This window comes from Astatotilapia calliptera, chromosome 15 (assembly GCF_900246225.1).
Source record: "Astatotilapia calliptera chromosome 15, fAstCal1.2, whole genome shotgun sequence".
Taxonomy (NCBI): Eukaryota; Metazoa; Chordata; class Actinopteri; order Cichliformes; family Cichlidae; genus Astatotilapia; species Astatotilapia calliptera.
Genome location: NC_039316.1, coordinates 13,084,190 through 13,312,612, shown reverse-complemented (window position 1 = coordinate 13,312,612; position 228,423 = coordinate 13,084,190). Strand labels below are relative to the sequence as shown.

Sequence of the window (228,423 nt, the reverse complement as noted above, 5' to 3'; positions counted from 1 at the left end):
TTTGAGACAACACCTAAAGGGAGCAGCCAAAAGAAGGACATGATCCACTTTGCAGTGTGAAGCCCATCCCAGCTGTCATAGGGCAAGAGGCAGGGTACTCCCAGACAGGTCATCACAGGACAGTTCAGCAGTGTTAGAAAAAATGTAATGCTTTCGTTAATGTTTAGATTAAAAAAAAAAAACCCCAAAAAAAACTTAGGCCTACATAAAACCACAGAGAATGTGATACAAGAAAACACTATGATGAGAATTTTAATTGACCTGTTGCTTCGGAATCAAATTGTTTGCAGCAACTTAAATTAGTAGAACGTCTGTGCTGCACTTTTCCTCATTGCTCCCTGTTACACATCCAACAGCAACTTGTACATGTTTAATCACAGGGCCATCAAGGTAATCTAGCAGCACCACCTTTTTCATTTTTCATTAAAATGTTTGTTTGTTTGTTTGTTTGTTTTTTACTAACTAACAGATGTGGAATAGGAAAAACAAGGCTCTGCTTTAGGTTTTCTTTAATTTTTATTCCGATCTTTTGCTCTTCCTTTTCTCTCATTCTTTAGCATTTGAACTCCGTGTCAGCGCTTGCTTTCTTATCTGAGAGGAGGATAAATAGAGAGAGATCGGCCCTGAACTAAAACTTACTAAAGCGATGCATGTGAACACAAAAAACAGCCTAATGAAAGATCCTTTATCTTTCAGTAATAACACACTCTGTAATTAACTGCCATGGCCGCTGTGCCTGGATTAGACTGGTCAATCTCTTGGCTTGTTCACAGCTTGTAAGTTCAGCTTGAATTCTTGCCATTTTTGGACTTGAAGTATCGCTGACTACAGTGCAAGGGGCTACAGTGTTATCAAAACCAATCGAAGTGATGCTAAATCTGCACCGTATTCAATTTTAAAAAGTAATCTTTTATGCTATATTTCTTCTTGGATAGTGATGTTACATCTGACAGTAAACTAATGGGCAGTGTGTCAGTGGGACGTCTGCTGTACAGCAGAAAGAATAATGTTCCATAGGGGGATAAAAAAGAAAAAAAAAGCCACTATCACATTGTGTGTCCACATGAAGCATCCTGCAGCAGCAGTGGAGAGAAGAGCCCAAATCTCACGGTCCCCGCCCCGCCTCCCCCTGCTGCTGCCTGCGGGGTATAGCCTGCTGTGATGACCATTAGCGTCTGGCTGAGGCTGCAGGAGATAACAGGTGATTTAAGGCCCTGTATCCCAACACAGCCAGAGAGAAATGGCCAGTTGCTGCTTATCTCCCCCTCCGCCATACTCCACCCACTTTTACATTAGGCTCCCCTATTCAAAGCCATCTGTCTTCCCAGTCAGGGTTTGATAAAACCTCCTGCGTACTTCACGAAGGGGGAGGAGCAGGAGGCTGAGGAGACACACGCCGCCACTCCGCCACTCCGCCTGCATACTTATAAACACAGCAGTTCAGAGGAACACGGTCGAAGTCGACAACGCCACACTGGCTGAATACTTTATACAAGCTGACTTAGAGCCTGGGGCGACACAGTGGGACTCGACAACAATAGAGGTGCGCGGCACACAAAAGATACTGTACCTGGTTGTAAAAAGAGAGACCTGAGTGTGTAACATCACCCCTGGACTAATTGCAAATCAATGGCCTCGGTAAGATGAATGTGGTAGGGATAATAATTGCCTAGAGCTGCAGTACATCAACCATTCATGAACAGTGGCATACACCCATCACAGCACCGTCAACGAAAGCTGCAAAGATGTTATCATGCCTCAACAAGGAAAAAAAAGAAGCATATGAGCATATATCAGCGATGGCTCTCTATCTCTGAGTAGTGCAGTGACAATGACAGAAATGTCATTTCTTCTGATTGCTCGGAAAGCGCCGCCATGTCTGTGGACTCGTGGTTAAATCTTAATGCCATAACATATTGTTATGCCTCCAGCTGGAAAAGGGATTACTTCATCCCTTTTGGACGTGCATATATGAGTAAATATCCGCTGTCTTTAGGGCACAAAAGAAAAATGTCTGTTGTCTTAAGGAAAGCGCAGAGAAGATCCAGAGAAGATTGGACGTAAACACACAGACAGCTAAATTCAGATGTGAAGCAAGGGTTGTATAATTGCCTAGTGTTTGCTGATTTTCCCACACTGGCGGCTAAGTGGGCAGTGGCTTTCTTCCTCTGGTCTCCACTCTGTAATTATGGTGTCATTGTGTGACAGCAGAATAGCCTTGGCAGCAAGTAAAGGACAGAAAGTCCTCCTGTCGCTGGACAAACTAAGAGAGAGTGGATTTTTTTTTTTATCATTGTCCATCGACCTTTCTCATCAAGCCTCATTTTCCCTTTCCTGTCCGCTACCTCTGTCCTCCATCTCCCTTCACTTCATCAAAACCCGGTGAGAATTTCAACTTAATGCTTTTGCATGTGTTAAATATATAAGGTTGTCTTCCAGATTATGCCCGAGCCTAGAGTGGATGGCACCACTGGCAGAGGTGGAGTGAGGAAATATACTGTCATCTAGTACACGAGGAGTGAACGACTTCCTTTAAGTCTATTTGACCCCAGCCCTTAAGATGATCAGGCTGAGTAGATGTCAGGGTAGCTGCAGATTAAGAGTCTACAGCCAGTCTGTAATTACGCTGGGGGGGGGGGGGGGGGGATGACACGACACGGTTATTGTGTCAGATTATTGTGTCAGACAATTATGAAGTCATAAATTCTTGACATACCTTTGCCAAGACACATGATAGACTTGTTAGAACTACCCTGTCATTAACACCCTGCATTATGTCATTGGGAATAAGGTACTTGGAACTACTGCGTGCACAAAAAGAATAGTTTATTTTTTATTTTTTTAAATGGGATGAATCAAACTAATTGTCTTACCAGGGCACTGATGTCAAAGGATGCCTTGTGTGTAATTGGGAGAAGCAAGAGGCGTCTGACAAAACAGCATTATGTTACACCTCGGGATGAAAACACGTTAGTCATGTTGGTATCTTTGGCTTCGCTATGAGCTCTGGACTGCTATTAGCCAGTGTCACAGACGGGCTGTGGAAGTTGACACATGAAGGGGATAAAGGGGGGGGGAGGCAGATAGATTGCTGGGGTTTTTTTGTCCATGTGCTGCTTTGGGATAAAGCACTTGTCATGCCTAACACTCAACTGTCATGCCTGACCACTTGCATCGTTCAGAGCGGGGTTATTTTGGTGATTATGTCATGTATAGTGCTGTGCAAAAGTTTTGAACCACCTGTAATTTCTTTCTTCTTCTAGGAAAATGGGAAATAGCTGCAGCAGCTTATTGAAACATCCAAACAGTATACAAAAATGAGGTTTGTACAACTCCAACAAGCTTGAACGTCCATATTTGCTATGACCTCCCTTATTCTTCAACTCAGTCTGAACTCTCTTAGACAAGCTTTCTTGCCACATTTTAAGTAGTCTTCAGGAATAGTTTTCCAGGCTCTTTGAAGGACTTTTAAAGCTCTTCTTTGGGTGTTGGCTGCCTTTTCTTTGAATCTGTCAAAATGATCCCACACTGCTTCAGTAATGTTGAGGTCCAGGCTCTGGGGAGGACCTGTTGTACCTCTCCTGACCTCCTCTTTACATACTGACCATGATTTGAACCAAACAGTTCAAATTTGGAATCATCACTCATCATCATCAATCATTACACGTTTTCACTAAGTGATAAGTGGTGTTTTTCATAGGTTCAGCCTAAGAAATGGGAACAAATGATGTGTTTTTGTGACAGGCTGCTAGCAACAAAATCCCGAAAATCAGTTTTTTGCTAAGTTTTCTGTTGTTAATGTTACTTGGCTCAAAAAAACAAACAAATAAAAAGCATTTCCTTAAAAACGGTCAGGTACAAGGACTGAACTGAAAATGAGTGAAAAAGCATCCAGTATTTTAAAATATACATATTTAGATGGCAAGCTTTGTTAGGAGGATGCAGCCACAGACAGAATTGGCAACAAGCAACAAACAGGCACAGATACGGGCTAATCACTGCTAAGTAACTTACAAATAGAATATTCACTTGATTCACTTGAGGCCAGATTACTTGGATGACTGTTATTGTCATCAACTGCAAAGCAAGCCATGTTATTTGTCAGATAATGGCATTAAAATGCCCCTAAAGGCAGAAACACATTTGAGAGATTCAGTTCAGTAACTCAAATTAGCTGAGGTGAACCCTAGGAGACAACTAACAGCCTGTGTCACTACTCTCCTGTCACTCAGAACCACTAATGATGAATAATTTTAAAGATTAACAACATTTTTGCCCGCTAATGTAAAATTCCCACTATTTGTTTTTTAAGCAGGAAGGAAGGATGACTCTGGAATCATATCAGCAAACATGAAGGTGTGACGTGGATGTGGGCTAAACATTAAAACATTATAACAGGCAGACTGCTGCGACACGCTATATTTAACCATGCTCAGAATTTTAGTGTGCCAACATGCCAGCTTTTGCCAACACAGAGGAAACACCATTAGTGCGTTAAGTGCTGAATATATTAAAAATGTCTTGATTAGTTAGAAGTCGGAAAGCTAAAGTTAATACAGTTCATTTTGATGTCAGCATGAATATTTTTAAGGAGAAGTCACCGCAAGCCTCTGGTCGCTAAGATATTCCGGTGTGGACCAAAGTGGGCAATTGACCACCTGAGACTGCCTCGTCGAGTGTAACGCTACTAGCACATGAAATTTAAAAAGCTTCTGACACTGCAGCAGCCAGGCTACCTCATCCCTTGTACCTGCCTCTGCTTATTTTGGCTGCCTCTCTTCTTATTACTGTACATTTGTCTCTGTCTCAGACAAATAATGCCGAAAAGTAAAATTGCACTGCATGGTGTATGATAATTGAAGTGCACTGAAAAAAAAAACAGAAAGGAAAAAAATGTCCTCCACTGATGGACTACGCTTGTGGCATTTCAGTAGAAATGTAGAAGCATTTGCCAGTTGGCACCCTACCAAGAAAAGACTTCATTCATAAATTTTCACAGCTACAAATTCACTGCCAGGATTCTTTTTAATAGACCCCCCCCCCCCATCACCATCTCCACGCCCCCCGGAAATCTTTACTGGCCCCAGTTCCAGAAAAGGCTTTAATGTCACTTTATGCATATTTTAATCATGTGTTAATTCTGGCACGTGTATCCAACATCACCCCGCAATTATCCAGTTAATATTACAGGAAGCAGCAGTTAAAGGAGCTTTGGATGAAAGGTACTACCTGTAAGCCTTATTATGAATAAGCCCAAATCTTCCCATCCACATTAGTCATCGGAGTAATTCTGCAGATGATATTTTCTTCATTGCTTACTTTTGTTTCTCTCTTTAAAGGAGAGTGCTTTTAACTATTTACAGGATCTATAACTCTTTGATTCGGGCAGATAGCTAAAAACATCGTATTTGAACGTTTATTTTAAAGCGCAGCATTCTGTTTTGTCTCCACCCTCTCCGTGCCTGTAAAGTTGATTTGTGAGGGTAACACGGGCATGTGGTTCAGGCTTTTGAAGCCTGGCCCGGTGAAGTTTCTATAATTTCAAGCAGTTTATTTCCCCCTGTGCATATGGGTGAATTCATGGCGTTTGGAGGTTCGATTAGACATGCTGTTAGATTACTGCCTCAAGCCCCAGTCTCCCTGTGATGATGGCCTCGCCCTTGACCTGGTACTTTCCTGTGATCCTAGTCCCTGTCATCTTTGGGTACTGCAAGATGCTTCTGCTGTGTGTGTGTGTTATCACATTTGTAGATACGTGTGTGCGCAAGTCAGACATATTTCTGTCTTTCTTTTTCCAGTTTTGATGACCTGGAAAAAATGTCATACTGCCCCTTTTATTGCTGTCGTTTGTGTAACCCACCTGATCCTGCCGAATTGTCTATTGTTAGCCCTGCAGACCGAGCGCTCGGACATATTTCAGTGTGGCCTTGGTGATGCTGGTTCCAAGATCGATGGATGCCTTTTGCTCTCTTTGTAGACACTGTTGAAATTACATGGAGCTTATGACTTCTATTTTCATTCCAACTGTGATGCAAGCTGACTTTTGACCAGCATTACAGCCTGTGGTCAAATTGCATTTCAGAGAGATTGCCACCTCCCAAGCCAAAGCATTCATCAGAAATATTCTATTGATTAATCAAACCTTGAGTAATTTTCCTTGTTAGATTCCTGCAATTTCTTTCTAAAATAAGAAATCAGAAATCAAACTTTCTCGCACATGCTGTTCATGCTTTTTTGATTCTGACGGCCCCGTTCAAAGCTGTGAGACCTCGCCCGACGCCCTCTCACAGTGTGAGCGGGTCGAAATTACGAGCAAGTATATATTAGGATTCCTAAGCACGCTGTTCATCAGCTGCACAGTGGGGGTTATTTCATTCCCAAGTTTAGTGGAAAATTCAGGTTATTCATTTCCTCCCAGATGTTTGCCAATTTTCTTAACATCCATAAAATATACTCAGTACCTCGAAGCAAACAAGCCCCCTTGCTAATCATAGGTTACTCACTGAGAGGCTGATTTTAAAGCTGTCAGTTTCCATGCAAGATGACATAATTCTAATGTCACTCAGACAGAGCAGCACACAGCAGAGGTCTAATAGTGTAACAAACTCTATATAGAAAACAGTTACAGTTATAGGTTTGGCTTATTCTCCCTCTTACTTTTCCTCTTATGGGCTATTTACAGCAAAGTTTTCACTTTCAAACTGACTTTCTTTAAGTCTTGTACAATATCCACTTGATTCCTTTTTGCAGATTTCTTTAAATTACACACACACAAGTGATATGGGAGCTTGTAGCAATCAATAAGTGGTCAGACATGATAGTATTTAGAACTTCAAAAACATTTTAATGTTTAATATCGTGCTAAAAATTGGCTAAAATGAAAGAAGCAAAAGAAGCGAATTAGCAGGCATGAGTTTTTCACTCATTTATTACCAGTCGGTCCTCACATGGTCTCAAAGACACTTTGTCAGCACTGCTAGTGTCTCCCAGATATACACGAGGTGTCATTTGGTAAGTGCCATAAACCCAGGGTTATGGCAATAGTGTGGTGAGGTTGTCACTCCTAATTCATCACATATGGGTTGTAAAGGACCCCTTGACATTGCATTCATCACACCAGGTGAGCTTTACTTTTCTCAGAGTTGCACCTACCGACAAGAGTGCTTTCTTAACTCCGGCCCGTGGTCGGTGAAAACGAAAGGTAGAAGTGAGAAAAAGGGAATAATAAAAAAGTAACTAAATACCAAAAATCGTCAGGATCCAAGTCAGTTAAAAAAGCTAAAATGTTTATGGTTGAATATAAATATTTAATGTGAAGTTATGAGCTTGTCTAAAAAGTTTTGTGCCTTTGGCCTTGTACATTTCTACGTGCTGTGGTTGGTATATTTGTGACTACTTTTTAAAAAGCGAATATCTATACCTAGCATATCATAAAAACTCAAAGTTTCAAGGTATGCTAAAAATAGGCTGGTTATTCACTTCCAGTATTTTTTTTGCATGTATTATCTCGAAACCTTTCATGCCAGAACATAGTGTATAAATTTCAGCACTAAGGCTGTTACTACATATTGCACTCAAAAAATGTCTTCTTATGGTCAGTTTCCTCAAACCTTAAATGGAAATAAATGAAAATGAAATGATTTTGTGCGTATGACTTATTTACGATGGTTTAAGAGTGGGAGTTCTGCTAGCGAGGGATTCATCAAGCAGACATGAGTAATTCACGCATCTGTGCTGCTTTGCGCAGAGAGTTCTGTGAACACAGCTTGTGATAGGGAATAGCTCCTTGCATTAAACCTAATGTCCTTGTTATGATGAATAATCAGTATTTACGGGAGAGAGAAATGTTTTCATGGAAGCTACTTTCCCATGAAAGCTGTCCCCAAGAACGCAGAAGGGTCATGGTTGGTCCAACCCATCGTGGTTTTGACATAAATGTTTTTGTGTGTGTGCTTATACATTTTTTCTGCTTTCCTGCTTTATAAGATGGAAAAAAATATGACAGTCTATGACATTGCATGTGCATTGGCTTGTTAAATTGTTAAAGTTTCTGCATGAGACATTGTTTGATATTTAAACTTTGAAAATGTTTAAACTCTTATACATGATTTTATAAGAATTTCTCCAAACTTGACTTATTTAGTATATTTGAGCATTTTGTCACTGTTTCTGTGGGGTTATTAAATACTTGACATGGTGTTTAAGGGTTTAAAAATCACCGCATTTTTCAGCACATAGTTCTTTGGCTTCATTTTAACTATTGCACATCAACAAAAAAAAATACTGTGGAACAGATTGTGATGAGTACATACTGTATCTGACAGCCTGAATAATGAGATGCAAAGCAGGCCTGTGTCTTCAGATTGTCACAGGATTAACTTAGCTGAGTTTTTATTCATCCAGGGAATGGTTTTGCTGAGCAGGCGTGTTCCTTTGCATACTTGTTCTTTTTTAGCTCTGTTCTACTTCAGTATTACACAGTAGATTTCCACCAGGGGACTGCCCACTTCAACCACAGTAGTCCGCTGCTAGGTGCTGAGCTTCACTTGGTCAATTTTATGTCAGATTTGTTGCTCAAAAGCACTCGAGTAGCAGCGGGGTAAAGACTTTTGTTGTCTGACAGGTTTTGCCAGGATGTTCTGGGAGAACCAAAATGATTTGTCTAGCCTGTGGGGCAGGACGAGACAGAAAGTAAGCTCCAGCCTCCTTCTAGATTAATAATGCAGTGACACTATTCAGGGTCTCCATGACTAATCCAAAGCCCCTGAGTGCCTCACTGTGGGATGGTACCTTCAAGAAAAGGATTGTCCGCCATGTGGTCTGGGCAACACAAGCTGCTGAGAGTTCATAACGCAGAGCAAAAATCCCAGTTTATCCATCCCAAAAGAGTTTTTGCTCTGTCTGTTCTGTGCCACAGCTGCATAGAAGGGCCGCCACACAAGGGTGTCATGATCAATATTCCTGAGAGTGCCTGCCAAGGCTCCTCTGCGATGAGGTAAAGACAGATCTTATCTACCGTGTGTTTGTGTGTGTGTGTGTGTGTGTGTGTGTTTGAAAGAAGTGTGGATTGCGAGACACAGCGAGGGAGCAAGTGAAAGACAGATGGAGCAAGAGTTAGATGGAGAGAGTTCGACGCTGACTGAACAGCCAGGCTCCATCGGAGATAAATGTAGGGGGATGCACTCTGAATAATTTATACACGCCAAAAATAAAATCAAAAACCTTGTTCTTGCTCCTTACAGATAGATGAGTTGCCTGGGATCCCGGGAGACTTGCAGACAAAGTAGCGAGGGTGGGAAATTGTGCTGGGACACAGCAGCATGCAGGTCTTACCTTTTATCCAGCTGCCATTAGTGCTACATGATTCATAGCGGCTTAATGAGCATTCATATTTCAACGCAGAATGTATTTTTAATTTATTTGGACTAATTTGTATGGATAATAATGCAAAGACAAGGTTGCATAAGCTCAGTTTACTGTTTGTGCTCCAAAAGTCGAGTTACCTTTATTAGCAGAATATACAAAATTACACAAAAGTATGTTTCCAGTCTGTTAGCACTAAACTGAGGCGCAGGCAGTGTACAAAATTTAAATGTCAAAGGAGAACTTGCATTTAAAGTGTGTAATTACTAAGAATCTGTTACAACTATGGCAACGGTATTGTTTTTTGATATTCTTTATTTCATTGCATTAGGTGCAGAGAACAGAGAAAATGAAACAATCAAACTGCTACTCGCTGCAAACCTAAATGAAGAATATTAAATATTAAAAATGCATGTTGTGTATTTGTTTGCAGAGTACATGAATATATCCTTTTAAACTTCAAATGAATCTTGCAATAACTGGGGCTTATTTTTAAGATTTCCAGCCTTGAAAAAATATATATTATATACTATTTATTAATGTTTTTTACCAAATGCAATACAGAGATCAGGTGCACTCAAGGCACAAGGAGGCCCTTAGGCAACTGCAGGTCGCCCAGCACATTTGGACAAGGTGCAAATGGGATGTCTTGACCAACAGACAGCTTGATAGTCTCATGAATTTCTAACCACAGGGTCTGACCTTTTAGGCATGCCTATAGGAAATGGATCAGACTGCTATGATTGCACTCGCACATCCAGTAAGATATTAGTTTGACCTTGCAGAGACATTTGAAAAGTCCTGGAAGTTTCCTCTAGCGTCACAAAAGGGAAAATGTTCCTCTTTTAAACCCTTAAAACATTTCATATATCATTTCACTTTCAAATAAGTGCTGTTGAATCAGTTTCAAAGTAACAGCTATTAGCCACAACATTAAAAATGTCTGAGTAATACCATTTAGTCCCCCCTCCTCGTGCCCCAGAAACATTCCTGTTAAGTCTGAATAAGGACAAAAAGCCACTGAAGATCCATTGCAACAAGTGATGGTCCGTGGATCACGCTTGTTCCAGTACATTCAATTCAGTTTTATTTATATAGCACCAAATCACAACAACCTCTCAAGGAATTTTATCCAGTTGTTTTGATAGAAACCCAATGATCCTTATAAGTGAGCACTTGGCTCCACTGTAAAGAACTCAAGAGTCTCGTTCTCCAGCAGAACTCAGCAGACTTGATTGGGATCTGTGAAGTGCCTTTTATTATGCTCCTTGAACCAGTTTTTGCAGAGTGCATGGGCGCATTATTTTTTTAGCTGAGCCAGGACCGGGGGATTTTCAGAAAACCACTGCATCGTAAGTAGGTGAGCAGTGTGTTTCACGTCATCATTGGTTTTAATGTCATGGCTTGTTGGTGTATATGAGTAACAGACAATGTATAGTACAGACTGCCTGTGTAAGCCCCTTATTTTTCCCATATGGCTTGCTACACAAAATAGCATCATGTACATCATGTAGTTGGATTTTCATTTTTGTTTATGTTCAGATTAAACAGTGTTTGGATGCTTTTAAATTGCAGGCAACTGTGTTTTTCTCACCTTTCAGATGGTGTTATCTCATTTTCCCAGTTTTAATGACCCCTGACCTCAACTTATTATTAGGTAAACAAACCTGAAATGTCTTGATTTCTCAACTACTGAAAAAAAGCAAATAAGAATACATCCCCAAATGTCAAATTATTCCTTTAACAAAGACACTGGGGAACATTTGGGAACATAGGTCTTGTGGCTCTGAAAGGAAAGGTGAGATTGATGTAGATTTAGAACTCCATTTTTCTGGGGTTAAGTAGGCTAAGAGTAAGACCTAGTGAAAAAGAGATGAAAAAAGACAGAAGCCTAGTTCTTACCGCACGGGCGACAAATTCCAACCCCCCCTTTTCCTTTAAAAATGTACTACGGGCATCAGCTGGGGAAGCTCCAGATCCAGGGATTCACTCACTGACAACACAGAAGTCAGCATTTCTTATTGCGCCCTTTAGTCACTCTGTCCAAATTCTGCCAAAAGCCCAGCACAGATCAACCACTAAGTGCCAGTTTTTGTCGAACTGCTAAGGATATCTCTTGTTCCACCATTTCCGCACACAGTGGGCTTTTTTTCTCTAGCAATCTAATAAAACATCTATCAGTGCAAGTTTTACCTGCTGAGTTAGATTTCCAGCAGTACCCACTGTAATTTCTTACACATAATCTAAAGTGAATGAGCTTCCTCTTCCCAGAGCAAAACCATATTTCTACTAAGGTTTATGAGATTTATGTCGGAAATCGTATTTGTTCACATTTTATTTTATTTTCAATATTTCTCCTGCTTTCTACATCCCAATTGCAAAAACCTAGAATTCAACACATATATCAGACATGAATTTGAAGCACTGTAAACACAGCGGCGATGTGTAAAGAAGTGTTTTTCAGCCAATGCTCGGATCTTTAAAGTTTTACTTTAACTGATCACATTAAATTGTTTCCATATGGCAGCATCCCATTTGGTATAATTTCCCTTTTGAAATACACAGTTGGCGTCTTCCCTCACTGTCACGCTCTGTGATGGTCTATTTATAAACCTTTGGAGAAGTAAAAGTCATCCTGCCACTTGCAAATTAAATGTTTTGAATATGATTTAAGTCTATGTGGGGAATATTGATGGAGGCTTTCTTGTAAGGCAGCATATTTTAGAGAACTGCTCTTACAATAAATTATAAATTCTTGAACTCCAGCTCTACTTAGAAATCTATCAAGTGCAACATTTATGAGCAGAAATAATATTAGTGTGAAACAAATTTGCACGCATAGTCAATAATCATGCAACATTGCCATAAGGCAGTAGTTTAGTTCCAAGGAAAGTGCAACTTCTATTCCCCACATTTAAATGTTTTTCACTGAGTTTTTTTTCTCTCTCTTTTAAAAGCCCATATAGTCAAAAAGCAGGTGCATGTCACCCTTACCCACCACACAAGTTTCAACATACTGCACATATATTCAAGCCAACAAAGTCTACACCAGTTGAAATCCTACTTTCAGTAACACAGGTTACCTCCTTTGTGCACTAAGTACTATTATGAGCCAGTTAATAATTGCTCTGCTTGAATGTGGCTAACTTCGTGGGCAATTAATAAATTATCTTTATGGAACACAGTCAGTATCCATATCTTGGTTCTGCACATGCATTTCTGGTGCCTGAAGATTGGTTGCAATTTAGATGCATTTTGCTGCCTCAGACAGAAACACAATAAGTGACGAATGGATAAAAATGAAAAAATATATGTTAAAAAAAAAACTGTCCTTTCCATAATTCAGGCCACAGATCCATCCACTCCACCAAGTTGACTAATTGTAACATGGAAGAACAGTTACTTGACTGGAAAAGAAAAGGTCCAATGAGACACAGGACGACTAACAATTAACCAACCACTGTCATGGGTGGGATCAACGCTGTTGTCAAGCTGTGCTCCATGACAGGGACGCTTTAAAAAGCTGGTGCTTGCTGACTTTTAGCTCCCCTGAGGCACTGCTGCTGAACATCAAATAGAAGAACATGCTGGCTTTACTAAGGCTAAACCAGTAGCCGTCTGTGCATTACTGATGACTTTACGTATTCATGTGGATGTGGTTAGCAAGGGAAAATATGTCCATTCTCACATACTTGACTTATATATATATATATATACTATATATATATCTATATCTATATATATATATCTATATCTATATCTCTATATCTATATATCTATATATATATATATATATATATATATATATATATATTAGTATAACACTGAGTCTCTGGGTCAGATTCCACGCTGAATAAACTGGCCCACAGTTTTAAGTAGTGCTCTCTGATTGGTAAACTAATACAAAAATGCCCTGGCTGGCTTCTAGAAGGCAATACAGGGATTCACTTCATAATTCACTTCAATGAAATAGTATGAAAATGTTCTTATAATTTAATTTCATCTACACTGTAAACCCCTTGGAGTGCTGTTAAATGCACACTCTAACATACTGTGGAATGACATGGCAAACTCTCACCAGAGACTATATAATAATGATTAAAAATAAATAGTTTCCCTTTATACTAATAATTATATTTTTTCTTTACAGGATTCCTCATAATCCTCGAGAAAGTACTCTCCAATTTTGCTGATTCTTCTAGGAAACTGATGTGTATATAGGCCAGCTTTACTACACACTGCATTTTTGTGTATCAGGTTTTGCATTTCTAAGTTGCCACATGCTCCATGGAATAAAATCTACGCATGCTACCCACAAACCACATAAAGTGTCAGCCTGTCTATCACAACCTGGCAACCCTCAAGTCGATTGCAGGGGTGTGTGCGTGCAGACGCTCTCCGAATCAATTACCTCGCTAATTTAGCTGCTGTTGTTGCTCGCATCGCTTCAGCTTACTGGTCTGAGAAGTCACAGTTGAGTATGACACTTTAAAACGCACCAAACGGTAATGGCGTGCGTGCCTCTCATCAAACATGAGTGACAGGTATTTGCAGTCCATCTTTACAAACCTACATCTTTTCTCCATCTGTTCAAACGACCTCCAGCTCACCAAATAACTTATCAAAGAAAGGTGCGTTAAAAAGCTGAGAGCTGTGGAATTTATTTTTCCACAGCCAACACTGTCATGACTACAGCGCTGTACAACTGCTGCAAATATCTGTCTAAACACAACACAGCGCCAGCCACGAATAATGTACAGCTAAATGAATGTATCCTGGCAGCTCGAATAAATCCTACAGAATTAACAGCAGGTAGATTTTACCTGGGTAAATGGATTCCACCACCACCTAAAGCAACTATATTTTGCAACCTAAATGATGGCAGGTAAGCATCGCTCTGCTAGGGGAGGTAGAAAATGAAAATAAATACAGCAACATGACAACCAATAACAAGCAGTGAATACTTCTACTTTCCTTTCTGTGCTGAGTTGTGAAGATCTGCCCTGTAGGCAACCAGACAGACCTGATTATCAGATAAATCATGCAAACCTGAACTAACGTGAATATCAGATTACTGTAAGAAATATGCAACTGGTTTAATGGAGCTATTAAGTTAATTTATGCACAGTAATCAGACGCAGTTTCCCCCTCTTTTCACAGCATTTATGTCATTTGTCTTTAGCCTTAAAGGGTCACTGAGGCATTTATTTTTTTATTTTTTGTTAATTTATTTTTTGATATTGGATTTTAGTTTCTAGGGGACCATGAAAAATGAAGATTTATTGCAGGGTTTTAGCTGCTCCGTCTGCTGGCATCCGCTCAAATTAGACCAGTGTAATTACCTTTTACTTTAAAAATAAAACAATGAGATGTTTTCAGTTCTGTTTTTGAAAAGCTGCCTAAGAAAAATATCTTGTTGTTTAGCTGTCAGTGTTGCGTTACGCTGAACAAAAATCATTTGGTGGTAATATCTCTCTGTTTGGGAAATAGCACAAGCGCATGTCCAGGTCCTGTCTCACAAGTCCTGCCCTCTAACCCCGCCTCTTTTCTCCTGGCCACTGCTGAGTGTGGGCTGAACGTGTATTCTGCTGACAAATGGGAATCCAATTATTTGATCTGACACTAAAGTGCTGACTTCACAGAGCAGCTGGATCCCTTGGCCTCGGGAGTCCCAGGAGTCTGTCTGGTAGGGGTTTGGCCCCAGGGTGTGTGTGTGTGTGTGTGTGTGTGTGTGTGTGTGTGTGTGTGTGTGTGTGTGTGTAAGCATGTATTAATTATGTTGTAGTGACAAGAAAACACTCGTTCAAAGTAATGTTATCAGGGCTTTATATTCCCCAAACAGCTACAAGTTGACTAATATTATTAAGACTGTAAAGAAGCTATAATGCCATTTGCTTACCAAGCAATGTCTTATGGTTGTGTGGATGGTTATGAAAAGATGCAATTAGCATGTCTTTTGTTACAGTTGTACAAATCTTCTTGAACCACAGATCCTACAAGAAGTTAACCCGTTTGGTTTTCTTTCTTATCCTTTTTTCAGCCAGGAATGTCTGACTGACAATGACAAAAATTTTGTTTTCCACAAGGTCTTGTTGGCTTATTTATAATAATGAATTGAATTCTTAAATAATTCTTGACATCTGACTTATAAAAGATGCAAAGCATTTACAAAAAACTTGCTTAAAGAGTATGCTTTATGTTGACAACGTGATGGTCAAGGTGAGAGTGGTCCTCCAGGATACTGATGTAAGTCAATGCAATATTTTTGTAGATCTGCATGATCTCTACAAATCTTAAAATCCCAATCACATTAAAATGTGAAAGAATTTAAGACTTTAAGGATGTGTTTAATGATTTTAAGTCAAAATCTGTCTGACCATTCGTTAGCCAATGAGCGTATGATGCTGTACCACAGATAATGCGCCGATTTCAAAAATATGAACAAGATTTACCAAACAGACTCAATATTTTCCTCAATATGACCCAAGATGAGTAACTGAGCCTGTAAACTCACCAGTAAACTGTTTACAGAGATTAAAAAAGAAAGACATTTTTCTGAAACCGCGATGACTGCCACCTGGTGGCATTTTGATAGAATTGCAGTTTTAAGGCACTTCTGCATTCCAACAAGGAAGCTACGTCCAAGTCTGTGAGGGGGAAAAAACTCAGAGATAACTCATTATTTGGGTTTTATAGACTCATGGTGTACTGAAATCAACACTAAAGAGACACTAGATATAAATACTAATAGTACAGCACAATTACAGAACCAGGATTTGTAATAATACGCTGTAGTGATTTGTGAATCATAGATCATCTTGAGGTATACCATACAGCTTATGGTAATACCATAAGCTGCCTTACTGACTTCCCACACAAATAGTGGGGTATTACATTTAGGCTGAAGTAAAATGCTTGTGGATATGGAAGATTAACTAAAAAGTTATTTTGCAGAATACTAATCTGCAAAGGCTGATATTTAATGTATTATCTCCCCATTACTCGGACCGCTTTAATCTACCTTGTCTTTCCAGGTCTTGTATCTTAACTCAACTTAAATCTGCAGCACTTCCCTGTCCAACCTCTTCAATTTTGAGGGATTTTTCTTCGTTTCCTTTTTGTGTAGTGAAAGAATTTGACTTTGTCTGACCATATCTCATAGAGAGATAAGCCGAGTACAAGCCAGAGAGCAACCTTAAATCCAGACAGGACCTTCCTAGCAATTCTGGCGTCTATGAAAACTGAAGATGATTAAGTCTTTTTATTCAGTCTCTTTAAACTTCAAAACCACCTGAGAGAGAAAAAAATGGATTGGTGCCTGGAGGAAAAAGGTAAAAAGATGACAACAAAATTTGCTGGTGACAGAGCTGGTAGTCAATTGGTAATAGAAAAATCAATTTGAGCAGTGGGAGAAACACCATTAAAAGGGAGAAGAGACAGTATCAATGCTCTTCTCCCAAACTATGAGTGTGTCAACTGCTTGGACAGACTTTCCTAATAGACTTTTTTTTGTTGGAGTCCAGTGGAAAGGTGGAGTCATTATTTTATTTTTTTTAATACAGCTTTTTTCTGTATGTGTATTTCATTTCTATGCATTTCGATTCACACTTTCACTCCAACATCCTCAGACCCCTTTGTGGTTTCTCAGTGATGGTCTCATCTCATGGCCCTAGCAATTCTGACAAAATAAAAGAGGAGGTAAAGTGACGTATGTTCTGTGTTTAGGTCAATTCTACAACATCTGAAGATGATAGATAATCTTTTGGTCAGGTACTGCAAAGTGAGTAAAATTCAAATTTATAACAAAGTACAGCACAATAACAACTCTGGTCTGCACCATAAAAGCAATCCCCAAAATGTGCTACTTCATAAAGTTTTTACATCCATATTTTTATATTTAGGACATTTCGATTGCTTACACAGCACTTAACTTCTAAAAAACTTTGACAACAAAAGTGCTGACATATTTAGAAATGCACAAAAAACTGGAAATCTATACATACATAATGCATTGGAAAACATAACCTAATTTCCAGGCATTATATTAAGTGTGATACACCATATAAAACTGAAAGAAAAAGCTGATATGATTATCAGTCCTGACTGCAATTTGGCCTTAATATTTTAAGATCCACCAATTTCTCACAGTTGTTCTTTGCCGCAGTCAGAAGTGTGAAATTTGTTTTTCCGCATGAATATGAAAGCTGGAAAGTTGTCAAAGCTGATATGAAAAAAAAACTCCTTCCACAGCAGATCCCTGAGAAACGTTTGCTGTGTGTTCTGGCTCAACAAGATATTCAACCAGGAGCTCTGCGCTCAAAGCCATTATATCCTCCACAAAATCACACTGATCGCTGAACAGTGGGCTGGCTTGGGTACACTCTGAGCATAGAGCAGAATGAGATGCTACAAAACGGCCTTCAGACCCTATCACGTAGAATAAAATGAGGAAGACCTACGAATGAGATGAACCCAAACAGACAGGCACGGCCAATTGAATCTGACAAGAAAATTAAATTTGACAAGATGGAACCAATAGAAGCAGCTACAAATATTTACTAGGATACTCAGGTTAGGTTTTGAGGGACTATATTTAAAGTGACAGCAACAGTATCTCATTACTTTACAAATAATACACTATATCAGGACCTTATGAATTTGGATTTCGTTATAGATCAAACCCCTAAAAAATTACAGCAAGAAGTTAAAAGTGCCACCTTCAGTTTAAGGTCAACAAATTGACAGCTTACGGGGTTTTCAGCTGCATCTCACGGTCTTCCATCTGCTCTGAAAGTGCAGTGGGCTTTTATCACAAGCTCCAGGGAGGAAAGAAAGCAAGCGGATCACGACTTGGAGCTTGTTTGTTTTGCTCTTTGTTTTTTGGTTTTTTGCACTGATACACAACTTAAGTGACGTATACACAGCAGGAGGCTAACTGCGCACCGAATGAGTCAGACTAAATCAGAGGCTAACAACTGACTAACCAAATATAAATGACGAACTTGTTTTATATGCATAGGGGCTTAAAGTAAGTTCAAAGAAACAATCAGGAGGGCCCTGCAGCTCAGAGAATCTTGATTTAAAGTCTACTGAAGAATTAAAGAAGAGTGAAGATGGAGATTGGTTGGGAAAATGTGGCATCATCCTATGGACCAATCAAAAGGTACGAATCAGGACTCAATGTGCTTTTACGAGCAGAACAATGTCAATACACCCAGAAAAAAAATAATAAAGACATTTACCTTCATCTTTACTAAAAAAGTACTAAACATGTTGGAGGACCACGTATAAACATGATTTGCTCATATAATCACCAGATATTTCATTAGGTAATACTTTGGATTCACTTTTGCGTTCAAAGATGCATTAACTCTTTGTGGTATAGATTTAAGAAGATTCTGGAAACATTGTTCAGAGATTCTGGTCTGTCACACAGTTGCTGCTGATTTGCCGACTGCACATCCATGATGTGAATCTCCCCTTCCACCATATCTCAAAAGTGCTCCTTTGGATTGAGATCTGGTGACTGTGAAGGTCATTTCAGCACAGTGAACTCAGTGTCATGTTCAAGAAGCCGCCTTTGTGACACATGGGTACACATGCTCAGGAATGACACTCATGTGGGCTGTGGCATTTTTAATGATGATAATTTGGTACTAAAGGGCTCAACTATCCCCGCACACCACCACCAGCTGATCCATTGATACAAGGCAGGATGGATCCATGCTTTCATGTTCTGTATGCCAAACTCTGATCCTACCATCCAGCTGTCACGAGGCTCGTCATATGAGCTAACATTTTTTCCAATCTTCTGTTGACCAATTTTGGTGAGCTTGTGTTACTTGTAGCCTAGATTTCCTGTTCTTGGCTGACAGGAGTTGCAGCTGTTGTGGTCTTCTGCTGCTGTCGCCCATCAGCTTCACCGTTACGTTGTGTGTTGTGCATTCAGAGATGCATACCTTGATTGTAATGAGTGTTTAATTGAGTTACTGTTGCCTTTGTGTCAGTTCAAGTCATTTTCCGCTGACACCTGACATTAGCAAGGCACCTAGAGAAAAACTGCTCTCTGAATATTTTCTCTTTTTCTAACCATTCTCTGTAAAAAAATAAATAAATAAAAATTTAAAAAAAACTAGTTGATTGTGTAGAAAAAAAAATCTCTCCATTAATTATGGTCAAAGCTGGTTAAGAAAATAGTTTTTACTCCATTTAAGCTCAGTTCCACCTGGACCAGCTAAAAAATTAATCTATATTTCACACATTAGGAAATCAATTATTTAATACTCCAACAGCCATACTTCACCAGGACTCAGCTGAGTACACTACGTAAGCATGCCATTACGTAAGAAGAAAAATACGTAAGGCTTTTCCTTGCTAATGGGGTATTTCTACTTTAACCAATTAAGGATCTGAATATTATATAGTAATATTCTCAGTATACAAGTATAGCAATCTTCCTATGTGGAGGTTTCTGAGAAGGGAAGAGGCTCCAGCTGCAGCAGCCAAAGATGAGAGTGAGCTGTTAACTCCCACACTTATCAAGAGTTGAAAGGCTGCAATGTTCACTTCTCAGGTATACACACAGGTATTTCCACTCGGCTGGCTTCCATCTATCGTGTGTGACAGGTGCTCACGCGCTGGTTTATGATGACATTGTTATGGAGCCTGAGCAGGTGACGGTGCACGACGCCCAATCAGTTGCTCATCTGCACCTCTTGCATACACACCGACACATGCACACGCACGTCCTCTTCATTTTTTTTCATCACCCAATCATCTGAAGTACACCACACTCTCACATTTTCCCCCAAATGATGCCTTCCCTCCTCCTCCTCCTCCTCCTCCTCCTCATCTTTGTCTTTTCACATCTAACCAGACTCCCAGGTGGTTGCTGGATTAGGTTCATGATGCTGCGTTATGACACATAAATCAGGAAGAATATTAGAATGAAATCTGTAGGTCCTTCTAAGTAATTTCACATCAGAGTGATTTATAACAGAGCTGTGGATTGAGACAGATACCTGGAGGTTTGCAGAAGAGAGCGTCCTGTTGTGCTGTCGAAGTGGGAAAAGGCAATTATTTCTCCAAAGTAAACATGACTTTAATTGATATTTTAATAATAACCTCAGTATGCCTCAACATTGCAACTTTGTAACTTGAGAGACGATACATTTTATATTGTAAATGGCATGTAAATTAATATATTTATAATTGTATTACCCTTCATTCTTTCATTTATGCTGGCCAGCTTCTCATTAAGATGGGAATGGTTTGTTTTGCTTTACCCTATCCAATCTGCAGCAAATGGCACCCATCCTGCTTATATTATTTACAGAGTTTATTTATTCCTTTTAGATTCCTTCCCATTTAAATATTCTTTCCATCCATCCACCCAGCCGCGTGCAAAGCCTGCATCCTTTAAAATGGCGATCAAACCACAATTCAAGTGGTTCGGAGAAGATTGTGTAGCTCTTTATGAGAAAATGTCCCTCAGATATTACGAGCTCACTCACTATTTTGAAGTCATACTTACTGCAAAATTATGTTGATTTTGTAAATTATGGTCCCTACTAGTGTCCTTAGGGATGATAATGTAGGGAATGCTTTACTGTGTGTTTGACACGAGCACGCAGTATTTGTTTCTGAGTCAGTTCTCATCCTCGCTTGTGACTTCTGGTTTTAAAAGCCAAGTACGCAACAGGGAACCGCTTACCTTGAAGCTTCCCAACAGCAGCTACAGTGACTGTATCTATATTTTATATACAATAAATGTTCAGGAAAATAGCATAGCTAATAAATTAACAATGTTGGCAGTAGTGACATCAAACATTCTCCATGCTAGAAATATGCATCTTTTATTTCCGGAACCCCAATCAACTAAAATAATTCCTCCCACTCTTTATTTTTTGTTCAACCTTTTTTTGTTCCTCACATGTGGTATTTATGTGCATCCATACAAACTGATATCTGTGCTCATGTCAGTCAACAGAAACAGATCAAGACTTCAAAGGATCTCCCTTTTATGGTAATCTTTTATGGCCTGAGAACAAATCCAGGATGAAGCTGGCTCAACAAAACATACGGTGAAAAACAAACTGCTTGGACAGACTTTGATCCCCCCCCCCCATATGATGTGTTTTAAAGCTAACAGATAATGAACACAGAGGCTGCAGCCACAGATCACATTTCATATTTCAGACTCAGACATCCTGGATGTCGGTACGAATACCCTTGTTTGCTGTCAGATCTTCCTAAGTTACGACTAAGGGGGGGGGGGCATTAAAAACTATCATAAATTCCAAAATGAGCAGGTAGGGCTCCATCAGGGATGACCGATGCTTAGACAAATGGAGATTTCTGACGCTTTGCTGCGTTTCAGCCCAAGTAATGAAAATTAGGTCCCCGAACACAAAAATGACCCTAAAAGATGAGACAACCCTTTGTCTTCCCCCCCCCCTCCCGTTTCATCTGACAAGGATTATCGATTCATGAATGATCGTTCAGGGTTTGATGTGCCCTTGAAGATGCTCTCTCTCTCTCACACACTCCATTGAATCTTTTATCGGGTCCACGTTAGCTGCATCTGGCTAAAAGTATGCATGATGCCGGGGTTTTTGAGGGGAAGGGGGGTTGTAGTTTTTTATAACCTGCAATATTCATTCCCAGCTGTTTCATCTCCCCCCCCCCGACACCCAACCCACCTCAATAGGAATTCCACATTTGCTGTAAATGACACGGTGAGCTGGTGCCTCCAGTGCTGCTCTGCAGTGTTGATAGACATCAATGAATGGGATTTATTTTTGTGCAGCCTTGGACTAATCTCCTAATAATGAGGTCCATCTGCAGCAGTGACAATAAGTACAGCACCTTCAGTTTAATACTCAATCTTGCTTGACACAGACGGCATCATACTGCCAGACTAATCCACTGTCCGATGTCACGGCATCCTAAATCTAATTTACCATTCCATTTGGGGCTCAGATATTGCAGTTGCCTGTACACCTGTTGATTGCTAACACTGCTCTGCTCGCGCACCCGCTTGACGGTACACACACGCACACACACAAATGCGCACACCCCCCACCGCCCGTTCTCCCTAAAATGGTTTCTTCCACATAGTTTCCATAGCAACAGTCCAGTTTTAGTGTTCTGTTGTTTTTCCACAGACAGAGAATGGCTAATTTTTCAGAATGAGGGTCTTTGATGATAAAGAAAGCTAGGTTGCAAGATTTACATAATGAATGGCTGCCACGCTAGATCAGTCACCACCTAGCGCTGATGATTGCTTTTTGATGAATTTCTTTCCTGCATGTCCTCAGGAGCCTCTGCGGCAGAAGCCTATTGTGTCCAATAGCTTACATTCATCTATTTAGGTCAGTCTCCGTCTCTTTGTCCCAACGTAGCCTTAAAAATTGTAGTCTAAGCGCACATAGCCTAAGGACAAATGTCAGTGTGTCACTTGAAGAGAGCAGAGAGCAAAAGTTTCTGTTTTCAACGAGAAGTTGTGTTTTGTTTATTGTTCCTGGGTGTAAACTCAACACTTCGTGCTAACCTTTTCCCAGGCCTTGAAGGCCCTCTCACATTTCTTTTTTTCTTTTTTTTTTCTTCTCTGCCCCCTGCCAAGTACAAAGAGTATATCTGAGTGCATTTTTGTGTGCATTCATACATATTTGTGTGTGTGTGTGCTGGCTGGGTGATATCATGGGAATGGAAGAATTTAATCACCTCCCGACAGATGTGTGTGTGTGATATTGATTTGTGGCTGTTTGGTGAGCACTGCTCCAGGCCCTCTGGGAGGGACATAAACCCCCTCTATCAAAGCGACCTCCCCTTGAGGTTTTGCGCCACACTAACACAGTGCATCCCATTTTTCAGAGCATGTTTGTGGGTGTGCGTATGTGTGTGTAGAGTACAAAGGTTATCCCAACGTACTCGTTAAACCACTCCGGTGCTCCCAGGGAGGACGTATAGTTCTCTGCAGATGGAAATGGTTGATTCCTCCCCAGGACAAAGTAAACCTCATAAATAAACAAAATTGGGATGAAAGTATTGCACAGCTAGTTAGAGTGCATTGAAATAGGACCAAATAACTTGGGAGTAGGCAAGCATCCTGAGTATTTTGGCCAGGTGAGTGCTCGCTTTGATAAAAGGCTTTTCCTTTCTGCCAGTGAGATGGCTGAAATTGCATGACCTCTAACGTGAACTGATGAAAGTCCGACCCCTGATGCACTGTCTCTTCTGCCTTTGTCTTTGCCAGCTTGCAGCTCCTTCACACACACCCCAACACACACACACACATGCACCTACTCCTCTTTGTAACTCTGGTAGTGCTCGCCTGGGCAGCCAGAATGGCCAAATGGATTGGAGAAAGGCACTGTGTTTACTGCCATGGCTAATATCCTCGTTAGCACTAATCTGTCAGGAGTGTGAAAAACGGGGTGAAGCATGGAAGCTGTTCAAAAGAGAGAAAGAGAAGGGAGGTATGGTCAGAGCTTGAGAGGGAGTTTAGGAAAGGAGTAAAAAAGGAGAACCAGACATGCTGAATGACCAGTGGACTCCTCAGAGCACTTGATAGCTTCCCTGACGGAATGTGATTGGCTCATTAACCCTTCCTCCTCAAGCTGGCTACACTGCATGCTCCCCTGTAATGTATCCTCCACACACACACTCCCACATACATGCAAACAAATATGCATACTCATTAACAAGCCAGTGAAGTGGGCAACTATCCACATATAATCGTTTTTTTCATTAGATACACACAGACGATGGATCATTACACTAAGTATGTTCTCTGTCAGGCCTGAAACTTCAGAAAGAACCAGCCCTGACTGATGCTGTGTCATGCAAAGTTAAAATTTCGTACTGAGATTTTAGTATTTCTTCCATGCCTCAGTAAGACCTCTGGGTTTGGCTTAGCAATCAGAAGTAAAATATGACTTATTCTTACTGATCTTTACATGTAAAGATGCATCTTTTATGGGAAATCGTTCTGTATGATGTTTTTATTAATCTGATTATTTCCTTTGGAGCTGCTTTCAGCTGCTCCCTTATTCACAAGGGGTCACCACAGCAGGTGTCTCTACACGTTTGTTTCGAGAAATCGTTTTTTTAAAAAACAGATGCCCTTCCTGACACAACCCCAAGGCATTTCTGTCTCCTCCTGGGATTAAACTGGACTTTTGCTGGGCATATGTGTAAACTACTGCACTACTGAGCCGCGGTTAATTTTAAATTTATGTCCAGTTGTCCTAAAGTTGGGGATAACGCCTTCCTATCTGTCATTGCTCTGTGATTAACATCGTAAATAATCTTGATACAAAACTACTCCAAATACAGATCCGACTTCACAGGCTCAGTCTTGTGATTTTTATGATATGTACATGTGATGAAAGTCACACTGTGGCAAAATGCAGCAAGGATCAGCACCCATTGGCTGTCAACTTGACTAGCTCACTGTTGTAGCCCATTTCTCAAACACGACCAAACATTCTGTTTTTTGCTGTCTCTCCCTTTTTTTTTTTTTTTGATCACATCTTTCTTGTCAAAGCAGAAAGCTATTCTTCTTTCAGCTGTGAGTCATCTCTGCAGATCTGTGTCACAATTTCAAATAATAAATTGAAGTCTTGGACAAAAAAAATGTCCCCGTGCAGCTGTGAACAATCATAACGTCACTCATCTAGCGCGTTATCCTCTGTAAAATTCCCAAGCGGTGCCCGCACACTCCTGCAGCTCAAACTCAAACTGTGAGTGTATGTTCAAACTGCAAAACAATAATCACACATCACCAACTCAGCGTCCCCGTTTGATTTGTCATGTTTTTATTGTCATGTTGTCTTTGCTGTGATTTCTGAGCGGTACGGGAATAAATGACCGGGAGGTTATTAACACTGAACTCTGGTTGTGTTTTACAGTCACATTACTGTCAGATTTACATTATTGAGAACTTGAGGTTGCATGTGATAAATCCCAAGGACAAGGGTTGGAAATGTGACTGTCTGGTTGTAAAACACTCAGCAGTTTATTTATTTAAATTAATTTTTTACTGATTTTATTGCCAGGTTGTTGATGGCAGGTCAAGTAGAGGGCAAGAATCAAACAATCCAAATTGATAGGTTATTTAATACATTTATTTTTTCATGGAATATTATACCTACAGTTCATAAAACAAAGCAAGCCAATCCCAGACAACTCCTGAAAATCTAAGGCATAGTTGCAAATATACTAGCTTGATAACGGAAAGCTAGTATAATAGTACAATGCAGTTGCCTTGAAATGAAGGCAACTGGATTTATTTTTTTATTTTTTTATTTTTTGTATTCATGAAAACCTCTCATCCAGGGGGTCCTTCAGTTTGTATTACTGAAAGGTCTTTACCTTACATTATAAAGCACCTTGAGGCAACTGTTGTTGAGATCTAACACTATATGTAAAATAATAATTTAAATTTAAAAACTAAAGGAGAGTCCCAGCTATTTAATGCACTAATCATGGATTGCTTGTTTTACGGTGCTGTGTTTGTATACACAAATTCAACCAATGTTAAAGTGCTCCTGTGCAGTCTTCAAGGATCCAACAGCATGTAGTGCTACACATGACTACATGTGCAGATCGAACATTGACTGGTTGAAAAGTAGATCAGGAGAGAGGAGGGAGCAACAGTCAAGCTCATCGTTTTAAGCATCAATGTCAAAGATCAAAAAGCTACGTGACGCACAGATAACGTCTGCAGTGGACAGTTTTCATTTTTTTTTAAACATTCAGTTTCACTTCATCTCTTTTTATGTAAAAACGTCACTCTTCTCCATGGCTGATAGACCGTTTGCTTGTGACACTGCCCCCTAGTGATTTTGAAGAGCTAAAATGTGTAGAAAATGGTCTGAAAAGGTGTCCCTAGGATGACCAGTAGTTGTTAAGGGTCACATGATCCTAGGTTTGAACCAAGGAACGAATCATTACCAGCATAGGGGCCCAGGTCTCAATCCGTTGTGCCACGTTGCCCCACCCACTGTCATATGAGTTATTAAGGTCAGATGGATCAAGGTGTGAATGGGTGTTGAATCGCCTGAAAAGAGAGCTCAAGCCTATTTTACAGGTGGACTTAGGCCTTAAGAACACCACGACCTGGATGCATGAAACAAGATAGCACAGACAAGACAACATAAAGTGACTTTTAGGGTTAGTGTCCAGTGTGAGGTTTGGAGTCAGCATTTATGAGGTGTACGTTTCAGGTACAACAGTGCAAAACTTGACTAGTTTATCCCTTTTTAGTCACCTAACACTGCAAGTTTTTTTTAGACATTTGAGTGAACTTATGTTAAATATTATGTTAGTTCTAATTTTAAGTTTTACTAATTCTGAAGTGGTACTAACTCCTACTTTACTTTATAACCTTTGGCATCTTTAGCAATGACTTAACATTTTTTCAGTTACAGCATTGATGGCATACTAAAGCCAAGAAACAGCAAAACTTAAAACATTAAGCACTGTGTTAGCATTGCTTTCATTCACAGTTGATAGCACTCCGTTAGCTAGTAGCTTATTTTTAGGAAAGATTAGCCTACACTGGAAATTTGAGGACTTAAACACACTCCAACCATCCTTCATATATTTCAAACTCATTACAGATGCAGCAACTGTTACAACATGCATTCCAACCCTGTATCCTCCATGAACTACAATGGCTATAAAACACATAGTTAGAAGAAGGTTAACGAGCTTAGCAAAAGCAATAAAGCAGGATCAGACTGAGCAAATATTCTGAGGTATCCTACTGTGTTCCTGGTCGATTAGAAGGAGTAGGTCCATCCTGTGTCCTTGTGGGTTATGTTAGAAAATTAAAAGCCTCTGCTGTGAGCTTAACCTTTCAGAAACACCATTGTCTATTTTTCTTTTCCACATTTCTGCATTACCCAATCAATCTATGCCTATAGATTCAGATGTCACCATACCATGGACTGCATTTACTCTTCATTTATATTATATTCTCCTGTTGTTTTTATCTGGTGTTGTGGAGTGTTTGATTTCATGTCTCTGCCTGATTTCTATGTAATCAAATCATTGATTTGCCCTCATCAAATCTCCATTTATCACCATGAAACTGACTGTCTCAGTATGTGTTCATCAGAGTTACTCCACGGGAAAGCAGACACAGCCTGCTCAGATAAAATGTATTAAAAACCTTGCAGCATATCCTTTAGTAGCCATTCTAGGCATGTTTTTGGTATGGCCTCAGTAATATGTTTGACAGATTGCATATGCATGAACTCATACATGTAGGCCAGGGAGTAGGTCGTAATTTAAGCCTTGTGTGGCTGTATTCTTAACGTGTAGTTGTAAAGCTGGCAAACCACAATCACTTCTTCCCTGTCATGCAGCTCTTCTGGGGTGAGAGGCACCAGCTGAATGTATATTAAGCTCCATCTCTCATACTCTGCATGCTCCAACACCTGGAGGATGGGCCGAGCATCAGCGCCAGGGCTCTGAGTCAATATTAATCTGCCAATATGAAAGACTGGATTATCACTGAGGTCGATTGCCCAGGCCTCATGTAAGAGAAGCGTATAATGGAAGGGAGAGTTGGGAGGTGGGAGAGTGAAATGGATGGGGCTGCAGGTGGCAAGGAAGAGAGGTCGAAAACTTCCAGTGCTTCTTTTCATGTGTCTTGCAAGTGCAGCACCCCACCCCCCACCCCATCCTAAAAAAGTGGCTTTGAATTGAGAGGAAGGAGTTAGGGCAGAGGGCGGAATTAAAGGAAGGGGGGGGGGGGGGGGTAAATATGATGAGGGACCCAAGGACATCGAAAAGGTGGCTGTCACTGCACGAGCCCATCTGCTGAGTGTTTGTGTGTACACATCACACTAGTGCTGTATGCGTGTGCTGCGCAGAGAGAGGGTGCGTGGAGAAGGTTGAGAAGGACAACCTAACCTAACGTTAGCCTCCAGGCTTGACTAAGGCATGCAGTCATTTAGTTGCAATCTCCAAAGAAAAACCTGGAGGTTAAGGTAACTTTCAGTGTGATATTTAAAACAAATCTAATAAGGAAAACTTAAGAACAGTTCTGACGCTGTTCTTGAAACCATTTGTCCCTTTATAATTACAATGGAAGCTTTCCCAGACGAAAGTACTCTATTATTTAATTATCAGAGAGAAACCTGATATTTTAATCAGGAGATGGAGGAGAGCAAATTAGAACTAAAGGGAAAGTGGATGTGGGACTTTATCAGGTTGTCAGAGATATAACTGATGTGTGAATATTTAACTGCTAGCAAGTTTTGCCTGCTACTTAAAAATTTATAGTACGTCTACATTGTGTCTTCACCTTATTTTTGGTCTCATTAGGTGGTTAGAAAAGAGTTTTAGCACATTAAATTACCTTTCATGGTACAGACCCAACAGATTTATCACATCGCACAAGACTATTTTCTCATTTTTATTACATGCAGCATGTAACACAGTGTTTCAAACACATAGGAGTGTGTTTGTGTTTCTATATCTTGCTTTTAAAAAATATGTAGCGCTGACTACAGCAACATAGAGGTTTATAATTTCAGTTTACAAGGTCAAAATTTAACATTCATAATAATCTAGTGTTTCGTGCATACTCTCGACTTTAGAGAGTGGAAAGAAGTGAACAAAGTGAAAGATGAAAGAAAGAAAATATGATTCAGTATCATGATTTAGCATGATATAGTTTAAGAGGTGTCCCCTAACTATGCATGTGTGTGTGTTTGCGTGCACATCTGTTCATGTGTCATCCCAGTGTGCAGTGACGGCTCTGAAGAGCAGTAAAGCATTGAGCAGCACAGCCCAGGCTGCAGGCTTTCTTCCAGGCCTTTATGCCTTCTCATCTTCCTCCCCACTGAGCTTAGCTTTGTCTCTATGTCCTTCTTGACCCACTGTTGATCTGTTCCTCCATTATCCTTGTTCTACAGAACCCTCTCCTCATGGCACACACTCCACCCCACAGGCTGCTGTCCCTATGTCCCAAGCCCGCTCCTCCTTCCCTCTTCACACCTCTTCTGGGCCAGAGATCCAGCTCCACCTCCTTGATGGCCCTCTCTGCACTGCGACACTCCACGCAGTTCCCATCCTTTGCCTGCTGCCTGCCTGCTAATCGGGATTGGTGGGGAGGAACGAATCGCTGTGAGCCATGGCCTTCCTCTGGAGCCTACAGAACTGGGCCAAGGTCACTCACATCACTCTTACGCTACTGCTGCCCACAGCAAACTGGGAGAAAGGGAAAGTGAGGGATGCAGGAGGTAAAGGAAATAGAGATAGGGCTGCTGCTGAGCAGGGCTCCGCAGTCAAATGAGGTCTCATAAATTGAAAAGAACACAAGTCAATAGCAACGCTGGAGTTCATTTTATTTTCCAAATTAGCGATTAGAAGGAAAGCTTTGGAATATTATCATCATATGAAATGCCTATTTACCCCTTTTGATGAAATATTCACGCATGTCACTGTGTTTGAATGTCAGCTTATAGGTAACCTATTTTCTGCTTTCTCCTTGATCAACACTCATCAATAATTCACTCATGGCCCATTAGTTTTGTAAGAAATGCCAGAGAGCAACTTGTCAGGAATTAATTTCTTGTGTGTGCGTGCTGAAACATATGGCATAAGAGCAGCTCTCATTGAGAACATTAGAGGGGTTTCAGGGCTGAATAGTTGCACACTGCACAGTAAAGCAAACAGCTTGCAGTTAACCTTGAGATAATATTTACATCAATTCCAATTCACTGTCATATCAGACTGTCACGAGGGCTCCCTGCCCCCCACCCCCACCCCTCCCGCATATATTTCTTAGCAGATCTCCGTCAGGAACTGTTACGGTGTAGTACCATTCAGTGGTCCATTTCCCCTGAGAGCTGACAATGTGTTTTATGAAATAAGTTGAGAGATGGATACTAAAGTGAGGACCTCTGTCACAAAAGCACACAGTGTTGTCATCAACAAGGCTGTTCTTTTTCCAGCCCATTGCCTTAGCTGTAATTTGCACTCTCTAGCATTCTCCCCTCCTTCTGCCACCATTATTTCAGAGAATGTTTTAGAAATCACAGCCAGTTTCCCAGTCAGCGTTTACACATTTGTCATTGTGTGTCAGCAGGGCCTGGGGATTTTGCAGCATCAGTTGGCAAAAAGCAATTGTGAGCTTCAAGCTCTGGCGTAGAGGCTGACACACCTGGAATGAAAAGGCCTTGTGGGGAAAGGCGGTTCTGATGTTATTAGCCTGCGTCCTTCACTGTAGAGTCCAGTTATTTTACATGTTCCTCCTGTGAGCATGTCTCTTTTGGCTGCTTCTAGGCCATCTGAAGGCCAGAAACTCGCCTCTTTCTCCACGGTTCTCTGTCCTTTTATGTGTCTTACTGTATGTTATAACACACTTGTAACACGCCAGATTGCAGTAATTATTTCTGATTTGGCGGCTAAAACGAATGTATTTAGTGCACAGTTTTATATGATTATTAGTACCACTGGCCAAGGACCCAGTCAGGGAAAACCCAGCATCAGGTAATCAATATGTGATATTACACGAAGCCAAAAAGCTCAGGTTTCAGTCTGCTCTAAAACATAGACTGTATATAAAAGATAGACATGGTTGCATTGATGTTACTCATTTGTTAGTGAAGTCGGTTGGCAAACAAGGGTTTGACTTGATTGAGAAACTGAGGAACACTGCATTCTCTGTCAGTTATAAGATAGCATCTCAAAGTCTCTCCCTTTATTTTCCTTTTTGACTCTAATGGGTTTCATGCTTCACGAAACAATCGTGCTTCACTTAATAAAACTTAAAACTAGCAATAAACTTTATCTGGAAAATGTGGAGTTACAAACTGAGGTAAATGAGTAGCAGGGAAATATATAGAAGCAAGAGTATAGTATATAACAGAAATTGTGACAAATCAGCCTTTCTTTCTTTTTGGTCAAAGTTGTTGAGAAAGAGCCTTAACTGAGTAAAATGACCTTGTTGCATTTAACTGGCAGCTAGGATAAGAGCTGGAGGGAATGCAGGGTTAAAGAAATTCCACATTGGCTTTACTTTTCAGACCCCATCTAGGTTCAAAATCCATCATTTTAAACTGTTTTTCCTCCTGCTCTCTGGTCTGGTTGACGTCAGCGAGAGGGGATTTCCATTGTGCTTTTTCTAACTTGGAAAAACTTAGCAGTACGCCTCTGCAAGTGTTGGAAGTTGCTTTTTTGATTGTGAGGGAAAGTTCAATTTCTTTGGATGTCCAAAAGGAGAAAACAAGACAGCCGTGGATGCAGTTTATTTTTTCGTACCAGTAGCAGCCAAAGACCAACATGTTTGTTTGTTCACGCCACTTAACTTGAGCTCAGTATGAATTTGGAGTTTTGGCTAGAGGAGCTGTTCCATTTATAAAAGGCAGTATTACGTATCTAAGCCGCAAGCTGTAAGCAACATGTGGCTAAAATATTATGCTTCTATTGATATTCGAACCAAAGGCCATAATCACAGTGTTAAATATAGTTAAGCTGCTCTTTATAATTCCACTAGCTTTTGCAAGCTGTTGGTGTTATAAGCAATGGTGCAGGAAGATACAGTACAGTTAAACTCTAAAATCTATTAACATTTTATTCGACAGTCACTTTTATATTTCCTGGCAGATTCCCAGTCCAACTGGCATTTCAGCTCATTTTCCTCACATACACCTTTTAACGGGAATACGTTTAGACACTGTTTTAATAAAGTGACTTTGAAGACTAAAAGACTAAACACAGACAACCTGCTGTAATATTTGTTGCTTTCTTCATGTCTGTGATGTCTACTCTCATATTCTTGTTTGAATTAGGGCTTCACTGTACATCAGTTGATTTTCTTGCCATTTCCAATCAAGTATAAGAAATGGTTTTTGTTTCTTTGTTTTTATTTATTCGCAGGTTTGCAGTTTGTTTTTAGGTCTTTCAGATTGCAAGAGGAAAATGCTCAGTTATAGACTGTATATAAAAGGTGGAGGCAGATGGAGATTTCTGGACTCGTCACTTTGAAGCTTCAGCATGATCTTTTTGGCCCCATCACCATGTAGGCTTGAGTGTGCATTCTAGCCACTATCTGTGCTTTTCATATTATATTTTTTGTCCTTAATGTTTTGTTTTGGGGGGTTTTAACACTTTTCCCATTCCTAGTGAACTCCACTGTCACTTGCCTGCAATCGGACTGCCCAGGAGCATATTTGCATTGGTTAAAAACCCCTTTCTGTAGGCTGTTCATAGGAAAATAACTCCATAAACGGAGATGGACGCAGTCCTAAAAATTAAGCAATAGACTGCACTGGTACACAGATATCTGCGATTTAGTTCTAAGTAACGGACTAATAAATTACTAGAATATCATTCACTGGATAATCACACAGGACTATACTATTCATGAGATAATGCAATTAAAAGCGCTCCAAAAGGAAGCGAAGGGGGAAATGAGCTATAAAGGCTAAAACCAGTTTGGTACCAAGCTACCAAGGTTTCATGGCTGGTACTGTGCATTTTTACATGAAATTCAATGTGAATTTACTCGCTTTTTAAGCCAGCTTAAAGCGCCTATTAAAGGAACAGCAGTTTTAGACACTTATATGTTGGCTCCATTTTTCACCCTAGAAGTTCCTGAAAAAAGGGAATGAACAGCCAATCAAAAAAATGTAAGAATAATTTTGAACTGTGAATCATGCAAGAAACTCTAATAGAGCCCAGTAATAACGATGTGGAAAATACTCATTGTGATGCAAAATAATCACTTTTAGAGTGTACCTGAGTCTTGAAACATAGCATTTTGTGTGCAGAATTTATTCTTTTGTTGAAGATTAAGAATAATAGTGCAAGTCTTGCTTTTCAAATTTCTTCTCCAACTTAATCAGCTACATAGTGACCTCATGTAAACTACAGCAGAGCTTTATATCACCCGAAAAACACACGTGTGGGACTGCACAGCTTAAATTAATCAAAGTGTAAAGGCTAATTTAATAATACATTTATGTACAAATGATGAATAATGCAATCAAGTATGAAACAGTCCAGTGGAGCAGTGTAAAATCACACATAGTGAGGACTCAAACACAAAGTGCAAATTTACTTTCCACCACTCGTAATAGGTTGATGTGACATTAACCCTAACCACCAGTGTCTTACTTTAACTGACCTTAACCTCAGTCCACAGCTATTAGTAATCTGTTCTTTCAAATAGAAACTCAATGAGCTTACTCCAACAGTAATCTGCTCATTTCGAGATTTTCCATCTTCTGTCAGAAAGTCGTGTCAGCCTTCCTGCCGTCGTTCAATATTTCCATGTATTTTGGCGCATTTCAAGTAAAAACACGAGACATGATCAATTTTGTCAGAAAGGAAGAAAATGAATGAATCTTATCCACAGCTGCAGCTGAAGCCGAATATAAGGAGGAGGAAATCTGCTGCACCCTGGCAAGGCTGTACCAGTGTGAATACAGTATTTTTGAGAAAGCAATCAGAGCTGGGGTTTGGTTACATGAGTAGCATATACCTTGGAATAAGTTGAGGGATTTTTTTTTAAGTCTGTACGAACTTTAATTCATTAGTTAAGGAAGCATCTAAGAAGCACACTGTGAAGAAATGCAAATCACCAACTTGTGCATGCTTCTTCTTCTTCATGCAGCTTCTCGTCGGTGTTTGCCAGTAACTTCTGCCTTCCTCGAGTTGATCCTGGCCTTCCGGCTCTTTTCGCCATTCTCGTGTGACTTTCAAGAGATCATTCAGCTCAGCGTCTGAAAACGCTCAAGGAGAGCAATGGGACATAAGAGGGACACGAGAACATGCAGGGCTTCACAGAGAGCTGTTCAGATGGGTGAGTACAATTGTCATGAAACTCCTGTCCTTGACCTCATGAGGTTTTCCATCGAGGTCAAGGGATGTAAAAGTGAAGAAGCAGGAGGAAATATATATAGGAGCAGCAGTATGGGATGTAACAGAGATTGTGACCGAAGACTCTTTCTTTCCTTCAATTCACTCAGTTAAGGAAATGACTTCATCGCATTTTCCTGGCAGCTAGGATAAGAACTGGGTGAATTTTTAAAATCTTTTTAGAAAGATGCTTCAATAATTCACGTAAACTGAACCATACTCAAAATCAGAAATGATGCTAACAAGTTATTTAATTCAATCACACTAATGACTCACGCTGATAAATATGAGCGACCAGGTGCCCCAGCAATAATGTGATATTTTGTTTCAGCTTTTGTGTCTGATATCTTCCAACATCTATAATGAAGTAATATCTTCACTGGGCTATCCACAGTTTTATTGCCTGCATGACACAACATACGGTAGTAAGAAAGCATGGGCCCAAGTACAAAGATATGCTTTATGCTGTCCATCTTTGAAACACTGTAGTTTCACCCCAGCAAACCCAACATCTGTCACTGTGTGGTATAATTGCATTACCTTTACCCGTCCCATAGTCATCTCCACTGGTGTGTCACTGAAAGATTGCGCCCAGCTTCGTCCATGCCTCTCAGTCCTCAGATGCTCTCGGATGGTGTGAGGCCTGTCCACTCACTGATGTTGTCCTCTCCCCTCTCTTTTTCTATCTTTCCCTCTTTCTGCCTCCTTGCATTCTCCTTACTTATATACATGTATCTTTTTTTCCATGACTGCAGAAAAAAAGATCTTTGCATGGTCTGATCATTGTGTTTCTCTGACATGAACTTTGCATTAGTGATGTGGTCCTTGTAAAAAAAAATACAGAGGATGTGGTGGAAACGTTTCATCTCTAATGCCTTTAGCTTTTTCTCTTGAACAGATGTTTCCGTAGCTTAGAGGAAGTGCATTTGACTGAGCTGACTGTGATGCTCTTGTCATTGGAAATATGTTTCAGTTTTGAAAACACTGATGTTGTCTTACTGAAAACTTCTGGCCTTGATCCCTTGTCTGAGTCTGTATTTACTGGTTGCTCTCTTACTTGTGTGCTGCGTCTGGGGCAGCTTACTCCTGGCGGAGTCCATCCTTCTCCAGGCTTAACAGCTGGTATCCTCACCCTTGGAAATGAATACATAGTTGTTGAGGTGACCCGGCAGCCCTTTCAGCCTAGCCCTTGCCTTCGTTAGGAGTTTCTTCGCTCAGTGCTGCGGTGTTAACGGCACCTTATCATGTTTTTTCAGCCAACCAGCTGAAGAGGTATACCTGGGTGTCCCACTTGCAGCCAGTATATGACAGATTTAAGCAGATTTAAGCAAAGTGGGAAAGTGTAAAATAGGTGCAGCAAATCACTGACACATGCAAATATACAGAAAATACAGTATATAAGGAAAAAACAGAGTTTGTACAAGCTTAAAAATTAACAACTGATATGACCAACTTTATTCTTCAACACAGCCTGAACTCTCTTAGACAAGCTTTCTTGTAATTTCTTTCACTACTCTTCAGGAATAGCTACCCCGGCTTCTTGAAGGTCATTAAAAGCTCTTCTTTGGACGACGACTGGCTTTTGTTACATTCTTTGTCAAGATGACCCCACACTATGACCCCATAACGTTGAGGTCCGGGCTCTGGGGAGGCCAGTCCATGCCTGCTACTGTTCCGTTTGTGTGTTTATCTATCCAGTTATGCTTTAACTACACTGCCAATGTCTTTGTGATCACTGTCATGCTAAAAAATGAAGGTGGTGCCAGTTTTGTACCATTGTTGTACCGCTCAAAAAAAAATTAAATTATTTTATACCCCTAAAACTGTTATCATTTGGTATTTTTCACAGATTTCTTTTCTTTATTTTTTTAATGGGAACAAATGATGTGTTTGGGTGACAGACAGCTAGTAACAAGGCATCTAAAGGTACAATTTAAAACTGGTTCTTTGCTCATTTGTCTGCTATATGTAGACACAACACTGCTGTCCACTGCTTTAGGTGCCATTTTATCCTTGAATGATTTATAGGTCAGTGTTGATTGGCTTAATTAACAAAAAAGCATTCTTCTAAAAGTATTCAGGTACAAGAATTGGACTGAAAATGAGAGAAAAAGCTCTCAATGTCCAAAGAAAACCTGTAACAGCACAGACACCTATTGTTCCAGATCACTTGTAAAAAATCTGAAAGTCTCCTCCGAAGCAAAATATAATGAAATGGGCGGTGGTTCAAGACTTTTGCACAGCATCCTACATTGCCCAGTGTAAATTGAGACATACATGTACCCCAACAATTGTAACAATTTTAAGTATCACAATGACAACTTTTATCAAAATCACCTTAATAAAAAGAATATTTATTTCACCACTAATTGGCACGTCACATCTACTGTCACTCTATTAATAACATTTCAAATAATTTGTATTTTACACTTAGTGCGCTACAGCCCTTTATGTAGTTTGATATCTGACAGATGAAAGAGTGCTTACTGGAGGTGGAGGCTTGATAATGGGGTGCCAAAACAACAGCATGACCCCAATTGTCAGCAACAAGACAAAACAGCTCATTTTTGACATTCGGGAGAGAAGTGAGAGCCACACTCCCATCAGTGAGACTGGAGCAGCCATTAAGGCGGTGAACAGCTTATACAGCTCCTACAGGGTGGGATTTCACAGCAGCCTGCTGTCTTGCTATTTTTCAAACAATACAGCTGTCAAGCGGACTGGATGAAGACTCAGTAGATTACAGAGCAATCTGTTCCACCTTGCTATCGCATGCAGGTCTAATTCATTACTGCCACTGGTAAAAAAAAAAAAAAAAACTAAAAAAAAAACAGAGTAATCTGATCAAAAATAGAACTGATTATTTGTAGGATCAGTTGGAGCATGTTTAGTGGAGAAAATGGTATTTTGATTGTGCGCGTTGGGACGCGAACGTAATCGTAGGCATCTTGAGACAATAGTTCCCGATAACACTAATGAAGCTGCAGCTCGAAAACTAAAATAAATTGCCTTCTCCGCTCGTGTCTGAGGCTGGGAAACCCAAACATGAGAGAAAACAACCACATTTTATCAGCGAGTTTGTGCATGAGTGATTAGTTTTCCAACGGTAAGATTAGGCATGACTGTTGGTCTGTGATTCTTCCCATTTTGACATAAACTTTTCAAAGAGCAGAACACTGAGGCAGACCACAGACATGCCACAGCTTTAGAGTTAATTAGTGGCATGCATCTTACGTCCGTGGAGGACATTTACTCCGCCTACTTGTGGCTAAGGCGACACATTAATTGGGTCAATAAAAGACTTTGTGGTGGCAGGGTGCCACAACAAACACTTTCATGTCGATCAGTTGCCAAATAGTAGGGGGGGAAAGAGCCCATTTTCACAACTGGCACAGCACATGCACCTCTGCTGAACCCAGACTGAAACCGTTATCTCCCTCACTTTAGACTTTATCAGCAGTCACTGGCATAAGCTCCAAGTCCACTTTACAGACTGGTGGCAAGATAAATGACTATTTCGACTACAAAAAAAGGCTTGTTTAATTCAACACCAGAGAAATAAACATGAAACTGGAGCGGTTATTAGTCACTTCACACGCATCCATAGACATATAGACACGTGCCTGCTCAATACATATTAATGTGCTCCACCCTCGACACGATCAGCGGCCAGAGGCATTAATATTCCCTCAGATTTCCATGCACACAGGCATTAAAATACTGTCATTAACATCATTACCGCCATGGAAATATATCAACAAGTCATGTTGAGTTAGTGTTAATGTGCCCACTGACGGGGCACGTGCTCCCCTCCGCCCGGCTGAAATGCCAGCATGCTGTTTTCTGCTCAGTCTGGCAGGAGGCCTGATCTGGCTGCCCACTCATGACCCTCAAACACTTGCTGTTGTCGTGGAAATGGATCTGCTTTTCTGGTGCGCTAAGTTCTTCTTCTCTCTCTCTCTTTTCAAATTGGATTAATTGGAGTAATAGGAGGTTGTCTTACCCTTGCCGCCATGCTTTTTATCTCTCACTAATTGCTCTTTCCTTCACTGCCTCCTTCTGTCTCGCTACCTTCACATATTGTTTGTGTTTGGTGTGTCTTCCCTTTTCCTTTCTCACCACCGTCAACCTATTATACAAGCAACCGTCAAAGTCTTTGTTTATCCTCCCATGAATTTCTTTTATTCAAAAAAATTAATAAATTAATCAATAAAAACATCCGCCGAGCCATTGTTTAAATCTGAATGACTGCTCATTTTGTGGTTGAATCCACATTTTTACATGCTGCTGTTCAACCTTTCTTGTTTTCATTTACCGAGTGCTACTCTCGTTCCCACTTTGTGCACACTAAGCTTTCACAGTGATGCATGACATGGTTCGCAGTAACACACACAGAACTGACAGAGAGCGCCGATTTTATCTTCACATAATCGAGAGTGCACACAAACAACTCAGACTTGTGCATGAGTCAAAACAATGCACGCCCAATGCTGTACGTTGGTCCACAGGATGAGAAGAAACTTGTTGCCATGGTGAACGCATGGATGTGTGACTCAGTGTTTGACAGTGGCATTTTCCTTCCACTAGTTTGTATGCACAGAGAACCAGCTGCTGACCTTATTGTGGTTATTGTGTGATTATAAGCTATTTGCATGAGCATTTATCACCTGGTGTCAGGAGTTTCTACTAAAATGATAAACGCAGCTGCCTAAATATCGTTTACTTTACCCGCAGATGTTTTTGCAAACTATATGTAACATCTTTCATGACAACAGAAGGTGCGCTTTCCAGCAGGTGTATCAAACATAGGGCCTTCAGGCCAGCCCGCTAAAACGTTCAAATGGGCACACTGAATAGCTTTGCAAAGTGTGACAGTTGCACAGGAGGGCCTCGTTTCTTTTTACTTTTCACTGCATTTTGCATCAGAATGCTTTGTGGTGCAAGAGATGAAGAGCGGATCATGTCATGACTGTGGTTGTCCAAACTATTTGATCAGAGTCAGAGGTCTGAATCATCTCTAGTTGTACAGCAATCTTTCTTGGCTTTCCATTTCACTACAAAGAAAGGTTGTGAAGCCAAGGGGCTGACTCTTTGAATTATTAAAGCAGTGTTTCATTGTAATGAAAGTTGACTGAATATTGAAAAACTAATACTGAGGCATGCCTCTGTTATCTTCTTTTGCTTGAGACACCGCTTTGTAAATTCATGGTTCATTATTCAATTTAGTTTTAATTATATAGCACAACAGTAGTCGCCTCAAGAAGCTTTACATTGTGAGGTGAAGGTCCAACAATAATACAGAAAAACACCAACAATCAGACGGCCCTGGCAAACCTAGCAAGCACCTGGCAAAAGTGGGAAAGAAAAACTCCCTTTTAACAGGAAGAAACTTACAGCAGAACCAGGCCTAGGGAAGTGCAGCCATATACCGCGACCTGTTGGGGATTAGGGGAGGCAGATAACTAATGATTAAATTATTTGTACAGCTATATATTGATCTGAAAGTATCTATTTTGACTATATCTGCACTTCTTTGACATTTACATATAAATATTTATATATAGGTTCTTATGCAGTGTTTTTCGTTCCGGTCCAACCCAGTTGAGATCAAACAGCTTTACAGAATCGAGTCACAACCTAAATTTAATAGCTAGGAAAGCATTTGTACTGTAGCTGTGACTCTAACATGCAAACATCTAGTGTATTTATGTCCAAGGACTCATCTAACAAAAGTCAGCAACTGCCAGGGATACTGTAAAGGCCAATAACTACTTTGACACACCATGTAAGATTACAAAGGTTGTTTTTATGCTTTAGCCTTTTTGTGTGTGTTACATGTAATGACTTAATTGGAGAGGTTAGAGGAGCTGATGTGCAGATTTTGTCACCTTTTGTTACCTCTCTGTTTCACTCTTTATGCTAAACTAAATAATTGGTTTCTGGCAACAGCTTCATTTTAACTGTCAGATTTGGCAGAAGTATCAACTTTTTCTCTTTCAACTAAGGCTGTTTCCACAAAATGTCAAACTCTGGCTTTAAATGTGAAGATATTCTGCTTTTCTGTGCCTCGTATCTTGGTCAGTTAAATATTGTTGAGTTGTAAAATATCATGCTGGGTCCTTGAGCGAGGTATTCTTTACAATTTTGTGACATTTTTATAGACCAAATAGTTAAGCAGTTCATTAAGAACATGAACTGCACATTAACCAGCAGTGAATTTGTAATCATTTTCTGCCCAGCTCACTTTATTCCTGCATTTCAGTGCGTGCATTAAGAAAATAAGAAAAATAGTAATATAACATTAATAGGGGAGATGGCCAATCCTTTCGCGCTTTTCTTAGTTCTAGCACAAGCCGTATAACCTTGATGTGACTTTTATGAGCACGGGTTCTATCATTAACCACACTGCTGCCATAATCAGGTTAAGGAGGAACTTCACTCTGCGTGTAGCCACTGGCAACAGTGGACAAAGTCCACACAGGAAGAGTTAAATGTTTGCATGTGCAGTATAACCTGCTGAGAGAGACAGGAGCCTAATGATCTAAAACCCGAGAATGATAAAACTCAAATTAGGTGTCACCACCACTCTCCCATTACTGCTTGGCCCTGTGTGCACTCTGTCTCTGGTTTATGTGGCTTCTGATGGGAGGCGGAAGAGAGGGAGGGTTTATGGCTTTAAAGCCCAAATAGGGCACTCTTTGCTTCTTTAACTCACACACACACACACACACACACACGCTTTCATTCTCACTCATGCCACAGAGTGTGGAACAAATTTATGTCCTGAGTATCTGACACTTTCTGATGGTTAAAAATGAGTTATACTCAATGACTTATAAGATTCTTGCCAGTCGGAGGCTCCATAAATTCTGTACTAGGCCGTGTCATACTGGCCACCCGAGCTTGCTCTTGCTTATTAATAGCAATTTACCCACCTTGTGTTTGATGCACTGCGGCTCTGGCTGGCCAGTCCACTGCAGGCCGCTCCCCTCCGTACTCCAGTCAAGGTTTAATCTCCCCCCTCTCGGGCATCTGCGGGCAGGTTTGAGGGCTACGCTGACACCTGCTGGCCACATACGGTACTTCTACAGCGAGTCGCCCTCGATCCCCATTAACCCGTGCAATGATCCTCACACTGGAGTGATGATAAAAATGTAACACAGCTAAAGCCGCACACCATGGTGGCTGTATTCATATGGTGATTTGACCATTAGCCTATGACTTTGAACAAATGGCAGCCCATTATTAAGTTGTGATGGGGGATGGCTAAGCCTTTAAGAGTGGCTTAAAATCTCCCTTAAGACATTAAATCACGTCCTACTTTCTCGCATTTTTCGAAAGAAAAAAAAACACCGTTGCCTTTAATGAATTATGAGACTGAGGCAGTCCACTGAGTAGTGTCCTACTCTGGTTATAATATATCTTGCTCACTCTCTTTTCAGCGGGCTGGGCATTCACTCACTCTAAATATGGAAAGTTTTATCAGGACTGAGTTCTTCTCTCTGTTCATGAGCAGAATAACTTACCCTTCTCTCCTCCTCTAGAACCCCTCTTTACTCAGCGCCTGCGCCAGTAGGCATATTGAAATTGATAGTTGGGAAGCAGCAATATCCGTGTGTGTGTGTGTGTGTGTGTGTGTGTGTGTGTGTGTGTGTGTGTGTGTGTGTGTGTGTTATATCTATTTGATTCCCTAACAGGTAATGTAAGTACCCAGGTAGTTCAGAGCTATTTCCCCCCTGGGACCTCTTCATCACAAATGTCTTTTGCGCTACCTCATCATCTCCCCGAGCACTGATTTTCTGTCTCTCCCTCGCTCTCTCTATCAACACACACTCCCTCCCACCAGGTAAATTAAGATTATTGGTTCTGAGGCGAAATAGTAATGTCTGCGTGTCATCGCGGGTGTTTTTAATAATATCAGCAGGATTATATTGACAGAGAGGATTATATTATTTTACATGGAAGATTAGAAATCCTCAGAGGGGATGTGGTATTGTAAATTGCTATTAACACTTAACGCCATCCCATCTTCCATTTAATTCACGTCTTCTTCCCAGCGTGCATTAGCATACTGTAATGGCTGGTGGTTTGCAGAAAATCCACCATCATCACTTTTTCAGTGGATACCGCTTGATAAACACACCGTCGTGGTTTTGATAGGATCAGAATCCACATGTTGACAATCAGGTGTGAACATCTGGCTTCTGTCTGGGGACAACAACCTCATGACACTCTTTTTCTGCGGCATAACCATTTTAATAGTGATTCTCAAAAAGAGCAAAATCCGTCTCTGTGTTGGTAAGACTGCTCTGCTGAAGTGATATAAACCCACAGGCAGATTTGCTTTAAAGAATATTAAAAGAGGTTCAACGCCAGATTAAATGACTTTCCAAGAAAGACACTTTTTTATCGCCCAGAGAACCTTCGCTGCCTTTGTTCCGACTCAGCTTTTTAGGTTTATGGAGACATAACGAGGTTCTGACAGACAATTCAGCTCATGTAATTGTTACTGTAAGGAAGTTGTCTAGTCGCTTGTCCTCTGCCAACTAAAAGGGTAAGGCTACGTGTGATCAGAATGCAAGTCAAGGCCTAGGCTGGTGCTTTTTATGAAATATTAACACAAGGTGGTGCTCTTGTTCTCTGGAAAAGCCATTCCCAGCCCGATGCATGGCAAAAGGAGTCACTCCAGTTGAGGATTCAGCTATTTGACTAAGCACTTAGTAGCTAAATAAGAAATTAAGGTATATTTGTGGAAAATAAACATCACTTATTGGTCTAATTTCCATTCCTGCAACAATATTCTGCTTTTGCATATGCTGATCATGGTGTTCATGTCTAAGTTGTGATAAAATAGCTGATTTTATTTCAAATTTAAAGTTTCTATATCAATATTAGACGTTTTTTGTCATGTCCGCGAAGAAGCTGACCAAAAATTAAATGACTGCCACAAGCAAAAGGGGAATTACGGAATGCCGTGATTATGTTAGATAAACAATACAGTGCCAATAAAGCATGAGGTGAAATAAAGTGTTTGCTTTCTCTTCCATTAAGTGGGCAGGGCTCAGTTTTAGGACACAGTGCGCGATCTGTCTCAGCCGGCACAGCCCTCGTTAAATCGTTTAGAAAATTGAACAGGGCCGTTTTAATGTGATTAAGGCGCAAATTGAGCGCACTACCCACCTCCTCCTCATAGCTCCTCTGCCTCTGGACAATGCAAATGTCAGGCGTGTGTAGTAGGAGCACAGAAGGAGAGGAGATGTGGGTGGCGTGCAGAGCTGCCCCTGTGTCCTTAAAGACAAAGTAAAATTGAAATTTGCAGACGACAGGGCCGGGCATGTGTGGCTCAGCAAGGCTGTGCTGGCACACAGAGAACGTGAGGAATGGACATGTTGTTAAGTGCATGTGAGAGTTTGTTTGTTTGTTTGTTTGTTTGTTTGTTTGTTTGTTTGTTTGTTTGTTTGTTTGTTTGTTTGTTTGTTTGTTTGTTTTGTTGGGGGAGGGTGAAAAAACTAAAAGCGAAAGAATCTCATAGCCGTGACTAAAAAGACATCCCACCTCTCCCCTTGCTTCCCTCTTCCTTTTCTGTAGCACTCTGTGGTCTCCTGGCCGTTCCCAAGTCATTTCAATCTAAATGCAAATTTCATCAACCTCCCACTAAAAAGACTGATATTAGTATCAAAGCCAGTGCGTTATGCCTGTGTCGTGTGGACGTGTCACTCTCCATAGCATCTCCAGAGCGTAAACCTGACAATCTCCCTCTACTGCTGAGAGTGGATCTGTGCATTCTTTCTCTCTTTTCCTCACTGTTTATGCTCCCCTTCCCACTCAACAGCACACTCTCTGGCTATCATCTCGCCTTCCTGCCCAGTTTGATCACTCAGTTTTCCCTTAAATTCGTCCTCCCACATCCCCTTATGTTTGGCCTTGTCTAACCTTTCTTTGAGAAGCCCTTCAAATAGAACCTCATTAGTCTTCCATATGTTGTGTTTTGCCTCCCCGAGCCCTCTTGCCCCTACTCTGCACTAAGCAGCTCACTGGGACTCTGCACATGCTCTCAGCAGCTCTCTCCCCTCTCTCATTCTTTGAGAATATCCAGCCTCAGTTTTCTTCCTCTCTCTATTGTTTCTGTATTTGCAGTCAGGTGAGGCGAGGTGTGGCTGTAGGGATGGAGGGATGGATGAAGAGGTCTGTGGAGGGAGGGAGAGGATGGGTACACAGAGAGCAAGGGGTGTGGGGAGGCTGAGAGAGGAGGCAGAGCGCCCTGGGGAGGCTGCGCTCCAGGGATTGTTAACATGCAGGTTGCATATTTCTGAATTGCAGAGCAGCCTTATCTTGCCGAGCTGGGTCAGTGAAGCACTTCCCTCTCTCACTGAGTGCGCCGCATGCATATATGTGTGTGTGTGTGACTGTGTGTGCGCCCATGAATGCATGTCTGCATTTTGGAATGTGTGATTGCATGTGCACGTGCTTCGCTCATGTGCAAATGTGTATGCAGCTGTGCTGGAAACAGCAGCAAATGCGAAGCCCTGATGTGAAGGGATGCTCTGCTTCTCCCTCTCCCTCTCTCCCTTTCTCGCACTGCAGCAAGAAACACTCATCAAACTGCAACACGCATCTCACAGAAACCCTCAGATAAAGCAGTAGCAGCAGCAATATAGCCTGGGTTTCCTGTTAACACACAGACATGACACAGCGACAGCCAACAGCTTAACACTCTGCTCCCCAACTGGCTCTGCTCTCAGGTGGGCCACTGAGGTCTGCCAGATAAAAGCTTGCACTGCAGGGTATTAGGCGTTCTAGCCAGGGGGGTAGCTTTCTGTGTCGCTGCCGGCCCCCATTTAATACCTGTCTGACTGCCGGCCTGGTGTAAGTCAAGGATTTTGGCCTATGTGTCCTTGGGAGGTCAGGATCCGCTCAGGGCCATTTTGCATGCTGGGTCGACATCTTCAACATGTACGGGACTCCAAATGAGCCGTTCTGCTTAACATATTTGTCACGATCCCCTCCGTTTGTCACAGTGTAGCAGCAACTCTATTGTCACAGATATTGCTGTCGCCATTATCCAAGTAACACAGTGTCATTCAGAGGTCAGAGTTAACGCCGCAGGTTGTGTGTGAGAAGAGGATCATGTAACTGTAATGGTGGAGATGCCGTGACTACTACTGAATGTTCAATTAGTTCTGTCGCTCTTTTAAATGTGTTTTTAGTCCAAAATTGACAGACAGTGGGTAGCGAGAAGCCTGCACACAGTAAAGCCTTTTCAACCTTCAACACATCTATGCATTATAGACCAGTTTGTTTCCTAAAACCAGAGAGTCTTTATGAACCACCTCATATTATGCTCACCAGTGAACATGATGTGTTTACCCACTGAGGTCATGGTCCAATTAGAATTTATATCATTTTGTTTAATAAAAAAAAATATATCTAAAACTTCCACAGACTGGCTGTTGATTCATTCCTTTGACAGCATGAGGGCCAGCATGAGGGGCCCCTAAATGTCCATGTATATCCACGTAAATGCCTTCTATCCAGCTCTTCATCAGGTCTTCATCTCCTTATGCTTCCTCATCCTCTATGATCAAAGTGGAGTTCTAAAATGTATGTGTTTTTATTAGTATCTATAAAGATTTTTTTTTTATCTTTCTTTATTTTTCGAGAGAGTGAGAACTGTGATCAAAATAATCTCCACCATTAGGATCATCTCTGTTTCTCTTCTCTATCACTGCTAGATGCCAGTAGTGCGACTCATTTAAACTATCGTAGTTGGTTGTCTGTTTGGTCCCACGGTATTTGAAAAATTCATATCTGCATGACATTAAAACTACCCATTACTGTTAAATGCAAGTATGCTTAGAGTGTGCTGTAGAGTTTTTTATCGCATGGGAAGGCTAGACCAGATCAGCAGCAATGCCGCAACCCACCCCTGGGTCTCACACGGTGACTAAGTGGATGTGCATGTTATAGATTCAGGTTAAAATATGCTGCTTATAATAACCACACTTTGGATCTTAGCAACCAGCTTTGCTCTTGTTTTGGATGTGGCTCAAGGTTAAATAGAGCATGTACTTGTTGAGGATATACAGCATAGCATGTCTGTGCTAAAATACATGTGTGCCCTGGGTCCTTGAGAAGCACTCTACCAGAGGCAAAGCTCACTGGTTTTTCCTCAGCTGGCCTCATTGTTGATCTCTGGCCCCTGCAAACGCATTAAAGCAATATTTGCCACATCCAGGCCAGTGTATTTTCTGAGAGGAGTCCTTTTCAGCCGCTGATATGGCTTAGCTTAAATCCCCTGGCCTTGTGACGACACACCAACGCAAATGGGCCAGACAGAGGAGGGTTCAGGATTTAGAAAGCCAAAGATGAGGAGGCTTCTAATTATGCTTCCTCTTCCCTGTCTCCTCAAATCATAAACAGCTCAGTCGTTAAATCACAAGCTTGAAATGATTTGGACTTCAGAGAAAAAAAAATCACATACTCGTTCAAATTCTAGATTATATTTATGGTTTCGTGTTGTTTGCGAAAACGGACCTTTTTGGGATTAAATATTGAAAAAGGTAGCATTTCCTCAATGTTGTGTGAAATGTTTGATGCTCTGTATTTCACCATTATACCCAGATTTGTAAAGATTTTACTTGTGAGCTGACAAATGTGAGACGTGTTTTTAATTGCTGTGTCACAAACAAGTGGACTATAGGCACAATCTTCAAAATGTTAGTGTTTGTGACCACGCTTTTACTCCTAAACTGATTTCCAGGCCTCAGTCTGAGTTTTAACCCTAAATATAGGATCAATAATAATAATAATGATAATACTAAGTTATTTTCTGCCCATTCAAATATATTGCGCCTTATACTCCTGTCATTATTCTCATACCTACATCTATTTTACTAACACAAATTCTCCACCTTCCTCTCTTCATTGTTTCCTTTAAAAAAAATTTTTTTGCATGCCTTCCCTTTCTGCATCATCTTCTGCATGGCTGCCTCATTTTTTTGACTGGCTTGGATGTGAGTCAGGGTTCCTGCGGTGAAATGGGAGACCATGCAGAGGTCACCGTGGGTGAGCGCCAAGACTCTACATGCAAGCCAGACAGGACGAGAGAAGCTGTGTGAAGAGAGTGTGCTGAATCCATTTTGGTGGTCATCTTTGAGGAGGAGGATGAAAGGTGGGGAGGGGGTACCTGGACCAGTGAAAGGGCTAACTGCTATGTTGCTTTGGTACCTAACAGATTGGCTGCTTAGCTTGTTGATTGACAAGCTAGCTGGCAGAACAAGGAGAGTCTGGGCTCACAGCTTTGCAGTACTGCCAGCAGGCATGGATGAGGCTCTGAGGTCCACCAAAGGCCGAGATGAGTAATAAGTCATGTAACTCTGGCTGCCATGAATTCTTCCTTCCCTGAAGCATCTTGACTTGGAAAAGAGGGAGAGGGAGGGGGATGTTAGGAGGAAAGAGGCAAAAGATGATGAGAGGTGTGGGGAAAGAGGAAGATTAGGGAATATCTACATTATGGGGAAAGGTATTTACATCCGTTTGGGGTGACATACGCTTCCATCTTTGTCCCCCACATGTGCATAAATGTGGACACACGTACAGGAGTCTTTACATTCATGTGTGATGCTTGAGCTTGAGGAGAGAGCGCTGTGCAGGAAGTTGTCCAATCCGGTCCAGCTATGCCGCTGATCCCAGGCCGTTGACTCTGTTCCCAGGCCTTGTCAGGTCCAGCCTCTCTCCCTCTTTGGCCTCCTCTGAGTTTCTAAACCACCCCGAACCACAACACCCACGTTTAACTCTGTCACGGAGTTGACAACTTGGCCCCAACAGCTCGCTAACCACATTACCTGAACTCACCACAGTCATTATCCTGCACCGGGCCCACTGAAGCTTGAAAGTCATTCCAGGTTCTCTGCTAGCAGAGGTTAATAGGTGTGTATGGACGTGAGATTACATCCCAAAGGCTGCATGGCATCTGGCAAATCCCAGAAATCAATTCTTTCCAGGGAACAGCTTGGAAGAACGGTTACCAGAGGGTATTTTTTTCCTCTCTTTTCTTTATTATTCAGTTCACGTTTCCCAACTTGCACATCAGATTTAATGATAAAAGACACCCACAGGTGTCCAGAACATTGCTGTGCATCTCAAGACATAAAAGCATCAACAGCACACCTATGAACTTAACCCTAAATGCCCTTAAAATGGCTCTTAACTTTTTATTTCAGATTTGATTATGGGTTAATGTTTCTCAGGCTGACATTAAAATGGTGCTGGTGAAACGGTTCACTTTGAAACACCTATGAAGCAAGTCAAAGACAAAACTTCAACAGATAGGCATTTCTACTGAGTAGTCATGTCATGAATCTTTGCTAAGTAAAAAATATTATAATCACTAGAAGGCCATTGATTTGTCAGAGTGGACAAAAAACAGACATTTCTACATGTGCATATAAAAGAATCCCCCACTCACCCTGCAGGTGGTCTTTGTCCTTCAAGCTTGGGTTCTCTCCTGAAAGCCTGGGATCTTGAGAGTCCTGCACAGTATATCAGCTGTTCCTAGGACTGGAATCTTCTGGACAGAGATCTCAGACAGACCCATTCTCCCAATGTGGGAGTCTCCGCCCGAGCGTTTCATTTGTCCTTCATCCATCAGGGTCGCGGGAAGGCTTGAGCCTATCCCAGCTATCACAGGGTGAGAAGCGGGGTACACCCTGGACCACTTGCCCTCTGTCATGGGGCTACCACAGAGAAACAGACAACCATTCACTCTCACATTTTCAAAAGTCAACAACACTCTGCTGGCTTGATAATTGCAATTTCAAACCTCTTCTGGCATTAACATTAGAATAAAAATTGCGCGCTGGGAGTTTCATAGCATGGGTTTCCATGGCTGAGAACCTCCTCTAGGTGTAATGTGTAGGTGGCCGAATACTTTCATCCACATAGCTGGCATGGATCCAGCATTATTGAATTTTTTCCCCTGTCCCTTTCAAGGTTGTGTCCTTTTTAACACTAATTTTAGATACCCCACTGCAAGTCCTGTCCTGAACACCCTAATTTTGTATCTGCAATTTTATATGGACCTTAAATTTGCAAAGAGAGGAAACAGGAACCTCTCTGTCAAACTGACCTTACTGACATCACGATAATTGGAACTGGACCTTCTCTAGACCCAGAGACCAAAAAGACATTTTCAGTGGAGCGCCATTAGAATCATGCTCCTTGGGGTGATTTTGATACTCACAAGGGCATATACCATAAATTAGTCCCTGTCATGCACTGCCACCCAACTTACTAAATACACAGGCCATAACATTGTCTACATTTTGTGATTAGATGAGGACTTTTCAGAGCAAACTGAAAATACTACGCTGGCTGAAGGCCGTGTAATACTGCCCAAGGTGACCTATAAAGAGAGATCTGACAAATATAAATCAGGCGGTCAATGGTTTTAGTTATTGTGGTTAGAATCATGGAGGTTTCTGATCTACCACCTATAGGTGTGATTAACTGTCAGGGCAATGCATTAATTGAAATATACATGTGACAAATTAACATTAAACTTTAAATCAGACAGTTCTGCATGGTATATGATTCAGTGACTGTGGCATAAAATAAAATAATATCCATAAAGGCAAAATCTATTTGAACTTCCTTCTATTAGTCAATTAAACATAAAGAAAATGAAAATTGTTGCCCTAATGCACAACCCAAATGAAACTGAGTGGTTGTGTATCGTCTGAGGTTCTGCTTTACATAAAGTCCTATATACTCCCAATTTGCTTGAGACTGCTAGTAACTGTCAAACCAAATGTGTCCAGGATGTGATTTGGAAAGCCAGGTTTTTGGCCACAAAGAGTATGGTTGCTTACACAAACATTACATCACACTCCAAAAAATGAAATTGGGTGATTGTTACATGTACAAGATTCAAACTTGTAATTTGAACTAAATAATTTCATATTTCTATGGTGAACATAATTAAATCATGTAGCATCTGCATGAAATTCAGCAACTTCATTTGTTGTTGAGATGACATGATGCAATCTAGTAAGAGTGGTTAGTTGCCTGGACTCACGAACTTCACAAGATCACATTAGATGTCAAACTGCAGGAAAATCGCTGAAGTTTTAAGAGGCAAGCAGCTACACCCACACCACGTGTATGCTATTGCTATTTATTGTGGTTTAGCCCAGCGGTCCCAACTTCCTCGGACCGGTACCGGTCCGTGAGTCGTTTGGTACCGGGCCGCGAGAGTTGAGGCTCAGGTGTGAAATGTATGGTTTTCAGGGTTTTTATCGGTTTTCAGCGTTATTTTGTTATCGTTTTTGTCGTTAACTCGGTTTTCCTGGGTCTTTTCACGTGTGTTATGAATAAATCTTCTTTTTTTCGGTACCGGTACTAGTTTTATTTTGTTGTATTTATCCACGACACCTTAAAGGCCGGTCTGTGAAAATATTGTCGGGCATAAACCGGTCCGTGGCGCAAAAAAGGTTGGGGACCGCTGGTTTAGCCTGTCAAGGACAAAAACGTACAGAAAATTCTGGATCAAGCCTTGTAATCATAGCTTTCCTAGTTTTGTTAAGCCTGGATTGACAGCTTTGTGGTGTGATGGGTTGTGCTGTTGCCTCACAGCAAGAAGGGCCTGGGTTCAAATCCACAATCTGGTTGGTTTGCTGTGTGTAATTAGAGTTAGTTTAAATGATGATTCTAAATTATCCATGAATGTAAGTGCAAATGGTTGTTTGTCTCTATGAAATCATCAACCTGCATGGTCATTAAGCAAGACTAGCAGTAACTGCCTTGATTAACAAAGTAGTTGTTCAAACAATAAGATTTCATTGCTTTTTCCTGAAGTTTTTAACTTGTGTCGAATCAATTAAAAGAAATTTTACTCTGCATACTTAAATAAATCACTTCAAGGCAATGTAAGTATATTACGTTGATCCAACGTAATGTGATTACATCAAACCACCAAATGCCAAATGTGTTGGTTTGACATGGTCAAAAATGGGTTATTGTACTTGGTTAAATCACGTGGAAATAGGTGCCATGATTAACTTGTGTTTATCCAACAACTGATTTTGTTTGAGTGCAGGCGTGTCACTACGAATAGAGATGGATGGGTGTATTACCTTCCTTTCCACACGGTGTAGCTGAGACAAAATGAAGGCCGGGTTAGCCAGAGATACTTCACAGAATAACACATTTTATGGTTGTATTTAAGTGGCTTCAGTTAAATCTGAAAATGGATTCTGCATACAAAACGGGATTTCTAGATACATGGTATTTTATTTATTTATTAACTCCGTCATGTAGCAGAGGTCCTTCCTTAAACTTCCAAAAGTCCAAGCTGACTGATTATCACACGGTGAACCCATTAACAAGCGTTTTGGGTTTTGTTTGGGTTTTTTTTTTTATTAGTATTCTGCTTTAAGGGCAGAAAATCTCTACGCTTAACTCCTTTGCATTAGGAGCCAATTATACAGCTGAAAAAAAATGACCCAGGGTAGTTTGGTGTCCAAGGTTGTTTGTGCTGACATTCTGCTTTTCAAATGCCAGTCTGTTAATTATGCAAATGGACCACAGGGCCTCTGTTCAACATATACATAGGCCCCCTTCATGTGTTCACAGTACCATATATCGTGTGAGTTATTAGAGTCAGCCGTCTCTTTTCCTAGATACAATAAAAACTGAAATATGAACAAGGCTCCTTCGGCTGCAGCGAGCCTCCCTTTCCAGTGTCCCTCTCAGACTTTCAGGCCCTCACTCTCCTCCCCTGTCCTCTTTTTCCTTGTGGTGCAGTTCTTTGCACAGCGATGCTATGCGACACCGGCCAGCTTTAGAGGAGGCGAGTCCACATTGCATTAATTCTGTGCAGAGCGAAATCCAGTATCAGATGTAATGGGTTTGAATCCAAAGCCCTGGAGCAATGTTCTGTGCTGCTGTAATGGTGGTGGGAGTAGGCAGAGATCCTGCACTCATCAGAATGGTGCCTAACACACACACACACACACACACACAAACACACACTCACTCTCTCTTTCTCTCCCAATCTATCTCTCTCATTCTCGTGTTTTCTCTCTTGTTCTTCCCATTTTCCAATCCTCCCTTAATTTCTCTCCCTTCACTGGAGCAGACCAGAGGTGTACACCACCCTGCCTCTTACTCGTCCCAACCTCCTTGCCATGTTGTTGCCTAATTACTGTCTCTAAACAAGGGTTTTGTCCCCAGCAGTCCTCAATTAAATGTCTGCTGCTCATTCGCAGATGGATAATTGTTTTGGGGGGTTTTTTCCCTTCCTCGCTCTCTTCCCCTTTTTCAGCTCAGGCCACATTTAGTCAGGTATTCTGCAGAAGGCATCAGGGAATAATGCTAAAAAAGCCCGAAGGTAAGTTTCCCTTTTCTTGTTTACTTTTTTCCACCTCTTATTTTAATTAAGGAACAGCATCCCACCGTGAGCAGGGGAACATTTCCAAGACGACATATGATTGGTGCAGGGAGTTAGAGTCAAACTGCCTGCTCCAAAAAATGCAAGTGACATAAATCCATTAAGTCTTTCTTAAAAGAAAAAAAAAGAAGAAAGACTGAACTTTGACTAATCAAACACACATTTGGTTTTAAATGAAATATTTGACCTATATTAAATGATGAGGTACATCGCCATAAAGTGGTGTTTAACTTTGTGGAACCCTGTAAAACTTGCAGCTGCACGCTTTATCATGCATGTAACAACTTCAGCCTGCTGTTTTCTTTTTAGGAATGGGGGCAGGCTTGGGATCATTGGAGTGGAAGTAAAGCTTTACGGCTCTTTGGTGACAACATCCTGCATGTTTTATGGCATTGGAAGTATCTGTTACTTTTTCCAGCCATTTCACCAGTCCAGAGACTTTGGGGAAATTATGAAATCAAAATAACAAAGGGCATTTATGCAGAAATATGTCCTTGTTTGTCTCTGAGGTTGAGTAGGTTATCCTCTTTATGCTGTGTTTGCATTTACAACAGCTAAATTTGCTTTCCGTAGTTTTGTGGGAGATTCCCCTGCCAGAGTCCCCAGCAGCCTAAAGACAGAGTTTAAGTGCCTCTAATGCTGTAAAACACAAACACCCAGAACAGGCGGCTGTCCTCTGGCTGCACCCCTTTCTCTTCTTTCTATCTTGGGAAAACAAGGGGATTCCCTGCGCTCACCACAAAGATGAGGATGCATATGTTTACGGCTCTCTCTGTCTACCGAGGCTCCGCTTTTTATTGTGATGGATGGTGAGGCAAAAGGGGAGAGCGATGGCCCTTGCCTCCCCGTCACCTAGCCATGAACAGCGAGCAGCTCGACCGACAGTGAGGTAATTACACCATCATTATAACACGCACTTGTGCACAAGCATACTTATTTGCACACTACATAAACACAGTCCTCTACACACCAGATGGGGTCCCCAATGTCTTCAGCCTGATGACTCCCTCCCTCCCCTCCTCTGTACATCTCTCCTCTACTATCTTTTTTTCTCAGTTTCCCTCTCTATGCCAACTAGGGAATTCCAGCCTTCCAGGAAAGCTTGCCAGCTCTGGACCACAGAGTGTGTCTGCGAATATTTGTGTATGTGTGTGTGAGAGAGCAAGAGAAAGAGAGAGGCACCGTCTGTTTGCATTGTATGTGCACATATGCGCAGTTCATCTGGGCATGCTAATCCTCACTATTAACAATTGGTAAGTATTTAACACTGGTGTCTCATTGACAAGCTGACAGATGTGTAAGCTTTTGTGATGCTGTGCTGGAGGGAAGAATACCGGACATCTGTATTATCGCACTTTACCTCATAATATAAAGCACCTAGAGGCAACTACTGTTGTGATGTGGCGCTATATAAATAAAATTTCATTGAATTGAATCGAATTGAACATGTTTTTCAGCGTTTCTAAAAGAAAGTCAAAAAAAGCATTGACTCTTTCTTTTTTCCCCTCCCTTTTTTCTCTGTGTGTTGGTGTACTACGTTGTTTTGTCTGTGAATCTTGGGTGTGGCCTTCTCCAGACCCTCGCTTCATTCAGGTTCTCATCACCCTTCTGTAAATCGTACCACCTCTTTGATGTATTCATTTCAAAGAAGACTATTTCCAGTGCTTTGCATTTTGGGGTAAATAGTTTTGAATTTGTCTGTCAGTAATAATAAAATGATTGCACCCATTTTATTTGTATATTGTATATGTAAGGTTTTTGACTGTGTGCATTGTTTTTTTTTTTGTTTTTTTTTTGTTTTCTTGTTTTTTAAAGAAAAAGTACATGAAGATGTGTGGTATGTATTCCATGGCCTTAATAAATGTGAATTTAAAGAGAGAAAAAACAGGACCGGGAGCATTTAGCTCGGACAGGTTATGTAACTGGTATCCAACTGAGGTATGCAGTGCAAGGCAACAGTGCACAACAGGACATCAAACTTCCAGGGAAGATCAGGAAGGCGTTCAATAAGCCCTTGAATGTCTTTTTTCATGTCCTTGTCAGAGCACCCCTGATGCTTCGCTGTGTAACAGATGAGTAAGAAAAGAGTGGAAACTGTGCCATGCACTTGGTTGGGTCATTGGACAGGAATATGGCAACACTGATAAAAAACCTAGAGGAGCTGTCTCATTTCTTCCTCATATACCTGTGCTGATGAATTATGATAGATTCCCCCCCCCCCCCCCCCCCCCCCCCCATGAGAATAATACACCATGGAAGCATGAGGCCAGTCCATAAATAGCGGCGGTGCTTTTTTCCCCGGGGATGTAGTTGCATTTTTACAGGTCAGACTGTGATCTCCTCTTAAGCCTTTGCATTGAGACACAGCCGCAACATCTCTAGAGTGTTGACCTTGCTGTTTGAGGGCCCCCCTTTAATCTAATAAAGCAGGTGGCATCTTAAAAAGGAAGAGCTGGACGGAGGAAGGGGCTTAATTGGGTTTTCAGATCGTAGAAAGGATGCTGTTATTAATCACGTTTTAGGGTCCATGAAGCCTTCCTAGCTCCGAAGGATGCATGACATATAAACTGAGTGACGTCTGCAGACGTAACTACTGTTAATCAGTCTCCCTAAAAGCCTTCTCAGAAAATAATGGTCTCCATAAGAAATAATCTAGGATCCACACTACAACCGTGGCTGGCGGCCAGCAGAGTGATGTGTGCGGTTTAAACGGCCCCCGCATCCTGCCCGCTTATCTGTAGGTGTCCCGATGATCGCTCGGCGTTCTACTCCTCTCGTCTATTTATTTATTTATTTATTTATTTTTTGCTGTATCCCAGCCCTCCTCCAGAGCTTCCTCCTCCTCCTCTTCCTCCTCCTCCCCTCCCTCTCCCGACTAAGTTCGATGCGATCGGCTCTGGGCCCTGCCGTGAGTTCTCGGTGCGGGCGACAGCGCTGCTGAACATGGCGTCAGACGGGATGATTTTAACGAACCACGACCACCAAATCCGGGTCGGAGTCTTGACAGGTAAACGCAGAAATGTCCACCGCCCGTTTCATCTTTCGCTCATGTTTCTGTGAATTCATTTCCGCCGGCTGCCGGCCCGGTTCTTCATACGTGTCGGCTGGCTTTGCTTGGCGGCGGCGGCGGCTCTGAGTCTCTCGCTGATTTTTTTTTTTCAGCCTCTTGAAGGCGACGCTGATTTAAAGCCGGGTCTTGGGGTTTTTTCCCCCCTCTCTCCTCTCTTACCGGTATGCATGACAACCAGTGCTAATGTGGTAAATGTGGGCTCTGCATTGGCGTGTGTAGATTTCTTGTCGAGCCGTTTTCCCTGCTGCTGATGCTGAAGAAGAAGAAGCGCTCAGTTTGTGCATTGAATAATTCATGCCCCTATCTGCTTGTCAAAGCTGAGAATTACAGCTGACCGTGTGTTGTGTCGATACTGAAGATGCTCAGCCTCTATGTTGCATTACGGACACCCAACTGACCACAGCATTTTTTTAAGTGCTGCTCACGACAGTTGCTGAAGGTGGATGTGGTGGTGATGATGATGAGCGCATCTTTGGCCTATTTAGAGCAGTGGCTGATGTGAGAAATTCAGTGAAATGAGTGTTAGACGGCTCACTGGGGGTTATTTTGTGAATGACATTGCCGACCGAGAAGTTTGGGCTGTATGATAACAGCTCTGGCTCGGTTTGGTAGGGCTGAACACACCGGTGAATCCCGACATTCCTCTGAACGCAGAGCGATGACGGCGCGTCTCTCGCTTACCAACACTGGAAACGTTCTGCGTTTAGATGCGATGTGAGGCTATGAGACGGCGGATGGTGTTGGATCTGGTCGCCGCCGGCCTTCATTTTACCCATATCTGTCACGCGCGCGTGTGTGTGTGTTAGACTGCTGCTTTGTCATGTTTCAAATCGGTAAAGCATAAGGCGAGGCGAAAATCAGCAGTTGTGGTCATGATCGGAAAGTAAATGAAACAGATTTGCTTTTTTTAGTGATATGGAGCGAGGGAGGGAGGGATGGAGACGATATCGGTGCTGGTAGTGGGAGCATGATAAAGGCTGTGCAAAGGAATACCCCCCCCCCCCCCCCCCTCCAACCTTCCCCCCTCACCCCCTCCCTTTCCCTCTCTCTTCCTCTCCGTGTCCATGAGGCTGGATCGATCAATATTTCATGAAAAGCCGTGATCTCTCTCACACACATATGGTATTCCTCCGTATGGAAATCCAGTACGGAGGAGGTAGTAGGCGGTTTGCAGCGATGGAGGAATGACTGTGTAGACCCTCTGCTGAAATCTGCCAGGGAAACCCCCTCCATCACCAACAACAACACCACCACCACAACCACTCGTCTCCATCTCCATCCCTCCTCCTCCTCTCCCTCCTCTCCTAGCGCTGGAGGAAAGAGGCAACGCGCTGTCCGTGGTGCTGAAATCCAAGCGTCACTCACAAATCAGTGCGGTACTGACCCTACCACAGTAAATACTGCATGAGGTAGATACAGCCGGGAATGTAGCGGAGGATAAACGCATCCCAAGCCACTTTGATTTCTCTTCTTATCTACATCATCGTTTTTGGGCTGTATGATGGGGAGTTCCAAAGAGAAATAGTCATCGGCTGATGAGGATTTGGCATTAAAATTGGAAGTAAGCTTTTCTTGTGGATTCTGATTATGTTGGTGGCTGTTAGGTGGCTTATGTTCATCACCAACTGGAGGTCAAAGGATACTCATCCCTTTTTCATTTTTTTAAACTGACATTAAGGCCCACGCCACATTAGAGTCTGTTAATTTCTGTGTGTGTCATCAGTCACTTAAATCCCCAACTGTATCCCCAGCAAACTGACAGATTGCCAGTTTGATCTTGCTGTGCAGTGTTGACAATTCCCGCATACATATGCCGATGTTGAGACGCACAGAGACACAACCGACAGCTTATTTGTCTTTTTGATGTATTTGTGTGTGCATATGGAAAAGGAAGGCTCGCACTGTCAGGTGAAACAAAGCATCAAAGGCGTGAGGGGAAAATCCTGCAGGAAATGGTGCACAATGGCATTAAGTTCCCATGTTGTACCTGACCCCTGGTCTTTTAAGACTCTAATCATGCTAGGATTACTACAATAACCTCTGCGTGTTTTGTTTTGGGTGGGTTTTTTTTCTCCTTTTGGGGAATTTACTGAGAGATGATGTATTTTGACAGCAAAAAAAAAAAAACCTCCCCTGCTGTGATGCCAGAAAGAAGCAAAGCATTCAGGTTGACTGAATCTCTCTTACAACTCAGAACCTTGTTGCTAAGCCTCAGTCTTCTACATCGACAGTGTTCATTCCGAGTCTGCTATGGTATGGGCCGTGTGTGTGAGCAGAATGCTAATGGAGTCTGGAGCGTTGCTCAATCTCCTTTTCTGCCAGGGTCAAAGGTCACCCGTCCACTCCTGCATTCAGTCACCAGGGAGCAGATGAGACCTTGGCTCATCCTCCTCCATCACTTAGCCCCACATCTCTTTAGACAGGTGACAGAGCCCAGGGGACATCTCTGTTTAGACCCTGGACACAGTGCAGGAGAGGTGAGCTGGCATCTCCAAGTGTGTGTGTGTGTGTATTAGAGCGAAAGAGAGAGAGGGGGGGGAGGTAATGTATGTATTTTGTTGAACGTTTGAAGAAGAGGTGGGGTTTATTTGTGAGGAGAGGGAGGTAGAAAACTGGATAATTGGGGTGAACATGCTGTCACTTGTCAAAGATATCACATTGAAAATATGAGCTTTGTTAGGAGTGGATGAAAGCTTCTCACGCTGAGCTCAACCTTTGTGTGTGCTTGTATTATTTTTTTGCGTCTACCTGTATGTAAGTGCTTGTGTGGTTGTGTATTTTTATGCATGATTGCTCAGTGGCTACTTTCGAACTGTCTGTGTTTCTTCCACTTTACCGTGAATTTTAATTGTCCTATGCCTCCCACCCTGGGCCTGCCTCAGGGTCTGAGCACTCATCTACGCACTCACTTCCTGTGAGTGTGTTCTTGTTTGTTGCATATGCATTTGCGTGCTCCATTCAAACACTCACATGTCATATATTTCTTGCTAAATTAGTGGTCTGACTTGGCATGATGTATATTATGCATTTACAAAATGTACTTTGTATAAAAATATGGCAAAAATTTTGACTATTCTATGACATCTTGCCTTCTGAGGTCCAGGTTCGCTCCAGTTTTTGTCTGAATTGTGTGTGTATGTGTGTGTCCTTTGCATGCACAGTATGTGCATTTGCATGTGACTCCGCTTTGCTCTTCATCTTTGTGTAGTAATACCAAGCTCTGGCTGGGAAACACAGCTTCCAAATCCCCCCAGCCCCAAATATAGCCTCTGTATGCATACCTCCCATGATCACGCACACTGAGAGAGTGTGTAAGAGAGAGACTGAGTGAGAAAGAGAGAGAGAGAGCAGCAAAAGGCATTCAGTGGCTTTTAATCTGTGCAAAGCTGGCACGTATGTGTGGGACCATACAGTATTATTACACGGCAGCGCCCCGTGCAAACGCCACGGATGCTCTTGGATGTGTGGCTTGATTCGCAGCCCACTGAAAACTCCATTGATGGTGGATGTTGTGTGTGGGTTAACGCTAGCCTTTCCTCAAAGAGACTTGGACACAACCTAACCACCAAGCTTCCGACGAAGAGCCGAGGCAGGAAAGCTCCACTGTGCGACAGTCAGCACATGTTTTTCCCTCTCCGATCTCCTTGTACCCCTTTCTCGGTCTTGTCTCTACCTCCCCACCCCACACATATATTTTTTTCTCTTTTTCTATCTTCCTTGGTTTTAAGAACTCAGAGAGGCTCAGGGACATGTGGGCATCTCTCCAAACTTACATGTCTATCAGAAAGACATGAACTGACAGCAGGCAAGCTTCCCAAAACAACCACATTTAGATCACGCTCTCCATTCCTCTCTTAAGTAGAACTAATTCTGTGAATCTCATCAGAATGAATGAATGAAGCATTCATTTGGAAAGGATGGTGGTCTTTTTTTTTTTTAATCATATGAAGTCTGCATTTTATTGCTGAGTTAAAGATCCAACATGCTGTCCTAAAAATGAGACAGAACAACAGAAAAAAGAAGTAGGAGAGTAAAGTAATTATTTTTTGAACATATATGTATTTCCCCTGCTTATTGAACAGTGCCCCAAAAATTTCAACCACAAAAATTTTGCATTAGTTCCCTTCAGCCTTAATGTATTTTGCTCGTGTGCAAGTGTGCAGGCTCACGGGATTGCGGAGATGTAAGTGTACCTTCTTGTGTGTGTACTTGTCTGGCTGCAGATGGGATAATAACTATTTAATCAGCTTTTCCACGTAATTTAATCTCTGGAGTTTATCCCAAACTCACCTTAACAACTTAGGTGCTAAAGAGGCTCTCAAGAGTAACAGGAGTCAAGTCAGCAAGAGGTGGAGCAGCTTGCCAGCGTACCTTGACCAAAATGCTATCGGGTGTCACCAAACAACACGGGTGTGTGCCAAATAATGGAGCAATTTCCTCTTAGTGTCTATTTATGACTCAACAAAGCAAAGTGCAGTTTTTGGCATTGTGGCCATTCCCATCTTGGGCTTTTTTTTTAGAGCCAACAGTGACGGCATTTAGACAATATGGTCATTATTATTGCTGCATTAATTGGCAAGCTACAGGGAGGTTGGCAAACTGCATCCATAAATTGTAGGATTGAATCACACAGATACCTGATAATTAGTGTTAAATAACATATAAATAAAAATGTTGGCAAACCAAAACAAGGAACACATGTTCTGCATGGTCTGTTTTTACAATTAACTGCAAGCCCTGTAATTCATCTTTCATTAAGTGCAGCAGCAGCACTCCCAGTATGGCCTAGAGGTCCAGTTCCATGTCTGAATTAGGGGAGGTGAAGGGCAGCAATGCTAAGTTACTAATGAAATAGTAGAAATGAACTAAAGACAACAACACCGCAAACATGGTTGAGAGGTTCAGCTCAGTCATTCGGCAAACAGATATCGGCTACAGCTGCAATCAGAAGCTGTTTCTTATTTACGGCCTAATGAAATTAACATTAAATAAGGGAGAATTTATCAATAGATACCAAATCCATTTTTATACCAGGCTGTAAACTATTCATGTAGGCATATTTTATGCTCTAAAGCCATTTTAATATTGGAATCTATGGGGATTGACTTGGTTTTGGAGCCAAGTGGCGATTCCAGGAACTGCAATGTTTTTGGCACATACGTGTTGGTTTTATTTTTCATCCCCCAGGGGCTGTTGCTTTGTTGCAAACAAGCAAATGGACATTTTTTTTGCTGGTGGGAAGCCATTGTGGGATTACCTTATGGCTTCAAGCATTAAACAAACAAGAGCCAGGAGACTGATCAGTGTTGTCTGCAAATGTTAAATGAAATAGGATCTTAAAGAAAGGTTTTGGCTTCTTGCAGAGTGTGCATGTTCTCCTCTAGCCTGTGGATTTTCAGCAGGTGCTCAGGCTTCCTCCCACAGTCTGATGAGATGAAGGTTAGGTTAACCTAATCGGCCCGTAGGTGTAAAGGTGTGTGATCTGTGTTTGACTGGCAACCTATCCACAATGGACACCGATTGTCACTAAGGAAGGATGTAAAATGACAGTGCGTGGCGGTACTGGATGGATAAGTGATATGGGATATGTAGTTTAGCCTATTTTTATATGAAAAAAATGTGATATAAGACAGATTTAATTCGAAATTTGCATCCTTTTCAGTTAAACTCTTTGCTTTTTAATAACAGCACTATGTACTGAAAGAAGCAAATAACTGTTTACACACTTTTCTGGTTGTCTGTACAGTTAACAGCAGTACAATCTTTCAATCTGGAAGATGTTCTCAAACTCATTGTAGCTGTTGTAGTGTCGTGTTTTCTTCATTTGGCCAGTTATCCATAGGCAATGGCAAAAAATGCACAACTACACTACAAAGCAAGCTCAAAAAAGTCATTGCTAACTCCCTCGTGGCCACCAGCCTGTCATTGATCCCATTAGCATCACAAGATTATTATCATTCCTTCCCATTTTCCACTTCGCTGACGCTTAGACAGGCAAACGTAATATCCTGACAAAGCTGACATCATGACAGGATAACAAAAACACAAAATAAATGTTAACAGTCGGTTCTCTGGTGATATAAAGATACGTGGTTTGAATGGGAATCAGTGAGCCCCAGGCGTGTGTCTACCCACTAGCATGATTTTATTCCTCCTTTTTCCTGTTTTGACCCTACTCTTTGTGTCTGCGTACGGTTGAATCATCTCTGAGCTGTTACTGGAGTGATCCCTTGCAATGATATGTGGGCATCTGTTCAACAATATGCTAGTCTGAGAGGGATACACTTGGAACAGAAGCGCTAAATCGGGAGAAAAAAAAATGAGCATATATTTGTTCCTGCTGCTTATTTCTCATCTGATTCCAGTATTTTTAGATCATCTCTGAGCCAAATCTGAGGGATTTCTTTGTATTTATTTAGACTTTGGTGGTTGTTGCCTGCATCATCACTGATGCGTAGGCTTCCAGCAGGCTGTCAAACTGGAAATGTTCATCATGTTACAATCCCATAGGCATGGAAGGCAAAGTGGTGCCGTTGTTAAAACGCAGGCATGCACCTTAATGGTTCCTCTTTGGACTCTACATCTATCTGAGCCCTTTATTTGCATGTGGTCAGACAAGGATTTGTCTTTTGTATGGGTGCAGCTCATACTGTAGCAGTAGGTAATACACAGACTGACCCTTTTCTCACTCGTTCTCTCTCTCTCTCTCTCTCTCTCTCTCTCTCACTCGCTCGCTCTCTGCATCAAATACACATACACACACAGCTGTCACAGCGGACAGCAGTAAGGCAGGCAGACCACATGACCAGAATAGACAATACGGGATCAGGGACACGAACACAGAATGAGAATTAAGTCTTCACTGCAAAGGAATTATTTTCAGCATCTAGTAGTGGGGATTGCAGGGTGTGCTGGGCCGGGAGGGGGGTGACTCCCCTCTACTCTCCTGTCCTCTCCTCTCCATTGCACACACCCCTCACTCTCTCTGGCTTTCTCTCTTTCTCTGTCTCTGCTTTCATAGCCCATGGAAATGATTCTCCCTTACTCTAAATAGTCTTCAGTTGGAATTGCGAGTTAGAACAAGAGGCAGACTGTATTGGCGGGGTCTCCTCCGCTTATGTAGGCTCTTGTCAACTCTCCAGAGAAGAGCTCCGTCGGAGCTGCCTGGAAAGCCATTCCCAGACTAAACGCGTAGGTGTAGGAGAGTTGGTTGGTTCCCACTCCCTCTAGGCATAAAGCAGTGCTACAGTCTGTCATTCATTTGACGCGATAAGCAGTTTAGACAAGAAAAGGACATTTGTGCTTGGTATTTTTAGAATGAAGGATTTGGAATTGTTAGCTTTGTGATAGTCTGGCTACCTGTACATGGTGTACCTCTCCTCTTGCGCAGTGTGGGTTGGCATAGGTATTATCCCACCACCTGTGACCCTAGGCAGTTAAGAACATAGATGAATGGAGCTTTTTAGTCGAAGCACTTAACTTGAAATGATTGATGATAAACAGGAAAGACTATCCTGACTGACAGGATATCTCTATGGCATCTGTGTGATGTTTTCTTGCCAACACATGCATGTCACTCTCCTGTTCCACCACATCCCAAAGGTGCTCTGCCGACTGTGGGAGCCATTTGAGTGCATAGAACTCATAGAGATTTTTTGAGCTTTGTGACATGATGTATTATCCTGCTGGAAGGAGACATCACGAAGATGGTGATCACAGTGTTTGCATAAAGGGACGTGATCAGAAACAACAGCATTATGCCACCACCACCAGTTTGAATTGTTGTGACAAGGTTGAATGGCGCCATGCTTTCATGTTCTTTATACCAAATTCTGACTCTAACATCTGAATATGACTACAGAGATCGAGACAAGGCAACATTTCTCCAGTCTTCTGTTGTCCAGTTTTGTGAATCATAGCCTCATGATTTAGGTCCTTGTTCTTAGCTGACCAACCCAGTGTGGTCTGCTGCTGCTGTAGCCCATCTGCTTCAAAGTTCAGTGTGTTGCACATTCAGAAATACTCATCTTCATCTCTTGGTTCCAGCAAGTGTTTATTTGAGCTGCTTTGCCTTCCTACCAACTTGAAGCCATTCTCCTCTGACTCGACGATCAACCCTGAGAGCTGTCGCTCACTAGATATTTTCTCCTTTACAGAAGGTGTTTGGTAAACCTCGAAGAGTGTTGTGTGGGAAAATCCCAACAGATCAGCTATTTCTGATGATGCCACATTCAAAGTCACTTAAATCACCCTTCTACTCCGGTCTGATGTTCAGTTTGAACTTCAGCAGGTTGTCTTGACCATGTCTACATGCCTAAATCAATGAGCTGCTTCCACCTGATTGGCTGATTAGCTATTTCCATAAAAGAACAGGTGAACAGGTGTACCTGATAAAATTTATTACAATTAGTTCTTAGCTACAAATTTCTAAAAAGGCATCATAAGGTCATGAGCTATTACCAGCTCTCTTGACTGAAATTATTATGTTATTATTATCAATATGATAGACATTTGCATACAGTTGCTTTAGTAAGTATTCGCATTTCGTTTAAACCAATTAAAAACAATTCAAACTTTTTGCACCAGTGACAAAAAATAAACTGAAAACTCTGTTTTACAAAAGTATTCAGACTCATTGTGATGACACTTGAGAGTCAGGTGCATATTGCCTATGATTGCCCTTGAGATGACTCTAGACCTTGATTGGAGCTCAGCTGTGGCAAACGTAATTAATTAAATGTAATTTTTAAAGGCACGCCCCTTTCTATAAGGTGCCACAATTATACTGTACATCAGGACAAAAACAAGCCATGAAGTCAAAGGAACTCTCTGAGTGTCTATGAAATATGTAGCAGTGAGCAAAAGTCTAAAATCCACTTCGAAACGTCTGAGTGCTCACTCAGTGGCCTCAATAGGAAGAAGTTTGGGACCACTGGGACTGCAGCTGTCCAGCTAAACTGAGTAACTGAGCACAACCGAGACTGAACTCCTTTGCTCAGGCCGGTGTCTTTTCTCTGGGAGGTCACCACAAATCTCATGGCCACTGAGTTCCAGGATTGATGTCCTCTGCAGAGGTAAGAGAAGCACCTGGCCTAAAATCCAACCATCTCAGGAGCACTCCATCAATTTTATGAAGGAGTATTTAGAGGAAAGCCACTCTTGACAGGCATTCCTCATCTCCTGTTTAGTGCAGACTTTTCCAGAAAAATGTGGTGGCACCATCATGCTATGTTGTTGCTTCTCATGGTCAAAGGCAGGGAAATCATAAATGAGAATGGAGGAATCGAGCCCAGTGTTTTTGCTATTGAACTTTTGAAGAAGTTATTTACCATTTGTTTTACTTCAGTGCAGTGTAAGAGTCACTACTGCATTTATGTAATTTAAGATCTATTGGTTTTTGTTCTCAGTACAAAAATTTGTGTATATTTAAATATTTTTCACCTATTTCACCTGAAATGGCTTGGATCAAAGTACAGAGTAAGTACTGCAATTACTCTACTTTTTCTGTCTTCTTTTCCAAGAGAAGTTTTGCACTTTGACAACAATGTAATTTGACCTTTGGAGCAAGAGAACAAATAAGGTTAATTGTTGTAAAAAACAAAACAAAAAAAACAACAACAACAGTAAAATAAATAACCCATTTACCATCAGGAGATATATCCCATGCCCTTTAAAATGATCAGAAGCAAAGTTATTGTTAAATAATTGTTTATTATATGTATTATATGTTTATATGTTTCCAAGAACGCTAAACGTTTGAGATGAAGGACACTTCTGGGCTGTCTACAGACAGCAAGGGGTGCCCCCCTCCTTTGCTCAGGTCCGTCTTCTGCGATGACCTGTGCGAGGAGAGAAGCTGCTGAGTGATGGAGATAGAGATGGAGATAAAAGATAGAGTGGTGGTTTTAACTGATGAGTTACTCTTAATGCTGGATCCTCTGTCTTGGCTTGAGCTGTTAATTAGGGCTGGAGGAAGCAAAAGATAAACGATGATGGAAAAAGAACGAAGGGGAAAAGCATCAGTGGCCTCCATGTGCTGAGATGCCACCATGCGACTTTATCATTCCTGATCTAACAGGCGTCTGAAACATATGCTTCCACCATGTTTTACTCTGAGGACAAGGTCAGATCGCCTGTATCTAAGATTTGTTGCAGACTGACTGGGTGCTGATGAGACAGGGAGCTCCTTGTTGAGAGCAGGGGCTAGGGTAACAATGCTAATAGTCTATAGGTAGGGCCTCATTTTCTTGAAACAAATGCTTTGGTTTCTGGATTGTCTCACCTGGTGTCTGCTTCAATGCAATACAACATTTCAGTTGGCCCAAAAGATCCATAAATATTCTCCAAAAGTTGATTCTGTTCATCTGGACGTAAATATTCTGTTTCTTTAATTTAAATAGCAGCTCAACTCCTTTTCCTAATGCGATCTAGTAGTTCTTCAGCCAGAGAGCGTCCTCCCCCACTGACACTAAACATACTGTAGCTAGAACCTGGATATAATTTAGATGTGTTGTACAGATTTGAAATATGTCTGACATAATCATGATGAAATCAGATTTGTCCCTCAAAATGCCGGCTGCTGGACACATCAATTATGCTGAGATCCTCACAGTAAACACCTTGCTTATATTTGGTGTCTGTTACTGTCTGAGCTGCCCACTACCTGCTTGATATACACTGCTGGTGTTTTCTGGTTGGATGCACACACAAATCACTATGTCTGTTATAATACTTGAATCTATTGTTACCATATTGGTTTAATTTTCTGATTTTCTGGGGCTCAATGCATGTTAATTTTGGTGATAAGACCGGAGGATAATTTCCTGGATTTTTTTTATTGATCGTAGGTAACGTCAGCAGAAACTGTATTATTATCAGCCTTTTTTATGTCATGTCATGGCAGACAAATTCATTCAAAGGCACACTACAACCAAGATCAGAGACAATATATAAATGGCACCAATTAAATAGTGTTGATTTTGGCTTGGAGAGTGCAGATTTTTAGTGCAGAAGCAGTGTTAGAATTTGGGGCATGGAAAGGTATAAGTTAGGACTGCACAATTAATTGAATTTTAATCTTGATGAAAATTTTGGCTTTGCACAGATAAGTGAGTATGACTGACGTATACAGAAAATGCACGCGCCAACCGTAAAATGCCAAGCAAAAGTGTTCCCTAGTCTGGATGAGTAAGACTACATTAAGCGTAAGCTATACAACAGATAACAGACTGTGGAAACAAAAATTAAATGTCTAGCAAAGCAGAGTGCAAAGACTTGTCGCTAGAAGCTGATCATCATCCACTTTTTGGAAATACTTTTGATTTAAGACAATTGATGTTAACCAAGAGCAAATCATGGGCCGAGTGCTGTAGAGTTATGTGTACACTGCAACTCCTTGAACTCTAGTATAATGAATATATGAAGACCCAGGAAAGCATTTTGTCCAAGTCAGACATCCATGAAAGCGAGCCTGCACAGTATGTTTGCGTATCTGTCAATCTCATAAAGATGCACAGGAATTACTGAAATGTGATCACATTCCGTTTGGCCAAAGATATGTGTCTACTTAACACAGCAAGTAATGAAGGCTTCAGGAAAACGAAGACATGTTATCTCCTCTCGCAATTATTTTCCCAAATTGGCAATACCTGCAGTGTAAGCAAAACAGGGGAAGTGTAGACGAATCTCATAGCTGCTGCATAAGTTTTAGCCACTTCCGTTGTGCAGCAACAATATAAGGAGTGAAAGACTTCTAGGAGATACTCTTAGGTAGTTCCCCTTTTCATGCAAACATTTCATTTCTAAAATTTTCCAATATACTTATCAGCTAAATAACTTTAATGGCAAAATGCAAGACATGCTGCATGAGCCATGTAACAAAATGCCCCCACCCCCACCCCCGGACCACCATCAGTGACAGGAGTAATGCGCTGAGAGGGGGGCTTCTGAGATCTTCTATGTAGTGCAGCAGCTATTAAATTTGCTTCCCTGCAAGAAGAGACGGGGAACTTCATTTATGTCAACATCACTCAGGTTTCCAGTATTTCGACATTTTGTTATTGTTTGCCAAACAGAGCAGGAGAGTGGGGTGCAGTTTGAAGAGGGATGAGGAATGAAACACAGGAGGCAAAACAGAGTAAGTCAAAGCAAAGTTATGACAAGTGAAAAAATAATTTTTCAAAACGGTAATATTTTTCTCCCAAAAGGTGTGCACGATTGAAAACCACAAGCCCTTTAATGTTCATTCAGACATGCAAATAAAAGAGGTTAGAAAGCATCAGTCAGCAGCACACAACATCAGCCATTCATAAGAACAAAAACACGAGTCAAGAAGGAGGAAAAGGACCTCTGGGAAGTGCTGTGGTGCTGTGTGACTTCTGGCTGTCACCCTTGGCAATGGCCCTTCCACTGCTTCTTGACTTTCTGCCAGCTTATCCATTGGCTCGTCACTTCTTCAGACCTCTTCCCTCCCACCATTATCCGTCCTTCCCGAGGCCACAAGACCAGCCATGTCGAGGTGAGACGTGCTGATTGATGTGTGTGACACATGCTTCTGGGAACCTCCGTCATCTAAATTGCTTCTATTTTAGAAACAACAAATGCAAAGGTGCCACACTGGGGGGGTTGTTGTTATTGTTTTGTTTCTTTTTCTTCTTTTGAAAATGTATTCTCACTAACCATCATGTTTGGTGGTCCCCATTATGAAGGTTTTCCCCTGCAGTGTTTGGTGTCGCTATGGAGACAATGCTGCAATTGCATTCATAATTGACAGCGATAATTTAAGTCACTGTCTTGCTTGCACATGTATGTTTGCGTCAGTTTCACAAATCGATTCTGAATCAGTGATGACTGACATTGAGTTTGAAGAAAGTCTGAGGATTTCAGAGATAAATATAACACATTCACCCTACGTTTTCTACTCTTATAACACATTTTATCCCAGACCGTTCCCCCTTTTTCTCACCTACTATATTTGTCCCTGTCTCCTCACCTCTCTTTCTATGTCCACCTTTATCATTTTTTTCCCTTTGCTGTCTGTCTACATTCGGCTCACTCCATCTTCCCCGGCAAAGCAGTATGAGGGGAGCATGTGCCTGTGAATAATGGAGGAGGCCAGCTTCCCCTAACAAGGTGTGTTTGATGGCCGGCCTCGTCCCAGTGTGTGTGTGGTCAAGGTGTTCTCCTATTCTCCTCCTCCATTATTCAGTGTCATGCCTTTTCCGTTTCTACCACAAAATCCTTTCAGATCATGGCACCTAGGAATCAAATGTTAAGAGACACCCACGCGCCCGCATACTCACACACATCATAGCCATAAAATTTCAACACATGAACACAAAAGTCAATTTGATTGACAAGGCTTGACGGCTTTGTTGCCCTTTTGCATCATTTATGGTCTTGCAACAGGCATGACTGGTGATTTTTCAGTTTTGGCACGTGACACTGGACATTTAAAGATGTGAGTCAGGGAGTGTCTCACTCAGTTTCTTCAGTTTTGTTACATTAGCCCTCTTATTTTTACTTGTTTTGTCTTTTCTTACATTGGCAGCAGATTTCGAGAGATAAATAATTATCAATACTTGTGGCTTACCTTGAAATTCTGCCTAATGCAATAGAAAAACAGACATTCACTAATTCCAGTGTGGTGCTGCACTGTTGCTACTGAGATTTGCATAAGCACATCTACATGTTGTAGCAGTCTTCAGCCATTTGGGGACATTTAAAAAAAAACACAAGCTTCTTTTGTTTAAGTTTAATCTATATGTACTTTAGCTGCAGAGAGGATAAATGAAACCAAAACATAGGGGGTCAAAAACTGCAGCTTCTCTAGTGACCCTTTGGGTTCATGGAAATGTGTTTAATGTGCAAGGTAAATGAGACTGGAGGCCAGGAAATGCCTTCTAGAGTAACTATCTGGCAAGACAAACATGATTTTGAGAATTATATGTGCAAATGCAATAATTTTGTATGCATATCACAGTAGAGAATTACATGCCATCTAGCCCTTATAGTTCTTTAAGACATGGTGATAGTTTATTTAAAGGATTTGTGTAACCTTGTTTCACAGATAAATATAACTGAGTGGCATCTGCATTCAAATGGAAATGTATGCAGTGTTTTTAAATAATATGGCTCGAAACAACCATGTGTAATGTGTAGTATGGGACCTAGAACAGAGCCTTGGGGGACTCCATGACTAACCAGTCAGTCTAAAAGTCAAGCTAGTAAACTAGTAAGTCACTAGTGTAACTTAATTTCTGTGCTGTAAATCCTGGCTGGATTTCTTGTTATTATTAAACTATTCCTCTGCTAAGGATCACATATTTGATTTTCAACAATTTTTTTGAGAAGGTTGGAAATGGTTCTGTAATTGACTAAAACACCTGAATCAAGTATAGATTTTCTGAGACCCATGTCCACATATAATTTGCTAAACATGCAGTGGTGTAGTGGGTTGCCTGACAGCAAGAAGGTTCAAATCAACTCGCTGGATGGGGCCTTTCTGTTTGAAATTAATATGTTCTCCATGTGCCTGTGTAAGTTACCTTCAGGGACCTTGGCTTCCTCCCATGTAAAATGCATGCAAAGATGCATTTTGGGTTAACTGGTAATTCTAAGTCCTTAGAACTGAATCGTTGTGTATCTTGCTATCTAGCCTTGTATCAGAGTAGCAGCCTGTCCGGGCTGTACCCTGTCTCTTGCTCTGTGACAGCTGTGATTGGCTCGAGCCCCACCATAAACTGATCCATGAACTGGATAAGAGGAAGAAAATGGATGGATGATAGCATTTTCTGTCATAGCTGACAGCTATCCCAGCTAATTTCAATTCTTCTTAGCACAAATTAGCAGGCGTATGTGTCTGTGCAGTGCACCCATACGCTCATATTATACTATATAGCTGATAACTTGGCACTCCACCTTCTGGTATTGTCAATTGTCACCTGTGGCTTCAAAACAACAACATGGAGGTACCCCAAATGCACCATTCATAACAATTATACCACTAACAGCAAGTGAAGCAGCACTTATTGGATCCTGCTCCTCAAGTATGAAGATTTAATGCTGTTCTTTGTCATATATCAAAGTTAACTGAATATTTTTTTACAGTTAGTTGTGAAGAGATTACCTTAGTCTTTTTGTCAAAGTGGTGTACTTTATGATTATTTGCAAAATAGTAAATTTTTAAATTAATTATAACGTATGACCTTTACGAAGAGGTTTGTTAACAGCCTGGAAAAAAGGTCATCCTGTGGATATAAACTGAGGATATTGTTGTTTGTGGCCAGTGCCTGTGGGCAACCAAAGGCTCCAAAAGGACTAATAATACTAGGAATGTAATAAGGTAATTAAGGAGCATTGAAAAAAATCAGTAGCTGCAAATCCAGGGGGTAGAAAGATGAATGGGTGATTACCATCTACTGTCATTTATTTACATATCATCACATACATATGGATATCTTCATCAGCAATAGTGGGATTGATTGATTTGATAGGCTCCACCCCCCACACACAAAAAGCTGGATGGATGGATGAATGGATTTTATTTAAACACAGAATTATACACACAATCACACCAGTCCCAAAAACTCTCTGATCCTTAAGGATCTTCCCTCTTCAGTTGCCCCCACAGTGACATGTAGATGTATGTGTCTCAGTGGGATAAGTGATGAGATGTGTAAAATATGGCAAGTGGAGCACTCTATTAGGACGCTTCCCCCTTTGCCTCCAGGCTTCCCTTCTGCTCCACCATACAGAGAGGCTGGTAGAGTGAGTCGTCACAGGGGGTATGGTGATGTGGTGGTAGATCTAAGTTTGCATTGAGAGGTTTGGGTTTTAAAGAGCCAAGCCTGAGCCAAACACCCACTACTAAAGAAGAAGAGGAACAGGAACTCCTCCCTGCATCAACCTCAATTAGTCTGGAGAAGAAGTATCCAGCTGTAGTGTGTGTGTGTGTGTGTGTGTGTGTGTGTGTGTGTGTGTGTGTGTGTGTGTGTGTGTGTGTGTGTGTGTGTGTGTGTGTGTGTGTGTGTGTGTACATACACGTGTGAGCTCTGACAGTGGGAAGCTGCAATGTAATTGCTGACACTGTCCAGAGGATTGAATGTAATGAAGGTAGCTGCTTACAGGCTTCTTCATTAGTACAGCTGGGCCCGGGGCACTCCTCTTTCTGTGTGTGTGTGTGTGTGTGTGTGTGTGTGTGTGTGTGTGTGTGTGTGTGTGTGGGCATGTAAAACTCTGCATCCTGGGAAATAAGGGGAGTCAAATCATTTGCACACATTCATACTGATACACCCATGTATTACCACCCACTCACACATTAACAAACACATCAACAAGCACTGGCAACGTGTGGAATGTGTTCATCGTAACTTTCATCCACAGGACTTTATTTCCACTGTGAGTTTGCAACTTTAGGTACATTTTCTCAACAATGACGCCATTTCTGAATATATCACTTTTTGCATATCCTGTGAAAGATCTTTAATTCTTTGCAGCAATGCTGCACTGCATTTTTGAGCGCTTATACTGGATGTAGTCAGATTTAATGCACTGATAGATGTAGGCCTGCAACTAATGACCCTTATCCATACTCAGCTGATAATGTCTACATTTAATCAATGCACTGTTTGGTCTTTAAAAGATCACATAACAGCAAAAATCCCATAACAGTTTTCAGTTTGTTTTATTCAACCAACAGTCCATAGCCCAGAGATATTCATTTTTATGTAAATAAGTCACAGAATGAAAGCCACAATTTAGAATTGAGAAGCTAGAGCCAGCAAAAGCTTAGCAAATTTAGTTGCTGATTAATTTCCCTTCAATTGAATTGCTTATTCGACTAATCGTTTACGCACTTGAGGGATTTGCAAAACACTTTGCTTGTTCCTCTTCAGGCCTATGTGGATGTGGAAAGTGTAATTTGGGCTTGTTGAGGTGCTTCAAGTGTTTGGCATGTCCAACCACAAGGAGACTCTGGGAAACACTGGATGCCTTTGCTTACAGTACTACTCCACAACCCTGAACTGAATAATACTTAGAAGGTTGATGCATGGATCTGTCAGTGGATGGGTGCATTAGAACAGCATCAGTTTCTGATTCATGCTTCTTTTCACTTTCTTTCAACACCTACCAGCTAAATAATGCAGGTGTCATTGTTTACTTTTAGGAAGTAGTAGCCACAAGTTTCCACACCTAAGAAGCCCATATTGTTTAAAGCTGCAGAGTGCAGTGCTCAGTACTCTTGGTTGCTGCAGAGTTTTACTTTGCTCTGTTCCACCGATTTCACGATGATTGTTGGCACAATGTCCTAAAGCCGCAGCTGTGCTGATCAGGCTTTTGTTTTGCCTTTTTAGAAGCGAGGCTGGCATGAAATGGGATTTGTGGACAGAGAGCGGAGACTGGTCATGGGGAGGGCAGCTGGTAGACCAGGCGATGATGAAGCTGCCATCTTTGCCACATGGGGACCCTGTGGAGATGCAGTTTAGATTAACTTTCCACTTAGTGAACAATGTGTCACTTACAATATGGACGACTCTTTTGCCCCAGAAATCGTCTTGACAGCTGCACCTCTTGGGACTTGTTTGTCCCAATCAGGATTGGAGTTGTGGTTGTGCATTTGTCCTGCCCATCAAATGATTCCCCTCTCAGCATGAATGTGACCATTTGCTCTGATCAGAAATGAGACACTGATTCTCAGTGGCTTTCTGTCAGTATAACCTTGACCTGTAACCCTTATTGCAGTACCATAACCGTTGGTCTGTTCCTCCCTCTGCCTTTGAGCTTCTCTACCTTCCTTCATATGAGTGAGACATATCGCAGAGGAGCAGGGAGAGCATTAAGCTTCCTCCTCTATGAAGACCAATCGATACCTGATCTGATTAGGCCTCAGCACATATGTACCACTACAAACCCTGAACGCCAACAGATTAAGAGCCCCATTGCTTATCTTAGCCAATAGCTATACATTTCAGAGGCTAACCGCTCTCCACCCTTCGATCTTTACTCATTTTAATTGACGTTTAATAAGTGAGGTGAGTGGGGGGTTTTTTTTTCCATGTTGTTGTTCCATGTTCAAACTGGGATGCGTAAATCTGTGGTTGTACTGCTGCAGCCTCGCATGAGCATCTTGGAAGGATAAAGGAGGAGGTGGGGGTGGAAGAAAGTGGAGGAGAGAGAAAGAGAGAGAGAAGGGAATTGGAGGCAGAGGGGTGGGGTGGGGGGTGGGGGGCTTCTAAAGGAGATATCAAAAATGTACAGCTATACCGATGCCAGTGTAAGCACTTCTATTGAAATCAATAGAGCTGCTCTCAAACTCATTTTGGCTTCTAACAAGAGAATGGTACCTGGCCGATTAATGGAGCAGTCATAGATATAACACACACAGCTCGGTATTTGTTTGCATTTTGTAATCCTCAAAATGACAATATCCATTATCTTTTAAATATGTTGTTTTCTGAATTCCGTAAATCAGCCAGCGAGTTGGTTCACAGAAATTGCACACACACACACAACAGAAAAATACTTTTTGATCTAATTTTCCTATATTTAAAATTTTTTGGTAGCACACAAGGACTTTTGTGCTGATAGCCAGTTTAAATTTGAAATCGGCACATAATTTTGTTAATTCTGAGCAAAATCTGGATAATAAATGTTATTTTCACAATAGCCTCCCATCTGAGATGTGACTATTCCTTTAGATATGCTCCTGCACATCAAATGCAGGCGAAGTCTCTTAAATTAAACTGTTATGCATATCACATCAGTATTAATTTTGGGGTCTCCAGTACTTGGGCAAAGTAGGAACTGTCAAATAAATTTAGTCAACAGGTCATGCTGTTTATTGCTATCCCAAGTGGTAGCCACAAAGTGGTATTACGGATTATTAGGAAATAAAAAGGTAAGAGTTTTTCAGCACTGAGCTTATTTATAAATTAAGCTACATCTGTAAACTGTATATAAAAGATGAATATAACAACCGTAATAAAGCAATAGATCTTTCAGCCCAATTCTATTTTTTCTGCATAATCCATCATATAAAATTTAATCAAAAGAAAAAGCCTCTTTTTGAAACTAGTTTTATTAGTTTTAATCTTTTAACTTTACGCATGAAGCAAACATTAAATTATATGCAACATTCTCTGACTGGAAGAAATTTGTTTAACATTTAAACCTATTTTCTGCACATTCCAGCACATAAAATAAAATAGTTTTTTGTGTTTACACTCACTCTTTCAAATAAATGCACGTAAACCACAGCAGAAAATAAATAAAATCAAAGACTCAGCGGTCCTGTTGCTCTATTTTCACCTGTATAGCAGGAGTGGCATAGGCGGAGGTTTGCCCTGGTGCAGGTGTGTCGTAGTGGTCAGTGGAAGGATCTGGGAGTTTGACATTCCCGTGGCGGCGTACTGTCGGTGCTTGCTCTGCTCGGAAGTTTAGGGGTTTTTTCGCTGTAAAAAGAAGTTTTCTTCCCACGCAGTGAACAGCGGACGCTAATGTTTTTGTCACTTTTTACGGAAACAAACTCAAAGTAAGGTCAGTACTTCCACGCTTTAAACGCTGCACGGTCATACTCTCTGCCGCACTCGTTATATTATCCATTGTTGATCTGCACGCAGCTGTTGCAACGAACGTGGCACTCGCTTACGTCACTGTCATGAGTCACTCGCAAACAGTGTTGGGTAAGTTACTTTAAAATAGTAACTTAGTTACATTACTAGTTACTTCTCTCAAAAGTAACTCAGTTACTTCAAGTTACTCGTTACTTTCAAAGTAACTAGTTACTAGGGAAAGTAACTTTGGTTTTACTCAGAATTCTCTTGTTAATGTGTTTCTTCCATAACTTTGCCAGTCTTCTAGCTTGCTTACTTGCCACAGTGCACTGTGCCACCTACCAATAGAAAGGAAAAAATAATGTGCACATTTCCACGAGAGAAAGCCCACGCCTGATTCTATCCTAGCCATTCTATCCTCGCTTTTTACATCCAACACAAAAACTGCAGTCGTGGTGCTTTCGATTGTACTCAGAACTCGGAAATTCTGCCTTCTGAATAGGAAGATGTAGGCAACACCAGACTGCAGATGAGCTGCATACAGGGCTGGACTGGGACAGAAAATTGGCCCGGGCATTTTGACTAGAGACCGGCCCACCATTATAGGAAAAATCATAAAGCCTTTGAATGAAAATAAACACTGTTGTGACAGTGATGTACACTGTTCTGATGGTATATATGTATCAATCTATCAATCGTTTGTTGTAAGATTCAGATAATTATTTTTTAAAAGCTAGACATTTTAAATGAGAATAAGACAGAAAAGTATTTCTTTGTGCCCCCCTTTCCCTGTTAATGCCCTACCTGGCCCCCCTGGCAACACTTTGCTAGATCCGCCCCTGCACAGTTACCAGCTGTCAGCTACATAGAAAGGGATCCTGGTGTTATTTGTCGCTCAGAAACAGTTCATAACTTCCCTTCAACTCATTCATGTCACCTAAAAGGTAAACCTGTTTCTCCATCACAGCTCTTATGATTCAGTAAGGACATCTCCTGGTTTCATCTTCATGTTTCCCTCTCACCAGATAACCAAACCATATCATGACCAGCAGCTTTTTTGCAGCTGTGGCTCCAGCAAACATCAGCTGATACTAGAAATTAATATTAAATAAATTCTAACAACAGCTGATCAAGCTTAAACGTGCTGCTGTTGTTTAACGCGACCTCCGCTGGTTTCCTCTTTCTGGCGCAAAGTGAGCGATAAACAAACAAGAGAGAAAAGCCGATCAGCTGATCATTGATCAGTTTTCATGATTGAAGTAGAAACGGGAGAGGGAGGGGGGAGAATGAGAGAAGAAGAGGCAGCTGTGCAGCAAAGACACAGAATAACTCCAGCTTTGTGCCTTTTTCATTGTAGCTGAATTACGGCACAAACTGTTCCTTTTCACCTCAATAAGAAACGCGTAATATTTCCTCTGAATACCAGACGGGACGGTTGGCAACTCTAATAACTTATGAACAAAATAAAGTTCAACATCATTAACTTCATAGCACCCACCCAGCTGTATAGAAACTCCGTCATGCTAGCTAGCACGCAGTACAGAAAAAGTCAGAATAACAAAAATAAACTCCACCTAAACTTGGTTCATATCTGACCCAGAGAGACTGCAGGTCATAACTTCTTACCTGAAGTTCAGTTCACACTTGGACCGGCGGCCGCCTCGGGTCTCTTTTCCTTCTGCGTCCCTTTTCCTTCATCCACCTGCTGGCCTCCACCACTTGCTAATGTTACTGAATCTGTGGAAGCTCCGCGATAGCCACCACACGAAGTAACGAGTAACGACCCTATCTAAAATCCCAGTAACGAGTAACGCGTTCCTGATTTTGGCATAATAACTAGTTACCGTGCTCGTTACCACAATAATAACGTAGTTACTGTAACGCGTTACTTAATAACGCGTTAGTCCCAACACTGCTCGCAAAGAATCACGGTTTTAGTAACGCAGTAATGCAGCGTGCTTACGGGAAAGTAACAGTAATCTAATTACCTTTTTTGCAATAGTAATCCCTTTTTTCTCATTACTTGAAAAAGTAATCGGATTACAGTAACACGTTACTTGTAATGCGTTACTGTAATACTTGTAACGCATTGCTGCCCATCTCTGCAGAGGATGCAATGCTGCCTGGTTGTGTAAGTAAGCTTGGTTAGTAAACACCTTCCAGTGTATGAGTGATGCACACCAACACACACATCTGCCTGTTAGTGTAGTAACTAACAAACTAATAAAGAACTAATAGTGTCATTCACCAAGTCTGTAGCGCAGCCTTTTTTTCGACAGCCTGTATTGCACAGCAAGTCATATTATTTGTTCTGTTTGGCAGCTTTTGGAGCAATGGCGCAAGCTATGTCCGCTTTACAGTATCCAAATGGATGCGTTATGAAAAACAAAAAATCACCCACGGTGTAGATGACATGAAGGGAAAACTCATCCATAGAAAACAAAACCATGTGTGTACCAAGCTGTAAGCTTTTTAATGCTGTTAAGCTGGAAATTGTAAAAAAAATAAAATAAAAATTGGAGCCAGCCTTTCTTACTTGCGAACATTAAAAACTAAATCTAATCATTTTTCAGGAGGAAGTTAAAAAAATTTGGAATCAGAACCTCAAAAACATTCTTCTGCAGTGAGAGACTGAGAAAATTACATTTAGTGGATGTGGGCGTGTGTCATACTAGGTAGACAAAAACCCAAATTACCCACATTGTGAAATAGCGTTGGTGGCAAAATAGAATTCACTGTATACATACTTTATTTTTTAATTTCTTGTCAGCTACTATAGATAGTGTGTTTCCCTGCTTGAACCCCTGTGACTTGTGTACATCCAATGTGAAAATTACTGATTTCTTTTTTGCCCTCACCTATACTTCAAATGGCATATAGTAATAGTAATAGTAGTAATAGTAATAGGGCTATAGTAAAATAGGCCTATAGTAAAATGAATGTGTGAATGCTTGCTCTCGTGCATTCTACATACTAGCACTCGTGTTTATAAAATGCCCAGTGAACATTTAGCTTGTGTGTATGTGTGCATAAACAGCTGTTGGAAATGCCACAGAGAGCTGGCTTGCCGTGGGCCCTCTGCCATCGAAATGTCATGCTACATGGGGGAAAAGCTGTGATACCTCATCCCCCAACAGCCACACTCTCGCCCAACCTTCTTACTACATGCACACACGCGCACGCACTCCTGACTGGCTATATTGTAATGCAACGCCGAGCCACAGACACATTCATCACGCCTGTTGTCATTAGAAACAAGCCTCATTATACTCAGAGCCTGTGGTTTATGATTAATATTTGCAAGGGGTGTGGCAGATTGTCAAGCCCCTCCAATCCATTGATTTCATTGAACAAGAAAAACATAGATTGGGGAAGAAGATGGAGGCTGCTGAGGGGTAAGTGTGTGTGTGTGTGTGTGTGTGTGTGTGTGTGTGTGTGTGTGTGTGTGTGTGTGTGTGTGTGTGTGTGTGTGGGTGGAGGGTGAGCTGCAGGGGCATTCCAGCCATGGTGTGGGAAATAAGATGAAGGACAACAAAAGAGAAAGAAGGGTGACATAATCAAGGCCCCCGTACTCCTTGCTGCTGTAAATTGTCTCTGGAACTTTTCTACGCAGCTTCATTAGTAAGTGTCTTTTCAATATTTATGGCTATGTTAATAAAACATTAGTACCTGAGGCCTTTGTGGAGAGCTGCAGGTGGCTGCAGGTTTTTAGTAATATTTGGATCATAAAGAGAAGTTCAGGTAAGTGTGATGCAGAGTGACTGCAAGGAGCTCACCTGTGGTGGGACTAACATTTGGATGACTGTGGCAACTCTGATGGTGGGTAGTTTACAATTCACTGCCTCACACCACCTGCTTTGACTGCTGGTACTTTTGTCATTGGATATTGTTTGTAGGTAGTGTTGTAGAGTAACCATAAACTGCATTAACGTGGACGCTGTTTTGGACGGGTTTTGTATCAAGCATTGAAGTGTTGAGTTGGGCATTTGGAGATGAATGCACACAAGCAAAGTATGAATATGGATAAGAAGCAGGGAACATTGTAAATGACAATGTTGCCACACTCTAATGCATACTTTCCTTTTTAATCACCTGTTTTTCTCTAAATGGGACCAAAATGTGCATAATGAACATCACAATGCATTAAAGAAGACTTCAAGCTAGCAATTGACACCATAAACTCATTAAGATGTTTATTCTGGTATTAAATAAAGTGAGAAGCTCAGTCATTTTCACATAGGCTTCTTTAAAGAAACTGCTGGAAAGAATCTAGGTTTCCTTTTGCAGTGCACGCTCAAAGGTTTCACTGTAAAACTAGATGTGGAAAAAAATTATAGTTTACTAAAATACAAATGAAAACTTTTCACAAACAGTAAAAGTAACTGAAATGATTTTGTGAACTTTAAAAAAGTAACTAAAATCAAATCAAAAGGAGAGAGGAAATATCCTTAGTTTTAGTATTTATTAGTATGGTAACTTTTTATTAGAAAACTTGCCTGATGAGCCTTTGAAGGCGGTAATTTTTAAGACTGGATGAGAGTCGATTTTATTTCAACAAGTTCTGTGTTTTATTGTAATACCAGTGCTGATTTTCCTAAATCTTCCTAAATCTTGCCTCTGACATTTGCCCTCTAACACTGAAACTACTAAAAACGCATTGATAAAGGTAGGAGCCAGATTTACTAAGGTTTTTATGGCGTTAAACAAACTGCTGTCAGTATCTACAAAGACACTGAGAAGATTGTGTGTACGAAGCCGGGAGGTTGCGTTTTTGCAACTGAGCCTCTTGGATTAAAAAAAAAGGTATAGATTATATAGCCACCTAATTCAAAATTTGTTTAGTGAATTCAGAGGTGACCTCGAACCTTCACCCAAAGGGAGTCAGCTTACACCAGCAACAACAAAATTCTTCCAACTCTTTCATTTTTGGTGTTGGTCCTTTTCAGAATACTGTGGCTTCTGTAGCAGGAATTTCATGAGGTTCAAAGCTAAATGCCTGAAAAACAGAGAGACCAGAGCGAGGACGATGTTGTCTTTGGACCCTATCCTGAATATACTCAGGCCCCGGTTTGATATCAGGCACAGGAAATCTTAAAAAGCGGTCTATTTTTTCATTTTGATGTTTTAGATGGTTTGATAGTTTGAAGGTGCTTTTTGTTTTTGGTCCGTTTAATAAACTAAACACATTTTTCCCTTAATAAAGTTTTATTACACTTAAACAGTGAAATATTAATTCAACTTGTAAACTTAAACTGAACCACAGACAGTGCAAACAGTTTTCACTCTGATTTCGTAGCTATGATCGAATATGGCTGTTTTTAGTCGTAGATCTACACAAATTCAGCTGCATGCACTGACAGCACGTGAGGGATAGATCACAGATGGGCAAACATCTGTAATCTATGATTGTTTATCCTTTTAATTAACATTGATAGATAGCATAGATAAATTGTGCTGGTACTGTCCACCAGTTGCAAAGTATAGAAATAAACGTTTGTCAATCAAACATTTCTGGTTCATTTTATCCCTTCAAGTGTTGTAAGTTGTCTTAATACATGAATGCTGCATAACGCTGTGTCAAAATATTGTTGCAGTTTACAGTTCTACATTGGAACCTGTCAATTAATGAAGCTTGTTTCCATTATAATGACTCTGTCAGGCAGACTGCCACATAGGCCTACTTTTAACGTGTACGTGTGACCTATATTTAAATGCTTTTCTGATTACAGTGAACAAGTCTGTCCTGTTAGTAATTACCCACAGCTGGCAGATTGGGCATGACATATGCATAAAACAGCAAAACCTTTGTAGATCACCGCAAAACTAACCCATTTGGGGTTTGCCCTCACAAGCCTTGTTTTGCCCTGTTTAGTAAATCTGGCTTTAAAAGCAGAGCTTGGTCCATTTGAATATTTAATATCCTAACAAATCTCTGAAATCTCAGCTATATAAAGTATTTTTACAATGGCACCAGCCTCTAGAGGCAGAGGCTCAAGTAAACAGTTAAACGTGAAGTAAAGGAATGAAACAAAATCAACCTGGCAATGACACGGCAAGTGCTAACACACATACCGGTAATCAAGTATACTAAAACAATGCTAACACAACCTTGCAAAGCCAGAAGCATTTATGGCGAAACTAAAAGCTGAAATGTAAAAATAGAAAAAGAACTACAGAGGTGGAATATCATATGCCGCAGAAGAGAATGGGAAAAGAGAGAGCAATAAGATATCTGCTGCGCCTAGATATGAACCTAACAGCTAGATGTGAAGACCTGCAGAATAGACTGAGAGGCAATAATTTGAGAATATATTGTGTGCCTTAGGGGAGTGAGGAAAAAGATGTTAAGGAGTTTGCAAAGGAGCTGATACAATTCACAAATAGAGAGCTCACCGTTCACTAACAACCAAACTAAAAAACCCACCAGCAATCCTTAATTGTAATATGTGTGAACTACTTGGTCATACAAGCATGGACCTGAAAACTTGTCGAAGTAAATGTTCTTTGTAGACCATAACTACTCACTTTTTTAAAAAAGTCTCTGACCTTAAATGAGACGCCTGCGGTTCTTTAATATTGTTCTGGGTTCTTTTGTGACCTCCTGGATGAGTAGTCGTTGTCTTCTTCTTCGGGTAATTTTGGTCAGCCGTTCACTCCTGGGACGGTTCGCCACTGTTCCAAATTTTCTCCATTTGTGCATAATGGCTCTCACCGGGGCAGCACGGTGGTTAGCACTGTTGCCGCACAGGAAGAAGGTCCTGAGTTCAATTCCACCATCAGGCCGGGGTCTTTCTGTGTGGAGTTTGCATGTTCTCCCCGTGTTTGCGTGGGTTCCCTCCGGGTACTCCGGCTTCCTCCCACCATCCAAAGACATGCAGCTTGTGGGGATAGGTTAATTGGATAATCCAAATTGCCACTAGGTGTGAATGTGCGAGTGAATGTGAGTGCGAATGGTTGTCTGTCCCTGTGTGTTAGCCCTGCGACAGACTGGCGACCTGTCCAGGGTGTACCCCGCCTCTCGCCCTATGACAGCTGGGATAGGCTCCAGCGCCCCCCGCGACCCTGAAAAGGATAAGCGGAAGCGAATGGATGGATGGATGGATGGATGGATGGATGGCTCTCACCGTGGTTCATTTAAGTCCCAAAGCCTTAGAAATGTCTTTGTAACCCTTTCCAGACACTTGGAAATCAGGAAGGGGGAAAACAATTTTTCACACCACTGTACATGCTGTTCACACATATAACACTAAACAAAGAACCCACCCAACAGTTATTACCTCATACCCAAGCTATCAATAAACAATTCCTGAGCACAGGAAAAATGGAGCCAATGCAGTAGTTTTCTTTTCCTTGATCAGGCAGATGCCAGGGTTTTTTTAAGGACTCCTCCAAACCTTTTTGACAATTTGATAAGGAAAAATTTGAAAAAACATTTAACTGTTGATGTTGAGTCTCGTGATCAAATGTCATTCTGTCATGTTCAAAGAACAATTATATACTGACTCTGACTCTTGGCTTTCAAGTTACGAATATTCCCCACAGTCTTTGCCTATTTAGGCAGAAGAACGGAATAAATTGTGAGGCTAAAGAGAGACTGAAACTATAGATAGTCAGGCGTATCTGGGAGCACTCGGGGTTCTCTTCCCCCATTTTCCTTCTTCTTTTCTTGTACCTTTATATGTTCTATTCATCTCCATGTGTTTTATTTATTCCTCTGCATCTCTCTTCTCACACACTCCCATTACCAGTCTTTTCCCCGTCTTCCCATTTTACCGTACAACTCCCTTTCCTCTCCTTCTTCCTTTTTCTGTCCTCCCTCTTTGTTTTCAGAGTACTCCCACTGCTGCTCCCATCTGTCTTCTTTTCTGTGTTCACCTTCTTTTTTATCCAGTGTGAATTGCTCTGTTAATCCTCTCAGGGTTGGGCTCCAATTTACCCTCCCTCAACTCCACATGTCCATCCTACCACCTCTCCTCCTCCTTTTTTTTTTTTTTTTTACTCAGGCTGGGATGGAGCTGCCTCATCTCCAGGGAGGCAGGCAGGGGGAGAGTTGCATGAGCCGGGCTGGGAATGGTCCCTCCCTGCATGCCTGGGACACAGCTGTGAAGAACAGAACTGTCTTCCTCTCTCCGTCCTTCTTTCTCTGCACATCTGGTGCGTAGGGGGGACTGGGCCATGCTGTGCTGTGTTGTTTTGTCCTTGGCGCGACACGGCTGCCGGATTTTGGCCGGGCCACTTTGTAGTAGGTTTGGATTTGAGATGCAAATCGGCCCATTGCTATGCCCACACGGATGAGCCAGGCTCCTTTGGTTATAGTAAGCAGTGGTTATTAAGCCAATGGATTAATTATTAGCCACAGTGCTAGCGTGGGCCCAGTGCCTTTTTGAGTTGTTTCCCTCTGTAGTTTTCTTCAGCGGCTGGCTCAGTAGTAGCAGGTGGAGTGTCGCACTAGTTGCATTATGTAACTCCACCCCAATTTAGATCTGACTTCAAATAAATGAAAATCAAGCTGCTGGTTGGCTCCTTTCCCCATGGATATAAATAGCATTTTCAAATCTTATCTAGAAACAGTGTTGTAGAGGGGAGAGGCTTTGAAATGCAGCCCGACGATTAGGATCCCATTGTTCCGCTCCACACCCCCTCCATTCTCCTGACTGCTTACAGTAAGCCTGAGGTTCTGTGTGCATGTGACTATATGCGTACTCTTGCACATGTGTATGCCTTGATCTTTAGCACGTGTGATTGAGATAGCAGGTAATGGCAAGATAGCATGTGCATCTGCATGGTGTCGTGGATTTGGGAGTTTGAGTAATTGGTGTGTGTGCGTGTGTGTGTTGCTGCTGGGTGTGTCTTTGATGATGGATGCTGTGCTTCTGCTGCTTACCCCACTGCTCCTCACAGAATTAACAAGGTTGCTAAGATACAGTGGGCTTATATTAGATTAGGTTATCTGCCGTTATTGCTGTTACTATATTTTACCCAGCACCGTGAAGCTTTTATTAATTTGGAAATTTACCCTGCCATGGAATGAAGATGCTGGTATTTGTGCACCATTGCTCCTCTCCTCTCCTGGCTAAGAAAGGGGTTGTAGTACTGAAAGCCCCCTAGTCAGATGTCTACCCCACCCTGTTACAATCTGGAGGCGGATCCAAACCTCTATTCATCATTAAGCCCATTTAATCCAAGGCCTGGGGCCCAGTGTTTCCATTTGATGGAGAACAAGCCAGTAAAATAGATGACAAGAGGTAGTGATATCACTTTGGTAGAGGCTTATTGGTGTGCAGAGGTGTTGTCCCTCCCACCGGTAGATGTCAGCCCAATCCAGTGTTTGACCCCCCAGAGTAGCTTCTCCGGGGCTGGAGGGCCACTTGCACTGCTGTTAGCAGATAAAGAAGAAAAAACAATAGAGGTGCCAAGTGGGCTGCTGAGAAAATGAGACGATACCCTACTATCCCAGCGCTAGTGAAATTGCAGATTTTTTTCACATGTACAGATGTAATGAGCAACTTATAGCCAGCTGGATTTCTGTGTCCTTCTTTCAAAGCAGCAGGGTATATAGTCTTACTCATGGCGGAAGTGTCACAATGGGACTGGAAGCAAACTTTATCCATTCTGCTCTGCACTGATTTGTAATCTAGCTAAGCCCCGTTGCTGATCCATATAAGAGCCTCCAAGGTTGTGCGTGTCAGTGTATAGGTGTGTTCTTACACCTTGAAAGTAGAGTGCAACATTTAATAGGCATCTAAACACATCTATACACCGGCACACTGTGTGTGTAAGCTATGTGATGGGTGTGGAAGGACCTGTTATAAGAGAAAACCCCATTAGTGTGGAATCCCAGGGAGATGATGAGAGTTGACTGTTTTATGTCCTGGAAATGATTAAGTGGAACAGGCTAGCGGTTTATGAAGCAGCAGTCTCTGCTAGCGGCTAACAGACTGACAGCACACAGACAGCTAGCTAGTCAAGCAACTTACTCTTTTACAGACGCTTCCTGCCTAGTTGCATGCTAGCATTACCTATATCACAGAGACACCTAACCTGGTCTGTTTGCTGACTTCATTGTCCGTTTCACCATCACTAATAGCATAGTTTTATTTTTGAGGCTGCAGCTGAGTCCGAGTTATAAACCAAAATAAACTAATTCTAAGTCGGTTATGGACTGATACTTATATAGTGCTATTTAACACATAAAGCACTTTTTTACTACTCATTCCCCTTCTTAACTTTTATCTATGCTTTGTTAGTGCTTAGTAACATTCAGTCAGGGATCAGTCCATCGACCTTCTGATTGGAAGGTGATCCACTCGATCACCTGAGCTACAGCCTCTTATCACTTCAGGTTTATACTAATCAAAGAATAGACTATAACTAATTAATGCAGTGCAATATTTGGAGATCCTACTCACAACTTGAAAACAACAATTCAGATGTTTTGTCTGTTGTTTTGCATGTTTGCTTATGCATAAGTCTTTTGCATCATCTTGTGACATCATCAAGAATGGCAAATGGCGGGCAGGCGGAGTGGACACCTAATTTTATGAATGCGATAACTCGAGAAGGAGGCAGCGTAGGAGGTTCAAACTGATACCACATCTCTGACGAGTTCGAAACTCAGTGACCTCAAGGTCAGAGGTCAAGTTTTCTGAAAATCTCGTGAACGCAATAACTGGAGATAACTTAGATTGTCTGGAATAACTTCACTGATGTGACAAATCTAGTCATGTTTTGTTTTGTGTGTGTGTGGGACTTGCTCAAATGGAAGATCGGGATTTGCAGTTTTGATGTGATTTTATTTTCAGTTATATTAATGTGCGCACAGATGTTTACCATAATCATCACCACTACATACAGCAGATGGCAATGAAAAGACACCTTTTACTGAGGCATAACTTATTATTAACATAAACAAAAATGAGCATTTTTTTGTAAATGACATTGTTTTTGTCACTCCTTAACAAATAAGCCATGTGTATTATTTCGACCCCGCAGTCTTAGTCCAGCTGAAAGTTTCTAACCCTCTGAAATATAAGAACAAGAACAGTCAGCAAGGTTTCTTGCAGGATCCTTAACATAGTTCTGTCATGTAACCTCTAGAAGGGAAGCCTCTTGGAAATGAGATGTACTTTCTAAAAAACTAAAAAGTTTCCATTTGCTCTTGTAGTCCATGTTGTAGTCTTAGTACTAAAGACTGGTCACGGTAGGGAAGACATTAGTTGCAAGAAAGCAAACAGTCAATAGGAAGAGCAAAAGAAGAAAAAAGACTTGTGAATGACATCTCAAAACCACTAGCTATTATTTAATTCTTTAACTTTTTATTTGCTTTTTTTTTTTTTTAAATGGACTTTAAAGTATCAGCCCAGATGTTCGATGGCCAAACACACCTCAGTCAGCCAATGATTGCTTCTGGTTTTCTAGATTGATGTGTAGGCAAGATATCTATACTGTACCGGGCATTCTTCCACAGGTTTTATTGGCATTGTCTCCATTATTCCAAGGTCAAAGATACATAGCATCAAACTTTTGTCCTATGATGACATTTCTTTCCACTTCCTGATCAGTTCTCTTTTCTTTGTACTCTTGATGTGCTCTCCTGTGCTTTCCCGTGCACTAGCAGTTTACCCTTTAAGAATGTGCAGGAGCCCGTGTTTGCGTTAGGGTGTGATCTAGATCTCATGCGTGGTGCTGCCCTGCGTAATGCTTCTGAAGCACAGGCCTCCTGTTCCCCTCCCACTACTTTAGCCTGGGGACATCCGAGCTTGTGCACTCACACACATTCACAGGCAAATATAAGATGATAAGAGTCAATACCGACAGACACCCCAGAAAAAAAGAGATTAAATAGAAAATTGATCAGGATAACGGAGATACCTGTATGGATAAATGCAATACTTTTAGGGACGTTAAATCAGTACTCAAAATACTTGTTTTTCACTATTTATTTTTTAATCATTGAAACAATGCAATAGCAATGCACTATAACATTGGTTCAACTTTGTAAATAGTTACTTAGTGGTTCTCCTTTCTTAATATAATATGACTCAGACAAATAGACAGTGACATAAATGTAGAAAAACAATGTAAAAAACTGAACATTTATCCCTAGACTCAATATAAATAACATTGAAAAGAAGAGGACAGTTCAAGGGAAATGTTCGGTTGCACTTGTTATCATTGATGTCCAATATAAAAACTAAATGCATTTGCTCAGAACTGAAACTTTTCTCAAAAGATATGAGCCTGACCACAAAATAGCAGTCAAATAGAAGTCTGTCTGGGGTTTAGCCGTCTGTCTCCTGCTGGATGTCCAGTCACGTAGAAGCATTGACCTTTAGGTTGCAGTATGTACAGTATGCAGCATGGGGTATAGCACCCTCTGGGGTGGGACAGAGGTCACTGCATTGCGTCTTTACTGTCACCGGGAACAGAGTTGCACTTTCTCAGCTGCTCACTGATCAGGTATCATCGTCGTGCTTGTAGAGTTGGAAGTAAAACTCTGCATGTGCTTGCTCTGATGATTAAATCCCTGGTGGCTACTACACCGCATCAGGTGTGAGTAGAATGCAGGCGGGCAGTGAAGGCTTGAGCTGCAGATTCACCTGGAGAAAGGTGCATGGGTGGAGCTACACGGATGGGAGATAGCGATGTCATAAATTCTCACGCCCCTTTTCCCCCTTGCCTTCTCTCTCTCTCTTCCCCATCTACCCTCCCTCTTCCCCCTTCTCTTCCCCTGTCTTCAGCTCTTGCACAGGATCACATTAATATTCCTTTGAAGCCTGTTTCAACTGCAGCCAGATCTCCCTGTCCCTCTCTCACCCGCACTCCTTTCCCCTCCTCATTTTGTTCCCCTTTCTCTCCCTCCTGCTTTCTTTTTGTTTTCCGAGCTATTGTTTTCTAGGAGGGATCACTTTCCCACCATTTCTAACCGGTGCAGAAGGGAGGGGCAGTTTTATTACCCTCAGTCAGGAGTTCCCCTTGTTGCACAAATGCATGCACGCGCACATGGACGCACGCACATACACACTAAGGGGTGGTGGATGCCGATGCCTTTGACAGACCGTGTTGATTGGTTCAGAATGGTTGCTGCCTCTTGTAGGAGAGTGGAACGGCTATTTTTAGATCAAGGGGTAGCTGGGAGAGAAAGACTGAGGAGGGCTCTGTGTGTGTGCGTGTGCAAGAGTGTGTTTGTAAGGAATACTGCAGTCTTGAACGAAGTTTCGTCCTTATACACATACATACGCTCAACCTGATACACACATACACATCCTTGCACTTATGCAGCAGTCCCCCTGTAAAGCCAAGGTGGTGTGTATTCCATGTGCTATCATCCCCTTTTCTCTCCTCCCTCAGACTTTTTCTTTTGCTTCGCCACCACCCCTCTCCGACAATCTTTCTGTCTCTCTTGCTTCTGCCTTTCTTTCTCTCTTTCTGAGAAGGCTCAGTGTGCAAATGTCAGCACTTTCCTATTTATTTGCCAGAGCCTAGAGCAACGTCCTGCTCCCTCTGTTTACCTCCACAGCGCTGCCCCATCGGCACAGCTTTTTTCGCCATTGCCCTTCCCCCTCTTTCAATTTTTTTTTCATCTTCTACATCTTCCCATTTTCTCTTCCCCAACTCAATCTTTTATTGCCCGCACTCAGATCACGCCATACTTTCCCATCTTTTTTATACAGCTTTGTTGCGTTCTCTTCATTTGAATTCCTCCCCTTTGCCATCTCAATTCCATTTTTTGCACCATTCTTGCTTCACCCATGTCCTTACCCTATCCCTCCGCCCCCACCCCCCCACCCGCTCTTGTTCATGGATCATGGCACTTTCATTGGAGTAACATCATGACATTTCCAGTGTTGGCTACGACTAGTGCATCAAGTTTTTTGGCTTAAATCCACCGCCATCACCCCCTCCATTGACTCGTTTTGGATCTATTTTCAGATGCGAGTGCGTGTCTGCTCATGTTTGACCCATCGGATTACAAAACACCTTATCCCTCTCTCCATTATCTTGAAATGTCTCTTTCTGTCTCCTTTTGCTTTGTTACTCATTTTTCTTTCTCCACATATTCATCTTCCTCCCGTCGTACTCTATCCATCACTCTATCTGTCTATCATCACCGCGATGACTCATGTGGCTCACACCTGCTCTGCAGTCAAGGGGGGTTTGCGTGAAGGTGTGGCTTTCCATAGGCTCACCGATATCAAAAGCCTGCACAATGAAGGGTTTGGAAGGGTGTCACTATGTATTTTTCTCACACCCTGACCGTTTTTTTAATTTGCACTATGGTTTGGGTTGGAAGACAGGGTTCAGGCGACAATATAGCAGTTACACCAGACATGATTCTGATATACAGAAACACCTGCCTTATAATAGTCGCAGCTGACAAGTGTGGCTGCAACAAATATCAGCATCCTGTTGTCCCCGTTTTTGACAGGACGAAACCTGTGTGCTGGAGATTCTCTGTTTGCCAAGGCATAGGTGTGAAATGTAAGAATGAAAACAAAAACAGCAGAGATCCATTTAAAGGTGCGTGTGGAGGGATGTTTCCTGGATTTTCCTCCTCTGGTGTTTTTCATCTGTTCACAAGGAGAATCGTTTTGGTTTATTTCACTATTTTCCTTCATCTGGTAATCAGTTCAGTTTCCCACTGTGGATTCACAGGTAGGCACAGTTTGGAAAATTAGAGGAGTAAAAAATAGTAATTTTTCTTGCGTACTGCATTAGGAGGCAGACACAAGAATAAAAAGGTTTATGAACGTAAATTCTTGAGGTTTTCTTTTGCTTTTCCCTTGAAATTACTTGCATTTATGGCAAAGAAAAATCTTTTTCCTGGACTATGCATGTAATATAACATTAGAACTTGGAGCTAACCGCATTTTTTCTTCTTTCTATCGCTGCCTATCCAGTGAGTGACAGCTGTTTTCGAAACCTAGCAGAGGACCGCAGTGGGGTCAACCTCAAAGATCTCGTCCACGATCCCTCCCTGTGAGTACTGCCCTTTTCTAGACAAATGAACACACACACACACAAACACACAGATGAAAGTTGTTTTAAATCTACCACACACAAATGTGATGCACAGTCTCCTGCATGTGTGCGTCTTTGAGTGTAAGCCGCCTTCTTTTAGTGCAGGAGTGTAACTAAGAAGCTAAAAATATCTCTTCAGCTCAACATCAGTGTTGCCCCTCATGAAGAGAATTTCCCAGCATGCATGGCAACAACAAAAGCGCTTGCAGTTCTCTTATCTATAAGGATGAATTCTGGTAGCCGCAAGAAGTCATTATTTACTCAAAAGAAGTTGAAGGAGGGGAAATCAACAGTTGTTAAAAATGTCCCAGTACCACCGTGCTCATTTGGATCATTTATTTCTTAAATAAAGTCATTCATTCAGTCACAAGAGGATTAGTGAAGTCAGGCCGGGCTCACAGTTTAAGTTCATCCTAAAGGTGGGATTCAAAATGGTTGAGGTCAGAATTCTGCGTGAGCCAGTCAGGGAAAGCCGTAAAATTTCAAGCACACCATTGTCTTGTATTTCTTCCATTTAGTGATTTGAGAGTCTTTTTATACCCCTGCAAATATCACACATAGAAGTGCCATCTCATCCTGCGAATACAACACTAAAAAGTGTGACCCCCAACACCAGCCTCAGACACGCTTCTCTAGACATCCGAGCAATTTCTCATGTGACCGTAGACCTGCTGGAGCTACCCTGCTCCCTTGTCACTGTCTCACACTATTCAATATCACTGGAGTGTCACGAGGCCCCACCACCCCCCTGTTGTGGGACCCTGGACTGATCCATGCTTGTCATGTCCTTTACGGTATGTTTATTTTGAGCCTGATGTGTAATTCATGTGTCAACTCCGTGTGACACAAAGAGGGAGTGTGGGCAGCCCTATGCCATGTCATGTGCGTCACGCTCGACAGGGTGCCAGAAAGTGATTAGGGATTCATGACATGCTTGTTTGTACAGTGTTGTGCAGCAGGAGTAGAAATTTTAAGTTGCTTGTTTCATTTTGTTTGTGTATCTATCAGTGCATGCATGCTTTAAACCACGTGTGCGTGCATGTGCGTGTGTGTGGCTGCGTGCCTTACAATATACATATTTTCGAAAGATATTTTAGAGTTGACGGGTCAAGCAAAGCAACAACAGTGTTAAAAGATCCTTCAGTTTCCTTCTGGTATTGATGGAATTGCATTTATTTGCATTAACTCTTTAGCCCTTGGACGCCTACTAGGGGTAACCCTGTATCTCTTTTGTGACCTGAGCGGTTTTTATCATACTCCAGCCCTGCTTCCAGAACAAAATCACTCGATGTACATCAGAAGTTAATAAAGGCGATCTCTTCCTATACAGTTAACTGGGGGGAAAAAACATAATCTGTTTTAATGGTCATCAAACCACATCTTTATTGATGTATTTAGAGTCAAGACTTGTCGCTAAGGGTACTCGGCAGGTTGTCAGACGTCATCTTCATGAGGGTAAGAGTTAAAGACGGGCAACCCTGTTGATATTTGAATATAATAGGTGGATCTATTTTAATATGAGGGATGTAAAAGACTTACAGAGAACTCTTGGCTCGCTCGTTGTGAACTGGGATATGAGAAAATGCAATTGGCTGTTGACAGCTGATAAAAGGTTCTGTTGTGGCCAATAATTTTGTTATAGCCAGTTCATTGTGAGACTGTTGGCTACACGTATTTGATGTTTGTCTCCATGCTGGGCTCCCACTGACTTGAGGGACTCTCATGCTACTAAAGAGCACTTGAGACGAGTGTGTTTTATATCAGTTAACTGACAGAGATGACTAGTGGTAAACCAGCTGCTGTTAAGCATAAAACTGGAAATTGGAAGGCAATGTCAGCATTGGCATCTGTTCTCTCTGGTCTGTTGGGTCGTGGTGATGATTGACCTCCCCTGGCTTAAGAGTCTCCATGCCATGTTAATCCACACCGCACCACAAGTCAGCAGCTCCATCAGGTTGACCACCCAGAACGCCGTGCCCTCAATGTGCCACTGCTGCCATGACAAAGGCACATAGACAGAGATGAAAACAGAAAGAGTGGAGGGGAGCCAGCGAGGGAGAGAGTATTGCAGCACAGCAGGACACATAACATAAACTGTAATCACAGTGTCTTTCAGGCACGCAAATACACATTGGCACATGCAATCAATCAGTCTGCCCAGTTTGACATTCAGGGGTATCCAGAGGTGTGTGTCAGGGCGAGAGAAAAATGATGTGTGGCAAGTAACAGAAGGGGACAAATAAACGATACCTCGAGTCAGGGACACACAGATGAGGATGAGGTGGATGCGTGAACAAGCGGCTCTTTGTATGTGTCTTTTTGTACGCGTTCATACCAAAGTGTCAGCAAGTTTTCATTTGAGTAATTTAGCATAGCGTTAGTCGAGCCCAGCTGCAATCCCAGGCAATCAGCTGATCTCAGTGCAGTCTAATATCAGCTTAAGGTTCAGGTGATAGCTTTCTATTTTACTGGCACTTTTTTTTCCCTGAACACAGCTGCTGTGCATCTGCAGACTGCACTTCAACCTATCATGCTTTGTCTGACTTAAGGTTTAGGGGATGGTGTTGCTGCTTTCTGTATATATCCTTTCTGTAAGGACACTGAGATCCCTCTATCTAGCTGTCGATCTATATTGGTTTGTAATTTACGGAGGACAGATGTGGTCAGGACACTATAGCGGTCCTGACTGAAATATTTTTTTATCAATCCACTTTTTGTGAAAATCTCTGATGATACTATAATTCAAAATAACACTTTGATTGAAAGCCCATGCTGATGGGTGTTTTTCTTTGTTATTGTTTTGTTTATTTTTATTTTTTGTCATGCATTTTCCTCTTTTTTGCTTTTTGTTCTTTTTTGTAACTTACAAGTGTTAATGCTCTTTAGCTCTTCATCGCTCTACCTTTAATAAAGCTGCAGCATGCCAATTTATGAACATGAATCCCAGATATAATGATTGCAAAGCTATATAACCCAATAGATACATGGAAACTTAGGCTCCTTCTGGCTTATGTTAATTGGTTACTGCAGTTAACATTGCGTATTATCATCTGTTGCCAAGAAAATGTTACATCTATGACATTTGCTTCATGGGTCATTGTAGCTATTAGCATTTATGTTAAAGGTATGAAGGTATGTGTATGTGTCCCTCCCTTCATAACAGTTAATCTCGTGTCTTTCTGGTCTCTGCCTTCCAGTGACTCGTGTTGTAACGACCCTTTGTCAATTTTATAAATGATTATGGCTAAGAATAGCTAGAAGCCAATCAGATGCATGATAGTAGGCCTAATTTTATTGTCAGGAGATGGTCGTGGGACAAAGACGCAATTGTAAATCTGTGCTGCTAGAGATCCAGCACCAATAAACAGTCGAAGGCCAGACTTGTTGTTATTTCACATTAAAATGCTGACCATTTAAATGGAAGATTCCTGGTTTTTACCTGACTTGACACCTTTGTTAAATATCAACATGTTTACTTTACTTTTACCTATTTTTTTTTACTCATTCTACATTTTAATATATACTTTATGAATATATATTTATACAGCAGTCACATAATAGTGTAAACCTCTCCTTGCTACTACCTCAGTTAATATTGTCAGTACTGTTGTTAACACTACTCCTACAACCATGAGCGCTGCTACTTCTGCAAGCATTATTATTATGTAGCAGTTGGAATTTTGACACTGTTGTATCACAATATAAGCAAGAAGTGAATTTATATGTATCCATACATACTACCTGCAGTATGTAGTTCTCTGTGTAACTCTCAAATACATACGAAGTAATTGTGCACATCAGTAAGAATTTAAATATACCTGCACTGCATCCTGAATGTTTTTATGGATTTTATGGATTACCTGGATAAATCTGCACCCGTGCTAATGGTTACTGCCACCATAAACAGTGGTACTTTTTTTTTTTCAAAAATGGGTGGTGTTGACTTTGAACCGGTGGGTTGGCATGGGTGACTTTCAGGAAAGGAACCAGAGGTTACCACAGAAGTGTTTTGGTTGCTTCATCTGTTGAGCTCATCAGTGGTTCACGGAAAGTTAAATGCTATTACACAATCACAACATGGATTTTCTTCCTTTTTAATTTTTTTTAATAATTATTTTTAATTAATGCACATTTTGTTGTATTTGTGCTTACATTTAAATTGAATTACTTCTGTGCTTCCTGCGTAAATTTAGTAAATCTCTGCAGTACAACACTGCCTGCTGTTGTACGACATGTACTCGCAGCAGTATTTTGTTATACTTAATTTAATAAAATGGATTTGTTCTAGAAGTCTTATCATTTGTTCAGATGCAGTTGTGCACCCCTAACCAGTGCTGGGATGGGGGGTTTTTTTTCAAGAGAGTAAGACATAACTTTCTTATTTAAATGAGGCTTATAGGGTCTGTTGTGGCATTGTGTAAACGCATCTAAATGCTCCACACCAGCAAACTGCCAAAACGTCTGCTTTATAAAGATGTTCATTCTTTCTGATCATCAGTTAATTTAATTAACGTCACCTGGCTGCTTCTCACCCTCTAAATTCCTAGCTTAGTTTTCCACAGGATTGCATTAAGTTCTGTAAAATCATAAATCTGATAAAGAAGAATATGCATGTGGAGTGAATAATGTGTGGCTGTCTGTTCGTAACCATTATCAAATTAGCTGACAATAAAGCACTGTTGTACTTTAGAAGAAAAAAAAACAAGTGCAAAAAACAGCATTTACTTTCTTTATTGCTTTGCATACATTTTAACGGTCTGCTTTGCATATTTTGCCATCATATCGTGACCAGTTTTGACTGGAGGAAATAACATCAGTATTTCAACCATGTTTGCTATTGAAGTCAGACATTGAAGACCAACTTGAATACTTGAAATGAAAAAAAAAAGAAGCTGCACCTTTCTGAAGGTCTGGGCAGGTCAAAACAGACAACCTTATCACCACAGTGCCCTCAGCTGTGTGTCAATAAGGCTGCATTATTTTAATGATCTAAATCGTTATATACAGTCTCATTGTAGGGACTTGTCTGCCTTATGGGGGCAAAAAGCAACATCCTTGTTTAAATAGTTATATTTTAAGGAAAAGACATGTTTTAACATTAGGGTAAGGTTCAGTTAAGGCTCATGTAGTAGTAGCTACGGTTTAGGTTACAGTCAAGGTTGCAAACGTCTAACGTCATTGAAACTTGACTCGGTGTGCTGTTTCTGTGGCTCTTTGCATGTTGTTTATTGGCCATGAGTGGAGTCATGGGTGTGGAACTGGGCACTCAGAGCTCTCATCACAGTAGGACCTTGAAGAGGTTGGTTAGTCCACTCCTCCCCCTCCATCCCTTCATCGTTCCCTCTATCAGCGAACATGTTGAGCGGTGACCTCTTGAGAGCTTTCCTACATATGGATGAACCAACAACTTAGCTCTAATGGGCTCAGCTCCATGCTACTACCAGGAGTGTGGAGATGTCCAAGTCTCTCGTCTCCTCCCTGGGTGGAGTGTGAGTGTGTAAGAGAGCAAGAAAAGGAGTGAGTGAGATTGAGTGCCCTGTACAAAGAGCTTGTATTATTAATGAAATCACCCTGGCAGATGGGTCTCATCTTGGAAGTGTCCCACAACCACTGAGATTTGCAGCTGGCTCACATGCATACACACACATTTGCTTTTCCTCTCTCTTGTTAAGTGTGCCCCTGACGGTCTAGCCCTCTTCTTTCCTCTTTTTTTTCTTGCTCTTTTCACTCTGTGCCTCTCTTGCTTATTCTGTCTTCCTCTCTTTATCCTCTTCTCTGTGCTCGTCTTTTATTCATAGACAGATTTGGCCAATGCGTCCAGGCTTTCAGGCCAAAACTACTGCCATGCACACCCCCCGGTCTCTCTCTGCTTACCCCACTCTTCCCCCTGCTCCTTCCTCCACCCGCATCAGGATTTGTCCACACCTCAAACAAAAAGCTTTTTTTTTTCTTTTCTTTTTTTACCAGGCTGACTACCTCCATCCTGCAGTTTGAGGAAGAGCTTTATATGCCATAACCCCCTGCAGTAGAAAGAGACATAGATGGGTTTTGGAGATTAAAATGTTGCAAGCCCTTTCCCCTCTAATAGGCTTCTCTCAATTCAGAGCACACCCACCTAAAATACAGCCAAGCACTCTATCTGCAAAGAAGAAGCCAGTCATGCTGAAACTAACAATTTATTCATATACTCTCATATGTATAAATAACCATTTTACATCCTAGATGCATGATACTTCCATGTGCACAAATATGTATGTGTATTTTGCATGTTCACATACTGTAAGCAGCGTTATGTGAATGAACAAACCACTGTTTTGCATTTGTGGAAATAAGTGGGCAGTGGTAGGGTGATGATAGCAATCAAAGTAAATTCAACTACCTAGGTTCACACAGTGTTCATGTCATCGGATTTGCTGAGTTGCAGGGTTTCTTTGTTTTGTTTTGTACCAGCCATCAGTAAAAACTTGTGTACACTCCTGGTGTTTTCATTTTTATTAAAAAGAAAAAGAAGAAAAACATCAGTAGTCATCAGAGATAAGGAGCACCTCCTCAATTTCATCCTTTTGAAATATTTTTGTTAATTTAAACTTTGGTTGCCCCTAGGCATGTGTGCGGCCATATTTCTTACTTTTTTTCTCACAGGTAGGTGGTAGGTGGCTAACTAAGAAGATGATACCCCATTTTCTTAATCCCACCCACAAAGTATCATTCAAGTTAGTGGTGCACATCTGTGTTCTATGTCTATGTTTAAATAGTATACACATATTTGTGTGCAAAAATGCACAGAAATATACACAGGTAGGTCTGGAAATTTTGTCTCCATATGCCACTGCAATAGATTTGAAAACATGCACTTGCAGCTTCAACTCGGGCATCACGTAATGCTTTGCCAGGCCTTTACTGCAGATCTCTTTTTCATTTAAACATTTAGTTAGATCCATAAATATTTAGACAATTGCAGTTTTTTGTGATTTTGCTTCTGCGCACCACCACAGGAGATTTTAAATCAAACAGTCAAGATGTGATTGAAGTGGAGACTTTCAGCTTTAATTCAAGGCATTTAACTGAAGTCTTGCATTAACTGTTGTATAGTTACAGACATGTTTATACCTGGAACCACATTTTCTGTGGCTCAAATTGCATCGGAAAAACTAACATAATTTTAAATATAAAAATGTTTTTTAATACTTGGATGAAAATCCTTTCCAGTTTTTGACTGGATGAAGTATAGACCCCACAAACATCGCCAAATGCTGAGGTTCCTCCTATTAGATGCTCTGCTCGGCCTCTGCAGACACCTTCAGTTGTTTCTTATTTGTGGGCCCTTCTGCGTTCAGTTTTGTATTTAATAACCGAAAAGCTATTATTGGGTTGACATCAGATGACTGACTTGGACTCTGAAGAATATCCCCACTTAAAAACCCTTGGGTTGCAGTTTGTTTTGGGTCATTATCCATTTGCAGTGTAAAGCGCTTTTTGATAAGTGTTGCAGCATTAGGCTGAATCTGAGCAGAAGGTAAAGCTCTGTGCAAGAATTTGTCCTGCTGCTCCTATCAGCAGTCACATCATCAATAAAGACTAGTGGGCCGGGTCCACTGGCAGCTACACATACTCATTCTATAACATTGCTTCCACCTTGTATGACAGATAATGTGGTATGCTTCAGCTCATGAGCAGTTTCTCTTCTTCTCTGTAATTCTAAAGTTATAAGTTCATCTTGGTTTCTGGCAAAAGAAGGTTTTCCAGAACAGTGCGATTTCTTTTTGATGTTTCCCTGCAAAGTCTAATCTCGTTTTGTTAAGTGCAATCAGTGGTTTGCACATTGTTGTAAATGCTGTATTTCCATTAGCAAAGATTTTTGTGAACTTTTTGCTTTTTCTTATCACATTATGATACACCTTCCTCCTCAAGACAGTTATTAACTTGGTCTTGATCAAAGTCAGAGTTCATGTTTTTCTGAAAATCTTGTGAATACGATAACTCGAGGAGGAAGTCGCCTGGGATTGTGAAATTGATACCAATTGATACCACCGAAACTTTTTGCAGATGGTGCATCTGCAAAAAGTTTCGGACAAGTTGGAATTTCAGTGATATCGAGGTCAAGGTCAGATGTCAAGTGTTTTGGATAATTTTATGAATGCAATAACTCGAGAACAAGGCGACATAGGATTTTGAAATTGATACTCGTGAGTGTATCTAATAGGAGGCAGCTGCAGTATTTTTAAAGAACCAGGTTGTGGTTCATTTGGTCTCTCTTAAAGTTTTTGCTTTTTCTCTGATGGGTATACTATATACTGATAGCATACAGTTAGCACATATTATTATAATGTAAGCAATATCCAGCTATCCATTCTTCCTATTATAAATAAAAGGCATCTACACACATCCATGTTGATGAACAGTTTCAGCGCACACACTAGAGTGCATCTCTGCAATTCTAGTGGAGGCGTGAACACCATTTGTCCCTCATTTGGTGTTTTCAGTGGGGTTGAGATCTGGCCTTATAGCATGTGAGTCACATTATGGTCCCCCTCATTAAACCGTTCAGTGACACCTCTTGTTCTATTAATCAGGGGCATTAAAGAGACCTCACCCGTTATATGACTGCCTGCTGCCCCCTTGGCCGGGTCATTCTTGAAAAAGAAACATTTAACCTCAGTTAGACTTTTACCTGAATAAATAAAGGCTCTGATAATAAAATAAAGTAAAAGTTTTTACTCAGAAGAACAGATTTGCAGTGACCTTTCCTTTGAAGGGGGCAAGTCGTCACAAAAATCCCCCTCACAGCATAACAGAAGCACCGAATTGATAAAGTTGAGGTATTTCCTTTAATTTGTCTGTTTTTCATGAACATGTACCTACAGACAAATGCTCAAAAAAAACCATCTAGTCAACACAACATATTGTTGCTTTTGCAGACAACTGGTGTCCCCGATAGTTACCAAAAACAAAACACACACGCATGCATGCACCGGCACACACAAACTCTCACTCTCACGCACTCTCTCACATTGAACAACACAGCAACTGGAGGCTTCAGACAGGAGGGGTTGCCTAGGAAACGGTGGGAAGGAACCCTAGCTATTTGTGTTGAGCATATTTTCATTTGGGCTGAAACAGAGAGGCATAAAAACCCCAGGAGAGCGAGAGAGGTGATTTGTCCTGACAGCTCCTTTACTCTCCCGAGGTGTAACACAGACGCACGCACACGCACGCACAGACACATCAACAGGCGAGTGCGCGCGCATGAACACGTATACACACATGCGCGCTCACATGCACGCGCAGATACATACAGAGATGCCAAAACCCCCACCCCTTCCGAACACATCAAGAGAAGTAAATCAGTCGTGCCATCACAGGAATGTCAGCAGGGAAGTTGTGCGGTTGTGTGTCTGTGCATGAATGCACAAGTTAGTGGATGCTAAGTGGCCCTACATGTGCAGTGTTACATGCAAAAGTCATTCTTAAATGATTCTTCCCGACTTCTCTGCATCTTTTGTCAGAAGCAGCTTCCCTCTGAACCTCGTGCTTCATCTTCATGCATGCTTGCTGCAGTATTTCGGTGTTGTCTAGCGGTGGCTCGTCTCACTGCTGCTCCATCGCACAGCTTGAAAATGAAGCAGAGCCAATGGATTCAGCAAATTTGTAACTCCGTGTGTGAAGAGTTAGGGTTCCCATGTGGATAAAAGTATCTGAAAGGCAGAAAAAAGAGTTTTAATGTTCAGAGTTAATGGGTGTTTGTCTAAGGGAGGGTATCATAGCGTTTAAGTGTCTGATGCGGAGGGGAGACATCATGCAGAAGTCTCCCAAAATAGTGCTGGTTAGAGAAAAAAAGAAAAGGTATTACATAAGGGGGTGTCTGTGTAGAGCCTTCACCTTGAGCCTGGGGTTGTTTTTTTCTTGCCTTGTTTTGGGGGGGTTTTCTTAGTGCGGTACTGAAACTAACCACAGGAGGTCACTATGGCTCGCTCTTAAACTGAAGCACGGCCCTGTCCTTGACAGAGCTCCTTCCTCACTGGGCCATCCTGTGGAAAATCCTTTCAGGAAGGGATGTTCAAGGGCATTCTCTCTCTGGACATTTTTGCTGCTGTAAAGCTGTGTCTCTCGCTCCTTCCTGCCTCTGTTTTCAGTCTCGTAGACTGTTTTCATCCCCTTCATTTCGCCCACATTTAAAATACATCCTGAGAGTCTCTGTCTTCTCTTCTGTATTTTCTCCATCAGTGTGTCCACAGCTGTGTGTTTTCTTGAATGTGTAATAAAGGTGTAGGCCTTATTCTAAAGGCCAGTGGTAGCTGAAGGACAGAGGATGAACCTATCTAAAAATATGCCACATTCTCATTTCTGCTTTTTTCAAGCAATACTTTCTGCTTTGCTGCTTTGGGAAATATATAAGAGATTGTGTAATATTAGTGTAATATTGTATAATAGCTTTAGCCTGCTGTTTTGCAAAGGCTTTTCACTTGTGTATGTAAATGATGGACAACATCCGCTTGAGTTTGCAGATTTCCTTTGTGAAGTTTCTTGTTGATTATAAACCAGGCGTCACAAAGAATGCAGTGGATATGCTGCACACTTACTTTCTTCACTTTCTTCGATCGCAAGGTAGAAATTTTCTTCAGTATTTTAATCTAAATGGGACTGAAATTTACAAAGTGAACATCAGGAAGTATTAAAACAAAACTGAATTAGTGATTAAGACCAGAAACTCATTAGGAAAATGTTTTTCTGTGTCAATAAATCAAATGAGAAGTAGGGTGATTTCCACATGGACTCCTATACCACTGGACTTTTTTCAGTGAACAGAGAATTCGCCTCCTGCTGGCCAGGCAGTTTCTCAATGGCTTCCCTTTTTGGACCTTGAAGCCAAGAATATTGTAATACAGACTTATGGTATATACTGAGTGCAAAGAATTTTTTTTTACCTCACTCTGGTGAGAGGTGACCATGGATTACTGCTTTGTGATCAAATCATTTTTTCTACCTTTTACAGGTTGGGTGGTATGATCGCGGCCTACAAGATAGTACCTGATGAAATTGATGAAATTAAGGTAACTGCCATCTATTTAATGTATTCCTTTATTACAGGATATGTGTTTTTTGTTTGTTTGTTTGTTTTGCTTTGCTGTTTATCTGGATAGGTCGATCCCATGGTGAGCAGTAATTTGTACTCGCATGTGTGTTCTTTCTATCAGGAGACACTGGTGGACTGGTGCGACGAAAAGGAACTCAACCTCATTCTCACCACCGGAGGCACCGGCTTCGCCCCCAGAGACGTCACACCAGAGGTTAATTTACACATTTTTCATGAACACGTGTCATTCGAGTCATGCAATGGATTTACGCATAATACATAATGACGTACTGCACTATAGTATTCATGTGCTTTAAACTCTTAATGCTGACTTTGGAGTAGCGAGCATGGGTGTCATGGCACAAGATCGTGGCTAAGCACTTCACTATGCATGCATCTTACTGAAGCTGTTTCTCAGTGTTATTATTTACTGCGTTCACACGCTGAATGAATAAGAAGTTCTCCCCATGTTTATGTCGGTTCTCTCTGGGTACTGTGGCTTCTTCTTGTAGTCCAAACACGTGCATGAAGTTAGATTAACCTGTAATTCTAAATTGTGCTTACGGGTGAATGTGAGCACGAATGATTGTCTGTCTCTTTGTGTTAGTCCTGCAATAGATTGGCGACCTGTCCAGGGTGTACCCTGCCTTTCGCTTTATGGCAGGCAGCTGGGATAAGCTTTAGTCCCTCGGCAGCCCTGAATTGGATAGAAAGCGGAAGAAGATGAATGGTTATCCTCTTGATTTAATAATCCATGCTTGTCTATGTTTACATTCAGGAACTGAGTTGCTGCCCTTTGTTTTCGTATCACTTCTCTCAGTAATGCAATGAGGGGGTCAGTGGTGCAGGTGCAGAAGAGGGCAAAGGCACACCAGAATGTTTTTTGCATTGGGAATTTAGTCTTGGTTTTAGAGCAATGACACGTGTGCTAACTCATGAAAATGCTTCACAAATCACATTTTATTGCTTGCAGTATTTCATAACTGTAAAATTAGGTTTAGGGTTGAGCTGAAATGCAGCTAGAAACATGTTACATAAGAATGAGCGAGGACAGCTCGAGTTGAAATATGGGCACTGTTTTCTCTAAGAGGTCGTGTAAGGCAAATAAGGTCATACTACTAAAACACAAGAATGATTGCAGTATATTGACACGTAACGGAGCTTTAGAGGGTAGCGGATTTAAAAGGCAGGTGTTTCTTTTTGCTGCACGTGCTATATTCAGAGAACTGCAGCATTTTTATACAGATCACATACGCGTGTTGCAGCACTGATAAACACACAGTGTAATTAGCCCCACAGTCAAATGGGAAATAAGAGGTAAGATTCTTCTTGACTCCCTTTGAAAAAATAAATAAACAAATGTGCTGTGCTGTTGATAACTCAGAGATAATGGGTGGCATGTGGCATTATGGCTGCACGGGGAGGGTTTTTTTTCTGCTTACTTGACAACATGAGGCCATAGCAGTTCCCAAATGTAAACACAATTAAGATTTCATTTTTGTGTCCAGAATCAGTCTTTAGTTAATTTTTAGTTAATGCCTCCATCAAAATGCAAAATACACAGTTTTTGTTTACTTCTTTTAAATCCACAAAATCAGTAATGGGGGAAATTCTCTGGTTGAAATTAGCCTGAACAACTTTATTTAGCAGTTACAGAAGCAACTGCGCTCACTAGACACTTCATTAGATACAGGTTGCTTATAACTGGTTGGACCCCCGATTGTCTCCATAACTGCTTTTTCATTAGCTGGGCCCACATCCTCATTTTAGGTTTGACAGCGTTTTAGTGGTAAAGGTGAATGGCTTGGACATGACTTGAGCAGCAGTTTGGGGAAGGCCTCGAAGGGGACTGGCGGCGGCTCCCGGGCCTGGCAGATCCCCATGTACTAAATAGAAGTGAAGAAGTTAACGAATTGAAAAGGGGAGGGAAGGTGGGGCATATAAACGAGAGTGAACAGAACTGGGGGAACCGATATAGATGAGAACCAGAGGGAGCGTGTTTGGAGGCGTGGTCCCGCTCCTTAAATTTTGATACATAATCTCCAAAATTTTTCATGTCACAGATTCACCAAGTTGATGGAAACATTCCTCACAGGTTTTGGTCCCTGTTTACATGACGGCATCACACAGTTTCTGCACATTTGTTGGTTGCACATCCCGTTTCAATATAGGAGATGGGTACACTATGATTATAAAGGAAAGGACATGGTCAACAGTAATACTTGAGTATATTGTGATGGTTAAACCATGCTTAGTGGGTAGTAAGGATCCCAAAGTATGACAAAATAATGTCCCCTACGACTAACAGCGTGAACTGTTGATACAAGGCAGGATGGTGCCATGCTTTCATGTTGTTTACGTCAAGTTCTGAGCCTACCATTCAAACGTCACAGCAGATATTAAGACGCATCAGACCAGACAATGTTTTTACAGTCTTCTGTTGTCCAATTTTGGTGAGCTTGTGTTTCAATTGTAGCCTCAGTTTCCCTTTCTTGGCTGTGTGGTCTTCTGCAGCACATGTTGTGCTTTCACAGATGCTCTTCTTCATAACGAGTGTTTATTTGAGTTACTTTTGCCTTTCTTTGAACTTTAAAAAGTCAAGCCATTCTCTTTGTCTTTTTCTTGAGGTTTATTTTTGAATATTGTAGCCTAGACAGCGGAGCACACAGGAAAGAGAAAGAGCAGAGGGAACAGCAAACAGGAAATGACCCAGAGAATTGAACGCGGGCCTCTTGGGTGACCGTTCAGCTGCCACCTGAGTCTAGCTGTTGTCCTCTGACTTTTGCCATCAACAAGTGATTTTTCTCCTGGAGAACTGTTGCTCACTGGACATTTTCTCTTTTTCAGACGATTCTCTGTAACCCCTAGAAATGGTTGTGTGAGAAACTCCCAGTTAGATCAGCAGTTTTGTAAATACTTAGACCAGCCCATCTGGCACCAACAACCATGTGACAAGTCACTTAAATCACCCTTCTTCCCCATTCTCATGCTCAGTTTGACCATGTCTACATTCTCAAATGAGTTGCTGCCCTGTGATTGGCTGATTGCTCTAGTGTTAACAAGCTTGGGGAACAAGTGTACAAAGTTGTGGTTGAGTGTATGTTGTCAGTACACAGTCAGAAAAGTGTTTGTTGTAGTTTTTGCTACAGCTATATATATATTTTTTTTAATTATTCATGAGTAGTCGTCGGTACTGTATCAAAAACATCTAGCTTGATTTCAGCCAACATGAAGTACAACGTTTTTAGTGTTATATTTTATTTGAATCCATATTCATGCACGTGTAAATAGAGCCTAGTGTGAAGGCTGTGCACAAAGTCTTTTGTCTTTGCATGCAGTCAGCAAACCTCTCAGTATCACACTCACCAACACAAACGCAGACAAGCAATCTGTGGTTCTCAGCAGTATCATTGGTCCTCATCAATCACGGGAGACAGCAGCAACCTTCCTGGAAAAGGAAATACGCATACACGCTGTAGTCACTGATAATACTTGCTATCTGATTCAACCCTGCATGCTGGAAACAGTCATATCTTTCTGTCTGTCTCTATGTTTGAAGGCTGTACATGACACATGTAACTGCTCTGACTTGCTTTTAGTTATAACAGAAGTAACAGTGACACTTTATTAACAAATTACCAGTAATTTCATTACTCTGTACCTGCTTTCAAATGCTTAAAAAGATGTGTAAGTGTGAATCTCATCTTAGCTGTAAGTGTTAATTTATTCTTAAACACTACATGTTACTGAATTTTACATTGCATCCATTACTGACTATAATAATCCCTGTCTCAGCTCTCTGAATGTTAATAAATCCTCATCTGATCAGCTTGCTCTTCATCTACATTTATCAGCATTAGCCGCCAAATCACTAGAGTAATATATATAATATATTCTTGGTCAATTCATGCATCTATCCATCAAGACAGTTAATGCTGAATGACTGTAAAGTCAAACCTGAACTGACTGGGCATTAATTGTTTTATTCACAATGTTTGTTTGCATTATGGAGAAGATGGTGTGTGAGTCTTACTTACTTTTTAAGGACATGAACAGAAGAAGTTTAACTGAGTTACTGTATATTTCATTGCTAGTACTCTGTCTTGTAGATGTGCTGCTAGTACAAGTCCTTTTTCTTTATGAAAACCATACATTACCAAGCATCTGCTTTTCTCTGCGTCAGTCTGCTTTTTTCTACCTTTTATGTTGTTTTTATGTCTTTTTACTGGCTTTGTTACCTCTGCCAAGCAGGATATGTTTTTGGTAGTTTTCATGTGTCATTCTTTCTGAAAACGTGATAGCCCGAAAAGTTTAGAACAAATTCTAATAAAACCTTGTTGACATGACCCCACTTGACACAATCTATTAAAATTTGCCTAACGCTAACCCATCAGGATGTTCAGGGTCAACTTCATGATTTATTGACAAAATCCCATAAAACTTTAAACTATTATTCTTAAAAATGTGGTGCGTATTGTCAATATATAGAAAGTACTGCATGAGGATTTAAAATGTCATGTCACATTTGACCTTTAACCCCTCATACAAGATTAATATTGTTGATCTGAATATCTTAAGCAATAATAATGCTATATAGACCAATTTTAAACTATCTTACTGCAATACGTTGTATTGACAACATATAGGTGTAGAGGTAGTAATATATAGGGGTTATAAAACATCCCATTATGTGATATGTTATATATGTTATGTGCACCACAGTAAAAATTTATAACTGTTTAAATACATAACAGTTTAAAAACATGATCAATGTTCCTTAATATGCTTTTAAACAAAAACTTGTGATCAAAACAAACATTTTTTTAAAAATCTGCTACTAAACAATGAAATGAATGCTACGGATTTACTGCATCCACATAAATGCACAACTTCTGTCAGGAATATTAAAATGGGTTTCAACAGTGCAAATAATAAAAACCTGCACTTTGCACTTGTTTTTACTTCACTACAAACATCTTAAAGTACAGTTAAAAAGAAGAAGAAAACAAATGCTTACAAAACCTTACGTACGGGTCGGTATTTATCCGGATGTATAGCTTTCTTTTAAGAAGGACGTGTTCAGTGTATGACTTTAACAAGGGCACATATTTTTTCTGAAGCTATTAATGTAAAAATCCCATTCTTACAAGATTTAAAACTAAATGACTTCTTACTTTTACATGAATACGTGCAAACCATCATCACTCGGCATTTAGATATTTGATACATTTGAAATCTTTTTCAGGTTCCTATTAAATAAGATTCCATCACATAACATTACGTTGTGAGTTCTTCAACCTGCACTTGCCATCATATACTGTCATCTCATACTGTCATCAAATGCATATCAATTAAAAAACAACAAAATCACATATTATTTTGTCTATAAGTGAAGAAAAACTTGTAAAATCTGGCAGAGTTCATCAAAAGCATGCCACAAAAATATTTGTGGAGTCGAACATCAGGCATACATCTCCGCCTTCTTGATTCTGCGTGATGTATTCGATGAAGTATGAGTCGAGCTTAACCCCTCACTGTCTCCATCCTTCCCTCTTGTTTCTCATTCACTCTTCCTCAGTTCCCTCCCACACTCTTTCCCTTCTCCTCATCCCTCTCCCTTCCCTCCCTCCCTCCCTTCCCTCTCCTCTCCTGAGTCCAAGCCTGAGATGCTCACCAGTGGCTCCTCTCCTTTGAAGTTCTTCCTCTCCCCTCTCCCTCGCTAATGGTGCGTTTGAAGTGTCACTCAACTCAAGGGCACCCAACACACACAGCTGGAGGACCAGGCATTTTTTTGCCATCTATCTGTCAGGAATGTGCTGCATCAACTTTGGTCCCATAAACATATCTGTGTACTAAAAAATGTAAATCAAATATTTTAATAAAGAGCTGTTTCCACCATATAGCCTTTAATCTGTCTGACTTGCGTATTATGGGCAACAACGAGATACTATTCATTTTTTATATATATTATTTTTTTCCTATAGTCGTTTTTGCTTAGGCAGCAAAAGTCTGTACAAAAGTATTGAACCACCAATCATTTCTTGATATTTTGCAGACTTTTTAAGTGGTCTTGAGTAATAGTTCTCTGGGCTTTTTTTGAACATTGGTACCTGACCACTTTCAGGTACCACTGTCTAATTGTTTTATGCCACTTAACACTCACCTATGAATCATTTAAGTGTAAAAAAAAAAGCACATAACTCAAGAGATGAAGCCATGTTGTGCTCACACATACCAGATAATGTGTCTTTAGGCACCCTGTTACTTGCAGCCTGTCAAAACATCATTTGTTCCGTTTGTTTAATTAAATCTGCAAAAACAAAAAAAACTTTACACAGTTTGATAAGCATAAAATAGCATTTTCACACCAACAAGCTGATTCCCAAGCAGCTGTTAAAGTTTTTGAGGAAACTGGATGAGTTCAGAAGCAAAGAAAGGATGGCAGGCCTAATAAACAACTACAACAGATGAACAGTATCTGAAAGTCATGATCTTAAGAAATGGGAAGAAAACCAGCAGGACATGAGAGATGCATCTGGCCCTTTGGCTGACATCATGGGAATACAGTTGGTTTCTATTGTTATTGATTTGTTTAGTTATATTTGCAATTTCTCGCATCAACACACAACAAGAGATCCACTTCAGAGGCTTCTGCTAAGAGCTGGGTTTAGACAAAGGTGCTGCCAGATTAGAGTATGCACACTGTGAATTCATTTGGCAATTGTCTGCTGTGCTCTTATATTGGTTAGGAGGTGAAAGGCTATTTAAGTCTGATAAGACTGGATTGGATGTTTGCCTTCTCGTGTGCAGCTCTGTCATGCTATGCTATGCCACTGATTAGAGTCAGTAGCAGCTAAACACTTTCAAGCATGCAGGTGTTTACCACCATCAGATCTTTACAGCATATAATATAATTCCAGTGTTTCCCCTAATGAATATTGCTCCAGTTTGCTCAGAGAAGGAACAGCAGCAATGTTTTTAGTTGACATGGCATGGCTCGCATGGTTGGCTGGACAATGATCACACTAACAACTCTCCTCCTGTCTCTCCAGGCCACTAAGGAGGTGATAGAGCGCGAGGCTCCAGGGATGTCTCTGGCAATGCTGATGGGATCCCTCAACGTCACACCACTAGGCATGCTTTCCAGGTCAGACGCATTTTTAGTACAGACAGCACAGCAGAATCACACACACCAGAGTTATTATAACACTGCATTTTCTAAGTAATTTTTATTTCATTTTGATTTTTCGGTTTTATTGTTTGAAAATCTTTAGTTTCAGTGTTAGTTTTAGTCTTTTTCATTATTAGTGTCTATGTTCTAGGACTTATGTCAGAGGAAACATTTAGGAATGTCAGTGAATATGTTACGACAAAACACATTTTATTTTCACTTCATTATTTAATTCTCTTATCACCCTAACATGAGGAAAGTTTTCCCTTCAAAGTGATTCCAAGTTCAGACTAAACTGCAGCTCAGCTAATGTTAAAATGTCCTGTGAATCTGACATTAAAATTACTGTATTTAGAAGTGTTCAAGGCAGGTAATTAGGCAGGTTTTTTTTAGTAGACCCTCTTTCCTCATGGTTAAGAAGACCATAACACTTTTTTATTTTTATCACTTGATTTAAGGAGATTTTGGTTTTACAGTGAAAGAAGAGCAGCACCCACATTTGTCACTATAATTGAGCGTATTTCCCACAGCACTTTGTTCCGCTGTATTCATTAAAACTTTCTCTTGTCTGTTTACAGACCTGTGTGTGGTATCCGAGGGAAGACACTTATTATTAACTTACCAGGAAGCAAGAAAGGTTCCCAGGTAGGAGACACCGCAAGCATCCATTACATGGATGTAAAAAAAACAAACACAAAAAAAAACAGACTCACCTGAAGTAAGAGAGGAACATTCATATTTATGTGGTTCAAATATATACTGTACATCACAATCTGTGTGAAAGCTTCCTAGAGTGAGACCGATACGGTTTTTAAAGCCAGTGCTGGCAGACGCAGAAACACCTTTAAAAGGTTTAGACACAAAAGGGGATGCCGAGTTGAGGGGTCCAAGTAGTCGGTGGTCTCTAGCTATTGAAGGCAACCAAGCAGGGTATGCAAACTTGAGAGGAGAATCACAGGCGGGCAGGGAAGCTGACAGTTTGCTGGCACACATATAGTCTAGCAGACAAAGAGAGCTGAATTACAAAAGTAAAAATCACAATAAGGACTAGGAAACAATAGAAGAGCCCACAGTTGATACTTGACAATTGAATTATTATACGTGAGAGCTGATTTCGGGGTGTGTGTGTGTGTGTGTGTGTGTGCGCGCGCACCTGTCTCTCTGTCTGTCTTCCTGTCAGGTCAGTATGAATGGCCTGTTTAAGGTCATGCCAAAGGAACTCAATCAGAGTCCGAAAGTCCGAAATTTTAACTGGGGATTTTTTTGTTTTGTTTTGTATTGTTTTTTAGCCTTTTAAGCCCTATGCTGGTATGTTTTGGACTGTTGTTCTACTGCCCAAGTGCTCTTGAGCTTGCCAGACATTCTCCTTTTCTAGTAGAGAGCAGAATTTACGATTGCATTAAATATGGAAAATCGTCCAGGTTGTCATCAAAGTAGCCCCACTTCCACCACCATGTTTGATTGCTGGTATGATGTTCTTTCTATCAAATGCTGTGTTAGTTTTACTCCAGATGTAATGGGACTCAAACCTTCCACAAAGTTCAACAAGAATATTTTCCCAAAAGTCTTGGGGATCATCAAAATGATTTTTGGCAAATCAGGAAATAAAAACAGGAAGGAGGCAAACACTTTTTCACGTTTCATTATTTATTTTTATTTATTTTTACAGTATATACCCTGGTTTGGAGCAGGTTGTGTTCATTTTTACTTAAAAATGGGCTGCAAGCTTTCATTTACGCTATGCTTCTGTGCTATACAGATTCTCTGCTGAACACGTCTTTCATACATCCAAACTTTTAAGTCTTATTTTACCGACACCGCAGAATGAAGCACTCCTGCAAAGTCGCCGCAGCACAAACTGTAATACATCACTGTCACTGGAATTTGCATGCATTCTTTTTGTGATGCTGAAAATGCGTGAATATGTTTTTATGCTGATCCTAATGCCCTGCAAAGTCTTTTTTTCCACACTGTTGGAACTGTAGCATTTGTAGGCTAATATTTAATTTAAATTTGTTTTATCTGACCTGTAAAACCTAGTTGCTCCAGATCATTAGACCTGTTTGCATATGACATGTTTGCTTACTGCCAACCAACAAAACATATTGTAAAATATTTTAGTTAGTCCATGTAGAGTTAGAAATTTGGAGCTTAGTGAATTATTCTTGAACAGTTACTGTATCCAACTGTGTTTGTTTCAAATTTTAGGCAGACCTTTCTGTGCAAAATACCTCTTTTGAAACAAAGTAAAGAGCAGAGTTCATGGTAGTGCTTCTGGTTATTTATTGTTTTAGCTAGTTTGCTATGACCTGTTTGCCTGAACAGCATTAGCTTAATGTTGTAACACCTAAAGCTCATCTTATGTTGGATTCTGCACACTGTTGCATTTACTCATTACCCCTGTGCGTGTAAACACCAGGTGCACCATTTGTATATGGATTTGTTGTTGTATGGTGTAGTTGTGTGCCTCTGTCTGCTCGGTTTGAATGATTGATTACTTCTGTGCAGACTGATCTGCAGGTGGACTTTGGTGTTTGTGTTGTCATGGTAAGCCCACATTGATGTTTTAATGTTTCTATGTTTTGATTTGCTTTAATATAAAGGTTAGCGCATCTCTGGACAACATTACTTAAATGTCAAATGAGTGGAAATTGCAAATTGGGGACTCTATAAATTTTATCTCTGTGAGTAAGGCAAGGCAAGGCAAGTTTATTTGTATAGCACAATTCAACAACAAGGTGATTCAAAGTGCTTTACAGAGACATTAGAAACAAGAACAAATAAAAAGCATGATTTAAAATTGAATAAAACAAGCAAATAAACTAACTAACTAATTAACAAACAAACAAACAAACAAACAACAGTATATAAAATCAAAACAGATAAAATCAGTGTAGACTGAGTAGTGGGTGAGACTTCATGTATAGCTGGCATCGTCTGTGCAAACTACTGGTAACCGCAGCAATCTGCTACCGAACGAATCAATCACTAGAAGGCTTTTGGTCCAGCATTAGATACCTCTTTGTGATCAAATTCACTTAATGACTGCAATCAGACACACCGACTAGGCAACCTGTGCAAGTGCCTTGTGATTGAAGTGGTCACCCAGAGCTTGAGGATATTGCATACTCATGTCCTGGATGTCACAAGGATGTTACTGTTCTACTTTTAACTTAGTGTAAATGAGCCATTACACTGATTGCATTACTTCTAAGTTGATAAGCAGAATCTTTACAAAGAGCTTCTAAGCAATGACAGGCTCCAAACTCATTAGAACTCAGAAACTCATTAAACTAGTAGTAAATACAACTGCAATCACTTATACAAAAGTCAGAAAACCTGTGATCACTGAAAGATAATCGAATACACCTGTGATTACTAGTAGGTCTATTTGCGTGAACATGAAAATGTCCTTTGTATACCAGAACTGTCTGAACTTTAGTTCTGTGGGTTGCATTAGCATGGCTCCACACGGAAAATAATTTCTAGAAAAGTCTGATTTTTAGACCTTACAAAGGACGGAAAAGGATGTAGGTGACTTGGTGAACAGATAAAAAGCAGGGGAAACAGGACAACAACAGTATGAGCAGTAAAAAAAACAAGCCATGGCGACACGGTGCAACTCGCTTCCTCTCTCTTTACCTCAAAAATGTACGATTAAAAGTTGCTAAATAAAAAGAAACTAGATAAATATTGGGAGCACATTCTTTGTCCACATGAGATAAAATTGTTTGGTTTATATGGGATCCAGCATGTTTGGTGCAAACCAGGGCACCAAACATGTTCACCAGAAATGAACAGTGCCAACAGTGACGCAATGAACCATTTTGCCCTGGCTTGCAAAACGGTTTAATGAATTAATTTGTGGGTTTGAGTTTATAACTTGTGCATGTGATTTCATATATGTGCTCATATTTGTTTATTGCAATGTAAAACTCTACATACGCTTGTATTTATATATACATGAACAGTGTTGGGCAAGTTACTTTGAAAAAGTAATTAATTATAGTTACTAGTTACTTCTTCAAAAAAGTAACCGACTTAGTAACTGAGTTACAATATTCTAAAAGTAATTAATTACTTGAAAAGTAACTATTGCGTTACTTTAAAAAAAACGTTGAACCCTCTGGGGTCCAGGGTATAATTGGCCATTTTTAACTACTTTTGATTTTCCCTCCACAGTTCACCTTTAAAAACTATTTACTTTGCCTTGTTTGGTATCATCCCATTTTTGGCACAACCTTACGTGTCTGAATTTACAGTTATGTTTTCATTTTGACATACTGTATTAACACAATTGATCTAAAATCACAAACATGTTTAATGAATCATATTTCATAACCTTAAATACAAATCTAAATTTTCAATTTTAAAATCATATGCACAAGTTTTCCAAACAAAGTTATTTGCATCCATTTACCTTTTAAAATAACCATTTCAAACTATTTACAGAAAAATCAGCTGTTCTGCATTCAATAAGATGCCACACAAATTATTTGTGCCACTACAAAAACATAATTTCTGTTCACTATAAAGTGTACTTTTTTTATTGATCCCCGTGGGGAAATTCCTCTCTGCATTTAACCCATTCACCCAGTGGGCAGCCATTGGGTGCCCGGGGAGCAGTGTGTAGGGATGGTACCTTGCTCAGGGGTACTTCAGGGTAGCTGTTCAGGGGAATCAAACCCCCGACCTTCCGATTATGGAGCCACCACTCTACCCACTGAGCTATCCCTGCCCTATGGGAGAACATCACAGCCTGATACCTGCAGGTCTGACAGCAGCAGGTGTATCACTGCTCCTGTTTCTACCTGGAGACAGCAGTCACCTCATTGTTCTGACACACAACACAAAACTATCCACAACACTAAACACTAACTACACAAGACAACACATTAACTACACACCCCAAACACGCTAAATGTCACAAATCTCTCACATCTGAACACTTGCTCTCTCTCTTTTTCTGCTGTCTCTCTCTCTCGCCGTCACTCCTAAAACTTCCCCTGTTGTTTTTTTGGTTTTTTTTCTCTCATAAGCAGAGAGTGCTTGCTAGCGCTGTCCTTAGACAGTAAACGCGACTAAGCTATTGAGGAAAAAGCACCGCTTATATATTGTTTATCATGACTCTGGTTTTACGTGGCCTATCAACACAATTTAAAAACTGGTAAATCATCATGTTGTTGCTTTGTCTTTAAGTGGTCATGTGATTGGCTTACCACAACTACTTTATTCTTCCTCAGTCAAACAGCAGCACTCATGCGATCATCTTGCCCCCTTAGCTCCAGGTGTTGTGCTAGACAGTGATCGTGATTACCGTCCGCAGGAGCTCGCGCAGCTGCTTGAAGCTGTAGCGCCCAGATTACTTACAGCTACTACAGTGCAACTGATATAAGATGCGGTAAGCTGAACACATCTTCAACCTTCTGTTTGTTGAAAAATAGTAACGGACAGCATTTTGTTGTTAGTAACTGTAACGGCATTGTAACAATAGAAATAGTAATTAGTTAGATTACTCGTTACTGAAAAAAGTAACACCGTTAGTTGCTTGTAACGCCGTTATTCCCATCACTGTACATGAATTTGTTTTCACCTACTGCTGTCTCCTTCTCGACCTTCTTCACCCTCTCCGCCTTGCTCACCTGCACATCTATCTCTGTCTCGTTACACGCCCGCATCTCCTGATCGATTTTAGTATTTCTTTCAATCAATTACACCACCTCTCCCCATCTGCTGCCATATTAGTGTCTCCCTGAACAACCTCCAGTTAAAGTTAACGGTACAGGAAGCCCATTGCGGGCTTTTATTACAATGATCTCCTGTCATAAAGATAACAGGGATGTCCAGCTGAGCCAGCCGGACGAAGCCCCTTGTGTCCAACTGTCAGCTGCATACCTTTTAGCTCCTCATTTAGTCTCTTTGGCCTCATTTATGCTGCAGATATAATCCAAAGCATGTCCATTTGCAGCATTTACATATCAAGTTTTCAGCTAAATACTTTAGATCTTTCTTTTTTTTGTACAGTGAATTATTAATATGTGTTGTTGATGCTTTAATTCTGTCTCCACTGTAAAGACACTTTGAAATAATGGTGATGAGAACATGGTTTTACCCTCAGAGCCAGTAAGCTGGTAGTCTTCTATGGACTGTGTTCTGTAACTGCTTTTTATAAATACATTCTGACTAAAGTAGAAATACTTTTGATATGAAAATGACATGAAAGGATGCTCCAGTGATTTGCCAGTGGTACTTTTTTTTTATTATGTTTCAATAATCACAAGACATGAAAAAACAGAAGCAGCAAACGCGCATTTGTTGACGTGAAGCTTGGAAATCGGTATCTTCCATGATGCCGCTCAGTAGCATGCTACTTTTGGACTCTTGTGACAACCTTGTTATCCTTCCTTCTGGGTGCAGTATTAACATTTTTGCTTAGGTATCATAATTTAGGCAACAGTGTTTTTCTTCTCACATCTAGTCTAATAGAAGCTTTATATGTTAGATTCAAACTGTAATTGATAGGAAACTGATCATTACCATATAACTGCAGGTTGCTGTTGCTCTCTTCCCCCAAATTTCCATTCGTGTTGGAGTGTGGAGACATGTTATGTATTCTCAAACGGTGCTACTTAAGTGCTACATAAAAGAATAACTTAGCAAAAGTTACACTACAGTTGGAAAGTGAACAATTTTATTTCTTTCATTTCATGCTGACTTCATCATTAAAATATATGCTAATAATATTGTTGGTAACAATGTTTCAAACCATAGTGAGAAAGGCATTTCTGCACAGTGCAATGACATTTTTGTCCAGTGGGCGAATTTTGTTTTAGTTTCTTACTGAAAGCAAAACCTGCAGAGCTGATGCAAATTAATTTAGCTTTATATCATTTCAACATGGATTTACACCTTCTTATTGTAGCCATACACTGTTTAACATTTTCACCTCTCATTTCTGACAACTAAACATTTGAATTCCTTTTTGCTTTATCTATGCGTGTACAGTCATGAGCACAGCCCATGATAGAATAGTCTTTCTAGCTGAGGCCTTACATTTGACTCAAGAATATCTGGTCTAGAAGATGCTTTGTAGTCGACTCAATATCTGCAAGGTGTCCTAGTCCTGTAGCTGCAAAACAAGCCCAAATCATCACCACTCAACCACCGTGATTGACAGAATGTGGTGTTTGTGCTGATATGTTGTGTTTGGATTTTACCAAATGTGGTGCCAAACATTTCTACTTTTTCTAATCTGTCCAAAGGAAATTGTTCGAGTTGTGCACAAGATTTGACTTTGTTGAAATCTTGTGGTGTGTCCAGATGCGACTTTACAAAGCTAAGCCATGCTGCATGTTCTTTGTAGAGATTTTCTCCATTAGCATTTAACATGCTAACTGAGGCTTTAGAGTCTGAGATGAAGGCATTTTGTTTTTTGCAGTCTCTTAGCATTACACAGTCTGTTTTTGGAGTAATTTTGCTACCACTGTCTTTCACTTCTGGGAAGATTGTGGCATTATATTAACACACACCTGAATGATCCAGACAACCAAACTGCCAAAACCTCTACATTTGCTGGTTATAAATTAATGCATGGAAAATATGCAAAAGCTTTATTTTTCACACAGTGTATGTATGCATATTTCGAAGACTGGGTGTGTCCACTGTCCTGTACAGAAGTAATTACATTGTTGAACAATGTAACAATGTAACATTGTTGAACAATGTAATCACTTAGTGATGATGGGAAGGAAGAATTTCCTTTTAAAAGGAAGACCCTTCAGCAGACCAGACCAGATGGGGTGCTATGTATCAAGTCTGGTTGAGTGATGAAGGGAAAGACAAGTGAAAAATGTTGCATGGATGTTGAACTTTCAGCTATCAGCCCCCTCACCTGTGGAAACAGCTCCCAGTTGTGGTTCAAGAGGCAGATAATCTCTCTACTTTTTAGATTATGCTTCAAACTTAAATTTTTTAACAGATTTTAGAGATGGAGCTGGATTAGGTGGCCCTGTATCATCCCTTACTTATGTTACTATATGCTCAGGCTGCTGAGGTCCCATCATACATTAAGATTATTTTCTCACCTCCACAAGTTTCTGCCATTATGCATTTGCAAGCCACCACTGGCTCCCATAGTTTATGTTTTGTCTTTGACTACCCATGCACTTCTTTTTTCACTTTTCTTTCTTTCATTCATCAACCAGACTTGATAGATGGCTCTCCATTCAGTCCTGTCTTCTGAACGGTTCTTCCTTTATAAAAACGGGGTTCTTCCTGGCCACCATCACCAAGTTTTATAATAAATATTAATCATTTATAGGCATTATAATATTTACTTACAGGGGCTTAATTGTCTAATTTTTGAAGAGGTTTTTTCAAAATGATTTGGGGAAATTAAGACTTTTGCAAGGCAAGCTGTTCAAGCATCCATTTCTTGTTAAGTAAACATAATTTTACACAATTCAAAGTCTGCAAGTCCAACTCAGTGTTAAAGCAGAAAGAAATAGGCCATTTGGTTTGTTTGCATGTGTGAGGCTATGGACAGCTTTCCTTTTAGGTTTTGTGAAAGAGAAGTGGTAGCAAAAAAGTGCCTGCAAGTTTCCAGACTAAAAGAATAAAATTACAAGATACACATGGAGTGAGATTTTCAGCCTATTTTCAGGACGTGACTCAAAAGTCAGTCCCCTCTTTAGAGTACATTTTTTCTACTGCTTTGGAGAGCTTTGACCACAGTTGTGTTTAGGTTCTGTCCTGTTGCCCTTTTAGTCTCTGTTCATTACGTCTCATTTACGTAATGAACATTGCATTTCTGTTTAATTTAATTCAGTGCTGGCACTTACCGATAACGAAGATAACATCAAGATAATAGTCCATGAGATCTTTAAGATCTCTCTGAATCTCTCTCTCTCCTCTACCCCAAAACTCTTTATCTCTTGAGATCTCATCCACTCTCATCTCACTCACTACTTTTCTCTCTCCTTCCATCTTCCTGTCATCCTTTCTCACCCTTTCTCAGAACAGCAATGCCTTCCCCTCTTCCTCCATGCCTCTTTCTCTCTCCTGCTCGTGTTTCTGATCTGTTGGTAGGGATTCTGCTCTTTAGTGTTCTTGACAGTTACTCTCCTCCAGGACAAAACAGAGAATAAGAGCAGAAAAAAACCACTCCTAATGTAGCTAAACAAAAGAAAGAAAGAAAAAATTCCCAGCATGTATTAAATGTGCAAAACTGTAAAGGATGAATATATCCAGGCTCTTGACACAATCCTCACTCATTCTTTAGTGGAGTCCATCCTCTGTACATCTCAAACCCACCCAGTCCTTCTCTCTGCATCCTCCAGACATGCTCAGATGTAGGCTTCAAACTCAGCAGCGAGAGACATAAACAGCCTTCATTTTGCTGAGGGGTTTTGGAGGAAAATGCACGCGAGAGATGGGGATGTAGGGTGTAAAGGTTAGCTTGCGGCTACGCAACAGGACAGACTAGCTTTCATCTACTGTTTTGAGTCCTCCTGCCTGGCTTTTTTTGATGTTTATGCACATTGGTGCTGAGAATGCTGTCTCAGTAATGCATGAATTGCAGTTTGGATTTATGAAATTTGAATTCAGTCAAGCTGAGGTTAGCATTGTCAGATTTAATGCGGATTCCGATATGTACACATTAAAACAGACAGTGGAGTGGAAGAGTTGCCCCGAAAGCCCATTCACGGGCAGTGTAAAGTGTGGGGGCGATTAATAATGTATCTTCTCCATGCTTGAAATACACAGGAAGATAAATAATTTCACAGATTAGCTCTTGTCTTGGGAGTGAAGAGAATGGAGCGTTTAGCCGACGAGCCCACAGGCACATTGACACACACATACATGGAGACATTGGAGAAGGAAACTGGGATGGATGCAGAGAGGAAGTACCAGAGCAAAAGCCAATAGACGTGTAGCCAGGGAGAGGAACTGTGATTTCCTCAAATGAAATCTTTGTGCCTCAAACAGGTCGCACCTCTGTGTGTCATATGGTCAGTAGTTTGCACCCTAAAATCTCACAAACTGTATATTACGGAAATGCGTTCCTCACATGTTTAAGGCATGTTTTCTCCAGGAGCCTTCTGTCTGCGGGAATGTCAATGCATCACTTCCTGCACGTCTGTCATAACTATGATAATACGTTGCTCCCACCTTTTACCTAAATAAACTTTTACTCTCAGTACTGAGTGAAAGCCTTGAATCATCACTCAATTATTTATTTACTGTTGGGAAAATGGGGACTACGGGCAGGGAATTATTAAAAGATATGTGAACATACATGGACAAACAAGCAAAAAGTGAGTTTGTATAATTGTAGTGAGTTTGAAAGTCAATATTTGGTTTGACCATATTGAACTCTCTTATGCAAGTGTTCTTCTAATTTCTTTAATTAGTCTTCAGGATTAGTTTTCCAGGCTTCTTGAAGGACATTCAAAGCTTTTTTTTATGGATGTCGGCTACCTTTTGGTTTTTTCTCTGTCAAGATGATCTGACACTGCTTCAATAATGTTGAGGTTTGGGCTCCAGTGAGACCAGTCGATGACTAATAGTGCTCCATTGCATCTTTTTTTATCCAGGTATGCTTTTACTGCGTTGGCAGTGTGTTTGGGATCATTGTCATGCTGAAAATTAAGATTTTGCAAATCAAATACTTTACAGATATTATTACATGATGGATTAAATTTTCAAATTTAGATTATTTACTGCATAAGACCTGTTGCCCCTAATATTCAGTCAGTTCTTGAGTAATTTGGCATAACTCAGCCTTTTTTCCATGTTTCCCTTCCTTAAGAATGGCTGACAGCTTCCATTGAGGCCATTTGTGATGAAGCTTCAGGGAACAGTAGATGGATCCACTGAAGGGCCAGATGCATCTCTCAGGTCCTGGGTCAGGCACTTCTTGGATATTTTTCGTAGTTCTTAAGACCGTGGCTTTAAGATGCAGATTCCAGTTTCTTCAAATTTTAAAGGACAGAACAGGGCCAATTTTTGACTAAAAGTTATTTGGGAATCACCTTGTTGGTGTCCGACTGTGATATATTCAGTAATAATTGGCTAAATATACAATTTGAAAAAGGTTATTGCTAAGTTGGTTCATTGCTGGGTCTTCTCTTGAGTTAGATGGTTGTTTTATGCTTGTATAAATCATAGGCCAGTGTTAAACGGCTTAAGAAACAAAAAAATGGTCATGGACTGGACTGAAATGAGTGAAAAAGTAACTAATGTTCAGCGAAAAACTGGGAGACCTTCAGCAAGTTTGGAGAACTATTTCTCAAGACCACTTTGTATGTATGGCACCTTGGAAGCAAAAACTAAAGAAATGTAGGATGGCTTGAGACTTTTAAACAATATTGTAATATTCAGATTACAGAATACATGGCCCAAAATGTAGTTTGTAACGTATTCTGTTAAGTTACTTAATGTGAGTAACATATTCTGAATACTTTGGGTTACTTTACATATTGTCATACTTTTTACAACTACATGAATGTACTATTGCTGTGTGATTTATTACTGTGACTGAAGGCTACTCGCCACCTAGCTAACGTTGTTAGCTGGTGTTAGCTGAGGTTAGTTCATAGACCGCAGACTGCTAGTTGCAAATAATCCTCTGCAGTTCTGAAAGCAATACCAACTAGATCTTTAAATCTTAATATAAAATGAGTAACAGTAGGGTGGACATTAGGTAAGGCTGCGCTTTTTGCAGTGATCTCGTATAGAAAACTATGTCTTTACCAGTATTATGTTTTCTTCTGTCTTCTTTCAGAACTGCACATGATTATTTACAGCTAGCAGGTTGTAATGCACCACATAACCCAGGTACCTACCACAACCAAAACAAGGAGGTTTTAGTAAGCTAACATTAGTTTTTAGAAAAGAACTTACTTCCAGATGTTTCTTTAGGTTGGAGGTGGAGTCTTTTGACGCTGAGAGCAGCTTGGTTGCTGGCAAACAGTTGCATTGAGTTTGCATTGCACGCTCAGATTTCCTGTCAGAGCCTTTATTTGCATATTTGTTTGGGTTTCCGACAATGCGTGGAATTACCAAAATTAGAGAGGGGATATGAAACAGGAAAAGACCGCAGTGTAATACATTTATTTCAACAAGGTAACAGTAACGGAATAAAGTTACTCATATTTTGTATTTTAAATACATATCACCGCTACATGTATTTCGTTACTCCCTAACACTGTTAATATTTAAGTTAATCTTTAACATTTTTATCATGTATTTTCTACATTAAAAGCCTCCAAGCCTAAGAACATCATGTTCACACTGTAATTTTGAGAATATTGGCAGTCCTGTATGACCTGGAAATGTTGCGTTTAACTAGCACTACTTCAATGTTGATTTAAAATTACAGGAAGAGAAAACGTAATCTAATTAGTGGGAAAAAAACAACATGGGTTTGAAAAACTGATACAGAAATGTGTGAAAGAGGTCAACTGTAAATCTGTTCTTTCACCGACAGAAAAGGTCCTTCGGGTTCAGGTCATAACACTCAAATGTGTTCAACCAACCTTCACTTTCTTCATGCTGGCAGCTATTAGATGAGATTGTGCCATGATTTAAACCCTCATTAGGACAACTGTGCTTAATCTGTTCCAGGAATGCTTCCAGTTCATCCTTCCAGCGCTGCCGCACGCCATCGACCTTCTTCGGGACGCAGTGGTGAAGGTAAAGGAGGCAGCAGACGAGCTGGAGGACTTGCCTTCACCACCACCGCCCCTCTCGCCACCTCCAAACAGTTCGCCACGCCGCCAGACAGAGGATAAAGGTGTGCAATGTGAGGAGGAAGATGAGGAAAAGAAGGACAGCGGTGTGGCGTCCACCGAGGACAGCTCCTCCTCCCACATAACCGCCGCATCCATTGCCGCCAAGGTACCAGGACAGAGAAGAGGAGAGGGGAGGCTTGGTTGTTCCATAAAAATGACATTTTTCTCAGATATGATTTCATCCATTTCATCGTCATTACGTGTTCACGTCATTCATAGAAGATAATGTTAAAGTAGTACTTTCAGCACCAGTAAATTGTTGAACATAATAACTGAATATAACAAAGCCTGTGCCAGTGAGATGTAATTATAAAAATTATGTAAATAGCAATTGCAAAGTATATTTTTCTGATCTTTCTTTGAAGTTGAGAGTTCAAATAGAAAACAGTTATGCACAGTTGCTGCTCATCCAGGCAGATAAGATAGTGCCATGATATTTATTTTTTGCAGACACTCTATATGAACAATACTGGGCCATATTGCATCATCATTGAATTCACTTGTTTTCAGTCCCCTTGCCACAGGTGTGTAAAATAAAGCATCTAGCTATGTCTTTACAAGCCTTTGAGAAAGAATGGATCTTTCTAAAGATCTCTAAACCTCCTGTGGCATTAACATCAGCATTACAACACCAACTGTCCCTTCCCAGACGCCCTAACGATCACTCACATCTTGTGTCAGTTGATCTCAATAAGTCACACGATTGGATGAGGCACAGTCTCACAATGGTTTCACCCGAAACCTCTGCTGATAATGACCCACACCCTTTTTCACACCTCGATGAGGTGCATGATCAATACTGGGTCAACAATCCTCTTAGGCGACAACTCATGCTAGCGCTTAAAAATTGGACTCTCCACCATTTAGTCTCAGAAATGAAGAAGCTTCTTGGATGAGACGTACAACGTAAAGAAGCTCCTCAGATAACTTTAACATATCATGGTGTTGTGACTGTCTGCCTTTGTGTTTGTGTGTGTGGGTTTGTGTATACTCTATGCATTCACATGTAACATCAAGTACGTCTCCATACTCCTCCAGTCTGCAGCCTGGACCCTGCTTAATGACTCCATTCTCAGTCTAACATCTCATCTCATTGTCCAGTCATAGATTGATCTTGGTAAGACTCCACCAAACAGCCACAATCAATGTTCTTTTTAAAAGGTCCAATTTTTCTCTAGCATTTTATTAAAAATGTTGAAAGACTTTGTCCTCACGGTCATGTTACATGTATATAGGTTTGTAGGAATTATTCATGCGCAGCTTTTTGAATTTTCAATGTCAGGATGTGTGCTATGGGTTCATGGTATGTGTGTGTATGTGCGTACGTGGTGTTTATATGCATGTGCGTTTGTGTTTGGGTGTATGTGATCTCAGATCCCAGATTCCATTATCTCGCGGGGTGTGCAGGTGTTGCCCAGGGACGCGGCCTCTCTCAGCACCACGCCCTCAGAGTCACCCCGTGCCCAGGCCACCTCCCGCCTCTCTACCGCTTCTTGTCCCACACCCAAAGTAAGTAAGCATACAGTACACCCAGTGGCACGCATCGGCATGTAATTACACTAGCAGGGAATCTAAAATGCTACGTTAACCATCAGCCGTATAAGGTTTGCAGCTCAGTTGTGAAGAGAACACATCTAGAAAAAAACAGACTTAAAGCAAGCGAGCGAACAATACCGGTAATCCTAAGCAAACTTGGAGGAACTTTACCAAAGCTGAGCTTTAGCTCTTGCTGCTCATGGAGTTATCATTCAGATAGAATTTTTGCTAGATAAGCTCAGCAGCTGTTTATAAAGCTGTTATATGAAACAGGATTGCTTTTCATGGAAAATGCAGCTATCTTTACAACCTATAGCTTAATTAACTTATTTAACAGTCACCCAAGCTCTGTTTAAAAGATCAAATGCTTTCTAGCACACGTTAATTCTGAGCCCGGTTCGTATAATCTATAAAAAATGTTTGGTAACCAACATAACTCTGGTTCTCTGAGAACCGAGTGAGGTATCTTACTGTGGGAAGTAAAACGGGGTCTGCTGGATTCTGCTGTGACTAGCTGCTGTCTGGTAACACGTGACTCTGTGGGAATTTGAAAAAGGTTGCATAGCAGCTAAATAAATCTGGTTTGTTCTTCGTTCTACATGTCTGGGTTTAAAATGCATCTTGAGGGTTCTCAAAGGACCACTTAGTGACATCACAGTAGCTGCATCCATCTTTGATATACAGTCCATGATTTTTTTGAACGTTAGTAGCAGCCAGTGAACATAGACAGAAATACACAAGAAGAAGAAAAATTGTGTACAATTTGATTCACAATATGTGCATGTAGAGGGGAAACTCGCTTGGAAAGAACGTTTTCGATGGTTCCTACATTGTTCAAAGCACTTTTCAAGGTTTCTTTGGTTAAGTACTTCCACTTTTTTATATTCAGGTTTTCCGCAAATTGTCTAATTTATTCTTAACGTTTAAGCCAAAATGACATACAGATATTAAAACTGGTATGAACACAGTAGTGACAGCTACTGAGCTTGAATGTCAGCAAGCTGCAGACATTGACTGAACTCTTGAAAAAGCTGGTAAGTAGATCTTGAATGTTTTTGTCAAGGTCAAGAGAAAACTCTAATGCTTTATGGTTGGTTCAGTTCCTAAAGCACCTCTAAATCTGATTGTAAATACTAATTGTAAATGTAATTCAACCCAAGCCCCAAATCAGATTGTGTACTTGGTTCTCACTGGGAGAGAAGTACAAGGACATGCACTTCCAGCAACACATATGCATGCTCACACAAACAAACAAAGGCCGCCCCTAGCCCATTTTTCCCTTCTGCTCAGCCCTACTGTTCGTCTCCCACAGCTCAGTTGTATTTGTCATGCCCTGACTCAAACATTTAATGCTTATAGACTTGTACAGGAATAGGAATACTGGACAAAACCAAGAGTTCATCATATTATTTCTTTTTAATATAGAGAGGAATATGTTTTCTTAAAATCTTTATTTTTTGCATCTTCCACAATTAAAATCTGATTATTAGTAAATGTGATGTTGTGTAAAATGATTATGTTGTGTAAACAGCGCACACACACTTCAATGACCGGTTTCAGTGTCACAGCATCATAAGTGTCTGTGTTTCTCTGTATGTTTTGTGTTTGCTTCTATGTGTTTTATATGTTTATGTGTGAGTGTGTTTATGGAGACAGCAGGTTGTGGTTTTTTATGCTTGGATGCTAACAGTATTATTTAGCAGGTTTCACTGCAGTTTTATGCACTTGCTCTGGGCTTGCTTTAATGGGATACTTGAACATGTCGTCTATATGTATTCCCATTTTTTTTTCCCCTGGCATTGTCTCGTTGTGGCTATTTAACTGAACATTTGCACAATTCTTTGTGAAAAGACTGTTTTAACTGATCTCTCCTGCAGGTTTTTAAAATGCCAAATGGTGTCAAGTCTCTCTTTCTGTCTCTCTATTCTCTCTCTCTCACCTCATCTGTCAGTGTCGCGTCTCCGTGTGTCTCCCGGACAGCAGGCAGGTGCCATGGGAATAGATGAGTGGGGTTGCCATGGGAACAGAGGGATGGGATGTTAGCAAAGGAGGGAGGGCGGGTGCATAGATGGGTCATGCAACTGAGGAAGCAGCCATGAACAGTGCTCTCTCTTTCTGCTGTGCTGTGTTTGGGTGTACATGGAGTGGTGAAAGGTCAGACAGGCAATAAATCATTGCAAGTAATTTCTAACAGGCTTGTTAGATATGTAGATATTTAAAGATATTTGCAAGTATAAATAAGCAGCAAGATGTGAGGCAGTGAGAAGTTAGTCATGACATGGTGTAGTGAGTAAGGATTCTGTTAAATCTATTTGGTGAAAATGAATCTTGAAAATATTCATCCTCCCAAGAGGCCACTGAGCAAGGCACTGTAGGTCTGAGGTTAATAACTTTGAGAAGATGGTATGTGAATATCAGTTCTTTGGTGAAACACACTTCCTTGTCTCTGGGTTTTATTATTTTGTGTGTAAATATGAACACACTAGCGCTAAACTTAGAAATACAGTTTCTGATTCTCCTCTTTCTTTCGCTGACCCTAGAAAAGTTCCTAATGTTTTATCATTGCTTTATCATTCTTTTTTAACCTAAAAGGGCCCATAACTTACAAAATGAGTATTATGCTGTTATGAATAAAACTGAAAAACAATGATTGAAGCCGTAAGTCCATTAGGGAAATTGTTTTTCACTGTATTAAATCAGATGAGAGGGAGGGTAATTTACTTTGCTTTTCAGATATGCTTCAGATACGCTTATCACTTATGCACGGTCTATAGGTGTAATCCACACTTTACTCAGTTTTGTTGCGTTCCTCTCCAGATTTCCTCTTGCTCTGGTCCACAGCTTGTAGTGATCGCAGCCTATCCCGCTGATCACATTTAGAGAGCCAAGGTGTTTTTGACCTCGACTGAGCCACAGAGTGTGGAGCTGTAAATAATTGGACAGTGGGGAGCTTTAATGCTGCTGTTGGCTCCACTAATGCATCGAGGTAGCCCTCACCCCATTCCTTTCCCGCAACACCCAAGCACACGTGTGTCTCCACCTTTCTTTGCGAATGACCCCATTTGAGTTATCGCCAGCTTGTCATGATCACATTCCGGCCATATTACTCAGGGTTTGTGTGTACTGTGCATGCCTGGGAATGTGTGTTTTTGTGAATGGCAGATAACAGGCAGTTAATGGCTTTTCTAGGTACAGCTTTTAGCTTGTTTAGATTCTGACATGAGCTTTTACCCAGCGACAAGCTGCCATATGTTCTTTGAAATTCCCACATTGCAAGCGGCTGCTGACAGTATGTACACACTGTCCCTAGAGCCACAGCCAGAATGGCTCTGTTCACTGATGCATTTCATGTGCCACTGTGGGCTGTGTTAGTTTGTTAGCTAGGTCTTGTTGGCAAGGCTGTGTGGTTGCTTTAAGAAGAAAAGGTATGAAGTAGGTCTTAATCTTGTCACTGCCCGAGCTGCTGCTGCGTTTTCTGTACATGCCAATCCGACACCTCAGCTCACAGAGCGAAACAGAAGCAAAAGGGCCACTTATTTTTTGCCAAATAGAAACGTGTATAAATCCACAGAGGTGGTGTGTTAGCACTTTAAGTTCAGGTCACATTTGTCAAGTTATGACACTATGCATGCAGTCTTATTTGTTTTTAAGGGGACAGCAAATGTGTTTGCAATAATGAAGTCACTTTTAAATGTGCACATCAACACCGTGTGTGTGAGTTTGGATCCTGCACGTATGGATTCGCTGCTAAGTATAAAGTCTGTGCGTAAGTGCAGCGTGTGGAACGAACTGATGGTCAGACCTGTGTGTCTGCTGCAGCACGGCAACTTGGAATGCACACAAACACTGCATGTAATAAATTTTGACTCACATCCTCCAGACAGAAGGTGTCTCTCACACTCCCCACACAGCATACAGCTCAGGAGCAACTTTACAAACCATTCATGTAACCAGATTTCTGTCTCTGTCATACAGTTTCTTAGTTGTGCACACACGGAAAGATGCCACATGCACATGCACAAGATGTACGGAGAGTAGTTGTACCCTTCCACTCTTGTGAGCATTTAGTACAGTTACGTAATGGTGAGTTTGGATTAATGAACCATATGGGAGATAGGGCTTTGATTCAGAGGATGGCTGACAATGTGTGTGTGTGTGTGTTTTGCCAGTGTTTTCTGGGGTTGTGTCTCCTGTTCTTATTCTCACTTAAGTGGTTAGTTAGTTAGGCTTTTTATGTTCATTTGTATAAAGTTTGGGAGGTTTTTTTCTTGCTGTTATTTTGGTTTTTGTAAAGACATAGTCTCTTAAAATCCCTGGAGCTGTTGCTGTAACAAGTTGATATGTAAGTAGATTCTCTGTGTTTTATGCAGCAGTCACAGCAGGTTTCATTTCTGCATGAACATTTGGCTGAACTCAAAGTGTCTGAAATCATTTTTGTTTGATTTCTGGGTAGCATCACATTTGCTGCCAATATTGACTGGAAGCAATATCTGAAGCAATATCTAATGTAACCTTGATAATCCAGTATAATACTCCTCTCACTGATTCATCAGTCATCCAATAAAAGCGCTAAAATTCCCCAGTAAGGAAAGTATGAAGTGGTTAATGAGTATTTACTTCGTGGCTGCTCTTACTCTCATTTATTGATTACCTATCGGTAGATTGAGTTGAGTTGAGTTGTCCAAAAACGAGGACGTAATATTTCATTTACATTGTGAGGTTGTTTTCTTGTTGGTAAAAGACTTTTATAATCACTGCCGTCTTTTGGCGCTATTGCCAGTAGTTCTTTATGGAATTGAATATTTTAGTATTGAATTAAAGTTTCACCTCCTTTTTAAAATAATACTCCTGCCTTAGAGTGGCTGCTGCCCTTACTGTACATCTACACTCCCCTTTCCATCAGACCTTTCGCCTTGATTGCCACGCATTTTCCAGAGCCAATATTATTTACCGTCAATATATTGTATACTGTTCCAAACATCCCATCAGCTTGTCAGATTTGAGCATTTATTTTGATTAAAATATTCAATGCTCTCACTTTCAGATGGTGCCTTTGCACAGGTGCTGGCTGAGCACCTAGAGGACACTGCCTCATTCCACCCTGGTCCCATAGCATTTTTTTTTTATTAGTGGTTTGATGTATGGCTTTGGAGCCAAAGCCAGGGCTTATGGAAATCACGTCCTCCTCTGCAATGTAGGACATGAGTCACTTTGCATCCCAAACCACTTCGGTAACCTTCACCGTGGATATTTGACATTCAGCTGACTGCTGCAGACCAACAGGGAATATTAATGTACACACGAATGCAATCAATTTAATTACAGTAAATTTAATTACCAGTTAACTGTTAGTTTGCCAATTGATTGGGGAAAATGGGAAAGCATCTTCATCGAAGATTCAGAGAGGCAAATTTATGAAAGAAATAATGGGTCATTCAAACCAACACGAGCCTTCTGCTCAACCTTCTCCAATTTGCATAAAAGCTTTATGGTGCAAAGTTTATACATGTAAAATTATTGGTGTGAAATTTCAGCTTCATATATTAAATAATTTTCATGATCACAAAAACAAAAGAAATTACATTTTCATTCAACTTTCTTGTTGTATTGAGCAAATATGACAAGTTTTACAACAAAAATAAAATTCTCAGAGTGTCTGTCAAAATAGAGTAAAAGTATGGATTTTCCAGACTCTAACTATAGCTCAGAAAATAATATAGTTAAATATGTGAGTAATATTCATTTTCAAGACCTGGGTCATTCGATTTTTACACCGTTTCCGCTCCATTATCTCTGATTTGTCCATAGCTGTCATTATCGTACCATCTAGAACAGTGTTATATTCAGATTATACCATCTATCAATATTTTTGTTTTTGTGGTACAACACAACTCGTCATATTAGCTTAAAATAGCACGAAATTTAAATGAAAGTGGGTTGGGTTTTTTTTTTTCATTTTTGTGTCCTAAAAATTTCATGTTAAAAAGTATTCGACGTGCTTTATTTTACAGTATGAGATTTTATGAGAAATCCAACTATATATCATTCAGACATTGTCACTAGTTGTCTTTTGCTGTGTTAGTGTGTACTGTAATAGGGAACTTTGCAGGAGTGCTGGATGTTTTTTGGTTTGTTTGTTTTTTCATATTTTAACTAGCCAATATTCAGACTTTTTTATGTATCTAAATCACAGATTCTGATTCATTTTGAAGCTAAGAAAGACCAGTGAAAATTTCAGCCTTTTATATTTAAGAGTTTTTGAGATATGCGTGTTCAAACATTGCAGCAGATTTCAGTGTGGGGAAAAAAAGAAGCCTGAAAGTGGGGTCGACGTGCCATTTTTATATATATATATATATATATATATATAAGTATATATACTTTTTCTCTTGAAAAGTATTTGATATATGAAACTAAAATGATGGTCGAGCAGAAAATGTTCTAAAAATGAGCTGATTTGGGTTGGAATGAGTCTAATATTTATAAATTCATGTTTGATTAAAATTTTAAAATGACACATTTCTTATTTTTCTGACTTAATCATCAGCTGTTTGTTTGTTGCACTCATCTGAATTTTCCACACCTTTTTCCTTTTAGTGTAACTACTCTGATTTTGTTCTATTTTTGGGTAGCTCGGCTTTCAACAGTCTTGATAATCTGTCCCTTGCAAGAGTTTGACAGATGTCAAAATGCACGTTTTAACGTGATGTATAACATGAGCATGAAAAAAAGAATGCACATGCAGTTTGGCCTGGGCCTAGTCTGTACTCAGATCACAACATCATCACTTGCAAATATGTAGTGACAGAGGATCACTGACAAACTGAAGTGATCTGTCAGCAGGACATGAATGATTTATGCCCTGGCTGTATGCGAATGCCCCATTATAGTGTCAGCTCAGCTGGCTCTATGCGTGACAGATCAATGATCTGTAAGCTTGTATGGCAGATTTCTCCTTCTGTAACCCTGAACAGGAGATATGACTCTTGACTGTCCAAAGGTAAGAGTTTGTGGTACAGTGTGGGTATGCAGGTGTTTCTCTGTGTGTCATCTACACTCAGTTTGGTACTGTGAAGATGAAGCCAGGTGTGTGTGTGCCTGGTTTTAGACCTTTAGCAGCAATAAGTTGAAGTAATTGTTTTCTGTGTGACTTTATCAGTCTCTCACATAATCTTGGCCCACTCTTCTTTACAACCTTGCTTTAGTTCATTCAGGTTTGTGCGTATTAGCTTATGCACAGCTCTGTTAAAGTCCTCATTTCAGTTGGTTTAGGGTCTGGACTTTGAGTGGGTCGTTGCAAAAACTTTATTCTGTACTTTTTCAGCCATTCTGCTGTTGATGTGCTGGTGCTGCCAATTTCACCCAGGTTTTAGCTGTTGAACAGATGGCCTCATATTGACTGTAGAATACGTTGGTATACAGAGGGGTTCATGCTCGACTCAATAAGTGCAAGGTGCCCAGTTCATCTGGCTGGAAAATGAGCCCAAACCACCATCCGCCGCTAATGTGCTGGATAGTCTCGTGGTTTGTTCAGATGCAATTTTGCAAAACTAAGCTGTGCTGGCATGTTTTTTGTTGTTGTTGTTGTTGTTGTTGTTGTTTTTTTTTGGGGGGGGGGGTGTTTATTTGCTTGTTTGTTTTTTTGAGAGAAGCATCTTTCTCCCAAAAACCCTTGCAAACAAGCCATAGTTGATCAGTCTTTTTCTAATTATGCCGTCATAGACTTTAACATTTAACAAGCTAACCAAGGCCTGTAGAGTCTGATATGTAGCCTTGGATTGTTTGTTTGGGGTTGTTTTTGCATTTTTCTGAGCATTGCACAGTCTGACATTGACTTCAAGTGCATTTTGTTAGCAGCTTCTGACTTCTGCTTAACACCTTAATAACATATTGAAGCAGTAAAGCAATGCTTAGTACTCTACATGAGTGCAGAGAATCCTACATTATGAAAACATCTGTACCAGGCTGTAAGTGTGCTTCATTTTCTGTGCTGCAAAACTGAGCATTTTTAAAAAATGAGAATCTGTGTGTTTGTTGACGTTACAATGGGAGTCTCCTTCAAGTTGCACTGCAGTTTTTCGCATTTCTGCCTCAGCTTCATTTTTTAGTTCCCAGATATTGCCATTCGGTCATTAGCGCCTTTATCCAGTTCACGCAGTTACAAGATTCATTAAAAGGGTAATGTCAAAGAAAGTAAGAAAGAAAAAGCATAACTGAAAATGGCCTCAGTTCATTTTAATGTATGACAACTTAGAACAGAACGTGATTAAAACTGAAAGTAAAAGTGAAGTAAAAAAGTTAAAAATTCAGTTAAAGCCAGTTAAATGCGTATGGTTGTAGTTTTGTTTCAGATGAGGATAATATGCTGAGCATGCAGTTTGGTGACCTGTGACCTTTAAGTGAAGAGTTAGGATCAATAACGGTGCCACATAGATTAGAGATGGTATTAAAAACTGCCATTCACAAATCCCATATTCAGTGTGGCCTGTGGTGCTGCCCTGCGTGCAGCCTCGACTCTTTTATGGAAGTGGTTAATGCATGTGCAGCACGTCAAACCAGGACAGATTTTCCAATGGAGATGGTAAAGTACAGTACATTGTTATGAAGATCCTAATCAAACTTAATTGATAAAAGCACACATAGTACAGGTAAAATGTATTGATTGCTTTAATGCTCTTTTCTTTTACTCTACTACATTTGACTATTTACTGTATGCTGCAGTGGGCGAGAGTGTTACGAGATACTTTACTGTTGGAGCGAAGGCGCAGTGTGACGTTCCGGCGCTTCTTTACAGCTCGCATCGTCGTTCTTTTAAGGTTTATTCCCCTGCACAAGTGATAGATAGGATTTTTTATATGCCTTTGTGTTCTGCTGAAAGTTTTATTATGTTTGATTTAACTTGACAGTAGTGACCGCTTGTGTGTCTGCTGGTGTGTGTGTGTGTGTATGTGTCTTCGGCAAAGCGGCAATAGTGCTAGATATGTGTTATTGTCCTCCTCCATTGCAGTAAGGCTCATAAATGTGACTCCTCGTCTTCTGGCCTGCTGGAGGTGTGGAGGATTTATGATGGAGTGAGTGAGAAAGTAAGAAAGGCGAAAGGAGAGAGAAGGAGAGAAGAAAAGAGTGGGAGGGCGTGAAAGGGATAGATAGCTAATAACTTCGAGAGGACAGGGGACTGGGAGAGAGTAGGAGGTGGCGAAAGGGTGATGGAAGGAAATTAAAATGCACACAGAGTGAACAGTAAGGACAGTTCAGCTATTTTGGCCTGTGTCTTTTTGTCAGTCTTTATTCATCTGTCCATCCCAGAGGTTGAGTCCGGTAGCTCACCTCGTCTTAGCCTCAGCATTCTCCCCTCCCCCGGTTCACTCATCTCAAATCAGTGTGAATGTGACAGAAGGAGGCAGAATAAAGTTGAAAGATGCAAGAAAGAAAGATGATCGTGAAGAGGAGAAAGTCACATCTGTCACTTTCCCTCAACGGAAAGGCTCATGGGAAATACACACTCCCGCACACATAAACACGCACACACACAGACCTCAGTCATGCATGTACAATTTAGGACAGCACACATCACCGTATGTGCAGCTATATGCCCTCCTCCTCACTCTCCTCCTCCTCATTGTCTCTCTGGCTGTTGTATTTCCTCGCCACTCTCTCTGTCTTCTGCATCCTTCCTGCTCCTGCCTTCCCTTCTTATCGCGTTTTCTCTCTCTCACTCTCTTGCTCACCCTTCCTCACTCACCCTCTCACAGTTAGCGAGTGTGTAAAAGTGTGTGTTCGTGTGTGCATGTGCTGGGGAGCTCATTCTGTTTCGACTCCAGGCAGAAGATGGTAAGTAATGTCTTTCCTCCTGCATATCTGAGAGTGTTTACAGGTTTTGAGTGTGGAGGGTTGTGTGTGCGGAGGTCGCTTGTGTCCATGTTTAATAAGTGAAGGATTTTGTATTATTAGCTGAGTGGGCATGGGGGGTGGATATATTGCGTGTGCAGCGTTGTGTTTTGCAAATGTTATTTGTGCATGTGTGCTGCTGTTGATGAGGAAGCTGACGCCTGAAGGAGGTACAGTGTCAGGCCATGGATTAGTTAGGAGGTAGGAGGGTGAGTAATGTAGGATACTGTTGACTAGCTTAAACTAGCGGTGGGCTGCAGAGTGTGGATAAAGAGTAAGGGACTTATGTGCCTCATGTTTTGGTGGTGGTGTTACTGTCGTGTTGGACGGTGGCAGTTACATAAAAAGACAAAGAAAGGATGATGAGTATGAGTAAGCGACACAATATCTCATAGGGCTCTGCACTCCAGCAGTCAGTCAGTCACTTAAGAAGTAGATGACACTCCATCCACATTTCCCTTCCTCCCTCAGCTGCTGCTTTTATCCAAAGCACCTTACAATTTATGCAGAACAGGAATCAGAAAGCCCATGATGCCGATGCCTTTACTGTTATTCCTTGTCCCTGGAGTTATCATGTGCTTCCTTCCAGGCAATAACAGAGCAGCTTAGCTGGAGCACTACTGTAAATGGAAATGAGGGCAATATGGATGAAGAAGTGTGGAAGCAGCGCCTTCAGAAATCCATGATGGCTTTATACAGTTGACAAGGAGAAGCAGCAAGATACTGATGTAACTGTGGAGAATGATGCCACTAATAGCTAAATGTCAGGTACAGCAAAAATAATGGCTATTATGGAGGCTATGCTTTGTAGAGCCTGTGAGAACCTGTGGATAAAATAGAGCTCTGCCTCTTTGTGCTTGTTTGGACTAAGAGATGACCAAAAGAAAACCACACACAGCTTACATTAGGAAAAAAATGAATCCAGAAAATTGCATTTTGTTAAAAGATAAGTTGGACATTTTAAGCTTTTTGGCTTTCTTGCTTATAGATATGTTTTAAATTGATTGTTGGTGTATTTTTAGGTTGTCTAATAGTCGTTTGGTCACCAAAGGGTTGGGGCCAAACGTAAAGGGCTGTTGTTACCATAAAGAAATGATAGTTGTATATTGCTGAAGCAAAGAAACCACATTTCTTGAAATATTGAAAATTTTAAGTGACAGAATCCGTCATCCCTGTTTCCTTTTCAAATGAGTCCTTTACAAGACTGCTTTAGAAGTGTCTGTGTATTGAAACCAGACAAAACAATACTGGCTGCTGCACTGGATTTTCAGATTTATTGTTTTTATTTTAGAAAATACGCGAAAAAAGCTGGTTCACTTTGGAGACACTAAAATATTCACATCATACTGACAGTTTTTTGCTTTTGAGAAATGAGACCCTTAGACTCTTTGTCTACTCTTTCTCCCTTTTATAAACCTGCTTAATCCGGTCTTTATGTAGCCTTAAGGAAAGCAGAAACATGGATGTCAGAGTGTTCAGAAGAGACACAACAGCCTTCAGTAACTGGATGAAAAAGGTAGACTGATGTTATTTAGCTGTGAGGAGTGACTGCGCTGCAAAATGTCAGGTACAGAAGAGAAGGATGGCTGAGAAAGCTTAAAGGGAACCGACTGTATTGTAATAAGTGTGAGTGTTGAAAAGACCAGATGAAAGTAGCTATGGCCAAGAGGAAAGTGCTCTTTTGTCTCTGATTAATGTACACACAGTTGGCCCTCCCTGCCTTTATTTGGCTCCAGGAACCCATTGACCATTTGGGTCAAACTGCTGTAGGCTTTAAATCAAAATAAGTCGAATGTGCTTGTTCATGTGTGGAAAGAGCATGTGCGCACACGGTGGATTTTCCACTTTTGTTATCGAGATTATTAGATATTCAGGAGCGTATATTTTATATGTCAGCGTCATCCATTTAAAATATCATGTCTTCTACGCACATGCAGCGCAGACACGCATCTGCATGTGTGAAGTTTGCGTGCACCGTGTGCGATATTATATTTGTCTCGAGTTACTCACGCCCACTGACTCAGAGCGTTTGCCTTTAGGGCAGTCGAGGGAGAATAGAAAGCGTACAAGTGCAGTGAACAGCGGGACAGAACAAGAGCAGGAAGAGAAGACAGAAAGACAGACAGGAAAGGCATTAAGAAGAGTGGATGAGTTGTCTGACCAGCTGTACTGAGTGTGTTCCATCACCATGTGGGCTGGGAATGTGAAGCGGGGAAGACTGGTAAGCGATATAACACAGGCCTGTCAAATCAGCTGTGCTAATGCCACGCTCTCTGAAAATTCACTCAGTAGCTCATTAATTTCTAACATATGTAGACATGGCCATAGGAGCGCTGTGATGAATGACCGGGACAAGATAAAGATGCACACAGCGCATGCTCCGGGTCAGCCTGGCTACTAGTTGTTTGGCTTTTCCAGTGTGGACTCTTAGCCAATATTAGTTATTCTTGAGGGAGCTGTTGGAGAGCAGAGTTTGTTTTTTTGTTTTTCTTTAGTAACTCTGTTTTGAAACTGTAAGCAAAAAACTTGAAATTACTTTAAAGCAGTGACAGCAGGAAAGTTTAATTTGACAAGTAAAGAAAGCAGCTCATCATAAACCTGCACAATCAGCTGGTGATATCATTCAAAAAATGTTTACTTCAACCAAACTAAATCTATAATTCAGCTCACGTATGTGTAATCTAATCCCAGAAACTCTAAGTGTGTTACATTTTCTCTTCTTTCTTCTTCTTTTACTTTCATACTTTGAACTGTAAGTAAATTATAGACTGCATTTAAAAAAAAAAGGTATCCAGCATGATGATGTCACCCATTAGTTTCTAGACTTCTGCTTGAGCTGTGAGTTATGAGGTAAACAGATTAGCAAGGTGCATCTGCTAGACCTAAATTAAATAACACATTCACACTCTTAGAAATTGAGCACAGAATGTTTGGATGGCCGCATTACTTTTAGACAATTGCATTAAAATGATGCAAAATCCAAAGGTCCAAAAAGGATCCAAAAGGCACCAACACTACAAACACAGTTATGAGGTTAAGAGGTACTCAGTGCATTGCAGTGCCGATGTATCAGTTAAAATATATGAACATGAAACAGCACTGATTGGGTGGCATTCTGATGCATGAATATTATTACTGTCCCTATTAATATGTTTGGAAATATTTGATGTTAACATTGTCTTTCACCTTGTTTTTCTATTAATACTAGTCATGCTAGCTTCACATTTACCTTTGTTGCAGAGATGAGGGAACCATTAACCCCAGCGAATATCACTGTGTGTAATATGAAGCACAGTGGGACATTTATTAACCCCATTTTCACATAGATGATTTTAAATGCATGTCTCCAAATCTGACCAAATAGCAACACAGAAATTTGTGAACTAGCTGCCCATTGATGGCTTTATTTAAAGTGCTGTGTATGATGGTTTCTGAAGAAATTAGTTTGCGTTTCACTATTAAAATTTTCCAAACAGAGGCTGTGCTGTAAAAAAAAATTGATGAAAAGAAATTGTGTAAACAACGTTTTAATATAATATACTAGATTATTTTTTTTGTCTTCAGCGAGTGCAAAGACACATTGTTATTTGTCAAAAATTATTACCTAAGAGGTGTTATGATCATTGTTACATTTTGATTTTTGCACACGTGTGATGTGGTTTGTGAAGTGTTTTTGTATCTGAGAACAGTGTTAACATTTGGCTGATATCTCTGGGCCAAGAGTAATATCTTATCTTACAAGTCATTCCATCTCAAATGAGCTTGTTTGACAAAAATCTTTGAGCTTTAAAATTTGGACATAGGTAATTATATCTGTAACATTTCATTTATCATGTATCAAATACTTTTCTAGATGTTTTACCACTGCAAATTTTGTTGTAAATACAAATAAATATAGCAAAACAACTGACAAGTAAAAAAAAAAAAAAAAAAGAGTAAAGAAAAAGGAGTTGGTAGCTCATTTCATGAGAGTAGCCGATTTGTTGTGTCCACATGATGTGATTGACACAATACGAGTAAGGATCAATCAAGAGATCGGCATGCTGCCTGGAACAAATGCTGCAAGAGAAGTAAACTATATGAAAATGCTACATTGTTGCGTTTTTAATGTCTGTTAGTATATTTTGACGTTAACCTTACAATCATGTAATAAAGTAGAGTATACGTTTTTTTTTTTTATTGTAGTGCAATATATCTATATAATATTCAGAAATTGTCACTAGCTGTTTTTGGCAATATGATTCAATTTTATGGTAAGAAAGGCCAGTCCAAAGTTTAGACTTTTATCTTTAATAGATGTGAGATTTGTGCCTCAGATTTGTGTGATAAAGCATGAAAGCTGAAAAAAATCTATCTTAAAATGTATTTGATGTATGAAGATAAAATTTAGTAGAAATCATTATTGGTCGATGGATGGATACCATAAAATTTTGAAGCAAATCAGAGATGGTCGAGCAGAAAGCCTTCGATGATTTGAGATGGAAAGAACCTAAAATAACAGTCTAATGACAACCTGACAGTATTATACTGGAAAGTCTTTATTTTATAAAACACCTTAATTTATTTCATAGAAAAAAATTGTAGATCACAAGAGTTTAATTGCAAAGTAACATTCTGATGTTTGGAGATCTATCTGCTAGCATTGTGTTGCTGTACTTTAACAGGGAACTTTCTCACATCTTGTGGATGATTATGTAACCCAGTTTCATTACAAAACACTGTCATATTCTTGAGACCAACCCTCAAAAAACAGCCCTCATCTAACAGTCTACACAACTGCTATCATATACATATAATTAGATTTTAATAGAACATGGTAGACTAAAATTCTGGGTTCGAAAAAAGAGAATCGATGTATTCAGTCTATGGTAGTGAATTGAGCCCTACCTCACCGCTACAGTATTTAGGAAAACCTTGTGTAGTTTACTTCTGAGTTTCAATTTGTAAACTCCTATGGTTTCCTGCCAGTGTCCATTATCTGAGCTGTGAGCCACATGAGGGCAACTGCTGTGAATGTAGAGCATTTCAATTAGGAAGGATGAGATGCTCATCTCCTTCACAGTGCTGCTTTACAAAGGCTATTTATTATATAATCTGAAATGTTACTGATTCATGAGGAAAAGTCAGGAACTGTCTAATGACTTTGCTAATAATTCATACTGAGCTTTGCTTTCATGTTAGGCATTATTTGGGGACTAGATGTAATACTTCTAAATGGGTTTCCCAGTGATATGTCATAGCTGGAAGGCTCTTCGACCAGAAACAAACAGCCGACCCAGATGGCTGCGTTTATGTGCAGTTTTTGTTTGGGATATTTTGGCAAACTAGCACATGAATGAAAGGCTGTAGAGCAGTTGTCATAGACACAGGGATTGGCTTTCCGACTAGCACATGATCATCTTAATAAATCAAATTAATCTGATCTCTGAAATCTGATGAATCTAATGATTCAGTGTCTCTAAAGTAAGATAAACTGGATAGTCTACGAGCACCGTCCTGAAATATCACCCTAAAATAGGCTGAGACATAACTTCCTTCTAGCTTCATTAGGGGAGTTAATAAAAAATTTCATGTGCCTTTTGGCGAAGGGATTGTTATTAAAGTGTTGTACCACAGCTTGAATAAAAATACACCAATCATGGGTGACCCCAGTGGAGCAGTAACAGGTGATACCTGGGGATGGTAGAAATAAATTACACTGCCTCATTTATTCCCCATGTGCTTTTGGCTTACGGAGTCCTTTTAACAGTATGTCACATGTGATGTGAAACTGCAGTTGGAGGCATGTTGGATCCGTGACTGACATCTGTCTTGACTGTAGAACTGACATTTTTACTGTGTTGTGGTCAGGTTTGCATTCTTTTTCAGTTCAAATGGCACCTCTGGTGAATTCAGTTCTTCTACTACATGTGACGTAAAACCTTGTGTTCGAGTAGTGTATAGTCAACAGCAAATGAGTGTGTTATACATGCCCTAAATCACACTGATATTTGCTTTTACACAAAGTGCCCTGGTCTAGGATGGTGACATACAAAATGATGGGATAATCTAGTTTTGCAACCATTTATTTGAACACATTTTCATCCCTGGTGTTGCAGAGACATGCGAAAGGTGTCCTCTGGCATTAGTGTGGCCATGTTAGGAGTGGCGTTTTAAATCTTTGAGTTTTGCAATTTATTTATTTTTTTCAGTCGCTAATTCATTTTCTTCACATGTGCTTTTTTACTATTGCTTTCACCCTCTGCTTGGTGAAAAACAGGAAATCATTATCAGCATTTATAATAGCCAGTTGATGAGAAATGTAAAAGAACAATGGAGATGGTAGAAACACTCTTTAACTGAATTATTAACGGTTATGTTGCATAGTCTGTCCACCAGAGGGCACTTTGCAAAGTCCATGGGGAAAGCAGTAAAGTCGGGTAGTAGTCTCACATTACAACCGACAACACAGCAAGTGCGAACCATTGCTGATGCTATCTGTGTGTTTTCGCTCCTTTAGCCCTTTGTTTGGCCTGCTAAAATGGCGCTTCGGCGGTCACGCCCCCTCCCGTGACATCACGCTCCAAAGCCCTATAAATGACTAATCACCGACATGCTGCAACAGCAAAACAATATTTTTTAAATAGCATTGTCATATTCTCTTAGCAAGGATTGGGGAAATCTGTTTATGTTTTGTGTCTAAAAAGAAGATATATTGGATTTTCAAATGTCTGTATCAGTAATGATTTTAAAATTGTTCAGTTAGACTTAATTTGACAGACTGGGAGTGAGAAACCTGCCTGGGTATTCTTATAACATGCCCCAATGCTGAAGGACACCCTGTGTTTATCTGTGGTGCAAGTGGAACTTGGTGTTTCACAGATATGCATGGATGGATCTGCCACCGTGGGAATGGAAATAGGTTGGTCATTCAGATTTCTGGAAAGGGCTTAGCAGAAAGTAGCGAGAGCTTTGTGGATACATGTGGATTCTCTCTGGTCAATTTTAAAAACATGGCAATTCTGGAAAATGCATTGAGAGGCTAAGAAAATGTTACATTAATGTGTGATTTATTTATTTTTTGTTCCTGTGAAACCTGTTCTCCTATTGTTCTGATGGGGAATGAATCCCCATGTAACTCCTACCTGCTGTCCTGACCTGTCCTGTCTTGTCCTTCATGCCCTTGGCTGCCATGGCCTACCTGAGACAGTCACACAGAGAGCTGTCATGCAGATGTCCTCCTGAAAGACAGAGGGCGCTGTCCGCTCCACCCGCCAGTCTCTGTGTGCCTCTGTGCCCCGCTCAACCCGGCTTTGGCTCTGTTAAACCTCTTCTCTTCTCCCCTCCTCTCTCTCGCGGCACCAGGCGCGGCTCCCCTCCTGTTCATCCACCCTAAGCATTGCTGAGGTACTCCTGCATGTGTTCTAAAGCATCGTTACGGTCATCATGGTGGCATCAGTTCCTACTCCTTCCCTCTCCAACAGCACCTCTAATTTCCTGCCTGGCATGACTGCTTCCTGCCTCCTTTCCTTTCCCTTGTGTGTATGCTGACTTGCCTGCTACACTCCTGCTGTCTCTCTGTGTTTTTTGACACACAACCCACAATCCTTTGTTTTTCTCCCTGTGTTTTTGTGCGTATTTGAGTCTTGTAGTGAAATGTTGTCTGATTCTCATACACATACTGTATCTAACCCTTTGCCTGGTTTCCATGCACACACAGCCTCCAGAATAAACAAACGTCCATCACTTGGCATATTACTCAAACGCGTTTCAACCTCACAAGTGAAGTTGAAAGTTGCTTGAATTATGTATTTGAATGAAAGTGATACTGGTTGCACAAACAAAGTATGTTTCTCTCCCTCTGTGTATACACTTCAGTTCTTTTTAAAGCGCCTCGCTGACACACATTCATCAGCGCGTAAAAGAGAAAAGGCCCGGTAAATATAAGCTTCGCAGCTTTGCTGTGCTTGGCACACTGGTCATGGCCCCAAGTGACTCTGATCAGTGAGTGATAAAGACATGACCTCTGTGCAGGGCGTCAAATGGTGCTGGCGCTGTCCACTGTGATATTGAAGCCCATTGATTAACTGTAATTGCACAGTAATGAAACTACAGATTTTGAATACGTGTTTAAAGATAAATTATCTAGCGAGCTAATGCACATTTCAATTTCAATTTTTTTTTCAGCACTAATGCATTAGAGGTAACTTTTTATCTTCAGTTTTATTTTGAAATGCAAAATCGGACATTAACTCAAAAGTAATTGTTGCCTATTTAGTGTGCTATGTATGCCATTAGTCTTAATCTTGCTTTAGACTTAGGCTGATCTTGTCATGTATGGAATGGGATGCATATAAGTAACAAGATACTGCAGTACAGAAATGCCCAATGTGCAGTATATTTGAGGTGATTTAGAAATTTTTGCAGTGCTCCCAGCACAGGCCTACTCAGGTACTTTCCGTATCATTTAAAGTTGTATTTATGTGTAATTTCATATTTTTGGTGGCCATCTTAATCTCATCTTAAAAAATAAGATATATATGTCTTTTTATTTTATTGATTTTAATAGAACTTATGGTCTCAGGGTATAAAATTTAAATAATTACGCACTTAGAGGCATGTTTTCTAATATTTATTTGTAACTAAACGAGTTAAGGAATAAAAATAACTAATTAAATTAATAAAGCTTAATCTCTTTTTTTAAATGTACATCATTAAAACAAAACAAAGACACCGAGCGCGGCGTTGAGTAGGGCCAAGGGTCAAGCACTCGCTTGGGTTCACTTCTTTAACATTCACGTTAGTTCAAAAATGTATTTATGCTAGCAGAGCTCACCTGGAACTGTTGTCAGATCCACTGAACTGATTTTGTTTCTCATCCGTCATTCCTTATGTTGAGTTTTTTGGCAGTTTTCCAGTGACTTGTTTGCCACTTTTTTTTTTTTTTAATTTAAATTTGTCTGACTGCCGAATGTATGTCATTCAATGGCTTATTTCTGGCGTGTGTGTGTGTGTGTGTGTGTGTGTGTGTGTGTGTGTGTGTGTGTGTGTGTGTGTGTGTGTGTGTGTGTGTGTGTATTTGTTGCATTAGTATGCTAAATTAGCAGACTGTGTGTGCAGCTGTGTTTAAAACACTAGTATCTGATGTGTTGCAACAGTCCGAGTGGGAGTGTATGCCTGTCGTCTGTACGTGTGTGTGTATACGCATGCGTGTGTATGTTATGAAGGTGAGTGACTATCCTGTGGCTTCCCCCAGGCCTCACGGAGAGAATTCAGGGCTCACCTGGATGAGGTCATCACGCTCAAGTCAAGGTACTCTACCTTGGACCAGGTAAACCCGCTAACCTTCTAGCAACTTCTTCTCTACCGGCATGCAGGCCACTGGCATCCCACTGAGCACCTAACCACACTAGTGACATGCACAAGCATTCACGTACACAGACAGGAAGGCTGATGGAGGGACAGAGAGGCGCACGCTGTATTTTAGATTGCAATGGGCTTCACTTTGCTATAGCATGTACCTGCAGCACTGGAGCAGGTGAGAACTTGGCACTACTTTAGTAATAGACAGTATCTAACTGCTTATGTTAAGTTGAGAGACGGAGATATGAAACATCTAAATGCAAGAGATCACTGCAGGGTGAGACTGTTCCCGCCATCTCAATTGGTCAGCCTAAAACTTAACAAACTAACTTTTAAGTGTTTAAGTCTGCCGGTTTGCTCCAAACTGAATTGCATATAAAGTAGATTACTTGGAAATTACTTGCAAATAAGTAGAAAGCTTAATATTACCAGCTGCAAATGCAAAGGCCAGTCTATATTCTCTGCATGACCTGTGTGGACACAAATCAAATCATGTATAGCAGGTGTAAAAGGGATCTTGTTTAATGAACACAAACACACATAGGACACGTCCACATGTTGCATATTTCTACAGCAGAGGTGTCTGTTGCCTGAGCCATGCAGAGCTAGGTTCAGATTTAGAAGTGCAGTGGTGATACACATGGGCAAAAAGACAAAATGAAGTGTTTTCCAAAGTCAGATGTATTTGGACACTGATTTCCATCTGATTTTAGTCTATAAGTTGTCCTGTGTACCACCATCTTCAATAGTTTGCAACATTTCTTCTCCATGCCTCAATCTCAAGAACTCCACCAGCACTCATTCTCTTCCATTCATCCCCCCATCTGGTCATTTGTCAGGTTTGATGTGTGTGTCAGTGCCTGGTTTCTGCACAGGATGCAACGTATTTGTGTGTTTGTGCCTGATATGGATATGCCAGTGTGCTGCTGGATTCACAGAGGGATCACTGAACAGTAACTGACCTCCCCACGGGAAGCCATGAGTGCACTCTCCAGGAGGTTGAAGCCATCGCTCTGGATTGCCACAGTAGCATTTCCCCCTGCCCTCTACTACTCTGTCTCTATCATCCTGGCATTTTGTCCTCTGCTCCATCCCTCTCTCACTCCGTCACAAGGGGTGAGGCGGTTGAAGCCAGTTTACAGCAAGCCTCCATGCCCTGTCACAGCCTTCTCCTCCTTGCAGAGGATGTATTAATCTTCCCCTTTTTGCATAATTTGTCTGACAGCTCCTTTGTTTTTGTGCTGAGCTCAGCACCGCGGCAGTTGCATCCCATCATTTCCTGGAACATCTCCTTAGCCGGCTAGTTATTGGCCCCATCGATTTTTCCCCGGGCGGCTCACAGATGCCGGGCCACGTGTCTCGCTGACCTGGCCGTGTTCGCTATTCTGTGTCCGTACACAGAACCGTCACCTGCTCCCCAGCCCATTGATCTTCCGGGCAGATCTCCATGACAACCCGTTGTCAGGCTGTTTCCGCGGTGACGGCAAGGTTGCCGTTTAGAGCGCTTAGTGTTTCTGGCACGAAAGCCGGTGGTTTTTCCATTTGCGTGTGTGTCTGCATTCCCTGCAACATGCCTAATGCTTCGTTGCAAACACTCACACATGAATGTGAAAACTGCCTGCTTTTTATTTCCTTTATTTTTGCTTATCCAGGGAGTTTTGAAACTGTTGTTCTTGCGTGTATGATGTGTGCCTGTTAAAATTTGCATCCCTCATACAAGCCCATTCTCTTCTCTCACTTGGTCGGTCTCTCACCAGTAACAGGGGATTGCAGCGAAGGGTAGATTAGAAATGAGTGCGAGAATGTTTGACAGTCTGCTTTTATGCCTTTCCTCTAAACGTCCAAAACATCCCAGTCTGCCTTTTTACTCATTCTCCATGTATCCTCCTCGCCTCTAACACATCCCCCTGTAGCTTTTTTCCCGTGTTCATCTCCATATGCAAACTGTCTTTCCCCTTGGCTCTCTGATGGTATGATCTTTTCTTCTGAGCTATTTTTTGCCATACTGAGGTTTTGTTTTCAACCTGTGTCAGCATTAGTGTCATCACTCCACATTGCATTGAGGTTTTTCCGCTATGTGCTAGCTAATGGTGACCGTATATTGCTGCAAGACAGACTAATGATCCATTACTACACGACAGAGTGTGAAACTGGGTTAGGTAGAAGAAGAAAACTTGATCTTTGTGGTTTATCTGTGTGTTTAAGGAGACCAGTTAGGCAGTAAGATTTTGATGTAATTGTTATGCTTTTTTTTTTTTTTTTTTTTTTTTTTTTTAGATGTCCTAGTCCTAGTGTTCTTGGAATGGCACACCTTGTACAAAAAATGCCCTAGCTGTCAGTCGCTAGTTTTCATATGTGCTTTTCAATGTCTGCAAGTTTGATCTGTGCCTTGCTGTAGCTGTAATTAGCCCCCTTAATCCCCACCTTTGTCCTTTTTTGTTTTTTCATGCCTGCCTCTCTCTGTTTCTTTCTGTTTCTATCCCTGTCTCTATCACTCTCTCGCTTGCTCTCTCTCTTATATTTAGGGTTATATAAAAGAAATATAAGGGCTTTCGAGCTTCAGCACAAATTTGCTAGCATGAGCTGTTGCCATCATGGCATCCGCTGAAAAAAGCTTGTACCAACTAAGAGAAAGTGGTAAAATTGTAAATATGATGAGGCATTTTAAATCCAGAAATCAGATTCTTAAGCACTAATGTCAACAATTACAGTTGTTGTGTTACTGCTAGTCCTCAAAATATTAGGTAGTCCATCTGCGTGGTGACCTATCTGCTGCCAGCCTAAACTAAAACTTCGTTAGCATTTGCATCTGCTGAAAATTGTTCATAAATGTCAATATGGGTATACAGCTTACCAACATGGCAGTATGGGGGTTAAAATGCTGAAGGGGAAACTGGTGTTTCATTCACGTGTTCTGTCCGCCTAAACTGTGCCGTTGTACGGTTATAATCTAAGGCTACGTCCACACATGTTCAGGTATTTTTTAAGACAGGTTTTTTTTTCTTTTTTTCTTTTTTAATAATAAAAATCTATGTTAAATAAAATATGTCAGTCGCCCTCAAAGTAATAGCATTATTATAGCAATTTATTATACAGTTGTATTTGCTAATTTTTTTTATCTTTGTTTCATTTTGACTTTTTTTGTCTTCTTTTTTCAGTTTAGTTTCCCTTAGTCTACAGAGTGAATTTTCTTTTCAGTTATTTTGTTTGAAACTGTTTAGTTTTAGTTTAGTTTTTTATTAGTTTCAGTGTTAGTTTTAGTCAGTTTAATTATTATTGTATGGAGGGCACATGTCAGAGGGAAAATTGATGACAATTAGTATGTGTATTACTACAGAAACACATAACTTTTTTAAAGCGGTTGATCCATAGTGTGTCATAGAATTGTAGACCCATTATACATGTATATTATGTATTTTGAGACTCATCAGGCAAGTTGTAATAAACTATTTTACCAGTCTAATAAACACTACAACTAAGTATATCTCTACTACATTTTTAGTTAAAAAATTAACTAAAGTTTTTTTTTTTAACTCAATTTTCGTTCATTTAGTTTAATTTGTTTTTCAAAAGTTAGTTAACTAAAATGTTTTCTCACATCTAATTTTAGCTTTTATTTTAGTGTTAGTTAATTGTGAAAACCTTGGTGGACATGGCTTCAATGGCTACATTAAATTTGCTGGACACAAAGTAGGAACACATGAGGGTTACTTATCCAAGCGGCATGCAGGAACTGTTGACATCGGGACTGGGACTAGATTGAAAGGCAGAACTGGCTCTGCTCCAGCACTGCATCAGAGGTTTACGATACAGTGTAGTAAGTCAAGCTTTCCCAGTGAAAAAGAAAAAAATCTGCTCTGTTATCATTTTTTGTAACTGAACATTTTTAAAGCATCGCGGTTTAATATGTTATTATAACTTCTGATTGTTATAGAGCGCATCCATTATTTCCGGATCAGCATAATCACAACATGAACCTCAGCGAAAGTTTTCAGGAAGCCAAAAAGCCACTAGGTGTTCATTCTTTATGGCCCTGCTTTATGCCACCTTTCTCTTTAGCTCTTTTTCCTTCTTTCTCTCCTTTCTGCTCCTCTCCCCCCAGCTCCTGCTAGGGTTGCTTGTTGTAGTGGATGCCTGTCTGTCCGTTTGTCCGTCCGTCCGTCTGTGTGTCTTGTCTGTCTGTCTGTGGTGTTCTGGTTGCTGGGACAGATGCACTGATGCCTGTGATTCGATGCTTTATCTCCACTAGCTCCAGTGTAGGTTGGAGGGGCTTAAAGATGATCGCAGGAGGACCTTCAGCTCTCGAGTAACTATCCCGCCCCCGCCCCCTCTCCTCTTTCCCCTCTTCCCCTTCTCCCCCCCTCACCCTCCTCCGAGGAGCGCGCAAAACAAATGTCCTGCTCTTTGTACCTCCCCACCCCCCCCCCCCCCCCTACTCGCTTGCCTAGCTATCTCTCTAGCTCTCACTCCCTCTCTTTCTCTGTCTGTTGCCACTGGTCTGTTTCTTGTACTCAATCTGTCGCTCACTCTACATCACTCTTTGTCTAGCTGTTTTCTCTGTCCGGTCTGTTAGGGTTCCTCTTTTCTCAGTCTCCCACGCACACTTTCCTGTCTCTTATTGTTCGCTTTCTCTCTTTGTTTCTCTCGCTCTTCTTCCATCTGCTCATCTTTCTCTGTTTCTGTCTCTCCGGTTAACATGCTCTGCTTTCAGTAGCTATGTCTGGTGTGCTGGATGTCTGTTAAGTAGATGCCATCAGGCCGCTCTAATGGTCTTTATTGTTTTCGTTCTTTTCTTCCTCTTTTCCCTCTTTTCTGCTATGTCTCGGCTCTGTAGTTTAGTGAAGTCTGTCTAGTTTGTGCTTCCTGTTTTTGTTTGTTTCTTTCTGGGCTGTGGGACCACGTCACGCTGATCCTCATCCTTCCACCCCCACCCTCCCTGTCTATCTGTCTACCTGTCTCCTCTATCTCTCTGCCTGTCCATCCCTCCTTCTCCACCATCCCATCCACCTTTGCCTCACCTCCCATTTACCACCTTCTCACCTTGGCTGTTTGGTGCCCAGTGGTGTCACAGTATTAGGCATTGAGGGAGGGGAGGAGAAAGAGAGGGGTGGGTGGGTGAGTAGAGAGACTTTCACCTTCACCGTGGGTGTTTTGGTTCTCCATACACAGCACACTGCCCACACCCAACTTTTATGATAACCACGGGTCATAGAAGTTACTGAGTTTCAGAGGACTTTCAGAGCCCAGAGGGATTGAAAGACATGTTAGCGCAGACAGATAATGACTGCCAGAGTACAATCAGCTATGTCAGTTGACAAATCTGAATATTAAGGTTGAAAGACAGCCAGACTAACGAGCAGGCGAGAAGACAAAGGGAGAGCCAAAACCAAAGAAGTGGACAACATTGGCACAAATCCCATACTTTCACTCCAGTGTATCCAACCGGACCTCTATTTGTGTATGTGTCTAAAGAATAATTACTTTCTGATTATGTGCCAAACTAGCTTAACAAAGTGCCTCCTGTGATTCTTCTTCCCTTATTTATCGTTCCCTAAGGCTGAGTTTCCCAAAAGCATGCTTATTACTGCAAGCCAGCATCTTCCTTTTTAAAGGTGTGCTACAACATTTTAACATAAAAGCATCAAAGCGTTGCTTGATTTCCAGAAATACAGCTAAAAGAGACAGGAGGCTAGAGCAGTAGCATGTCCATGGATCAGTGCTGCTTGGCATCACATCTCTTTTCTTTCACTAGCAGCTAGTCTTGGACTAAATTACTAAATGTAAAGCAGAATAAAGGTACTTAAAATTGGGAACAAAACTGTGTTCCAGACACACACTACATTCCTTTTGGCATGTAATGTGTTTACAGTTGAGAAGTTTCATTGTTTTAACTCAAAATGTCAGCAAACATGACAATTTTCTAAAACGTTACTGTCTTGCACAAAAGAAGGCAGGAAGTATTGACAATTGATCGTCTTCTACCATTTTCTACCACTTCTCCTGATCCGGGTGGCAGGGGGCAACAGTCTAGACAGAGATGCCCAGACTTCCCTCTCCTGGTCACTGTCTCCATCCTCCATCAGCTCTTCCTGGAGGTCGCCAAAGATTTCGCAAGCCCTTTAGGAGACATTTTTACTGACGATTGGAAGTAAAACTTGAGAATCGTCCTAAAATTGTATTTGAGAAACAGGAAGCATTTTTTGTTTTATTTTTGGTTCAGTACTGATGTTGCCATCCAAATAATTTCCAACAGGTTGATTTCCTATAGCACAAAAACAATAACCAACCATAGACTGTAAATAAAAGATCTTTGAACAGATAATTGAAATAATGAGGCAGCTCCTCTAGTTGGAAAGAAAAGTCTGATTATCCTGAAGTCCATTGGACAATTACAGAGTTTACAGACTTTCGCGTTACATTATTATTAAACACATCATCTTCTTTTTATCTTTTATATAAAGTCTGTATAACAAAGTTTGATTGAAACGGTAATGTTTAAAATTCAAATTTCTCACCCATACTGTGCGCATTTACTATGTTGTATAGAGCAGGGGCACAGCAATAGCCTCCAAAATAAACTTCAAAAATCCAGAGAGGCCACTCAAGCAGGAAGACAGAAGTCAATGGGAAATGTAAATGAAATTATTGCTAATTTTGGCAACACTGATTATACATGAGGAAGTTAAGAGTTTTATAGGAAAATTACAAGCTCCACGTGCCTTCTCTCAACCATGGACAGCACCTGAGCTCCAGCCTCAGGTTGTTTTTGGGAAACTCAGCCCAGTTTTAACCCGCTCTGCTCTCCTCCCCACCTTGCCGTAGATCACGGGTAGCGTTCAAACGCAGCATCAGCAATTTCCAGAGAAATCTGAACCCTCTTGCGCCACATCTGAACAGCCACTATCGTAACTCAGCACTACATTTCCACTACATTTGGTGTTACACTGTAGCACAGTTAAAACATCTTGTGATACAATATTGTCACTCTGTATGTTGCTGCCTTTGTCCGTATATTCTTTAAAGTGCTTTAATTATAGTGTGACATGTCAGTGCATTTATCAGTGTGACAACCACCTGTGATATGATGATGTAGTGTACCGTAAGTGATCATAATGGTCATGGGGGAGATGTAACCATCTCCCAGCAGCAGGACAAAGTGCACAGTGTAGTGTGACGCAAGCTCTTGCCAGTGCTTCTGACTGTTGTATAAACAGCTTGTCATTTCAAGCATGTGAAAAGAGCAGCTTGGTTTATCTCAAATTACCACCACCTCTGCTCTCTCTCTCTCTCTTTCCTTTTCTCTTTCCTTTTGCCCTTTCTTGTCTTTCGTTCCCAATCACCCTCTCAATCCCCAGGTGCAGTCACGATGCAGCAGCAAAGAAAATATCCTAAGATCAAGTAAGCACCAACTTTCACGTTTCACATCTGCACGTCACAGACTGTGCCCTCTAACACTCAGATAGATTTTAAGTGTGTGTGTGTGTGGCTTCTGTGTTGCATTTACATGTCCCTGTGTGTTTGTGATGTTTTGCCAGAGGTTGTTAAGCCTCATGTTAAGCATCAGAATATGCTGTGGAAGCGTAAGTGTATGTTTAAAGGAGAGAAATTGGGTCAAGGGAAATCAAAGCACGGCGTCTATTCTTCGCTGTGAGGCAGAGCGAGGCAGAGAGAGATAAAGAGAGAAAGAAAGAGAGAGCAGATTACACATTAGTTACACCTTGCTTTGTTCCTTTTACCTTTGGAATTATTAGAGAGGTATTATTAGACCAACATGGCTGCTATCGAGCACCTCTGTCATCCAGCTGCGTTTCACAGGAACAAACAAACAGGACTGTTTTTTGCCAGTCCCTCCTCATGGCATTCAAATAGCACACATATGCCTACATGCAGCAAAAATAAGTCGTCTTAATCCAGTTTTCTTACCATGGTGTGAAGACATATTAGTTGATATATCCTTTTTTTATAATGATAATTTGTGCATTTTAACTGTATGTCATGTAGACTCTGGACTTAACAGCTGAAAATCCAGAGTGCGAGGTTCTGTTTGAGATTTTAAAATTGTTGTTCAGAGTTGTTCAGTTCCCTGCTTTTAGAGCCACGTAGATGCCTGCTGCCTTGGGAGTGAATCCCAGTAGAGTTCTCACTCTTCTCCTTCCTTATCTTCCAGTCTTCCTCTTTCAAAGTGTCTAAATAAAAATAAATACTTTTTCTCTTCTTTTTTTTTTAATTGTTCAAATTTAACATGGAGAATTAAACCTGATTTTGTGGATTTTATGACTACATCTGTATGTTTCACATCGTCTCAGGTCACAGTGCTGTGGACATCACCAAGGTGGCCCGGAGGCACCGTATGTCCCCCTTCCCCCTAACCTCCATGGACAAGGCCTTCATCACTGTGCTAGAGATGACTGCAGTCCTGGGCACTGAGATCATCAACTACAGGGGTGAGGAGGACAGATAGGTGGTTACCCTTTAAAGCCTGTAGCCATGCTGCTACAGAAAAGCTTCTAGTTTGTAAGTCTTTCCTTTTTTTGCATATCCAGCTCATATAGATGCTGGGATGTTGTGGTGGTACTCCTTTCCGATTGCTAAGTACACATGACAGCATTTAAACACCACCTGTTCACAACCAGACACCTCACTTAATCAGCAGTTCCTGTACGCAGGCCACGCTGTCAGTCACACAGACTCAGATTGTCTTTGCTACAAGGTCAAATGCATAACAAACAAATGACTTGCGTGTGTTGTTTGACTTCCCACAGCTTGTGAGACACTTTATACAGACAATGGATCCAATTTTTTGCTCACCTGATGCATTTGTTTGTTTATTCATTTATTAACATGTACCAGGTTGGAGTTTCGTTTTATTTCTCTGTAACCGACAGTGACATGCACGTGATTGTAGCTTTATTCCTTAGCCATAAGAGCGCTACTGTGTTTCCATCAGAGTACATTTCGGCTAAAAAGAACTGAATTCTACAAAAGCAAAAATTATCAGAATTGTGGCCCCAATATTATGTCAAAAGAATAGTGAAACTAATGTTTTTGTTACTTGAGGCATTTGAAATTGAGATCACAACACATCAAGAGACAAATTGAGGCTGAAGCTAGCTTTTGCTTCATGGGTATATGGGTCTATATATAACTTTTGTGTAGCAAATAGCTAAAGCCAGTAATTTTCAAAGTTGATAGTATACCAGGATTATTTACAGCTCATTTCCGCTGCCCCCAAGTGGTCAAAATAGTAACAATTTTTAATGCAGTTGCAAAACTAATTCCTGTTTATATAATTCTCAGTGTCTGTCATGACATTTGTATGTACACACTACTGCTTGTGTGTTCATGTCGCTGTATGAGTTAACTGTAGCAGTATTTTTGCATTGTGTGCTTACAAGTCTAAACAGACATCCAGATTCTAAGGTACAAACTTGCAAGACAAGTAGGTTTAGCACCTGAGGGTCTTGTCATCCTTCTGGCAGAGTGGCTTAAGTGCCAGCGGAGGATGACACAGAGTCAAGCTGAGGGCTGGAGGGGAAAACACAGTCTTTAATTCATCTGTAGAAACCGTAGCAAAGACTGGCGGCAATAATGGCCTGCAGCGCACATGACTTCTAGATCAATGATGGTAGCAGGAGCGCTTTCGTTTTCCAGGTGTAAAGTGATGTTTCATGTTATGGAATAGGGGACTGGATTGCAGGATTTGCAAGAGCACAGCTGGGTGGCGGACAGTTGGGTAAGGAAGAGAGAATGGGGGGATTTGAGAGATGAAATATTTAGACAGTCAACAGCTGGAGCAGCTCCCCTGCTGGATTTAGAATAGTGTGTGTGTGTTTGCTAATGGATGTGTATTCTGCATTTTTTGCATATAGTGAGTATTGAATTAGAGGTGTCTAGCGCTGATTTTATTGTTATAATTGGTTACTACATATTTCTACGTAAGCTATTACTGGAGGAATAGTATAAATTAATACTAGATCCCTGTTTATCTTTCTTATTGTATCGTAGAGACATTTGCTGTGATTCAGTACTTAAATATGAAGTTCTTGACAGTTTAATATTTAATGCTAAACAGTCTAAAACACTTTAAAGGAATAGTTTGAAATGCTTACTCTCTTTCACGCCCGGAATTAGACAGAAATATTTATCTGCATGTGAATTATGAAGCCCTAACTATCTGGAGGTTAACTTAGCCCAGCAATTGAAACAGGGAGAAAAACAACATGCTCGGTTACACTTGGTTGGTTTTAAACACAGAGACCTTCAGATTTTTTACTTCAGAGCAGTTTTAGTTTAGTCCGCCCTTGTTTTCAGGCTAAACGCTGGGCTAACCTCACTGGCTTTAAATGTACTTTTCTGCAAAGGCATGAGAGTGAGTCATTTCATCGAGTTTTAGTTAAGGAAGTGAGCGCATTTGTCAAAACAACAAAACAAAAAATTCATTTAGTTCCTCCCTATTTTCCTGTCATAATAACCAGTGTTATTGTTCTTAAATAGGGCTATTTCTTAAGCAGAAATCGTAGACATTAAAAGATTTAATAAACCTGTTTTGTTTTTTGTGTTTTTTACTTTATTTTTCCGATACATATTAGCTCACACTACTTTTTAAATTACTGACGTAAACATTTGCATTTCAACTGAATGAGACATTATTTTAACCACATCTGCTTTTATAAGTTTAAACTGATACACTTCAACAGACGAGGTGGTGTGAGGTTCAGTCTTATTGGCCTCAGAAACGCTGGGAACTGCTGGCTTAGACTGGTGTCCAGAACGTCTTACAAAAAGAGGTTCTTCTTTTTGAAAAGCACCTTATCAAACGTGCACTTTTCTGCTGCAACAAGACATCACCTCTGTTCTATTATTAGTCACAGCTCAGCTTCAGCACATGGTTTTAACAAGCTTTTCAGTTCCAGCTTGTGTGTAAAAATACACCAATTTAAATACTGTTAATATAGAGAAAAGATGGGAGGATTTGGACACGAGCATGTGTGCCTTTATCCATGATGGAGATGCATTATGTACAGCAGCTCAGTATTCCTGTCATCTGCATGTGTGTGGGTGTCTGTATGCACATGCATATTTTTTCCCCTTAAACTCGTTGATATCAAAGCTTAGATCTTCATATTAACACCCACATAATCACAGCATGAAGGCTCAGCTATATATAGGCACACAGCAGCTTAAGGTATTTTAGTGCCTGGATCTTTTTTTCCTCCCTCCACCCACTCTCCCTTCTGACTTCTATGTCTTTCTTTCCTTCCTTTACTTTCTCTGAGCCATTGTCTCAGTGAAGAGGCTCTGTATTTCCTCCCTGACATTTTTTAAGTTGTCTGGCTGTTGGAAATGCTAAAGAAATGTGCACATGAACATTTGCAAGCCCCCACTTGCGGTGTGCAAATTGGTAAACTGAGGTAAAATAGCGCAGTGTGCAAGTACATGTCCGTGTGTGCAGGTCAGGCGGTGAGTCATGCAGAGAGATGCTGATGCGTGGTGTCACACTATGGCTCTCTTTAAAACATGCACACACACACACACACACGCATATACACACCTCCAGCTCAAACATTTCTCTGTATCTTCATCAGATGCACTGTTTCACCCTCTATGCCTCTGTCTCTCTTTCTCTCTCTAACTTTTGCTCTCTCCTTCCACCAATCTTCAACCAGCCTCTCCACTCCACACTCATGTTTTTCCTCTTCTTCTACAGATGGGATGGGTCGAGTCCTGGCTCAGGACGTTTACGCCAAAGACAACCTGCCACCCTTCCCTGCTTCTGTCAAGGATGGTTATGCTGTGAGAGGTAGGTAACATCAATTACGGCGGGTGATGCTAATTGAATAATATCCTCTCATTCTTGTCTTTGCCACATTTTGTTGCCCATCCATCTGACATCCTTTCAGTATTTAGTACTTTGGATCTTATCCTCAGTTTATCAAAAATGTACATAAGTGTAAATGTTGCAAGGATTATACTGTTATTTATGATATATAGCCCTTGTTGTGTTCAAATGACACATCTTACCTAAAAATCAAACACATTTATGTTTATTTTTAGTTGTTTACGGGTCCTTTTTTACCTCTTGTTATTACCATGAGAGCAATGAGACAGTAGGCCTGCTTAACCAGGTGTTCGTAAGTGCAAACTTTGCATGGTTATATGTAATTATTAAATGGAAACCATTTATAAAATTACATTTTACAAAGTCACAAGAAAACATAAACACTAACTGAAACAATACTGTTACAAACCTTACCTAAAAGAAAATCCTAAATATTTAGGAAATGTCTGTAGTTTTTTATTTTTATTATTAAATTTATATACACGTTTGTGCCTCATTATCATTTTTATTATATATAACAAATATCAAAAATTATTGAAAATTACTACTAATTACTGACTAACTGAAACTAAATGGAAATAAAATATTCATTTAAAAATTAAAACTAAAGAAAAATTCAAAACTGTACTGATTATGCTTTGCCGATCTAGTTAAACAAAAGTAACATAAAGAAGTGGATCACTTCAAAAGCAGTGCATATACTTAAGAGTAGTGGTGTCAGCGTTAATCTCGTTAAAATTGCTGCATGTGGCAAATCTCCGTTAGCGCGGATCACCCCATGCTGCACAGCGTCAACGCATTAGCGCGGTTAGCTCGTTAATGCGTAATGTGGTTATGGCGTTAACGCGCTTTTAACGAGATTAACGTTGACAGCACTATTAAAAAGTTGATGGACTGAGACTGAAGCTAACGTGTTAACAAGCTAACCGCGCTAATGCATTGACACCGTACAGCCCCACGCACAGGGTGATCCGTGCTAACTTGCTAACGGAGATTTGCCGCATTAATGCGGTTATGCCGTTAAAAGGTCATTTTAACGAGATTAACGCTGACAGCACTATTAAAAAGTTGATGGACTGAAACTGAAGCAAGTACAAACCTGAAAAGATGTGCAACCTTTTGATACAATTAAATAGTGTAAATAGATTGCACATTATTTTGAGGAAATACTGTGCACTCACACGTCCTTCCTCACATGGCGGATTGTGATTGATTCCCGTTAGGCACTGCTGCAGAATTTTTTCAACTGATCCGAGCATATTTATAAGGTATAACAGAGACAAAGCTTTAATAGTGAAATCTGACAGTTGAAAAGACAATTATGAAATAAGAAAACTAATCAAGGTTACTTTTTGAATTCTACCTCACATTGACGCAGCTGTACGTGCCTGTCATGTCATCTTATTCGTAAAGTCACTGCTGTGTAACAGAGCAGTGATGCTGCAGAAGGACTAACTGTTTCTGTCCCAGTGAGATCACTGCAGGACACCGGAGCAGGAAAAAACTGCTTGTTGGACAATGTAAAGGCTTTTTCTGTCGCTGTGATTGAACGGTGATCCTTTCAGTTATTGTACATAAACGAGGCTGTCCTCCACAGCTGCCAGGTGGCAAGAGATAATTCTCAAATGGTGGAGGATTTACCTTTGTTCAGACATCCAACTCTCAGAGTTTCATCCTTATGGCTGTTAGAACTCCTTTCTAGTGTTTTTCTAGGTGAGATTCAGAAGACGTTGGTTGAGATTTTCTGTCAGTATTTTAAATGAAGGGAGTCCTGTAAAGCACTGAGGGCTCTGTTAACCTGAAGAACAGGGTGACAACTCGCTGACTTCAGGCAGCTCAAAACCTCCTGTACATAACATCTGCTGTTGGTTCCTACTGAACGAGTAGGAGGAGAAGAATACCACAGATCTCTCAGGATTTTCTGCATCTGTCCTAAGGGCCTGTTGCCTGCTAAAGGATACGTGTGTTTTTTAGAAATTATAGTGCTTAAAATATGGGTCTGAAAAGAGTCTGTTGTCTAGAGCTTGAATTTTTCCTTTTACCAAAGTGTAGCTTCTGCCTTTTATTGTCACTTTAAGTAATAAAAAGCACCAAGAAGCTGACAAATTAGCCTTGGTTAACATCCAAAAAGTGATCAGGGAAGTCCTGGGTTCTGCTACGTGTGTAGTGTGAACAGGTAAAAATGCAGTAGATGTTAATACTAAGAACTGCATTGGTATGAAGCAGAGTTAGATGAGGAGAGATGCTCCATAAAAACCCATAGAAACTTATATTTCCATCATGGCTCTCAGGTTTTTCCCAAAAATGTGAAAAACCTCTTCATGTCAAAACAGATTTTTGATGTCATCAATGGGATTTTTTAAACTTTCTGCACTAAAGAGAATGGCAGATTCACCCGGCAAGGACATTTTTAATGTCAAAGGATGCAGTATATCCGTGTTCAAAGAGCATCTTGTGATGACTTTCGTTCCTCTTTCTGTGTGTTTGTTAATTGATAAAGAGGGATGCTAAAAATGATTCTTGATTTCTCAATTTTTGTGTTTGCTCTGGTCGGTCACAGTACTTGGCTGCAGTAACAATAAGGGTTGGGCTGTGCAAAGGCTATCAGACTGATTTTTGATTAAAACTGTAAAAATCTGCTTGCCCTGGTAGTACTGTTTGTGTCTATTTTGGAGATGTTTAATAAACTTTTCCCCCCAGATCTTGTTTTTATCATTTCCCACTGTATTTTACCAAAAGAAATGACTCAGCTCAATACACACTCCCACACACCCACAGGTTTTCGCCTGCACTCGTGCGTAATACTTTTCAATCTTTCTTTTATTCTAGCGGCTGACGGCCCAGGCGACCGCTTCATCATTGGAGAGTCCCAAGCTGGAGAGCAGGTTTGTGTCCACGCTGACACCTCTGCAAGCACACAAAGACACCCTCACTCACACAGTCGGTCTCACACAAACACCCACATAAGCTGGATATGAAAATAAAGTACTTCACTTTTGCCCTTCACCTTATGCCTTGACCAGCCTGTAATTGCACATCAGTGTGTTCCCTTAGCAGGTGATGAAAAGCCCTTCGCACCAAAGCATGGCCAGAAAGTCAAAGTGTAAACACATGAGATCACTGAGACAAAAGTAAGCCTGACATATTTTCGACAACCCCTCACATCTCCTCTCAAACAGCATCACCACACATTCAAGCATCTGTTTCCTGTTTGCCTTTATAAGCTCTTAAAATTGCAATTATGATGTACATAAAGTCAGTTTTCTGTTTTATTGTATAGATTACTTCAGTCACAAACAGTCCGTCATTTATTCCATAACACCTATGGGTTAAATGTTAACCCAGTGTTTGAAATTTGACATGATATTGTTTGTCCTTTCCTGTATCTTTGACTTATGTTTACCTTTCTGTGTTTGCACAGCCCACCCAGACAGTGATGCCTGGCCAAGTGATGAGGGTGACGACGGGTGCCCCTATACCCTGTGGGGCAGATGCTGTAGTCCAGGTGGAAGATACCGAGCTCCTCCGCGAATCAGAAGACGTGAGCGTGAAGTTTCATGCTAAATGAAGGACAGTCAGAATCAGAACGCTAAAAGGCCTTAGTATGCTCATTTCCAGCTTCATATTTTGAATCTAAAACTACTCAGTTTTCCATGATTCATAGTTTTAAAAAGTAATAATTATTATTATATACTGGCCTTTGATGCAGTGTCTGGGTTCATCTACTGTCTGAACAAGATTGTTAAGCGCATGTCTCTTTAAGGCCCGAGGCCTGCTTTCTTTTAATTGGTTGCCCCTCACCTGGCTATTGCAAGCAATGCCCACTACATGTAAGCACCAATTCCACACCACAGACACAGCTAAGGGCACACCTGGCCATAAAAGGAAATCCATCCCAAGCTGATGTTAGCTTGGTCAAGAGAAGAAAAACATTAGAAGCCAAACATCCATGGCGCCCTCAAGCCCAAGCTTTTGTCTCACTTCCTTTTTAACATGCCAGTATCTTTATTAAAAACTTCAGCTATGTTTATTATAACCATCCTATAAGGTTGTCTTTAACCCAAACCTGTGAAAGGTTTCATTTAATTCAGTTCAGTTTTATTCATATAGTGCCAAATTACAACAGCAGTAAACTCAAATCACTTTATGTTGTAAGGTAAAGACAAGAAAACCCTAACGATCAGCTGACCCCCATGACCTAGCACTTGGCGACAGTCGGAAGGAAAAACTCAATTTTAACAGGAAGAAAGCTCCAGGAGAACCATGCTCAGGCAGTCTGGTTCAGGCAGTGATCGGTTGGGATTCTCTCTGTGTACTGCAACTGCTTCCCAAATTCCAAATACATGAATGCTAGGTTAACTGTCTATGTGTTGGAGCTGCAAGAGACTGGTGACATGTCCACTATGTGCCCGTCACCCTGTGACATCTGGGATGGGCTCCAGTCATGGACAATTTCAAGCTCTCAAATTTGTGGGATAGCAGTTTGGGGATAGCCTCTTCCTGTTTCAACATGACTGCAGACCAAAGCAGTTCATAAAGACAGTAAACAAATTTGGTGTGGAAGAACTTTACTGGCCAGCACAGAGTCATGACCTCAACCCGACAGACCACCTTTGGGATCAATTAGAGCGGAGACTGTGAGCCAGGCCTTCTCATCTAACACTGTCTGACCTCACAAATGTGCATCTAGGAGGAATGGTCAAAAATTCCCATAAACAAACCTATGAAAAGCCCTCCCAGAAGAATTCAAACTTCTCATAGCTGCAAACAGCAGATCAGCATAATGTTAAACCTTATGGATTAGGAATGGGATGCCACTCAAGTTCATATATGTGTGAAGGGAAACAAGTGACTACTTTTGGCAATATAGTGTCTTTTATCCTAGAAATGGACAGAATACTGAAAGCATCATTTTCTTATCTGTCACTGACCCAGCCTGTTCAATGTGATAAATGTTTTTCCGGTAGGGGACGGAGGAGCTGGAGGTACGAATCCTAGTACAAGCTCGCCCAGGGCAGGACATCAGGTTAGTCCGTGACTGAGATGTTTGCTATGTATTATACTTATTAAATACTGTAAGGCTGGAAGACACTGTTGGGAGTTAACTTGAAAAAGATTAATGCAAGGTATAGTGCACCACTACTACTGCCGTTATTATAATTCTGTCTGTCTGCATGTTTTTGATTATTATTGTTCTTTATTTAACATTATAATAATGATGAAGACTGAAGGAAAACAGATGCTTAGAACACATTTCATGTCTTTACCAGAACATCTATGGTGAATGTAGCAGTACCCTTGTTCTTGCAGGCTTTAAATGTTTAGTGCCCATCTCTTCATAGGCCTATCGGTCACGACATCAAGCGTGGCGAGTGCGTGCTGGCCAAGGGCACCCATATGGGCCCATCTGAAATTGGCCTCCTGGCCACTGTTGGAGTTACAGAGGTGGAGGTCCAAAAATTCCCTGTGGTGGCCGTCATGTCCACAGGAAATGAGGTAAAGGTTAAGAAAATCTTAGTTTTTGTTGTGGTGAATTATGCCTCTCGACTTGGCTGCGAAAGGTACAACAGTATGCCTTTTTTTCCTAACAACACACCACGTTCATATTTATGCACAATCACCATTGTTTGCTTTGGCTGGCGACAACAGAACATCATTTAGAAGTGAATGTGCAGTCAGCTGTTTCACATGTGCTTTCAGTTGTGAAGAACGTGTTTATCTGTGACCAGGTGGTTTCGTTTAAACAGTAGAGTCAGATTTGTGCATTTTCTGTGTGACTAATGCGCAGTTTAAATTTCATGGGGTGCATGAATATGCATAGCTCTCCATTTTCAGGGCCGTGCAGACCCATATTTAAACTTTATCACCTGTTTGTTAGCATATTTCACTCATCTGCCGTCTTATGAAGTAGAGGATTAGATGCAGCTACATTTTATTCATGAGCACTTATTTTGGTGGCAGTGGACAAAAAAAATCCATGATATCCTTTTAACATGTTGTGATTCAAAGATTTTAAGATACAACTAGACTTCTGTACCTCTTCAGTGTTCCAGTTTCAGATATTACAAAACCTAATCCATGACGGCAGACTTTGGCTAATTGAAGCTCTTTTCCAACCTGATCAGGTGATGTGCTATAAAGAGTGTCATGGTGCCACATGGAAGTAAGATGTGGTGGCACCGTCAGTTAAGCGTAGCGCTTTTAGAACATGAAGCTGAAAGACTGCATGAACCACATGCGTATGCCCGTGTTCATCTCATGGAAGGACTAAGAAAAGGAGAGGGGCAATGGAAAAGCAGTGACTCTAAGATATTGGCTGATATTAGCTTTTTCTGATATATCAGTGTCTGCATTGATAACAGCCAATAAATGAGCATTTAAAAAGTAATGAATATGATGAAAGACCAGGTTGACAACATGGTGACAGGTGGGTTTGTAATACAAGAAGAAGAGTCAGGTGGATCGTAAAAATAATCGTGCAATTAAAATGTTTATTTTTAAAAAGCATTTTCATATTATTTTTGTAAAGACTCTTACATAATTACACGCAGTAAATGTTAAGGAAATCTGTCTGTTGCAACATTGTGTATTTCAGACTTTTAAATGTGTCAGTCATGTTCTACTGTTTAGTCTTAAAATGTGACAAAATGGTGACAAGAGCACCTCACAAGTTCCCAGAGGCCAAGCTGACATCTTTAAAGTGCATTGGTTTAGATGACACTAACTTTAGCACGAACAACAGATGGGTGTTGCTAATTTGAAACTTCAGAAAGTGTTTTTTTCTCAGTTTTAAAGTATTATTTTATGCAGCATTTTTAACTCAAGGGTAATAGAACCAAAGCAGATTTATTCAGTACAGAGAGCATGTTAAATATAGTAACTACATGACTGGGTACAAAAATGAAAAAGTTTGCATAAGGATTATAATATTGTCTCATCTTCCAGCAGAATAATTATTTTTTTACTTACCAGACCTCATCGCAAATCAAAAAGATGCAGAATGATTTATTTAATGATTTTCACAACTAATAATAAAAGATTGCCATCAAATAGGAGTTTCTAACATGTGATTTGTTTGGGCGATAGCTTCTGAACCCAGAAGATGACCTCCATCCTGGAAAGATCAGGGACAGCAATCGCTCCACCCTGTTGGCCACAATTCAGGAACATGGCTACCCCACTATCAATCTGGGCATCGTGGGAGACAAGTATGCCGTCAGATCTTGCCTCTGCCACAGTTTCCTTTAGCTATGCTTTTGTCCTTTTAATAAGCCCTGTGTACTTATCCAAAGATAGGCCAGTTTTCTCATTTTCTGTGATTTCTCTGTCCTGGGTGTCGCGGGGGGCTTGACATTTGTATGTATATGTTTGTCTGTGCCCTGCAGCCCCGATGACCTTCTCAACGCTCTGAATGAAGGCATCAGCCGTGCTGATGTCATCATCACCTCAGGAGGAGTGTCTATGGGAGAGAAGGTACAGTGGCAGAAAGTCCAGTGGTAGAGTTGTGTTGTACTGACACCATGTGGTAGCTGATAGCCAGACAGCTGAGCTTCACAGTTCGTTTGAGTTCATTATTTTATGAAACACATTTTTTGGAGTACTTGTTCTTCATGTCTGTTGAGTATTCTTAAGGATTTTAATTTTCTTTCTTTCTAACATCATTTTTAGGACTACCTTAAGCAGGTGCTGGATATCGATCTTCATGCTCAGATCCATTTTGGTCGTGTGTTCATGAAACCAGGGTAAGAAAAAGAATCCGCTTCAAAAGTGCTTCACAAACAATACATACAAATGACATGCAGAAGGAGTCATGTGGTGTAAAATGACAGCCGGTGGAGAATTTAGAAATTATGTTTGTTTTTGTCTTTTTTTCCAGTCTCCCAACAACTTTTGCCACGTTGGACATAGATGGTGCTCGCAAACTAATCTTTGCCCTCCCAGGTAGTGTGTGAAGTTGAGAGAAAGAGTGATTCACTCCGCTGTTTGCGCAGAGATGTTACTCACATATTTCCCCCCCCCCCTTGCTTTCTCTCCTCGCCCTCTTCTCTCTGTCCCCCCGTCTGTCCTAGGAAATCCCGTGTCTGCTGTTGTCACCTGTAATCTTTTTGTCATCCCTGCCTTGAGAAAGATGCAGGGTATTTTGGACCCCAGGCCCACCATCATCAAAGCGAGGGTAGGACACACAGGGCAACTGGGACATCCTGACTTCATCGCGTTCCCAAGTGCAAAAAGTGTCCTTTGCTCCTGTGAGGGATGATTCAAAGTCGCTGTTGTAACAAATAGGCTTTAAGAGTGTCGATGCAATCAGCTGCAACAGAGAGAATATATAATATATGGGGACATTTACAGTTATGTTTATACGTAAAAAAACAGGGTGTATTATTGCAGCCCGTTGCAGCCATGATTTGATATAATTTTCATCATCTGCTTGATACATATTTATGACCACAGTGTTTTGCTCTGATTTGACAGAGGAACCAATCACGGCCCACACTGACCCAAAGGCCTGCTCCCCGGTCATGAATATTCATAACTGTAGAGTGAGAAAATCATATCACGATAATACACAGTGAGCACACACAGCCTATGTCCCCAACTAACATCATGGAGTGAGCAATCTGGTCCCCTGCCATTATGGGTGCTATTCAGGGTGCAGTGTTACATCATTTGCTGTTATAAAGCAGTTAGAAATCAACTTGAACACATTACTGCCACTTAGGGGTGCAAATGATGGCCTTCGCCAGATGTAGCCAGACAATTTCCCAAAGCAGATGGCATCAGACACAGGTCAGATAATACTCTGAGAAAACCTTTCCTTTTGCCAGCAAACTTAGATAATCTTTGAACTAATGTATTTGCCCTGTTTTAAATGTGTTTGGCAGAATTTTACCCAACTTGCTTACATTTTGTGACAGTTCAGATCTGGATTTTTGCCATTAGAAGATTTGTGTGTGTACATGTATGTTTAGCCTATAGACTGTATATAAAAGATGGCTGTGGCTCTGAAGATTACTGCACTCTGTTTTTTTTAGAAGAGGCCATATTTGGACGAGCCTGGTTTTTTCACTTCTGCTAGGCTTTAAATTATAGCTCTGTTGGAATTCACTTGGTATAGATATGCCATCTATTGTGTGGCATTCAAGACCAAGGAAGGTTGTTTATTATTCAACTTCTGGGACTTGGTTGAAAATTAAAAGACATGCTAAATAAACATGAAGTGTGACTGAGTCCAAAAGCTTGTCCAGACCAGAGTGCACAGGAAAGTCGGAAAGAAAGTCATGCATGTTTTAGATTGTGGCTTTCACCAGCATCTTTAGCATTTTGTAATCAGTGTACGTGAACATCTGAACTCAAGCAAGACTCCTGTTGTGACTTTTGTCTTTGTGGTTCCAGGTAACAGTAACATGAGAGCCAGATGGATTCCAAGAAATTGTCTGAAAGCAAATTTTGCATTTTTTTCTCCACTACATTGGGTGTATCCTCTTCAATTTCATACTTCAAGCACAGTGGTGATTAAAAAAGGGTGATGCAGCATTAGAATTTATGTTGTGTGTTTCTTCGCTCTAGTTGTCTTGTGATGTGAAGCTGGACCCTCGCCCTGAATACCACCGCTGCATTTTGACATGGCATCACCAGGAGCCTCTGCCGTGGGCACAGAGCACAGGTATAAAACCAGCATCTGTGGGGGGAAAATAACATTTGAGCACAATGATAAAATAACACTCATAGGTGTGGTTAGTTTTATAGTGATTTACAAAAATTGTGTTGTTTTTTTAAACATAAGTGCAATCATTTAAGAACACCTTAAATTATCAGGACTGACAAGACTGGCAGCAGTTTCTTAGACGAGTTTGAAGATCAGCATTTCGATTCCCAGTCATGTAAACGTGTGATCATTTTGGCCGTTTAGTATTCGTCAGAGTGGAAATAATAAAGAGACTTACCAGTGTTCACAATCTCTATATGGAACACGGAGCAGAAGTAGACATGATTCCATACTAGGCTCGCCTCGGGGTTTCTTTGATTTACTGCAGGTGAAACTACTTCAAATACATGGTTTCTGTAGTTTTTGAATACTAGCCAGTTTGGCAGTGGAAAAAATAAAAACTGCTCTTTTTAACAGCAATTATTGTTTCCCCTCATCATCTTTTCTGATGCAGGGAACCAGGTGAACAGCAGACTGATGAGCATGCGCAGTGCTAACGGGCTCCTGATGCTACCTCCGAAAACAGAGCAATACGTGGAGCTGCACAAGGGCGAGGTGGTCGACGTCATGGTCATCGGCCGGCTATGATGTCATAACGGAGGGACGGAGAAACGGCGTCACATAGCGAGGGAATGGGTGGTTCACGGTGCATGTCCACATATCATTGACTATTCTGTAATATGCAACGGCACAGCTAGTTTTTATTGATTTGGATAACGTTGAGGTATAGTCAACATCTTGATCACAACCTAGATACATATGAAAAAACTAATTTAAAAAGATTATAGTATTTCAAACAAAGAAAATATAACTTTTAATGAAAAAAATCTAATTATAAAAAGAGATTTATTCTGTAATATATTATTATGATTATTCTTATTATTATTATCATTATTCTTATTATTATCATTATTATATTAAGGCAACTTTGTTCCTTTCATTGCAATTGCTTTGTGTGTTCAATGCTAGACCTTATCTATAGCAGTAGCATTTTAATAGACAGCTGTAGGTGCCTGCCAGGACAAAAAAAAGAAAAAAAAAGAAAATTATTATTTTCTCATCTTTAGTGGGAAAAAAAAATACTCTGTTTTATGAAAATAAAGAAAACACAGAGGAAGGCTCCAGATTCCCCACGGTGCTCAGCTAAGAGGAAGAGGGGGGGCACATAAAGGCCACTTCCTCTTTGGAGTGCCCATCAAGGTGACACTTCTGTTTTTCTCTCATTAGTATGCATCATAATGGCTTCACAAAGAGCTTTGCTTGTTGTTTATCTTGTGAGTCTTGTTTATGTGCGCAGTGCCAAATGCCTGGGCAAGGAAGAGGCGGTGTCGGGGAGGGGGGGGGGGGGGGGGGGGGGGGGCACACCCCAGTCGGCCCAGGACCCTAAAGCTTCCTTATATTCATGGTGACCGGGTGTAAACTCCGTCCCAAACCCCACCACGAGCGAGCTGAACCTGGGAAAAATAATCTTTTATTTGATCAACTATTTAAGAAAAAAAAAATGAAAGAAAAGAAACAGCTTCTTTAAGTGCTGACAGCCTTTTTAACCAACTTCACAAAAAATGTACAGAAAAAAATAAGAATCATATTGTACAGATATATGTGACCAGCACTCCTAAGGAAATTATTAAGCAATGAGGAGACATTGAACAACGCTGTACTATAACATTTTCTGTAATGAAATGAAACTGATGAAAGAGACTACGAAAATAAAATCCTTGATCATTATGTAAAAAAAACAAGTTCTTGTTGGGTTTCCTTTTTTTTTTTAAATAAAATATATCTAATGAAAAAGCAGTGAATTTCTTCATTGGGGCTAAAAGTAGCGTGAAGGTTAGAGGAGTGTATGAATGAATCAAGAGTTTACCAGCCTTAACAATCACTGATCATAACAAGAGGGACTCAGTGAATACAGTTATTAAATATGGATTTGACTAAATGTTCAAGAAAAATCACAATTTCTGTTTATTTTTTTGGTTTGTGACTTTTAACTTAAAGGGTCCAAAGAATTTCAGCTTTCCACTATTTTACAGTTTTTCTATCCCTTTATTTTTCTCATCCTCCTTAGGAGTAGCATGTAAAGTTGTTAAAACTAGGGTCTGTTTTTTAATACTGAACTAATGTGGTTTCATTTATATGACTTTGAATGGACATTGCTGTGCAAAAGTTTTGAGTCATTGCTCATTTCTTAAGATTTTACTTCCAAGGAGCCAGACTTCTTGTAGTGGTCTTGAGCAATAGTTCTTCAGGCTTTCTGAGGGGCTTTCAAAGTCTTTCTTCGGACACTGGCTGATTTTTCCTTCTTTAAGCTACTTAACTCTGACCTGTAAATCATTCAACAATATCACACCTAACTCGAGAGATGAACCAGTGTTGTGGCTACACATATCAGAAAACTTATCAAGGAACCAATTTTAAATTGTATCTTTAGGCACGTCGTTACTAGCAGCCTGTCACAAGAAAAGATTTATTTATTTCCATTTCTTTACTTGAATCTACAAAAAAATGACATAAAGAAGAGGAAAAAAATCTAACACAACCTAAGAGAAGCATGTAGACCTTCAGTGTATCCATCTGCAGTTCACTATCCATCTTGTCTTGAGGTCTTGTTTGATGCATAACTGGATAGTCAGTCATGGCTTGGTTTACCCAAAGCCCAGACCTCAAAATTATTGAAGCAGTGTGGGATCATCTCAACAGAGAAAAGAACAAAAGGCACCGAAATTCCAAAAGAGAGGTTTGAATGTCCTTCAAGAAGCCCGAAAAGCTATTCCTGAAGACTACTTAAAGAAATTATAAGAGAGTTTGCTGATCTGAGTGGATACTAATGGAAAAGGGGCTTAAGAGAGGCTGTGGTGAGAAATAAAAGTGATCATACCAAATATTGACTTTCAAGCTCATTAGAATTATACCAACTTGGTTTTGCCTCAATGCATTTCCATGTATGTTTGCGCATGTTTCAATAAATCACTGCATCTGTTTCCCATTTTCTTAGCATGTATAGAAAAAAATAGAGATGGCTTGAGATTTTTTCACAGTTTAACGGTTTTTACACTGTTAATTTTTTTTTATTTATTTTTGCGGTTACTTTTTTAGTACTTCTTTTACTCACTGCTCCTTAGATAAACATGAAAAAATCAGTTGCATTGGAAGAGCCTAGGAGGTTTTAACTGTCTATCTTTCTAGGGAAGCTAAGTATTTAAGAATTGGGAACTGGCAGAAGGGAGCCTAACAAGGAAAAGAGGTTAAGCACAAAAGTGTCAGAAAGGATTAACCAAATAGAAAGTACGGCTAGAAAAGGCAGCTCCTGGCTTCAGTGGAGATATTTCTTAGGCAGCTTGAGATTAGACAGTTTCTCTTCTTCTCAGCAAGGTAAAATGACAGTAGATCCAATTAGCTTGCAATGAATAATAGTACTGTGACAAGAACTTAGTTAAAGTCATCAGTGTGGATGTGTGTAAAATGTGTTGAATGTAAGAGGATAAGAGTGAAGATGACGGCAGGAATAATGGCGCTTTCTTCATACCCTCAAGTGCAATGACTGTGTTTATTCATTAGAAGATATACATAAGTGTCTAGTTTTTGTAAATACATTCAACTAAATTAGGCCATTTAGATTAAAAAAACAAATGAAAGGATTTATGATCAGTCAAAGCCTCTCTGAAGATACTAAGTTGTTGTTTGAACCTTTTGAAAAAGCTTATAGAAAGTAATATTATTATTAGGAGGAGAATAAGGCAGTCCTCCAAGTGTGATGCAGCTTCCTCTGTGATCTTCAGTCATAATTTTATACACGCTTCCTTAAAATTCACTGTGATATTTTGTGATCTGTGGATGTGCTGTCATTAATTCCGTTTTATACTACTTTATACTTTGGAGGTAATTATGCCACTTTTACTTCACTAAAATAAAGACAGGTTAATTTACAGTTAGCTTGGACTTTTAGAGCACATTTTCAAGAAATGTAGTCACAAAATAAATCATATAGCGCTTAGAACTAACTTGACTTTTACAGGCTGCGGCATTAAAGTAACGCTCACACGCTAGTCTGCGAAGAATCATATGAATGATGTTTCATATGTACTCACACCCGCTGGTCACTTTTTTTTAGCTACATCTGTTCAGTTTCTTGTTTATGCAAATATCGTATTACTCAATCACATGGGAGAAACCACATTTAGGCATTTAGACGTGGTCAAGCCTGCTGAGGTTAAAACCTTGTATAGGATTGGGCAAGAAATGAAGCATTATTTGCGAGTTTCCAATACGAATTTGGAAGAATTTAAAAATACAGTGCTCTAAAGGATATTTTCTCAAAGTGAGTGTTTTCTGAAACTATCCAGTTTTATTTCTGTTTATATTCTAAAGGGTTTCACTTTTTTTTCATTTATAGTGTGAATTATTAAAAATAAATGCATTTCTTTCCCTAACTGTTGACATTTTGTGATCTATCATGTGATTAAAAGATATTGATCTTATCTTTAATGTAAGAACAAAATGAAACAGTAATTTAGAACCTTGCTTTTCTGTCATGCAGTCTGCACATTTGCACACAAGTTGTATGTATAAACACAGCATTTCAGCAAAGAAAACAAAATTAACCTTATTGTTGATTCCACGACTTTTAACAGGGATTTTATGGGGGAAATTTTCACTCTTACTCACTGCGTCACTGATCTAATCGGCTTCAAGTACATGGTGCAGTTCGGCAGATTGGGGGTCATCGCGTGCCTGACAGGGAGGGGGCGCTGTGGGGCGCAAGTGTTGCCACGGAGACGACTCAAAACAACAAGCGCAGTTCCACAGCAATGGCCACAAGTGTTCCCGACTGTGCCCGGACAAAACTCACAGCAGCGGCTGAACATGGTTCTGTGAAGACCGGGAGACACGTCTTCCTTATCCTGCTCGTACTTGTGTGAACAAATCACACGTTTTCTGAGCGACGGACAGTAAAATAATACGAAAATCTCATCCACTTCGCTCTTTTTAAAGCGGTAAGTACACCGAGTTTGTTGCGGGACAGTTACCGTTAAGCTACGCAGTTAGCGGTACCATGCTACTAAGCTAAGTTCCTTGCTATTGTTACGTTAGCTGATTAAAAATCCAATTTTACACTTTTAAATTAGGACCGCTGCTTATTCTAAGCGGATGTGGTACTGCTTTGTAGAAATGTGCTGCTACTTTTTAAAAGTTGTACGAAGCTACAAATTAATGTTTCAACCCAATAAGTAATATTTAGACACTAACTCCTTACAATTTGCCTGTTCCAGCTATCATGTCATATTTATCATATTCATATTTTCAGTGAATTATGGATACTATGAACTGAAACTCATTTATTTTATTTTATTTCTACCTTTGTTACTAACAAGACAGTTGGTGTCTCATTGGGAATAGAAAGTAAATTACAAGTGCTTTAAGATTCACTGTGCAAATTTTAAAGTTACCAATTAACTAAGAAGCATTTTTGTGTCTTTATTTGCCTTTATTAGACATTTCACAGTATCTACTGTTATGCTGGAATGGTACAAGCCCATTTCCCATGTTTACTAGTTATTATGAAATCATTTGTAAGGCCATATAAAGAGAAACTGGCCGAGAAAAAGCATGCCAGTGTAGGGTGCTATCCGCATTTTACAGTGAGTTGTAATACCTTATCCTCGGAGCAGGCTTTAACACTTTTGTTGCAAAATTATTATGTGCACCATGTTCACTTGACAAACATTTTTCAGGACTTTTAAACTGCTCTCAGTAAGTAAATGACATACATGACAAATATTCCAGGACTTGCTCAAAGCTAATTTCGGGGTGATAAGTTTAATGGAGCCATAGTCTGAAAAACTAGGAATTCAGGGTGATTCACGATAACGTTTCCTATTTATTTGTGTGTGGTCATGGGATGTCCTCCTTCATGATGTTATTTTGTAAGGGTTTTATATGTTTGGTGTTCCACTGTCACCTAAATCTTTTAGTAGGTAGGTGAGCTGATTTGAGCCATTTATCGCTGTCTAATTTGGCATCAGTATTTATTTTCCCAGAAATATTTAATCCCTTGAGCAAATATCTAACTGGAACCAGTTTTTTTTTTGTTTGTATTGTCTTACTTGCTTATGTTTAGGTGGGTGGGTGAGTGGGTCTGTGTGCGTGTGTGCACATTCATGCTCAGTCTTCCACACAGGTATCCTGTCCCCTCCCAGCATATTCCCACTTCTGCTGTGGCCACCAAGCTAGGATGAGATCCCATGCTTAATTAAGCCCTTGGGAACAGATGGTACGCTGGCAGTCTTTGCTGTTTGTCAGCAGTACATCGCCACTCTAAACACAGCTAAATGCTTCCATGAGGGAGGGTTTTGAGAGACAAGACTGCCAGCCGTAATTAGCTTTGAGAAGTAGGTAAAAGGGGGGGGGAGGGGGGATTGCCATGTAGTGATGGGTGACGTGAGTATATGACTTACTACAAAAGAGAGGTGGCATTCAGCAACAGTTTTTGTTTATATTTATTTTATTGTTGCATGTAAAGGTTGTCTTAACTGCAAAGCCTTTGCAATAAGGTCAGGTGAAAGCTTTCAAAATCAAGCTTTTAATCCTGAAATGTATTTAAGCCATAGCTGGTTGTATTAGCTATTCCACAATATGGTATTTACACAAACACATTATGTAAGAAATGAAGACATGGTTTTGGCTTTCTACATGTCCTGTTATAAAACACTTTCACTACTCACTTATTGAAAGTTTTTTGGGGGGTTTTCTCATGAATTGACCAAAGCTTCATGTCTGCTGTACTACCAGAATCAAATGAATGCATGTTACGTCCTTAAAAGTAAATAAAGTAGCAGTTACTATATACATGTATGTAATCGAATAATGGGCACCCATACATACAATAGAGTTGATTAAGTTTTTCAGGTGAGCAATTAGGGATAAGTGTAAACAAGAAAATGGCTGGATGGAGCTGCACTCAAGGGATTTTAATTGACTAAGGTTAAAAAGCCTTTCCTGTTAGGAGTTAGATTAGTGGTGAGACTGATGAGAGGACGTGGGAGCCGGTGCTGGCACTGATCAACAGGCAACACAAAGTCTCAGCATGACTGAAATTTTGCAATGTGAGTCATTTGAGACGTTAAAGAACTTCAACATGACAAGTCTAGGCTGCTGAAACATCACAGATTCAGTATGAGGTTTACATGCCTGAGCAAGTTTTTTAGTAACACAGTTATTCAGGTTCAGACGGCAACTTCTGAAACTGCTACTTAGTAGTAGCAGAAAACAGTCCTATAACATATTCGCTTTACTGCAAAGTTAAGGTGAAGGGAAAACAATTTGAGAAACTAAGTAGGAAATCTTTGCATATTTAGTTTGAAAATAGGTCTAAATGATAAATTAATATTAAATAGTGTGTTTAAATCATAGTTTATATTACATGATCATAGACTACATTAATAAGGCTTGCAAATGTTTCTATGGGTGTATTTTATTTCAAGTGTGAACAAATAAATGCTGAGAGCATATAACAACAACAACAAGAAACAAATCATTTATTTATAAATTAAGTGACAGGCTTTTTAATTTACAATCTGTAAAATTGTAGAAAAAGTAAATGTGCTGGCAGCAAAGACCTCAAAGATATTTTAGAATTAAGCATGTAAACACTTAGAGGAAGTGTTTTAAACCTTTGAAACTTTCTGTTTGAATTTCAGGATGACAAATTACAGAAAAAGGGAAAAGGACTACATCTTCCACTGCTTCAGTATGGCCCCTGAGTTGAGCAGTCTCAGCATCAGTCCCTCCTAACACTCCAGCAGATCTCAGGAAACACTGGAGTGCTTTGAGCGGTACACTGCTGCAGCAGGGATGATCACATCCCATATGAACGGTTATGTGCAAGAGGCCTCAGGCCTGATCAAGAGCCACAGGGAGAGGGCCGTGGACTGTCCAGGGGATGAAAGCAGCCTTGTCAAATCTCCACAGTGCAGTGCCCACATGGAGAGGATCCAGCATTACCAAGAGGAGCTGAGAAAAAGGAGGGAAGAGGACAGCAGGTTGAAGCATGAAATTGACCTCAACTCTTCCCTAAGGCTCAAGAAGCTGTCGCAGAACCCTAAAGTGGGCATTGACAATCCCACCTTTGAGGGAAAGGAAAAGGCCACCAAAGACACATGTTCCCTGGATTCTGTAGTCGGTGAGTTAACAGGTGTGAAGTGAGAGATTGCAGTGAGGAAGACATGCCTGAAAGAATGGGATGTATGCATACTTAAGAAAAAATTTGGTAAAACAGAAAGAGTCAAACTAGTGACTAAACAGTGAAAGGGTAAATTGAAAGATGTTACTAAAGATGGTTGGTTTGGTGTCACTGATGTCCAGTTTCCACTGATTAGTTGAACCTATCCATCCATTCTCTTCCACTTATCCATTTCAGGGTTGCAGGGTACCTATCCCAGCTACCATAGGGTGCGTGATTAGCTGAACCCAGCACAAAATTCATCATCATTATCATCATCATCATCATTTATTTATATAGCACTTTAAAAATACACCTGGTAGACCAAAGTGCTGTACAATACAAATATAAATATAGTACCGGTAATAAAATAACAGAAACCAGAAATAGCAATAAAATTAATAAAAAAATAAAAAATTCAGCATTCCAGGAAAAAAAATGTTGTTAGAAGAAGAGTGGATAAACTTTCTTTTTCTTTTTTAACAGCCCTCTGTATCTTTAGCACCATTATTTACATCCATACAATATTGATTGTAAATAAGGTTAGCACGTTGTTAAAGCAGGCCATACAAAAGGCGTCATACGTTTTGTTAAGAGCACACCACTATGGATCAACATGTTTTTTGTTTGTTTATGTTGAAAAAAGTGTCTTTGTTATATTTTCTATACAGTTTAAGATCATTTAAGGTCATCAGTATATAGCTAGGATGCACTCAGTGATCATGATTTATGTAGTATGAGCCTTATTTTAGTGGGTAAAATACAAATTGTTAAAGTCATTTTTTTCAGCCCATACTCTAATGTATTTATAACAACAACAACAACAGTAGTAATAATAATAATGATAATAAAACATTTTTTTTTATCACAGCTGGACAGAAACAGTGTGATTTTCCTGGGAAGTAACTTTTACCGGGTCTTCAGGGTCTTATCTTTTTTTTTTTCACAGACAGTCCCTGTGTACCTTGACCCGTCTAAGACTTTGGTTTGACAGAGCTTTGCTGTGGTATAATAAAATACACACAATATTCTGTAGGATTAGTTAAAAGTTTCTATTATTTCTTTACTATATAAATACTTCAGATGATATTGGTGTCAAGCTACTTTTTAGCACGTTCAGTTATAAAAATCTAATTTCAGTCAGTAGTAAATAATAATAAACATTACTCTAGACTGTAAACTACTTCATGAACGTTGTCCAAGAAAATGTGAAGTGAAAAAAAAAAGGATGCCACAAAATGTATTCTTACTATCTTCCATATTAAATCTCCAGTGTAAACACTGTAGCAACTACTGAACTGAAACAAAGGTTGACTAAAAATAAAGACTCATAGATAACTAGTGGCCTGGGAGCAAATTTCTGGACCTCCACAGCAAGATGTCTAATTATTGTTTTGATTTTTGCTCCCAAATGTTTTCTTATGCCATGACTCCTGAAGATTGCACTGCTAATCTTAAAATTTTCTACCTTCTTTTTATATTTTCATTGCACTGAAAGTAAACAACTATTCATTTAGCAGAAGCATACTATGTACAGTATGCGTGGTGGCTTTGCAGCAGAGGTGGCTATTACCTTTGAAAGCAGTGGAGCAAAATCAGCTCTAGTTCCACTAAAATTAAAGTAATTATGCCTCTGAAAATGAAAATATTTTGTACATGACTTAGAAATAACATGTTTTAAGAGCAACAGACAGCTTGTGTGCTGCAGTACTAAGGTTGTATATCTATGTGTGATATAGCTAGAGATTACCCTGGGCCAAATACAGAATGTGCTAGTGGAAAACTTTGATATACAGGTATAAGACTTAGAATTTAATTGCAGTAAGAAGCTATGCTGCCAGAAAAGTAAACCTAGAAGACAAACAATGAGGAAAATTTTAAACTTAAAGGACTAAAAGCTAAAGTCCTGACTTTTCCTCGGCATTGCCTCTGTACTATTGTTCCCCTACTCACTGTCTGTGATTCTTTCTCAGAGCTGGAGGAGTTGCTGCAGACTCTGAAGTGGGTGCAGCACTGCTTGACTGATGCTCAGAGCCAGCAGGATGTGGAGCTTATAACGCAGCTCCTCACTAAGGAAGACTTCAGGACTGCCTATTCAATATACAGCGCTGTGTCTCAGCAGATGAGTAGAGTCAGTCCCACCTCCCCCCTTACATCACAAGCTCAAGACCTCTGCCTGGAGGTATGTGGGATGATCATTTTCTAGTTGTTTGTTACGGCTGAAACATTGGCAATACTATGTATACAAATATACAATACTATATTTGCAGATGAAGCTGTTCACAGTCTTGCGTTGAGAATAATGAAGCCCTCACTTTAATTATTTGAACCACGTCACAAAACCAGTTTTGTACCTCATTAGTCCAAGGGTGGCCTCTGCAGAGGTTGCATTTTATGCATAAAGGCAAAAAGGCACTCGGGCTGCAATTCCTAATTCCTTGGACCCTTTCAGTTTATATTTGCTTTCAAAGCGCATATGTGAGTAAAGCAACTGAGCAAACTCAGTGAAGCGTGAAAAATCGTTGCTCGAGGTGATGATTAATTCAACAAAGCTGCCCAAAAGACAGCCATGCCAGTCTGAATAATTATGAAATGTAAATTGTCTTGCGGTTAACAAGGTGAGTCAAAACAAAAATGAGGGATATGTGAGATCCAGGTTGCGCATAAAAATTGAGTGAGCTGCCAACAAAAGAGATTCAAGAACGTTAATATGACAATTAGGTTGAAAAGTGGATGATATGACAGGGAAATAAAGGAGGAAGGTGTATTTCAGGTTATTTGTAAATATAAAAAATAATGAGTGTTTTTTAACTAATTTTTTTTATTTTTGATACCTTTCTTCGGGTAGTTGCTGTTTTCTATTTAAATAACAGTTTACAGTGCCTGCAGAGCTGCAGTACAGAAGGTGACAGAGAGCAACAAACCAATTCAATCTTTAGGTTTGAGTAGGTGGTAATCTGCCACACCTGAATTCCTTGTTGACAAAACACCAGCTGGTCTCTGCTGAAGCAAAGCAGCAGTAATTGATTTGTGTCCCAGCAGAACTGAGCCTCTGCACACAGTGTTCAAAATAGAGCCTGTCACACAGAACAGACCTTGTAGAAAGACTGAAATTCTGATGTGGTTTGCCATGAAACACATAGAAGCTCTGTATATCTGTGGCAAGTTACACCCACAATAGGCACTTCATTAGGATTAGTGTCAACTTGTGATAGGTGTAACATGAAAGAATGTAATGGAGACTTTTCAGGACATCGTTCAGTGTGATGTTTAGCTGATGGCTAGATGTGTAATAGTACAACTTGTGTCAACAAAACAGACTGTGAGCTGTGTAGAGTTCATTCAAAGGCCAGCAAGCAGCACTGCAACAGAATTGCTATTCCAGTCATGACAGGAGTGGTTTGAAGATAAAGAGGCTGGGTGTGATGATCTGTTTTGCCTCACGCACACAGCACATTGTCTTCCCTTCCCTTTCTTGTGTACAGTAAATCAGTGTGCGCACCCATCCGCCGGGCCAGCTCCCGAAGCGCTTATCAGTGCATTAAAGTTTGAGCTGCAGCATGTCTAAACTAAGTGGCTGTTCTGTGTGACACTCACTTTGACCACTGGGTAAACTAATCTCTCGGCAGCCCTTGATGCTGGCTGAGCAGTGCAGCGCACTGCGGGAAGGAAGCCAGGATCTGGGCAGCCAGAAAAAGAAACTCCAGCAGCTTACAGCAGCGTGGGCCGCGGCGCCGCACCACTAAGGGGGGGGGAGGGAAAGTGCGTCACCTTGTTAGTGAGAGCTTTGATTAGTGTAACGGATGAACTAAGCTCCAAACAAGAGAAGAAGGGGAAGAAACAGAAGGCCAAAATAATTAGCGATTATTCATGAAGAGTCCAAAGCCACAGCCACTGCATTGTTTCATGAAATTACAACACAAGAGCCAAAGGATTAAAATGGCACAGAGAGAAAGAGAGGAAAGAAAGAAAACCGGAACATTTTTTGACAGGCTGGAAATCGACCAGAATTTTGACATGCTGCCGTTCAGATCGGGGATTTTCCAGTCCCCAGTGCTTGTTAAATTTGGTGAAACACAAAGTTCGCACATTATAAACACAGGATGAAACTTGCATTTAACAAGACTGTATGTAGAGCAGTTTTCTGCACGGAATTCGAACTCCTGCTGTGAGTTACATGAGCGGTTCCAAATTAACTCTGTGTGAGGGACCTATGTTTGTGTGCACTTTGAAAGATATACTTTTCCCCCCCCAAATGTTTGGAAATTCTTGTGTTATACATAGATCACTTCAAAAATGTTATTTGTCTTGCAGTTTTCTTGGAAAACGTTTCTTCCATGCCACAGGCTTGTTACCAGAATGTGCCACTAGCATGGTTTTTATGGTGTACGTGGGTTTAGGATGGGAACAGTTTAGCATCTAAACTTCATATAGATATTTACAGTATGTACGTTTTGGTACCCAGACAGCAAAACAAGTGAGGGTCACAAGATGAAAGAGCTACATTTGTAAAATATGATACAACAGGGCAGATTCAGAAAATAATGTCCATGACAATGGTGATAAAGTCATTAGTTGAAACCTTTCATGCACATTTTACTTATATATTATTCATCATAGCGTTCTACTCCTATGCATAAAAAGTTAGACCCATTAGCTGTACAGTAAGGAGAAGACCATGGAACTATCAAGTGTTTGCTTTCAGATGTTAAAGTGTGAAAGAAGAACTAACCTTGTAAAGTTAGTAAATAGGATACATAATTATCCTTGAGGTCTACATTTGATATCTGTTAATTTGATAAAGGGGGATTTAACTTTCTAATTTTACTTGGATTCTTGTGACTTATTAGATGACTTAAAAGTCATGTTATAAAAGATTAAGAGGTTGATTGTCCCTATTGTGTTAAACGTTTTTAATTAGCCGTTGACAGTTTGTTCTGACTTGATGCACTGTTTATAGCTCTTGACAGAATTATTTTACTGTGGTGTGTCTCTGTTTCTCTTCAGGTACAGAAGATTCTCCAGTCCAGCCAACATAAGGAGGGTTTAGAGCTCAGAGCTCTGCTCACCAATCCTCATCTCCAGGTCAGAGATCAGCCTCCCAGCCATGACCTCTCCTTACCCGCAATTTTATTATAAGGCAGCACCATTGAGGCCGAGAAAGCTTGCAGAACCTTTTGGGCCAACTCATTTATTTAGTTAATATTCTGATAATTGCACAACTGGAAATATAATTAATGTTTTACTGGACTCTTTCCAAAAGGCTAATTGTTTTTCTTGCACCTTCCACTAGGATGTCAGAGGTCCTAGTGGAAGTATAGAATATGCCAATAAACCATAAGACTTGGCTGCCTACCAGCTCAGAGACAGTTGGACAGTTTTACATCTCTGTTGCTGTCATGTGCACTTTATTAGAAGGTGAAATAGGGCCCTTTCTCTTGAATGAAAGATATAGAGGTCAGGCTCTCCATCATTACAGCCACAGGGTTATGAAATGGATGGAATTTACTGTTTTGATCAAGGACACTTGGCCAGGGCGGATGGTTATTAAAGACCTTAAATCCTCTATGACATATTAATTCTAAAACTCTTATTTTTAGGTGTTATTCAGGTTGTGTGTGTGTCAGGCTTTTTTTCAAGATCAACTTGTTCCTCAAGCAGTTTAAATTAGCCATTTGGTGTGTTGTTCATCCACCTCCTTTAAATTAATTTTTTTAATGAAATTATTTTTTTAATAAAGGTTGTGAAAAATTAGGTTTGTTATGCTAGTTTATTTTTTACACATTTTTACTGAGCACAACCATAAGTTTTAATATAGATGTGTAGTGTTGTTGAAGCAGTAGTGTTTTGGTGAGCTTTCCTGCAAGGAGTACAAACACTGAGCTCAAGCTTTAGCACTTTATGCTCATGTGTCCAAACACTCCCTCCTCCGGTCTGTTCAAGTTGCAGAATATACCATCACTATCTTTGACATGTCAGTCCTGCCCATCTCCACTCCCACCTGTTTTGAGCCATTCACCAACCCAGTATCCATATGTAGTCTCCAGCGGGGTATTTACTCATCAATCATATTTGCAGGGAGGGATGAGCTCAGAAATTAGATGCCAGCCTCTAACTATGTTTTGCCGCTGTAATAAATCATTTTAAACTGGAGTTGTCTCACTGAAATTAGCACTAATGATGTCAGACAAATTGAATTTGTTTAAAAAAAAAAAAAGGACCATTCTGGCCCATGCCTACTTGTTATGGAGGGACACTTAAAATTTAAACTTAAATGTGGCAATATGACTTTAGGTATATGTAATTTGTAAATTGGTGAAATGTTATATCTGTCCTTAAATTACGCATATGTAATTTTGAGCAACCTTCTTGTCGGACTGCTTAAAGAGCTTTTTTGTCCACTGTTTGTGACATGGCTACAGTTCAACATAACGAGGTCCGACTTGTCCGTAACCCGTGTAGTAATGACCTGACAGTACACTGCCAAAGGCTGCTGCTGGCCTAGCTGACCAACTGGACAATTAAGATGCTCCTCTCTCATGTGCTGCTTTTTGCATCTTTACAGAAACATTAGCATTGCAGTAGACAAAGGCCACTCCCACAGCTCTGTTTTAAAAGAAAAACAAAATAAAAAAACATTACACGCTTCATTTTGGGTAACCCCTGCAGCATTACATTGGGAGTTTTTGTTTTAAAAAAAATTGGTGTGTCAACGTGAAAAGAACAACAGAAAATGCATTTATTTGATGTTGCGTGACACTCTGCCTTTGTCAGTTTAGACTAAAGTGACTCCTCTGTAGGAAAAAATGAAGTCACATTATCAGGCTGTCATCGTCTATTAGCGAGGCACTAAGGTGAGAAAAGACCCCAGGTGCGTTACTCTGCTATGATTTTTATGGTTGAGGGTCTTGACGGGGGAGCGCCACGGGGTCTGATGTTTGACCCAGATGACCGTGTGAAGCATCGCAATCTCCCACCCCCGATGTCGGTTAACCCCTCCACTGAGTTGGAACCGTGTAGCCGGCAGGGGCAGAGTGATGAGATGTGAGTCTGCCTTGTGGCACAGAAATTGGAACAGATTATGTTTGTTTCTCTGCAGGGAGCAGAGGCTCACATGAGTCACCCTGTAGTACAGGTAAACGGCTTCATGTGAAAAACTAATAGAGACATGTGAGAGACGAGCAGGGCCCCCTCAAGTCCCCTTGTCCCCCTCTCATTGTTTTCTGGGACACCGTTTCCTCGGGAGCAGTCCAGCCAAAGGTGTTTGATGATTGATGGCCGTGCATTTTGACTCCTAAATGCAGGGGAGAGTAAGACGGATTGCGTGTATGCCAAAGCTTAGCCCGGCCTCTGCTCTCTCAGGTCCCCTCTGCTGCAGGATAGAGAAACTAATTTGGACCGACGGTTATTAATCGTGGGGTACCGAGCGCTTGTCACATTAAATGAAGTGAAGGAGCAATATCTGTATTATTTCTGGCTTAGAGGTGGGTTTGCAGACTGGTCTTGTTAAAAAAGATTGGGTGGCAGGATGCTTCTGCTTGCAGGTGCATGTCAAAGGGGTCTGGAAACTTGTTTGGTATCACTTCGTCTTTCATCATTTTACATTAAAAAATCACAGCCGTGAAGAATTTGATTAAAACCGTATAAGATTTATGATCATTTTATTTCCCATGTCAACTGCTATAGAACGCAGCATCCTTTGTTTCTCCTCAAGTCCTCATTTATTCCTTTCACACTTTATTTTTGTTCATTACATGTTTGTATATTTCTGCATGATCATACTCTTTCTCTACAATATATGTGTGTGTTTGCATTGCAGGCACTGATGCAGGCCCATGACAGCGTGGCAGTGCAGGAAATGGCAGAGGAAAGTGTGACCCAGTACCTCGGAGAGACGGTTAAATTAGTGCGGCTGGAGAAGGCCAGAGACACTCCACTGGTGAGATGTCATCAATTTTTTTGGTTGTATCTGCAAAGAAAGAATAAGAAACATGGTAACAAGGATAGTCAATCATAATTTATTGCAACACAACCCATAAAAATTAGCTATGTCATAAAAATGCCTCACCTGATTTCATTTTTGCTAGTGTTCCTTCAAGATTATCTCGTCGTATGTCTCTGCGCTGCTTCTTACTTTGAGTTCACTGTCTGAAAGTCTCATTCTGACCAGTTGCACATGTGCATCTGTGATTTCATCATGGATTGTAAACTGCTTACTTTCAGTAGCGTACATCAGCTTCTCTGTCAACCTGACCCTACTTCAACAGTAGAGAAGAGAACAGATACCAGACGGTAGTTTTCAGTTGAGCCTACAATACCACTCCCAAAGGTGGCTCATCATGTTAGGAATGCAAGCAAGGTATACTAATCCTTTTAATATTAAATGTAGAGTTGTACTATAACATCCTTTGGCCTCCGAGGGAGAATAGTTAGCAGAAATTACTTAAGTCATGTCTTCATGCACCAGTACATAGTCATCATTAACTACCTGCCCTAGCGCCCACATATGTTTCTCCTTTGACTCTGGTTTCCTGTGAAATGAGGATGGAATTGGAAGGGTTGTTGCATTCAAACTGTGGAGGAGAATGAATCCCTGTCAGCCTGAGTGTCCCATATCCAATGGGAATGAATTGGAAATGAAAGTGGTGGTCGCATTTCTTTGTATTCACACCCGTTCCTCTCCTTGTGTCTTCAGACTTGTGTCTTTGCTCAATGTAAGGTCTTTTTCTTGTTATGCCATCTGTACAAACTTTGTAAGTGTGTGTCTGTGCGTGGTCATCAGGGTGCAACAGTACGTAATGACATGGACAGTGTGGTGGTGAGCCGTGTTGTAAAGGGCGGAGCAGCAGAGCGGAGTGGCCTCCTCAGTGAAGGAGATGAGATCCTGGAGATCAACGGGATTTCTATCCGTGGGAAACACGTCAATGAAGTCCACGACTTGCTGGTAATTTCAAGTGCTCTTTTATTTTTCATAGCAGTTTGTTTTGTTTTAATAATGGCACAAAGTATTTCAATACGGTGACATGAAAAACTATTTGTCCCATTTCTGATTTCTTTTTTTAAATATTTGTCCCCCATAAATGTTAAATTAATCTTAAACGTCAGCTCATCAAACAGATTTTAAGATCAAAAGTTAATCCAAGTAAGGATTACTAAGTGTGGCTGAATTAAAATAATTCTGCAAAGAAGAAAAGGCAGAAATTCCTCCACAGCAATGTGACTTATTGCCAGTTATTGATTACAGTTCTTGCTGCCAAGGGTGCCGCAACCAGTTAATAAGTGGGCAGATTTTATTTCCCTTAATAAATTAAATAATCAAAAATAAAAACTGCAGTTTGTATTTCTTCAGGTTATCTTTGACTACTATTAACCCTTTAAAGCCAAGCGGATCATATTTGATACATGTGTTTTTGTGAGTTTTTGAGACTTCTACATCATCAGTGTGACTTTTTTTTTACCCCAAAAGATGATAGAAATTGCATGACACACTTTTAATTACTAAATTGCGAAAATATTATTTATGTAGCAAATGTTCTTCAAATTAAAACTCACATATGCAGATTTGATATATTTTTATATATTTTGTCTAAAGATTCAACAAACACTCCATTATCAAAAAATTAAAGATTTCTGACAGGTCTCTCATGATTCAGGTTTTAAGGGGTTAAATTTGTTTGATGATCTGAAACATGTAAGTGTGACAAATATGCAAAACAAACCCTAAGAAATCAAGAAGGGGACAAATACTTTTTCATGTTGTAATGAACATTCAGATTGCTGCTGCCTGGACACTTTGTTTGTAACTTTAATGTCACAAAGGGCATCGGGATATATATATAAAACAGGTATCTTACTTGAGATGCTGGTTGCAGTAGGTTTCACTCACAGAGAATATAACTTTAAAAAATGATTATTTCTAAATTGAAATAATAAATGAATATTTCTAAAAGAGTTTTAACATATAATTCTTATTAATAGATAAAATAATGTTACTGCTAAAAAAAATGTTGTTTAGGCAAATTGAATTTCAAGCTGTCATTTAAAAAAGATATGCAAATAATAGTTGTTTGAACTAAGTGTGCTCTCAGAATATAAAATCCATCTCCTAAATTACAAGTAAATGAATAATGACTCTTCATATTCCTGTTGTGTTCAATTTTTTTGCAATTCATGTTTTCCACAGCAACAAATGCATGGCACTCTGACCTTCCTCCTCATCCCCAGCTCTCAGATTAAACCTGCCCTGCACAGACAGACTGTGGTAAGTATCTTACAGTATGTGGCCGTATGTGCGTGAGATGGCCTGTCTGCATGCGTGCAAGAGTCCTTCACAATGTAAAACCCTGCCCTCAGATGCATGTACGAGCGTACTTTGACTACGACCCGTCTGATGACCCCTTCGTGCCGTGTCGAGAGCTGGGCCTGTCCTTCCAGAAGGGAGATATACTCCATGTCATCAGCCAGGATGACTCCAACTGGTGGCAAGCCTACAGGGATGGAGATGAGGAAAACCAGCCCCTGGCTGGACTCATTCCAGGTAGAAGTCAGACCGGAGCTGAATTTCATTATGAAGTTTATTGCTTAACAAGGACAAATAATAACAGCAAGGACATAATGCTGCATAATATTTACAAATACATATAGTTGTGATGTCATACACACAGCATGGAGTAATAAAAGACATAACTATATTAAAAAACCCCACATCGTATTATATTTTAAAATATACATGCTGTTTTTTAATACCTTTTGCAATGTACAAGGCTCAAATGTGTAAGAGGAGGAGCAGTAAAATGTTATTTAATGTTAAGCTCCTGTTTTGGTATGAGTAGCTCTTTTTATTTATTCTTTTCTCTTTCCCCTCACACCCCAACCATCCGTGGCAGATGGCTGCCCCTCCCTGAGCCTGGTCCTGTTGGGGGTTTCTTCCTGTTAAGAGGGGGGTTTTTCCTTTCCACCATCGCAAAGTGCTTACTCATAGAGAACGTTTAATTGTTGGGGTTTTCTCCAGAATACTGTAGGGTCTTTGTCTTACAGTATAAAGCACACCGAAGCTTTGTTGTTGTTGTACTTTGGCGCTATATAAATAAAACTTAATTGAATTGTATTTATTTTTGTGGTCAGGTTAAACCGTCGGTCAGTAAGCACAAACAAAATGCTACGTGGAAATGTGTACATTAAGATATGAAATTATATAACTTGGGTAGATTTGTTGATTATTAATCATTACTAGATGTACTGAGTATCATCTATAATGGAAAAGCAACACAAAAAACTGGAGCCCGTATATGGATATATGCAAAGCGAATACTATTTGTGGGGTTACACACTTAAAATTGCCAGAAAGAATAACTGTGACACTGCCTGTAGCGTACACACATAATTAATTCACATCGTGGTAACAACTTTCCAAAATGGCATATTTCTGAGAGATGATACATGAAATAAAATCTTTAATAATTAATGCATGGGCTACATAGGAGAGCTTCTTATAAAATAATGATAAGCCAGTAATGTGCTCGACCCCTTCTAGTAACTGGAAACCCAGTCTCAGAAGAGTACTTGAAAGTGACTAATAGCTAATCTGGCACTACTATCCTGGCAGGAATCAGCATCCATCTGGCACGTCAAGCAGATTAAAGCAAACACCTGAGAATTATTTGTGATTACTTTCTGACCTAGGCCTTGTTGTGGTGGGACGAAAGAGAGGGTTAAGCACTGGAAATGGAAAGCGGGCCATCTTTTTGTCTCCCCCTCTTTAGGTAGAGAAAGAAAAACAATAGTAGGCTTGCAAAAGCTTAGGATTTGTAATATTGGTGGTTTCTGGCCACGTAGTAATCGTCCAGTCTAGGCACAAATAATGTTCCAGTATAATATAATTTATATAAATTACTAATAACTGTCTGTATGTTCTCTTTTTTTTTAGGTAAGAGCTTCCAGCAACAGAGAGAGACATTAAAGAAAACTCTAACAGACAGAAGTCGAGAGCAGCAAGGTAAGACGAAGTTAACGTGCTCAGCGTGTTTTAACAGTCTTGTGATAATTTGCCTTTTAAAGCAAATTTCTTTGTAATAACAGGGAAGAATTGGTACCCAAAGAAGAGTAAGAAACAGAGGAAGAAGAGCACGTCACAGTCCAGCAAAAGTACAGGTAAGGCTTTCTTCTCTTGTGTCGCTCTTCAGTGGTTTGAGCAATAATCCCATTTAAAAGTGGGCTCTGGTTACAGTCTTAACCCAGTGTCGCTCTGTCTTTGTCACACGTGAAAGACCACTTCCACACCAGAGCTGACACGTCTCGTCTTTCTCACGTCAGCTTGATCAGACTTGGTGTGTCTCCGGTCAGATTAGTCCTACCCTCACAGACAGGATCAGAGGGCGCACGAACAGGTGACCAGCAGGTGCCTAAATGGCTTGGAGGAACCTGTGCTGTGATTGGCTCACACATAGAAACACAAATATTCACTAAGTAGCACACATACTGTTCTAATGAACCTGATCCACGGCTAAAAGTGGCAGACTGTGAGCCATGAGGGTCAGATATGAAGCACTATGGAAAAAAAACTTTACTCAAACACAGTAAATTTATTGAACTCTTAATCCCATGCATCTTTCTATCCTCCACAGAGAGGTCACAGGTCAGCCCAAGAGCTCAAAGTAATTTGGTATGTAGGTCAGGGATGTTTCAATAACCCCTCCCATGCTGTCTCCTCAGACTACGATGACATCCTGACCTATGAGGAGATGTCGCTCTATCACCAGCCTGCCAACCGCAAACGCCCCATAGCTCTGATCGGCCCAACAAACAGCGGTCACGATGAGCTGCGCCGGAGGCTTCTTTCCATCGAACCTGAGAAGTTTGCTGTCGCTGTTCCACGTAAGTCTCCGCTTGGTCAAAGCAACAGAGCCCAGAGCGAGGCGACGTGAAATGTTAAACACAGACCTCAGATGATGAGCGGAACGTGTTTCTGGTGTTCAGTAAAGAAGTGAAACCATTTAACTTATCACATAATGCACAACTGTTTGTCACACAGATAAATAAAAAAAAAAAATAGTAATAAAAAAAAAATATACATATATATACATATATACACATATACATATATACACATATATACATATATATATATATATATATATATATATATCAGCGACCTCCCTGAACAGGGTCCAGTAACCATCACAGTGGCAGATATCCAAGAAAGGGTCTCCAGTATGAAGAGTTGGACAGCACCAGGGCCCGACATGGTTCACGCCTACTGGCTGAAGAAGCTGACTGCACTCCACGAGCGTCTGGCAGCACAAATGAACCAGCTGCTAGTTAACGAAAGACACCCGGAATGGCTAACTGAAGGCCGGACGGTCCTGATCCCCAAGGACCCCAAGAAGGGACCGGTCCCCTCCAACTACCGACCAATAACCTGCCTCAGTACTACATGGAAGCTCCTGTCAGGTATCATATCGGCTAAGATGAACAGGCACATGGGTCAATACATGAGCGGGACACAGAAAGGAATTGGCAAGAATACCAGAGGTGCAAAACACCAGCTACTGGTAGACAGAACAATCAGCCGAGACTGCAAGACCAGACTGACCAACCTGTGCACTGCCTGGATTGATTACAAGAAGGCCTATGACTCAATGCCCCACAGCTGGATACTGGAATGCCTAGAATTGTACAAGATCAATGGGACCCTAAGAGCCTTCATCAGGAACTCAATGGGGATGTGGCGTACAACACTAGAGGCCAACTCCAAGCCCATAGCACAAGTTACCATCAAGTGCGGGATCTACCAAGGAGATGCTATGTCCCCACTGCTGTTCTGCATAGGCCTGAACCCCCTCAGTGAGATCATTAACAAGACTGGCTACGGATACCGACTACGGAACGGAGCAGTTGTCAGCCACCTCCTGTACATGGATGACATCAAGCTGTATGCCAAGAGTGAACGAGACATCGATTCACTGATCCACACTACCAGGCTATACAGCAATGACATTGGAATGTCGTTCGGACTGGAGAAGTGTAGTCGGATGGTAACAAAGAGAGGGAAGGTAGTCAGAACTGAGGGGATTGAACTACCAGAAGGCAACATTGCAGACATAGAGGACAGTTACAAGTACCTGGGGATCCCGCAGGCAAATGGGAACCATGAAGAGGCCGCTAGAAAGGCTGCAACCACCAAGTACCTGCAGAGGGTCAGGCAAGTCCTGAGGAGTCAGCTGAATGGTAAGAACAAGATCCGGGCCATCAACACATACGCCCTGCCCGTGATCAGATACCCTGCTGGGGTAATAAGCTGGCCAAAGGAGGAGATAGAAACCACTGACATAAAGACAAGAAAGCTCCTGACCATGCATGGAGGGTTTCACCCCAAGTCCAGCACCCTGAGGCTGTACGATAAGCGGAAGGAAGGGGGCCGGGGACTGGTGAGTGTCAGCACCACAGTCCAGGATGAGACAAGGAACATCCAAGAATACATTGGGAAGATGGCCCCAACTGACCAAGTGCTCAGTGAATACCTCAGGCAGCAGAAACCCAAGAAAGAGGAGGGAGACGAGGAACCATCATGGAAGGACAGGCCCCTGCACGGTATGTACCACCGGCAGATAGAGGAGGTGGCTGATATCCAGAAATCCTACCAGTGGCTGGACAAAGCTGGACTGAAAGACAGCACAGAGGCACTAATCATGGCAGCACAAGAACAAGCTCTGAGCACAAGATCCATAGAGGCTGGGGTCTATCACACCAGGCAAGACCCCAGGTGCAGGCTGTGTAAAGATGCCCCAGAGACAATCCAGCACATAACAGCAGGGTGCAAGATGCTAGCAGGCAAGGCATACATGGAACGCCATAACCAAGTGGCCGGCATAGTGTACAGGAACATCTGTGCTGAGTACAACCTGGAAGTCCTGAGGTCAAAATGGGAGATGCCCCCAAGGGTGGTGGAGAATGACCGAGCTAAGATCCTGTGGGACTTCCAGATACAGACGGACAAAATGGTGGTGGCTAACCAACCGGACATAGTGGTGGTAGACAAACAGAAGAAGACGGCCGTAGTGATCGATGTAGCGGTTCCGAATGACAGCAATATCAGGAAGAAGGAACACGAGAAGCTGGAGAAATACCAGGGGCTCAGAGAAGAGCTCGAGAGGATGTGGAGGGTGAAGGTAACGGTGGTCCCCGTGGTAATCGGAGCACTAGGTGCGGTGACTCCCAAGCTAGGCGAGTGGCTCCAGCAGATCCCGGGAATAACATCGGAAATCTCTGTCCAGAAGAGCGCAGTCCTGGGAACAGCTAAGATACTGCGCAGGACCCTCAAGCTCCCAGGCCTCTGGTAGAGGACCCGAGCTTGAAGGATAAACCGCCCGCAGGGGCGTGCTGGGTGTTTTGTTTTTTTTTATATATATATATATGTATATATATATATGTATATATATATATATATATATATATATATATATATATATATATATATATATATATATATGACAACTTAAAGCTCAGAAAATGTAAAACAGTTATATCTGTCCTTCTTAACGGCTCAGATACAACCAGGAGCCCGAGGATACATGAGCGGAATGGGCGCGAGTACCATTTTGTAACCCGTTCTGCATTTGAAGCCGACTTGGCAACGGGAAAGTTCATTGAATCGGGGGAGTACGAGAAGAACTTGTATGGCACCAGCACAGACTCCGTCCGACACGTCATCAACTCTGGACGCATCTGTCTGCTCTGCCTACACACAAGGGTAAGAGACCTCGTTACTGTCCAGACACTAACATGTTAATTACAAAGCCCGTTAGATCCTTCCTCATCTGTGATCTTAACCACTGTGGCCCTGCCAGAACATAATGACCCCCTTTCATTTCCTCAACATAAGTCTTAATCCTGTCTAAGCCTGATCAAAGCTGAAATAACACATTTGAAGACACCATATTTAATCTGTTTTTTTCCCCTTGTGTTGCTCTTTCCATTCATTTTGTTTCTTTGTGCCTTGATTTTTTTCTTCTGTCAGTCACTGCGAGTCCTGAGATCCTCCAACCTTAAGCCATATGTGATCTTCATAGCTCCTCCTTCTCAGGAGCGACTACGCACCCTGCTGGCCACAGAGGGGAAAACACCAAAGGTAAACGCTGACCAGCTCAGAAAAGAAAACATAGTTCAGGCAGAGCAGGGAATGACCATTATTTACTCACATATATTGCATAAAAACTGGTCTCTAACTCACAGAATCGCCATGAGATAGTAAAACTAGAGGCAAGATGCACACAAACCAAACAAAAGTGAAATTGTGTGTAAACACAAAGGCAGAAAGGGGCATTGTTTCATCAGTCATGGAGAGCAGTACATAGTCCTGTTTATAAATTGCATACACTGTTAGCTCAATTCCCAATCCCAGCTTTAGTCATGAATTAATCTGGGTAATTTTGCTTGTGAAAAAAGACTCTTTAGACCATAAACTCTTAGACAAAACTGTGACTGAAGAAGTAGAGAGAAGGAAAGGTGTTTGGTTTAATGGTCTCAGAAACAACCAAGCCCACACAAACACTTTGCGACTGTTTGTCTGTGAAAAGCGCTTAATTAATAAATAAATTTTACTCACTTTACTAAATAAAATGACATCATCACATCATCGGCTTTTCAAAAGTCTGTCAGCACAGCACCGGTCTTTGAAGTAGTGCTGGCCAAGATGATGATATAAAAATAAAAATAAAAAATGGATCAAAAAACAAAAACAAGATCTGATCCTTTTCATTTATGCGTTAACTTATAGAGAGAAAAGAATTTATAGCATCACCCGAAGAGAAAGGCAAATCAGTTTTATTATTTTATGAAGAACAAAAGGTGATTCCATAATAAAAAAAAAATGCCTTTTTTAATTATTTTAAATTTTATCACACTATTTTTGACTTGAACTTCATAACAGACTTACTCTTAAAAAAAAATGTGTGTACACATGGTGTGAAGTACACATGACACATTCTTATAGATCGCAGTAAATATGTGGGGAAAAGTCCCAGGCACGTTTTTTATGTGTGTACACCGTTGTTTAAATGTATTGGATCCCAATTTAGATATAAAAATCAGTAAATAAACATTGCCTCTGTTCATGAAGACTGCTCTTGAGAATGAAGACACGTGATAATAAGAGTCACTACTGCAGTTTCTTGAACTGATGTCCATGTCCTGTGCACAGCCGGACATGCTGAAGGAGGTCATTGAAAAGGCCCGCGAGATGGAGCAAAATTTCAGCCACTACTTTGATGCAACCATCTTGAACGTGGATCCAGACCAGGCTTTCCACGAGCTGCGCAGGATGATAGATAAACTGGACACTGAGCCGCAGTGGGTGCCCACGTCCTGGCTGTGTTAAGAGGTCACTGTGTCCCAGCACCATGAGTCGAAGGACGTAAACAGAAGACTGGAGAGTGAAAAACGAACCAGGGACGGTTGGTAAACTGTCACTGGAATTTGACTTGCACATTTTCCTCGATTGTAGAGGAGGTGATCGTTACAGGGATGGACTCAATTTTAATCTTTGATTTTGTTGTCGGTGTGCGTGTGTCTGTTGGTGATTTTTGTTTCTCTGTTGATCTCAGTTTTATGCAAAGTCATTTATCAACAAAATAGAACCATTTCTATTCTATGCTTAATAGTTATTTATAACTGTACATACATATTTTCTAGACCAAAGGATCAAGTGTTTTACTGTTACAGTTTGTGTGTGGGAGTCTTTATGTGTTGGTTTTTAATTGACTCCCTAATGAAGCAGCAGATCAGAAACTCTTTAGGTACCAAACAGAAGAGAAGCATCAGTGCTTTTTGCAGGGCACCGTCTTCCACTCAGAAGTGCAGGAGAGAGATCTGCTGTAATCTGCACAGTTTGGAGTTACTTCCATTGTCAGTATTTGATTTTGTGTCTCATTTTATGATTTTACGCTGTGATAACAAACCACTGTAGCTGGTTGTCGTTACAAACAGTAATGCTGCTAAGTACGGCCGAGTTTCTGGTTTTGTTTTTTTTTTGTTTTTCTATCAGTATTGATAAGAGCAGTTAGTGTGATTCCAACAAATACTGTATTGATTCTTTGCAGTTCATTTGCAAATTCATAAGCACAATTTTGTGCTCATGAATTGTTAATAAAATAAAACACATGTGAACAAGTCACATATTTTGTCTGGCTTTTATATCAAAGAGAAGGTTTTCTTTTTATCTTTTCTGTAGTTCTGAGTTTCCATTTCAGTTCAGATTCCAGGTTTGGTGGTTTGAGTTTAGCTTTTAATGTTTGAGAATTTTTAGGTTTTGTTTTCAGTGTTAGTTTTATTTTTTTATATGGTTATATTTGGGTATTTGTCAGGACAAGTTAACAATAAAAACCCTGAAAACCATCAATTTCACACCCGAGCCTCAACTCTCGCCGCCTGATACCTGTTACTAGTCTGTGGCCCTGGGGTTGGGGAGCGCTGGTCTAAACCACTAGCTACTTGTCAGAGCCAAGGTATGCAGAAGAGCATCTCCGAATGCACAATTGAACCTTGAAGCAGATGGGTGACAGCAGTAGACTATCAAACCGGCTGCAGCTAAGAACAGGAAGCAATAACCATGTCCATCAAGGCCATCAGGCACGTTTACAAAACAAATTTGACCAAACTGGCAAAAGACTTATCAGCATGCTAGAGTTTTTTTTCTTTCATAAGTTTAGATTGCAGTTAAAAACATTTTTCAACACAGTGTTAATGTGTCTAAATCTACTGTGGTGCCACTCTTGCCAGAGCCACTGGGTAACTAACATAAGTTCCTTATTCAGTTTCTCCTCTCACTTAAATGGGATGTATCCAATAGTGAGAACACCTCTGAAATGGATCTCCTTTGAAAAAAGATAACATTTAATTTTGCTTAAACACAGTATAATTTGCACTTGATTAAAGGTTTTGAAGCAGTCTCTTAGCAGTCTTCACATATGGAACTTAAAATGTTTTCCCTTCAGTGGGGAAAAAAGAAATTCAATCAGTGGTTGAATATTTAGAACATCTTTATTTGGATGAAGTGTTGGGCTGTTTTGACTTGCACATCACATTTTACAACAGGGTCACATTGGGGCTTCTGGTGAAATGGTAAACAGCCTGCAGTGAGGTAACAGGAACCGCACGATATGAAGTGAGCAGCAGGACGGGTCTCCACGGCGCACACTCGCACCCTCTGAAATCCACAACCACTTTAAGCTGTACAGCATGCAATGCCTCTATATATGATAAAACTTGAATATCTACAAGGTGATCGGTCACACGGGACGCTTCTTTATCATCACTTGCACACCATGTGTAAACATATTCATTGTAATATTTGCTTAATTTGTTAGAGACTGCTTTGGTCTCACTTGTGTATTATACCGAACAGCACTTTGATCCCTGTACACATCTGGAAACACTCAGAACTAATCATCACGACGTGGACACAAAAAAAAGAAACAAACAACTTTCATCGCTGACGTAAAGACACGCAGACGTGGCCAGAGAGGCACAGAATAAATAAAAGGATTAGTGAAGTCGGTGGCCTGTAATGTTCCTCACTCAAACAGCAGATCTTCATCCGCCTCCTCTGTCAGCATGTTGGCGGGCTCAGCGATGGGTCCCAGAGCAGCTAAACGGGCGGCTATTTCCAACTCCGTCCTTTCCCTTAGCTGCTTCTTCTTCTCTTGGATCTTCTTCAGTCTGGCAAAGCAGAGAACATTCTGTGTTATAACCAAAAGTTGAGGATTGGGCAGTCTGGTTTTGGACTTAAGTTGCTGGGGTAGTGACAGAATGAATTCGGAGCTGTGGACAGCCAGTTGGAACAAGAATATCTAATAAACATGCAAAAGATGCCTCCTGATAAGTTTTTTTTTAGGTTTATGCACTAAAACCTTCACGAGGCAGACAGAAAACATCATCACCTGTAAAACTCCTCTCGCTCCCTCTCATCCAGCTCTGTGATGATGTAGGTGAGGGTGCGATCAATCCTGGGAATAATCACTGCAAAGCGGATTCAAAATTATTTTACCTGCACCAACCCTTTTTTTTTTATTTAAAAAATTAATTAATAGATAAATGTATTAATAAAAGGTTGCAGTTGAATGTTAAGTGTGTTTACCGTGCTCGATGGCGTTCACACGGCGGTTGGTGATCTTTATGGCTTCATCCAGAGTGACAAAAGATGTCTGCAAACCAAAATTGAGCAATTTTTTCCACTTAAACTTCAGCTTTTCTAGAGTATAGATTACATTTTATCTGCATCTTTAATCCACACAGGCTCAGTGTACGAATGTATCCTTTGTGGTAATGTTGTAGTGATATGCCACACAGCAGGAATACACAAACTATAGCGGGAGACGCTACCCCTTTGTTTTCACGAGTTGTTTTGGTCATTTAGGATGTGAGCCTTTGATTATACACTCACATTGTGCACAGTTACATTTGAGATCATCAATACAATTTTAGTTTCAATGAGGGACATTACATTGTGCTTTTTTCAATGATAATACCACTGGGGGGAAAAACCCTAACTATAAAGCATGCTTTTAATATGTCACAGCGCCTCCTACCTGTAAGGAGGCCAACTCCACAAGCAGCTCCACAGCTCTGGCATAGTTCCTCTTCAACCTCGAGAGCTGCTCTCCTCCTCTCGCCAAACCGGTGAGCTCATAACCTGACAGACACAAACACATCGTGGGGTGAGCGCTCTCTGCGATTCCCTTCAAACCCGATGTAGAGTTACACCAAACTCAGACGTGTGACTGGACTTACTGTCTCCGCCTTCTTGGTAGTGTTCGAATACTGGAAGGGTGACACCTAAAAGAAGAAAAGCAGCAGATATTTTAAACAAAACAAAACAAAAAAATGATTAAAAATGAGAAAATATTTTTTGATGCTAACCTGCCACATTATCTTTCTTGGCTCTGACCTTCACCTGGGCTTTGTTAACATTCTGGATTACAGTTGTGCTGTAGGCCAAAAACAACAGATGGAAGTTGCTCGTGTATCTGCACCAGAACACAACATCACGTCGCTGACACGTTATTCTCATTCTTACCTGAAGTCTCCTGCAGCAAATTTAGCTTCAGCCAAAGAGAAGGCAGCCTCCCTCATCACCTCTCCCATCTTGGTTTTAGTCTAAAAGTATAAATAAACACACTTTTGGGAAACATGTAGCTGAAAGCCTTCAGGAAGATTTTATTTCATGAGGTTTTGATTCAGACTGGCTGTAATTTGTTAGTTTATAACAATGAAGGTACCCAATTAATTACTATAGAAACACCTCTTAGTATCAGATTAATTGAGCATTATCATGAGCTACAGCCTCCAACCAAAGATCATGATGTATGAATAAAGTATTTGTTGCATCATCGGTTCTTTTGACCACATTAGGACCAAAAACGAAGGCTCATTTTAAACTGACTTCAATAATTTTGCGAAGGATCTGACGGAAGCGCATGGAGAGGGCATCGGACTTCTTTTTGAGCAGGTTGCGGCCGGTCTGTGCTCCCTTCAGCCGAGCCTTCATGATGGTCTGAGCCCTGCAAATCCAGAGAAAACCCACATATTTTTAACACTATTTGAATCAGATGGTTAAATTAGGGGTAAAATGACACAACCAAGTTTCATTCATTTCATCTCCTTGTCATGTTTTCACTCAGACCTTAGGCCATCCCAAGGTCTCTGTCTCTCTTCTCAGGTAGTTGATACCCTCACCCCAGTTTTTTTTTTTTTTTTTTTTTTTAAACCGGCAGATTTTCCTCTTTTCTCTCTCGACCTCTATGCTTGTTAAAGCTCTTTTTTTTTAAATGGATTTGCTTCTTATTTTCCCCATTTCATATACTGGTTCAATGGGTCATCTCTGAAGGACAGGAACAGCCTTAATAGCATTATTAAAGTCTTATACTCCAAGAGTACCAAGTCCAAAGAAACGTGTAGTTCAGAAAGAAAAGGGTCTTATTAATCAAGGTGGCCACATTCTCTCTAGTGAGTTTATTTCAATGCCCTCAGGTCAGGGCTATCCTGCGCCCATGAAGCGGAAAAAAACCCACTACTGAAACTCCTCTGTTCCCTCTTCTACCAGGCTACTAAATGCTAATTGTCAAGAGTAGTAGTTTGTTCTGGAGCACCAGTGTGGTTCACTGGTTTTAGCAGGAAAACCTGTATATTATAGGGCTATAGTGTGGAGGCCTGGGTTGTAATTCATCCAGCCATTTGCTAGCTTACCTTAAAAATGAATAAGTAGTAGTACCTGTTCGTCTCTTTCATCTAGCTAATATATAAGTCCATGTGTTGTAGTTCTGGTGGGAGACCTTACAATGAGCTGCTGACAAGTTGAATTTTATCTGCTAAATGGCTAAGTAGTTGTAACTCACTTGTCATTGACTGTTCATTGACTTTTCATTTAAATTATCATGACTGATAACTTTCAATTTAAATAAAGGCTGAATAAGATTTTCCAAATCAGAATCTTTCCCCAGCTCTTTCCAGACTTGAGCAGGTGACTCATATGCTGCCTTAGGCCTGTGTTGGAATTTAACATGGCTCCATAGTGTAAAGGTTAGAGATCCCTGGAGTAAGACCAGTTAAATATGGGGATCCATCTTCTGTGGATCCCTCTTTGTGAATAAGGGAGCAGCCGAAAATATACAGCCATCAACATTCAAGCCCACTTTTGTGTCACATTACTCACAGATTGTTACATGTTAGATTGTTAACGATGTCATCCTGATCGTCTATAATATAAATTTACTTTTGTTGCTCTATGCTGTACAACATCTGCTGAATCCCTTCCCATCATGGAAGAGAGATCCCATTAATTTTCCTGAGATTTCTTCTGTTTTTCACCATTTCAGAATTTTAGAAATTTTCAAAGATTTCAGATTTTTTTTCAGGAGATCTTATCTGATCCAAGAGTCTACGGACAGAAGGTGTCACATGCTGTGATTTGTGTAATAGCGTTATTTTTAAAACAAGGTAAGGAACAACACAATCTGCACCACTCCTCTACATACACAGCTCACTGATATTTGCACCCAGGACCTGATAAAAGGGTCAAACCTCGGTGTTTTACAGTTTCAGTAGTCCTAAATGTAATATAACTGGAAGCAGGTGAAATTAGATTAAAATGAAGTCTCTCCGACTGACAGCTCACACTTGGATAATGTTAGAAATATCACATGACAGCAGCAGGATTCTTCCTCTTTTAAACGGTAACCTTGGCACAAAACAAAACGGCGATCCCTGCTTTTCAAATGCATGCAGAAAATTATCCACAACTTTCATATATAAAAGCAAATATGTCAACAAAACAGTGGTATATGAGCTTTAACGAAGCTACATTGCTTTAGCAACTAGCCATCGCACAAGCTGCTTACATTCTGGAGGGGAATATGTCGATCCTGTCTTTTCCAGACATCTTTCCGTTTTTTGTCGATTACTGAGATTTTCAGTTCACTCCCGCTTCCCTAAATCAACACTACAACTTTAGCTCGAATCCTGAATTATTAATCTAGACATATAACAGCTAAAATCTTGCTCTTCGTGTAGGATTAGAAGAGCAGATCGAGTTGACGGTCGTGATCTTGTCGGCGATGATCAGCTGGCCCTCCGCGTCATGTGACCAAAGAACCAAACTCGTTCTGCACATGCGCCAGTGTGGAAGGTCCCTACGATCTTTTCCGGGTCGACAAATTAGCACACCCATGAATGTGAGCTAGCGGGCCCGAGTTACTCATTAAAAAAAAAAACACACCAGATAGAAAACCGAATCTGACATTTAAACAAAGTCAGCACGGAACATTCAGGCGCGTCGTTCTGTAACCTTATGACACAGGTGAGTTTGTTTTATGAAGATGTCGTTTGGCGGGGACTGGGGAACGATCGGAACTGGCAGATAGCCGGCTAACAGCTTAGCCTGCGTGTGCCGCATGTGAGCTGGGCACCGGGTTATTAGCTGGGAAGCTAACTGATGTTGAAAGAAAGCGTTTCTGCGCTTGAATGAACATTCTTCTCGTGGTTTTAAATGTGATAACTAGGAAGTCATACAGTCGCTGGTAACACGTACTAAATATTTGGTAAGCAGCTTTTTGTGTCCATATTTTGTCGCCGATTCTGTCTTTTAAACAGTAATTGATTTTTCTGCGATGATGATGCGTTACATCAGTCCATTCACAGCAACAGGAGAAAACGACAAATGGCAGAAGTTTGTTTCATTTCGCTGCTTTTATTTTATGTCCTGGATATTTTTATAAGCTAAACCTGGGCATTGGATTTTGTTCGGTGGGAAAACAGAGAAACACACATAAGTGGCTCCATTCAAACATCCTGAGACTTTTCGTTTAATATTGAAGGTATCTCTCTATTTTGTCCACACCTTTCTTGATAGTAGACTAAGGATTAGAGAGAAAACATCTGTATGGCCAAAGTCTTCTTATAGGTTAAAGCCTCTAAAAATGACCACAGCTAATATTTTAAAATCTGAGTAAAATAGAAAAAGTGATATTTTTCATTACAGTGTTCTTCCATAAAGGAATGTCTTTACTGGTAGCTGAGTTTACAGGCACTGCAGTGTATAGTTGAAATACTCTGATGTAGAAAGGGGTTGATGTTAATTGGCTGACTGCAGCATTTTACACCCAACAGATTGTTATTCAAACTCAGAGTACTTGTGGTTGCTGACATTGTGTCTCAATTGCCTGTCTGTGGCCTGCATAACCATGATATCACATCAAGGTGGTTATCATCTTGATGTGATATCAACTCTCAAAGAAATGGACTAGCCATATACTAGCCCAGATAGTGGGTCCTGGAAGATGAGCCAACTCTGACCCACCAAAGAGGCATGGTATTTGTAAATGGGCTGTATTTGTATAGCGCTTTACTAGTCCCTAAGGACCCCAAAGCGCTTTACACATTCAGTCATCCACCCATTCACACACATTCACACACTGGACTATCACTAGGAGATGATTTATATGTAAATGTTAAACAGAAGCAGAAGATACTAGAGTTTAAAGACAACAATCAGGAGTGATGAGATCAAAGAATGGGAAAACAACGGTGATAGGATCTAAGGGTCAAACACTCCAGGGGGTAGGCTGCTGTCCTCAGGTTACAGGGACTACAGGATGTTAAAAGCAAAAGATTTGGGGAATAGCAAGGCTGTCCCCTTATTTGTCATCTCAGTCTAGCTACAAGTGCAGTTACATGAGAGAGTTGGCATTAGCAGCATCCAATCGGTCATAAACCTGGATAAGCCTACTGCCAGCAGGGACGTTGATTTTAAAGAGGAGACAACTGTGATATTAGAAGAATATAAAGTGGTCATACACATAATACAGGCCGACAGCAGCACGGCTGCTGCAGACCAGTCAGCGGTATGAGTGTTTGTAACAGAAAAATGTTCAGGAGCTCTTGAATGGAATGATGACGCTGTTTCAAGGAGAGTTTGTTTGGTCATTAGGCAGTGATTTCATACAAGCTAATCTAGACGTTAACACGGTGATGTGCCCTGGTAACAAGGGATTTGTGCTTCTGTGTTGAAAGCCTATGTTGTAACCTGACATGTAATTAGACATCGTGTGGACGCAGCCCACAACTATTACGATTGTTCTGTATTTTTGAGTCCTCTTGTGCATTTCTGTCTACTTTTTCACAGCATAGTTTGTATTTTATTAGTGAGAGAATAATAATCATTGGCTCTATAATTTGTGGCTGACCCCACATATAAAACACTGATTCACAACCATTAAGTAATTAACACGTAATAGACCATACACAAGCATGAATGGGTCATGGGTCCTTTACTTAGGTTACGTTGTAGGTGCTGTAGGTGACTGCTCCCTTTAGGGGTCACCACACCAGATCCTCTCATTCTGTCTCTAGCATCTGCTCTGACACGTGCTCTGCATGTCTCTTTCACTACATCTAAAAGGAGGATTGTCAGAGGGATGGTGTGACAGATTATTCACAAATCACTATGATTGAGATTAAAAAAGACAAAGAAAACCAGAATGAAATAATTTATACATGGTTCTCTGCTAATTTAATGTTGAGCTTTGATTGTGTTTAGTTGTGGGACTTGTTTTTAAACAACCTTTGGTGAAAACTGAAGCAGTGGAGGCAGAGATGCTAGTTACAAGTTATTAACTATTTTTTTTATTAACTAGAATAAAAACTGTATTTATTAGTACCGAAACACCAAGTTACAGGCCGAGCAGCACTTTTCACAGTGTTTAAAACTGCAAAGTGAAGATTTGTGCCATGACTTGCAGACGTTAAGCTCCCCCTGTCTTCTTAACTGTTTCTGACCTCACAGCAATGCCGGGGCTCAGCTGTCGATTTTACCAGCACCGGTTCCCAGAGGTGGAGGATGTCGTGATGGTGAACGTGAGGTCCATCGCTGAGATGGGTGCCTACGTCAGCCTTTTGGAGTACAACAACATCGAGGGCATGATCCTCTTGAGCGAGCTGTCGCGTCGACGTATCCGCTCCATCAACAAGCTCATCCGCATAGGCCGCAACGAGTGCGTGGTCGTCATCCGAGTAGACAAAGAGAAGGGTGAGTGTAGATTAGTATAGTTGAAACTGGCGGTGTGTCGGATCTGCAGGGCAGTGGTGGAATAAAAACCATATGAAATGAGATCTTTTTGTGTGGTCCACATTTCCTTTTTTGAATTGAAGCTAGAGGTGTTATTCTGTGACATCAGGTGGACTGAGACAGGCTGTGGTTGGTAATATGATCAATAACTTGCATTATGTTATAGCATTCACCAGTTTAATGTCAGGACAGTCTCACATGACACACAGAATATCTCATTTGGAATAATTAAAGGGGACCTAATGAGGTCACCATATGTATGAGTAATTCCTGAAGCTCAGGCTTCAGGCTGCTTTTTAATGCACCGTTTCAGACCCTTCTTGTGCTTTCGGCTCTGTATGATGTCACTAGAAGGTGATATCTTTATCTGTTCAAAAGTTCTGTGGGAACTGCAGCTCCACCCACCAGCAGCAGCCCAATCAGATGCAAGTTTGCCTTAAACAGCTTGTCTGAGAGAGTGGGTGAACTGAGGCTCGTTATAAGATGAATGAAGATGATGATTTTTGAGTTTATAACACATCGGCATATTTCATACATTCAAAAAAAAAAAAAAAAAGGAAAAACAAAACTGACATGAATTAAGCATGAGCACTTTGAACTGAGTTACTGAACTGGACATTTTCTGCTAATCGCAAAATATGCAGCTCATCTGACTCGTATTACATGGCTATTTTCTTTATATAGATAGTTGTGCAGATTTGACCTGTGATCCATGTACCGACACTCGAGTAGAGACACAGGATGGAAATGCAAAGGTGGTAATGAGGAAATAAAGACGAGCACATTTTGAAACTTAGACCAGCAAGTGGCCATCGAATCCCTCCCTGTTAGTTAATCGTATCATTCCTAATCCTAAGAAACTACTTGCTGCACTAAAACAGCTTTTTTTGCATTCCTTCTGTTTTCTTCTCAGGATACATTGATTTATCAAAAAGAAGAGTTTCGCCAGAGGAGGCCATCAAGTGTGAGGATAAATTCACCAAATCTAAAACTGTAAGTTGGTCAGGTGCTTTTTATCTGTCTCGGTCATTTTGGTGCAAGTTGCCCAGCCTGGAGAGGACTTCCTTGTCTTGTGTAAAGTTAAGGTAGATGGAACTTGCCTTTGAGCCTTGTTGTGGTCAAAGTAGTGGTCATTTGGTTCAGGCGTTCATTATAATATTGTGAGACAAGTGAGACGTGTATTTGTAAGAAATTGTAAACGTCTATCTTGTTTGTTTGCGCTGAGCTGATTTTGAAAGTGCTTGCAGGTTTACAGCATCCTGCGACACGTGGCAGAGGTGTTGGAGTACAGTAAGGACGAGCAGCTAGAGAGCTTGTACCAGCGCACCGCATGGGTCTTCGACGAGAAATACAAGCGGCCAGGATACGGCGCTTATGATGTCTTCAAACAGGCTGTATCGTAAGTTCTCATTTCAGCACCTCTTATTAAAATGAAACACAGGTTGTTCAGTGTGTGCACACATTTACATGTTGATGGCTTTCTGCAGAGATCCTGCTATTCTGGATGGCCTGGATTTAACAGAGGAGGAGAGGAATGTGTTGATTGATAACATCAACAGGCGACTCACTCCACAGGCTGTCAAAATCAGAGCAGGTGACTGTTTACTCACAGTGTTTCTCAGTTGGACTTAGGAATAAATTAGAAATGTGAAGATAACCTCCTCTACCTCGTGCAGACATTGAAGTGGCGTGCTATGGTTACGAGGGGATCGACGCCGTGAAAGAAGCTCTGAGGGCTGGGCTGGGCTGCTCCACAGAGGCCATGCCCATCAAGGTAATCCTTCTCTCTTCCATCAAGAAGTAAAAAGTCTCTAGCTGTAGGCTCTACTTGGATCTGTCTCTCATGGTGTTTACCTTCTACAGATCAACCTGATCGCTCCCCCTCGCTATGTGATGACGACGACCACCCTGGAGCGCACAGAGGGCCTCTCTGTCCTCAACCAGGCCATGGCTGCTATCAAGGAGAAGATTGAAGAGAAGAGGGGCGTGTTTAATATCCAGATGGAGGTGAATGATTTCTTTCTTTCTTCTTTTTTTTTTCATGATCATGTTTGTCTTGGCATGATCATGCAGCACGGTGGTTAGCACTGTTGCCGCACAGCAAGAAGGTCCTGAGTTCAATTCCACCATCAGGCCGGGGTCTTTCTGTGTGGAGTTTGCATGTTCTCCCCATGTTTGCGTGGGTTCCCTCCGGGTACTCCGGCTTCCTCCCACCGTCCAAAGACATGCAGCTTGTGGGGATAGGTTAATTGGATAATCCAAATTGCCACTAGGTGTGAATGTGTGAATGAATGTGAGTGCGAATGGTTGTCTGTCCCTGTGTGTTGGCCCTGCAACAGACTGGCGACCTGTCCAGGGTGTACCCCGCCTCTCGCCCTATGACAGCTGGGATAGGCTCCAGCGCCCCCCGCGACCCTGAAAAGGAGAAGCGGAAGCGAATGGATGGATGGACATGTTTGTCTTTAGCTCATCTGCCTATACTGTAAACTTTGTCCTGCAGCCTAAGGTGGTGACGGACACGGATGAGACAGAGCTCGCCCGGCAGCTGGAGAGGTTAGAGCGCGAGAACGCCGAGGTGGATGGAGACGACGACGCTGAGGAGATGGAGGCCAAAGCAGAGGATTAAGAGTCGGTCCTCTTTGGAAAGCTGGTGGGGAGAAAAGCATCAAAGGAGGAAAGAAGAAAAATAAACGTGGACAGACCTGGCCTCAGTCACCCAGTCCAACAGATGTTAACTTTCACATTGCAACCATTAACTGGTGTTACTATTTTTATTGGCAACATCCCAGTTTGTTCAAGAGAGGTTTGTCTCAGAAGAAGGTAACTGAAACGCGGTCTTTTTAACCAGACACGGACACAAGGATGGTTAAATTACAAGTTAAACATCACTTATAGTTTTTATTTTAAAGTACCCCATTTGATTAAATAACTCTAAGACAAGAAAAGCTGTTTTCAAGCTGTGGCCTTTCATTTTACCTCTTGCTTTAAGAGCCCGGTGTCTTCAGTATCCACGCCGCTTTATCTCCGGCTGCTCGCTGGATGTGACTGACTGAAGGGGAAACGCATATGCTTCGTCTGTCTCTACACCGGCCAGCGGTGACTTTATGTGCTGATTCTCTTCCAGTTAAAGGGTTTTTACTGGCTCTTGTTTAGCTCCCATCGTATCAATAAAGATCTGGAAGTTTTGATCTCAATGCCTTTTTGTCAGTTTAATTAAATTGTTCCACCAACAAGAAATAACATTTATTCTCCCAAAAAGCAGCAATTATTATTGGATGAATTAAAGGTAAATCCTGTCCGTTACTCTCGCCTTTTAGTTTTGTTTTTTTCAAATAGAGAGATTGTAATGAAGCCAACTGGAGATAGGTTTGACTGTATATCAGCGTATGAATGCCAAAACCCCTCAACATTGATTTAATATTCAGAAAACTTAGATCTCAAGTCAAATGATTATAAAAATTATTTATTCAAATGTTCACCAATACAAAAACAAATGGAGAGCATCTTCACAATTTCAATTGTTTTCGTTCTTAGCTCATTTTCCTATAGTGGTTATGACGTGTGCTTTTACAGCATTGAGGATGACACAGTGCCTATGGGTCTTGTCAGTAGACACATTTTAAATGACAACTAGATGTTTTAGAGATGGTCTGAAAACAACATGCCTGTTCGTCAGGAATGTGACAAGAAATTGAGGGAGAGGGGAAGAATTTGTGTGTACTGATTACAGAAATAAAATTCAGTTGCATCCAAAAACCCTTAATAAATACCCCTGTAATTATTTTAAAAACATAGCTGTAGTCATTCATACGCTTTAGTTTGTGTCTACTTAACCAACCCATATTCAACTGTAAGCCCAATTTCACAACTCAAAAGAATAGTTTGAGAAATGGTGAACTGTTTGTAGCAAACCTGCAAACTGTTCTCACTCGGTGTGTGTTGGCATGTATATATATATAATTTAAAAAAAAGTATGCGACTAAAGGGTCTCATCTCCAACACAGTGACCCTGGGTGGCCAGAGCTGTAGCTTCTTCATAACCAAATAATGACAAACTGTATATACACAAAAGCACAGACACAATCAGCACCTGCAGAGTGGAGGAGGTGGATGCAGCCTGAGTATGTTTAAACAGAAGAAGGAGGGGGAAAAAAAAAAGACCTAACAACTGGTGCAAATGTGAGAATGAGCAGAATCTGCAGTTACAGTCTGTACTGGTATGGTCAGTCACGTCTTCTGGGGTGACATAAATTCGCTACAGTATTATACACAATGAAGGTAAAGGAGAAGAGGAATTCATCTTCAGTCAGCCAACGATTATTTTACCAGCCCAATCTTCTTTGCTTCAGTTTCATAAATGAGCAACCGCCACATCTTCACTATGAAGACCTCAGCTTCTTCATCAAGAACCTGACCCGGAACAAACGGAAAGTTAGATATCGAAAGAAACTTAGAGGACTAACCAAAACTCATGACGTGTATGTGGAAAAGGTGAATATGTTAAAATACTGACCATGAACTGCTAATTAAAATACATCTCATTTGACATGGCTCTACTTGTGCCATCGAATGAGAGACATTAAAACATTTCAAGGCCAGTTTCTTTAAAGATCTTGAACTCTTAGTCAAATGTTACAATTTCAGTTGCCTTAAAGGGTTACATTTTTATCTGGCACTCACCTTGATCGATAAGAGGTGCGCCTGAAATCTCCCCTCATAAATCTCCCCCCACACATCTTAAATCAGATGGAACTAACATACTCTTCAGTTCATTAGGTACACCGTGCTAATACCTGTTGCACTCTTTTGCCTCCAGAATTGCCTTAATTCTTGATGTCCCTGATTTACTAAAGGCGCTAGAACCACTGCGCTGAGATTTTTGCTGATATGATGTGAATCTTGCACTTTTTCACATCTCAAAAGGTGCTTTCTTAGTTTGATATCAGGTGACTGGAGGCCCATTTGTGTACAGTGAACTCACTATTATGTTCAAAAAGCCAGTTTAAAATGATACGAGCTTTGTGACACATCCTCCTGGAATCAGAAGGAGAGTACACTGTACACGGATGTTCAGCAGAAATGCACAGGTAGGCTGCATAGTTTAGGTGATGCTCAGTTGGTACTAAGGGATCTAAAACGGGTTTAGAAAATATCCCCATACACTATAACGCAACCACCATCAAGCTAAACTGTTGATATAAGGTAGGATTCTGATCCTACCATATGACTGCTGCAGCAGAACTCAAGATTCAGTAGATCACTCAATACTTTTCAATCTTCTGTTGTCTGATTTTAATGAGACGGTGTGTGATCCAAGCCTCTGTTTCCTGTTCTCAGCTGACAGGAGTGGTCTTCTGCTGCTTTTGCCCATTCAGGTTCACGGTCTGACACGGTGTAGTCATAGATACTCTTCTGCATACTTTATTTGTAACAAGTGGGAAACTTGAATTACTGTGGCCTTCATATCAGCTCGAGCAGCCTGGCAACGCTTTTGAACCCAGAGAACTGTCACTCACTGAATATTTTCTCTTTTTCAAACATTAGAGGTGGTTATATGGGAAAATCCCAGCAGATCAGCAGTTTCTGAAATATTTAGACCATGCTTGTGGCACCAAAAACTATGCTACGTCCAAAGCCATTTAAATCACCTTCCTTCCCCGTTTTGATGCTCAGTATAAATTTCAGCAGGCTGTCTTGATCAGGTCTACATACCTAAATGCATTGAGGTGCTGCAATGTGATTGGTTAACTAGATATTGACATTAAGCAGCTGAACAGGTGTACCTAATGAAGTGTATTTTGGTATAATTTGATTGAGAAGGTTAGTAAGGAGGTTTTTAAAAAAAAAAAAATAAAATAAATAAAAAAAACCTGCATCCTGGCAAGAAATACAATCACAGAGAAACCACATAAACAAGCATCTATAAACTGTGTCTTTGCTCACCATGGCAACATCGTCCAAGATAGTCTGCGGTGTACTGTGGGCCATCACCTGAAAGTACACAGAGGAAAATATCAGAAAGTTTACATTTTAATCGTTCCACTTTCTCTAAGACAGATGTCAACTAGTGACATGTCTATTACCTTGGAGCAGACAAAGTCCACTAACGTTGGCTCTTCCTCTCCGATGTACTCAATGATCTTTTTATTGATCCAGGGACGAACACGCCGTTCCATTAACGTCTGTAGGAAAAGGGATGACAAAGAGAAATATTCACCGTTTCTATATTATTTTTTAGCAATAAGCAGAAAATAAGGTTGTGAATTGACCCTCCTTGATCATTTAAATCCTGCGAGTAAAATATTCTTAGCACAGGTTTTCTTTTCTAACTTGCTTAATTATAAATGGATTAAAAATAAGACACACTCAGTGAGATGCCACAAATTGTCCCTCTTCTCCTCACCGTGTCAACCATGGACCAGTCCAGTGGGTACGAGAAGAGCTCGGGCTTTGCGGTGGGAATCTTTTCAATCAGGCTCTTGATGTGTTTGCGTTTCTCCTCAGCATTGGCTCCCTTTATGCTGGAAAGTCCAGCACCGTCCACCCCGAGGCTCTTGTCATCATCATAATCCAGGGGCACCAGCTTCCTCTTGCGCGGCTGCTCATCGGCCTCTTCGTCATCAAATTTGTCAAACACGCTGTCCACCGGAAGCTTCTTCCTCTTGCCGGCGTTGGGTTGACTGGGGCTTCCCGTGGCACCTGGCAAGGACACAGAGTTTAACTACTGTTCTGTCTGTAGTTAAGGAGCAAGAATTCTGTCTCTGCAACCCCAGAGTTATTTAAACGCCCTTAACAGCATCTGAAAATGTTGAAACAATTGAAACACCTGCCTGACATTCATATAGTTCATATCAAAGCTCATATTCAGGCACATTACCTTGCAAAAATGTACCTGATTAAAAACACTAAAAACACTGTCATAACTTCCATTTTGTTACTGTCGGATTAAAATTTCGATTCAAGAAAACATCAGATGTAAAACTGGAATTCTGCCAGATTTCATCTATTAAAGGAAAATTAGGTTTGATAAATGATGCCTGAGCAGATGACACCGATTAAAATAAGTCCCCCTCTGTTTTTCAGACGAATTTCATGATTCATATTCATATTCCTCAGTCCACTAGATGAAAATTGAGGCTCTGCTCTTTAATTATCTGTTGCCATGGTGAATATTGGTATTTGAGCTCCATTGATGATGGCTTTCTTTAAATACCCACAAACACTCAAAGTGAAGACACTGAGGTGACAGAAACAATGAAGTGGACGGGAGTCAGAGTTTGTTAAACATGCTTTCTGGAACACGGCCTGATCCATGTAGGAATCTGTGTATTATAGATTTGCTCCTATGAAGTTATTTAGCTTCAAAATAAATTAAAATATAGAAATATCCTTTCCTTCAGTCCAATTCACACTAACCAAACAGTGTAGCAGGTGCCAAATTACCTTGACTACATTCAGACAAGATCAAAACCTGAAGAAAAGCAACACATCACCTATTATTCTTTTTTTTTTACCCTAAAACCAGTTTTAAACAATTATTTGTCTATAGAATGCAACTTAAAAAAAATGCAAAAAACTTATTTCCTTGTTATGAATTTTTTTTTATCACTTATTGAACATTTTGCTACTTTTTGCCCATCAACTAATCGATTATTGAATTCATATTTACATGGGTATGCTGTGTGTCTGTTCATTCTGTAATGAGGTAAAAGATCTTTTAGACTCACCCAGTTTCAGGCTGAGGCCAATCTTTGGCCGGTGTTCCTCTTGCGGAAGAGCCTCAGGTGGGGAGTTTTCATGGGGGATGATGATGCCACAGGGTGACTCTTCCCCGGGCGTGTTGGGAGACACATTCCCACTGGCTGATGACACAGAAGGCGCTGCTGTGATTGGTCGCATTGTGGGCTTTAGGCGTGGTTTCACGTCTGGGTTGTCTTCATCGTTGTCATAATCTTCCTCCTCACCCTCTTCCACCTCGTTGTCGGACTGGGGGGGTCGTGAGCGTGAATCTGCCCTCTCCGGCTCCTGTCGGCGCTCCCGGTGATCTCGTGAACCCCTGTGGCGCTCACGTTCCTCCTCAGGTTCTGGCTCTTGGACGATGGGAGGTTGTCTCAGACGCTCCTCCTCTTCCTCCTCCATCTGGACCAATAACAGGCAGATATGCAGAAAATAATCATCCAATCACAGCATTTTACAGAAAAGAAGGTCAACAGATAATGACAGCTAGACGTACATAATGTGCAGAGCGACTCAGACGATAAAGTGACCTTCACACAGACAACAGACAGCATGCCCCACTCAGCTCAGACAGATACAGGCAAACACACACATTTATATTACATTACAGACAAGCATACCCTGCGTAGCTCTGCGTCTGGGTCTGGATGTCCCTCGTCTAACAGCCTCTGTCTGATCTCTTCCAGCTCCTCCTTCTCCCTCTTCCTGTCACGCTCATCCGCCTCCATCTCCTTCTCTCGGTCTCTGAGACGCTTCTGCAGTGCACTGCCCCTAGGGGTCATACAGAAAATAACAGCTTTCAGAACAATGGCTGCAGTACTGCATGCGCTGCCATGAGCCACATGTGGGTCACACAGGATCTGCTGATAGTGAGGAGGCCCTATTGTGTATGCTCTGTTTTGTTTTGGTTTTTTTATTTCTTACCGCCCAAAAAAAGGAAAAAAAAAGAAAAAGAATAATAAGAAAAGAAATTGGCTTATTTAAAGTCCTACACATGCTCTAATTCTAATTAAATTTTGCACGTGTCAGGTCTACTGATAATATACACATGTTATGGGCATGTGCATGGGTGGAGCAAAATGACTCTATAGCACCGTTCTGCAAAACAGGAGCCCCGCTGCTGTGTTGTGTGTATATGTATAACATTTAATAAACATACGTAACACAGCACGGTACACACACAAAAATAAATAAATAAATAATAAAATTAAATAAATAAAAACTCTTGTAGGTAAATTGCAAAGGATTTAAGTTTTCACTGAAGAGCGCCCCTATGTTGCCATAGAAAATTTCAATCATTCCCCATGAAATTTTAATTTCCTGTAATTCACTCATTAACCAAACTTCTCATGTTTGATAAGGGTCTGCCTCTGAACATGGGCGTGGCAGTATTTAACTATAATCATAGATTAGCGGCTATGAATATGGTTACATATTGCCATCTGGAAATGTCATGTAAAACTCTTGCAGCCACTACCATAAAATTTTGAGATTGCTCATTTCATCCCATGCCATCCCAACAACAGACTGTTCTCTCTGTTGAGGTCAGGAAAGCGATTCCGCTCCCTGAAGACCAACACAGAGAGACTGAGGAGGAGCTTCTTCCCGCAGGCGATACGGTCTCTCAATCACACCACCACACAGTACTGACCCACACATATAGTTCTTACACACACACTGGACATTCTGGACATTGTTTTCACTTCATCACTTAAATCACTTTAAGCATATTTGCACTGCACAAGACATAATGTGGATTGCACAACACTGGACATTATATTCTTCATTTCCAGTTAATACTTGTACAGCTGCTGTTATTGTGTATATATTTATATTTCTTCATACATTCTTATATAGTTCTATATTGTGTATTTTGTTGTACAGTTATTTTATTTTCAACTTTTAATTTATATATTTATCTTTATCTTATTCTTTCCCAGTTAAATTTACCCTTCATTCTAATTTGTGTTGTACAGTTATTTCCTTTTTAACCTTAATTTATATTTTATTCCCTCCTAGTTAAATTTACCCTTTTTAATTTTTCATATTTATTTCCTATCTTATTCATAGCCTTTCCTTTTTTGTTTTCTTTAGGTCACGAGCAGTTGTCCAAGCATTTCATTACATATCGTACTGTGTACGTGACAAATAAAATTTGAATTTGAATTTTGAATTTGAATTCCTTCACTGTATGTGTCAATATTAGGTCACATTCATAGTGCTGCCTGGTGGCAACAGGAAATCGGCAGTGTATGGCAAACAACATTATATGTATAGGAAATTTGTTAGAGTGGATTTATAGTGACCTATAATTAGCCAATTAGGATCCTGCATAAGTGCATTTGTTTTTGATGACCTGGGTTAACACTCACCTGTAATACTTGGGGTCATCTCTGTCATCATCATAGTCTTCAAGAAACTCTTTTAACCGTTTGCCTTCTTTAATCTAATGAAAACAAAGGACAAAAATGAACTTCTCCACAAAAATTACTTCTAACAAATTCTACCTGTCTGAATTAGTAAACTAAATCATATGAACACAGCATGGACAACACAAGATATGAAGTGGAATTCTTTTTAACTGACAAAAATAGCAGACTTCAAACTCGTTAAATGCATCCCACAAAGACAACATTTCAACGTTTTAGCTTAAAACTGAAAAACAGACGTGTTTAGGTAGTTTTGCGGGAAAAACTGACTGCTCTGCTATAAAATATAATCAACATACCCAGGATATGACTTCCTTATCTGGCTTTAATCACACCAAGATAAAAAAAATTAGGCTAAGCATTTACACAAAGGTGGTTATCAATTCGATAAGGCAGCCTTGGGTCTAACTATAAGTGCATTCAGATGAACAGGGTGTGTTAGTGGGTCTGTTAGTAAAGAATTCAAACTAGTAAGCAGGTTTAGCCTTCTTGCAAATCTTAAATTAAATTTGGCGAGTACAAGGCTTAGGGTGCAGACCATCTCAAAAACATACAAAGCCTCCAACTACCTGCACCCTGAGGTCCAAAGGTTTCTCCAAACAAGGCAATACCATTTCCAGAAAACTGATTAGTTTGAAGGCTGTGGCTCTGTGTGTTCATCTCTTATCTCTATTCTAACCTTTACCAGAGCAGGTTAATTCTGCAGCGCAACATATCAATGTAGTCTGGTAATAAATAAACCACTTTAACTCTGTAACCCCAGAGTTAACCCCAAAGTTACTTTGCTATACAAATCCCAAGTTAAATAAATACAGTATGAACTTAACTTGTATAATAGTACAGAACCAGTGATCATTCAGAACCCGCTTACCATTTCTCGTCGGCGTTCATCTTCTCTCTCAGCTTCCTTAGCATAATCCCGTGCCTTCTTCCTCTCCCTCAGCTCCCAGTTTTTCAGCCGCTACAACAAATATATTGTCAGGCAAGCTGCAAACATCACACAAGAACTACCCCTAGCTAAGGTAAACGAGTAATACAAGGGCTGTTACTCTGCTAAAAATAGAAATGATGCTGAAGATTTATTGGATTTTTTTTGACGTATAAAGAATCATTTTAATTGAATTTTACTGCTTGTATTGACTTTCTCAGACAAACAGTTTGTATAGTAGGAAATAGAAGCTGTGACCTCACTGCTAGTAGGATAGCTTATATTGCTCTTCAGCGCATGGCTTTTATCATTTTTAGCACAGCCAGTCCCACCTCTTGATAGGCTGCTTCCTTGTCTCGAAGTTTCCTCTCCAGTTTCCTGCGTTCATATGCTTCTTCTTCATCCTCTTGGTCTCTCTTCTTTTCTCTGTCTCTGTCTCGGCTGACCTCCCTGCAACAATGAAATCATAGATACATTTTCTTTTATTTGTGACCATATAGAAACACATGGCAAATCCAAGTACTAAGGTGTTGATCAAGCATGGTACATAGTCTTAAGGAGTTTCATCAAAATGAGATGATATGAATTTTAACATTTCAATTTAAAATTCAAGCGGTTTCAATTAAATCCTGAGAAAATCAGCTTGCAGAAACTTGTCAGAATTCAGTCACCAGCAAAGTACCTGCAAACATTTGCATGTGTTTAATTGCAACATGTGTCTTTATACATTATTCTGGGTTTTTTTTGCTTCACCTGGATCGGCTGCGGTCGGCACTCCTGTCACGGCTTCTGTCTCTCTCCCGTTCTCGCTCTCGTTCCCTTTCCCTGGTCCTGCGGTCACGGTCTTTGTCTCTGTCTCGATCTCTGTCTCTCTCACGTTCTCGTTCCCTCTCCCGTTCCCGCTCTCGCTCCTTTTCCCTCTCGCGGTCCCGCCGCTCTCTTTCCCGCTCTCGCTCTTTTTCCCGTTCCCTCCTTTCACGTTCAAACTCCAGCCGCTCCTTCTCTCGTTTATCCTTCTCTTCCTCAAGTTTCTGCAGAGTAAAATACAGACAGGTTCAGCTTATGCCACACAAGATGCAGGGAGCCCCTGCAACCAATTCACAGCTGTGCACAGATCAAGTGGTTTCCAGGTTTTGGTTTCATAGATGAACATGCTCTTTGCTAATCAGCGCAAAGCTTGTATAAGAAGCCAGAATCCTAAATGGAAAACCAGGAACAATCAAAAAGCTCTCCCCCCACAGAGAGACAGCTTCAACATTAATCTAAAACTATAGGACAAAGTTTATTGCTTGAAGCCTGCAGCATAAACTACAGCTTAGCAAGAATAGAACTGGAAACCACTTTAATGGCCTTAAAGACCCGTGGAACATATCCAACTTGAGGCATTCATAACAAAAAAAACAAAAACAAAAGAAAACGCGGGAAATGACAATGCTTTTTGTCTCCTTAAGAGTCCTCCTCTCAGAACAAGGAAAACAAAAACAGAAAACAGGCATCAGTCTTTTTTTTTGAACTAGTTATTTGTGACTTACAGGTGTTGAACTATGGACTCAGCCCTTCGCTGCCCTTACAAGCCTTTTAAGTTAGGCCTGGGAGGAAAGCAGGTCACACGGTATACAAGGGAAAAATGTTATGGGATTCTGTCTTGCTTAAGCATCATCATTATCATCGTCATCAAACAACAACAGCCTTTCCTTCAATGAGTAACATGGCATTTGGTATTTTTGCTAAAATCAAAAAAATAAACATTATGAACATCAGTTATATTTCTGAACAGATAAATGAAATTGTAGAAACGGTCTTACCCCTGCAGAAGTCTTCAGGAGCTCTTCAGGACTGATTATTCACACACACACATACATACACACCAAACTCTGGTTTTATGGACATCACACACAAGGCTTTAACCAGAATTCCTTTGCAGTTATACTGGCATCTGATGCAAAATAAGACTTTTAAAAACAATGATTGAATATACTGAGCCTTAATATAATACTATGTTCATCATTTTGCATTCCTCTTACATTGGCACTGTTGTATTTGAGGTTAGATGGAAAATAACTTTACAAAGTTTTCTTGTACAAGTCATATGCAGTCAGTTGGTCTTTACAATAACTAACTAATTAAAAGCCTTGGGTGTTATGCATCTCAAGAGAAAGAAACATGTGACATGACAGAGATAACATAGATGTTAATTATTTTAAAAATCTATAACGCTCCAGTTAAATTGTCTTTATATTATTTAATACCCTAGCTCTAATTAAAATCTATGATTTCACGTTAGGTGTTTTTTTTCCCTTTCTTTTAATTTTTACTTACCTCTGCATTGTCTGCCAAGGCTAAATAAACATGCGACCATGTAAAAAATAAATTTAATTCTATTTATTTATAGTAAGCATGTATGGGTGTATATAAGCAGTAATATTTAGGCAAACTTATAATTATAAAGAAAAATCTGGTATTATTAAAACATTTTGCAAAAATACTTTCAGCATTTAAGTGCTTCTTTTAATTTTCTTTCCCCATAAAAAGCCTGAATTCACTCCCTGCAAAGTCACTCACTAAAAACTGATTAACCACATTAAATAATCATAATGATATTGAATTAAGTATGACTTCTTTTTTTCCTCTGGGGCTAAAAATCAATCAGCCCAAATATGGTAGGTCACAACAGGCAGCAGAAATTTCTCCCTTTGTTTAAACGCTGTTTTGGCAAGATCACGATTACAGCTGGAGGACACTTCAAGCAAACCACAGTTATGCATCCAAAACCCAACTAGATTGCTACCGTCCCTGTTGTTTTAATAAAAATTAGAATTTAAACAGTTGATTGAATAAACTCACTAACTAATCGTTCATAAAAAAATAAAAACTAATGCAGAGAGAGTAAGATATTTATCAAATGGAAGAGAGAGAAGAAAGAAATTCCACAACAAAACATACAGAGAGCACGTACCTTGTTAGTCTTCAGATCATCTTACTGCTGTGGAGAGGGCGCCCCCACCCCACACTAGAATAATAAGGCTACAGCCAAAGTCACTGCAGTAGTTACTGAGTCCTTGTGCTTCAACATGAACACCATTATGACAGACCATAATTTACAGAGGACTCGCACAGGTTCACTGACTCATCAGCTTTCGAGTGAAGCACCAATGCTGTCATAAATTCAGGATGATCTAGGGAAACTGTCTTTGCGTGGTGGAAAGGTTGGCTAAATCAAGGCCAACACACACACACACACAACTGAGCAGCACAGTTGCCCCAATGCAAGTCCTCAAGAGGGGGACGCCCAGTATATGTATATAGTAAATGAAGGCTGATACTTACATCCTATCCTGGCAACTTTTTCCAAAGCTCTGAGATTCATCTTGCTTTAGTCACCATATGATCACTATCATAATGGTGGGGTTTAATGAATAGATTAGCTTTTAAGTAACTTTACATCGTCTCCATGCATTTTTGTGTGATGAATGAAGATATGGATCTATAATGGTCACACCTAGATAGTTTGGCAATAGTGGCAGGTGTCAAATCACGCCTGAGAAAGGTGACAAGAATACACTAGCTGTCTGCCCACTTGTAGTGTTCAAACATTGAAAATAAAACATTTCATATAGTTTAGGGCAGAATAATATGTTTGGTGGTGTTGTTTTAGGGACCGCCAATCTATAGTAGAGTATGCATGTTACTGAGTTAGGGCAAAAAAAACAAAAAAAAAAAAACTGTGTCAACTAAATGTGCAAGCTCTAGGAGTGAACTGCTGTCCAAAACCTGAAATGTCAACTACAAGATCAAAGAAGCCACTTTACCTTGTGAGTGTCACGAAATTTACTAATCTCTCTGGAAATCAGGTCCCTCTTGTCCTCCTCCATGTCAATAGTGTTTATGTCATCCTGAGGAAAAACAACGCATTGACAGGTTGAAATAACAATGCTCACTTTCAAGCTAAGGAGTAAACAAAACAGTAGCACAAGTTAACAATTAATCAAGGTTAGCACCTCTTCTTTTTTCTCCTTTTTTCTCTTTCGTCGCTGGGACTCATCATCCTGTGAAGGTGCATTAAGTTCCGCAGCATATTCCCGCATCAGTCCATCGATGGCGCCCTTGATAATCTGATCTTTCTTCTTTGTCTCCTCATCTAACACTTCTTCCTCATCCTCTCCTGCATCTTCACTCTTTTTATCCTGTCAATAAAATGAGTCAAGTTTAGCAATTTTTCACCTTCTCTAGCTGTTGCAAACATTTATTTGAATTGCTGTTACAAAATTCATACCCCATTTGCAGTCTTCTTCTTGGCCTTCCACTCATCCAGCTGTGCTTTTGTCTTGGCATCAACTTTCACAAGTAGGTTTTTATCTCCAATCTGGAGGTCGTGAAGCAGTCGTAAGGCTCGCAGTGTGGACTCTGGCTCCTTGTACTCACAGAAACCAAAAGCTGGAACAAATATTGACATATAAATAGACATAAGGGCATGATCAAATGTTTATTTATAGACTGAATTGACGGTTTGCCATGTATCTAGATATTCTTCATCTTTTAATAATAAAAATTACCTTGAAGCTTGCCAGAGGCTCCTTGTACTCTCTTCCAGCTCAAAACAATTCCACATTTCTATATAATTACGAAGAAAAAATAAAGTTGTCAACTTAAGAGGGTGTCTGCCTTTGCTGTAGTTCTACAAATAGAATGGGTGTTACCCATCTTACCGCCAGCAGCTGTCTGATCAACATGTCTGAAGCCTTTTCTGATATGTTCCCCACAAACACTGTTGTGGTGGGGCCACTGTTCTCATCACTGTCTTTGGCAATCACAGCAATGGTTTCCCTCTTAGGGACTGCAGGCTTGCTGAGCACTGGTACTGAAGAAACCATTACTGGTGTGGGGGCCATGATACCCATGTGAACTGGGATCATAGGGGCTCCTGAAACAGCCAAAGAAAACATGCAACAAGCAATTACACCATTTTCACTTAAGATCTATGACTGCAGATTAGTAAAACGATTCTCAAATATTTTCAGTAATGTAGCGAATCTCAACTACCGTGTTGCGAATATGCCTCTTAATAATGACATTGTGGTAAACCTGAAACAAAACAGATGAACGCCAAACAGAAGGGTGCTTACCTGGGGGGAAGCCTGTGTACTGAGGAGGGATGCCTGGAGGTGGCAACAGCGGCCGATTTAAATGAGGGGGGAAGGACATTGTGGAAGTGAACTGGACCAACCTGAAGAAAGAACCAAGATACCCGTTATCAGCAGCACCAGATGTGTAATTAAATCAAGTCCTCTAAACAATGTAAATTAGAACAAAGAGCCAAACTTGTAAAAAGATTAGTTTAACCCAACAACACTATAAGTGAGAAAGCACAGCGATGTTCATTGGTATCTAGTCATATGAATTTGAAGTACCCGTCGGTGACTTCTGCTGCCCAGCAGCAACAATACTTAAACTTAGCTTAGCTCAATGGGATGGCGTTTGTAGGGTGACTATTATAAAGTCCCAGGAGCCACGTATTGTTATTGTGTTACAACGAGTTAATTTGTTCACTGTTTATGCGGCCAAAAAACTAGCAGCTTAGTTAGCTAAAGCTAGCACCGAGCACGCTCCAGTGTCCCCGGCATAGACTTAGGCTAAGCTAATATTAGCGCAACCTGGCGTTACTTAACAAACAACACTCAACTATTAGCGGGCAAAGTTAAAGTTCAAGATAAATCTACACATGCCCAGGTATACATACCTTTAATCAGGCGGTGTTTAAAAGAATAAAAATATTCTCAGAAGGTTAGTAATTGTGAAAATTCCTCTAACGTTCCAAATGTTGGATTAGCACGTTGGCTAGTCGGGCCTTCAAAAAAAAGAAACATTTGACGCAAGCGCTTTACGAGCAACACTACATGAGCGCTTGCTTTGTACACCAAGACTTGACCACTGGACGGAGTTTACTAACGATACTAGTATCTACTGCGGCAATAACTGTACTACTATTATTACTAGCATTAGAGTATAGTTTTATACTAGTATTATAATATTAACATCCATAAGAAAAATCACTACTCTTATTATTATTAATATTTAGATAGCATTCCTAAAGGTCGTCTAGAAGGTTAATGAAACATAACGTTAGGGAGCGTTTGTCGATGTTGAAGGTTTGCTGGGTTAAAAATAGATTTCAATACTATAAGATAACTCCTGCACTTGTATGTACTACTTTGTGGAAATTTTAAGACACCGTCAATTTAGATTTTTATTTAATTACATTAATATGTAATCCAAAGACGTAGTCTATTATTTGTGCATAGGAGATCCTCCATAATGTCTTTTACGAATAAAATAATAATTTTGACATCCGACAGAATAAATATCTGAAGATTAATTATTTATTTATTGCATAAGCAGCGTTTTGGTTTTGTTTATTTGTTTTGTTTGTATGTTCGTTTTGTTTTTTGTCGGTGCCTCTCCGAGACAGCGGCTGTTATGTGAAGACTGCGACTGACATCGCGTGACGTCACTTTAGGCGGGATTTTCATGGAAAGTGCTAGAAGAAACGAAGCACACCCTGCATGTTTTTGAATATTCCTCCATCAGATTAAAAAGATCCAAAGTATTTGTTGGTCTCTCGGGAAATTAACAGTATACTTGTGAGTTTTATTGACTTTATTTGTTAGACTGATTTAAATTCTACATTGATAGCATATCGCGGCAGCTCTGGAAACTGGTATAAAATAGATCGGTTCTTACAATACTTTCGTTTTTGGTTTTAACGGCCACAAGATGGCAGCAATGATGCGCTTGTCTCAGAAATAAAACTGTAATACTGTGTTTTCCAGGAGATTAGTATAGTGTTTTTGGATTCACTTTACTAATTAATCTTGAAAAAGTCCCCTTGTGTTTGTATACCTAATATAATGGCTTTAAATCTCCAGAGATTTGTTTTCTTTAGTACACATTGCACTTCAATCCACTGAATTAATACCTGCTAAAATGTCTTAATAATATCATATTTATTTATTTAGCTATCGTATTTCCTCAAGTCTTCATTCAAACTCATCACATGGTGAATGTAGCCTTAAAACATTAACTGTAATTCACTTGATGCACTTCTCCTTACTAGATGGCGCACCGCGGATGGATACGACTGCACCGTGAAGCACGTGTATAAAGATACCGGTCTATTAAAAGGAGGCCCCTTTCCATTTCTCTGCGTCAGACAGCATAAGGGATAGCGATTTGGTTGCATTTTATTCAAGAAAAGTCAACGAAATTAACAAGGTATGTAGACGAGCGTTTTCTTGTCGGTTGCTACGTGCTTTAATCTTTGATATTTGACGTTTTATTAAACAGTCATTGAAGTATACAGCTCCTATTCTCACGAGTTACGGTTGTAACCTTAAGTAACTCTGGTCAGGGACAGCTAACATATCACAGTTATCACTGTAGTAGTCAGAATTTTGGATTTTAATTACTGTGGAGTAAGAAATGTTTACACTTGTCATGTAGACGTCGAGCAGTGTAAATGCTGCACTCTGCCGCACTGCCCCAGCCGTGTGTAGTACCAAGGCAGGTGTGGTGTGGCGAACATGACAGCGCTGTATCTGTTCATATATTGTACGACTGGTCCACATTAACAGAATAAATCCTCTTAAATGTTTATAAGAATAAAGTGAACTGGCTTGAGTCGATTTCGCTTAGTCCCCGTTGTTCACGTTGCTCTCGCGTTTCTATAAAACGCACGAGTTAGTCTCAAGTTGCCAATGCTTTCAGATTTATGCTAGTCTTAAGTGACTTGTGTTTTTAGCTGTTATTTATTCGAATTGGTGGCAGAGCCGTTTTATATGACAGTCACGTTTGCCGTCGTTAATACATGGCTTTAAGTTGCTCTTCTGGGGGAACCTATTTTGCCGCATTGCATAAGCTTTTTTTTCGTTATTTTCATCAGTAGCTTTTCCTTAGCACGTGTTTGCGGGGTCCATTGTCTGCCGCTCGACGCCATGTTGGTTAACGGCCACTTCCGCAACATGACGGCAGTTATCCATATTATGTAACCGACTTCTGACAGGATCAAACGACGATACAATTTGCGAAACTGAAAGTAGTTGAATGTATGTAGTTTAACCGGATCTGTCTCCCCGTAATTAGCTTTATCATCCTGTTTCCATCGAAATCCACCCATTTTATTAAAGCATACACAAACTGTTTTAATGCAGATGCCTGAAGAAATGCACCAAGATGAGGAGGCTGAGACCTTTGCCTTCCAGGCTGAGATCGCTCAGCTGATGTCGCTGATCATCAACACCTTTTATTCCAACAAAGAGATCTTTCTCAGGGAGTTGATTTCCAATGCTTCTGATGTAAGTTAGCAGGCGCAGAGCTTTTCATTCAGTACTAATGCATTTATTTTTAGCCTTTTTTGTGTTTCTGAATGCTTTAAAGAATGTTAGTTTTAATCCTGTTGTTTAAACATTTGCAGGCTCTGGACAAAATCCGCTATGAAAGCCTGACTGATCCCTCCAAGCTCGACAGTGGCAAGGATCTGAAAATTGACATCGTTCCCAATAAGGCTGAACGCACCCTGACCTTGGTCGATACTGGAATCGGTATGACCAAAGCCGACCTCATTAACAACCTGGGTACCATCGCAAAGTCTGGTACCAAGGCCTTCATGGAGGCCCTGCAGGTATGAAGGGAATGCATCATGGAACTGTAGGGACGCTTTATAAGAGGACAGCATTTTCCATGTTCGCAATTGAGCTGAAATCTAACATTAGAACTGACTGTGTTCCTCTAGGCTGGTGCTGACATCTCCATGATTGGTCAGTTTGGTGTGGGTTTTTACTCTGCCTACCTTGTTGCTGAGAAAGTGGTTGTCATCACAAAGCACAATGATGATGAGCAGTATGCCTGGGAGTCCTCTGCTGGAGGTTCCTTCACAGTCAAGGTTGACAACAGTAAGTGTCTTGATGTTACAATATCAGAACTAAACCTGTTTTTAAATATTGTGGGTACATCTAAGGATGTCCCTGATTGTGCATTAATTGGAAGCAGTTCTTACTATTAATGGTCTTGATGTTGTTAATTGTGTATTGTTTTTCATGTGTCTGAGGTTACGATGTAGCTTTAAAATATTACGAGGGTGGTTTTCATTCTTGGCGTTAAAGTTGGCATCGTCCTTTAGAGGCTTAAATATGGAGTTGAAGTATCTAAAAAATCGAATCTTGAATCCATGGACACTGTTTAGTACAAAATGTATTAAAAGCATCACAACTGTTCACAGGTGAGCCCATCGGCCGTGGAACAAAGATCATCCTGTACCTGAAGGATGATCAGACAGAGTACATCGAGGAGAAGAGGGTCAAGGAGATCGTGAAGAAGCACTCTCAATTCATTGGCTACCCAATCACCCTCTTTGTAAGTGACTTTTAGAGAGGACGTTGTTAGAATACCGTTGAAGAACAGCAAAGTAAAAATTAAAGTAATGTGACTCTGCAGGTGGAGAAGGAGCGTGACAAGGAGGTCAGTGACGACGAGGCAGAGGAAGAAAAGGCAGAAAAGGAGGAGAAAGAGGAAGGTGAGGACAAGCCAAAGATTGAGGATGTTGGCTCAGATGATGAGGAGGACTCTAAAGACAAGGACAAGAAGAAGAAAAAGAAGATCAAGGAGAAGTACATCGACCAGGAGGAGCTGAACAAGACCAAGCCCATCTGGACCAGGAATCCTGACGACATCACAAACGAAGAATACGGCGAGTTCTACAAGAGTCTGACCAATGACTGGGAGGATCACCTCGCTGTTAAGGTAAGCAGGTTAACCTGAACAGCTCTTCCATGTTTTAATTGGCCTACTGGGCTTTTAATCTAGTCATAAACTACAAATAAAGCTAAACTGAGTCATTTTCCTCTACAGCACTTCTCAGTGGAAGGCCAGCTGGAGTTCCGTGCCTTGCTCTTTATCCCCCGCCGTGCGCCTTTTGACCTCTTTGAGAACAAGAAAAAGAAGAATAACATCAAGCTCTACGTCAGGAGAGTCTTCATCATGGACAACTGTGAAGAGCTCATCCCTGAGTATCTGAGTAAGATGACTTGCTTTTTACCTTTAGTCTGAAAGTACTTTAATTTACAGCTTAGCACACAGTAAAGAATTGCTTAAAGGCAAAGGTTTAGTGTAGCATTTGTATGCTATTCCAGACTTTATCCGTGGTGTTGTGGACTCCGAGGACCTGCCCCTGAACATCTCCAGAGAAATGCTGCAGCAGAGCAAGATCCTGAAAGTCATTCGTAAAAACATCGTCAAGAAATGTCTTGAGCTTTTTGCTGAACTGGGTGAGGATAAAGAAAACTACAAGAAGTTCTACGAAGCCTTCTCAAAGAACCTCAAGGTATTTATAATATTCTAGATACTTTTCTTTTTTTTCTTTGACTTTAGGAAAGTTGGCTCTTAAAATTCTCTTCGTTTCATGTCCGTGCATCTTCATGGACCTCAAAGGTTTACCTCTTTATTCTTTAATCTGGTTTGTAAAGCCCTCTTGTTCTTCAAAGTAGTGTAGATGTTTTTGTAGTAAACAGATATTTAAAACCCAGTAGAATAGCTGTTTTGGCATTTATGTAATTCCATGCAGTCAAATCTGCATTAGGAATAGGAACTTCCTACATTTATGCTGCAGCCTGAAAACATGAATTTAATTAAAAGCCTAAAGTGACAAACTATTCATGCAGTGTGCAATGTCAGTGTGACTAGAATTCTGACATTGCTGGCAGTCCATCTCACCTGACCATACACAGGTGGGATTGACGTTTTACTTGAATCCATTAACCTACTGGTGTATGAGGTTGTTTTTGGATAAGATGATAAATCTTATTTGTTCACTTGTAGCTGGGTGTGCACGAGGACTCGCAAAACCGCAAGAAGCTGTCTGAGCTGCTGCGTTACCACAGCTCCCAGTCCGGTGACGAGACTACCTCCCTCTCGGAGTACGTGACCCGCATGAAGGAAAACCAGAAATCCATCTACTACATTACTGGTGAGTAAAATAAACCTTAAGTAGCTTCTGAAATGGTAGGAGAGAACTGCATTTACACAAGTTTTAAAAATGCAGTTTTATTCAAACTTTATCGCTTTTTGTCATTTGTAGGTGAGAGTAAGGATCAGGTGGCCAACTCTGCCTTTGTTGAACGTGTCCGTAAGCGTGGTTTTGAGGTCTTGTACATGACGGAGCCCATTGATGAGTACTGTGTCCAGCAGTTGAAGGAGTTTGATGGCAAGACCCTGGTCTCTGTCACCAAAGAGGGTCTGGAGCTGCCAGAGGATGAGGAGGAGAAGAAAAAGATGGAGGATGACAAGGCTAAATTTGAGAACCTCTGCAAGCTCATGAAGGAGATCCTTGACAAGAAAGTGGAGAAGGTCAGTAATCCTAATGAGAGCCCAACTAAGATTAACCCAAACTTCCATTCGTGCTCTAACATTTAGGGTCTCAAAGTTCACAGCTGTAGATGACAGGATTTTGTTTGGTAACAGGTAGTCTAATTGGTCCCAACTTCTACTGTGGTGAGTTCCTGCAGTCTTGGTGTGATGCAAATGATTTGTATTCTTTGCCAGATGTGGCACTGTACATGTTTGAAATCTGAACCCTAAAGTGAATGCAGTCAAACTCGTGCTTGTTGCAGTAATGTGCATCTAGTACTTACGTTTTTGCAAGGATTTGGGGACGTAAACTAACTAGACTAGATTTAAAGTTGTAATGTGCTGGTATTATTTCTAACATGCTTGACTAACTTGACTTTGTCTCCTTAAATTATCAGATGTGTCACCTGAGCCTCTTTAAATCTTAATGTCTTCTTTCTCCTTCAGGTAACTGTGTCAAACAGACTGGTGTCATCCCCCTGCTGCATTGTGACAAGTACTTATGGCTGGACCGCCAACATGGAGAGGATCATGAAGGCCCAGGCACTCAGGGACAACTCCACCATGGGCTACATGATGGCCAAGAAGCACCTGGAGATCAACCCTGACCACCCCATCATGGAGACTCTCAGGCAGAAGGCTGAGGCTGACAAGAACGACAAGGCTGTGAAGGACCTAGTCATCCTGCTGTTCGAAACCGCACTGCTGTCGTCAGGCTTCTCCCTGGACGACCCACAGACTCACTCAAACCGCATCTACAGAATGATCAAACTTGGTCTTGGTAAGAAAACTGTGCAGATCCAGACCCTCTTTACTTTCTAGAAGTGGGTATCGATCTAGGTGAACAACTCCTTTCCTTTTTTTGCTCTCAGGTATTGACGATGACGACATTCCCGCAGAGGAGACCACCACTACAGCAGTCCCAGATGAGATGCCTCCCCTAGAAGGCGAAGCTGAGGACGATGCTTCACGCATGGAAGAAGTGGATTAAACAAGATGGCACCCCAAATTTCAACACATAATCCTCCCTTTCCAACTGTTCATCCTTAAACTGTAAAAAAAATAGCTATTAATGTTGTGTGGTGGACCAATATTGGTGCTCTTGAGTGTGGCACCTCACACTGAAGAGCTCTTTAAGAGGCTGTCTTGATTTTTCCTGTAGAAGTTCATGGTGACGCCACATTTGTTTTAATGAGAACCCTGTTGCACTGAGTTTTAAATGTCAGAGCGGTAAATGTGTGAACACAAGTACATTCCACAGTCGCATCTGGAGGGTTTGGGGAGTGCTGTTCACGTGCAACACTGCATGGAGAGAGGACTGTATGATTCCTTTGCCTGAGTTCAGGCTCGTCTGTAATTCCAAGTCTTGTTTTGCAAAAAAATTAAAGATGTGAGACCTTATTTGTCTTGTAGTATTTTTATGCCTTAGTTTAAATTCCCTAAGTGTTTGCACACATACTTGGACCTGGCACACTTCTTCAAAATTCTTACTGGGGCAGTTGGTCAATGTATCCACTAGGTGGGGACATGCTACAGTGTGAGAGCCATTTCCAAACATCAGCATGCAAGTGGTTTAGAACCAGAAGAATGAGTTTTGTAAGTGTTACTATTGTAAATAGTAGACCCGCCAATGGCTGGCAGTGAATGAGTTAATGTATGATCTGGTCAGTTTAATGTAAATCTACTTTGTCTTCTCACTAAAATCTGTAATTTCTCTTTAAGACCTCTCATACAGCTGCATAAATTACAGTGCAGGTGTGCCTGAGAAGGGAGTAAAAAGAAACGAAGTAATCCTGTTAATCTGACAAAGAACGGCACTGAGAAATGCAGATCGTTGCATTAAAGGACAGCCATGTGCTGGAGGCACGTGTTTCTTCAAAGCGTGAGGCGGTATCAGCTGAACATTTGGGGGAAATGTAGAGCGTGTAGCTTTCCTGGAAGTCGTGTTTTGTACAAGCTTGAGTAGGTGGCAGCAGTTTTTCTACTCTTGTCAGTAAAACAGTGACGTGTGGGTGTCTGTCCCCTCACACACTAACTCACTCACACTCGCTCCAGTCAAAGTGATAGTGAGGAAACTTGAGCTCTGTCATTCAGAAACTGACTCCGCTGCTTCTTTGCCACCTCTTATCTCTATGACTTGACCACCTTCTTAAGACTTGCGCTGTGTGCGCAAATACTGACAACGTTATGTAAATGTAAAAATACGGCACAAAGTGACAGCGGGACTAACGGCATCAACCAGGCACGGTTAGTAAAGGTCATGTTAAACTTGCCATGACAGTAAGGGAAAGCTGACTGTGCAAAGTATATTACAATAAATATGTGGACACTGAACATGAAAATTAAGTTGCTACTACAGCAGTGAGCCCCTTTAATCAGGGGTGTAGCCATATAGTGAAGCTTGGGCTGACCGTGTCCCTCAGTGCCATTCTCTACCCTGTGTTGTCCTATCAGTAACACCATAATGAACCAGTCCATTTCTGTAAAAGTAAATGAGTTGGTTTTTTAAGGATATCAGTGTAAATATCACCGTATAATCAACACATCTACGTTTCTCAGCCACTTAAGAGCATTGTGTGCATTTGGAGCCTATCCCAGCCTATCCCCCACTCAAACCCCTAACAGTAGTTAATGATACAGTAGTATGTTTTTAAAATCTAAATATCTTTAAGGATTGGATAAGACCATCCCCATGACACAGTTAGGGAACTGTGTGTTCCCTTGATGTGTCTTTGCAAACCCTACTCACCTTGCAGCAGCAGTGCAAGTCTTTTTCTCTCCATGTGGTATGGTGTAGATAAAGACATGCCTCAGGTTGGTTTGGAAGGTACACCACTCGTTGCTATACCTTGTCATGTTTTCCTGGCTGATGTTTGTAGCTTTGGTTATTTGGCAGCTTAAAAACCACAATTCTAAAAACTCAGTCTCATTTTAAGCTGGGGCATATGAGCCAGTTTCCTAAATATTAGGGTCCTATTCATCATTTCTAGATACTCTTTCTGCTCTCCCAGAAGCACGTGTATATAAATATGTTGTGGAAACTCATCAAAGGATAAGGGTTAGATGAGGTAAATCAAATAACACTATAAATGTTAGTTTTTGTTATGTGTTTATATAGCTGATCTTAAAGGTTTGATCAAATGTGTGGAATATTTTAACTTGGAACTTGCCTGGACCACTGAAACTGTACTTTCTGCCAGTGTACAGAAGTTTAACTACACATTTAATCCCTGAGATATTTTATATAAAAAAATGAAGTGCTATTTTAACAGGAAGAAATCTCTCAGCACAACTCCTTGGGCTTAAATTTTAAGAAGCAAATGAGTAAAATTACAGAAATCTATAACTTAATTACTTTGGTGTAGCATGAAGGGCCAAGGAGAAGAGGAAAAGCTGTAAAACTTATGAAAGTACAATTAAAAGTCCAAAATATATGTTCTCTTCCAACCTTTTCTGCAGAGAAATCCAGTGGGCCCCACTGGAGTCTTTGCTGGGCCGATTCTGGCCCCCAGTCCTTATGTTTAACACCCCCTGGTCTAGACAGCCCTGAGAATCTTATCTTGTTTATCTGGCAAGGACATCGATATCCCCACATGTCATCATCGCCCTTGCCTTCTGAGCGTACTCCCTTTTCAAACTATTGAAGCACAACCATACATGAAATTTAAGCATGTGAGCAAATGTAAATTAATATTCTTTCACTCGTTTATTAAGAAAGATTCCACTACATCAGCAGGCTAATGCATCAAACACTGACGCTGAGCATAATCAAAACCTTTATTGCTGCGGCATGGATGCACACCAGGAGTCTGAACTTGCTTCCCAAAGGGTTCAGTGCGGCCTAGCATGGTTATGTAAAGTGTGAAAATTGCAGAGGAGGAAGAGCAGAAGGAGGAGGAGAACCCATTTCTGGACTTTTCACTGCATTTTGCACCAGTAAGCACGGTGACACGAGTCTTTCAGAATGGATCACAGCACGAGAGTGGCTGAACTATTAATTTCATCTGAGCCAGAAGTCTGAATCATCACACCTTTATAGCAAACAATAAACATGACCACTGTGGATCAGTAAGCTGACTAAATGTGAAAATGCTGAGGCACATTATTCAAATTGGACCCTTTTTTAAAAAAATGTTCTTTCCCAGCTTATCATTAAAATACTAGTTTTTCAGATTGTACTTGTACTTTGCGCTAAAAAGAGACCGTTTTCAGGCACTCAGGTGTTCCAAAAAAAGGTTTACTGGTCTGGGTTTGGCCCCCATAATGCAAAATATTATCATGAATGAACTTTGGTGCCAACAAGAAAAGTATTGTGAAACAGACTTGCCTACATGCATGCACTTTATAGTATTCTTGCTATTATTACTGATTATTGGTCTGTCTATGCAGGTGTACCTAATAAAGTGGATATTTACTTATATGTATCAAATTCCTTTACTCATTCTCAGTCCTCTGTGTGATGAACTGTTGGTAGTCCACATGCTTTTAGCTGGACAACATGAAGTTTAATTCTTGCCTGTGCTGAAGAATTAGCTTTTTTTTACATGCACAAAAAAACATTTTGAACTCAAACACTAAAAAACGATGGTTGTTCTCCATTTAGAGGAAAGGCAGATTTAATTAGAAGGAAAAAGGGGAAACAGGGATAGATGCATAACTGTTTTTCCCAATAAACTGAATCTAGACTGACAAATAGGTAACCTCAAAGGGATGTTCTAATATACGGTGACATCTGTTTCCGACAGCACTAATGGAAATTTCCTTGTGAGGTTAATCAAGAGTCAGAATAGGTTTCCCTTGTAAAGTTGAAAGGTGCTTCTGATCTGACTTGTCTTTTTTCTTTTTTCAACAAAAGACATCCTGTGGAAACATAACTCCTTTCTGCAAGTCTGTTCTCAGCCCACAAATGCTGAGCGCAATAATGGAGGGGTTCCTGCTGTTTGGCAGCAGCGTCACAGTTGTGAATGCATCTTGCGACCTTTGCAGACTGCAGTCTGTCTTGCTCTGGTGCGCGATACCAGCGCAGAAATGCCAAGAAACTGGTTTAAAATGCGTCAGACTACACGGCTTTTGCTCTTGCAAAGGAGTGCTCCTGATAATTTTGGAGGACCCTGAGAAGAAATCGAAATGCTCCTCTCTCTGTGTGGCTCTGCCTATGTCATGATGACCTAAACGAGAGAGTTTGTGTGTTTGTGGCCCACTGATAACAGACCACCACGGACGTGTAGTTTTAGTATGAGTAAACAATACCTATCATATACACCGCAAATCTAACTTGACATTACAATGCTTACTGCGACCACATCACCTTGGTGTCATGTGTTAAGCGTGGCGTATTTTCGTTTCCTTGACATTTGAAATACTAAATGTCAGAAAAATCATAACTTCTACTCATGATCTGAAACATTTTTATTACACCCATAAGGCAGGGTGTTATAATTGTCATATTGACAGCAGTTAGTAAATACTATACAGGAACAGGATAAACACCCACACTAAGTAGGAAGGAAGCAAGATGAGCAGATAACAGTTTATCATGAAGAATAAAACACAAACATCGGTTTAAATGTTAACCTTTATGACTAGCTGTAAGAGGGTGGCACACGAGCTCTTTGTGTTGCTCTACAGCCCAGGGAAAACTTCTGAGAGAGTGTTTAAAGTAAAATCTGGTTTAAATTGTTACTGAGTTTTTAGGGGGAACGCTGTGGCGCCAGAGAAATGCAAATCAAGTGAGGTGCACATGTGCACACAGTTTTCAGTGGTATAAAATGAATAAAAAAGCCATTCAGTGTTTTACATTTTACACCTGTGTACACTGTTTAAATGAGGGTTAATTTTTAATTGTAATATCAGCCTTCTTATCTGTTTATGATTGCTTCATATGATAATATTGTCACTGGTTTTTTTTAATCTAACAGTTTAAAAAATGAATTTGAAATAGTATACTAGAAAACATAGCAGAGTTATTACCACCCCACCTCAACCTCAGCCTGCCAGGCCACGTGAAGCTCTTGTGACCACATGGAGAAAAGCCAGTCCCTCTTTATATTTTGCTAGTAAAATGGGAAATATATGCAGCGATTTATTGAAAGATGTGCAAGCATTTGTGGAAATTCAGGCCTTTATTCTCCAACACAGCCTGAACTCTCTTCACTAAACTTTCTTATAAATTCTTTACATAGTCGTCAGAATTGGTTCAGGCTTCTTGATGGACACTCTAATATCTTTGGATATTGGGGTCCTTTTGCTCTGTCTGTGTCGAGAGAATCCCGCACTGCTTTAATGCTTTAATTACATGAAAGTTTGTGCTACGTCTATGGGGAGGCCAATCCATGACGGATGCTGTTCCATTGTGTGTTTATCTATCCAGATATGAGTTTACTGCATTGGTACTGTGTTTGGGATCATTGTCCAACTGAAAAATAAAGCCACTGCCAATCAGATGCTTGGCAAGACTGTACTTCTCTGCGTTGTTGGTTCTATCAGTTTTAAGAAGATGTCCAACACCACTGGCTGAAATGCAGCTCCAAACCATGACAGAGCCTCCAGCGTGTTTTACAGATGACTGTAGACACTCACTGTTGTACCTCTCTTCTGATCTCCTGCATTCATATCAATCCATAAAATCTTTTTGCTACTGATTCTTGTGTAAATAACATACCCCAGCCTTTTCTCCCTGTTTTCTTTCCCTTAAGAATGGCTTCTTGACAATTGCCTGACCCATTTCAGACAAAGCTTTGGTGAACAGTCACTAGATTAACTGAAGGGCCAGATCTCAGGTCTTGGCGAGTCCACGAGTGAATGTCATAAAAATAAAACTCCCAAACTTTAAAATACCTTCAGAAACCCTGGAGTGCTATTTCTTAAGACCACTTTAAAAAGCACAAGAAAGTCTGGCTCCTTGGAAGCAAAAAGAGTAAGGAAATAAGGGTGGTTCAAGACTTTTGCATAGTACTGTATGTTGGTTTCATCATAGCTACATGTACCAAGAGAGGAAATCCAGGTTAAGGTTAAGTGAATTTCATTGGTGAAAGTTCCATGAGTCACAGAACTTTCAGCAGCATACTATGAAAATGAAAAATATTACTTGTGGTAATATATAGATTTCCTATCTAGATTTTATCTGGATTTCCGAGTACTAAGATTCAAACATAACGTCAGAGCAGAGGTCAAAAGGCAAGTAGAGAAAGTTTAGTATTTGAAACTGGACACGGCATTTCAGACTTGGTGGAAATCCAACTCAAAAAAAGCTCAGTTCCTACAAAATAAAAGAATACTTGACTCAAATGACTCACATCTAGGTCTTTGTTTGTCAAAACCCATTGGTCAAAATGTGTTTTACTCCTTTCTGGTTTCAGTTAAGAAGTTTTGGTCCAAGAACTGACCTCTCAGCATATCATGAAAACTAGAGAC

At 40.6% G+C, this 228,423-nt stretch overlaps 6 protein-coding genes across 13 annotated transcripts; 4 read left to right on the top strand and 2 right to left on the bottom strand.

Moving 5' to 3' along the window:
- The first annotated feature begins 55,564 nt into the window (after positions 1-55,564).
- On the top strand, positions 55,565-164,566 carry gphnb (gephyrin b). 7 transcript variants are annotated; one of them, XM_026193923.1, is made up of 25 exons: positions 55,565-55,703; positions 90,220-90,298; positions 101,334-101,391; positions 101,536-101,628; positions 108,467-108,561; positions 109,164-109,230; positions 121,213-121,485; positions 122,754-122,888; positions 140,148-140,189; positions 142,039-142,113; positions 146,395-146,451; positions 149,501-149,543; positions 150,452-150,589; positions 153,853-153,945; positions 156,814-156,869; positions 157,406-157,525; positions 158,952-159,010; positions 159,327-159,480; positions 161,071-161,192; positions 161,370-161,457; positions 161,653-161,726; positions 161,861-161,925; positions 162,054-162,157; positions 163,552-163,648; positions 164,145-164,566. In XM_026193923.1, exons 1-25 carry the CDS (start codon positions 55,640-55,642, stop codon positions 164,276-164,278), a joined length of 2,385 nt encoding a protein of 794 aa, XP_026049708.1. In that variant the 5' UTR covers positions 55,565-55,639; the 3' UTR covers positions 164,279-164,566. The 7 variants fall into 7 exon arrangements, with proteins under 7 accessions (XP_026049708.1, XP_026049707.1, XP_026049709.1 ...); XM_026193922.1 differs by having other exon boundaries at positions 161,861-161,928; XM_026193927.1 differs by lacking the exon at positions 55,565-55,703 and adding an exon at positions 83,865-83,982 and having other exon boundaries at positions 161,861-161,928.
- Positions 164,567-168,429: 3,863 nt separating this feature from the next.
- On the top strand, positions 168,430-190,077 carry pals1b (protein associated with LIN7 1, MAGUK p55 family member b). Its single transcript, XM_026194809.1, has 14 exons — positions 168,430-168,684; positions 171,388-171,869; positions 173,882-174,090; positions 176,916-176,993; positions 179,728-179,847; positions 180,691-180,852; positions 182,092-182,169; positions 182,262-182,445; positions 183,835-183,903; positions 183,987-184,058; positions 184,620-184,781; positions 187,454-187,656; positions 187,924-188,034; positions 189,106-190,077. The coding sequence occupies exons 2-14, from the start codon at positions 171,542-171,544 to the stop codon at positions 189,280-189,282; spliced, it is 1,953 nt and encodes a 650-aa protein (XP_026050594.1). The 5' UTR covers positions 168,430-168,684; positions 171,388-171,541; the 3' UTR covers positions 189,283-190,077.
- An 847-nt stretch (positions 190,078-190,924) lies between these two features.
- atp6v1d (ATPase H+ transporting V1 subunit D) lies at positions 190,925-195,534 on the bottom strand. The gene is made up of 9 exons (XM_026194812.1): positions 195,299-195,534; positions 193,345-193,462; positions 192,979-193,058; positions 192,822-192,889; positions 192,693-192,737; positions 192,491-192,594; positions 192,040-192,106; positions 191,843-191,921; positions 190,925-191,621 (listed from the first exon to the last, which is right to left on the bottom strand). Exons 1-9 carry the CDS (start codon positions 195,337-195,339, stop codon positions 191,477-191,479), a joined length of 747 nt encoding a protein of 248 aa, XP_026050597.1. The 5' UTR covers positions 195,340-195,534; the 3' UTR covers positions 190,925-191,476.
- Positions 195,535-195,588: 54 nt separating this feature from the next.
- eif2s1b (eukaryotic translation initiation factor 2, subunit 1 alpha b) lies at positions 195,589-201,716 on the top strand. 2 transcript variants are annotated; one of them, XM_026194810.1, is made up of 8 exons: positions 195,589-195,756; positions 198,241-198,483; positions 199,436-199,515; positions 199,770-199,921; positions 200,010-200,116; positions 200,199-200,296; positions 200,386-200,529; positions 201,023-201,716. In XM_026194810.1, the coding sequence occupies exons 2-8, from the start codon at positions 198,243-198,245 to the stop codon at positions 201,146-201,148; spliced, it is 948 nt and encodes a 315-aa protein (XP_026050595.1). In that variant the 5' UTR covers positions 195,589-195,756; positions 198,241-198,242; the 3' UTR covers positions 201,149-201,716. The 2 variants fall into 2 exon arrangements, with proteins under 2 accessions (XP_026050595.1, XP_026050596.1); XM_026194811.1 differs by lacking the exon at positions 195,589-195,756 and adding an exon at positions 195,859-195,997.
- A 253-nt stretch (positions 201,717-201,969) lies between these two features.
- rbm25b (RNA binding motif protein 25b) lies at positions 201,970-215,499 on the bottom strand. The gene is made up of 17 exons (XM_026194806.1): positions 215,354-215,499; positions 214,740-214,840; positions 214,323-214,537; positions 214,170-214,227; positions 213,890-214,050; positions 213,615-213,800; positions 213,426-213,509; positions 210,370-210,647; positions 209,949-210,066; positions 209,560-209,649; positions 208,632-208,705; positions 206,880-207,030; positions 206,250-206,661; positions 204,926-205,221; positions 204,606-204,704; positions 204,466-204,513; positions 201,970-202,932 (listed from the first exon to the last, which is right to left on the bottom strand). The coding sequence occupies exons 2-17, from the start codon at positions 214,816-214,818 to the stop codon at positions 202,840-202,842; spliced, it is 2,442 nt and encodes an 813-aa protein (XP_026050591.1). The 5' UTR covers positions 214,819-214,840; positions 215,354-215,499; the 3' UTR covers positions 201,970-202,839.
- Positions 215,500-217,814: 2,315 nt separating this feature from the next.
- On the top strand, positions 217,815-222,411 carry hsp90ab1 (heat shock protein 90, alpha (cytosolic), class B member 1). Its single transcript, XM_026194807.1, has 11 exons — positions 217,815-217,964; positions 218,084-218,290; positions 218,402-218,561; positions 218,888-219,021; positions 219,103-219,408; positions 219,517-219,682; positions 219,798-219,988; positions 220,483-220,630; positions 220,742-221,010; positions 221,458-221,791; positions 221,883-222,411. Exons 1-11 carry the CDS (start codon positions 217,815-217,817, stop codon positions 221,999-222,001), a joined length of 2,184 nt encoding a protein of 727 aa, XP_026050592.1. The 3' UTR covers positions 222,002-222,411.
- Positions 222,412-228,423: the final 6,012 nt, after the last annotated feature.

Bases quoted from the DNA above. Each gene is read 5' to 3' on its own strand.
- gphnb (XM_026193922.1), top strand. From the start codon at position 55,640: ATGGCGTCAGACGGGATGATTTTAACGAACCACGACCACCAAATCCGG. The intron at 146,452-149,500 runs GTAACTATCCCG...CTCAATCCCCAG, and splicing joins GGAGGACCTTCAGCTCTCGA to GTGCAGTCACGATGCAGCAG. The intron at 150,590-153,852 runs GTGAGGAGGACA...CTTCTTCTACAG, and splicing joins TGAGATCATCAACTACAGGG to ATGGGATGGGTCGAGTCCTG.
- atp6v1d (XM_026194812.1), bottom strand. From the start codon at position 195,339: ATGTCTGGAAAAGACAGGATCGACATATTCCCCTCCAGAAT. The intron at 192,107-192,490 runs GTAGGAGGCGCT...TTTGGTTTGCAG, and splicing joins TGGAGTTGGCCTCCTTACAG to ACATCTTTTGTCACTCTGGA. The intron at 191,922-192,039 runs GTAAACACACTT...TCCGCTTTGCAG, and splicing joins TGTGAACGCCATCGAGCACG to TGATTATTCCCAGGATTGAT.
- rbm25b (XM_026194806.1), bottom strand. From the start codon at position 214,818: ATGTCCTTCCCCCCTCATTTAAATCGGCCGCTGTTGCCACCTCCAGGC. The intron at 208,706-209,559 runs GTAAGCGGGTTC...TGTTTTCATTAG, and splicing joins ATGAACGCCGACGAGAAATG to ATTAAAGAAGGCAAACGGTT. The intron at 206,662-206,879 runs GTATGCTTGTCT...TTATTGGTCCAG, and splicing joins CAGACGCAGAGCTACGCAGG to ATGGAGGAGGAAGAGGAGGA.
- eif2s1b (XM_026194810.1), top strand. From the start codon at position 198,243: ATGCCGGGGCTCAGCTGTCGATTTTACCAGCACCGGTTCCCAGAGGTG. The intron at 198,484-199,435 runs GTGAGTGTAGAT...TTTTCTTCTCAG, and splicing joins CCGAGTAGACAAAGAGAAGG to GATACATTGATTTATCAAAA. The intron at 200,297-200,385 runs GTAATCCTTCTC...TACCTTCTACAG, and splicing joins CAGAGGCCATGCCCATCAAG to ATCAACCTGATCGCTCCCCC.
- hsp90ab1 (XM_026194807.1), top strand. From the start codon at position 217,815: ATGCAGATGCCTGAAGAAATGCACCAAGATGAGGAGGCTGAGACCTTT. The intron at 219,989-220,482 runs GTATTTATAATA...GTTCACTTGTAG, and splicing joins CCTTCTCAAAGAACCTCAAG to CTGGGTGTGCACGAGGACTC. The intron at 221,792-221,882 runs GTAAGAAAACTG...TTTTGCTCTCAG, and splicing joins AATGATCAAACTTGGTCTTG to GTATTGACGATGACGACATT.
- pals1b (XM_026194809.1), top strand. From the start codon at position 171,542: ATGATCACATCCCATATGAACGGTTATGTGCAAGAGGCCTCAGGCCTG. The intron at 176,994-179,727 runs GTCAGAGATCAG...TTTGCATTGCAG, and splicing joins TCACCAATCCTCATCTCCAG to GCACTGATGCAGGCCCATGA. The intron at 180,853-182,091 runs GTAATTTCAAGT...TGTTTTCCACAG, and splicing joins ATGAAGTCCACGACTTGCTG to CAACAAATGCATGGCACTCT.